A 256,708-nucleotide genomic window follows, 5' to 3' on the forward strand; every position below is an offset into this window, starting at 1 on the left:
TTGAACATCAAAAAAACTAAGGAGCTGATCGTGGACTTTAGGAGGGCACATCATCCGAGGACGTACACTCCATTGAGGATAAATGGGGATACTGTGGATAGGGTGAGCTGTTTTAAATATCTGGGAGTCCACATCTCTGAGGATATGACATGGACATCACACGCTGCAGCACTCGTGAGTAAGGCAAGGCAGCGCCTTTACCACCCCAGGCAAATGAGGAAATTCAGAGTGTCTCCGAGGATCCTCGAGTGCTTCTACTCAGCGGCTGTGGAAAGCATCTTGTCCGGAAATATTACCATCTGGTTTGGGAATTGCTCTGCCCAGGACAAGAAGGCTCTGCAGAGAGTAGTGCGTTCGGCCGAACGCACTATGGGAACTTCACTCGCCCCCCTGCAGGAACTATACAACAGGAGGTGCAACTCCAGAGCAAATAAAATCATGGGAGACCCCTTCCACCCCTGCAACGGACTGTTCCAGCTGCTACGGTCAGGCAAACGCCTCCGTTGCCATGCAGTGAGAACGGAGAGGTTGAGAAGGAGTTGCTTCCCAGAGGCCATTCGGTCTGTAAACTCCCATCTCACCAGGGACTAACTTTACTACGTTTTTCCTTCCAATATTTAATATGTAAAAGAATATGTGTGTGTTTATGATTGTGTTTATAGTTTGTTTGGTTGTTTGTTTGTTTGTCTTTTTGCACAAAGTCCGCGAGCATTGCCACTTTCATTTCACTGCACATCTCGTATGTGTATGTGACGAATAAACTTGACTTGACTTGAACTGTCAAAGGTTCTACCTTTACTAAAACTAAAGGAAGATCAGGACCTAAGGGAGGCAGTTTTGCTACCGCTATAATACCTGTGGAAACGACAGGTGGAATGAAAGGAGATGTATCTACTATCAAGAAAAAAGGATTTTGTTTGTTATGTGATGAAGTTGGTCACACAATAAGGTGGTGTCGAAGATTCAAAAAGAAGGAATATAAAGAAAAGATGGATTTTTTAAAGGAGAAGGGAATCTGTTTTGGATGTTTGAAAAAAGGACACATGGTAAAGACTGTGAGAGTCCTATAACTTGTGACTATTTTTGCGCAGACTCGCTAGTAGTTTTTAGTTTAGTTAGAGGAAGCATGTGGGAGAAGGCACAGCTTTCCACCATGCACGAGTTTGGCTACGAGTAAAGGGCCTGTCCCACCAGCATGCGATTGCATGCGTCTAGTGCGACCAAACGTGGTCGCTTGAGGCGTACGGCCTCGCGGGGCCAGTCTCACTTCGATCGGCGGAGGCGTATGCAGTTTTGCGGGGCTGGTCCCGACATCGCGCGGGGCTCCAAAAATCTAGCACTGTCCGAAAATCCCGCGCATCAACGGCCTGTCGGCCCGCAGACGCATTGAGGGCGTACGAAGCGTCTCGATGGGCGTATGCAGCGTCTTGACGGCGTACGCCTAGCGCGTGGCGTTGCGCAATGGCGTCACCGCCCGGCATGCCGTTGCATGATGACATCACCGCCCGACGCCGCGCGACGTCCAAATTCAGTCGGCCCGCATCCTGCCCAGCTGATTGGTGAGTATGATGTCGGGACCAGCCCCACACTACAGGCCCTTAAGATCAAAATTTACTTAAACAAGAAGAAATTTGGATGAATATCTTTCTGCTTTTACGATGACAATAAAGAAACGAATTAAGAGTGTTTTTTGAAGATTTATCTTTGGACGGCTTTGAATGTCTCGTGGAGAGCTCGTATATATATCACAATTATCTCCTTACCCCGTCTTCAATCATAGTGGCTAGATACCTTGAACAGTATAATAATCTGCCATTATAATAGGGACAGGTTGCATCTTCTGCGGTTGCAGGGAAAGGTACCAGAGGAGGGTGAAGTTTGGGTGGGAAAGGATGCACCCGTCCACTCTCTGCACCCGACGGACTCTGCAACCAGCCACCTCTGCACCTGATCAACTTCAGCACCTGTCCACTCTCCGCACCTGTCCACGCTCAGCGCCCAATCAAACTCCATACTTGCCCACACTCGGAATCTGATCACCCTCTACACCTGTCCACACTCTGCACCTGTCCTCACACCTCACCTGTCCTCCATACTGCACACCTGATCACTCTTTGCACCAGTACACACTCAGCACCTGATCCCACTCCGCACCTGATCATACTCTGCACCAGTACACACTCGGCACCCGTCCACACCTATCTACACTTGGTGCCGCACCTGATCAAATTCCACACCTGATCCTACTCTGGACGCGTTTTCACTCTGCACCTGTCCACACTCCAAATCAGTTCACACTCTGTACCTGATCACACCTGGCACCTGTTCACACCTTGCACCTGCCCACACTCCACACCTGTCCACACGTCCACACTCCACAGCTGATCCCCACTCTATACCTGTCCACACTCCACCCCTGTGTGCTATCCACACCTGATCCCAATCTGTACCTGCCCATACTCCACAACAGCTGCACCTGTCCATACATCCTACCTGTTCACACTCCGCACCTGCCCACATATTTCAAACTTGTACACACTCTGCACTAGTCCACACCGCCCTTGCCACACATCTCGTACCAATACATTCCTGTCACCTGACCATTCTCCGCACCTGTTCACACCTTACACCTGTCCACATTCCGACCGTATCCATTCTCTGCACCTCACCACTCTCTTCACATGTTCACTCTGTGCACCTCTCCATTTTCCACAACCATCCACCCTCTACCCCTGAACAAACAGGCACCTGTCCATCCCCGGCACCTGTCCCCTCCGCATTTGCCCACACTCCGCACTTGTCCACATTCCACATCTGTCCATGCTCTGCCCCCGTCCACACTCTTCTCCCACTGGTCCCTCACACATCATACCTTCTACCCTCCGCACCTTCACCACCCATCCCTGTTCTCCTCACCACACCACTCCTCCTGACCATCGCTCCACTTGGCTACCCTCATCAACTTTTTCTTATCTATCTTGCCTTATCTTATCTCACCTGTACACACCAACTTCATCACTTCACGCATGTCCATGTTCCTCACTCGCCATGCCGTGTCAGCATCCTAGCCTCATGCCTCACCTAGCAACACTTCCAGTTACCTATCCGCAACATCCCTACTGATCCTATCCACCTTCTCACCCTCCTGCACATAGCAGCTCTGCACACCAAATTAAACTGCAAGAAAACAGTTGAACATTGTGCGCAGTGTGTAATTATGTGCAGTTTTGGTCACCCTTGTACAGAAAGGATGTGGAGCTTTTGGAAAGGTTCAGACAAGATTCACCAGAATGCTGCCTGGAATAGCTAGAATTAGCTAGAAGGAGAGGGTGGAAAATGTAGACCATATTCTCTTGAGCTTCAGAGATTGAGGGGAGACCTGAGTGGAGTATAGAAAATTATGTGCGGCATAGATAGGGAGACAATCAAATCCTTACTACCAGGGTGAAAATATCAAAGACAAGCTGTAACCATTTAAAGATGTGAAGGGAAGTTTTTGCACAGAGAGTGGTGAGTGCCTAGAACACCCTGCCAAGGGGTGGTGGTGATGGAGGAATATATAATGGTGACATTTAAGAGGCTTTTTGATAGGAACATGGATATAAAGGGAATGAGAAGATATAGATCATGTGCAGGTAGAGGTGATGAACTTGGCATCATGTTCAGTACAGACTTTGTGGGCCGAAGGGCCTATTTTTGTACTGTACTGTTCTATGTTATTAACAATTATAGATTCATTATAATATAAATAAAAATGGCAGTATTCAAGCAGGAATTCCCACATCATAACTTGGGGTGGATCCAATGAAAGCGGATGGCCCAATCATGGTCACTATCTTCACTCCCCTCTCTCATGTCTCACCACTTCTTCCATACGCAATGCAACTCCTGCTATGGAAACATTTGAGAAACTTACTATATATTGTAAAGAATAACACATGTCTGTCAACTCTTTTTAAATCTTGATTCATTTTCTCAGGTCTATGGAGACCCATAAACCAATCAAATTTTGCTTGAAAGGTTTACGAAGCCATTAAAAGCTTTTGATTGAATTACCTCGTTGAAATATAATGTCTCTTATCCTCTGATGCAATGATGTAGGGCCAAGCCACATTGCCTTTTCCATGCAGAGCTCCCAGGGGATTTGGTATGGGCTTAAATCACCTGATAAAGACTTTAGGTGTCACACTAGCATGCTGTAAGAATCTCGACCCTGACACAATAACATTTTATTCCTGAAACAGCTACTTGTGGAAGGGATCGGGTTTGTTATACAATTCAGAGCAGCGTGGATCTTTCAAAACAAAAAGGAAAAGGAGATAAACTTGCATTTCTGAAGCACCTCTCCCATCTTTTGAAGTGCAGCCTGTTACAATGCAGGAAGCAGACTGCAGTCACAAACAACAATGAGCTGACATGTGTTGGGGCAGTGTTAGACGTTACTCTTTTGAAGAATGTCCTACATCCAGCCAAAAGAACATTGACTAATGTTGATAATATCAGGCATTTCGGGTGCTTGACAAAGTGGAGGATTTCTGCTTCTGTAAAACCTGCTTGTCATCTTTTGCAAAAAGCTGCAAAGACCATGAGGCTCCAGAGTGTCTGTGGCTTGGGACGAGGTTGAATAGAGGTTGATGTCCAGATGGCCTTTAATTGTTAATATGTATGAGATTTTGCAGAAGGAGCTAGGTCCTGTTGCAAATGCTTGGGATTGGTTGGGAAATGATGGGTTACAATAATGTTGCAGACTATGTTACGCCGTTACTGGTGATTGGTCAAGGAGAGGGGTCTTACCCAAACTGTTTACTTTACCTAGTACAGTATAATGTTTACTTAACAGAATTGTTTCCCACTAAGTGCTTTTTATCGAAACTATGTTATGTGATGTTTTGTGATTGGGTTAGGGAACTGTCATTCAATGTATTTTGTAATCCTTATTGATAATTGGCTTGTAGGGGTCCCCCCCCCCCCCCCCCCCATGTATATTCACGCCAAGGGTATAAAAGAGGGGTGAGCACATTGGGGTGTGCCGATCTTCTGTGATAGCGCATTGGAGTGTGCTGATCTTCTGGAGTTGTTCAATTTGCACGAGGCTGATGGACTTGATTGAGTAGAGACAAGGATCAGACCCGTGGTATTGGACTAGGCATTGTATTGGACTAGGTATTGTATTGGTGTGCTGTATAATAAAAAGAGTTGGATTCTAGTGTTTCGTATTCGGTGTATGACTGAACCAGACTAGGGGGGTAAGATTAGGACGGGAATTACATTGTGGGCTCATCCGGGATCTCAACGGATTGCCAAACATAAATTTGCGATCAGAGAATTGAGTCGTGTCAGATTGCAAGAGGAGAAATCAGCGCCACGGTGCGACTTTCGCATTGGTTTTCCCGCTTCGCTGATCTGAGATAAATCGGTCATTCGCGTGCTTGTGTTTGGATTCCCAACAAGATCGATAAGATTACTAATCAAGAAATCACTGATCCAAGTTTTGATAAGTAAGGAAGTCAAAGGTTACCGGGACAGACGCATAATGCTGGAGTAACTCAGAGGGTCAGGCAGCATCTCTGGAGAAAATAAATAGTTGACGTTTGAGGTCAGAAGCCTTCTTCAGAGGTGGTTGGAGGAGGCGAGAAAAGGTCAGAACAAATCAGGGCTTGGATTTGTTCATTCCCTCCATAGATGCTGCCTGATCCACTGAGTTACTCCAGGATTTTGTCTCTTTCTTCAGTATAAACCAGCATTTGCAGTTACTTCCTACACAAAGATTAACAGGAGTGTGTTAGAATATGGAATTGAGATTACAGTTAGATCTTATTGAATGATTGAACAATATTTTTCAATATTATATACTTTGTTATATATCTTAAATACTAATTTTATATACTATACTTATTGAACAAGTAAGAATGTCATTGTTCCGTTTTTGATGTCCATGACAATAAAACTCTTGACTTGATGGAGCTAGGTGTCCTATTCCAGCTACTCGCTGTAGTGTTGCCAAGTAACATCCAAAAGACAGTACCTCTGAGAGTGCAGTACTCTTACAAGGCCTCTTTGCAGACATGCACTGCAGGGAGATGTTGATGGGTGCTGTGTGATCTTTCAGATACATTGTTAAGCATTGTTTCATCTGCTTTCACAGATGAACATTGCATGCAGCAGTTTTGCAGAGCAGGGGACTCTTGGTATCCTGGAGAAAGTTTACCCCTCGATCGACAATACTGGGCAGATTACCTGGCCACGTTAGCAACTGTCCCTTTCACATAACAACTGAATGCACCTCGTAAAATACTTCATGGACACTTTGGCATGTGCTGAGCATGGCATAGGAATTTACCTCCCTATTCTTTTCCTCGTTCTTCCACATGAACACATTAAAGATTATTCATTAGTTGGCAGAGTAGATTAGCCACAGTGCCCTCTATTAATGTATGCAATTGTAAATAATACCATACTTATTGAGTCCTAGAGAAATACATCAAGGAAATAGGCCCTTCGGCCTGCTGAGTTTGTACCAACCTACAACTGCTTTAATCCTACATTAATCCCTTCATTTATTTACATCATGATGAGAGAATAAAGAATAAAGCTTCCAAATTTCTCTCATGACCTCTCTGTTCATCAGTTGGGTTTCTCTCAGTAAAGTCCTGCCTGCATATCCCTGTTTTTACTCCGTATCCGTTGACACCCTGCCTCAACAAAAATCTAACTAAGTAGCAATGTTACAAAATTTTGAGATTTTAAAAATCAAGTCTGCAATTTATCCCATCAGATAAAGCATAAAAAGAAGTTTAATTTGACACCTAATTCACTTTCATATCTCAAGTATTTAAAAAGTTATGGCCATTTTCATACTCGGAAATTAGCATCTTGTTCCCTATTGATTTTCTATGGACATAACAAAAAAGCTGTGATCGTGGACAGTCAAAAGCCCATAACTTTCTTAAAAATTAAGAGAACTGAATGAAATTCATAGATTGAAGCATTCTGAATCAAATATAAAATAATTTTACTTGGATGACCTGAAATTAAAGCATATAATTAGTTACCCAATTGTAGCTAATTTCAGACTTCAATTACTAGATCTAAACATCTATCCATTTCTTAATAAATGATTAACATTTTTAAATAGCCTAAGTGTCCAAATAATATTCACAAATAATTCACAATAAAACATGATTTTTAAATCTCATTTACATTAATTTATAGGCCAAATGGAAGGAATTTAGTGTTCAATTGCTGTAAATTAAAGTCCATTTAAATCAGCTTTCTAGTGGGATCCTGTGAACGCGCTGGTTTAGAACGTTCACATTGCGGTAGATTTGTGCCCTCAAATGCCCAGAAAAATACTGCAGGGATATAATGGGGCCCAAATTAGCTACTCGCAACATTAAACTTTGTATAAAGGGATCTTAAGAAGCCCTTTTTAACGTAAAAATAAACAGCCTACCTTCCGTTTTCCCCTGTATGAGATCCGGCCCGTTGTCGGCGGTCGGGGGTTTAGAGGTTAATTTTTAACCTACTATAACAAGTAAAGAAAGCCCTTAAAACTAAAAATAGCTCCAGCTACGGAATCTTCCAGCGATTTTTCGTTAATAATTAACTAGGCTGAAAAACCTCGATTTGAACAGCCTAGGGAAAATTGCGTTTTAAACCCGCCCCCCTCTAAACGGCGCCAAAATCGCGCACACGGGCTGGGACAGATTTTCAGCGACGCTTCAGGTAGGCTTTGCAACATACCTAAACTAAGCATGAGACTGTGCCCCTTTAATCTAAGAGGGACGATCGGGACAATAAATAATACTTTTGTAACTTTGTCGGCACCCTATAGGTGATGATTTTTTGCATACTTTGTGTATTTTATGCAAAGCAAAGAATTTCACTGTACCTAGGTATATGTGACAATAATGTATGACACAAAGTGTTGGAGTAACTCAGTGGGACAGACAGCATCTTCAGAGGGAAGGAATGGGTGACGTTTCAAGTTGAGACCCTTCTTCAATAAAGTATCATTGAGACATTCCCGCCAGCTGTGGAGCAGTCACTCACACAAGCATAGCTGTGGAAGAATCAGCCACACAGGCACGACCATGGGAAAATTAACCACTCAGCTAACCACACAGTCACAGCCATGGGACAATCAGAAATGCGGAACAGTTGACTATATTGGTCAGGCCACATCACTCGCATGCCCGACACCAAACTCCTTAAATAGGCATTCTGTTCCAAGATCTTGTGAGAGGCTAATACCAGGCAGAGAGGAACAGAATGAAAGGTGTGCTCAAAGCCTCTTTGAAGAAGTTCAACGTCCCCACCAATTCCTGAGAACCTCGCGCTCACGACTGCGCAAGTAGAAAAGGAGCATAGAAAAGGACGTCGGCCATGCATTCGAAGCTTACAAAGGCCCTACACTAGCAGCAGAAGGATGGCACCACCTTGCAAACTTCCAACCCACCTGTCCCCCTCATGCACCCCCTGCCCATCAGTGGAAGAAACTGTAGATTCCCCATCGGCCTCATTAGCCACCTCCGAACCCACAGAACCTGAGAGGAAGCAATTCACTCTTGATCCTGAAAGCCTGGCTAGGAATAGGAAGAAGACATGGTTTCACTGTTCATAGTCCATTTAATGTTTATTGGTGAACTGGATTTGCAAAGTGGTGAAAGGTTTCTAATTAACGTACTAAGTAATATAGCTTAAACCAAGCTACCTTTGATCTCATTTAAATTGGCTTGTGGAGAGGTTTATACTTAGACATCTGAAAAATGGAGAAAATGTCTAGCAGAGAAGGATCATTACTCCAAAAACCACAGCAAGCCATCTGGAGCTGGGATGTCACTCTTTCATCTGCCCGTTTGAGAGAGCTGGACAACTGTGTCCCTCAGGCCTGGCTGCACTTGGCATTGGAAGATGTGCATCACTCAGGAGGCGGTAAGTCTTTGGAATTTTCATCCCAGAAAGGCTGTGGGGATTCACTGAGTATGCTCAAGGCAGAGATTGATAGATGTTCAGTCATAAGAGAATTGAGGGATAAAGGTGTGTCCGGTGAACAGTTTGGCCGGGTTCATTTGACTTTAGTTCACTTTCGGGATACAGCATGGAAACAGGCCCTTCAGCACCCACCCCCTCACCGCAACCTGACAAATGAGATCAGCATCTTTAGGCAGATCCTCACACGTCAAGCAGTGGAAATCCATGCAAAGGCTGAAGAATACGGAATCAATTAATAGTTTCAAAGCCAAGGTAGCTGAACATTTGTTGTAACTACTTCCTGAGAAGATTACGGAGAGTCGGTATGTCAAGGAGGACTCTCTCAAACTTCTACAGGTGCACAGTAGAGAGCATTCTGACTGGTTGCATCGTGGCTTGGTTCGGCAACTTGAATGTCCATGAGCGGAAAAGAATGCAGAAAGTTGTGACCACTGCCCAGTCTATCATCGCCTCTGACCTCCCCACCATCGAGGGGATCTATCGCAGTCGCTGCCTCAAAAAGGTCACCAGCATCATCAAAGACCCACACCATCCTACCCACACACTCATCTCTCTGTTGCCATGGGGAAGAAGGTACAGGTTCAAGAACAGCTTCTTCCCCACAGCCATCAGGCTACTAAATACGACATCAAACAAGCTCTGAACAATAACAGTCTATTGCACTTTTATCTGTTTATTTATTGTGTACATTTATGGTCTGGTGTATAGACACACTGAACTTTCATCTCCTGTTCTGTATTATGTTTACATATTCTGTTGTGCTGCAGCAAGCAAGAATTTCATTGTCCTATCCGGGACACATGACAATAAAATTCTCTTGACTTGACTCTTGAGTTACCGAATCAGGGCAGGTAAATCATGTTGCAATACAGAACCAGCATGTAGGAACAGTCTTGAAGGGCTGAATGACCTGCTGTTCCTCGCCTACACACACAGCATATGTTGGCTGTATATTTCAGAAAGTGACCTGAACACATTGTCCATTGCTTTCAGTTCCTTGATCTCTCAAAAAATTATCTCCTCTTTAAATACCCCCAATGATCCAACCTGCACACCCCTCAGGGTAGAGAATTCTAGAGAGCTCCATGAAGGATGGTTTTACCTCAACGCTTTGTAGTGCATCATTCCATGACATACAGAAAGAAGTACACAAGACATTCAGCACATGAAAAGGCCATTCGTCCCATTGCTCCACTCAGTCCTCCTGCCTTTCATCTCAATCTATCCGCCATCCTCCTCTCTCCTCTCCTTGTCCTCCCCAACCACCATCTATTTGTCCTGCCGCCCCTTAAATAAATTGGGACAATAGACATGAACTCAGCCCCATAGGAGCCAGTTTAAGATTCTCACCATTCTTCAGAGAAATACATTTCTTTAGAGTTTCCTGCTGGATTTCCATTGGGAAGTATTCCCTCACTTCCTTTGCGATTTTGAATGAATCAACTGTGAGCCTCTTTTTTCAGAGACTACAGTACCAGCCCTACTCAGAGAGCTCCGCAGGATCCAAGGAAATTCACGCCTGAATTAATTCCATCTCGAAAGCTGCCTAGCCCCATGTCTGGTGGATGGTTCAGCAGGCAACTTCTTCTCATGTCCCATTCTCAGCTCTGTCTTTGAAGTATATCTGTTCTATACCTTGGTAAACATGGCCTCTGTAGATGGTCCCACAAACAAATTGTTTGGTAAGCCCTGCCCGTTCTTCCTAAATTCTGGTTAAGGTCTGATACTTGAGCTGTTGTTCTGTGTTTGCCACATCACCTACAAGCCCTCTATTTTATGACTCCACTGAGCTATATTCATGGGTATAAAGCTTTGAGATGAAATCTGAGATTGGCTGTCCAGAGGTATACAGACTGCCTGTCTTTGCGTGTGATGTTAAACCAGCCCCTGTTTGCCATCTGTGTCTTTGTCAATGACAGTAAATAAACACAGTGGTTCTCACTAGTGTCCCAACTATTTACCTCCCAAACAATCATTTTTTTTAAAAGACTCAAAGTGCTGGAGGAACTCAGTAGAACAGGCAGCATCTCTGGACAACATGGATAGCTGACGTTCCAGGTCAGGATCCTTCTTCAGATTCCTCAGTTGAAAAAGGATCCCGACCCAAAACGTCATCAATGCAGGCTTTCCGGAGATGTTGACTGGCCCACTGAGTTACTCCTGCACTGTGTCTTTTTATGTAAACCAGCATCTGCTGTTCCTTGTGTCCTACCTCCCAGTGTCGCCAATTGGATGCTCTTTTCACCAGCATGAGTACAATGGGCCGAATCTGAGCTGCATCATTCTATGGTTTGACTTAAAGTCAGGCAATCTGTGTGACAAAACCTCCAAAATCTGTACTGGAAATGCCACAAGGAAATTATTAGTTGAGTTTAAAAGGTTTCATATAATGAAAAGGTGAATTTCTGCAGCCAGTTTCAATTCCATTCACTCCAATTGCTCCAGATTTAAAATGTATTTCTCACAGAATTGAATAATGAAAGACCACAAACTCTCCCAGAAAGGATCTGAAGAGACACTAGCACACTGCAAACTTTATCTGTGGGGGAAATAACAGGGATTGCTTGTTAAAGTAGAGCAAAGTGACTGCAGAAGGAAAATTTGAGATAAACGGAGAAATCATCAAACCATGGCACTTTTGTGTGCACTTTTATAATGATCTCTGAATCAGCATATAGAGATGCTACCTGTCCCGCTGAGTACTCCAGCATTTTGTGTCTATCTTTGGTTTAAACCAGCATCTGCAGTTCCTTCCTCCACCTATCAATCTCTGCTGTAAAAATACCCAATGACAGCCTCTATCACCCTCTGTGACAATGAATTCTACAGATTTACCACCCTTTGGCTAAAGAAATTCTTCCTTATCTCCATCCTAAAGGTACATCCTTTTATTCTGAGGCTGTGCTCTCCGGTTCTAGACTCACCCAATACTGGAATCATCCTCTCAACATTTCAGTGACACCCTTCTCAGTGAACTACCAACTTCTCTATTAGTGAGCTGGTCCCCCAAGATTCAGATAGAAGGTCTGTCCTCTAAAAAGCTCAGGTGGAGATGGCCTCCTGTTCCTGCTTCTCCCTCTGATAGAGTTTGTCTAGCATAGTTCACTCTCGTTGTCTCCTGAGGGAATTGCCTCAGCATCTACTGAGATCCTTGCGATATGATGCTGAGTGCAATTAGGCCCACAAACAGAAGAATGGGTCCTTTGGCCCATTCCGTTCACAGGGGATACTCCAGATGGCAGAGATCAATGCCAGGAAGTAAATCAATAGCACCCACTTACACTAATCCCACATTATTCCCATTTTATATTCTCCTCACATCCACACAACGGGGTCAAATTAATCTACCAATTTGTATGTCATCGGGACCTGGGAGGAAACTGGAACACCCAAGGGAAACCACACAATCGCAGGGAAAACCTGCAAACTCCACACCGACAGCATCGGAGGTCAGGATTGAACTCAGGTGTTTGGCATTGTGCAGCAACGGCGGCTCCATCCACTGTGCCTCTGTGTTGTCCACACACCATGGACAATGTTTTGAAATGGCAAGGGAACAAGTACTCCCACAGTAGCGTAGTTCAGATCATAATTTCTCACTGCTGAGCAAGATGTGGAGGAGAAATGAGAAGTTGTAGATTGTTGCATGGGGGAAGTGAATGGTCAGATTAATTAGAATCAAGTGACTTTTATGACTCTACACAGAATCAACACGGGCGGCGCGGACCAACATCGCGGAGTCCTGCGACTCCGCCCGGCTCGGCCTGTGGACTTTGGGAGCCGCGGACTCCAGTGGGAGGTGGCTGTTCTGGAGGTCTGGGCCGCTGGGGATGTTCTCCGTCGGGGTTCGGCGTCGGTGTTCCATCATCCCAGCGTGAGGGCGACTGCGGGTGCTCGGGAGGCCCCGACAACGGGTGAACATCTGGGAAGATCGGCGGGGAGGCTGGCTGGACTATGGTACCTTCCTCAACTTTGGTGCCACTGTGGGGTTATGTTGTATCATGGACTTCTGTGTTTGTGCTTTTTTTAAATATGTTTTATTTATTATTTATTTTTATGTTACTTGACCGTAAGGAAAATCCATTTTGTTGTCTCTTATGAGATAATGACAATAAATTGAATCCAATCCAATCCAATTTGCAGGCCCAGAGGAAATGCTTGCATTTCTAAAAATAACAAAAATAGTAAAGTTAGAACGTATTTTTCAGGAATAATACAGAAATTTTGCATTTGTCATCGGTCTCACACCAGTGGGGATTGGCTTGAGTTATAAAAAGCCAATTGTCCTTACTCCCTCTTGGGTAAACAACCAGTTTATAGATTTCCATCAGCAGTTGCAAAAATATTCAGCAAATTACCCCTGTTGTTACCTCAGAAAGTGACTATTCAAAGTACTTTCAGTTGGTTTGTGTTCTTCTTCCTTACATTACTTTCCCAGCTCTTCCCCCACACCTGTGAATTCATTGTAATCTCTATATTCAAGGATTTATCAGAGAGCTGGGGCTTCCGTCCGTTGTGAAGGAATGGCCAGGGAAAGAAAGTGAGCTCTTCAAATTTGAAATATTTCCAACTGAGTGAAAATCGGGGGTAAATATCAGTTCATTAGGAATAAATCCAAACAGGAATTCAGGGAAAAGCTTCAACTAAGCATCAAGTCTTGTGGAAGATCTGCAACTTGGTGAAAGATGCATTCTGGCCCGCGTGAAATATTTGGGTCTTCCATTACAAGATGATCGGAATGGCACATTCCAGGGAGCAGGGGGATGTTTTAGTTTAGGTATACAGCATGGAAACAGACCCTTCGGCCCATCGAGTCAATGCCGACAATTTCATCAGCTCACACAAGTTCCATGTAAACCAACTTTCTCATTCACACCCCACACACTGGGGGCAATTTATAGAGGTCAATTAACTTACAAAGACACATGGAATATTTGAGGAAACTGGAGCAGCCAGAGGAAACCCGCATTGTTGCAGGGAGAATATGCAAACTCCACACAAACGGCGCCCGAGTTCAGGATCAAATCCAGGTCTCTGGCGCGGTGAGATAGCAGCTCTACCTGTGCGCCACCATGCCGTCCAAAGTTCTGAGAAATACACCAAAGCTCGGTGCAGCCAATGCAAAGGCTTTTGGGGGAAGGATCCAGTCTAGGGAAGGACCACTGCGGGGCTGGGCCCTGTGTTACATCCTCTCAAATACGTTTTGGGTGTATTGGTGCAATAGTCTTTGAGTACGGGAGACATTGATGTTTTGTAAATGGAACATATATATGGCATATATATCTGAGATTCAAGCATTTATTCCTGCATTTCCCCCTTAGTAACTGCCTCACACCCTGGGAAAAACCTATAATAAAAGCAGAAACTGCTGAAAAATTCATTGGGTCATTGACATAAAACATGAACTCTATTTCTCTCTGAATTGATGCTGCCAGACTGGCTCAGTGTTTCCAGTAATGTTATTTCCATTTCCAGTATATATAGCTTTGAATTTGAAGTAAAGGCCTTTTATTCCTTCTGTCCTGTCTATCAACGAATGTTCACTTCAAACTGATACATTGCTTCTAGCACTCTATACTTTATTGTACACACTAACCTTTAAAACAATATTTTATCAAAGTCATTCTGAAAATCCAAGTACACCATATTCATAAGTTCTCTCACTTATATTTGACTTTTTACATCCACAAAAAACTAGCGTGTTTAAATATGACTTCCCTTCCAGGGTCTATGTTCACTTGGTTTAATCCGATTGGTATTTTCCCGGTCTAGCGCTTCCTAATCGCGGTAATAACTGATCTGTATTTCTGTTTTTCCTCTCTCCCTCCTGTTTTTAAACTGTGGGGTTGCTACCTTCTAATCTGTAGGAACCATTCTAGAACCTACAGAAATCTGGAAAATGACAATCAATGCATCCACTATTTCCAAAGTATTATCCTTTCATAGAAACATAGAAACATAGAAAATAGGTGCAGAAGTAGGCCATTCGGCCCTTCGAGCCTCCACAGCCAATCAATATGATCATGGCTAATCATCCAACTCAGTATCCTGTACCTGCCTTCTCTCCATACCCCCTGATCCCTTTAGCCACAAGGGCCACATCTAACTCCCTCTTAAATATAGCCAATGAACTGGCCTCAACTACCTTCTGTGGCAGAGAATTCCAGAGATTCACCACTCTCTGTGTGAAAAATGTTTTTCTCATCTCGGTCCTAAAAGATTTCCCCCTTATCCTTAAACTGTGACCCCTTGTTCTGGACTTCCCCAACATCGGGAACAATCTTCCTGCATCTAGCCTGTCCAACCCTTTAAGAATTTTGTAAGTTTCTATAAGATCCCCCCTCAATCTTCTAAATTCTAGCGAGTACAAGCCGAGTCTATCCAGTCTTTCTTCATATGAAAGTCCTGACATCCCAGGAATCAGTCTGGTGAACCTTCTCTGTACGGCAAGAATGTCTTTCCTCAGATTAGGAGGCGAAAACTGTATGCAATACTCCAGGTGTGGTCTCACCAAGACCCTGTACAACTGCAGTAGAACCTCTCTGCTCCTATACTCAAATCCTTTGCTATGATCCATTATGCAAATTATCCATCCCCGAGGACTTAACAGCTTTCAGTGTACTCTTTTCTTAACTTCCTTTAATCGCTCACCTTCAGTAGGTTATTGGTAAGTTCGATGCCTTCCTGGAGAAATCACCAGTAGTGTTTACAGACCTGTGGTGCTGCTGCTGCTTGTAAGAACGTCATTGTTCCGTTGCGGGACAAATGACAATAGGGTGATTTCACGAAAGGTCACTGGATCATAGATCCTCACCCACGTGGACGCAAAATTTAACTGGGGTACAAATGGGATAATTGTCAGCTGTTAATTGGATAATAATAATAAAATGTCCTGATTTTGTCCAATTAACAGCTGACAATTATCCCATTCCTTAGCTTGCATCTGAGTAAAATTCATTTCAAAACGCATTTATGGTTTACGATTATTTAAATGGTAAATGTAGTAATTTTCTTTTAGCATGTTAAAACCCACCCGAGAACCATGGAAGATTTTGCAATTTTAATGATGGATTTTTCACTTTTAAAACTTTTTATATAACAAATTAATAAAGATAAAACATAATGCAGTGAGCAAACGCGATAATTCCCGATATTTTCTATCTTTATATTTCCGCGGCCAATGTTTGCTAACCACTTCCGCTGTTGTTGCCCCTTCAGCTCCCTCTTGTCTTTACCTTTGTTTTTCTTTATCTTCTGGACTCTAAAGTAAGATAACTGTGCCTCGCGGTCACCCCGACTGGCACAGTTATTTACAGCTCAAAAACGGGCCGTTTTCGCGGTTTTTAACGGGTGTGAAAGTACGCATTTCCAGCATCAATAACATGTACCGGAAGTGACGTTTGTACCCCAGTTAAATTTTGCGTCCACGTGCGTGAGGATCTATGATCCAGTGACCTTTCGTGAAATCACCCTATAAAACACTCTTGACTCTTGGTAGATTGCAAACAACTCCAACTGCTCCTCCACCTCCTGCTATAAGAATACTTCTACTTTACTGAACAGGTGTTCAAAAAAACCCAAAACAAATTAAACTCCCTGTTTAGCCTGATTGCACTGCCCCCTCGTGTTCTTCCTCGATTCCTGGTCACAATAGGAGGATGTCAACTTTGGGTTGAATTACAAACGACTCATCATCCTTATAATTTTCAGAATCTCCTACATCATCCGGCTACAGATAATGTTTAATAAATGTATGATGTTCTCGCTGTATCCTTGTGTATTCATAGTGCAACCCTGTTGGACAGGAACGTCATGTGGCTTGCAGCAAGGTTGTGCTCTCGCAGACTTCACCAAGCTTCATGTACCAACATGCAAATGGTGCATCATTCCAAACTAAACCATTCTTTTTTATGTTTAAGAAGGAACTGCAGATTCTGGAAAATCGTAGGTAGAAAAAAGTGCTGGAGAAACTCAGCGGGTGGGCAGCATCTATGGAGTCTCCTTTCTCCTCCCCTTCTCAGCTCTCCCTCAGCCCACTGGCTTCTCCTCTTCCTTTCTTCTTCCCGCCCCCCACCTCCACCCCCCACCCACCCTCACATCAGTCTGAAGAAGGGTTTCGACCCGAAACGCCTATTCATTCGCTCCATAGATGCTGCCTCACCCATCGAGATTCTCCAGCATTTTTGTCCACCTAAACCATTATTTTGATTAAATAGGTATACACCTATCATAATGCTTTTATGAAAATCCTTTAAAATGTTCATGAAAATATTTTCTCTTCACAGTTACCGAAAAATACTGACAATTTTCGTTTAGCAAGTGTTAGCAGAGTTTGGGTAGTACAACTATTTAAAAACCATTAAATGGAACCTTTGCAAATGAGGTGTATTGCGAAGCAAATGAGAAGTGAAATAGGGTTGAGTCACAAGTTCTCCAAAGATGCTGTGCAAACAAGCAAATGTTGCTCTCATCCAAATCCAATGGAAATGGCTGAAAACTGTAGAAATAAGGAACTGCAGAAGGTACACAAAAATGGTGGAGAAACTCAGCGGGTGCAGCAGCATCTATGGAGCGAAGGAAATAGGCGACGTTTCGGGCCGAAACCCTTCTTCAGACTGGAACTGCAGATGCTGGTTTGCAAAAAGGACACAAAGTGCTGGAGTAACTCAGTGGATCAGGCAGCATCTCTGGAGAACATGGTGAGGAGAGATTTCCTGTCCATGTTCTCCAGATATTTTGCCTAACTCCAATACTCTATGCCTTTTTTAGCTGTAAACTGGATGTTTGGGTCCTGAAGCCAGATTGAAACAGTTTTGGTAAAGGACCCATCTTTGCTTTGCAACCTTAGTGCCTTCAGAGATTGTGCCTAATGCATTGGGTGTACAGTATGTGTGGAAGATGGACAAATGCAGCCAAGTGATGGACTGTGCATAATGTGACAATCAAATCTGCACTTAAAATTGTTCTGTCAATGGAAATGGCATCCAAAACCACAAGCAGTTGCACTAAACGCCATTCAATTTATCCTTTAACTATACACGATGGACGGTTTGATTGTAATCATGTATAATCTTTTCTCTGACTGGATATCACACAACAAAAAGCTTTTCACTGTACCTGGGGTATGGGGTACAATTTTGGTCGCCTAATTATAGGAAGGATGTCAACAAAATAGAGAGAGTACAGAGGAGATTTACTAGAATGTTACCTGGGTTTCAGCAACTAAGTTACAGAGAGAGGTTGAACAAGTTAGGGCTTTATTCTTTGGAGCGCAGAAGGTTAAGGGGGGACTTGATAGAGGTCTTTAAAATGATGAGAGGGATAGACAGAGTTGACGTGGATAAGCTTTTCCCACTGAGAGTAGGGAAGATTCAAACAAGGGGACATGACTTGAGAATTAAGGGACAGAAGTTTAGGGGTAACATGAGGGGGAACTTCTTTACTCAGAGAGTGGTGGCTGTGTGGAATGAGCTTCCAGTGAAGGTGGTGGAGGCAGGTTCGTTTTTATCATTTAAAAATAAATTGGATAGTTATATGGACGGGAAAGGAATGGAGGGTTATGGTCTGAGCGCAGGTATATGGGACTAGGGGAGAATACGTGTTCGGCACGGACTAGAAGGGTCGAGATGGCCTGTTTCCGTGCTGTAATTGTTATATGGTTATATGGTTAATGCACGTGGCATTAATAGCTAAACTAAACGAGCTGCAGCATACAGTTGGACAGCCTTGGCAAAGACCAAGGAAAGGAAACCTAGTTTAAATATTACTGGAGAGATCAGCTCAGTTGGTCGCTGTTGTTGCAATTATCATCACTCACCAGTTCTGTCAGTTTACAGCTGCCAAGTTGCCGAACGAAAGGCTGCATTTTGACAGTTTGGAGATCCAAACTGTCAAGCAGTGCTTCAAAACAACAGAAACAAATATTGTTTTACAGCTCATTCTGTCACCAGTGGACAGGGGCTGAACTGTACCACTAGAAATAGGGACAGACTTCTGAATTACTAGTGCATTGCTGAGGTAGACTGGCAGACTGGCCAGCAATAAGTCAAGCCATGTATGCCAGCGGGTTCAGCCCCAATGAAATCCACGGTCACATTGACATTTGTCCTGGTGAAATATCATCACATGTGGCATTTAAGAGACATTTGGAAAGGCACTTGCATATGCAGGGAATGGATTCTGTTGAGGCCGATAAGAGTTGATTTTGGTATCATGATCGGCACAGACATTGTGGGCTGAAGGGCCTGTTCCTGTGCTGTACTGTTCTATGTTCTATTTGTGCAAATGTGCACAGTGCTACACAACGGACAACCAGTACAACTGCACAGCAGTGTCTGGGGCCTAGTCGTCACTCACAGCTTGTGGAAGAGCTCAGGAATGTCAGGAACGGCAAAGGGTAAGTCAAGGTGGGCAAACATGAAGCATACTGCCCTGCAAGATTTAGATGATAAATCTTTTGGTTTATGTATGCTTCATTTTAATGTCTTCAGAAGAGAACATTGCACCTGTTACATATATACCTCACCGTGTGTGCGTATGGACATGCTCATGTGTGTATGTGTGTATGCGTCTGTCTCCATATTTGTGTAATGGGTGTTAGTGTATGTATGTGTATTTGGGGAGATTGAGAGACAGGGATTTAGTGACTGCAAGAAACAAAGATAAGAGATAGAAATAATGAATTGTCCAGGATAAAGGGATAGAAGGAGAGGGAAGACAGACGACGATGACGAGAGACAAAGCGACGTATAGATGATGAGAGACAAAGTGAGGAAGATGTGAGAGAATTGTAGATTGGATCTGGGCATTGTTGTTAAGGCCAGCATTTATTTTTACAGTTAGAGCTGCGGCATGGTAACAGGTCCTTTGGCCCACCGAGTCCACGCTGACCATTGATCACCTGTCTATACCAGTTATTCCACTTTGTCTTCCACTCCTCACACACCAGGAGCAATTTGCAGAAGCCAATTAACCTATAAACCCATCCGTCTTTGTGATGTGGAAGGAAATCAAAGTCCCCAGAGGAAATCCACATAGTCACAGGGAGAATGTGCAAACTCTACACAGATAGCACCCGAGGTCAGGATCGAACCCGGGTCTCTGAAGCTGTGAGACAGCAGCTCTACCAGCTATGCCACTGTACTGCCTTGAAAGAGATAACTAACTATGTATGTGGTCCTCCTGGTGAGGATGCTCCCAAAGTGCTATTGGGTAGAGAGTCGCAGGAATTTAGACCCAGTGATGAAGGACTGGCAATACATTTCCAAGTCAGGATGGAGTGATTTGGAGGGCAACCAGTCGGTGGTTCTGTATCCGTGTGCCTGATGCTCTTGTCGCTTTTAGTGGTTGAGGTCATGGGGTTTGGGTGGTGCTGTCGGAGTAGTCTGGGTTAGCAGTGTGTGCTGTGGAACAACCGTGTGTCAGTGGTGGAAGGAGTGAGTGTTTATGGAGATGGATGGGGTGCTGACTGAGTCAGCTGCTTTATCTGCAATGGTGTTGAGGTTTGTTATGCTTTGGTGAGAGGAATTAATGCTCTAGCGAATGCAACAGTGAGAACAAATCGTCGGTACAAGAGGGGTCTTGATTTTCCTTCAGCTCAAACTGACAAACGTGCATTGTATACCCGCCATCCCTGTGAGGGCCTCATTGATCTCTTAGCTTTTAATCTTCAAACCTGCAATGTGCCTTCAAGCGAACATGTGGTCAGGCTGGCTCGACATTCCAAATAATAAAGAAACCACATAAAAATAATCAAGGGCTCACTGAGAGTCTCTGCTGCTGGCACCACCAATGGTGAAGATTACTGTGGCGTGCTACACATGAGGCTCAGGACCATTTGACATCAATGCCTCAACTCGGTTCATTGTACGCTTGAGTCTGAAGCCAGACCACAGAAAGAAACTTTGACTGAGAACACTTGCAGGTTATTTGGATTGGAACAAGATGATTGTGGACACGCATGTTAGTCTTATAATCAGGGGTTCTAGTGCTTTAATAAATTAAACAAGTGGAGCTCAAAGCCTCATCTGATGGCTGCTCACTGAATCAGGCCCAGATTTTCACTGTGCTCGAGTACTTTAGCTTAAACAGTCACAAAGTCATCTGTCAATTTCTTCTCACTGGATGAATGTTGATGGAAAGTGTGACAGATTTGGAAACTTTTACTCTGAGGCAATTTTCTGGGAAGTGACGGAGCTGGAGAATCAAATAATTCCCAACTTTTAACCTCCTAAAACCCATCGAGGGAACACGGTCATTACTAGTACAATACAAAGTCAAAGAAAGGTTCACGAAGAAGGAATCAAACATCTGATTACTGGTCTGAAGGAGGAGCAGAGGAGACAGTGGCAATTGGAGAAGAGAGCTTTGGAGAGAGTAGCTGAAGACTTGGATGTCAGTGGTAGGAAGAATAGATGGAGATGTACAAGACATGAGAGGCAGTGAGACTAATGAAAAAGATTACTGAGAGAAGGAGAGCAAGATAATGGAGAGATTTAACAAGAAGGGTGAAGGTTTCACAATAAGGCCTTATTGGAATGAAAGCCAGCTTGGCTCAATGAGTATAGATGCACTTGGTTTGTGTGAGGGAACAGGCTGCGCTGTTTGGCTGAGCTTGACTTGACTGAGAATACTCGATGTAAAACAGGGGACCAGCTGAATAATAAAGGAAGGGGCAGGGGTCTGTAAATTAGATGAGGGAGGTCAGAATGGTCTTTCAATATGAAGACAATTTTGGTCAGAATGGGTCAGAGGACAGTAAAGCACCTAGTTCAGCTGAGAGACTGAATAGGGGTAGAATGGGTATTAAAATATCTGTTTGGGCTCAGTCATATGTGTGCTGAAGAACCAGGTTTCTCCTGGGGTAGGTTGGGAAGATCAATGGAAGGGCATTCTTGTGTGAATTACCACCAAAGCTCAAGGCAGCATCTGTGAAGAAACACAGTTCAGGGAGATGACTCCAGTTCTGATGAAACCTCATCAACCTGAAATGTTGACTCGTTCTCTCTCCACAGACACCACGACCTGCTGTACATTTCCAACTGTCCTTTTTATTGCAGATTTATAGCCTTCTATATTTTATTTTCGGATATTGGGCATGATATTGCAAAGCACATCTCAGTTATAGCATTACTGGTTCATCACTGATGAATTATCTAAAATAATCTAAAATAATTGTTTATAGATCCCTCCGTTATCTTGCTCCTCCTTTCCTTTGTCCCCTCCTTCAGCCCTCAACCATCACTGCATTCCTCCAACTCTAAGCTCCTGATCATTCTCAATTCTCATTGTTCCACCACTGTCAGCAGTCCCTTCAGCTGCCTGGACCTTGAGCTCTGGAACTTTCGCTACACCTCTCCTGACTAGGTTTTAGGTTTAGACTGTTGTTGTGCTATCTCCGGGAGTAACTCAATGTGAAGCTTTTGCTGGACATTGCTCCTGTGATGTGCCTCGAACTTTTGCTCCATTTAAGATGATAAATTAAACTTCCCATTGTCCTAGCAAAACAAATAAGCAGGGCAATGTGACATTCGTTATGATTCTTCACTTTTTGAAATTAGGATTTTCCCGTAATTTGGTTAATTTTGCTGTGAGGAAATGAAAGGGGAGTTCATTCCCAGATTTGTTTTCTCCCCTTGAGGATGTACGTGACTTAGTGAGCTCACCAGGAATGTTTGTTACAAGGATGAGTAACCGTTTGGCACCACACGCCCAGATCAATACGATATTGAACTGTTTGCAACATGTTGAATTCTGCGGCGTTGGTAATCAGCGAGGAGGCTGTAATTCAATCAGAGCTCCAATGATGTCATGTCTTTTAGAGAGAGGAGCAAAAACCTGGGGTGATGCTGCTGCACCCAGCCAACCCGTTCAACATGTGATCTCTGCTTTTAACCAGACTCAACACGTGATCAACAGGCTTCACTGCAGAGTGCACATGCGATTGTGGGCCACCTATAGAATCCACATGTGATCTGTGTGCTTCACCACAGACTCCACATGTGGGTTTTACTGCTGAGTCACATGCGATCTGTGGACTTCACCATAGACTACACAAGTATTGCATCAGGTTCACCTGCAGAGTACACACACATGCGATCTATTTGCTTCACTACATCATCCACATGTAAGCCTAGGATTCGCTGCAGAGTTCACGTGACCTGTGGGCCGCACCAGGGGAATGCAACATGGTCCCAGGGTTCCAACCCTCACTCGTCAGGCTCCTGCTTGACTCTTGCAACTCTGACTCCAACTCTCAGTGTCAGTGCCCTGAGCCAACATGGCACTGGAGTGGGCACATTGGTGTGTTCAGAGAGGTTGGGCTGGTCCTTAGTCAGGAAACGTTGAGAGCAGTCGGGGCAGGTTTCTAGGCTGGGGCTGCAGCTTTATAGGAATCTGGATTAATCTCCCCGGAGCATTAGAAGGCTACGCAGATCATGAAAGGAGAGGTAGATTAAAACTGGACTACCAGTGGTTGGAGTGTCAGTAACCATGGACATGAAGAATATTGGGTGAAATGGCTAAGGCTGGAAGGGAAGTTGGGGGAAGACTATCTTCATGTGTGAGTCACTGCATTCTCAGATGTGCTGCCCGAAAGGGCGGAGCAAGATAGTTCAACTGGAACTTTCAAGAAAGGAGTGGATAACTCCTTGTGGTGCTGACATATGCAGGGTTGTGGACAAAGAGCAATGTAAGGGAGTGATTGAAAAGGGTAGCGCATTTATGATGGGCCAAACATCCTCTTCCAACAATATGACAGCGGCAGGCATTGTCCAAAATGCATTAAGTGGACATGAAAATACTGCTAGGTATATGAATCCCATCAGCATTGGTCAATCACAGCAGCAGATCGGAGGTAACAGGGGGATCGATCTGGTCAAGTTTAAGCAGAAAGTTTCATGCACATAATCCCAGCCACCCTCTGCCATCAATTACCCAACAAATACTTTCCACCTATCAGTGATGGGAAGGAGCAAAACCATTGCAGTGATAAAAAATAAAACATTCCTACAGTCTGTCTTTCATCTCTAAAGAATGGTCCCGACCAGAACAGTTACCCAATGATCTCTTTCAGAGATGCTGCCTGGCTCAGTTACTCCAGCACTTTGTGGGGTTTTTTGTTGTAAAACTGCATCAGCAGTTCCTTGCATCTTGACAGGTTCAGCAGGATTGTAGAAAAAGGTGAGAGTTCACACCGCAGGTGGATGGGAATCCAGGCATCCCTGGCAGCCAGCTATGTCAGAAGCAAGGCCCTTTGTATAGGTTGTCAAGCGATGGAATGCAGGGGCTTGACAACCCTCAGGGCCTATGATCTTTGCTCAGGGCTGAGGGGGATTACCTTCGACTTTGAAAAGGTTCCCTCCACAGATGCTGCCTGACCTAAGGGGTTCCTTCTGTGTTTTGCGCAAGATTCCAGCATCTACAGTCTCCTGTATATACAATGTTGCCTTCTGCACTGTTAATCTTATCCTGCTTGACAAACTTGTGGGATCTCACCTGGCTTTCACTTCGAGACTGATCTCCAACCCACCAGCAGTGGCCAGCTCTCCCGCTGATGGAAACCCCTCTCCCATCTCCTCTCTCCTGTATCCCATCTCTTTGAGACTCCCTATGGTGCTGGGTGTAATGGGCCAAGCAATGCTCGAGCCAAAGGCTGTGCTTGTTAAAGGTGCCACATAGATGGAAGACTTTGCGGAGCGATAAATAATGATAAATCAGTTTAATAGCTGGAAACTAACCACTGAGCCTTTGCCAAGAATTCCTGAAAGTGGTTAGGAAAAATAGCCCGGAATGGGGAGCAGGTCATGATGACATTGTCGATGAATGTTGAGTTCTATCAAGGTGCCTTTCTCCAGATCGCTTGAGACTGAATGTGGGTGACGGCTGTCAGTCACCTCAGTGTGCTTGGCCTCATCCCGATGAACGCTGCGAGAAGTGTTTGTCAGTAACTGAGCGTCACTGATATTACTCCTGACAACGATAATGTTTCAATGTCACAAGGTGTAATATGAGTTGCTCCTGGAGTGAAACGATAGCTAATACGGTCTTTACAAGTGCACAGGAGGTGTTGTTACTGCAGTGAATATCTTCAAAAGACAATCTACCATGCTGTAAAGCTGTTCGGTGTAGTTCAATACATCAGCTACATCTGGCTATTTGACATCCAGATGTAGCTAATTACACGTCTGATTAGTAAATAAACAATGAATAAAACTCTTCAGTTGGTCCTATGGTCACAGGACCTGGAGACTTTCAGAGTGTGGCTGAGCTTTAACTGAGGATGCTGCACTATGATGGAAGTGTGAGGGTTTTTTTTAATCACAGTCATAGCTTAACCTGCCTGTTACTGATGGTGGAAGAAGACAAGAATATGAAGAAAGAAAAGCCACCCTCAGCAACAGTGGGCTCTCTTGGAGCCCTGTCAGTCGATCAGACACTTTCAAAGTGTGCTTCATGTTTGAGGGGAAAGTGCAGCATTTCAGTCAGCAAGTTCCCACCATGTCACTCTGGCCACGAGCAGATCTGGTCATGTTGATCCTAGAACACAGAGGCATGCCTGGTGCTGTTTAACTTTCACACATCGAGACCTTCAAACCAGCAGCTGGGCGGTGCCAATGACTTGATTTAATACAAGCCAAAGAACAGTAGATAAAAGCATGCAGTCCATTCATGAGATACACTTTGAATGTAGTACTACCTCAGTAATACCCCTCCTACGGTGCAGTGGTCGCTCAGTACTGCCTCTCACACAATGTCGCTTCCTCAGTATTGCCTCTCCCAGAATGTGGCTCCCCTTAGTACCACTCCTCCAACAGTGCGGTGATCCTTCAGTACTGCCTCTCCCACAGTGTGGCACTCCCTCATTATTACCCCTCCTCTGTATTGACTCTCCCACAGTGTGGCACTCCCTCAGTACTGCCTGTGACAGTGTGTCATGCCCTCAGTACTGCCCCTCCCACTAGGTGGCATCCCCTCAGTACTGCCCCTCCCACAGGGTGGCACTCACTCAGTATTGTCCCTCTCACTGTACGGTGCGCCCTTAGCACCAAAGATCCTATAGGATCTTTGCTTAGCACCGTTCTTCCCACCGCTTAGTGATCCTGTCCCTCTCATAGCACTTGCCCCAGACCATCAGCCTTGACTTTGAGCTGTGGTCACTAGAATTGAAAATGGTAGCAGCTATCTTCTTGCAGAGAATGAGAGTCTCCTGCTGACTCGTGTTTGACGTGCTACAGGTGTAGGTTGAAGCTGCACAACAGGGGGTTGGCCTGTGACAGCCAATGGATGAGGTTGGATCACTGTGATCACCTTGGTATATTGACTCCTTATCAAAGAATAGGGCAAGAAAATGGTGGTTTATCTGAATGGCTAGCTATATCCAAATGTTGTTGTACTTTCACTTAATATTAAATGGTTGTAGGAACAGTGATAATGGAAGTGAAGATGACCTGACGAGTGGTGGTGGGGGATTTATAAAATCCAGTAGAGCTCCTGAATCCTGGCCAACACCAATCATTGTACTTTAGGAAGGATAGGGTGGTCACATTCTATGCCAAGGACAAGGGGCTTCACATCTGATCAGTGAATGAGGAAGCTAGGACTGCTCCCCTTACAGTAGGAATGGTGAAGAGGAGATTGAACAGAGAGGTTTTGATCTAGTAAATATGGAGAAACCTTCCCAGGGTAGAATGGCAGGTGATCAGTGGACATAGTGATTGGATAAGAGGCCAGGGGAGTGAGGGGGTGCATGGTTTTAGTCGGCCAGTTGCTGTGATCTGGGACACATTGCTGCCAGGGCAGAGCAAACAGATTTAACAGGAACTTTCAAATTGGTGACGTTCAATGGGGATGTTTTGCTGGGCTACCTGGAGTGGGCAGGAGGTGTGGGAGCATTTGGAGAGCTGTTCTGAGAGCCCTTGTGTGAGGTTCTAAGGATTTAGAAACAATATGGGCTAGAGTTCTATCATTCCCATTATACCTTCAGTTCAGTAGAAGGGCATTTGAAATTAGAACGATATTATTCATGCAGTGGGCTGTAAGTCTACACGACAGGGCCACACACCATAGGCCCCGAGTGCAGGGTCTTGCTCGGCCCTCTATTAGCGCCAGTGTTAATGACATTAATAGCAGTAATGAAAGTGTGGCTTTTATCTTGTATTTTCATCAGCCGAACTAGACACAGGAATCCACAAGAGAACACAGTGTTAAAGGTAGAATGGCAAAAGTTCAGTTAACGTGCTGACCTCATCCAGATTCAATAGCTGTGTAATATATATATCACCTTTTGACATGTTAGCTTTAATTTCACTCAGCCCTTGGTCAGATGCTTGATCACATGCAGACAAGGGAAGCACTGTTTTCCTTGACACTGGTTCATTCTGCAGCGACCGAACGCTGTGCATGATGCCATGAGGTTGTCAAGACAACAAGGTCAGTGAAACCTATTAGAAATGGCCAAGTGAGCAGCTGGTTTTGGTTGGGTAGGATCGGCACAGAGGCACCTGCTCACAGACGTATAAACCCACCGCAAAGATCTGCAACTCATTTATTCCAGGTCAGACCCATCTGGCATTGGAATATTCCCTGCACCTTCAGCCACAAAGTGTCCCAACGTGATCACTCACCTCAATGCCCAGTGTACAGAAAGGACGGGGAATCACCACTAATTCTTGAAAAGGATACAAAAGGTGATATATAAATGCAAGTCTTTCTTTTTTTCACTCATCAAAGCTTTAAACAATAGACAATAGGTGCAGGAGTAGGCCATTCAGCCCTACGAGCCAGCACCGCCATTCAATGTAATCATGGCTGATCATCCCCAATCAGTACCCCATTCCATCCCCATATCCCTTGACTCCACTATCTTTAAGAGCCCTATCTAGCTCTATCTTGAAAGTATTCAGAGAACTTTCTTCAGTTGTGAGATTTATATTCTGAAATTTAACAACAATTTAAACAAATACTTTGTTTTTAAACACAGAAAGAGCATCCTGCTAGTGCAGTAGATAGTGCTGCTGTCTCACAACTCCAGAAATGCAGGTTCTACCTTGACCACCAATGTTGTACGAGTAGTTTTTGCATATTCTCCCTGTGACCATGTGGGTTTCCTCCAGGCCTTCCGGTTTCTTCCCAGATCCCAAAGATGTGCGAGTGGGCTAATTGTCCACTGTACGTTGCCCACTTATGTGGGTGGCAAAATAATCAAAGGAGGGATCATGGGCAGGTGTAGGAGAGAATAAGTTGCAAGGATACAGGGAAATAAAGAGAATGGGATTGGAGCTGGGAATGCTCTGCTGGGATCCAGCATAAATCTGATGGGCTGAATAGCCTCCTTGTGTTCTAGTAGGTATATAAAGTATAACATCCCCTGAATTCTACAGGAGTATCCTCAATCTGGATTTTAAACCTTCAAGTTAAATTTGACGATTCTACTCATGTAGGAGGGAGGTTGTGGGGTTGGTGGAGGCAACATGGGTGGGATTATCACTGCATCTGGAGCATTGTGTTGACCTTTTCCATGGCAAGCTGAGCCAGTTGTCGTGCAGTGTGAGTGCTACACACAGACTCCACCAGAGCATGCGCAAGTGGGGAAAGCCAGCCCTCCACTTCCACCTCACTCACACAAGTTCCAGGCTTTGCAGTGAACCAGGACCGCCAGCACACAACAAGCTTACCCTAATGCATGCAAGTTAGCAACCATCTGTCTTCTGGTAGAGTTGAAAACTATTGGCACCCCAGTTTTGTGTTGTTATCACTTGCACATCTGTCACTGGGGCCAAATATCTATTCTGGGGGATCAAATCGCATTATCATCGAAAGACATTAACTACAGATGCTGGAATTCTGGAAAAAAAACCTGAGAATGTTGGAAATGACTAGTAGATCAGGCAACATCTGTGGAGTGAGAAAGTTTTTATTTCATGTCAATGGCTATTCATCAAAAAGTGAAATGTTGCCTCTTGTTTCTCACTACCTACAAATTCCTCTCTTTTTCTCACGGTTTATTCACAGTATAAGCAACACATCTGCACACCCAGAACCGTTCCTATTCCTTCTCTCCAGAGATGCTGTCTGATCCACTGAGTTACTCCAACTTTTTGTGTCTATCTTCAGTTTAAACCAGCATCTGCAGTTCCTTCTTACACACCCAGAAGCATTCATTTTTATCCATAGATGGGAAGTTAGTCTGGTAAGCTTGAGTGTATATTCATATCATCAGGTGAGTCTTGGTTTAGTAACTCAATCAAAAGGTAGCACCTCCAGCGACATGGCACTCTCAGTAATGCACTCGAGTGGCAGGCTCAGGATTATGCTGTGCTTTCTGAAGGTTGGGCAGTCTCTTACAGGGAAAGCATTGTCTACAGAAACCCCCACAACAGTTACGTTAGAAATAGTCAAAACCATAAAATGTTGAACCAGCTGGAGAAAAGGCTAAGCATTGTTAGCCTGATTTACACTATAAAAAGCCCGCTGTCAGGAAAATGGTGCTTAACATATCTGCAAGGGAGCAGTCTGCATGGTGTGTGCACTGCACATATTTAGCTGCAGAAAGTTCACTAGATTGATTTCGGACATCTTTATTAGAAAGCTTTGTTCAGCTCAAATTCTTCTTCAAAACCACTGTCAATCTTTTTGGACCATGTGACTCCCACAGAGACTGAGTAGGGAGAAGCTGGATAGGTTTCCAGGTCTTGGCGCTTCCCTTGTTCCATACTCGTCATCTGCCATGCTGTTTTCAGTGCCAGGGTTAACACGTCACCCTCCAATAATAAATAAACAGGTTAGGAATTGCTTCAAAGCTGTCACAGGGGGAACGTTAATCATACTGAACCAGTTGAATAACAGCAGCTGTAGTAGATCGAGGTTTCCATGAAGCCCATGAAAAGACGTCACGTTATGGGTAGAAGGTAAAGATCGCAATGCATGCTGTCGGGGGGGACCAGTTGTGGAACAGAGATGACGCTTAGTTGAAGAGGAGCATAGGGCAGCCGGTCAGTGTTCCAGGAATTAGGATGTGGTGTCCCACAAAGATCACCATGGGACCGCAGTTCACAATTTATATTAATGATTCAGACTTTGGAATCAAAAACTACAATTTCTGAAGCTGAAATTGAGAGGGATAGTGAACACCAAGGAGGATTGCACAAGTTCTAAACCTGCAGACCAGGTGAACGACATCCTGGATTTTCGAGTTATTTTTCTTCCTGAACCATGGCTTCTCCTCTATCATTGTCGGATGACCCCTTGGTCATTTATTTCATGCACATTTGCTCCCAACCCCACTCTTCCTGGACAGAGCAGGATAGAGTTCCCAGGTCCTCACTTTCCATATAACCATATAACAATTACAGCACGGAAACAGGCCATCTCGGCCCTACAAGTCCGTGCCGGACAAGTCCGTGCCCTACAATTTCCACCCTACCAACCCCTACATTCAATGGCTCATCCTTCACCATTCCATCAGATCCAACAATATTCCACCACCATCTTCTCCTCTTTCTGAATCTCCTCTTCTTCGCATCACAAGTTCGTGCAAAAGCACCTTAACTGGACTCAATATTAGAATTTGCACATTTAGGTAACATACTTTCTTCATCCGTATCAGAATCCGCCAGATTCTGTTGGTCCCTAATACTGGCTCAGTTTTCCTCCCTCCATTAACACACCCTGACCTACGGGGCACTTCCCACAGCCCTGCTTCTTTGTTAGTGTTCTCTCTCTGTCTGGCTGACTATCCTTATTAACTTCGCAATCAGATAATTTCAGTTCCATCTTATTCCCAAGGCAGCCCTGGCCTTACTTGTTCACATTCCCTCTGATCTATCCCCACATTTTCTGCAATTTAAAACTAACTTGATTTCACTTTTCCCACTCCGAGCTGAAATGTTAAATGTTTATTTTTCCACCAACGCTGCTTGACCAGCTGAGTGTCTTATGGTCTTGACATCTAGATTTCAGGCACCACAGCTTCTAACTGAGGAACTAGGCACAGTGCTCCTGTGCTCTACACTTCTATGAGCAGCCAAGTGACTCCCAACATTGAAGACTCACAGTACATTACTCATAATGGAAGCATCCTTCAATTTGGAGTCATCCAGACTGTATCCAATCGCCAAATTCACATCACACTGCTAAGTTTTGACTAAACAGTGATTAAATAGTGTCTCAATTTTTTAATTCAAATTATAATCATGACTTCTTCCCTCCATGCCTCTGTGAGATTTCCAGCCTCTGACTCACTGAGATCTCACCTCCTCTTTTGGCTTCTTGATCATTGCCATCATTATCACTTCACCATTTAAATCTTCAACCACCTTTTCATCTGTTTGGACCACAAACTTTTAAATTCCTTCCTCAAACCTCTGCGCCTCTCACTTTCCTATGGTTGCATGCTTTTCACAATCTACCATCGATCAATCTTTTGATTGCTTACTCCAATATCTCCTCATGAAGGGCATTCTATAGCTGGAAGTTTTTATTAATGATAATTGGCAGAAGCCCAACCTGTAGCTTGGCGAAATGTTATTTATATTATCAAGCAATAGGGAGGCTATTCAATACTTTGCAAAATTACTCTAATGTAATTAATTATCTGTGTCTGATTTTTCTCAGTAATTACATAAAACATTCTAAAGAAAAATATTCTTTCAATTCTCAGTCACTTGATTTTTGTTATGAATATCTCCAGATAAAACATCCTGCAATTTATTAGCATTAGATACCAATTATGAATTTACTTCTAAAATCACATCAACAATGCTATAGATAATAGGATTTATCTAATTAGAACCACATGAACCATGTTGTTGGAAATTGTCTAGTAAAGGATTGAAACGTACTGCTCTTCACACTGTCCTGCTTCTTGTCAATAGTGAACTCTCTCTTAGGAGATGCATGGATACGAGTACACTCCAAACACTGTCTTCTGCCAATTGCCCAAGCACATAATTATAAAGATAAAAAATCAAGAATTTTCCCTTGTGAGTTATCCCACAGTTATTGCTGGCAATAATTCAATATTTAGAATGATTATTTCTGACCTAGGCCCCATGACTATTAAACCTAGCTTTACCATCGTCACCTTGTTTGACCAAAATGCAAATGAAGGCAATTATTGAACAATGGTTCTTTCTCAATATTTGCAGAGATTTGACATCTGTTTTTTTGTATTAAAGATTGAGAACTGATGGGGAGAGAAAGTTTCCAAGGGAAGTGTAGCTTTCCTATGGTTTTATTAGTGGTTCTTAGTTGGCATGATGCTTGAAAATTGCTGGAAATCTAAAATAAAAATAATAATTGAAGGACTCAGCAGGTCAGACAGCTTTTGTGGAAAGAGCAACACGATGATTGTTTCAAGTTTATGATCTTTCACGATACCCTTTATAGAACATTTCCTCTCAAGTGTCACGTCAAGTGTGTTTTATTGTCATATGTCCCAGATAGAACAATGAAATTCTTAGTTAATGCAGCACAACAGAATATGTAAACATAGTACACTGTAAACAATATGATAAACCTCATTGCCAGAGTTAAGAATATTATTGACTAGTTGCAGAAAATTCTGGAGGAATTGGCTAAAAAGCTAGAGTCAGGATCCATGACACGGAGAAAAGGCATTGGGATTCTGAAGACAGATTTCCCCTGAAGGTTCCATGAAGGTGGCTATCTCAAGATTACACCATTTCCAACCTGCCAGTGAGGTGAGTGCTATACCATGAGGAGAGTGCAGATGACTGGTTGGCTGGATAGGTGGTTTAGTTCAGTTTACAGATATGGCATGGAAATAGGCCCTTCAGCCCACCGAGTCCAGGACTACCATTGATCACCCATTCACACTAATTCCATGTTATCCCACTTTCTCATCCACTCCCTACGCACTAGGGGCAATTGACACAGGCCAATTAACCAACAAATCCACAGGTCTTTGGGATGCAAGAGGAAACCGGGTTATCCACAGGAAACCCACACAGTCCCAGGGAGTACATGCAAACTCCACACAGGCAGCACCCGAGGACAGGATCGAACCTTGGTCTCTGGTGTTGTGAGGCAGCAGCTCTACCAGCTGTGCCACTCCTAGTGGTGGTGGAGGGGTGCTTTAGATTCCTGGGAACTGGGTCTCAGTGAGGTGGGACCCTGCACAGGCCGGATGGATTGAAGTCCAACAGAACTGGGACCAATGTACTCACAGGAAGGTTTGCAAGAATTGTGAAGAGATTTATTTTTAGTGTGTGTGTAAGAGTGTGTGTCAGTGAGGCGGCGACAACAACTGGAGTGAGCGGAGACTTGGTGATGCCCTCTCTCCCCCCCCCCCCCCCCGGAGGTCTAATGAGGTGATGTGTTGCATTTTGGGACGTCTAACAAGAGCAGGACCTACACAGTGAATGGTTGGCCTCTGGGGAGTGTTGTAGAGCAGAGGGATCTAGGAGTGCAGGTGCATGGTTCCATGAAGGTCGAGTCGCAGGTAGATAAGGTGGTCAAAAGGCTTTTGGCACATTGGCCTTCATCAGTCAGAGTATTGAGTATAGAAGTTGTAAGGTCATGTTGCAGTTGTGTAAGACATTGGTGAGACCGCATTTAGAATATTGTGTTCAGTTCTGGGCACCATGTTATAGGAAAGATATTGTCAAACTTGAAAGGGTTCTGAGAAGATTTACGTGGATGTTGCCAGGACTAGAGGGTCTGAGCTATAGGGAGAGGTTGAGAAGGCTGTGTTGCAGCCTTCTCAACCTCTCCCTATAGCTCAGACCCTGTGTTCTCATTCCTTGGAGCGCAGGAGGATGAGGGGTGATCTGATAGAGGTGTATAAAATCATGAGAGGAATAAATCGCGTAGATTTAATAGGAATCTAAGGGGTAACTATTTCACACAAAGGATGGTGGGTGTATGGAACAAGCTGCCTGAGGAGGTAGTTGAGGCTGGGACTATCCCGATATTTAAGAAACAGCTAGACAGGTACATGGTTTGGAGGGATATGGACCAAACACAGGAAGTTGGGGCTAGTGTAGTTGGGACATGTTGGCCGATGTGGGCAAATTGGGCTGAGGGGTCTGTTTCCACACTATCACTCTATGACTATAATGGCATTGAAATTGGCCGTTCGCCTATTTAAGATCTGGTTCACCCTTGTCCATACTGACCTTAAAACTTACAGGATTAAGATTCTGCAGGCCACAGGCCACTTGGCCGGAAGGCAGGAGGCAGTGTGGTGACCTCTAGAGAGAAACTGCCGAGTCAGGCCCCTGCTCGTCCCCTAAGGAACAACGAACCAGAGTGGAGGATGTACGGAGCTGGCAGACATAAGAGGAAGGACCAGAAAGAGAGTGAACCAAGTTCCATCAACGTCTGCTGCGGGTGGCGCCCCCGTGACACAAAAGTTGAAGGTGGCCGGGCGACGAGAGGGACGTCAGTCACTGGACGATTCGGACAGAAGTAACGGGTGGAGGCCTTGCAGCGGCCTGGGGCTCTCCTGGATTGGCCACTGCTCCAGAGGATGCAGTGCGCAGTCTGGACTGGACTTTGGAAATGGTGCCAAAGTCTGGCGACTTTTGCATGAGGTCCTAGTGGACCATTTCTATGATTGTCGTACTATTGGAGATTGTGCTTAGGTATGGCAGCACTTGATGAGTCAGAGTATAGAAGTGAGATCGACCGACTGACCAAATGGTGCCAGCACAACAACCTGGCTCTCAATATCAGTAAAACCAAATAACTGATTGTGTACTTTGGAAGAGGAAGGCTGGGGACCCACAATCCTGTTTATATGAATGGGATGTTGGTGGAGTCAAGAACTTTAAATTCCTGGACATGCATATTTCCGACGATCTTTCCTGGACCCAGCACACTGTTGCAATGATATAAAAAGCACATAAGCTCTTCTACTTCCTGAGAAGACTACGGTGACTCGGTATGTCAAAGAGGATAGTCTTGAACTTTTATAAGTGCACAGTAGAGAGCATATTGACTGGTTGCATCATGGCCTGGTTCGGCAACTTGAACGTCCATGACTGGAAAAGACTGCCAAAAAATATGAACACTGCCCAGTCCATCACTGGCTCTGACCTCCCCACCATCGAATGGATTTATCGGAGTCCCTGCCTCATAAAGGCAGCCAACATCATCAGAGACCCACACCATCCTGGCCACACACTCATCTCACCACTGCCATTGGGAAGAAGGTACAGGAGCCTGAGAACTGTAACGTCCAGGTTCAGGAACAGCTTCTTCCCTACAGCCATCAGGCTATTAAACATTACAACCTCATAAGCTCTGAGGTGCAATAGACTATTATTATTATGATTATTATTGTACTGTTATTGTTTGTTTTTTGAGTATGTGTGTGTATATATATATATATATATATATATATAAAAACATGTGAGTATGTGTATATATACACACTGAACATTTTTTTCTCTCGTTTATATTATTTACAGTGTCCTATGTTTACATATTATGTTGTGCTGCAGCAAGCAAGAATTTCATTGTTCTATCTGCAACATATGACAATAAAACACTCTTGACTTTACTGAACTGTATGCAAAAAAAGAATTTCACTGTACATCTGTCCACGTGATAATAAACAGGGCTGTCAACTCTCACACTTTGAGTGTGAGAGTCACGCATTTCATCCAATTCTCACGCTGATGACAGAATTCTCACGCTGTGTTCAGTCCCTGCACAGTTTGTCTCTGCACCACTTTACAGCGATCTGTGCGGTTTGGGGAAGCGCGCTGGTTGACGGCTGTGAGTGACATTGCGTCTCTTCTCTTCTCTTCCCTTCTCTCTTGGTCCGATGTGCAGCCGCCGACGACATGAAGCAGCCAGAGATGGAACTAACCAGGTGAATCAGTTGTAAAACATGGGGGGAGGGGGGGGGAACCACAATGAGGCCAAACATCTAGGACATCGTAACCCGAAAAAACGTGTTTTTTTTTCAATTCGTTTTCGCAGGGCCGGGGCAGGCGAGCCGACCTGGGAATTACAGCCAGTCCCTGGGACACGAGCTGATCTGGGAACTGCAGCCAGTCCCGGGGCACGCAGAATGCCAACTTGATCAGTACGGACAAATTGGGCCAGCCATGTACATGTTGACTCTATGAAGATCTGAATGGGCTTAGAATGACCAATTAAGCAAAATTGCCTCCACTTTCCCCATTTTGATTCTTGAGATTAATATCCCTTTGCTCTGTTTACAGCGTTAAAAGTACTTATGAGGTAGAGTCAGGAAAGGGAACATGGTATTTTTTTTTAGTTTGCTCTAATTTGTTAGTTGATTGTTAGTTGACTGCCATAATTTCTGAAATGGTCTTAAAGTAACTTAATTGTTATAAAGCATTAATAAGTGATTTTTGTCCAAACAATTGGAACTTGCATAAAATGTTTGCATTATTAGCAGGGCTGCCAACTCTCACACATTGAGCATGAGAGTCACGCATTTCACAAAATTCTCACGTTCTCATGCTGATCACAAATTTCTCATGCTCAAAAATCTGCAGGTGCTGGAAGTTCAAAATAAAGCAAAAATGTTTTAGATGTGAGTAAAAGCCATGAGGGGAACATAAGGTGAATGCATAGTCTTTTTCCCGGGATATGTGACTCAAGAACTAGAGGGCATTGGTTTAAAGCAGGGCTGTCAAACTACCGGCCTGTGGGATGATTTGGGGGAAAAAAGTACTTTCGTTTCTCCCGAGCAGATGGTGTGATAGGTGAGACACGGCGGTGTTCCCAGCACCAAACCCCCTCCCCCCCCCCCCCCCCCCCCCAGGCACCGCTCTCACCTCCCACTCTGACCTCCTGCGGCTGTGTCCGTTGGCCGCTCTGTCCACATCCCATGGAGTTTTAACCCCGGCCTGGAGCCAGTAGCGGACCGGGTGAGTGGAGGCGTCGGAGCCGCCTCCGGAGCCGCGGGCATGAATGTCAGGCTAAGGCTCCGCTTCGATGCCCAACCACCGGGTCACTGACCCTCACCTCCCCTGGACCCCAGCTGGACACAGAGCACCTGGGCTGGCCCGCATTCCCAGGAGGGGGGGAGACGAGACGGGGGGGGGGGGGGGGGGGGGGGGGGGGGGGGGAGAGAGGGCATCGCCAAGTCTCCGCTCACTCCGGATGTTGTCGCCGCCTCACTGACACACACTCTTACACACTCACTGGCCACACAAAGTTTGAAGGGATATGGGCCAAATGCAGATAAATGGGACTAGTTTAGATGGGGCATCTTGATCTGCATGAACAAGTTGGAATGAAGGGCCTGTTTCCCTGCTGTAAGACCATGACACACTGTAGAAAGGGTGCAATTGCTGTGGAGAGGATCCAGGGGCGATTTATGAAGATATTGGCAGGGCTGGAATTTTTTTGTCACTTTGAAGAAGATTTGATAACTGGGATTGTATTCTCTGCAGCAACGGAGGTGAAGAAAAGACTTAGTTGAGGTGAATAATATTATGAGAATAGGACCCGTTTCGCTTAACAAAGAGTGTACGAAGGAACTGCAGATGCTGGTTTAAACTGAAGATAGACACTAAAAACTAGAAAAACTCAGCAGGACAGGCAGCATCTCTGGAGAGAAAGAATGGGTGATGGTTCGGGTGGAGACCTTCAGACAGAAGAGGTTGAAAACCAGCCATAAAACACAATGAATGGAGATGTGTGTTATCCAACTAAGGGCAGAAATCAGAATCATGTGTTCGTCTTTATTGACGTGACACCATAATAAATATTTTACAGAAAAAATAATTCAATGCGGTGGCACGGTGGAGCAGCGGTAGAGTTGCTGCCTTACCACCACATGGGTTTTCTCCGGATATTCCGGTTTCTCCAACGTCCGAAAGAAGTGCAGGTTTGTAGGTTTCTGCAAATTGTCCCTGGCGTGTAAGATGGGACTGGTGTATGGTAGATTGCTGGTCGGTGTGGACTTGGTGGGCTGAAGGGCCTGTTTCCATATATATTTTTTACATATATATCTTAATTTCATTGAACCATATACGATTAAATACGTGGCATTTTTTTCATCTTGTTTCTATAGTCAAAGGGTAAGGTTGATTGATTTATTTGTGTGGAACAGTGATGGAAGTCCGACTCTTGCCTTGTTTCTGTTTTTTTCTCTATATATATGCATAACAGCATTAATTATAATCTGATTTCCATACATGAATATAGTCATTCATGTGCTGCACCTGTTGATCAGAGCCTGGCTCTACTGTGGAATCTAATTAGGAATGTAATTTAGCCTAACCTTATTCATACCTAATCCAATTTAAAGCATAAATATTGCATTCAAGTGTAAGTTAAAAGACTCGCTACAGTATGCACCAGATTTCACAATTCCAAGCTGAAAAATGTGAAAGCTCCCTACCACCCCCTCCCCCCCCCCCCCCCCCCCCCGCCCCCCTCGGTTGCTACGCTCACTCGAAATTTCTCACTCTCAACTCTCACCAAAGCTCTGTAATAAAGAACCATTGAACCATATGATCACTATCTCCAACTAATTGTCCAGCTACATGAGGTCGAGCACTGCTTCTCCAAAGTAACCCTCATTTGGACTTGGAAATCCCAGCCCATTAAGGCCTTTCACACTGTGACGATACCAGTTAATTTTGGGGAAGTTGAAATACTCCACTGTATCTCTGTTATTCTTACATCTCGCTTTCTTTATATCTCCATTTCTGCATACCTGGTCCTCCATCTCTGCTGAGTGTTACGAGGCTAGTAGCAATAGGCCGAGCAAATGAATTGCTTTTTTATTGCCTCCTCAGATATTGATTACTCCTTGATCATTAGTGCAATGTCACCTCCTGGTTTACATGCCCCGCTTCCTGCTCGTGGGTTTGCAGATTTTACACCCTAGTTGGCTGTAGATGGGCTGAACGGCCCTCGGCCCGGGTTTGATTGACAGGCAGGAGTTACCGGCTGCACCAATGGGCCGCGCCGGGGGGCGGGTTGTGTCCGCGGACAGTGTCTATTGATAAAGTTGCGAAAGTTTGAATCCCTTTCTGGCCAAGATGGCGGACTACGACCTGACGATGCAGATCGGCAATTTCCTGGATCGCCACCTGGTTTTCCCGCTGCTCGAGTTCCTGTCGGTCAAAGAGGTAAAGGTGAAGGCCGCTGACCCGCGCTGTCAGGACCCGTGTTGCGGCTCCGGGAATCTGCAGCGCACCCACGTGAGGCGGCCTTGAGTCAGGGCCGGGAGCGGCCGCCGTCGCCGCCGCCGCCACACGTCCCGTCTGGGGCCCGCAAACTAGTGGTGGTTCAGTCCTTCCCGATCCCACTGCTCTCTCCCAACATCACGACCCCACCCCCACGATCCTCCCCCCATCATCCCCTATCCCGCTTCCTCCCCTCCCCCCCATGTCTCTTCCCCTCCCCAACTCCCTTCCCCTCCCCCATCCCTCCTCCTCTCCCCCCCATCCCTCTCCTCCTCCCATCCCTCTTCTCCTCCCCCATCCCTCCTCTATCCCTCCTTTCTCCCCCTCCCCCTCCATCCCTCCTCTCCCCCTCATCCCTCCTCTCCATCCCTCCTCTCCCCCTCCATCCCTCCTCTCCCCCTCATCCCTCCTCTCCCCCTCATCCCTCCTCTCCACCTCATCCTGCCTTCTCCCCATCCCTCCTTCCCAACCCCCCAATCGCTCCTTCCCCCCCCATCCCTCCTCTCCTCCCCCCATCCCTCCTCTCCTCCCCCCATCCCTCCTCTCCTCCCCCCATCCCTCCTCTCCTCCCCCCATCCCTCCTCTCCTCCCCCCATCCTCGGTGACTCCCACGGTTATCTGGACAACACTTCCTCCCACCCTGCCTTTTGGAAAGACGCTATCGCTTACGCTTAATTTCTCGAGATGTCCTCGATCTTTAGTAAACATGCTCAGTCTGTCAGGGCCTACTGCTATCTCCTGGTTTCTAAGCAGGATCTTCCCCCTGCCCTCTTCCCCCAAAATAAGCCCTCGCCCGTATCAATCTATCACCTGCCAGGCTTTGCCCTGCCCCTTTTCTCTACCAATTTTATCTCATCCCCTACAATCAGTCTGAAAAAGGGATCCTGAATCTGAAATGTCACCCATCCATGTGCTCCAGAAATGCTGCCTGACCACTCTGAGCTACTCCAGGATTTTGTTTTTTTGTAAACCAGCCTCTGCATTTCTTTGTTTCTACTGTTAAAGTAGGTTGCCTTCCTAACTATTCTACCCCTCACAAAGCAACAAATCAACACATCTTTGTACATAAATATTCCAGAATTTCTACAAATAAATTGTGATATGTTTTAAAATCTCAAATAAAAAAAATACTGGAACAGTCCTGAAATAAAACAAAAAACATTGCAAAACACTCAGTAAGTCAGGCAGCATCTGTTGAAAAAGGAATGTGATTAACAGTTCTAATGTTCAGATCTATTTCTCATTCAGTAGATGTTGTCTGACTAGCTACATGTCTTCAACACTGTGTTTATTAAAGATTTTTCTGATAAGCAGTTTCATTAAAAAAAAAAAAATCCATTAGCTGAAAATGCTTAGGGTGCATCTCTGAAGGAAGAAATAGTACAAACCTTTCAACCCAATGGCCTTTCCTTTCATGCTATCTAACCGAAGGAGCAAAAAACAAGTTGTTGAGTTATGAGGGGAGGGTAGATCTATGATGAGATATAATAGATGAGAGCGTTTGCCACAAATGGTGATAGTCCTAGCTGAATGGGAATGGTAGAGGCAAGTAAATAACAAAGGGAAGACTGCAGGTGATGAAATCTGGAGCAACAAACAATCTGCTAGTGAAGCCCAGCAAGTTGAGCACATCTATTGGCACAAAAGGAATTGTCGAAGTTTCATGTTGAAGTTTTCCATCAAGAATAATAAAAGGACCTGACTGGACAGATAAAATATAATATGAGGATTCACCAGAAGGACTGGTGGGGATGGGGCACCGAAACATTGTTTAGTTTTAAGATATAGCACGGAAACAGGCCCTTCGGCCCGCCACGTCCATGCTGACCAGTGACCGCCATACACTAGCACTATCCTACACACTACAGATAATTTGCAATTTTACTGGTCAATTAACCTACAAACTTGTACGTATTTGAAATGTGGGAGGAAACCGGAGCTCCCAGAGAAAATCCACGCGGTCACGGGGAGAACATGCAAACTGTATAGTCAGCACCCATAGTCAGGATCGAACCTGGGACTCTGATGTTGTACGGCAGCAACTCTACCACTGTCCACCAAGTGTGAGGTGCTACATCTTGACAGGACAAATCAAAATAGGACGTACATGGTAAATGGTAGCGAATTGAGCAATGCAGTTGAACAGAGGGATCTAGGAATGACTGTGCATAGTTCCCTGAAGGTGGAATCTCATTTAGATAGGGTGGTAAAGAAAGCTTTTGGTGCGCTGGCCTATATAAATCAGAGCATTGAGTATATAAGTTGGGATGTAATGTTAAAATTGTACAAGGCATTGGTGAGGCCAATTCTGGTCGCCAAATTATAGGAAAGATGTCAACAAAATAGAGAGAGTACAGAGGAGATTTACTAGACTGTTGCCTGTGTTTCAACACCTAAGTTACAGAGAAAGGTTGAACAAGATAGGTCTTTATTCTTTGGAGCGCAGACGGTTAAGGGGGGGACTTGATAGAGGTCTTTAAAATTATGGGAGGGATTGGCAGAGTTGACGTGGATAAGCTTTTTCCATTGAGAGTAGGGAAGGTTCAAACAAGAGGACATGATTTGAGAATTAAAGGACAAAAGATTAGGGGCAACATGAGGGGGAACTTCTTTACTCAGAGTGGTAGCTGTGTGGAATGAACTTCCAGTGGAAGTGGTGGAGGCAGGTTCGTTTTTATCATTTAAAAATAGATTGGATAGGTATATGGACGGGAAAGGAATGGAGGGTTATGGTCTGAATGCAGGTAGATGGGACTAGGTGAGAGTAAGTGTCCGGCACGGACTAGAAGGGCCGAGATGGCCTGTTTCCGTGCTGTAATTGTTATGTGGTTACCCTGAAATGAGATTAGAAAATGCTGATAATAGTCAGGTTAGGCAGCGTCTGCAGAGAGAAACAATGTTTCATGTCGATCACCTTCCCTCAGAATCAGGCAAACTTCGAAATCAAACGTTTTCAATTGCCGCGGTAGAGATGGCATAGAGAAAAATCTGCGATTGGATGGGGGCAAAAATAGACTGAGTGAGGTATGTGTTGGTGCCAGCTGATGAGTGGTGAGTAATTGAAGATGGATAGTGTGCTTAGGAAATTACTGAAAACATAGAGAATAAATAGGAGTTTTATCAAAAAATGTGGAGAAGCAAAGCACACCAGAGAAACAAAACACGATGGATGCTGAATTTGCAGAAAATTTGGAAAGATTTGGGGCAGTTAGCAACTGTAGAGAGAAATCTGATCTATGACCTTTCATTGGATTGGTCTGTTTTTGACACACACTGGAAAGGAAGGTTATCTGAAATTCTGAAGTCCCGAGGGCTGTAACATACCCCATTCGAGGATGAAATTATGTTCTTTTTGGGATATGCTTTATTTGAGCAGTGCAAGAGAATTTGAACTGTGGTGGAGAATTAAAGAGAGAGGCAAGTCCTCATTACCCTCATCATTGAATGTAAAGGTTCTGTTCACAAAGTCAAATATATTCTGTTCCATCTATTAGAGTCATAATTAGTGAAATGTTCATCCATGCCCACCAAATTGTCCAACTCATCCATGCCCACCAAATTGTTTACTTGAGCTAGATCCATTTGCCTGTGTATGGCCAGTATCCCGCTGAAAGTTTCCTATGGACCTCCTGCCAAAATGGATAATTTCACATATTTCAGATCATACTCCATATGCCACCATCTTGCCTATTTATTACCTCTTCTTTCTCATTCCTACCTCAAGCATTTTAGAGACACTTTACACCTTCCTCACATACGTTTGAACATATTGACTGAAAGGAACAACAAAATCAGTTTCCACTAGTCTCGAATACTAATTGAATAAGTACATCAAGATATTTTGCAGTACAATGGTTCAGGTGCCTCACAGCTCTTGCAAAATTAGTTTAATCCCATTTTTCTGTGGAGTTTGCATGCTCTCCCTGTTCTGGCTGGCTGCTTTGGTTTTGTCCTCCCTACCAAAGGTAAGCAATTTGGGAGGTTAAGTGGCTGGTGTAAGTTAAGCCTACCTTAGGGCAGGTGTTAGAAAATCGGAATGGTACAGATTTGCTTTTGAAAGAGAATGGAGAAAGAAGAGTGGGAGTGACGAATGGGGTTGCTTTGAGTGCAGGAAAGAACTGCAGATGCTGGTTTAAATCGAAGGTAGACAAAATGCTGGAGTAATTCAGCGGGATAGGCAGCATCTCAAGAGGGAAGGGATGGGTTGCTTTGAGAGTTGGTATAGACTTGATGGGTTGATAAAATAAATGTTTTAATCAAAAGAAAAATTGAGATGGAAATATGAACAAGCTGGGCTTTTCGATTGCATTGAGCAACTCTTCAAAGAGTTGTCTCAGGCATAATGGGCCGAATGAAACCTCGGCTGCAACATTCTTTACTGCGAAGTGTTCATTCAAAGCTGTACATTTTTCACTGAAGGAATAATGTAAACATTCTTATTACTTTGCCTTCTGCTGAAGTTACTGCAGCAATTATAACTTCATCAGGTTTTCAGCAAGTGTCTCACGCAATTGTCTTATTTGGAAATTTCAGCATCCACATGTAATTCTAGGCATTGAAAATGGGAAAAATCTCTTTCAATATTGTTGTGTAGGATTGGATATTATTCTCTTATCAATGTTGACGGTTTTGCTCACTGACTCGCACCAGAATGGGTTGTATTGGTTGTTTAGCACTGGCACAAAGAATGACTTGTGGTCTGTATTTATCTAGATGTAATGTTCAAAGTTCATCTGTCTTGAATACCTTGTGATGTTGTGATTTAAAATGAATAAATAAAAACAGAATTCTCCGCTTGCATTTGATTTTAGATTTACAATGAAAAGGAGCTTCTCCAGGGGAAACTGGACCTTCTCAGTGCCACAAACATGGTTGACTTTGCTATGGATGTGTACAAGAACTTGTATCTTGATAAAGAGATTCCTCAAGGTGAGTTGTATGCATGATAAATATTTTTCAGGATGTACAATGTTACACTTGTCACAATACATAAGCAACATTCACAACACCCCGAAGGAATACACTGGTATGGTTCTACAACTCATTATAATTTTGCATTTGGGTTAGATGTGTATTTCCTATTTAATTGCAAGTCCACTGCTCTGCTGTGCTATGATTTAAAAAATCTTGGTGCAATCACTTCTGTACCTTTTAATAAGGGAGGGAATAACGGCAATAGAGAGGAAGGATATTGCGTTGAAGGATCAGGATAGTGAAACAGCTTGGGTACAGATAGAGAATAACAAGGGGAAAAAAACACTAGTGGGTGTAATTTATTGACCTCCAAATAGCTGTGACGCTGTTAGTCAGAACATAAATCTGCAAATAGTTGACGCATGTAAAAAGGGAACTGCTGTAATCATGGGGGACTTCAATTTTCATATTAATTGGGCAAACCAAACTGGGCAGGGTAGACTAGAGGAAGAGTTTATAGAATGTATTAGAGACGGGTTCCTAGAACAGTATGTCACAGAACCGACAAGGGGGGAGGCAATCTTGGATCTGGTCCTGTGTAATGAAGCAGGATTAATTAAAAATGTCATAGTTAGGGACTCGTTGGGAATAAGTGACCACAATATGGTCGAATTCCATATTCAAATAGAAGGGGAGCAGGTTGAAACTCAGGCTAGGGTGCTTAGTCTAAATAAGGGGGATTATGAAGGTATGAGGACTGAGCTGATCAAAGTTGACTGGGATAGCAGACTCAAGAATAAGACGGTACATGAGCAGTGGTGTACGTTTAAGGATCTACTGTATAACCTTCAAGAAAAATTTATTCCTATGAAGAAAAAAAGGGGTAAGGGTAAGAACAGTCAGCCATGGCTCAGTAAAACTATAAAGGATAGTATTCGGCTGAAGGCAAGGGCATATAAGGTAGCCAGAGATAGTGGGAGGGTAGAGGATTGGGAAGCATTTAAAGGTCAGCAAATAATAACTAAGAGATTAATTAAGACGGGGAAAATAGACTATGAAAGGAATTTAGCGAACAACATAAAAACTAATAGTAAGAGTTTTTATAGCTATATAAAAAGAAAAAGGGTGGCTAAGGTGAACGTTGGTCCATTGGAGGGTGAGACTGGAGAGTTGTTGGTGGGGAACATGGAAATGGCAAAGGCATTAAACGAGTATTTTGTATCAGTCTTCACCATAGAAGACACAAAAAATATTCCAACGCTGGATAAACAGGGGGCGGTAGGAATGGAGGAGCTAAATACTATTAAGATCACCAAGGAGGTGGTATTAGGGAAATTAATGAGACTGAAGGAGGATAAATCCCCTGGGCCTGATGGATTACATCCAAGGGTCTTGAGGGAGATAGCGGTGGGGATTGTGGATGCATTGGTGATAATTTTCCAAAACTCCCTGGAGGCAGGAACGGTCCCAGTGGATTGGAAAATGGCCAATGTAACACCTATATTTAAAAAAGGAAGTAAACAGAAGGCGGGTAACTATAGACCGGTTAGTCTAACATCGGTGGTGGGTAAAATGTTAGAGACAATTATTAAAGAAACACTAACGGGGCACTTGGATAAACATGACTTCATCGGACAGAACCAGCATGGTTTTGTGAAGGGGAAATCCTGTTTAACGAATCTGCTCGAATTCTTTGAGGAAGTAACAACCCGGGTGGATAAAGGGGAACCGGTGGATGTGGTATACTTGGACTTCCAAAAGGCTTTTGACAAGGTGCCACATAAGAGACTATTGCTAAAAATAAAAAATTATGGGATTGGGGGTAATATATTAGCATGGGTAGAGGATTGGCTAACAAATAGGAAGCAGAGAGTGGGGATAAATGGTTCATACTCGGGATGGCAACCGGTAACTAGCGGGGTTCCGCAAGGGTCGGTGCTGGGACCCCAGTTGTTCACAATTTATATAAATGATTTGGAGGAGGGAACCAAGTGTAATATATCAAAATTTGCGGACGATACAAAAATGGGAGGAAAAGTAGGGGATGAGGAGGATAGGAAGAGTCTGCAAAAGGATATAGATAAGCTAGGTGAGTGGGCAACAACTTGGCAGATGAAATTTAATACTAATAAATGTGAAGTCATTCACTTTGGGAAAAAAAATGATAGGGCAAGTTATTTTCTAAATGAGGAGGAGCTGCGTTGTAATGCAACGCAAAGGGATCTAGGGGTATTAGTACATGAATCACTAAAAGTCAGTATGCAGGTGCAGCAAGCAATCAGGAAGGCCAATGGAGTTTTGGCCTTTATTGCTAGGGGGATTGAGTATAAAAACACGGAGGTCTTGCTGCAGCTGTACACAGTATTAGTGAGACCACATTTGGAATACTGTGTACAGTTCTGGGGTCCATACTTAAGAAAGGATGTAGTAGCCCTGGAGGCAGTGCAGCGAAGGTTTACAAGATTAATTCCTGCGATGAGGGGATTGACATATGAGGAAAGGTTAAGTAAGCTGGAACTCTACTCTTTGGAGTTTAGAAGAATGAGAGGCGATCTCATTGAAACATATAAGATCGTGAGAGGCCTCGATCGGGTGGATGCACCGAGGATGTTCCCAATGATCGGGGAAACTAGAACTAGGGGACATAGTTGCAGAATAAGGGGGGGCTCTTTTAAAACTGAGATGAGGAAGAACTTCTTCACCCAGAGGGTGGTTAATTTATGGAATTCACTGCCCCAGGGAGCAGTGGAAGCAGAAACGTTAAATATATTTAAGTCTAAAATAGATGGTTTTTTAGCTGCCAAGGGGATAAGGGGCTACGGGGAGAGGGCAGGGATATGGACCTAGGTATGGTTAGTATAGTAAGACCTGAGTGATCTCCTGGACAAGTGTCGATCGCCTGGATTGGGGTCGGAGAGGAATTTCCCGGATTTTTTTCCCGAATTGGACCTGGGTTTTTATCCGGTTTTTTGCCTCCCCCAGGAGATCACTCTTAGGAGAGCGGTTCTTGGGGTGGAGAGGGGTGATAGCGGTATAAAGGGGAGGGTAGTGTCTTGTGTTCTGTGTCTTGTGTCTACTGTTTGTGGGTAAGTGTGTCTGTTTAGTGTTCAGCCATGAGCGAATGGCGGTGCGGGCTCGACGGACCTGGTGGTCTACTCTCGCACCTACTTTCTATGTTTCTATGTTTCTATGTTTACAATGGTTGACATGATCTTTCATGCATTTTTTGCCAACTGCTGCAATGACTCTTGCATTAGATGCAGCAACCAACCTTCAGTCATCAGAAAAAAACAGGAAGAATGAGATATATAATAAGATGGGTTTAACAATCTGAACATAACTGAACAAAATTCAAAATGCTGGGGGAACTCAGTGTGTTCAATCTGAAGAAGATTCCCACCCCGAAACTTCGTCTGTCCATTTCCGTCTACCAATGCTGCCAGATCCATTGAGTTTCACTCAACACTTTGTTTTCTGCTCAAGATTCCAGCAGTGTCTTGTCCCCAAAACTGAACAATTGTTCCAAGGTACTGTTATGAATGTGTTTACGCTTTCAGCCACTTTAAATGGGTTGTGTGCATTCCCAGTTGCTTTTGAGAGTGATGGGAAGCTGTTGCTTTGAACTACTGAAATTCTCAAGTTACTTACTTACTTTTTATTACAGACTCAAGGTCCAGATAAAAGACAAGACATTCCATAGAATAAATTACATACAAAAACACAGTAAATTACTTACAAAACCACAATAAATTACATACAAAAGCAAATAGTTGGGAATTCCAGGATGACCTCACGATGATTACAATATGGTGATAAGTTTTCAAGTTAGAATTATGTCGGACATGGAGGGTAACCTTTTGGTGGAGATTGTGCCTTGTGTGTCTGTCCTCTTTAAAGGTGGTTTAGGTTGAAGAAGCCTTGGTAAGTTCTAGCATATTTATTATTAATTATAGTGCAGAGGTGTTTCATGTTTGGTGAAGAGCCATTGAGCATTGCTTTGTCTTGGATGATAATCATTTTGAATGCTATAAGAGTGCTGCTGGAAAAGCTGCTACCTCACAATGCCAAATATTCGGAAACCTGACTTAGGGTGCTGTGTGTGTGTGTGTGTGGGGAGTTTGCACATTCTCCCTGTGACTGGATTTATTTGGGGTGTTCTGGTTCCCTCCCTCATCCCAAAGTTGTGTGGGTTTGTCGTTTAATTGGCATATATAAATTGTCACCAGGGCTCTCGCTTAACTTTTTTCCCCTTTTGCCAGCTGGGCAACCTGGGCAGCTTTTTAGGTTGCCAAATGACAGTTTAGGTGGTCATTTAAGATGGCTTGCATGACACGTGCAATAATGTGCTCGGACGAAGTGCGTCGTTACCAGTCAGAATTATGGTCAATGAAGCATTCACATAATATTTATGCTTCAAATAAAATCACAAACTAAACATATTCACCAATCAAGACGTGATATATACTACAATGACATGCAGCAAAATTACAATACAGTATCTCAACTCCTTTTGCACGTTGCAAAGAATGCAATTTCTATTATTTCTTTCCACTTCCAAACAAAATTCTGGTTGGATTATTCAGCGTATGATCAACCTCAGTGAGACCAAGTGTAGGCTTGGCGATCGCTTCGCACCACACCTACACTCAGTTTGTAATAACCAACCTGATCTCCCAGTGGCTCAGCACTTCAACTCCTCCTCCCACTCCGAATCCGAACTTTCTGTCCTGGGCCTCCTCCATGGCCACAATTTGAGATTTGTAATAGAAAAAAATCACATGTGGTTAAAGTGCACATTGTCAGATTTTAATAAAGGCCATTTTTATACATTTTGCTTTCACCATGCATAAATTACAGCAGTGTTTATACATTGTTCCCCCATTTCAGGGCACCATAATGTTAGGGACACAGCAATGTCGTGTAAATGAAAGCAGTCATGTTTAGTATTTTGTTGCATATCCTTTGCGTGCAATGACTGCTTGAAGTCTGCGATTCATGGACATTTTTCCTGCATATCAGTTGCTGGGTGTCTTTGGTGATGCTCTGCCAGGCCTGTATTGCAGCTCGTCCCCTTCAGTTTTCTCAGCATATAAAAAGCATGCTCAATTGGGTTGAGATTGGGTCATGGACTTGGCCACTCAAGAACTGATCATTTTATAGCTTTGAAAAACTCCTTTGTGTGCTTTAGTAGTGTGTCTTGCTGTAGAATGAACCGCCGGCCAATAAGCTTTGAGGCATTTGTTTCAACTTGAGCAGATAAGATGTGTGTATACACTTCAGAATTAATTATGCTACTACCATCAGCAGTTGTATCATTAATGAAGATCAGTGAACCAATACCTTCAGCAGCCATACATGCCCAGGCCATAACACACCATCCACCGTGTTTCACAGATGAGGTGGTATGCTTTGGATCTTGGGCAGTTCCTTCTCCCCTCCATACTTTGCTCTTGCCATCACTCTGATATAAGTTAATCTTCACCTCATCTGTCCATAAGACTTTTTTTTCCAGAACTGTGGTTGCTCTTTTAAGTACTTCTTGACAAACTGTAACCTGGCCATCCTATTTTTGTGGCTAACCAGTGGTTTGCATCTTGCAGTGTAGCCTCTGTATTTCTGTTCATGAAGTCTTCTGCGGACAGTGGTCATTAACAAATCCACACCAGACTCCTGAAGTGCGTTTCTGATCTGTCGGACAGATGTGCTTTGTGCTTTTTTTTAAATTATTGAGAAAATTGTTCTGTCATCAGCTGTGGAGGTACCCCTTGGCCTGCCAGTTCCTTTGCGATTAGTAAGCTCACCAGTGCTCTCTTTCTTCTTAATGATGTTCCAAACAGTTGATTTTGGTAAGCCTAAAGTTTGGCTGATGTCTCCTAACAGTTTTATTCTCGTTTCTCAGTCTCATAATAGCTTCTTTGACTTTAGCACAACTTTGGTGCTCATGTTGATAAACAGCAATAAAAGTTTCCAAAGGCGATGGAAAGACTTGAGGAAAGACTAGGTGCTGAGAGCTCTCTTATACCTGCATTTAGGAGGCAATTAAACACACCTGAGCAATTACAAACACCTGTGAAGCCATGTGTCCCAAACAATATGGTGCCCTGAAATGGGGGCACTATGTATAAACACAGCTGTAATTTCTACATGGTGAAATCAAAATGTATAAAAATACCCTTTAATGAAATCTGACAATGTGTGCTTTAACCACATGTGATCGGGAACATTTTTCCTGCATCTCGCCTGTCCAATTCCTTAAGAGTTTTATATGTTTCTATAAGATCCCATCTCATCCTTCTAAATTCCAGTGAATACAAGCCCAGTCGCCCCATCATAGGTCAGTCCCCCCATCCCAGGAACTAATCTTAATCTTCTGGTTCATCCTCGAACACGCTGCACTCCCTCAATAGCAAGAATGTCCTTCCTCAAATTAGGAGACCAAAACTGCACACTCCAGGTGCGGTCCCACCAGGGCCCTGTACTACTGCAGTAGGACCTACACTCGCTATGAAGGCCAACATGCCATTTGCTTTCTTCACTGCCTGCTGTACCCGCATGCTTACTTTCAGTGACTGATGTACAAGGACACTCAGGTCTCGTTGCCTGTCCCTTTTTCCTAATCTGACACCATTCAGATAATAATCTGCCTTCTTGTTCTTGCCACCAAAGTGGATAATCACATTTATCCACATTATACTGCATCTGCCCACTCACCCAACCTATCCAAGTCACCCTACAGCCTCATAGCATCCTCCTCGCAGCTCACACTGCCACCCATCCGCAAACTTGGAGATCTTACATTTAATCCCCTCGTCTAAATCGTTAATATATATCATAAATAGTCGGGGTCCTAACACTGTGGTCACAGCACTGAGCCTTGCGGCACGCCACTAGTCACTACCTGCCATTCTGAAAAGAACACATTAATTCCGACTCTTTGCTTCCTGTCTGCCAACCAGTTCTCTATCCATGTCAACACCTTACCCCCAATACCTTGTGCTCTAATTTTGCGCACTAATGTCCTGTGTGGGACCTTGTCAAAGGCTTTTTGAAAGTCCAGATGCACCACATCCACTGGTTCTCACTTGTTACATCCTCAAAAAATTTCAGAAGATTAGTCAAGCATGATTTCCCCTTCATAAATCCAGGCTGACTTTGACCGATTCTGTCACTGCTTTCCAAATACACTGCCATTACATCCTTAATAATTGACTCAAGCATTTTCCCCACTAACGATGTAAGGCAAACTGGTCTATAAGTCCCCGCTTTCTCTCTCCCTCCTTTCTTAAAAAGTGGAGTTACATTAGCTTTATCTCGCAGTATACTTTTACATCCTCTCAGTCTGCATCACCCGCAATCTTGGTATCATCTGCAAACTTACTAACCAACGTCTAAATTTACATCCTCTTCATTTATGTATATCGCAAACAGCAGAGGTCTCAGCACAAATCCCTGTAGATGTCCACTGGTCACAGAACTCCAAATTGAGTATTGTCCTTCCACCAGAACCTTGGGTCTTCTCTCAGTTAGCCAGCTTTGATCCATACGACCAAGTCACTGTTAATTCCATGCATCGCAATCTTCTGGTTCATCCTCGAACATCTTCACAATTGGTGCAGAGGCACATGTCCTCTGGAGTGAGAAATGAAGCTAACATTCCTGGTCAAAGATACTTAAGTATTTGTTAATGTGAAAGTTTTGCTTGAAGACCCAATTTGAAAAAGGTCACCTTGAAAAGTTACTCTTTCTCTCTATACAGATGCAGCCCCACTTGGTGAGTGTTTCTGGCTTTGGTTGTTTTGACACTTTGATGATTACTTTTGTTATGGTTTAATTTTTGTTATACTATTCTTTGGATTTGACCTATTCTTTACTGTTGTTTAAGAAAGAACTGTAGATGCTGGAAAAATCGAAGGTAGACCAAAATGCTGGTGAAACTCAGCGGGTGACGGAATAGGTGACGTTTCGGGTCGAGACGCTTCTTCAGTCTGAAGAAGGGTCTCAACCCGAAATGTCACTGATTCCTTTGCTCCATAGATGATGCCTCACCCGCTGTCTACCTATTCTTTATTGATCAGCTGCTAATTCTCACATCAGATTCAATTTTGCTTTGGCCCTAAATCTCACAACCTGGAGAGATGTGGCTCTAATAACGTGGTGATACCTCAGTGCTTGCTCGCTGCTCTTTTCTCCATTTCACAGAGGCGGTGGGTAGATTTCATCTTTTTAAATTCACAGCCTTCATTGAAAGTCAAACAACAGGTTTGCCTTCCAGTATGTGGGTTGTTTAGATGCACCACTGTTCATCTGCTTCAAATTTCCATATTGACCTTTTTATATTCACCTTGTTTTTTTTGCCATCAGGTCTGCTGAGCAAAGACTTAAGATTTGAGGTCCTGATTCACAACATGTTTTAGTGTTTAATTCTCGTCATTACTGTTACTTCAGGATTATAAGGCTTAAAGGTTTTAAACATCAAGTATTTGATGGTAAATGCAGTGAAATCAGTGCCAGACACCTTAGCAAAGTCCATCATCTAAATGCTCTAAGTGTTCTTTCACATTGCAGAACCAAGTAGAAAAAAACAATTCTGTACACTTAGAGGCTGCAAGCAATTTAAGCATGATTGATCTCACACTTAGCAGCACTTGATTAAGCAATCATGGTAGCCCAGCAGTGAAATATTTCTGTACTGCAAGCAGCAGTGAAAAGAAGCAGGATCTGTAATAGTTATCCACATTGGGATATGTCAACTTCTGAAGTATTGGCTTGATGTTGCCACACAGAGAATGGGGATTTGTGTATATTGTCAACATAAAGTAAGCTTTATTTTTGAAATGACCACTTTCTGAAAATTTCTTAAACAAGAAATACTCTTTTTATCGGGATCGTAATAATTTGCTTCTTTGAGTCCTAGAATTGCCATTATGTACTAATACGTACATGTGAAAAGCACACTTATTCACATTCACCAATGCCAACTTCACAATGTCCAAAGTGTTTTACAGCGACTGAAAGAGCTTTGGAAACATACATTTTTATTTGGTGTGTTCTGTGATCCTTATCAGTGACTGAGTAAACTTTAGGCTATCTATATCAAGACATAAGTAGAAGTTCTGCTGTGCTAACTTTGAGACAGAAAGGACGAATCTGTAATTAGAAGACCATTGGGGAACATTTCAGTTTTACTTTGACTTATTTGAAATGTTAACGGTATTGTTTTTTCTAAAGTTGAAAAACTGCAGATCATACAGAACCGAAAGTACTAAAACACTCGGCAGGTCTCGCAGCATCTGTGAAATTTGAAACAGAGTTAATATTTCATGGTCTTCATCAGGGTCTTATGAAAGGTCTTTGACCTGAAACATTAATTGGTTCTCTTTTTGCAGATGTTTCCAGCTGAAAGGTTTTGGCATTTTCACAGGCCTGCTTTTCTTGGCGATGGGGCTGGGGAACACAGAGGAAGTTTGGTTGTTGGAAGAAGAGCACTGGAAAGTTACTGTTTTCCATAGCCCAATTAGCAATTGATTGACTGCGGCACGGTGGCCCAGCGGTAGAGTCGTTGACTTTCAGCGCCAGAGTTCTGGATTTCATCCTGATTACGGATCCTGTTGTAATGTCTCCCCGTCACCGCGTGGGTTTTCTCCGGTGTTCCAGTTTCTTCCCACACTTTAAAGATGTACAGGTTTGCAGGTTAATTGGCTTGAGTAAATGATAGTAGATTGTCCCTAATGTGTTGGATAATGTCAGTGTACTGGGGTTGCTGGTCAGCGTGGACTCGGTGGGCCGAGGACCTGTTTTCACGCATTATCTCTAAACTAGACTAATATTTGAATTCAATTCACGCATTATCTCTAAACTAGACTAATATTTGAAAGTCCATGAAAAGATGGCCAGCATAAATTAGAGGCTTTTGCTGTTATTAAAGTTCATCACTGTTATAAAAGCTCATCTATGACCATTTGGGTAAAAGAGGACATGTTTGCATTTTTAGCTTTGAGGGAAAAGCGTACAACTGTGGTTGCACAACTGAAACAGCTTCAATCAGAAACTGAACCAATTGTGAAGATGTTCGAGGATCCAGAAACTACAAGGCAAATGCAATCAACCAGGTAGGAAATACAAAACTCTAATACATATTGTTTTATATTTACCTTGCAGTCATTTATGGAAATGCCTTTTGTGTCAAATGTCTGACCTGGTCCTTAACCATTGAAGGATGAATTTGATGATAAGCTATCTCGCACGATTTGTCCTGAAAACCCAGAATGGTAGGAAGGAACTGCAGATGCTGGTTTAAACCGAAGATGGACACAAAAGACTAGAGTAATTCAGCGCTTCAGGCAGCATCTCTGGAGAAAAGGAATACGTGGTATTTCTGGTCAAGACACTTTTTCCCTTGACCTGAAACGTCACGTATTACTTTTCTCTGGAGATGGGTAACTCATTTGAACATATTTAATTTTATTGCAAAAGTAGAATAAGGAACGATAATACAGAGTTTATTGCAGGTGCACTGTAGATTTTCATGATTGGAAGATTGTGTTCTATATTAAACAATGTATTAAACCTACATATTATGCTGTGATCTAAAATATGGTGAAATTATGACTCATACATTCAATCCTGCTAGTGACATGCCAATAGTGCCATGAACAGTTTTATTCATCCAGCATGATTAGAAATCATGAGCCTCTAATGGGTGTACTCTTGTTTGGTAGCCACCCTTTGTATGACTTTGTATGGTTTGACTGTATGCTGATGCTAATGCCACCCATTTAGTTTGACTGAGTTTGTAATGTAAAGGAGCTTTATAGTTGCAATTTCCCCACGTATAATTTGCTGTCAGTTCAGTAATCAATGTCTTGCAGTTTACAATTTATTTAAATAATATTTTTGACAGTGCTGAGTGTAGCGGCAGATTTTTCAAATCTTTCAGGAAATTAACTCCCTGACCACTAATTGGGTGAGACGGGATAAGGGGAATATCTTCGGTACGCATGCAAGCTGCCTCAGAGACCTTCAGAGCTTCTCCTTTCATAAAGCTTCAGCACACAGTCTTTTAATGAATATTTTCTTTATTGTAGATATAAAACAGTAAGATACATCCAAGGTTTTTCCGACTTGTTCCGGCAATCTTCTTCGAACTCCAGCTCATTACTTCAGATACTAGAAAACTCCTCGTGTCTCCATGCTTCACATGATCTTGACATGTGGCTTGACATGCTCGACATGTGGCTTGACATGCTCGACATGTGGCTTGACATGCTCGAAGGATTAACCTTCTCCCTCTTCACTCCAAAACGAATCTAACCAACTAAACTACCACGCAAGCAGTTAAGCTGCATAAACACGCCCAAAGACACGTCATAAATCCCACCCACATTATAACCGGCACTCTAAAATTTAAAGGAACATGCCATCCACAATGACATGCAAAACAGGCCAAATGGCCACTTCATACCGGCCCCTAATTGTTCCGAATACATAATGAGGCAATTACCAATAAACATCAAAAAAGTGGTCATAAAGGCTTAACATACATCAAAATCAAAATCAAAAGATCAGGGAATAGAACCCTGTAGCTCCTTGTCGGGAAATCAAACCCCGATCTCCCGCGTGTTAGGCGTGGATACTAACCACTATACTAACGAGGAAAAAATAGCATGCACTATATATCTGCAATCACAATTCTTTATCGACTCTTCCATCTTCGCTTTCGCCTTCTAGAAGCAAGCACAACTTAGTTATTGGTCTTATTAAAACATTGTTTTTTGTTTTCAGTCGCACCATACGCACCAAACCCTGAACATCAGGCATGATTTCTAGTATTCTTCCCATTAACCAAGAACCTCGAGATGCTGTAGAGTCAGCCACCAACACAATGTCGCCTGGAACAAAGTTCCTTTTAATCCTTAGCCATCGTTGTCTTTCTTGGATTAAAGGCAAATACTCTTGTATCCATCTCCTCCAAAAAAGATTTGTCATATATTGTACTTGCTTCCATCTACGTTTCATATACAAATCCTCTTTTACAAAAAGCCCAGGTGGAAGTGTTGGATTGGTTTTCAGCAGAAGAATATGATTTGGTGTGAGTACTTCCAGGTCATTAGGATCATCAGAACTTTTCGTAATAGGTCGATCGTTTAAAATCGCCTCAATTTCACAAAACAGAGTTTGTAACCCTTCATCATCCAAAATTTGTTGTCTAAGAACGGAGCGCAGCACATTTCGTACTATACGAATTAATCGTTCCCAAATACCGCCATGATGGGAACCCATTGGAGGATTAAAGTTCCATTTTATGCCTTGTTGAAGCATAGTATATTGGATTTTATCCTGATTTAAGTCTTTGAGTGCCTTTTTTAGTTCCCTATCCGCTCCAACGAAATTTGAACCATTATCCGATCTTAACGAAGTAACTTGACCCCGTCGACAAATAAATCTCCTTAATGCTTGAATACATGAGTCCGTGTCGAGTGTAGATGCAACTTCAAGATGTACCGCTCTACTTGCCATACAAGTGAAGATCACACCATATCTTTTCACAAGGCTACGTCCTCTCTTAACCTCCATAGGACCAAAATAATCCACCCCTACATCCGTGAATGGAGGTTTGTCTGGAGTGATCCTCTCCACAGGCAAGTCTGCCATCTTCTGTATACCATGTTTCCCACGCTCTCGCGTGCATATGATGCAATTTTTAATTATCTTTCTTGCTGCTGAATTAGCCTTGGTAACCCAATATTTTTTACGAAGTTGGGATAGCATGTAATTTCTTCCTCCATGCCCAATTTGTTCATGAATATGCCGTAATAATAATGTCGTTATGTAAAAGTCCTTAGCGAGAATGATAGGACGTTTCATTTCTTCAGGCATTGCCAATCTGTTTAGGCGCCCACCCATCCGCAGAAGATCTCCTTCCCAGATTGGGTCGAGCTTATACAATTGACTACTTCTTTTTACCCCCTCTCCTCCAGCTTGCAATGTTAATATCTCTTCTTTGTATTTCTGTCTTTGACAGAAAGAAATGATTGCATTTTCTGCTTTGAGGAGATCATCAAGACATAGCTATGTGAAGCTTCAAAAACTTGCATCTGGACTTTGATCTCCTTTTCCCTTTCCTTAGGATTCTCCTCCAAGATACTTTCTGTTATTTGTTTCTTTTCCCGAATCTTCATCAACAATCTTGTTTTTATTTTAAGAAACCAGGCTACCGATGTTATCAATTTATTCCATGATGAAAAGTGGGTAATTAAATTATTCATGGTGTCATATGAGTTTTTTTCAATCACATTCACCGAAATGTTTTGTTTAATTTCCGGATTCATTTGTAGAGATTTCAAATCCGAGTTCAAGCTTTGGCCATTCTCTACTTGGCTTACTAAGAAACTTTGGCCCATTGATCCATCTCTTGTTATTAAGAAAGCAATTTGCTGTTTGTCCCCTAGAGGCTTCATCCGCAGGATTTTCCTTTGTATTAACATATCTCCATTGAGAGACATTAGTAGCTCCTAGTACAAAGTAAACTCTATTTGCAACAAATGTCATAAAACGTTTGTTTTCATTGTTAATGTATTTCAAAACCGTAATGCTATCGGTCCAGAAGGTAGATTCTTCCAGTTGAAATTGCAGTTCCTTTCTCAGCATTATGTCAATTTTAACAGCTAAGACTGCTGCTGTAAGTTCCATTCTGGGAATCGTCATTTGCTTCAATGGTGCTACTCTGGCTTTTCCCATTAAGAATGCAACATGCACTCTTTTGTTTACATTTTGTAGTCTTAAGTATGAAACAGTCCCATAACCACTTTCGCTGGCATCCGAAAAGTGATGCAGTTGTGCATTTCCGATTTTACCAAAGGTTTTAGGCTTTATACACCGATCTACCTTAAACTTTGAAATTTTGTGGAGGTCTTTTAACCATTCTGTCCAACTGTGCGAGGATGTTTGAGTTATACTCTCATCCCAACCAAGTTTTTCTCTACACAGATTCTGTAAAATTAACTTGGCTAGCAGTGTAAATGGTGCAAGAAATCCCAAAGGATCGTATACTGAACCAATCACAGATAAGATACTCCTTCTTGTGCATGGTCGTTCCTGAATCGACAATTTAAACTTAAACACATCCGTTTCCACGCACCAGTGCAGTCCCAGTGCCCTTTCCATTGGCAAGTTGACTTTGTCTAAATCCAACTCCTTGGTTTCTTCCGCTCTGTCATCTGGTGGAATGCTTTCCAAAACAGCACGACGGTTGCTGACCCACTTGGTAAGTACAAATCCTCCCTTATTGCAGAGAGAGGTTAGGTGTTTCACCATTTGAATTGCCTCTAACTCAGTAGAAATGGATTTTAGGCAATCGTCCACGTAAAAATTATTTATCAAAGTGGAAATTACCTCCTCTGGGAAATAATCTTTATTATCCTCTGCGGTTTTCCTCAAAGCGAAATTCGCACAACTTGGAGATGACACTGCTCCGAAAAGATGTACTTTCATTCGGTAATCAACAAGGTCTTGTTGCACATCCCCTTCAGGCCACCATAAGAATCGCAGATAATCAATATGTTTACCAGTTACTTTCACTTGATGAAACATTGATCTGATATCAGCCATCAAAGCTATCGGTTCTTGCCTAAATTTGATGAGAACTCCAATGAGCGAGTTAGTAAGGTCTGGACCTTGCAGTAGTTCACTGTTAAGCGATGTCCCTTTAAAGACTGCCGCGCAGTCAAAGACCACCCTCAATGTCCCTTTCTTCGAGTGGTACACCCCATGGTGCGGAATATACCAGATCTCTCCATCATCTCGATATAGTTGATTCGTTGGTATCCTTTCGGCATAATCATTATTAATCATATTCTGTAAGAAGGATGTATATTCCTCTTGAAATTTCGTGTTCTTAACAAACTTACGTTTCAAACCTTGAATACGCTGTTCAGCCATATAACGATTATTCGGTAAATTAACACTTTCTTGCTTGAAAGGTAAATCCAAACAATAATGTCCATTTTTCATCTTAACTGAATGGTTCATAATATCTAAGAATTTTAATTCTTCTCTAGACATTTCTTCATATTCCTGGCTGGTACTTTCATTGAAGTCATGGTTATATTGCTTCATTAACAGCTTTTCCAATTTACCTGTAGATATTTGGTTAACAACAACAGCACGGCAATTCATTTTGCTGGTGCTTTCCTTATTCTTACACAAGGAGCCATAGATAACCCATCCTAGTAGGGTCTTCATAGCATACGGTCCATCCCCTTGGCTCCTAATTATCTGTACAGGTTCTAATGTTCTCAGAGCATTCGTTCCAATAAGTAAGTCAATATCAGAATTTATCTTTGATATTTTGACATCTTTCAGGTAAGGCCATTGCTGTAAGTCTTCACATCTGGGTACATTTTGACGACCAACAGGCATTGTTTCATGTGTGAAAACCTCTGAAATTGGAATAAAATTATCTTCATCCAAACTGGATATCTCCATATTTGTTATATAATAACTATGGTAATCCTTTTCTTTATTCATGTTACGCATTTGAAGTTTAACTTTCTCTCCAGTAATGTCCAACCTTCTCATCAAATTCTCTGTGCAAAAAGTAGCTGAACTTCCATGATCCAGAAATGCATATGTTTGCAACACTACATTAGTTTCCCTATTTCTCACTTGTACTGGTAAAATAGAGAAAATGCATGCTTTCTCTCCAGCCCCAATATGTGCAGTTACTTGAGGCGAGGTGATAGCATTAACATCCGCTGACTCCTTTTTCTGCTCAGTAAGGTCTGGCTCTTTCTTTACAGTATGAAGCACATCAGGGTGATTCTGCTTACATTTGTCACAAATTATTGGGCACTTACAGTCTTTTACCATGTGCCCCTTCTTTAAACATCCATAGCAGATTCCATTCCTTTTTAAAAAGTCCATCTTTTTTTCATATTTCTTGTCTTTAAATTTACGACACCATCTTATGGTGTGACCTACTTCATCACAAAATGGACAAAATTCGTTCTTTCTGGTCGGTGCATCCTCTTTGGCACCACCCAACACCTTCTCAGGTATTATATTGGTAGCAAAATTGCTTTTCTTAAGCCCTGTCTTTTGTTTAGTTTTGACATAGGTAGAACCCTTATAAATTGCAAGTGGCTTGGCTTCTTCAATAATCCCGTTGCATGAATCTGACATGTACCGTACTTCTCTTTCTAAACATTCCACCAGATCTGGTAGTCTGGCTACTTGTTTGCTCTTATCTCGTAATTTACCAGCCCTATCTCTCCACTTTTCTCTCATTCTTCTGGGCAACTTGTTAATGATGATTCTCATATTACTTGAAAGATTAATTTCCTCCATGTAGCCAAGATTTTTCATCGAGCTGCAACATCTCAGAAATATTGCATATTCACTCAATTTATCCACATCTTCTGGCTTGATTTCTTTCCAAGCATGGGCCTTTTCAATGTATGCATTCGTAATCCTCTGTTCATCACCAAAACGTTCCTTTAGTAATCTTCTCGCCTTATTATAGCCCTGGTTGCCTGGCTCCATCTGACATCTTTCCACAAGCACCTTCACACTTCCTTTTGTGTACTTCACCAGAAATCGTAAGCGCTCCTTTTCATCCTTAACTTTCGTCTCTAATACCTCTTCTATGGCTCTTACGAAAGTTTCATACCCCAAAGGATCTCCACCATACGTAGGAATTTCAACTAGTGGCAGAATGAGAGAGGTATTTTGTCGAGCTATAATCTCGTTGAATTCAGATTGCTTATTCAACAGTGCCAATAGACCATTCAGACCCCGTCTGAAGAAGGGTTTCGGCCCGAAACGTCGCCTATTTCCTTCGCTCCATAGATGCTGCTGCACCCGCTGAGTTTCCCCAGCAATTTTGTGTGCCAATAGACCAACCTGATTCCCTTCTCCTTGGTCCACTGGTCCATCTCGAGTTTGTACGGATGTTCCCATAGTAGCTAGTTTCGGTCTAGCACCCATTTGCTGAGCTGAAGGTTCACTCAACCTATTTAGGTTTTCCAATCCAAGGTATCCTGTGGACTTTGACCGTGGAATCGATCCAACTGCCAATTCACTCTGAGCAGTTTTGGCTCTCTGTCTAGAGCTCATCGTCTTTGACGATCTAGAGCTGCATCTAGACCCTTCACTTTCCAGTATGTCCTTTCTGGCTTTAGCCACCTTCAACTTTGTATCTAATTCCAGTTGTTCCTGACATCGCGCCATCTCTTCTTGCTGTCGGGCCATCTGTTGCATCATCTCTTCTTGCCGTCGGGCCATCTCATGTTTTTTCTTCATAGCATCCGCTTCTATTGAGAGCGCTGCTAACAGCCTTGGCTCCCAAACGAGCAGAAGCCCTCGAAACCGAACTGGCTGAGCTACCAGATTTACGGCCTGATCTTCGTGAAGATACATTTGAGATACTATCTCCCGGTTTTATTTCATCACCTTCTTCTTCATGCTTAGTATCTTCAGCTATTAAGCTCGTCACTTGTGACATAATTTCAGATAACCACTTCTCTGCATTTTTCTTGAACCCATTGAATATCTTCTTCGTGTATTCACCCCACTGGGTATGACGTCTGCGTTCTTCCCAAGACAGCACTGAACACAGCAGTACATTCTATTTCTTGCCAACCTCCTGGTAGAGGTTCCATAGTTGGCTCATATACGATTTCACCTTGATCACGTTCTGTTCTGATTCCATTAGTTTTTTCTGTGTATCAATTACTCTGGTAACCTGCAACCATAATTCATTTCTCTCTTTCTCGGTTTCCCTCAGACAGGCAGCAAGTGAAATATCTGTTTCTTCAAGTTGTATGGGTCTTTCTTCACCACCACGTGGCTCTTCTGGCATAGCTCTGCCCTCATCTTCATCTTCAGTCATGATTTAAAGGAGGTCTTGGCAGATTGCCAAGTCTTTAAATTAGTCGAAAAAGTCTCTGCTTCTAAGTGACTTTGTTATTATCAACAATTTCTTCCAAAACTAAAACATACCGATAATGTAGAGAACCTCTCTCTAATTCCAGGTGCAAAATAAAGATGCTAATTCAAATGGAATGCGCTTTATCACCAGAGATTCAAAACAATCCAAGGTCGGTCTGCCTTTCCCAGACACGCTGGAGAAAACAGCTTCTTGAGCTCTGTAACAGAATTCTTTTAATTAAAACCGTGATTTTAATTCAAAAGGTAATAATCGATTCGTACTCACAAATCCAGTGATACGTCTTCAGATACGTTCCGATGCTGTTGATAGACCTCAAGGCTCTTCCTGGCCGAGATCTTCTTCAGTTCCACGATTGGAACCAATCTTCTTTCTTTGGCTATGCCTCTCCGAGGTCTTAGCCCTGCCGTCTTCAATTAAATCTTCTGTCCCACTCTCTGGGACTGGTATTTCTTCTTCAGTTCCACGATTGGAACCAATCTTTCTTTGGTTATGCCTCTCTGAGGTCTTAGCCTGGTCGTCCTGCTCTGGCTGCGCCTCTCCGAGGTCTTAGCCTTCGCACTTCGATCTTCTGTCCCTATCTCAGGGACTGGTATTTACCCCCGCCGGAGGTTCGCTTCTACTTATCTTCTTCTGTCCCACTCTCTGGGACTGGCAATTACCCCCCTGCCGGAGGTATCCTTCGACTTAATGTAGCGGCAGATTTTTCAAATCTTTCAGGAAATTAACTCCCTAGCCACTAATTGGGTGAGACGGGATAAGGGGAATATCTTCGGTACGCATGCAAGCTGCCTCAGAGATCTTCAGAGCTTCTCCTTTCATAAAGCTTCAGCACACAGTCTTTTAATGAATATTTTCTTTATTGTAGATATAAAACAGTAAGATACATCCAAGGTTTTTCCGACTTGTTCCGGCAATCTTCTTCGAACTCCAGCTCATTACTTCAGATACTAGAAAACTCCTCGTGTCTCCATGCTTCACATGATCTTGACATGTGGCTTGACATGCTCGACATGTGGCTTGACATGCTCGACATGTGGCTTGACATGCTCGAAGGGTTAACCTTCTCCCTCTTCACTCCAAAACGAATCTAACCAACTAAACTACCACGCAAGCAGTTAAGCTGCATAAACACGCCCAAAGACACGTCATAGATCCCACCCACATTATAACGGGCAGTCTAAAATTTAAAGGAACATGCCATCCACAATGACATGCAAAACAGGCCAAATGGCCACTACACTGAGAGCCTTTCCTATCCAGTCAAATCATTTTGTAAATGAGTACAATGAAATCATACATGCATACAACGGGCAGTGCAAAGAGGAAATTGCAGAATGTCGAGTCACAGCGCTATTGGGTTCTAGCTGCAGAGAATCTGCAGATTAACAAAAAATCCAAGGGCTGTGGTAAGGGAGTTTGGGAATTAATCCTTAGTTTATGGGATGCCTGTTCAGCATTTAATAATAGTGGGGCAGAACCTGTTTCTGTGTCAGGTTGTACATGCTTTGAAGCTTTTAGCATCTTCTGCCTGGTTGAAGAGGGGAGAAGGGGTGTCGAGTTCTGGGGAGAAGGCAGGAGAATGGGGTTGAGGGAAATGTAGGTCAGCCATGATTGAATGGCGGAGTAGACTTGATGGGCCGGATGGCCTAATTCTGCCCCTATGATCTATGAACTTGCAAAGACGGAATGATCAGGGTGCAAATGGGTGATGATGCTTTCCGGAGGCAATGTGAAGCGTACATGGAGTTAATGGGGGGGGGCGTAGATGCTGATTTGTGTATTAGCATATCATTTATATGCTAGCTGTCTGTATTTCACATACGAGTCTCAAAATCCTTTTGTGTTGTGGCTTTTAGGAGTTTTTCTCCATTTATGTAATACTCTGTTCTTCGGTTCTCCTTCCAAAATGGACCTCATTTTACCACATAATATTCCATTTGCTAACTTTTTTTCCAATTACTTAATCAGTATCTGTCTATATAAGCAGATTGAATGCTCCATGCAGCTTGCACCAATTGTAGTGCCCCCCACAAATGTATTTATTCAAATTACATTTATTTTTTTCCATCAGATCATTAATATATTGTTCATAGTTGCAATCCCAGCATTTGGTGTCATCACTAAATTCCCATTGGTATAGGTTTCAGCTACACAGACAGTGTCCCGTTCTAATGTGCTTAGGAAGTTGCATGAACATTTTTTTTCTCGGTTGACTGTCTCTGGGGTTATAGATTATGAGCAGATTGATTTGCAGTTTGTGATGATCATTCCTCTGGCTATTAAGAAAGGAAAATAAATCAAAGAACTTTGAAAGGATTTACTGTATTTGGGCATCCTAATAGGAGTTCAGTAGTTTGTCCTGTAATAGTAAGTAATGGCAGTATAAAACGATCATTGATTAGCAATGTTACAACATTTTGAGATTTTAAAATTTTATCCCATCAGATAAAGCATAAAAAGAAGTTTAATTTGACACATAATTCATTTTCATATCTTCAGTATTAAAAAAGTTAGGGCTATTTTGATATTCGGAAATTAGCATCTTGTTCCCTATTGCCTTTCCATTGACTGAACTCAAAAGCTGTGATCGAGGACAGTCAAAAGCCCATAACTTTCTTAAAAATTAAGAGAACTGAAATAAATTTTCAGTTATTATAGATTGAAGCATTCTGAAACAAATATGAAACAATCTTACTTGGATGACCTGAAATTAAAGCATATAATTAGTTAACCTAATTGCAGCTAATTACAAAATTCAACTAGATCTAAACATCTATGCATTTCTTAAGAAAAGATTAACATTTTTAAATAGCCTGTGTCCAAATAACATTCACACAAGAATTCACAATATAACATGATTTTTAAATCTCATTATCATGAATTTATAGGCCAAATGGAAGGAATTTAGTGTTTAATTCCCGTAAATTAATGGCCATTTTAATCATCTTGCGAGTGGAATTTTGTGGAACGTGATCGATTGGAACGTTGCGGTTGCAGTGAATTTAAACTCCATATCGGCAGGAAAAACACTGCCGGTTCGTATGGGGTCTAAATCACCTTTTCGCAACGTAAATTTGGATTAAGGTAATCCTAAGAAGCACGTTTATATGTAAAATAAACGGCTTGCCTTTAGTTGTCCCGTACGGGAAATCCGTCCCGTTGTCGGCGTTGACGGCATTAGAAGCGGATTTTTATATTACTCCAGCGCTGAAATTGTACCACGATTTAAAAAAAAAAAAATTTGCAGAACGGCAGTCAGAACAATTCTTCCACATTAGTTGCAGCCCGAGAAAATATATCTCGGACAGGCAGGAGAAAAAACGCATTTTAACCCCGCCCCCCCCCCCGCCCCTCAAAGGCGCCAAAGTCGCGCACACGGCCAGTGGCAGAACTGCAGCGCCGCTGAAGGTAAGTTTTGTAACATACCTACATTGATTAATATGTTTTCTTCAGCATTTGTTTGATGGCGTTGAGGAGATTGGTATTGAGGATGCAATTATTGAGTGAAGTTGGGTGAAATCTGCTTGACATAAAGGACACCAGCATGCAGTTGGATATTTGCTATCTTACCATATAGCGCATGGTTTATTATAGGGACATGATATTCTGCAACCAAATAAAATGGTGAGAGGGAACCAGTCAAGTGGTTTATTTGCTGCTTGGACTTTTGATGTAAGCTTTCAGCAGTTGTAATTTTTTAATTATCTGAGATAACATAGGGAATTTTGGATTTGACTGGTTTACTATTTAACTTGTTAACTATTATTACTAGCATTATGCAAATAGAAAGCACTTGAGGCACTCTTGACTATAAAATGTCAAAATGTTTCTCCCAGTTCCTTGAAGTGACAACCACAGATCTACAGATGCAGTACTGTATTACCAACAATTGAAATCCAATCCCTTGAGCTGCTTGATATCTGAGGACAAGCTGTGGTAATAGTTCTCCTTTTCTTCATTTTGCTGTGTAAAGATTTGTAGTGGTAAAAATTTCAATGTAACGGACAGAATAGCGATGAGGTTTTTCATTTGTTCTGCTCTTATCTCATGTTCCTGCGTGGAAATAGAAGATATTTAAATAACTTTAAGAGGTTGAAACTGTAAACTTCAGAAAGAAAGATTTGAAGGGCATTCAGGAAAGAATTGAGAGAGTGAGACATATTGGATACCACTGTAAAAAGAAGGAACAGCCATACCAGGCTGAATGGCCATTTTCTGTTCAGTTTTGTTAGATTCCACGACGACCATAAATAAATAACTGGCAATCTGTGACTATTTCAGGTGAGGTCTGTTGCTTTTTTTATTCTGTTCATCGGGGTCAGAATTTTTAAACACATATGTTAGAATCTGGGAATGTGTAGTACGCATTGTTTAGTTTAGAGAAACAGCATGAAAACAGGCCCTTTGGCCCACCGAGTCCGCGTTGACCAACAATCACCCATGTACAGTGTCCTCCATAATGTTTGGATAACCATTTATTTATTTGCCTCTGTACTCCACCATTTGCAATTTGTAATAGAAAAAAATCACATGTGGTTAAAGTGCACATTGTCAGATTTTAATAAAGGCCATTTTTATACATTTTGGTTTCACCATGTAGAAATTACAGCAGTGTTTATACATAGTCCCCCCCATTTCAGGGCAGCATAATGTTTGGGACACAGCAATGTCATGTAAATGAAAGTAGTCATGTTTAGTATTTTGTTGCATATCCTGGACTGCTTGAAGTCTGCGATTCATGGACATCACCAGTTGCTGGGTGTCTTCTCTGGTGATGCTCTGCCAGGCCTGTATTGCAGCCATCTTTAGCTTATGCTTGTTTTGGGGGCTAGTCCCCTTCAGTTTTCCCCTCAGCATATAAAAGGCATGCTCAATTGGGTTCAGATCGGGTGATTGACTTGACCATTCAAGAGTTGATCATTTTTTAGTTTTGAAAAACTCCTTTGTTGCTTTAGCAACATTGATAATAGGTGCAGGAGTAGGCCATGCGAGCCAGCACTGCCATTCACTGTGATCATGGCTGATCATCAACAATCAGTACCCCGTTCTGGCCTTCTCCCCATATCCCCTGACTATTGTCTATTTTGTCTATTGTCATCCTAAATTCCAGAGTATACAAGCCCAGCTGCTCCATTCTATCAACATATGACAGTCCCGCCATCCTGGGAATTAACCTCGTACACCTACGCTGCACTCCCTCAATAGCAAGCGTGTCCTTCCTCAAATCTGGAGACCAAAACTGCACACAACACTCCAGGTGTGTTCTCACTAGGGCCCTGTACAACTACCGAAGGACTGCTTTGTCCAATACTCCACTCCTCTTGTTATGAAGGCCAACATGCCATTTGCTCTCCTTCACTGCCTGCTGTACCTGCATGCTTACTTTCAGTGACTGATGAACAACTGACTCCCAGATCTCGTACTTCCCCTCTTCCCAACTTGACACCATTCAGATAATAATCTGCCTTCCTGTTTTTGCTACCAAAGTGGATAACCTCACATTTATCCCCATTAAACTGCATCTGCCATGCATCTGCCCAATCACCCAATCTGTCCAAGTCACCCTGCATCCTCATAGCATCCTCCTCACAGTTCACACTGCCAGCCAGTTTAGTGTCATCTGCAAATTTGCTAACGTTACTTTTAATCCCGTCATCTAAATCATTAATGTATATTGTAAATAGCTGCGTTCCCAGCACCGAGCTTTGCGGTACCCCACTAGTCACTGACTGCCATTCTGAAAGGGACCTGTTAATCCCTCCTCTTTGTTTCCTGTCTACCAACCAATTTTGGGATCATTGTCTTGCTGTAGAATTAACCGCCAGCAAATGAGTTTTGAGGCATTCGTTTGAACTTGAGCAGATAGGATGTGTATGTACCCTTCAGAATTCATTATACTACTACCATTAGCAGTTGTATCATCAATGATGATAAGTGAGCCAGTTCCTTCAGCAGCCATACATGCCCAGGCCATAACATCCCCACCACTGTTTCACAGGTGAGGTGGTATGCTTTGGATCTTGGGCAGTTCCTTCTCTCCTCCATACTTTGCTCTTGCCATCACTCTGATACGTTAATCTTCATCTCATCTGTCCACAAGACCGTTTTCCAGAACTGTGGTTGCTCTTTTAAGTATTTCTTGGCAAACTGTAACTTGGCCATCCTAACCAGTGATTTGCATCTTGCAGTGCAGTCTCTGTATTTCTGTTCATGAAGTCTTCTGCAGACAGTGGTCATTGACAAATCCACATACGATTCCTGAAGAGCGTTTCTGATCTGTCGGACAGTTGTTGGGGATTTCTCCTTATTTTAGAAAGAATTCCTCTGTGATCAGCTGTGGAGGTCTTCCTTGGCCTGCCAGTCCCTTTGCTATTAGTAATCTCACCAGTGCTCTCTTTCTTCTTAGGTAGGCAAAAAGCTGGAGAAACTCAGTGGGTAAGGCAGCATCTATGGAGCGAAGGAATGGGTGACGTTTCGGGTCGAGACCTTTCTTCAGACTGATGTGGTGGGGGTCCCGGGAAGTAGAAAGGAAGAGGTGGAGACAGTAGGCTGTGGGAGAGCTGGGCAGGGGAGGGGAAGGAGAGAGAAAGCAAGGACTACCTGAAATTGGAGGTCAATGTTCATACCGCTGGGGTGTAAACTACCCAAGCGAAATATGAGGTGCAGCTCCTCCAATTGGCGGTGGGACTCACTCTGGCCATGGAGGAGGATCAGGACAGAAAAGTCTGATTCGGAATGGGAGGTGGAGTTGGTGCTGAGCCACCGGGAGATCAGGTTGGTTAATGCGAACTGAGCAGAGGTGTTGGGTGAAGCGATCGCCAAGCCTGCGCTTGGTGTCACCGATGAAGAGCAGTTAACACCTAGAACAGCGGATGCAATAGATGAGGTTGGAGGAGGTGCAGGTGAATCTCTGCCTCACTGGGAAAGATTGTTTGGGTCCTTGGATGGAGTCAAGGGGGGAGGTAGACAAGTGTAGCATTTGCTGCAGTTGCAAGGGAAAGTACCAGGGAAGGGGGTGGATTGGGTGGGAAGTGACGAATTGACCAAGGAGTTACGGAGGGAGTGGTCTCTGCGGAAAGCCGAAAGGGGAGGAGATGGGAAGATGTGGCCAGTGGTGGGATCCCGTTGGAGGTGACGAAAATGTTGGAAGATTATCTGGTGTATGTGACGGCTGGTAGGGTGGAAGGTGAGGACAAGGGGGACTCTGTCCTTGTTACGAGTGGGGGTGATGGGGAGTGAGAGTGGAGCTACGGGATATAGAGGAGACCCTCGTGAGAGCCTCATTTATAGTCGAAGAGGAGAACCCCTGTTCCCTAAAGAATGAGGACATCTCCGATGCCCTGGTTTGGAACACCTCACCCTGGGTGCAGATGCAGCGTAGATGGAGGAATTAAGAGTACGGGATAGACGGCTTACAGGAAGCAGGGTGGGAAGAAGTGTAGTCCAGATAGCCATGGGAGTCAGTGGGTTTGTAGCAGATGTCGGTCAGTAGTCTGTTACCTACAATGGAGATAGTGAGGTCTAGAAACGGTAGGGAGATGTCGGAAATGGTCCAGGTGTAATTGAGTCCCGGATGGAAGTTAGTGGTGAAATGGATGAAGTGAGTAAGTTCTGCATGGGTGCAGGAGGTAGCACCAATGCAGTCGTCGATATAGCGAAGGTACAGTTTGGTGATAGCGCCACGGTACGCCTTGAACAAGGATTGTTTGACGTACCTTACAAAGAGGCAGGCATAGCTGGGGCCCATACGCGTGCCCATAGCTACGCCTTGGATTTGGAGGAAATGGGAGGAGTCAAAAGAAAAGTTGTTGAGGGTAGGGACCAGCTCTGCTCGGCGGAGGAGAGTATCAGTAGACGGGTTTGGTTGGTTCTGCAGTCGAGGAAGAAACAGCGGGCTTTAAGACCCTCCTGGTGGGGGATAGAGGTGTAGAGTGACGACATCCATGGTGAAGATGAGGGAATGGGGGCCTGGAAAACGGAAGTCATGGAGGAGACGAAGAGTGTGTGAGGTGTCTTGGACACAGGTAGGGAGGGATTTAACCGGGGGGGGGGGGGGGAGGAATAGGATGGAGTCTAGGTACGTGGAAATATGTTCGGTGGGACACGAATAGGCGGAAACAATGGGTCTGCCAGGAGAGTCAGGTTTGTGTATTTTGGGGAGAAGGTAAAATCGGGCCGTGCGGGGCTGGGGAACGATGAGGTTGGAGGCTTGAGAGGGCAGGGAGCCGGAAACGATGAAGCCAGTGATGGTGTTTGAAATAACGGCCTGGTGCTCGTCTGTGGGGTCATGGTCCTAGGATAATTAGGAGGAGGTGTCTGAGAGTTGGCGCCTGGCCTCAGACCGGTAGAGGTCAGTGCACCAGACTACCACGGCACCTCCCTTGTCGGCAGGTTTGATCACCCAGTCGGGGTTGTTGCCGAGTGAGTGGAGGGCTGTACGTTCAGGGGGGGAGAGGTTAGAGTGAGAAAGGTGAGTGGAGAAGTTGAGGCGGTTGATGTCCTGCCGGCAGTTTAAAATAAAAAGGTGTAAAGCAGGTAGGAGGGGGAGTCCAAGAGGAGGGGGTCCGTTGGAGACGGGAGAAGGGGTCATCACTGGGGGGCGATGACTCCTTCCCATGGAAGAACACTTGGATGCGGAGGCGATGGAAGAAGAAATCCACATCGTAGTGGACGCGGAACTCATTAAGGTAGGGAACATGTGAAGTCTCTGCTGAGGACAGACCATTTTGTATCAGAGGGAGGGGGAGGTCAGGGGGGATGGTGAACACACGGCAAGGATGGGGGTTGGGGCTGGAGGAAGGCAGGTGTGTGGACGGAGGCTGAGGCGATGTCTGGTGGAGGGGGGGGGTGGTCAGGAAGGTGGGGGGTATGAGGACTATATTGTGGGTGGGGAGGAGCTGGGGTTGTACAGTACAAGGGGGAAGGGGAAGACCCAGTGGAACACCCACTGAGGTTCCCTGTGTGTGGGGGGTGGAGCACTGGGACCTAGTGCAGTCAGACCCCATGGTGTGAGAGTCTGCAGCGTGGAGACTTCAGTCCCGGTGCTGAGCCTGGGACCAGGGAAAGGCGACGGCTGTGGCCTGCTGGTGGGCGGTTGAGTGGCGCAGGTCGGTAGAGTCATTGGTGGAGGCCCGCGGGTAGTGGAGTCCAGGTCAGCAGGCGAAGTGTTGGAAGTCCCGGTCAGTGGATTGGTGGTGAGGGTCGGCGGTTCCAGTGAGGTGGTGAGGGTCGGCGGTTCCAGTGAGGTGGCGAGGGTCGGCGGGCACAGTGAAGCTCGACGTCATCTGTGGGGTAGGTGAAGGTCGGCGGCAGCGGCCAGGAGGAGGTTGGCGACGGGGGTGTCTCGGCGGCCTGGGCCTGAGGTCGGTCAGAGAGGCGGTGAGTGTTGGTGCTGCTCCTCGTGGCAAAGATGGCATCGCGGGACTGGGCCTGGTCGTGTTCGGGCAGGTGGCCCGGGCCAGCGTTGGGCTTTCTTCTCAATTATGTTTCAAACAGTTGATTTTGGTGAGCATAAGGTTTGGCTGATGTCTCTAACAGTTTTATTCTTGTTTCAATCTCACAATGGCTTCTTTGACTTTCATTGGTGCAACTTTGGTCCTCACGTTGATAAACAGCAATAAAAGTTTCCAAAGGTGATGGAAAGACTGGAGGGAAGATTAGGTGCTGGGAGCTCTCTTATACCTGCCTTACAGAGGAATTTAAAAACACCTGAGCAATTACAAACCTGTGACAATGTGTCCTAAACATTATGATACCTTGAAATGGGGGGGACTATGTAATTTCTACATGGTGAAACCAAAATGTATAAAAATGGCCTTTAATTAAATCTGACTGTGCACTTTAACCACATGTAATTTTTTTCTATTACAAATCTCAAATTGTGGAGTACAGTGGCAAATAAATAAATGATGTGTCTTGTTCCAAACATTATGGTGTTATCCCATTTTTGCATTCCTACACGTTAAGGGTGATTTACAGAAATCCATTAACCTGCAAGCTGTACGTCTTTGGGATGTGTGAGGAAACTGAAGCACTTGAAGGAAACCCACACGCTTAGGGAGAATATACAAAGTCCGTTCAGACAGCATCCATACTCGGGATCAAACCTGGGCCTTTGGTGCTGTCAAGCAATAACTCTGCCACTGTGCTGCCCAAATTTTTTACTCATGTCACCTTTTTCCCCTTTGGCAGTCAGATTCCTTGATTGGTGTTTTGGGCGCTCGATTACGATCTATTTTAATTCTAATTTATTTTAAAATAATTTTTATAATTATATCTGGTTTACTTGATTGCTGTGGTTCAATGTAGAAGATAGCCTATCTGACTCAGAAGCCTGTAGGTTCAACATCGAACACAGATGTCTTCTAGGTCAACCTACAAGAGCAGTACAGTGTGTTGCAATGACATAATTGCCATGTTTTGGATGAAACAATAAATTGAGGCCCCATTTGCTCTCATGATGATGTATCACTATTTTGAATAAGATCGAGGAAGTTCTCAGCAGGTCCCCTGGCCAACATATATGCTTCAGTAAACATATTAAACAGATTATTTGGTCGTTCGCATCTCATTGTTTGTTGGAGCTTGATTAATTTAAGAGATCAACATTTTCAAGACCTTCAATGAAGGCTTTGAAAAGTACTTACCGTATTTCCCAGCGAAGAAGACGCTATTTTTTACCCTAAAATAAGGCCCGAAAATTTACCTGCTTCTTGGAGGCCAAAGGTTAGGTTGTTAGCCAAGAAAGCTAGACATCAAGAACAATTTTTCTGTACTGAGGAATAGTCAAGTCTATCTGCCATTACTGGCAGCTGATTTACATTCTCTGGCTATGTCCAGTTTGCTGATGGCGACATTTTACCATGACTCAGGTCCTGTCCCCAGGGCGGGAAGACGGAGCAGCTTTCCGCCGGGGCAGCAGGGACAGTGGGCGTCCGCTGGAGAGGAGTTTGGCCGAGCAATGCCACTCTCGTCGCGACTACTCCGCAGAACCTGCCACGCCTTCGACCCTGGAACTGTGAAGTGGGAAGCGGCTGTAAAAGGACATCGCCGCTGGGGGGGGGGGGTCCCTTTCCACAGAGTGTGGGGAGTCTGGCTCGTGTCAGCACGGCCTGGTATGCACAAAGTAGCAAACTTGGCTGGGCTGGCAGGGGTAAAGTTGCGGGGAGGGCAGGAGCACTGGGAAGGAGTGGGGATCATGCCAGCAACTCACTCACTCACTCACTCACTCACTCACTCAGTAGCTCGGGTGGCTGCGAGCCACCTCAGCACCTTCTGCCGGTCACCTCAACGCCGTCTCCAGCCACAGGCGCAACCGGTGGTGGTGGCGGTTGGCGGGTAGCTACTGGGCAGAAGGCTGGCCTCTCTCTTTTTTCAAATATAGCGATTCAAAATGGAGGTGCGTCTTCTTCGCCGCAAAATACGGTAATTAGCAGAGATATCAATTAGCACAGGAGTCAAAGATGTTACAGAAGTGTAAATTGTTATGTCTGTTTAAAAGTGTTGCTTTATAATAAAAACATTTGATTCATTTTTATTTGTAGCCTCGCACTGTTCAGTGAGAATCCTGTGGTAATTGATGTTTCCGTTTTGAATATTGCTGTTTAATAATTGCATGTGGATGAATGGTAAAACAAAATACATCAATAATATTTATAATTATATTCAAAGTACATATACCAACGTATATTTTTTGTTGAAATCCTGGCTCCTTGAAGTATGAACAGATTGCAGTTTTATGGGATCAAAGGATTGGTTGTGGTAGTATTTACGCAGATCAAAGTTTGAGATCAGGGCATATAACTTGACATTTGCTCCATTTGTCAAGCCACATCAGACACAGTTGCAGAGAGGCCCATAATGTTTGCTGTTTGAGTGACCACAATTGAGATGCCAGCTCGACTGGAATGACAGGCTAGCGATCCACGAGTGAGGGGATCAGAGATCCGTGCATCATGTTCAGAAGTAACTGAAGATAGCCATATGCCTGGGTCGTGTTCTGTGACCATTCCTGGTATCCCAGCTTACCTGTTGGAGTCTGCTGGTAGAATCTGTTATGGTGCATTCCCTAAAGAAGGAACATTGGATGAATTAAAGGGATCATTGTAGCATTCTATATAGAGATGTGTTACGGACAGCATTACCCTGCGGGGAATCTGACATGCCCTCCTGCCCCTGCTGCTGAGGGCTATTGATTTTGGCACCTTGTTAAGAGCTCAGCCCTCCACTGGCAGTCCTGCAGCAGTTCAGCGTTCACATCACCTCATGGATTGGTGTGGATTGAACCATTGTGGTGGTCTGTGAGGACTTGTGTTGAATGGGCTGGACGATAATGTGGCAGCTCATGGTTCAGACGTGAAGCTTGGGGCAGCACCCGAGCCAGTGCACTTTAAATGGGCCCTGGGAGGTGGGAGTGTAAAGCAATCTGTTATCTTCTTGTCTCTTGGTTTGGTGGCACAGCACCCCCCAACCCTAAGAACTTGTCTTTGGATAATAGGCTCAATGTCTAACCATAATTGAGCTTGTTATCATGCAGAAATCTTCAGGCTGGGAGAGCTGTGTAGCTATAGAGTGGGGCAGCCATCAGCTTCCATTAAATCTTAACAGGAGCTGCTCAGAGCGATTACAGGATCCAGTTGATTTGTCAACATGTGGAGTGGGTGATGTCAGCCCATAGCAATTGCCATACTTGCTCTGCTGCACAGCCCCCCCCATCTTGACTCTGCTCAACCCAGCCCTCCTCACGTTGGGCCGCACCGACAGCCACTGTGCAGTCTCAGTTGTTCGGTCTGTGCTGAATGATGTGCTAATTAAATCTACATTTTATTGGTCTGAGTACAGGTTAATGCCTATATTTTTGGCAATTCAATGCATAGTCTGAGCAATCATCTCTTTCAAAGTACAAAGGGGTTTGGACTCCTAGACTGAATGAACAAACGGGCGTTTAGACTCCTGACTGAGTGCTAAACAGGTATCAGTCTACAGAACGATAGGTCATGGAAAGTAATTGGTGAAATGAAATGAATGGAACTAACTCATCAAGCCAGGGCTCTCGCTTAACTTTTTTTCCCTGTTGCCAGCCGGACAACCTTGGCAGCTTTTTAGGTTGCCAAATGACAGTTTAGGTGGTCATTTAAGATGGCTTGCATGACGCGTGCTCGAAGTGTGTAGTTACCAGTCAGAATTATGATCAATGAAGCATTCACATATTATTTCTGCTTCAAATAAAATCAGAAACTAACATATTCACCAATCAAGACATGATATATACCACAATGACATGCAGCAAAATTATAATACAGTATCTCAACTCTTTTTACACGTTGCAATTAATGCAATTTTTATTATTTCTTTCCACTTCCAAACAAAAATGTGTTTGGATTATTCAGTGTATGATCAACCTGTGTCAATAAATCCTGGACCTTGATAACATATATGTTTAACCATGAACACTACAGATTGATGCAAGCGTGTTTTCTGTGAAGGACCGAAAATTATCATGACATGGCCATAGCATGGGTCGTTATTGCTATTGGTACAGAAACACTCTCACTTCCCACATAATTTATCCACAACAAAATATACAGGTTGCAAAGAATTTTCTAAAGGCATTTTATGATAATAGCTGTTAAAACTGACTATACCCATCTGACAGGTTAAACATTACACTAACGTTCAAGAGATGGCCAAAGGACATAAATGCAGCAAATGTTCTTTTGGTAATATATTTAAAGGTGTCAAGACGCCACATTAACGGACATTCAGATTAGATGTATGTGTTGTGAACAGCAATGAAGATACCCAGTTTGTAAGCAACAATTTAAAAAAAAATTGTTGATAAACGCTGTTTCCATCATTCCCACTTCGGAATTAACGTTAAAATTTCAACTGAAATATATCCTGACCAAATCTGTGATGTATATGACTGACTGTAGAAGTAAAACCTGGATAAATCCAACATATAGTTGCGAATGTTGCCATTAAAATGAATTCTGTAATAACGTGTCAACGGTAGCAGTGACAATGGAACACTGCGGTTTTAATGTTTCACGTGTTCACAATTTAATTAATCCAGCTTTATGGATTAAAACAAATAATAACTTTGGGAATTTTATTGCATTCCATTATCAAACATAGTCAATGTTAACTCTGAAGACATTTCCAGCACAATAGGGTCGGGAGAGTGTGTGAATCAGTGCAGGATGGATAGGTGGTGGGGGGGGGGGGGGGGGGGAGCGGCTTGAGAAGGCAATCGGTGCGGATTGGATGGATTGAGGCAGGGGAATTAGTGCGTGTTGGTTGGAGTAGGTAAAATTGTGAAGGGAGAGCGCGGGGGATGACAGTGGGTTGAATGGGAGGGATCTGTGCAGGATGGATGGGGGGAGCAGTGCTGGATGAAGGGGAGGAGCAGTGCTGGATGAAGGGGAGGAGCAGTGCAGGATGAATTGGGGGAGTAGGGTTAATGGGGAGTGGCAGGAGAATAAATGTGACGTGGATAGGGAGATCAGTGCAGGATGAATAGATGGGGGGGGGGAGTAGATGAGGGGAGCACAGGGGATGTCAGTGAGGACTGAATAGAGACAGGAATGGGGATCAGTGCAGGATGGAGAGGAGGGGTCTCAGGATAAGGGGAGTGGAGGGGGCCATACAAGAGAGAGACAGAGAGAGGAAGGGGCAGAGGAGGTGGGAAGGAAGGTCAGTGCTCCTCGGATAACACCGGCATCATCGCTGCCTTGGGCGTCCCTGTCAGGCACGGAAATCGCTATCAAAATATGGAGGGGACCGGGGGACAGGATACCATGGCGGCCGCGCGCGCATGCGCACACTCACACGCACATGCGAGGATTCAGAGGTCCTGTGAATGGTAATTTCAGCTCAATCCAGCGCTAAATGCAGCTCAACTCTGCCTGTCTCGCCTACAGCCCTGTCTCAATCCAGACAGGGACAGACAGAGTTGAGCTGGGTTTAGCGCTGCTTCTCTGCTGGGCACCACACCCGTCTGACTCCCGACGCCTCTGGCCACCCTTGGGCGTGGGGAGGCTCTCGGGTGGGTAGGGGGATGGTCCAATGGCGGTTCGGCAGCAATTGCAACGCCGGAGACCGGGATCAATCCTGGCTGCGGTGCAGGGCTGCCGAGAGTGTTTTGGCACGTCTCCCTCCTCCAATCACCGCGCTGTATCCTCAGTCCCCCCCCCCCCCCCCTACTTCCGCCTCTGACCGACACCTCCCTCCTCCAAGGGTTTGTTTTGAAAGCGCCGTTGGCGGAGTGGCAGCAGCGGCCGTTATCTGGGCGAGCGGGGTGCGGGAGGAGGAGGAGATGGAGCCGTCGCTGCTGCTGTGTGGGGCCCGTCATTCGCTCCGACCCTCCGTCACGCCACACTTAGCATCTTTCCCGCAGCCGTCGCTGACACAAAACGTCACGTTCCTTTTCTCCAGAGATTCTGCTGGACCCGCAGAGTTACTCCAGTTTTTTGTGTCTATCTTCGGTATAAACCAAGTTGCCAAGCCGGGCAAAATGACTCGCCGTTTAGGTTGCCCGGCGGCACTTTGAGTGGTCAGTGGCACCTGGGCAACCGCTAATTTCGAGCCCTATGAGCATTGTTCAAACAGAAGTTGAAAATGTACTGGGTTGCACAGTGCACAGCTGGTAGAGCTGCTGCCTCGTGCCACCAGAGACCTGGGCTCAGTCCTCAGGTGCTGTCTGTGTGAAATGTGCACGTTTCCAGCTGTTTGGGTTTCCTCTGGGTGCTCCAGTTTCCTCCCACATCTCAAAGCTTGTAGGTTGATTAAAAAATCACATGTTGTAAAGTGCACATTGTCAGATTTTATTAAAGGCCATTTTTACACATTTTGGTTTCAACATGTAGAAATTACAGCTGTGTTTATACATAGCCTCCCACTCCCCCTTTCAGGGCACCATAATGTTTGCGACACATGGCTTCACAGGTGTTTGTCATTCCTCATGTGTGTTTAAATGCCTTCTTAGTACAGGTATAAAGAGCCTGTCCCACTTAGGCTATTGTCGACTAGGCCACCTTTTTTTCGGCCACCTGTTATGACTATGACAGTCGCCTAAAATTTTCCTAAATGGACAGGCCCTTAAGAGAGCTTTCAGCATCTAGTCTTTCCTCCAGTCTTTCCATCACCTTTGGAAACTGCCCAAGACCCAAAGCATACTACCTCATCTGTGAAACACAGTGGTGGGGGTGTTACGGCCTGGGCATGTATGGCTGCTGAAGGTGCCGGCTCACTTATTTTCATAGATGATAAAACTGCTGATGGAAGTAGCTAAATGAATTCTGAAGTGCATAGACACATCCTATCTGCTCAAATTTAAACAAATGCCTCAACTCATTGGCCGGCGGTTCATTCTACAGCAAGACAATAATCCCAAACATACTGTTAAAGCAACAAAGGAGTTTTTCAAAGCCAAAAATGGGTCAATTCTTGAGTGACCAATCACTCGATCTGAACCCAATTGAGCAGTCCTTTTATATGCTGAAGAGAAAACTGAAGGGGACTAGCCCCCAAAACGAGCATAAGCTGAAGATGGCTGTAATATAGACCTGGCAGAGCATCACCAGAGAAGACACCCAGCAACTGGTGATGTCCATGAATGGCAGATTTCAAGCAGTCATTGCATGCAAAGGATATGCAACAAATTACTAAACATGACTACTTTCATGTACATGACTGTGCTGTGTCCCAAACATTGTGGTCCCCTGAAATGAGGGGGACAATGTATAAACACTGCTGTAATTTCTACATGGTGAAACCAAAATGTATAAAAATGGCCTTTATTAAAATCTGACAATGTGCACTTTAAACACATGTGATTTTTTATGGGAAAGGCACTTTTCTTTCATTTCAAGAGTTACAACAGAATCATAGACTGCACTCAAATAATTTCTTCAGATATCTACAAATTAGAGATTATGTTAAATCTAATACACAAGTCTACAGGACTAGGGAACCAGAAATCCTTGATGAATGTTTGAACAAGCATCCTAACACTGAAAAATTAATAGCTTATATTTATAACACCCTCCTAAACAACGAGGTACCACCGATGGAACCATATAGACACACATGGGAAAATGAATTAGGTCATCCTATAACGAAAGATATTTGGGACGAATGTTTACAACATATACATCAATGTTCGTTAAATGCCAGACATGCTTTAATACAATTTAAAGTCTTACATAGATTACACTACTCTAAAATAAAACTAAATAGAATCTTCCCACAAATCTCTCCTATTTGTGATAAATGTCTACATCTCGAGGCTAATTTAACACATACGTTTGCAAATTGTATAAAAATTAAACATTTCTGGACTGATATTTTTGAAATAATTTCAGAAGTTATTAATACAAAACTGGATCCAAACTCAAAATTAATAATACTTGGAATATCAGAACAAAGTTTAACACTCACAACAAGCCAAAGACATTTCCTCGACTACAGTATAATAACCGGGAAAAAATTAATATTAAAATTTTGGAAAGGCCCTACAACCCCCACAATTAAAATGTGGATTGTGGAAATGTCGGAGACCCTATACCTAGAAAGAATTGGACTTGTCTTAATGGACAAACAAGAACTTTTTGATAAAATATGGGCTCCATTCATTAATTATCTGACGGGATAGATTGGCCCAGCACGAAAACCCAACTGAAACTTGAACTCAGGATTAGATGAAAAGTCATACTTTATAATCTACGAACTTATCTCCAATGACGTATTATAAGTAATCCATTCCACCTTTTCTGTTTTTTTATATTTGTAACTCTTTATTCTCTCTTTCTCTCTTTCTATATAAAAAAAACCCACTAGAAGCAGAAGTAATCGACAAATGAAAATTTTAATAATGTATGACTGATGTATATGAAAAGTTTTTTTACTATAATATGTAACTATACTTTATAATATGTCTACTAATAAAAATATTATTAAAAAAAAAAAAAAAGATTTTTTCAATTCAATTCAATTACCCTTTACTGTCATTCAAACAAGCAAGGTTTGAACGAAATTTAATTCCTGCAGTCATAACAGCAAAAAAAGACCAAAACATACAATTAAAACAATTCCACATAAACATCCATCACAGGGAATCTCCAAACACCTACTCATCGTGATGGAAGGCAAAAGTCTTATCTCTTCCCTGTCATTTGTTCTTCTCCCGCGGTCAAGCAGCCAAGCTGTAACGTCGAGGTGGCCGATGATAAAGCCCCCAGCGGGCAATGGTAAGTCCCGCGACCGTGAAGCCGTGACGGGCGATGTAGGTCCCTGCTCCGGGCCGATTCAAACCCTCGATTCAGGCAGGAGAAGTTGCCATTGCGGGAGCTCCGAAAATCGGTCTCCCACCAGGGACCTGCGATCTCCCAACTCCATCGTCCACAGTTCCCGCGGCCGAAGCTCCTAAGCTCCGAAGTCGGGTCGCAGCGGCAGCCGCAACTGTAGCACTGCCACAGCTCCGGAGGGGGGGGGGGGGGGGGGGGGGGGGGTGATAGGTGTGATTGCAGATCTCCAGGGTTCAAAGGCTGGCCAGGTTGAAAGAGAAAGTTCACCTCCTGGACTTTAGGGCAACATGAATCCATTCCAAAGACAAAGTGTAGGAAGCTGTGAATACATGTGGGAAGCACCCATTATGTATCCCTTTGGGATTATTTAATCTCAAAATGAATTGGCTGTTCTGTCTGCTTGTATCATGATGTGTGCTGCCCATTTTCCCTAACAACCAACAACACTCAACGCCCCTCCCCCGCAACACTGAGAAACCAGTAGAAGAGTGAGAACACACTGCATGTTGTGCTTTATACCACTGGCTAATGGCCAGCTCTGATATTAGAATGACAAAAGTCAGAGGAGTGCGCTGTCCATTAGTGGTCAGCTGCAGTCAGGCAAGAGGCTATTATACCAATTAGCCAGAGGAAATACGCACACAACTACTGCCCCAGAGGATCCTTGAGGACTGCCAGAGGGAAGCATTTATGATATGATTGATATGTTTATCCCGAATGCCTGACAGAAAGCAAGGAACCTTGAGGAAACCATTTCCAGCCTCTTGTTCGAGAGCAATCATCTCCACTCTGGAGATGCCATTCACTATTGCGTCAGTGTCCACAGACAGTTGCTTTTGCCAATGGGGCCATATTTCAGCTGCCAGTGAGACAATTTAAAGCCTTCTCAAGGTGACCTTGTTAGTCTTTTGGCAACTTAACGAAGTTGGTGACCTGCGAGTTGCTATGAGTGTGTCTGGCATTTGAGGCCCTCCTTCCGAACCTGGTACCCAGTGGACCAAAGAGCCCTTTTCATTGCTTCTATATTTCTGACTCTAATCAGTGTGATCATCATTGTGAAGCACCTATTGTATTTAGTTTTCAAATATTGATGAGACAACATGCATATCCCATGGCTATCTGGCTATCTGGACTACACTTCTTCCCACCCAGCTTCCTGTAAGGACTCCATCCCCAACTCCCAATTCCTACGTCTACGCTGCATCTGCTCCCAGGATGAGGCGTTCCACACCAGGGCATCTGAAATGTCCTCATTCTTCAGGGAACAGGGGTTCCCCACCTCCACCATAGATGAGGCTCGCACCAGGGTCTCTTCCATACCCCGCAACACTGCTCTCTTTCCCCATCCCCCCCACTCGCAACAAGGGCAGAGTCCCCCTAGTCCTCACCTTTCACCCCACCAGCCGTCACATACAACAAGTAATCCTTCGTCAGTTTCGCCACCTCCAACATGACCCCACCACTCGCCACATCTTCCCATCTCCCCCCATGTCTGCCTTCCGCAAAGACCGCTCCCTCCGTAACTCCCTTGTCAATTCTTCCCTTCCCTCCCGTACCACCTACTCCCCGGGCACTTTCCGTTGCAACCGCAAGAGATGCAACACCTGTCCCTTTACCTCGCCCCTCGACTCCATTCAAGGACCCAAGCAGTCGTTCCAGGTGCGACAGAGGTTCACCTGTATCTCCTCCAACCTCATCTATTGCATCCGCTGCTCTAGATGTCAGCTGATCTACATCGGTGATTCTTGCGGACCGAGCGGAGGCTGGGCGATCGTTTCGCCGAACACCTCCGCTCGGTCAGCAAGAATCTACCTGACCTCCTGGTGGCTCAGCACTTCAACTCCCCCTCCCATTCCCAATCCGACCTCTCTGTCCTGGGTCTCCTCCATGGCCAGAGTGAGCAACACCGGAAATTGGAGGAACCTCATATTCCGCTTGGGGAGTCTGCATCCTGCGGGCATGAACATTGAATTCTCCCAATTTTGTTAGCCCTTGCTGTCTCCTCCCATCTCTCAGCCCTTGGGCTCCTCCTCCTCCTTTTTCCTTTCTTCTCCCCGCCACCCCCCATCAGTCTGAAGAAGGGTTTCGGCCCGAAACGTTGCCTATTTCCTTCGCTCCATAGATGCTGCTGCACCCGCTGAGTTTCTCCAGCATTGTTTTGTGTACCATGCATATTTGTGATCTCGGAGAAGTCTTCAGATTGAGCATTCAGCCTCAGATGTTCTGCAGGGACTAGAGATTTCATTATGCAAGGCTCTATAAATCTTGCAGCTGCAGAGCAAGCAATAATGTGACAACCTGATTAGATTGTGACTGTCTGCAAATGTTTGCCAGTGCTAAAATGGCTCCAGATTAGGATTGGCATTAGGAGGTGCATGGCTGATTTTCCAGGATGGCGTCATTTGATCTAGAAATAATATCCACCATTCCCACGAGCCACTCCCGGAATGGTTGACTTTCATCTGCACAGCAAATGAAAAAATGCTAAACATTTAGATTCGTAGGCAATTAGAGATGTCCATCCAAGGAACAGGTAAATATGGCGTAAAGCCAAGATAGGAGAACCCTGGAGAATGTCACTTGTCACATCTGCTAATCAGAGTTCCTTGCCTTCATCCAAACTCTGACAATTCTCTTCAATGCATTGAGAGGCTTTCCTCCAGCTCAAGGAGCTGATGAATAAATTGTCAGTTCTGATATCCAGGCAGATTGATCTGCCGGTTTTCAATATAGTCACATCAAAGCTTAGTTACTCTTTTTTTATTTAGTTGTAACTACTTTCAAAAGTAATTAAAATCATTATGTTTCAAAAAAGTTTCTCCCATTCCCAAAGACAGTGAGCTTGTAAAGAGTTTTAACCCCTGAATGTTTTAGTTGGGGCATAACAATGCTCATAAAAGCAAGAACTCTGGTTAAAAGGTACACAAAATTGCTGGGGAAACTCAGCGGGTGCAGCAGCATCTATGGAGCGAAGGAAATAGGCGACGTTTCGGGCCGAAACACTTGATAGCTTCATCAGTGACCAACAGTTGAGTCTCAATACTGAAGAGAGATATTGATTCAACAAAAATGCTCACATTAAAGACAATTAATTCCTTTGCCAGACCTCCAGTCTTTCCATTTTCCACCATGCATGTTTTAACTATAATGTTTACTTCAACAAATGTTTTTAATCTCAAACATTTTAAATCAAGCCAGTATGGTCTTTCAAAAGACACAAAAGACTGATGAGAATGATTTAAAGAAAGTGAGAGGAATCTAAAGAAAAGTTGTTATCTATGAGAGCAAGTTTTGCCAAGCAGAGGAGAATTAGTTAAGGGAAACTGGTTGATGTGGCTGTTCAAAGAAGAACCGAGGCCCCCGAGGCATTCCTGATGGGGAATGGCTGTGTAAAGTGACTGGAAATCCACAGTAAAGATGAGACGATGGGGCCTACCACCACCAAGAAGATAGATTCTTGATTGGTTCGGGTGTCAGGGGTTATGGGGAGAAGGCAGGGAATGGGGTAAGGAGGGAGCGATAGATCAGCCATGATTAAATGGCGGAGGAGACTTGATGGGCCGAATGGCCTAATTCTGTTCCTCTCAAATGACCTTATGATTAAGTAATTGGTAGTTCTTGGAGAACGTGTGAGCTGTCTGAGAAGTAGACGGAAAGAGACTGGGCAAGCCGGGGAACAAGACAGATTCAAGGTATTTGGAAATTAGTTTGGTGGGGCAATAACAGGCAGAAATGGTAGGTCTGTCAGTGCAGTCATGTTTGTGGATTTTGCGTTGGAGATAGAACTGGACAGTACCACCAGGGTAAACCATACTACTTCTCCTACCCCTCACCTTCGAACCCCCACCATTTCCCCACAACACTTACTTTGAGCCACCCTCCAGTCCTCTGCCCCCCCACCCCAGTCCATATCCCTGTTGGATTTTCTCCATCCCTCTGCAACCTCTTTCTTATGTAGTGTACAATCAGTCCTCAGCAGAGGCTTTACCTTTGTACCACTACGCCTGCATCCCAACGAGTGTTATGCTCTTCTGGATTTCCCCCCCCCCCCCACTGTTAAGGGGTCCTTTCTGCCCTTTTCCACATCTCCAACATTCCTCCTCCTCATGGACTTACGCTGCTGGCCTTCTACCCTCTCTGGACTGTTTTATTTCCAACTGCTGGTGCAACATCAGCCATCTTGTTTTCTCCACTCCTCTTTCCCTCTCCAATCTCGCCCCCTCTGAATGTACAGCTCACACGACAGCAATCCCGGCACTTTATAACCAACCTAAACCGGCACAATTGTGCAGAGTTGCTGCCTCAGCGCCAGAGACTTGGGTTCAATCTGTCTATGGGTGCTGTCTGTACGGCGTTTGTACTTTTTCCCTGTGACCGTGTTGGGTTTCCTTGGGTGCCCCGATTTCCTCCCACAATCCAAGGAAGGGCAGGTTTGTAAGTTAATTGGCATCTGTGAAATTTCCCGAGTGTGTAGGATAGAGATAATGTTATGGGCAATCGTTGGTCGGTGCTGCGTTTGTGGACTGAAGGTCCTGTTTCCACACTATCTCCAAACTAAACTAAACCCTTTCTCTAACTAATAAACCTTTATTCACATTATCCAATAATCAGCATTTTAAGAGCCATACTGCACAACCAATGCTGCATTTTTTCTGGCTTATTTCATGTTATCTTTATTATTTTCCAATAAGTGGAGCCTCAATCTTTAATGGAAGCACACTGTGCCCCAGTGGGGTTGGAGAGATTTATCTGTTGGGCTGGATGTGCACATGGATTATGTGTTATACATCTTTCCAGGAATATTTGTCAGTGGTGGTTCAGTCTTCTGAAGCATGTTAGTGAGCCATGCGGTCTTTAGGACACTCTGAGAGTTTAATGTTTTTATTTAACCGTTATAATTAGAGATCATGTAATCAAGTAAATATTTATATTTATATCTGGCTTGGTGGGGTTGGAGCCCTTGTCTCTGGATTATTAGTCCAAGATTTTTGATTACTAGTTCTCCAGTTAAAAGCACATCTGATCCCAAATTGATTTGTAGCCTGCTGTGCTTAAGATCAGGTCTCTGAAGAGTTTAGCTGCTGTGGCATGCATGCACTTGCACAGTAAACGGACTCACAGATATTTATTTAAACATTTACTCGACTAGGGAATGGAATGCAAATTTGAACCTTTGCATTGCCCACAAGTTATAAAATATGGCTGATAATTGGGCTGATGTTAAGGCATGCTGTTCTCGGGCATTGTCTATCAGTGCAATTGGTTTTGAACAGTTAATGAGTTTGACATTGAGTAATTGGAGTTTAACATACCCTGTTGGAACAGCATGATTTATGCCTGCAGCAACAGTTTGTGACTCCACCTTGACTGATAGTAAGCTCCCTCGCGTGGCCTGATTTGGCAGCTCCTCCAGGCTGCTCCCCTGCTGATGCGCTGAGCGCTCACTTCAGCCTTTAAAGAATGGTGTGCTGGAGCATGCAACTCTTTGTAACTGCTTTTAAGGAAGACTTAATAGTAAGGCTCTTTGTTGGTTTGGTTTCAAATTGGACATGTAAAATTCCAGATGTACTATGAAACCTCCTGCAGGTCAGTTCATTAGATATTACTTTCAAAAGACAGTATAATTGCATTACAAGCTGTTCACCAACATTTTCCAGTTCTACATTAGAAGTATCTTACATGAGAACTATACCATTTCTTTCAAAATCTGAATTTAGTGCTTCCTGCAAGACCATATAGGACACAAAATTGAACGCTTGAAAGAGTTAGTTCAAAGGTATCAAAGGTATTTTATTGGTCACATTCACATACACCTAGGTGTAGTGAAGAGAAATGCTTCTTGCCATTTTGCAGCACATAAAGAAGGAATACAGACATAACATTAATAAGAGTTTTAAACATAAAGAACATCCCCCCACAATGGTTCCCATTATGAGGGAAGGCACAAAGTCCAGTCCCCAACCTCAGTTCACCCATAGTCGGGCCTATTGAGGCCTCCACAGTTGCCTCTACGGAGGCCCGATGTTCCAGGCCGTTCTCGCCGGGTGATGTTGCTCCGGCGTCGGGAGAGTCCTCTCAGCGGCTTGGGAACCCTGGAACGGCCGCTTCCGTACTGGAGGCCGCGGCTTCCAAAGCCAACAAGGCCGCGCCGGTTGGAGCTCCACAACTGGCGATCTCATCTAGAGATCCCAGGCTCCCGATGTTAAGTTCAGCGCCGCCGCCCGCAGCTGGCCGCTCCACAGTCCCGCAGCTCCGCGATGTTTTCCTCAGCGAACTTCAGCTCACCGGAGCTCCAGCGCGGCATTCCAGGCAAGGCATCGCCCGCTCCGTGATATCGCTCCAGCGCTGTGCCGCTGCCGAAGCCGATGTTCTGGGCGGTCCCCGACAGGAAACGCCGCTCCAGGCCCGCTGGTAGGCCGCGAGGACGGGTCGAAGCTGCAGCCTGGAGAAAAGCTGCCTCTCCGACCAGGTAGGGACCCTGAAAGATAGTTTCCCCCTTCCCCCCCCACATAAAAAAGTCTAGACCTCCAAACAAAACACTTTAACTAACTTAAAATAAAAATAAGATGAAAAGACAGACAGCTGCTGGCTGGGCAGCCGTGCACAGGACAGCGCCCCCCTTGCAATAGTTATAGATTCCTTTACAGTCTCTGCTGAAAGTTCTGGATATACTTAGTCAAGTCTTTGAAGAGTAAAATGTTCCTGACAGTGACACTTTTGTGACTTGATCAAGGAACTCCGGTTCCATGGAGTAGATTAGATGGCTGCAACTTAATTTGTGAGAATATTATATCTTGCTTTGCAGTTCCACTAATCATATCTATCTACATATTAAAACTCTGTGTGTGTGTGTGTGGGTGTACAGCATTTTGCATTTGAAATGTATCTCCTCGAAAACCAGACTCAAAAACGTTGAGATTTTTACAATTTCGGTAGGGATTTAACTTACGATTGCATAAATGCACTCCTCTCTAAATTCGGCCAATTATTTCCCCAGATATTGAATACAAATTTTCACAAAACTCACTTTAAAAAATATAATCGGCGCTTGCTAGCTGCTACGTCACCCCCCCCCCCCCCCCCCGCCGCTGTGGATTAAAGGCGCAGAAAGATCGAGAAAGTTCTGCAGAACAAATATTCTACAGCTCCGTTCCGCTATAGGATCTTTCTTCTGCAGATCTCGGATCAGCGGCGCCTCTCGCGCTGAACCTTTTCCTCACTGCCGGCACAGCTTGTGAAGCACCGCCACTCCCAGCTGTGGGTTTCCAGAAAGTCAGAAGCCGGTGCTTCTTTGCTGTGAACGCTCGCTCCGGGCGAACGCATCTTGCCTTAGCGGCTTTAAACGGCTGTTGTCAGCTGGCAGTTATCAACGGCTGTTGATACCGCTATAGGATCTTTGCTCCCTACCTGTCACAGGGGACGATCGTCTGTCCCCACCCGGCCCGGCCCGGCTCTGTCAGACTGGCGGAAGCCACGATCGGCTGGTACCCCCGCTGTGTTTCACCGTCCTCAGATCGCTACATGCCTCGCTCGGGCTGTCGACCCGCCACTCTCCTCTCTCTCTCTCTCTCTCTCTCTCTCTCTCTCTCCCCCCCCCCCCTCTCTCCCCCCTCTCCTCTCTCTTCTTACCCCCTCTCTCTCCCTCCCCCCCTCTCTCTCACTCTCTCCCTGCTCTTTCTCCCCCCTCTCTCTCTCTCCCCCTCTCTCTTTCTCCTCTCTTCCTCCCCTCACTCTCTCTCTCCCCCCTCCCTCTCTCACTCCCCCCTTCCTCTCCCCTAACCCCCTGCCCTCCCCCACCCTCCCTCACCCTAAACCCCCTTCCCCCCTCCTCCCCTCCCCTACCCCCTTCCCTCCACCCGCTTCCCTACCCCCTTCCCTCCACCTCCCCCCTCCCTTCCCCCCACCTCTCCCCCTCCCTTCCCATCCCCTCTCCCCCTTCCCTTCCCCCCTCTCAATCCCCCTTTGCCCCCTCTCCTCCCATCCTTGCTCCATCCTCCCCTCCCCCCCACCTCTCCTCCTCCCTTCCACCCCCCCTCTCCCTCTGTCTCTTGCCCTTCTGTCTCTGTCTCTCCCCATTCTCGCTCTGCCCTCACTCTCTAACCCCCCCCCCCCCCCTCCCCTCCCTCTCTAGACACGCATGCGAGTTGGGGGTTTTGCGTCAGTGGATAGGGCGGTTATGGGGTAAAAGGAGCAAAGTAATAATATTAATATAATATCAAGGGGGGTAGTTAGCGTTTGTGCGAGGGGGTAGTTAGTGTGTGTGACGCCGCATGCTGCCCCCCCCCCCCCCCCAGCCCACTCCCCCTCCCCCGCAACCACACGTTGGGGGAACAGACCCAACGGGTCTGCACTTGGTCTAGTATCTTATTAAGAAAGATTGCAGGTATGGCAAAGTGCTTGAAATTAAAGGAGCAAGATTCATTGAAATGAAAAATGGGTCTGTTTCATATGGTTGCCGTAGCATTTAACCTGAAGTTTTGCTTCTTGCGGCCTGAAGATACTTTTGTGATTCAGAATACAGTGATTTTCCTTAAACTAAGCCTATGCAGAATGACACAGAGGTTAGAGTCTTAGAGCCTACAAATGGCCGCTTCTCATGAGGAAACAAAAATGCTTGCTTTGCCCTTTATCTTTTGTCAGTTTAAATCTGTGAAGGAAGAAAATTGTCCTTATTCTGTGTCCTCTCTGGAGCTTTCACCTATTCTATGAGGGGGACTAGAATTTTATATACTATTCAAAATGATAGTGCCCGAATTTTTAGGTGCTGAGCTGCGATATTTCTTTGAACTGTCTTCTGGCACTTCCTAGATTGGTAATAATAACCTCGCTGTCACTGTTGTCACTATGTCTGTTTTAAACCTTCCATCATCATCATCATTTCAACTTTTTGACGAATGCGTGTTAGTTTGCATTTACTAAAATGAATTGCCTCTTCAATTACAACACGTTAAAATCCACATACCGTGTTTATTCAATTTCTACTGTCACTCTTAGTGATCTTATTTGGGTAGTCAGTAAATTTGTCAGACTTAACACATGCTTTAAATATTTAGGTCCTTTACATGGGTGAAAAAGAAATGTTGGTGACTGGTTTGTGAGCTGGAATCCTCTGCACACCATAATTCTAATTTTGAAGTTTTGGCAAGTGTTTTCCTTCATTCCTGGGATATCAGGACTTTCATATGAAGAAAGACTGGATAGACTCGGCTTGTACTCGCTAGAATTTAGAAGATTGAGGGGGGATCTTATAGAAACTTACAAAATTCTTAAGGGGTTGGACAGGCTAGATGCAGGAAGATTGTTCCCGATGTTGGGGAAGTCCAGGAAGGACAAGGGGTCACAGTTTAAGGATAAAGGTGAAATCTTTTAGGACCGAGATGAGAAAAACATTTTTCACACAGAGAGTGGTGAATCTGTGGAATTCTCTGCCACAGAAGGTAGTTGAGGCCAGTTCATTGGCTATATTTAAGAGGGAGTTAGATGTGGCCCTTGTGGCTAAAGGGATCAGGGGGTATGGAGAGAAGGCAGGTACAGGATACTGAGTTGGATGATCAGCCATGATCATATTGAATGGCGGTGCAGGCTCGAAGGGCCGAATGGCCTACTCCAGCACCTATTTTCTATGTTTTTCCCATTTTTAATCACAGTGTGCCAAGCACCCTATTTTCGTCCCATGTTTTGGTTTCAGTTCAAGGTTATCCTGTGGGGAATTACTGGAAATCTGAGTAAATGATACCTTCGTAAAATGTGTCACTGTATTGGAATGGATGTACACCAGCATTGGTTCCATATGTTGACCTGATGATGCTCTTGCTTATTCGAAGTCGACAGAAACCAAGATTTGTGCCCAACAGTGTGCTTTTGTGACAACTGTCCCTCCTTTATTGTTTGATTGTTTCAATATGTTAACTGAATTTTTGCAATATGTTAATGTTCTGTTATATGGCTTCTTTGAGACAAACCCCGTCTTGCCGATTCACATGGACATCATTGAGACTTAGAACAGTTTTACATTTGAGGAAATTGGTGTCCATAAAGGGAATGAAATGTTGACCCAGCCCTTGGATTGTTTTCCTTATAGGCACTGGTCACAACAAAATAATAGTGTTTCTTTAATACGATCTATACACAAGAATATGAATAACAGACAGCAGTGAGACATTCTTCATTTTCTCAGTGACCATCATATCAAACAGTTCATTCTGGCTACGTGTTCTAGGCAGAAATGGTGGTTCTAGGCAAAAATGGTGGTCTAACCAATAAAATATTGGTTGACAAGTTACAAATGACAAAAAATGTAAGCTGAGCAATATGGTGCAAAATTCTTTGAATTATTTAAAAGCCAGTGATCGATTGAATTGTTTGAAGTTGACCCGTTGTGTCATTTACAGTAATAGCAGGGTTGGAACCTTGTAAAAATCCCAATAACTGTCAGATTTTGCACAGTTTCTACAGGGATTTAGATCCATTAGCTGTCTGCGACAAATCTAAAGGATCGTTGGAAAGTAGCCAAATCTAATACTGCAGTGGATGAATCTGTTTTGTCTGTTTTTATCCTCCCTACTATTTCATTGCAAAGAAGCACATTTGTAAGAAATATAAGATAACTAGGGATTGAGCTGAAATATATTCATCAAGTTCAGCTTGTGGGATGATAGTCACGTGCTGAACAGGTGGTCTTCATTTCCCTTTTCATGTTTGGAAGATATTTATAAATTACATACTGCGATGCGCATGGACCAAACTCTTTAGTGTGGAAAGGTCCTTGAAGAAAGAATAGAATGGTGACTGCTATTTTATGTATGATAACCAGTTGTGCTCATCCGGTTGTTCTTGCTGTCATCTAAGTGTAATTTAGGTGCCCCATGCTGCTTGAATGTTTGAAGTTAAGTCCTTGTATAATTGTGCTTCAGGACAAGGGCAGTGCCATAAGGCTGAGGCAAGTTGGCTTTGAACTTTAATGGTGTTCCAGGGTTATTGTGCTGACAATGTCTGCCTATAATTATCATAATTTCTTACCCATGCTGGTTGCTGGTGGATTAACACAAACTAAGGGAAATATAACTTCCTGCAACATTACTCATAGAAACAATGATTTGTTTGCAACAAGTAGGATTGATGAAACATTTGAAGTTTGATCTTAATTGAGTCAATCGTTCAAGAATACTAGAAGCTTGAATGAATAATTCAGGCTTTGAGTAAATGTTGAGAATGACAGATAAAGAGCTGCTGCAGTGCATTGCACTGTTAAATTTTATCGTCTCTCCTGTTGACGCTTGCTAATACAGCTTAATGATTTCTGCTACGTATTTAATGTTTAAAAATCTGGCTCTTTATGCATCAGCACTGTTAATTGTTTCCCCACCCGTGGCTGTGCCTTCAACTCCTGAGGATCTAATACCTGAACTATTTTCTGTCACTTTCTGCCTGTTTAAGGTGCGACCGAACACAGTCCCGTGGCTATGTTTTTGATTATATAGTTTTAAGATTTCTTTTGTGATTGATGTCAGTTTTCTGGCTAACGGGCTGAAGGAGGAGGAGCTTTGAAAAAGCTAAATTTATTATGCATTCATAGGCCGTTGTCTACAATCTCTAGGGCCTGTCCCACGAGCATGCGACTCCATGCGGCAAGCGCGACCTAAAGGCCGGTCCCACCAGCATGCGCCTGCATGCGGCAAGCGCGACCAAACCAGAAGCGGGGGCCGCGCGGAGGTCGAGTGAGTGACATGAAGTTCGAGCGAAGTCTGTGGGAAGTTCGCGCGCGACGTATGGCGTCGAGGCAGATGCGGGCCGGCAGGCCGTTGCCGCGCAGAATTTTTGAACGGTCAGTTTTTCAGAGCCCCGCGCGATGTCGGGACCAGCTCCGCACAACTCCATACAGCTCCGGCGATCGAAGTGGGACCGGCTCCGCGATGCCGTACGGCTCAAGCTACCACGTTAGGTCGCGCTTGCCGCATGCAGGCGCATGCTGTTGGGACCGGCCCTTTAGGTCGCGCTTGCCGCATGGAGTCGCATGCTCGTGGGACAGGCCCTTCTCACACCAAACTGTGAAGACATGGCGCCTTGGCTATGGCCATTTCTGTGATCCATGTCAACAGAGAAATCTAGTAGTGAACTCAATCAGCAGTTTACAGAAACTATGTAGTGCAAGCTCTTGATTTTTATTGAAAGGAAAATGACAACCTAGGCCTAATGCTGTTCTCCTTAGTGTAAGTAGAAATATTCAGCAACCTGTGTGGTAAGAGCCACTTTACCCACATTAGTTTTGAAGGATCCCTAGCATCCTGCAGCTGTGACGTCGTAAAGGATCCTTGAACAATAAACCACGTAGAAGATAAATTACAGTTTACTAATTGATTTTTTAATTTCAAACATTTTGGTGTTAAAGATTTGAACAATTACAGTAAAAATTAAAATATAAAACTTTGTTAAAATGTAATTTTAATAGTTATTGCAGATTAAAATATTTGAAGCATTTCGATATAGGAGAGCATAAGGAAGTAAAAATCATTTGGCCTCTTGCATCTATACTGTATGAATTGAATATTCAATGGTTCAATTATCCTTTTTTTCCACGTGCCCAGGTACAGTGAAATTCTTATTTTTGCATGCAGTTCAGTAAAAATCTTACTATACATAAGCATCATCATACACAAGTATAAGAATAGTAAATTACACTGAGGCAATATACATGATCGTCATGTTTCCAGCACTATCTTGTACCATTTCTTCAAAGTTGAGAGATCAAAGTTCATCATGGGAGTCGATGGAGGCTATGGTATGGTACAGATGATTGTAGGAACAAGTGGTTTATAGGGGATGTCAGTTGATAGTCTGACCCCTGTGATGGAGATAAGTCCCAACTTATCTTCCACTATATCAATTATCAATGACTGCATTGGTGCTGCTTCCTGCACTTGTGCAAAACTTGTTGATTTTGTTAACTTTACCACCAACTTTAACCCTGCCCTCGACTCACTATTTGTGACCTCCCCTTTCTTGATCTCTTCACCCTCTATCTTTAGTAAACGTGGTTCCCCCCCCCCCCCCCCCCCCCCCACTATCATGGATGGATCCCTCATCAGTGTCTCCTCTGTGTTCCATAGTTCTGTTCTCGCACCCTCTTTTCCGCCCCCTACCCCAGATGGAACAGGATAAAGTTCCCCTGGTCCTTTCCTTTCACCCCGTCAGCCGCCGCATCCAACACATGACATTGCCACCACCTTTGTCATGAATTCACCGCCACTCACATCTCCCCTTCCCCTCCAGTTTCCACTTGCCACAGTTGCTTGCTCCTCATTGGTTTACTTATTCGTTCCTACCAAAACCACCCCTTCGGCTGGTACTTTCCCCCACAACTGCAGGATATGTAACTCCTGTCCCTATCGTTTCTCCCTTGTATCCATCCAGGGACGTTAACACTGTTCCAGGTGGGACAGGGCTCACATGAACCTCCTCTAATCTCATCTACTGCATTCGGTGGTCCTAATGTAGCATCCTTAGAACGACCGTTTCATAACGTTGAGGCCAGTTCATTGGCTATATTTAAGAGGGAGATAGATGTGGCCCTTGTGGCTAAAGGGATCAGGGGGTATGTAGAGAAAGCAGGTACAGGATGCTGAGTTGGATGATTAGCCATGATCATATTGAATGGCCAACTCCTGCACCTATTTTCTATGTTTCTATAAGGTCATAAAGAATAGGAGTAGAATTAGGCCATTTGGCCCATCATTTACTCAGCCATTCAATCATGGCTGATCTATCCCTCCCTCTTAACCACATTCTCCTGTCTTCTCCCCATAACTTCTGACACCTATACTAATCAAGAATCTATCTCTGCCTTAAAAATATCCACTGACTTGGCCACAGATGCTGCTTGACCCACTGAGTTACTCCAGCATTTCCTTTTTTGTAAACCAGTGTTTGCAGTCCCTCGTGTCTATATAATATTCCAGGTGTGGTGTCAACAGCGATTCGGATAGCTGCACTGATTTGCCTAGTCTGAAGAAGGGTCTCGACCAAAAAACCTCACCCATTCCTTCTCTCCAGAGATGCTGCCTGTCCCGCTGGGATACTCCAGCATTTTGTGTCTATCTTCGGTTTAAACCAGCATCTGCAGTTCCTTCCTGTACTGATTTAATGTTTTTCTGAAATAATCTTGTAGTTAAGGTCAATATACTGCCTGTTTTCCAAATTTCTTGATATATCTTCATGGTAACTTTGAGTTATTCGCACATGAGAACACACAAAGTTGTCTCAGCACGATACTCAAAACTCGTTAAAACTCAACGTTTTAAAAACACACTTTTTTCATCAAATTGTCCAACTTGATGTCCTTCCCCATTATTTCATCTGACATGTCCCCATCTATTCACTTAGCCCATTTGTATCTCCAGAAGAGTCTCTGTACTCTCCTTGCATCTTGTATGTCCATGTATGAATCTTGAGCAAACTTAAATATATTGAACTTGAAGCTCCCGTTCAGGTTATTGATGCAGATTATGAACAGCTGGGGCCTAGTACTGATCCCTGTGGCACCTCACTCGTTATAGCTCTTTTAAAGCTAGAATATGTTAAACTATGGCTTGTTGCCACATTAAAATGCATAGTCGCTGATAGCTTAGCTCACATTATGATTTCAAATTGTTGACATGATGCATTCATGAAAAAGGCTGGGTGGCAACATTGGACAGTTATGCTATGATACCTATATAGATCTGCCTCTCTGGCTGGAACTTGGGAGTTTGATGATGCTGTGAATTATAAACTCGTTGAATTTTAACATTCTACGGATTAATTTTGTGTAGGAGAACACATTATGGGTGTTGATGTAGCTGATTCATGAATTGCTCAGAGTGTACCAAGTGAATCAAGCCAGATTCTTTAAATTAACTGTAGCATCTGAAGAACATTCTATTCAATATCTATAATTACAAGCATCTGTGATGCATATGTACTGCAAGTATTTTTTTGCATTAGTAATTTATATTTTAGCAGCATTGAGTTAATTGCATTTAGGATGCAAGTAAAAACAAAGAGAAATGGGACCTCCCTTACAGTTGTAGGTGGTTGGATATTACCTTCATATATAAATGTAGAGTAGGCATAGTTACATGATGTGACTCATAATTGTCCCATAACCAGCAATGGGATCACTGGTTTGCAGTGAAATTCTCTGGCTGAGAAGGGGAAAGATGTAATTGGCTCTTCCTACTCTTTAATGTCTGTCTACCACTCTTCCACCTACTTCAATGGTTAAAGATTCCTAGGGTCAGCAGAAGTGAACCATTTATTATGTTATTCACAGTGTACTATGTTTACATATTCTGTTGTGCTGCAGCGCAAGAATTTCATATGACAATAAGACACTCTTGACTCTTGACAAATGAAAACCAGGCTATTGTGTTTTGAATTGTAAGAACCTAGTGAGGATTTAGTATGATTTGAAATAACTTTTAGCCCTATTTAGGAATCTATCTTGACCTATTGTGATTATATGTATGAACATGTATGCAACGAGTTGGTTTAACTTCCATCAACATGTATCCACCAAAAGATGATGATGATGGAGACTTCCAAAAGTTGATATTGTTCTTCATTTCAAATAGATGGGGGGTTTTTTCAAGAAATGTAGCATTCATAAAATGGTATAAGGTATGATTTCTCCTTTGTCTTTCAGTCTTAAATTAATGCAAATGGAATGTGTTTCCAATAAAACTATTCTTTCTCCCAATAGGGATGGACGAATGCTGTTTGATTATTTAGCTGAAAAGCATGGGGTAAGTGACGGACACGTGTTTATTATCATGAATATTTATAGCCAGCAATAGCATAATATTATAGCTCAGCTGCTGAGAAGTGAATGACAGCGATCATGAGTAATAGATGAAGCAGTGCATTAGGACCAATATTACACTTGCCCTGAGATGCAATTGATTCTGCAAATGTTTGGATAGGAAAAGAATGACGTTGCATTGAATAGTGCCAGTCAATGATTATTTAACTGATGACATCATTAGTTGTTAAAATAAATCAATAATTTGGATATACTCTGACATCAGGTTAATGATGTAATGGCATCACTTCATCATAAGAAAAGTTAATTGGAAAATTTGTTTTTAAATACTGCAAACTTAATTTATATTGTGCAGGATTTTGTTTGTTTCCCAATGAAGAAGGTAGTGTCTTAATTTAAAAAAAGGTCTTACTTTCCTTCAGCTCATCTTTTGTGCATTGTATATTTTGATTTTGTAGTTTCGTCAGGAATATTTAGACACCTTGTACCGATACGCTAAATTCCAGTACGAGTGCGGTAATTATTCCGGTGCAGCAGAATACCTCTACTTTTTTCGAGTTCTGGTGAGTACCATTTCCTGGAGGTGAGTGAAGTTTGTTGCTATACTGTCCCAAGATTTTGTAGATCTGTGGCAGAAGCATTTTATATATTCCTCATGCTCGAAGCTAACCACAAAGTTGAGCAAGGAATTTTAGCTCAGCATCAACAACTCCTTGAGAGAGATTTGGCACCCTTGTGTAAGCTGATATCCCACATGTTGTCTTTTGTCCTAGAGCCAGATTTAAAAAAATTGCATATCGATTGAGACCATGACACCTTGTTACTTGATAACATCATTATAGATTGGGGATGGTTTGCAAACCAGTCTGAAAGCATTGGCGTTGGCCAGTTACAACAGGTATAGAAGGGAGCTTGGAAATGGCATGCGAGAAATATGAATAGAATAATCCGTGAAAAATGTTTTCAAACCTGCCCATCTGCTATTTAAAACTAATATAAGCCAGGCTTATATTATTGTTCATTTCCAAGCTCATGAGCATAGTAATAGCTTCTTTTTTTTTGCACCAGTTATTGTAGCTTGTGTGCAGTTTTAATCAGTCGTGTGCCTGTGGTATTGGCTGGAAATACAGCATTTATCACTCTGAATTGCACTTGGGAAGTTGGTGGCAAGCTGTTGACCTGGTGCCCTGAATCTGTGTGACGAAGTGACTCTCAGGATTGAGAGCAGTCGCAATAAATTGACTGTAGAGAAAGCAGGGACTCTGCAGAAGGGTTTGGACAGGTTGAGAGAGTGGGCAGAGAAGTGACAGATGGAATATAGAGTAGCAAAGTGTGGAGTCATGCATTTTGATAGTAGGAATAAAGGCATAGACTGTTTTCTAAATGGGGAGAGAATCCAGAAATAGGAGGTACAATGGGACTTGGATGTGCTGGTGCAGGATTCTCAAAAAGTTAATTTGCAAGTCGAATCAGTATTAAGGAAGGCAAACGCAATGCTAGCCTTTATTTCAAGAGGGCTGGAATACAAAAACACGGATGTAATGCTGAGGCTCTATAAGGTGCTGGTCAGACCGCATTTGGAATATTGTGAGCTATTTTGGGCAACATATCTGAGAAAGGATGTACTGGCTCTGGAGAGATGTCCAGAGGAGGTTTACAAGAATGATCCCAGGAATGAGTGGGTGTTTGACGGTACTGGGCCTATGCTTGCTGGAGTTTAGGTGGATGAGGGGGGGAGGCCTCATTGAAAATTATCGAATATGAAAGGCTTGGATAGAGTGGATGTGGAGAGGATGTTTCGACTAGTGGGAGAGTATAGGACTAGAGGTCATAGCCTCAGAATTAAAGGATGTTCCATTAGGAAGGAGATGAGGAGAAATTGATTTAGTCAGAGGGTGGCGAATCTGTGGAATTCTTTGCCACAGAAGGCTGTGGAGGTCGTTAATTGATATTTTTAAGGCAGAGATAAATAGATTCTTGATTAGTATGGGTGTCAGGGGTTATGGGGAGGAGGCAGGAGAATGGGGTTAGGAAGGAGAGATAATTCAGCCATGATTGAATGCAGAGTAGAGATGATGGGCCGAATGGCCCAATTCTGCTCCTATCACTTCCAGCCTTATGACTTTGATATTTTACAAGTTAACAGAATATGTGACTTGGAGAGGAAACTTGCAGGTGGTGGTAGTGTTGTTCCTATGTTCCTTATCTTTCTTGAGAATGCTGGTGAGTTTGTGTGGTACTGTGAAGAAAGTTGTAAGTTTCTACAGTGGTAAATATTAGACCGTGCAGTCATGGTGCATCTGATAGTTTCAGGGACACTATTTCATTAGCTGAATTTAACTTCCCCAGCTTCTGTGGAGAACTTATGTCTCCAGATCACTCGTCTGATTCAATGGGTCTCTGGATCAGTTGCATACCCACTCTGGTATCTATTGCATTCTTTATGGTTGCACAATGGTTACAATTGACAGTGTGCGTGGAAGGACGGAGACGCTAGAATGATTTATACGCTGGAAGTGGTCCACAGGTGTCAAAACGATGCTACTGTTACCACCAGTAATAGCTTTCACTATCAAACAATAAGTCACCCCAAGCGATTCACAGTCATAAGTGTTGATACATGATAGGATATTTGAGATGTTACAGTGCTTCTCTAAGGTTGAAGTTAATGCCACGTTATGTAATGTAATCCTGGAAATGAATCAGGATTCCTTAATATATAAAGTTGAAATGAAAGCTTTTATTTTATTTCTAAGGAGGTGAAGAGTTATTTCCAGTGTAGGTTTGTGGATCAACTCATGAACAGCCAGCTGCCTTTTCTAGGCAGAGAAATCTAAGAATACTAACAACCTTTTGTGTCCAATATTAAGAACTCTTTGCTGAGACCACATAGGTTTAAGTTGAAAATCAATTTGTTTTCCCCCTAGGAGTGAAATTAAGGATGCCGGCCAGCTAGTCATTTACTTTCTATTGCTTCAAATAAATACTAGAAGCCAAGAACCGCTGAAACATTCCTCCAAACAACTATCGGTCCATCAGTTATTGCAAGAGTTCAGCTGTAAATAACTAGTTGGATTTGCATCAATTTTATATGAGTGCTGTGAGTTAGGAAGTCCAATGGGGAAAAATAATATGTTCTACAAAAAGCTCCCATTGTTCATTGTGTTTGTCTTGCATTTTAACAACTCTTGAGATACAACACAGTTTGCCAATCTCCAGCTTTATGATGGCCCGTTTATACACTGCTAACTTTAACCTCTTCCTCGAGATCCAGGTGCAGGACTGAACTGGTAGACTCATCATTTCATCCTTATGTTGTACTGAATGTATTTCTTCCTACCTTGATTCCATCCTTTCTTTTTGGAGATGGTGCCTTATCATTTAGATCCACGCCAACCGTCCACCACTTTCCATTTTCTTAGTTTCATCTTGCTCATTATTCACCATGGACATTCAATCCCTCTAGACTTTTAACGGCCCAGTACGGGGACTCTTTCTACATGCGTCTAAGCTAAGTTTGTCTCAGGACTGTCTTTGTAGTCTGTATCCAAACTGGTTCATTCACATGGTCATCAATCTGTAATATCACTATTAATTTTCTCTCTTCAGGGATATTCCTGACCAATTGGATGTTTCCAGCATATTCTTTTATATCACATTTTGTGTGTCCGCAGTTTGCTGTATCTTGGTTGCACCATATTTTTCTTCCTCTACTGCTCCGGGCAGATCATCTGTAATTAACATCAGTTTCTCCAAGATTGCACGTTCATCACATACACACATGAATCACAGTCTCGCTTTCTCTCCAACCTGTCACCGATATAGAACGTAGAACAATACAGCACAGGAACAGCCCTTACCACGCACAATGTCTGTGCCAAACACAATGCCAAGTTAAACTAATCTCTTCTGCCTGCATGTGATCCATATTCTTCCATTCCTTACATATCCATATGCTTATCCAAAAGCCTCTTAAATACTACAATCGTATCTGCCTCCACTACCACCCTGGCAGCGCATTCTAGGCGCACACACACACTTGTGTAGTTAAAAACCCCCAACATACTTGCCTCACACATCTCCTGTAAACTCTGCTCCTCTCAATTTAAAGCTTTATCCTATCGTCTTTGGTATTTCCACTGAAATAAAGGTTTAAACTACTTATTCTAAGCCCCTCATAATATTCTTCCATCAGGTCTCCCTTCAGCTTCCAGATAAATTCCTCCAGAGAAAACCAATCTAACCTCTGCTCATAGCCAATGCCCTCTAATCCTTGCATCATTCTGGTAAGCCTCTTCTGCACCTTCTCCAAAGTTTGCACATTCTCCCTGCAATGGTCAACCAGAATTGCACATAATATTCCAAATATGGCCTAATCAAAGCCCTATAGAGTCGCAATATGACTTCCTAACTCTTTTACTCAATTCCCCGACGGATGAAAGCAAGCAGACCATAGGGCTTCTTGCCACTCTATCTGCTTGTGTTGCCGCCTTCAGGGAATTATCAACCTGGACCCCAAGATCTCTCTGTACATCAATGGTGTTTGGGGTCTTGCCATTAACTGTATACTTTCCCCTTACATTCGATCTTCCAAAGTCCAACACCTCACATTTGCTCAAATTAAACTCAATCCGCCACTTTGCATCAGTGTTCATAGAAGCCGACACCAGCAACGTGCTGGAAATTCAAGAGAATCGGGGGCAGAAGCTGGTGGAGTTGTTATAACAAAGGAGAAGGTGCATGGGAGGCTGAAGGTAGATAAGTCACCCGGTCCAGATGGACTATATCCCAGGGGTCTAAAAGAGGTGGCTTTAGAGAATGTGGAAGCATGAGTCGCAAGAATCGCAGGAGTGCTTTATTTGTCATATGTAACTGCACAGTAAAATTATTTTTGCATATATTATTCAAAGTCCGGTCGGTCGCGTACCCGTATTGGAGCAGTTTCCGCGAACCAACGTCCCTCTCTTCTTTGTGTTCCGGGGGCACTTCCTGCAGCTTACCTGAAGGAGCTGGAGGCATTACCCTGCTTCACCGTCCTGCCGGTCCTTGCTCTTTGCATCGGACTTCCCCAGCTCCCTCCCAGTCACGCCGTCCGTCGTGCTTTCGGGCAGGTTCCCGATCCACAGAAGTCTGTGGAGACTAAGTCAATGGATATTTTTAAGGCAGAGATAGACAGATTCTTGATTAGTATAGGTGTCAGGGGTTATGGGGAGAAGGCAAGAGAATGGGGTTTGCAGGGAAAGATCGATCAGCCATGATTGAATGGTGTAGTAGACTTGTTGGGCCAAATGGCCTAATTTTGCTCCTATCACTTATGAACTTATCCCGCCGAGCCTTCGGGCGAGGTCCTCGGTCCTGCTGGAGACTGCAGCAGGCGAGTCGGGCCTGCTTGCTGGAAAGGTCCCGGCCCGCTGCTTGCCAGGAGCGTCCCAGAGGACTGGAAAATTCCAAGTGTTACTCCACTGCTCAAGAAGGGAGCAATGCAAAAGAAGAAACTATAGGCCAGTTAGCCTGACTTAAGTGATTGGTAAGATTTTGCAGTCCATTAGTAAGGATGAGATTTCCGAGTACTCAGAAGGACATGATAAAATATCTGTGATTCTGTGCTTGATGGCGCAAAGTTCCTCCAGTATTTAGTGCTTTGCTCCAGAAACCAGCATATTCAGTTTCTTGTGTCTCCATGTCACCGCATTTCCTTTGAACCCTCTAACATTCCAGGTTCTGTGCAAATTAAAGCTTTGTTATGCTTTTACCTATCGGGTCAAATGACTTTTTATCAGAACCGGAAAATAAATAGTTATTTCTCTCTTCACCGATACTAACCGACCTTTTCTGTATTATTTAATTTCCAGTTCTTAGCTTTTTGATGTGAGCCGCGCATTTTGGCACCTGAATTTAGAAACAAAACAGATGAATGGTTGCCTTTTTCTCTCTCTCTAAACGTGGTTCTACATATGAAATAATTGTGAAATGATTGTCCGTTGTCTCCTTTGTTGTGTTTTCTGGGCTTCTTATTTAATCATAAAGCCACACAGAATGTAATCCCGTTCCTTCCAACTCTAGTCTGGATATTTTTAAGGCAGAGATGGACAAATTCTTGATTAGAACGGGTGTCAAGGGTTATGGGGAGAAGGCAGGAAAATGGGATTAGGATGCAGAGATCAGCCATGATTGAATGGCGGAGTAGACTCGTGGACCGAATGGCCTAATTCTACTCCTATAACTTGTGAAGTCCACACTATACATCAACCACGCCTTGACATTAATCCTATTTCAAAACTCTTTAGATTCTGGAGTAGTTCCTGAGGATTGGAGGGTAGCTAATGTAACACCACTTTTTAAAAAGGGAGGGAGAGAGAAAACGGGGAATTACAGACCAGTTAGTCTAACGTCGGTAGTGGGGAAACTGCTAGAATCAGTTATTAAAGATGGGGTAGCAGCACATTTGGAAAGTGGTGAAATCATTGGACAAAGTCAGCATGGATTTATGAAGGGTAAATCATGTCTGACGAATCTTATAGAATTTTTCGAGGATGTAACTAGTAGAGTGGATAAGGGAGAACCAGTGGATGTGTTATATCTGGACTTTCAGAAGGCTTTCGACAAGGTCCCACATAAGAGATTAGTATACAAACTTAAAGCACACGGTATTGGGGGTTCAGTATTGATGTGGATAGAGAACTGGCTGGCAGACAGGAAGCAAAGAGTAGGAGTAAACGGGTCCTTTTCACAATGGCAGGCAGTGACTAGTGGGGTACCACAAGGCTCAATGCTGGGACCCCAGCTATTTACGATATTTATTAATGATTTGGACGAGGGAATTGAATGCAACATCTCCAAGTTTGCGGATGACACGAAGCTGGGGGGCAGTGTTAGCTGTGAGGAGGATGCTAGGAGGCTGCAAGGTGACTTGGATAGGCTGGGTGAGTGGGCAAATGCATGGCAGATGCAGCATAATGTGGATAAATGTGAGGTTATCCACTTTGGTGGCAAAAACAGGAAAGTAGATTATTATCTGAATGGTGGCCGATTAGGAAAGGGGGAGATGCAACGAGACCTGGGTGTCATGGTACACCAGTCATTAAAAGTAGGCATGCAGGTGCAGCAGGCAGTGAAGAAGGCGAATGGTATGTTAGCATTCATAGCAAAAGGATTTGAGTATAGGAGCAGGGAGGTTCTACTGCAGTTGTACAGGGTCTTGGTGAGACCACACCTGGAGTATTGCGTACAGTTTTGGTCTCCTAATCTGAGGAAAGACATTCTTGCCATAGAGGGAGTACAGAGAAGGTTCACCAGACTGATTCCTGGGATGTCAGGACTTTCATATGAAGAAAGACTGGATAGACTCGGTTTGTACTCGCTAGAATTTAGAAGATTGAGGGGGATCTTATAGAAACGTACAAAATTCTTAAGGGGTTGGACAGGCTAGATGCAGGAAGATTGTTCCCGATGTTGGGGAAGTCCAGAACAAGGGGTCACAGTTTAAGGATAAAGGGGAAATCTTTTAGGACCGAGATGAGGAAAACTTTTTTTACACCGAGAGTGGTGAATCTGTGGAATTCTCTCCCGCAGAAGGTAGTTGAGGCCAGTTCATTGGCTATATTTATGAGGGAGTTAGATGTGGCCTTTGTGGCTAAAGGGATCAGGGGGTATGGAGAGAAAGCAGGTACAGGATACTGAGTTGGATGATCAGCCATGATCATATTGAATGGCGGTGCAGGCTCGAAGGGCCGAATGGCCTACTCCTGCACCTATTTTCTATGTTTCTATATAATTTTCTATTCTCCCCACAATATCATCAATTCTTCATGGTTTCTACCATTCAGCGACACACTAGGGGCAATTCACCTACCAACTTGCATGTTTTTGGGATGTGGGAGGAAACCATAGGGCAAACGTGCAAACTCCATAAAGACAGCGTCTGAGATCAGGATTGAACCCAAGTCTCCAGCAGTTTGTTGCACCACTCTGCTGTTTTAAAGGTGTTTGATCTAATCAACTGCTAAATAATTGTTGGCCAGGCATTATCAGTTGTAATAGAAAATGCAGAACAAATACTGGATACCAATCAAGGAATCCATTTGTTAATATAACTCGTTTTTGAAGCTGCCAGATTGCTGTCATATTGAAGTTTGTGGTAGCAAACCAATTCTGGCAAAGCTGTTTAACTATTCATCACCTTCTGATGTATTAACAAGTACTATTGTGCAAGGGCTAAGTTGTACGCTTCATTTGTACATAATTGTACACTGTAAAAGAGAGATTATTGGGATGTCCATAATGCCAGCTTTAAGCAACCTCTACATATGTTTATGATTGGTTTGCCTCACCTGCGACATGCGAAGGAAAAAATTCATTAGGTTGAAATAGCCCGACATAATAATATGTTTTCTTCATGTTTTTTCAGGTTCCTTCAACTGATCGGAATGCCCTGAGTTCACTCTGGGGGAAACTAGCTTCAGAGATACTAATGCAGAATTGGGAAGCTGCAATGGAAGACTTAACGCGACTTAAAGAAACCATTGATAATAATGTGAGCATTTTTAATGTATTCATTCCCTGACAAAAGATTTAATTTAGTTCACTTTCAGGTAGATTAGGTTCTTACCAGGTTCAACCTGCAGACTAAAAATGTCTCTTTTCTTTTTCCTTCTCACAGTCGGTCAGTTCTCCTCTTCAATCTCTCCAACAGAGGACATGGCTAATCCACTGGTCGCTGTTCGTATTCTTTAACCACCCCAAAGGCAGAGACAATATCATTGACCTTTTCCTCTATCAACCGCAGTGAGTAGTGTGCATGCAGAGCACTTTCACTTCTTCCACGTAGGATACAGTAGCTTAGACGAATGGGAAAATGGCAATCACCTGGTTTTAATTAGGTTCTAGATATGATATTAAGCAATTTCCATTTGTGTATTATCAAAATACTCTTTGTTTTCAATGCAACCTGATGATTTTTCCATATTATATGACTTCAGAGATAAAACTAAGTGTATACACTGATATATTAGAAGATTATTAAACCATGACCACAAACATGTAGACTATTCAGCAAAACCAGCTGTACTGATGCGTTTTATGGAACCTTTCCTGCAAGCAGATGCAATAGATAAATTTCACGATACGGGAGGGGTTGTAAAATATTGTACAACTTTGAACATAAACCAGCTTCCTATTTGAAAGATTAGACAAGTTCATTTTTAACCACGAGAAAATGAACAAATTGAGCAGTCTGCAAGCTGTCTGCTAATTTCTAGACAGGCAGGAATCTAAATCATGAAATCGTTGGGGTTTAGAACTTGTGCAGTTCTAAATTAATTGTCCATTTACAAGCAATGCGAATGTATGTGCACAGCTAATGAACTTGCTCAAAGAACTCTTGTGAGTCTTTGGTCTGCATTCTATCACGGACATATGGGAAGCTTCTAATACAGAACACGTGAGAGCCACACATCTATTGCCGTATATGGCGTGTATGAATTCTGTTTAAAATTACAAGATGTTTTGACTATTGTATGCTTTTCTAATTTGTCCTTGAGTATGTGTCACTGATTCTTAATTGCTTCCGGTTCCATTAGTGTTGATCCTGGTGTAGAGAATTTTGCTTGCGTATTTTATCTCTGCTTTTTGTTCAGAGGAGTTCTGTTTCATCTTCTATATCTGTTGCCCATTATAGCTTGTGGCATTCAAAATGTTACCGTACAGTTGTATTGAAAGTAGGATTAATTGAAATCAAAATGATTTTGCTCCTGATTGAGGAAATTAGTATTGTTGTGTTAATTGAGTAGTAGTGTCCAAGCTTACCACTGTTAAATTGCCAATGTAACATTTGTAGGAAGGCAGCAAGCTCATTTTCCAAGATATCCTAGACTATTCTTTCAAAGGAACATATTGAGTAAAGCAAAGCCGTATGTGTGTGTGTGTGTGTGTGTGTGGGGGGGGGGGGGGGGGGGGGGGCGGCGTGATGGCTGGATCAAGAAAAGCAGAAGCAGTTTAGTGACAATATTTTTGGAGCAAAATGATTTAAAAGGAGAATTGATCAAGAAGCCATTTTGGGAGAGGGATGGGGAAGATTTAACAGAAACCTGAGGGGTAATTTTTTTTTCACTCAAAGGGTGGTGAGCTGCCGGAGGAGGTAATTCAGGCAGGTACCATCACGATGTTTAAGACATGGATAGGACAGGTTTAGAAGGATGTGTGCCACTGGGACTAGTGTAAATGGGACATGTTGGACGGTGTGGGCAAGTTGGGCCGAAGTGCCTGTTTCCAGGCTATAAGACTCTGACTCACAATTGTCAGTGTTAAATTCAGTGTTATCATTCCTCAGCCCCCCTTTCCTACTAATTTTAATCTTGTTGTAAACTTAAATAATTTTTCTCACTGTCCACAATGCCATCAATTTTGGTATCATCTGCAAATTTACAAACAATGTTAACTGCACTGTCAACCAAATGGTTCATGTATATAACAAACAGTAATGGACTCAGCACTGGCTGCTGCAGTGCTCCACTAGTCACAGGCCCTCAATCGGAAAAACAACCCTCCACAACTACTCTTTGACTCCTTCCTCAGCCAATTTTGAATCCAGTTGGCTATCTCACCTTGGATTACATGTGATATAACCTTACAGACTGGCCTTCCATGAGGGACCTTGTCAAAGGCTTTGCTAAAATCCATACAGATTATCCTCTGTCCTGCTCTCATCAATCCTCTTGGTGATCTCTTCAAAAAGCTGTCAGATTTGTACAGCAATATTTCCCATGCACAATACTGATTATTCCTAACGAGTCCATGCCTATCCAAACGCTGGTAGATTCTGTCTTTCAGAAACCCCTGCACCAACTTTCCCACCACTGACTTAAGGTTCACCGTCCTGTCATTCCCAGGCTAGTTCTTGCTGCCCATCTTAAATAATGATACAACATTAGCCACCCTCCAGTCTTCTAGAATTTCATCTGTGGCTGAAGATGATACAAATATCTCTGCATGGATCTCTGAACTTTCATCCGTAGCTTTCCACCATGATCTGAGGATCCAATGCTGCCTCTTGGGTAATTTAGATATGATCCAAGACATTGTAATACCTATGCCTCAATTTCTCAGCTTCCTTGATCTTTGCATCGGTAAAAATGAATGAGAGGTTTAAAAATTAATATCTCTCCCCATCTCTTTTGACTTTACCCAAATATGTCATGCCAATCTTTAAGGGTCCTATTCTGTCCTCTGCCATTCTTTTACACAATATACCTGTAGAATCTCTTGAACTTTTCCTTAACCTTGCTTGCCAGCTCCATTTCAGATCCTTTTGGCCATCCTGATTGCTGCCTTGTGTCCTGCTCCACATATGTGGTAATTTGCAGTATCCTGATTAAATATGACATATGCCTCCTCCTTTTACCTGACCAGAGTGTCAACATCTCAACTCAAGTAGGGTTCCATAAATTGGTGGGCTTTTCCCTTTATAATAGGGTTCCAAATAGCAACCTGCTGCCCCTGTATTGTTGCTCTTTTATTTTTTTAAAGCTTCCCACTTGCCTGTTGTCCCCTTATCTACAAGAAGACTTTCCCAATTGATCTCTGCAAGCTCCTTGCTAATGCCCTCAAAAACAGACTTGTCTCAGTTAAACCTTACCTTGTGGGCCAATCCTATCCTCCATAACTACTTTAAAATTAATGGAATTATGGAGACTGGTCACAAATTGCCACACCCCGTCCTCTGATGAGTGCTGATTCTATTATGGCTCTCATTCCTGACAATGCATCCTGTGTGCTAAGCCAGTGTATTTAAAAAGTGGAGCGAGGCTTACGTACCTGGTTATTAACCATTTGCCATACAATTTGAAATATGCCTGATCCATCTGACCTCTATCTTGGTGTTGGCCCTCTTCCCTGATTGCCAAAGTGGGCTTCTACACAGTGTATTGCACAGTGTTTAGGACCATACCCCCTTCTTTTATGAAGTAGAATAGAGCATTTAGAAACAGTTTTAATTGTGCAAACCTCAAGTAAATCCTCAGTCCCAGTTGAACCTTCTTCCAGTAAATAATAACACTCATCCAATCCAGCTTTTAAGTCGTGGCATATGTCTAAGAATAAAACTCTAGCGTGCCAGGAATGTGCTGCCAGGGGTGGTGGTAGAAGCCAATACAATAATGCAATTTAAGAGGCTATAAGATGGGCATGTGCATGGAATGGAGGGATATGGAGAGCATGAATGCAGAACGGATTAGTTTAAGCAGGCATCATGTTCGGCACAGACATTATGGGGTGAAGGGCCTTGTCTTGTGCTGTACTGTTTTATGTTACCTCATTTCTGAAGCCTGCAGAAAGATCTGGTCTTAAGTATGTTCTCAGTATTTAGTTTAGTTTAACCGTAAATCAAATTTATGGTTTAAGAAATCGTGTAATTGTAAAATCTCCATTATTTCAGTTTTATCATAGACTTTGGTAGATATTTTAAGTCAAAATAAAATGAGATAAATGATAAAGGAGAATTTTTGGAAAAAAAACTTTGAACTAATTAGTTTCAAGAGTGCTGGAGTTGTGCCAGGATTTATGGAAGGTCATGTTTGACAAAGTGGGCAGGTAGTGTATGCAACTGTGCTGTGCATTTATTCAACTGTGTTCACATGTTTGGAACTATTGAGATGTAACCACTCAGAAAATATACTTAATTACAAGTTAATTGCACATTTTGGGAGACAATTTAATTTATTTTGTGTATGTTGGATAACATGGTACAAATGATTGCTCCATTTTGGCCTCAGAGAGAGCAGTGGAAAAGTCAGCTGTCATTTACCTAATGCATCTTTATTAAATTACAACTGTCTGCATTTCTGGTTGTCATCAGGGTGGTCAAAAAGGCTTTTTGGCACATTGGCCTTAATCAGTCAGAGAATTAATTAGTGATGTTGGGAGATCATGTTGCAGTTATGTAAGACGTTGGTGAGGCGACATTTAGAGTATTGTGTTTGGTTTTGGACACCATGTTGTCAAGTTGGAAATGGTGCAGAGAAGATTTATGAAGATGTTGCCAGGATACGAGGGCCTGAGCTACAGGGAGAAGTTGAGCAGGCTAGACTCTATTCCTTGGAGCGCAGGAGCATGTGGGGTGATATTATACGGGTGTACAAAATCATGAGAGGAATAGCTTGGGTAAATGCACACAGTCTCTTGCCCAGAGTAGGGGGCTAGAGAGCCAGAGGACATAGGTTTATGGCGACTGGGGAAATATTTAATAGGAATCTGAGGGGTAACCTTTTTACACAAAGGGTGGTGGGTGTGATGAACAAGCTGCCTAAGGAAAGTTTCAATAGTTGAGGCAGGTACTATTGCAACATTTAAGAAACATTTTGATGGGTACATGGATAGGACAGGTTTAGAGGGCCAAATGCAGGCTGGTGGACCTAGTGTAGATGGGACGTTGGTCGGTTTGAGGACGGGTTGGGGCGAAGAGCCTGTTTTCCATGCTGTATGACTATCTATTTCCACTTTCTGGTGTTACATGTTATTGCACCAAATGAGAAAATGTTGTCAACTTGTGTGTTTTGAGAGTGCATTTCAATTGTACACTTTGTGAAACCTTTTCAATGGGTTGCTGCACAAGCTATCACCATTTGTGTCTTCTGATAATTGATCATACAAAGGCTGTCTCCACTGCATTTTGTTATGCTTTCCTCTTTTAAGATTGTACCTTTTTTTTTGGTGCCTTTACGAATATGGAAGGTGACAGGGTTGGTTGAGATAGAAGGGATGAAGTTTAAGATGAAGGATTAATCTGCTTTGGATTTTGGTCTAGAGTGAATTGTTTGAGAGCCAGATATTTGCATCTTGGGATGTTCTGGTGTTAACGGCATTTATTTACATGGAAGTTAGTGCTGTAGTACTTCTGGAGCTCTGTTGGTATTGCTTGTTTATATATTGTCAATGTAAGGTCATACCTGTGACCAAATGTATTAACTTTCCGTTCAGTGAAAAACAAATGGACTTTTGCTGCTTAATTATAAAGCTCTTGATTGTCCATTGTTTAGAAATTAATGTTATGTGGAAGTCTGAAGAAGAGTCCTGACCCAAAACGTCACCGTTCCATGTTCTCCAGGATGCTGCCTGACCCGCAGAGTTACGCCAGCAATTTGTGGCCTGTGTGAAAATGTATTTTTGATACAGCCTGTGAAATGTTCATACTTTACTGGATGTTATTAATTTTGACATCTAATGATGGAATACCTCAGTATTCTTAGTTTCCTATTACAAAAATGATGTAGATGCACTGGAGCCCAATGGAAAGGGCATTGCTTTCAGCAAAGAATGATCTTGCAAAGAGGAGGTTGAGTGGTAAACTAATAAAGATCTTCAAAATGATCAAATATTTGATAAATTGATATTGCATCAAGGAGTATCAATGTACTACCGATTGTAGTAAAAGGACTTTATCAAAGTTGCTACTTCAATGAAACACAAAGTTCTGCAGCAACTCAGCAGGTCAGGCAGCATCTGTGGAGGGAATGGGTAGGTGACATTTTGGGTCGGGACCTTCCTCAGATTAATTACAAGATACATCTATTTGTCACATGTACCAATTGGTACAGTGAAATGTGTGGTCACCATACAGCCATACGAATAATAAAGAGCACAGAACACGATAGTCTTCAACACAGACATCCACACAGCTGGATCAAAGTTTCCCACTGTGAAGGAAAGCTCCAAAATTCAGTCATCCTCCTCTGTTGTCCTCCCATGGTCGGGGGGGGGGCTCCCGAATGCCCCGCTGTCGCCGCTAGGGGGGCCCAATGTTTAGGCCCGCTCGCCGGGGTGAAGGTACTCCGACGTCGGGACTGGAGGACATCCTCAGCGGCTTGGACATCCGAATCGGCCACCTCCTACCGGAGTCCGCGGCTCCCGAAGTCCACAAGCCGCGCTGGGCGGGGATTCAACTCTGGCGGCCCTCTGCAAAGGGATCCCAGGGCTCCGCGATGTTGGTCAGCGCCATCCGCGCTGGAAGCTCGACGAACCACAGCTCCGATGTTGAAGCAGCAGGCCAAACACTCCGGAGCCTCAAATGGTGAACCAGGAACGCAATCGCCCGCTCTGCAATGTCTCCAGCGCTGCGTCGACGCTGCTGAAACTCTGATCCGGGTCCCCGACAGGAAAGGCCGCGAGGAGGGGGGGCGAGGACGCGACTCGGAGAATAGTCGCGTCCTCGCCAGGAAGTGACTGGGAAACGGTTTCCTCCTTACCATACCCCCCTCCCCCGCTTTTAAGACTGACTACAAATTTAAAAAAAGACAGAAAAACAGAGAAACTGTAACAAAGGCTACCATCAATGCAGTGCCCCTAGTGCAGAGCTGCCAACATTGGGTGAGAGTTGGGAGTGAGAAATATGCGAGAGACCAAGCCCGAGGGAACATCGCGACCAGGGGGGTTGGATTGGGAGGAGGGTGCCCCGTCTCATTGGTACGGAACATTTGCATTTTTCAGCTTGAAATTGTGCAATATGGTGCATACTGTAGCGAGTCTTATAACTTACACTTGAATGCAATATATATGCTTTAAATTGGATTGGCGCGTTTTTGAAAGGGGGGAGGCTGTGCGATCACTGATCACTGGCCTTGGGGGGTACCGGGTGAGGGAGTGGAGCAACCGAGTGGGGAGAGGGTGTGGAAGAAGGGTAGGAACTTTTTGAAATTTGATGTATTAAAATCATGTTTTAGTGCACTGTAGAAGTATGATTTCAATGTTTTTTGTATGAAGTATTTTTAAGAGGTAACTTTTTAAGGGGTAACTTTATCCACACAAAGGGAGATGGGTGTATGGAACAAGCTGCCAGAGGAGATAGTTGAGGCAGGGACCATCCCAACATTTAAGAAAAAGTTAGACTGATACATGGATAGGACAGGTTTGGAGGTATGGACCAAAAGCAGGTAGCGTAGCTGGGACATGTTGACGGGTGTGGGCAAGTTGCGCCGAAGGGCCTGTTTTCACACTGTATCACTCTATGACTACATTATACCTCCACCATGCATGAATGCTTCAAAATCAAGTGATTGAGTTTTATTGCCATATACTCAAGCATAGAAACATAATAAATAGGTGCAAGAATAGGCCATCGGCCCTTCGAGCCAGCACTGCCATTCAATATGATCATGGCTATTCATCTAAAATCAGTCCCTCTTTCCTGTTTTCTCCCCTTATCCCTTGATGTCGTTAGCTAAATGTAACTCTCTCTTGAAAACATCCAGTGAACTGGCCTGCACTGCCTTCTGTGGCAGAGAATTCCACAGATTCACAACTCTCTACGTGAAGAAAGTTTGTCCTCATCTCAGTCCTAACTGCCCCCCCTTTATTCTTAAACTGTGACCCATGGTTCTGAACGCCCCCCAACATCGGGAACATTTTTCCTGCACAGTAAGTGAAAATCTAGCAGGCAAGCAGGATGCTTTCTCCAACCACCCCCATTTGAAGTCCACTACCTTCCACCGTTTCTACCCAGTGCTTGGTACTTACTTCCAGCAGCCACTGGTTGTCCTCCAGGATGCACCGAGCCGCAGCCTGATCCATGCCGGTCACCTGGGCGAATTCGACACAGAGACTCTCTCTCTCTCCCCCCTCTCTTCCGCTCTCTCTCCTCTCAACCCCCCTCTCTCTCTCTCCCCCTCTATCTCTCCCCTCCCCCTCTTTCCCCTCTCTCTCTCCCCCTCTCTCTCTCCTCCCTCTCCCTCTCTCTCTCCCCTCTTTCCCCTAACTCTCTCTCCCCTCTTTCCCCTAACTCTCTCTCTCTCCTCTCTCTCCCCCTTGCTTCCCCCCAACCTCTTTCTCCCTCCCTCTCTATCTCCCCCTCTCTCTCCCTCTCCACACACTCTCCCCTCTCACGTTCCCCTCTCTCTCTCTCTCTCTCTCCTCTCACCTCTCTCTCGTCCCCCCTCTCTCCTCCTCTCTTCCCCATTTCTCCCTCCTACCTCACTCTTCCCCTTGCCCTCTCTCCCCTCTCTTTCTCATCTGTCTCTATCTCTTTTTCGTTGCCCCCCTATCTCTCTCTTTCCCCCGTTTCTCTTTCCCCCTCTTCCCCCTCTCTCTTTTACCACCCCTCTCTCCCATTCTCTCCTACCCTCTCCTCACTCTCCACCCCGTCTCTCTTCCCTCTTTCTTCCCTCTCACCCCCTTTCACTTCCCCCCCCCTCTCCCACCTCTCTCTCCCCTCTCTCCCCCCCCCTCTTCTCTCTCTCCATTCACTCCCCCTCTGTCTCCCCTCTCTCTCCCCCCACTGTCTCCCTGTCTCCTTCCCCTCTCTCTCTCTCCACCTCCCTTTGAGAGTCTGTCCCTTCGGCACAGAGACTCTTGCGGCAGCGGCAGCGGTAGCGGCGCAACGCTTCCGACGCCTCCGACGCCTCCGACGCCCGGGACATGCACTGTCCGGTGTGCTCCATGGCCAGAGCTGCAGCGAGCGACACGCCGGCCCCGGCAAACACTCGCAAGTCCTGGCTCCCCGCATCTGTTCCGGCCGCTGGTTCTGCTCCCATCTCTCCCGCAGCCCCGGCTCTCCAACACCCGCGGACCAGGCAGTTTATCCGAGTTTTGAAATTTTCGTTGATCACAAAATTTCTCACCACTGAGTGTGAGAAATTTCTGATGAGCGTGAGGGCGTGAGAGTTTGCTTGAGGGCGTGAGTCTCACGCTCAAAGCATGAGAGTTGGCAGCCCTGCCCTAGTGGCAATTATAGTTGGGGGAGGGGAGAATGATAAACCTCAAAGCAATGCAGGCGAAACAAATACTGGCAGGTGATAGGTGGATATAGGCATTCCAATCCTTCTGCAGCTGCCTGGCCTGCTGAGTTCCTCCTGCACTGAGTTTTGATCAAGATTCCAGCATCTGCAGTTCCTGTGTCTCTAATTTGCTACTTCAGTGAGTCCTTGAGACAAGTCGTATTTATAAATTAAGGGAAGGCTGTGCAGCATTGGGAGATGTACAGAGAGGGTTATCAGATAGTTGAGGAAGGATAGGAGTCAAGGTCACCAATCATCTGAACTGGGTGATGATAAATTTAAAACCCACGGCTGGGAAAGAACCATTATCAGTCACCATGGATGAGTGAAAAGGATGATATGAGTTGGCTTACAAACAGCAGAGTTTGTGGTCTGGAGAATGAGAGCAGCCAGAAAGTAGTCAAATAATCAGATCAAGGGATAATGCAGACAGGGACATTTTCTTCACAGATAAGCAGGCAGAGCCAGTTTCAGGCCAATAATGTGCTGGCTGTTAATCTACATGCATGCCTATAACAGGGGTTTTACTGATCAGGAGGCAAACGTTAACTTTATTGCTGTTCATGCAGTCAGTCTTGTTTATGATGCTGACAACCCCTCTCGCCAAACAACCAATTCCAATAAACTATTTTTCCAATAACCCTCCAAATTACTTTTTCTAACAACCCTTGGGGTAGTGGCAGGTATTTTTTTTTTAGGATTTTTAAGTGACTTTGGCACTGTTTGATGAGTTGTTAAATTGGATAGTAGATGAATGCAAATGGGGTAATTGCCAAGCTTGAGGTAAGTACAACTGACTCTAGAATGTTCAACAGTTCAACCATAACCATAGGCAGCACATAGATCAGTACAAGAGTTGCCACTGGACTTTGCTCCAGTTCTGACGTTGCATTAAGTGTCTTCATGCCAGGCTAATGGAGGAATTACATAGTTTTATTTTTTTGAAAAGGGAATTAAATCCGAATGTGACTTGTGTTTAGACATTGAATGTACAAGGGTGATGACACATCTGTATATTTGTGATTATGATGTTTTACTTGAGGTAACTTGCTTTTTTAACATTTAGTAGTTTATAGGTCAGGAAAATATCAGAGAACTACTGAAGGTTTGTAGTTGCTGGCAGCTTGGATGAATATGACCTATTAAGTAAAATTTATGGTCTCTATTTGAATTTTAAAATAAAATTAGTGAGGTAATACATTTTGGTAATAGGAATGAGGGCCAAAATAAGTCATAAAATATGGAACAGAGAAATAGTGTTTGCTCAAGTAGCATCTAAGAAATAGTTGTAAATTATAAATTGAAAGGAGGGAAGAACTCTAGGGAAAATTGTGATTGGAAGGAAGTGGCACTGAGTAAATTGTTGGAGCTGTGAGCTGATGAGTCTCCATGTCATGGTGGACTTCATCCTAGGGTCCAAAGCAACTGGGAAGGCTCAATTGGATTGGAAAATAGCATTGTAATTATTTCATTTGAGGAGCAAAGTTGGAACCTACAGTTCAACGAGCCTAACATCTGACATAAAGAAAATGTTGGAAGCTATTATTAAAGATATTATAATTGGGTCAACAGGCAAAATCAACATGGATTTGTAAAAGGAAAATCATGGTTCACCAATTTATTGGAACTCTTTGGACAAGTTACAGTGCCAGTAGACAATAGGTGCAGGAGTAGGTCATTCGGCCCTTTGAGCCACCACCGCCATTCAATGTGATCATGGCTGATCATCCCCAATCAGTACCCCGTTCCTGCCTTCCCCATACTCCGCTATCTTTAAGTGCCCTATCTAGCTCTGTCTTGAAAGTATTCAGAGAACTGGCCTCCACCGCCCTCTGAGGCAGAGAATTCCACAGACTCACAACTCTCTGTGAGGAAAATGTGTTTCCACGTCTCCGTTCTAAATGGTTTACCGCTTATTCCTAAACTGTGGTCCCTGGTTCTGGACTCCCCCAACATCGGGAACAACCTCCTATTGTTTGTCATATATATTAAGCAATTGCATGTCAGTGGCAAGATTAGTAGATTTCCATATGAATATAAAGCAGGATAGTAAAAAGAATATAAAGCACGATAGTAAAAGCTTCTTTAGATATGTGAAGAGGAAAAGTTGGACCCTTGAAGACCGAAAAAGGTGAATTTATTATGGGGAATAAGGAAATGGCAGATGAGTTGAACAGGTACTTTGGATCTGTCTTCACTAAGGAGGACACAAACAATTTTCCTGATATAGTAGTGGCCAGAGGATTTGGGGAGACAGAGGAACTGAAGGAAATCCACATTAGGCAGGAAATGGTGTTGGATAGACTGATGGGACTGAAGGCTGATAAATCCCCAGGGCCTGATGGTCTGCATCCCAGGGTACATAAGGAAGTGGCTCTGGGAATCGTGGATGCATTGGTGATAATTTTCCAATGTTCTATAGACTCAGGATCAGTTCTTGTGGATTGGAGGGTAGCTAATGTTATCCCACTTTTTAAGAAAGGCGGGAGAGAGAAAACAGGAAATTATAGACCAGTTAGCCTGACATCGGTGGTGGGGAAGATGCTGGAGTCAATTATAAAAGATGAGATAGCTGAACATTTGGATAGCAGTAACAGGATCGGTCCGAGTTAGCATGGATTTACGAAGGGGAAACCATGCTTGACTAATCTTCTGGAATTTTTTGAAGATGTAACTAGGAAAATGGACAAGGGAGAGCCAGTGGATGTAGTGTACCTGGACTTTCAGAAAGCATTTGATAAGGTCCCTCATAGGAGATTAGTGGGCAAAATTAGGGCACGTGGTATTGGGGGTAAAACGCTGACATGGATAGAAAATTGGTTGGCAGACAGGAAACAAAGAGTAGGGATTAACGGGCCCCTTTCAGAATGGCAGGCAGTGACTAGTGGGGTACCGCAAGGCTCGGTGCTGGGACTGCAGCTATTTACAATATATGTCAATGATTTGGATGAAGGGATTCAAAGTAACATTAGCAAATTTGCAGATGACACAAAGCTGGGTGGCAGTGTGAACTGTGAGGAGGATGCTATGAGAATGCAGGGTGACTTGGACAGGTTGGGGGAGTGGGCAGATGCATGGCAGATGAAGTTTAATGCAGATAAATGTGAGGTTATCCACTTTGGTAGCACAACAGGAAGGCAGATTACTATCTAAATGGCGTCAAGTTGGGAAACGGGGAAGTACAACGGGATCTGGGGGTCCTTGTACATCAGTCTACTCCTGCACCTATTGTCTTTTGTCTATTGTCTATTGACACCAAAATTGGTGGTATAGTGAGCATTGGTCTCGTGTTACAATAGGATGTAGATAAAATGAGAAAGTGGACAGCGGAATGGCAGAGGCAATTTAACTTCAACTAATGAGAAATGGTGCACTTTAGGAAGTCAAACCAGCCAAGGACATGCACAGTGAATGGAAGGACTCTGGGGAGTGTTGTTGAACATGTCTTTGCTGTAGCTTGGCGACCAGAACTCTAGTTTTATTTTGATTTCATATATTGCTGGGAACATTGGGAAGATTGGAGGGAATTTCTTCCAGTTTCGAACATGTATCATATCTACTTAGTCTTGCCAATGGGGGAAAAAACAATCCCACTTTCTCCTGTCCACCAATGTACTGAGATTTGTCATCCCTGGAATTGTTCATACAAATAGCATCTTCATGTAGTTTGGGATTAAACATAGGATTATGATGACATTGGGGGAAATACAAGGATTTACAAACCGGTTGCGATAAGGTAGAATTATGTAATATGATTAGGGCCTGAAATTGCATCTCTATGAAAAAGCCTCTGCTATGATTTTATCATCATTTAATGTGCCTTCTGCCTCTCATTGCAGTTGTGTTTTTAAGGCTGGATATTGGGAGCCAGGATAATTATTTAAAGTGAGATAATATCCAAAATCAGTAATTGAAAACACTGAAACTAGCTGCTTAGGTAATTTGTGGCAATGAATTGCTGATGATTGTCAGTTCATGAATTTATGATAAATCACTGCATTACTTGCACAATACTGTAACATACATTTGGCTAAAGACCTTGGTCAAACACAAGCAAATGCTTCTTATGAATGCATTGACATTTTATAAACTTGCTCACTGCAAAATGACATTAGAAATAGATGCAACAGCTGCGTCATTTTGATTACACTATTGATGTTTTGATGCGGTAAAAAATGAGTGCAGATTTGGTGTGATAACTAATGGATATCAAGATAAACTTATCTTGATCGCCCTTATCTTGATCGCCTTATGGCTGGTTTTCAACCTGTTCAGTCTGAAGGTCTCGACGCGAAACATCACCTATTCTTTCTCTCCAGAGATGCTGCCTGTCCTGCTGAGTTATTCCAGCTTTTGGTGTCTATCTTCAGTTTAAACCACCATCTGTAGTTCCTTCCTACACTCTTTGTTATGCGAAACAGGTCCTATTCTCATAATATTATTCACCTTCGTTGCTGCAGAGAATACAATCCCAGTTATCAAATCTTTCTTCAAAGCGAGAAAAAAAATCCAGCTTTGCCAATATATTTATAAATCGCCCCTGGATCCTCTCCAGAGCAATTGTACCCTTTCTACGGTGTGTCATAGTCTTACAGCATGGAAACGGGCCCTTCATCCCAACTTGTCCATGCAGATCAAGATGCCCCATCTAAACTATTCCCATTTATCCACATTTGGCCCATATCCCTTTAAACCTTGTGTGTGCCAGGGTGTGTTTTAGGTTGTGTGAGTCAGTGAAGCGGCGACAACACCCGGAGTGAGCGGAGACTTGGCGATGTCCGGCGAGCGTTTCCCTCTCCCCTCCCCCCCCCCCCTCCCCGGGAATGCGGGCCGGCCCAGGTGCTCTGTGTCCAACTTGGGTCTGGGGGAGATGAGGGACAGTGCTCGGGGGTCCGGGGGATGTGAGGGACAGTGACCTGGGGGTCAGGGAGCTGAGCCATAGCCCGAAATTCATCCCCACGGCTCTGGAGGCTGCACCGATGCCCCCACTCACCTGGTTCACTCCTGGCTCCGGGCCGAGATTAAAGCCAAAGATCCTATAGCCACCGGAGGTGAGAGTGGGAGGTGTGAGCGGTGCCCCCCATTGGGAAAAACGCTATCAGCCGCAGACTGGCGCGTAAAGCAATACACAGCGCTACACGTTTGCTGCACAAATCAATACACAGTACTTCAGACTTGACATGTAAAGGTAATACACACAGCGCTGTCGGTTTGGCGCGCAAAGGTTTAAACAGCTCTGTCGGCTTAACGCGTGCGGATTTAAACAAAGAGCTGTCGGCCGTAGCGCTATGCGTGCTAAATATACTGCTACCGGCTGCAGCTCTATGGGGTTTAAATATAGCGCTATGGCCTTTAAACATAGTGTCATGGGTTACAGGCTGGGAAATTTTTGATTTTGCCTTTGAGGAATAAATGTCCAGGCATCTTTAAGAAATGTTCACAATTGCCCTCAGAGTCTTTGTTTGCCTTCAAAGATAAACTGAACCTTATTGCAATTCATCCAAAGGGCAGTATATCTCCAATAAACATTGTGACCGTACATTGGGACATCACTCTAGATGAGATCACTCTTGAGTTTGGCTTGAGCGGACGAAAACTGATATGGGGAAGAATATAACCACTGAGCTAAACTGACTCAGATAGAGATAGAGATAGAGCTAAACTGACTATCTTTTTAAAGAAAATGAAAGGAAATCGTTGAACTTTTCAGATATGTTGGTAGACAAAAGTGCTGGAGAAACTCAGCAGGTGCAGCAGAGTCTATGGAGCAAAGGAAATAGGCAACGTTTCGGGCCGAAACCCTTCTTCAGACAGATATGTTTTCTGTTACTTTTGAACAAAATGGTTTTGGAGAATTAAGGTAGAGTATTTAAATGTGACTCCCAGCATCCCATCAGGGCTGTGTGTTCAAAAGGGAACTGCAGATGCTGGAATATCGAAGGTACACAAAATTGCTGGGGAAACTCAGCGGGTGCAGCAGCATCTATGGAGCGAAGGAAATAGGCGACGTTTCGGGCCGAAACCCTTCTTCAGACTGATAGGGGGTGGGGAAAGCTGTTGAGTTGTAAAAATTGTCCTAATTCAATTCAGAAGGTGTCAGCCAACAAATAAGATTTTTCCCTGGTTTTATATTCTTAGATGAAGTAGTGGAATTTGCAGAATTCACCCTGTGTGGTGATGGAGTTAAAGAGTCATAGGGTGATACAGCGTGGAAACATGCCCCTTGGTCCAATGTACCCACACCGGCCAACATGTCCCAGTTACACCAGTCCCACCTGCCTGCGTTTTGTCCACATCTCTCCAAACCTGTCCTATACATGTACTAACTGTTTATTCAATGTTGGGATAGTCCCTGCCTCAACTACCTCCTCTGGCAGCTTGTTCCAGACACAGCTATCAGCCTTGGAGGGCATCTACAATACACGGTGCCTCAGGAAGGCCATCAGCATTCATAAAGACTCCTCGCACCCTTGCAATAGTCTGTTCGAACTTCTACCATCCGGCAGACGTTACAAGGCCTTCTACACCTGCATCTCCAGACTTAGGACAGCTTCATCCCCAGAGCTATAGCTGCTCTGAACCGGTCCTACTCAATCAATTCCTCTCATGATTTTATACACCTCTATAAGATCACCCCTCATCCTCCTGCGCGCCAAGGAATAGAGTCCCTGCTTGCATAACCTCTCACTATAGCTCTAGTCCTGGCATTATCCTCGTAAATCTTCTCGGTACTCTTTCCAGTTTGGCAGCATCTTCCCTATAACATGGCACCAGAACTGGGTACTGATTTTGGACGAACAGCCATGATCATGTTGAATGGCGATGCTGGCTCGAAGGGCCAAATGGCCTACTCCTGCACCTATTTTCTAAGGTGTTTTTCTGTCTTGAGTTTGAGACAAGAATTTTGCTAAACTTACAATGGATATTTTTATTTAATTAATATTGTATGTGGTTGATTGATATAGTGAAAACCAAAGATCATAGAGCGGAGCAAGATGGTCCACTCCTGCAAAATCCAATGGACTGACATGTAGTACGGAACGGAGCGGGGCTCTATGATCTTTGGTAATTAACGTTGCGGGGGAATAATAGCAATATGAAGATTCCAGTTCCTCTACTTTTGGAGTGTTCCTTATTGTTTTTTTGTGTCTATGGAATTGTTTTGAAACAATAAAATGGGGTTGGTCTTCCCAATAGCCAGAGAGTGAAATGAGATCTGTCTGTAATAGTGAGGGTTATCTAAATGAAGTATTTAACAAACTAAAATTTGTTTTGAGCAAGATTAACAATGGATGTATAACTTGTTCAGCGATCATACAACTTATTTTATTCAATACACAATAGACAATAGGTGCAGGAGTGGGCCATTCGGCCTTTCGAGCCAGCACTGCCATTCAATGTGATCATGGCTGATCATCCACAATCAGTCCCCCATTCCTGCCTTCTCCCCATATCCCCTGACTCCACTATCTTTAAGAGCCCTATCTAGCTCTCTCTTGAAAGTATCCAGAGAACCGGCCTCCACCGCCCTCTGAGGCAGAGAATTCCACAGACTCACAACTCTCTGTGAGAAAAAGTGTTTCCTCGTCTCCGTTCTAAATGGCTTACCCCTTATTCTTAAACTGCGACCCCCGATTCTGGACTCCCCCAACATCAGGAACATTTCCTGCCTCTAGCGTGTCCAAACCCTTAATAATCTTATATGTTTCAATAAGATACCCTCTCATCCTTCTAAACTCCAGAGTGTACAAGCCCAGCTGCTGCATTCTCTTCGCGACCATACAACGTATTAGATTGTGTAGGAAAGAACTATAGATGCTGGTTTAAATCAAAGGTAGACACAAAATAGGACTGAAGAAGGATCTCGATCCGAAACGTAACCCTTTCCTACTCTCCAGTGATGCTGCCTGTCCAGTTGAGTTACTCCTAACTTATTGGATTGATCAATTCTAAATTGCAACCATATACAAGTGTTGAATGAGAATTTTGTATAGTTAAATTTAACCATCTTTACAGCTCCAATTTCCGAACATTGCCATTTGGTATGTTCTTTTGCTTTTCGTCAAGGTGCCATAAATTTGACAAGTGATGTGAAAGGGTGAGGGATTAGCTGTTTTAGCCATTGCATTTCTCCCCCTTTCAATGAATTCAGATGGTTGTGTTTATGTTTCTCTGGCAAAATGGGGACTTGGATGAAATATCCTGGCAGTTTCATCAAAGAATATGTTTGTTTAAAACAAAAAAAAACTGTACTGGGGAATTTTGCAGACCATTCTTGTTCTCTTTATCTTATTTCTATGATGTACATGTCATAAAGGCAATTTTATATAAATTATATTTATATATATAAACACATATATTCATTATATATCTTATATCATATCTATCTATCTATCTATCTATCTATATATTAAAACTCTGTGTGTGTGTGTGTGTGTGTTTGTGGGTGTATATCAGATTCGATTTTCAGATATTTTTTCAGATTAGATTTTTGACCTTTGATTCCTTGGTCCGCCAAAACCACACGCAGAAACTCCGAGATTTTTTTCCATTTCGCTAACCATTTCTGTTTTACATTCGCTAATCCACTCCTCATTACATTTAGACATTTTTATGTACACATTTTTAAATAAAATTCTTCTCCCCCCTCACTCACTCATTTTAAAATCTAAACGGGACTCACGAGCTGCTGACGTCACAATCCCACATGCCGACCAATCCAGGCCCACCTGCCTCCAGTATGCCTCCAAGTACGCTCGCACCACGCCTTCTGCTGCTGGACTCCAGCCCGCCCGCCTGCGAGGATGCGAGCCCATGGAGCTGAGGCTCACTCTGAGGCCAACTGCTGCTGGGCGGCCGTACCCCTTCTCCTCCCTGCCTTCTCCCTCCCCCCATCATTCTCTCGATCGGCCGGCCCTCTGCTGCTTTTGACCGTCCGCCCGCTCGCAACAGCAGGCGGGCACTGTTCTCTCCCTCCCTTTTTGTCTCTCCCCGGCACAGTGAGTAAATTCTTCCCGTCGCGAGAGGTTGGTTAGTGTGTGTCTGCAGCCTGCGGCTGGGAGCCGCCTACGGGAGCGTTTGGACGACCCCTTCCCCCCACCCCCGGAGTCTCGATTGAGGCCGCTGATGTCGTTTGGTTGACGCGTGCTCCGCTGCCCGCTCGCTTTCTCCTCTCCCCCCTCCTACTACTCTACACCCCCCTTCTCCTCTCCCCCCTCCCCCTTCTCCTCTCCCCGCTCCTTTCCTCCTCTCCCCCCTGCTCCTCCTCTTCCCCCCACCTCCTGACCACTCTCCCCCCCACCCACTCGCAGCCTGAATCCTGCAGCCTGCAAGTGGGGGCCTCCCCCACCCCCTCCCCCTCCCCCACCCCCTCCCCCACCCCCTCCCTCCTGCTGCCAGTCGCGTCGCTCGCACGACCTTTGAAAAAAACACGCCGTCTTCTTGCAGCGAGAGAGCGAGTGATTATTGCGTTCAAGAACCAGCCCTCACCTCTGACGACGCGCACCCCTACCCCTCAAATTCTCCCCACTCCCTCTTCCCCCATCCGCTCCCTCTCTGCCCCCTCACCCTCCCTCTCCCCCTTCCTCTCCCCCTCACCCCCTCCTCTCCCATCCCTTCCCCCCTCTGCACCTCTCTCCCCCCTAACCCTCTCCCCTTCCCTCCCCTTTCTCCCCTCTCTCCCCCCTCCCCCCCTCTCTCAATCACAGACGATCTTTGGCTTGAGCCAGCATGACAGAGCCGGCGCGTCAACGGGCCTACGCAGCGTCTCGACGGCGTACGCCTGGCCCGCAGGCTCACTTGGCATCACGTCCGCGCGCCCACTACATCCTCCCCGCCCTCCCCTTCGAATCCAGCAGCAGAGTGGCTCCGTTAATGGATTCATTCCACAGTGAGTTCAGTTCGGTAACAACCCCCCCCCCCCCAATCCCCCCTCCCATCCCCCCCCTTCTCCCCCCATCCATACCCCCCTCTCATCCCTCCCCTCCTCCCCCCTCCCTTTCCCCCAACTCTCACCCTCCCTTCCCCCCGCCTCTCACCCTCCCTCTCCCCCTCTGTCCCCCTCATCAAAGGAGGCTACACAGAATGTATCCTCTGTCATTCCTGCTACCGTCCTTCAAAAGGTCAAAGATATTAGGGGGAAACCCAGGCCTCACTTCGACATTACTCAACCATCTACACAGGGATGAAATTGATGGAAGCGTGAAAATGCACTGGCAGAACTGATATGCTCGGGACTCTGGTGGTAGAGGGACAAAGCAATTACCTTGTCTGACTAACTCCATCGTCTTCCTCTTGCTCTTCTACGTCCTGTCGCAACCGCAATTGTGACGCAAAGAAAGACAGTGCAGTTCTTGTAAAAATTCACCAGCTCCTCTGATCAAGTCACTAATTGCATGGGGCGCTGCGCTCACTGCGGCTGTTCGTTGCTCTGGTTCCAGTCATGGTTCCTCTTTGTTTAAGAAGGAACTGCAGATGCTGGAAAGTCGAAGGTAGACAAAAGTGCTGGAGAAACTCAGCGGGTGCAGCAGCATCTATGGAGCGAAGGAAATAGGCAATGTTTCGGGCCTAAACTCTTCTTCAGACTGATGTAGGGTTGGGGGGGTTGGGGGGGGGGGGGGGTGGGGAGAAGAAAGGAAAAAGGAAGAGGAGGAGCCCGATGGCTGAGGGAGAGCTGAGAAGGGGAGGAGACGGCAAGGGCTACCGGAAATTGGTGAATTCAATGTTTATGCCACTAGGGTGCAGACTGCCCAAGCGGAATATGAGGGGCTGTTCCTCCAATTTGCGGTGGTGCTCACTCTGGCCATGGAGGAGGCCCAGGACAGAGAGGTTGGATTCGGAATGGGAGGGGGAGTTGAAGTGCTGAGCCACCGGGAGATCAGGTTGGTTAATGCGCACCGAGCGGAGGTGTTCGGCGAAACGATCGCCAAGCCTACGCTTAGTCTCACCGATGTAGATCGGCTGAAGGTGGCTGCACGTCGCCGAGACACGAGGTTGGCAAACAGCGAGCCGCCGTTTGGTTTGCTCTGGAATGTTCTGGAACATTTCACAAATGAAATTAGAAGTGCGATACATGGTATTACAGATTGTGCCACTACACACACGCACATGCACACACCCACACACACACACACTGAATTTTATGTTTTGTTAATTCACTCTCCAGCTATCAGGGGGGCGCACTATCCCAGCTATTAACCTTCCTAATGCTTGAGAATTTGACTGCATGTATGAACTATATGTTGGGATGATTTGGAAGATTGATGTAAAATATCCTTGCATAATTCTGTCCAGTCAAATCCTGGACCTCCCATATAGTACGAATAAAGAACAAATTAATTTGAGCAATAAAGGGCACACAAATCGATAAATGTAATTTACCCAGGAAAATGGACAGCTTCTTCCTTGGATTCTTTTTAATTGACTGTGAGCTATGGTCCACAAAATGATCTGGAAATATCATTGACCAAAGTCTAAGTCTTCTGAATGGAATTTTAAATTTAATCTAAGGTAATTTTTGATAGAAAAGAAAATGATAAAACTCAGGGACAAACTTACTTGGATAAACGTGAGGCAGAAGCAAACTGACGGCAGTTTGAGAGCATTGGTTAAACATGACGCAAGATCTTGTAAGTTATGCCAGAGCTATGCAAATTCTGCCATGGAATGCATTATGAATCGGTTATTACATTACCAATTGTACTTCATTCCTGGAACTTCGGAAAGAAATGTTCACAAAGAAAAATCTTACAGATTCTGAGAAATCTGAATCATGAACAAGTACTGGAAATACTGAAGTTAAGAAGAAATGGTTTAGGCAGGAGAAGGGATGGCAACCACATTGAAAATAATTCTCAAAAGATCCAGAAATGAGGTGAGAATTTCTGACCGACGATCTTAAAAGTTGCGCTTGTAAAGATAATTGAAGCAGTTACAGTGCTTGCAGAGGAGAGTTTGTATAATAATTGAAAATAAAACATTAGCAAGGTGCTAAGAAAGTGTAAGATAAACAGGGGTAACAGGAAAGCTCTAACAACGTATTGGGATAGTAATGTTGAGTGAAATGAGCTCCTTTTATGTACTATCATTTCAAAGTTCACCTCTTAGTGGGCAGAGCTGTTCAGTAAGAAGTTCATGCAGCTCATATCGATCAAAGATTGCTTTGGATTGAGGATATTTCGGGTTTTTTCCGGTTGTATTCATTTAAAGGACAATGCGCTATGAGCATTGTGTAGTCATTATAGAAGCATGGATTGGTGTAAAGCCCATAGTAATTAAATGTCATGGCTATAAGGTCTCCTTTGTCCTGGATTTCTGGTGCATCAATGAGAAGACATTTTCTCACTTTCTGACTGTTGTACCATAACATAATTACTTTATACTTGAGTTTGGAAAGGCTGCAGTAACTAATAAGGGTAATTTGTGAGGTTTATGATTGTTGAGAGATGGTGAAAAGATTGACGTAAATTTTCAGATTTGGTCGAGGTAAAATGTAATAATACCAGTTGTCATGAAATTCTGCAATTAAAAAAAGAAAGAAAAGAAGCGGTTTTGGTATCCTTGTGGTCAGCAGAACATTATGGGCATTATCTAAAATCGGATGTTGTGTTTATAAGTATTTTCCGCCAAGACACCGTAACATTGACTACATGACACTGTAACTCACAGCTCTAGGCTAAATTTTAAAAGCCGAAAATTGGACTTTAAAATTACTTGGGGCCAGATGCAGATTGTAGAAGGTATTACGCTGCTAGTTCCAAACATGCTATTATTTGTACAGTTATGAATATCACAGAACATGGTTGTCACAAATCTCTAAAATTTGCACATTACTTCAGCTTCTTCCCAAGCTGCTGATTTTAAAATACACATAGTCAGAGAAAGAGAGGCTAATAGCTAAAGCATTATTTTTGGATTAAGGACAGAAGTTTGAAAAAATTCAGGAACAAATTGGACCCATTTCATGCAACTGCGTTATCGAAATTAGCATGCCATTTGTAGCAAATTTTTGTGGTCTAGCTCAACACTGATTTTGCCATGATGTGTATTTTAGTTCCTCGGAGCATTTTATTTTGGGTTTTATTCTTATTGAGACGGCTGCTGCTCTCGTTCACTATATCCTCCGTCGCTCAAAAGAACAGAGGAGATTGAAGCAACCACTCAATATAGCCGTGTGGTATGAAGCTTTACCAAATCTTGAGTTTCATGAATAACATTTTTACTTTACATGACAAGCAAGTACGAATATCATAAGGAATGGAACATGCGTTAAGGGTGCTTTGAACTATAGTGTTTGGCATATCACCATATCTGTTTCTTGCCATGTTTATGTACTTACAGGTCCCTGTCTTTTATGCTGACCTATCTTTTGTCTCTTTATTATTTAGATATCTAAATGCCATTCAAACTATGTGTCCACACATTCTTCGTTACCTGACCACCGCAGTGATCACCAACAAGGATGTCCGAAAACGTAGACAGGTCTTGAAAGATTTAGTGAAGGTCATTCAACAAGTGAGTACTCATTTATTCATTTGCGTATTCCTCGAAAGGATTTCCTTTTTTTTCCACACCCTATATCGGGAAGCATCTTACTTTATCCTCAAGTTAGACACAAAATGCTGCGGGACAGGCAGCATCTCTGAAGTGAAGGAATGGGTGGCGTTTAGGATCAAGACCCTTCTTCAGACTGAGAGTCAGGGGAGATGGAAATTCAAGAAATGGAAGGAAAAGGTGTGAAATGACTGATGAAAGCAGATGATATCAAGGAAATGTAGAATGGTTCATTGTTGGCTGAGGGGAAGGTGACAATGAGGCATAGAAATAGTAAAATTATTCTGGAGGACAGTGAAACCAGTCAAAGAACTAGGGTGGGGGGGACAGAACGGAGAGAGAGGGAAAGCAAGTTAAAGAAGTTAGACAAATCAATATTCATACCACTGGGTTGTAAGTTGCCAAAACAAGATATGAGGTACTGTTCCTCCAATTTGTGTTTGGCCTCACTCTAACAGTTGAGGAGGCCCAGGAAAGAAAGGTCAGTATGAGAATGGGAGGGGTTTTTAAAGTGTTTGGCAACCGAGATATGGCGTAGGCCGAGGCAGACTGACCTGATCTGTCGGACAGATGTTTGGGGATTTTTTTTTTTATAGAAAGATTTCTTCTGTCATCAGCTGTGGAGATCTTCCTTGGCCTGCCAGTCCCTTTGAGATTAGTAAACTCATCAGTGCCCTCTTTCTTCTCAATGTTGTTCCAAACAATTGATTTTGGTAAGCCTAAGGTTTGGCTGATGTCTCTAACAGTTTAATTCTAACAGTACAACAAGTAGCCTGTATTTATTTTGGTCTTCCTCCACTTATCCACTTGCTTCCATCTCCCAACTCCAACATTTTCCCATCCCCTATCTGGCTCCAACTACCTGTCATCCTTCACCTACTGTCAGTCAAATAATTATCTACTAGCTTAATCGTTTTACTCTTTTTTTGATACTGACTCTTTTCAAGCACAGACCTGATGCAGAACTTTAACTCAAAATGTAAGCAATTCCTTTCCCACTGAATTTCTCCAGCATATTGTTGCTCTTGAATGTAGTAATTACTAGACTAAGTGAGACCTGTTGGGTCCCAGCATCACAGGGGAGGGCTGGTCACCAACGCAATATTCCACCTCTCCACCAATTCCAATGTTGCTCGCCAGTGGGGGAGGGGCTGTCTGTTGCGCTAATATGGGTGTTGCGGGCCGAAGTTACTGGTCTCCAGAGGACTAGTATAGACATTGTGGGCCGAACGGATTCTTGGGCGAGCATCCAAGTGTTGCAACGATTTTAAAAGCCAAGCCAAGGCAAACAATTGTGATGCAGCCACCTGACAACCAAAATTCATTTTGTGAACACAAACATTTTAAAAGGCGTGGCAAACAATTGGGCTGCAGCCACCTGACAACCAAAATTCATTTTGTGAACACAAACTTGTTAAAAAGGCGAGGCAAACAATTGGGCTGCAGCCACCCGACAACCAAAATTCATTTTGTGGACACAAATTTAAAAAAAAGGCGAGGCAAACAATTGGGCTGCAGCCACCCGACAACCAAAATTCATTTTGTGAACACAAATTATTTAAAAAGGCGAGGCAAACAATTGGGCTGCAGCCACCTGACAACCAAAATTCATTTTGTGAACACAAACTTTAAAAAAAGGCAAGGCAAACAATTGGGCTGCAGCCACTTTACAGCCGCAGCTCAGAGAGCCGTGACCCTCTCGCTTCCTGAGTCTGGAAGAGACTGAGTGAGGCACTACACTTCCGGGTTTTATATTCCCTCCCCCTGCCACCAGCGGGGGCAGCAGAGAGAATGGGGATTTAAAAAAAACATTAATATCTCTGATTTTTCATCGATGGGAAAAATCCTCTGGTCCAGGAAGGTGGAGGGGGTCTCTGAGTGAGGTGGCCCAAAATGACGGCCGTAGGTAGCGGCGTTCTCTCGGATATCGCACCAAAGTGGGCTAAAAGCGGTCAAGATCAGACTTTTAGTAATATAGAAGATATCCGATCGCTTCTTCTGATACCATTCTGGATATCATTCACTCACTATATATTAAAAAAGCCCCCCAAATGTGCTTTAAAACTTCTTTCTCTCACCTCTGGTTTTTGATAACCCCACTACAGGAAAAAGCTTCTGAATATATTTCATATCTTTGAAATTATCAATATCATAATCTTTGAAATTAATATTTCATAATAATGATATTTCTAAGCATGAATAAAAAAAGCTGGAGGTATATTGCCTTGGTGTTCTTCCTATGGCTCTGAAGCCATTAGGCCGTTATTTCATATTTATATATGAAATAGCTGTAGTCCCAACACCGAGCCTTGTGTTACCCCATTAGTCACTGCCTGCCAATCTGAAAGGGACCCGTTAAGCCCCTGTCCCACTTAGGAAACATGAACAGAAACCTCTGGTGATCTTGCGCCCCACCCAAGGTTTCTGTGAGGTTCCCGGAGGTTTTGGTCACTCTCCCTAATGGTCGAAAGTGGTTTCCGCGTAATCGAGGCTTCTACTATGTTCCTGAGATTATTTCAACAAATTCAAAACCAGCCTCGACTAAAAATAGGTTGCCGTTTGGTCGAAGCTAGGTAGAGTGGGGTTGCTATTTACTTACAGGCAGTCAAAGGCCATCTCCTTCGCTGACCGGCCATTTTGATTGGCTCATTGGAGTTTTCAGCAAAGATCCTGTAGGATCTTTGGTTTTCAGGACCTAGAAGATCCGCCGGAAGGTAAAACGCCCGCTAACTTTATTAAACTTCATAAAACTGTCTCCCCCCCCCTTCTCCCCCTTTCTCTCCCCCTTCTCTCCCCTTCTCTCTCCCCTTCCCCTTCTCTCTCCCCTTCTCTCTCCCCTTCTCTCTCCCCTTCTCTCCCTCCCTCCCACGCTCTCTAAAGGACTTACCATGCTCTGTGGCAGCCGTTTACCTTCCTCTTCATCACGCAGCCAGCTCTCCTCCGCTGTCCCTGGCCCCCACCTTCGCGATGTGTTTGTGTGTGTGTGTGTGTGTGTGTGTGTGTGTGCGTGGTCGGCAGCAAAGATTTTGTAGGATCTGTGGTCAGTTGATGCAGCTCACACTTCGGTGGAGGCTTTCCAGGCGAGTGACCAAAACCTCTGGCGACTCATGGAAACTTTGGGTGGGGCGCAAGGACACTAAAGGTTTCCGTTCAGGTTTCCTAAGTGGAACAGGGGCATTAATCCCTACTCTTTGCTTCCTGTCTGACAACCAGTTTTCTATCCATGTCAGTACCCTACCCCCAATACCATGTGCTCTAATTTTGCCCACTAATCTCCTATGTTGGACCTTATCAAATGTTTTCTGAAAGACCAGGTACACTACATCCACTGGCTCTCCCTTGTCCATTTTCCTAGTTACATCCTCAAAAAATTCCAGAAAATTAGTCAAGCATGATTTCCCCTTCGTAAATCCATGCTGACTCGGACTGATCCTGTTACTGCTATCCAAATGTGCCGCTATTTCATCTTTTATAATTGACTCCAGCATCTTCCCCACAGTAAGTGTCAGGCTAACTGGTCTATAATTCCCTGTTTTCTCTCTCCCGCCTTTCTTAAAAAGCGGGACAACATTAGCTACCCTCCAATCCACAGGAACTGTTCCTGAATTTATAGAACATTGGAAAATGATCACCAATGCATCCACGAATTCTAGAGTGACTTCCTTAAGTACCCAGGGATACAGACCATCAGGCCCTGGGGATTTATCAGTCTTCAGTACCATCAGTCTACCCAACACCATTTCCTGCCTAATGTGGATTTCCTTCAGTTCCTCTATGTCACCCTAGTTCCTCTGGCCACTAGTACATCAGGGAAATTGTTTGTGTCTTCCTTAGGGAAGACGGATCCAAAGTTTCTGTTCAACCCGTCTGCCATTTACTTGTTCCCCATAATAAATTCACTTGTTTCAGTCTTCAAGGGTCCAACTTTGGTCTTAACTAAATTTTTCCTCTTCACAGACATAACGAAGCTTTTACTATCCTCCTTTATATTCTTCGTAGTTTACCTTTGTGCTTTATCTTTTCTCCCCGTATTACCTTTTTGGTTATCTTCTGTTGCTTTTCAAAAGTTTCCCAATCCTCTGACTTCCCGCTCATCTTTGCTATGTTATACTTCTTTTTTTTTTTTATACTGTCCTTGACTTACCTTGTCAGCCACGGTCGCCCCTTACTCCCCTTGGAATCTTTCTTCCTCTTTGGAATGAACTGATCCTGCACCTTCTGTATTATTCCGAGGAATACCTACCATTGTTGTTCCACTGTCATCCCTGCAAGGGTATTTTTTCCGGTCAACTTGGGCCAGCTCCTCCCTCATGGCTCCATAGTCCCCTTTGTTCAACTGTAATACTGACACTTCCGATTTTCCCTTCTCCCTCTCAAATTGTAGATTAAAACATATCATATTATGGTCACTACCTCCTAAAGGCTCCTTTACCTCGAGTTCCCTTATCAAATCCAGAATTGCCTTCTCCCTGGTAGGCTCCATTACAAGCTGCTCTAAGAATCCATCACGGAAGCACTCCACAAACTCCCTTTCTTGGGGTCCAGCACCAACCTGATTTTCCCAGTCTACCTGCATGTTGAAATCTCCCATAACAACCGTACCATTTCCTTTGCGACGTGCCAATTTTAACTCTTGATTCAACTTGCACCCTATATCCAGGCTAATGTTTGGGGTCCTGTAGATAACTCCCATTGGGGTCTTTTTACCCATACAATTCCTCATTTCTATCTGTACTGACTCTGCATCTCCTGATTCTGTCACCCCTCCCAAGGGACTGAATTTAATTCCTCACCAACAGAGCTACCCTACCCCCTCTGCCCACCTGCCTGTCTTTTCGATAGGACTTGAATATTCAGTTCCCAGCCCTGGTCCTCTTGCAGCCATGTCTCTGTAATTCCCACAACATCATACTTGCCAATTTCCAATTGAGCCTCAAGCTCATCCACTTTATTTCTCATACTTTGTGCATTTATATATAATACTTTTAATCCATTATTCCCTTCACCTTTCACATCGATTCCTATTTCACTTGCCCATACTCTCCTATCCCTTCCTGAGCTTTCTGCCCCGTTAAAGATCATAAATCTTTGGTTTAAACCCACCCGTTTGGTTTAAAGTCCCCCTCCTGTTAAGGTGCAACCCGTCCTTTTTGTACCATTCAACCTTCCCACAAAACAGATCCCAGCGGTCTAAGATTCTAAATCCCTGCTTCCCGCACCAGCTCCTCAGCCACACGTTCAGATCCCCTATCTCCCTGTTTTTGCCCTCACCAGCACGAGGAACTGGAAGCAAACCGGAGATAACATCTCTCGAGGTCCTGCTTTTCAGACCTTCCGAGTTCTCTGAAGTCACGCTGCAGAATGTCTTTCCTCTTGTTCCTGACATCATTTGTGGCGACATGCACTACTACTTCCGGCTGCTCACCTTCACCTTTGAAGATGCCCTGCAATCGGTCCGTGACGTCCTGGATCCTGGCACCAGGGAGTCACCAGGCTACAAGCACCTGACTCGTGCAAAAATTTGTGGCGAATTCATGCCCACATGGTTTTTAGGTACAGCTTGTTCCGGTTGCCTAGCAACGAGCAGCTTCACATGAGGGTCGAGAGCTGAGATTCAAGCTCTGAGGTCAGAGGGCATAACGGGCTTATCTGTACAAGGGGAGGTTGAGGAGATTTTTATTAAACGAGGCACAAGCTTGGTGTCGCTTGTCCTTTACTTTCGGTCGTGAGATTTAGTGGATTCTACATATTCTTTCCTAACCAATCCTCTAGATCTTCTTTTAGTGATCCTTTGTATTCAGTCTTAAATGCTTTTAATGCTGTTCATTGCAATACCGTAGGGTTATGCTTACCATATTGAGTGATTTTGTTTATTTCCTCATTGACAAACTTAAATTATAAAGGGCAGTAAAAAGACCCTTTTTGTTAAGGGGCTGTCCCACTTTACCCTCGACTCATACTCGCAGCATGGGCGACACGAGGTCGTGGGAGGTCTTTGTAACTCTCCTTCATGCTCGAGAATAGTCCCCGCGTACTCGAGGCCTCAGCTAGGTCGCGGCATATTTTTCAACATGATGAAAAATGCCCACGAGTAAAAAAAGGTTGCCATGGAAAAAAATCGATACTTTTTTTACTCGTAGGTTTAATCGTAGTAGGCCGTAGTAGGTCGGTATGTTAGTCGTAGGCAATCGAGGGTAGTCAAAGGTAGTCGTAGATAGTCTTCATTATGGTCAAAGGGAGGTCGAAGGAGATTGAAGGAGGTCGTCTTCACTCTCCACTATTCGGTGTCCAATTTTCCCAAAGTTAGTTGTAGCTAGTCGAAGTTAGTCTTCAACATAATCGAAGGAGGTCTTCAACATGACATTTTTTCAAACTCTTCTAAACTCGCCAATTAGGTCGCCCAAGTGGGACAGCCCCTTTACTTGGGTGCAGCCTAGTATTGTCTCTGCTCCCATGACCCCCCACAGGCAGCTCATTTCAGATATGCACCGCCATCTGTATGTAAAAACCTGCCCCTCAGACCTTCTTTAAATTGCTCATTTTAATCTTGTACCCCCTACTGCCTTGCAAAAACAATTGACCATCTATTCTATATATGCCTCTCTTAATTTTATAAACCTCTGTTACATTATCCGTCGGCCTCCTAGGTTCCAATGAGGATAAACCCAGCATATCTAATCTGTCCCTGTATAAACAGCCCTCTGTGTCAGACAACATCCTCCTGAATCCCTTCAGCGCTCTCTCTTTTGCTAGCATATCCTTCCTAGAGTATGGCAACCAGAACTGTAGATGATAATCCATTGCCACCTGATGAATCATTTGGGTTACATGGCATCCCAACATATGTACTTTGCTTATAAAGGCAAGAATGCCCAATACCTTTTTCGCTATTCTATCCATCTACGTTGCTTCTTTCAGGGAGTAATGGACTTGCGCCACAAGATCTCTCAGTACATGAAGCTGTATATGAGATGAATTTTAAAGAAAGGTTTTGAGCAACATAAAGAGCTGAGCTTGTCTGAATGTGTTATCTTTAACAGTGAGAAAGGAAGGGAAAGAGAGAAAATCAGATGCCAAACTAACTGGAACTGCAGAAAGTCCATTGCCACTACAAACACATACTGATATGTAAAGCTAAATATAGGGCAAGAGTGGAAGGATTAAAAATCTTAGGGCTATTTTAAGTCTTGTATAAAACAGCACAATCCTGAAAATCCACAAATATACAGATTTGAATGGTTTGCATTGGCCAGTGAGAAAATAAATGCCTGTTTTGTTTTCTGCAACATGCTGTAATAAGGAAATAATGCACATATATAATAAGATTAAAATACAGTAGATGTAACTTGAAGACTTGATGAAACATTTATAGTTGCATTCCTCTTTATGTATGTCTGCCTGAAATATTTGGAACAGAGCAAAGTGCAGATTTTTGAATTCAAGAACATTTTGTTCTCATCAAGATGTCCTGCTGAGAAATAAATGTTAAGCCTCTTTGGAATTTCAAAATAGGTAGTAGGTGCTTTAAGAATATTAAAGAATATCCGTAAAAATGCTGAAAGATTTTGATTTATTCTGTAAAGACAGATGGTCCAAATTGAATTTGTTATGAAAAGGAATACGCCGTTGTGAAATAGATGTAAAACATGATAAAACTTTTTCCGAATGTACAATATGGAGATTTATGACTTTGTATTTTGACATTCCAGTCATTTGCAGAGCTTCGTGCAGCTCCTGTAAGTATGGAATAAGAGCAGTTATTGCAAATGTAGAACGCTTGTACCCAATATGCCAATCCATTAGGACGCCCTATTTTCAGCATTTGATGTTGAAATGCTTTTTTTAAATTTGTATAGTTTTGTTATTTCTAAGATTGATGGAATTTCTCCAAAGTCATCTCGACCTATCCACCTGATTCACCTTCTGTTGCGTATCTGTTACATAACTGCTTTAGTAATCTTTGTTTTGTCGCCAAAGTCAGCTTTTGATCTGTGGTAAAAGAGGCTCTAGAAGGTATTCCATGCAATAGCATATCTTTTTTTTGACACGCCGTGGTCAACAATATAGCATATCAAACAATGTCCACGTTTCTCATTCCTATTAATGTTGTGATTATGCATCAAGGAGAACATCTTGTATAAAATTATCACTCTGCCTCCTTTTCCAGAGATCATGGCCTCACTGAATCTATTTTAAAATTACCAGAGGAAATGCTTTTAATTCCAGCTGTTTCACACCTGCATGAAGTAATATAAAGCATCTTTGTTTTCTTTTGCATTTTTACAATCAGACAACTCGTTGAGTATTACTGTAGGGAATAGACTGGCTTTATACAGCAATGTAGACCAAGCATATAAAACAAAGAACTGCAGTTGCTGGTTAATATACAAAAGGACACAAAGTGAAGTAGTAATTCAGCAGGTTAGGCAGCATCTCTGTACTCTGATGAAGGATCTCGACCCAAAACGTTACCTATCCATGTTCTCCAGAGATGCTGCCTGTCCTGCTGAGTTACTCCAGCACTTTGTGTCCTTTAAGGTAGACCAATCATCCCTCTAACTAGTATTGGAGACACAACAGAATACAGGTGTTGGAATCTGGAGAAACAAACAATCTGCTGGAGGAACTCAGCAAGTTACGTTGCATGTGAGGGAGAGAGGAAATGTTGACATTTCGGGCCTGAAACCGACTATTCCTTCCCTGCGCAGATGCTGCTCGATCCGCTGAGTTCCTCCAGCAGTTTGTTTATTGCTTGTAGTGTTATCCCTGAGTTTCTGTAAATATAGAATATTAACTCATTCTTTTGACAACAGTCAGCGGATAGAACAACTGTAAGAGACCCAACTGTTGGCGGACAACCATGACATCAGTTTTACACCTCCGTCTCATGATTAAGGTCCTATCCAGCTGAGAGGCAAGAATACAGGAAAGCTTCTCAAGAATTATGATGAGCTCAGTGCATGCTCGATGGAGCACTTCTTAACCAAGACTCCTCAATGCATGTATCCTTGATTTCATCTCTTTCCGCCTTAACCTTGTTACAACAACAGCTTAGCAATTGATTAGAAAGGCCATCCATATGTTGTAACATGGACTAGAACCGGCAAAATCGCTGCTGAAGTAATAAAGTATGGCAGAGAACAGCTTCTGGCAGAAATGCATGACCGTATCTCCCACATCTGGGAATAGAGAACATGCCAGAGAACTTCAAAGACACAGTAATCAACAAAGGAGGCAAGTCCAGTTGAAATAATGATGGAGTCTGCCTGCTGTCTGCCATGGCGAAATTATTAAACGGATTCTTAACTGCTTCTTCTCAGCAGCTAAAGTTTCAGGGTCAAGGGGAGGATTTTGCCTGTGAAGAAGCGACAAGGGCATAATGTTCACTACTCAGTATGTGCAAAGAGCAACATCAATCACCAAACTTACCTTTCCTTGTCCTCACACAAGTCTCTATTGACCAGGAGCAATTATGAAGGATCCTTCTCCAGTTGAGGTGCCCACAAACATTTGTCACCATTTTTATTTGGATATTTGGTCAGCTATGTGAATAGGAAAGGTTTGGAAAGATATGGACCTGATGCCAGCAGGAACCTTTGTAGATGGGGCATTCTGGTTAGCGTGGGCGTTGGGCTGAAGGGCCTGTTTCCATGCTGTATGACTATCTTGCACTATTCAAGTTAGTCACATTCAAAGCACTCTAACCTTCTGCAGCTCTGCAAATTTCAGCGTGTTGTAATATAACACTCCATGTTATGCATCACACACAATATGACTGGATGGGAGATATGAACAAAGCTTGGTCGCAGAAGTAGGAATTAAAGATTGTTTTAAAGGAAGATGAGGAGGTTTGGAAGGTTAATCCAGAGGAAAGTGTCTCAGCTGTCAATGGAAATAAATAAGGGACATGCAAGGAGTCAAAATTAAAATTACCTGAGGTTTCCAAGAGATTGATAATGGTAGGAAATTAGGTATTTAATCTCAAGAATGTGATTTAAAAACTAGAGATATGGCTTGTGGAAGAGCCAGTGTAGGTCAGTGAACATTGTGTGATGGACAATTGAAATATAAGCAGCGATGTTTTTGGGCAAGTGAAGTTTGAGGAGATTAGAAAATTAATCAATTGGATTGATGTGATACGGAATAGCAAGAGTCCATTATACCAGTGTAAATATGTGTAGAGAACTTTCTGGAATGAAACCACAGAAAACTAAGTCCAAGGCTGCTCAACACTGACCTGTTGATTTGTACCTCTTTGTTATTGAGTTGTGATGAGAAAATTGTGGAAATATTTTATTTTTATTGAAAGACGTCAGAGGTTTGATTATCAGTCAACAATTATAAAAATGAAAGAAGTTGAAGGGCCAGTTTGTAAACTGCATTAATAATTGCACACCCAGAACTCAGACTTTCAATTAATTTTAAAATCTGCTTTGAATCCTGGTGACATTGCTTCATTACGTGCCGATCAAGCTTTATTTTATGTGTAGATTGTGTATCAGATATGGTGAAAGGGTTAGAAAACAATCCTGTCTGTGTTAGTCAATCTGTTCTGCAGCAACTGAAGTATTAAATTATTTGGGTAATATTACAAGAAATAATGTGTCCTCATTACATCACTCGTGTTATAGTGCTGATCTCCTGTAACATTACACTTCTGTCCTTCAACTTCATCTGATGCAATGTTTCTCAGCTGTTTATTAGACTAACCTCCCATTGTTTGACCAACTTAATACTTGGCTTAAATCCTTAGTGTTTAAAATATTAGACCAGGATAATTTGGCATTGGCAGACGGCATGTTGATGCAAGGACCCAAGCTCTTTGTGTTGACAGTGTCTGCAACATTTGTTGCCCTTTCATTCCGATTGTTGTTTATCTATTTGTGCAAATTTCATCAAGGACTGGTATTTAACCAGACAGATTTCATTAAAAGGCGTTAATATTTTAAGGAAAACGTTTGCATTGTCCATTTTGAGAGATTGGAAAACAGACCAAGGAATAAATCTCAACCATTGTGTTTTGTATTGCCATCTGCAGCTGGGTCAGAGTTCATAATCAATACTGTTCTCTAGTATTGCCTCTCTCGTTGGGCCTAGCAACAATGACTGAAACTATCAAATCTGTTAGAATTTTTTCTTCTGTTTTTAACCATACAAAACGGGAGGGCTAGTTACCATGTTGTCACTGGGCAAATGTTGTGGTACCAAATTCAACTGGTGGAGTGGCTGAATGGATGGGTTTGGGTGCCCTATGCACAGTCAGCTTTTACCTTCCATTATCCCCCCTCCAGAAGCCTGACGACTGGGTTCTGATAGTCAACATGCATCCAAGCTTCTAAATGTTCTAATTTATTTCTGAATGGACATAGCTGTCAAGGCTTTTTTTAATTGCTTTCAAGGAGGTAGTGAACTGTCGTCTTAATCACTGCAGTCCTTTCCGCGTTGTGCTGTTAGGAAGGGGCTTCAGGATTTAGAATCAGCAGCAATGAAAGAACAACAGGTTATTTCTAGGTCAGGATGATGTGCATGATGATGGGGAATGTGCAAGTAGTGGTGTTTTTTTACATACCTCAAACTTTTGCCTCCTTGGTAGAAGTTCTGGGTTTGGGAGGTGCCTTCAGAATATTCATGTTTTTAATTGCATGTTATAAAACCTGCACTCTGCAATGGTGGTGTTGGGGGAAATTCGTTTAGTTTATTGTCGAATGGTGTATGTGGTACCAATCAGGTGGCCTGCTTTGTGCTGGATGGTGTCAAGCTTCTTGAGTATACATGTCCCCGCATACTAGACAGAAACTGTGTTGTACTTTTTTTTGAAAGTTTAACTTTCCTTTGTCACATTATGATTTATTTTTGCCCTATAGGAAAGTAAAAAGACATTGTACTCTACAGCAAGCTACATCTTCAATTCTGTAGAACTTGAAGTTTAATTAAATTGGTGTTGGGGGTTTGGCTGGTTTCCTTTGACGATTATATATTCATGCTTGTGTACACTTGTATACTCAGTTTTCTAATCTTTAAAGTGCACTTAGAAGAAAGTACAGTGCTCAACAATCATCTGACTTATTGTATTGTAAAATGTGAACCATGATCTCATTCTCTGCAGTAAGTATTGATGGAAATCTAATCCTTTGGGGCCTGTTAAACATCGAAGAGTGTTACTTGGTCCATCTGACTCTGCTGCCAGTTATGATTTGGCACGTAAATCGTTGTTCAGATTTGTTTGTATTTCCAGCCTCTTTTCAGCTAACTGTTGCCCGTCCTGCTACATGAAGGACGAGTGTGCCCTTACTTTTGGACCTGCAATTGTTGTGGGCTGTAGCCTTTGGTGGCAGAAGTAGATATGGTTCGGGCTTTAAAAGGAACATGATAGATACTCAAAGGGCAATCATTTGCAAGTATATAGAAACATAGAAAATAAGTGCAGGAGTAGGCCCTTCGAGCCCGCATCGACATTCAATATGATCATGGCTGATCATCCAAAATCAGTACCCCGTTCGGCTTTTTCCCACAATCCCCTCGGATATATCTGATCAGACCCTGGGGATTTGTCTATCTTCATACACAATAGTACCTCTAGCACCTCTTCGACCGTAACACTGACCGCATTCAAGACACTTCCATTGACTGCCCCAAGTTCCTCTGTCTTCCTGTCTTTCTCCTCGGTAAATACAGAGGAGAAATACTCATTGAGGACCTTGCCCATCTCCTGCGGCTCCACACAGAGTTAACTACTTTGATTCCCGAGTTATAAATAAAAAAAGGTAGAAATACTCATTGTTGGGAGGAAACAAAATAGAATTAAAGGTTAATGAGCAGGTGGAGGTACAAAAGACTGCTTTGCAGGACATCTTCGTTCAGTCCGCAAGGATGACCATGGGCTTCCAGTTGAATGTCGTTTAAATTCTCTATTCACTCCCTCTCTGAATTTGAGCTCCGACACTGTTCTCACACAAGTCGGGGAATTGCTTGTCATCTCATTTCCAGGCACATTACAACGCATAGAACGGCAAGCCTTTAACCAGACATTCCAGTTTGTATCTATCATAAAAGATCACCAATCTGAAAGGTTAACTGAATTTCTTTTCTCTCCTGAGATATTAGTTGGCCTACAAATAATCGGTGTATCAGAATTTACCAGTTTTCTTTTTCCCTCTCCTCTATTCTCAATCATCTACTATTTACATTGCATCAGACAGATCAACTGTGATTAATAAGCTTTCACTGCAGCGTCTCAGGCATATTCACCACCACGTGTCATTTTTGTCTTCCTCGGACTAATCCCTACTGAACATGCTCCCTTTGTTCTTTCCATCCCTCCATTTTTCCTGCAATTTAAAACACAAACCATCAAATTGGCCAAATACGAATATTTATTTTCACATGAGTTTTTACAGCCGGCTACTAGTGAGTGTTATCAACTTTCACTCAGAGGGTGGTGGGGCTATGGAATGTTATTATTGTACCTGATTCAACTACTTTCTCTGGCAATTCATTCCAGATCCCCACCACCCTCTGAGTGAAATTTGATAACTCTCACTAGTAGGAGGCTGTAAAAACTCATATGTGAATATAAATATTTGTGTTTGGCCAATTTAATGGACTGTGTTTTCGTTTTCTGCAATACCTGGGAAGCTCCTTTATAAAATCTGTTTATCAGAATACTTCCTTTCAAACATGGTCAGTGTAAGACTGCTCCTTGACTGCCTGTATGGAGCACATGGCAGTGATTCCTGGGTGTGGCTGGCAAACACCTTTCATAGAGGAGGATAAATAATTTGCTGTTGCAAACTCTTAACTGTCTTAAGTACACCGAGGATGTGAGCCATCTGAAACCCATATGAGCCTGTACTAATGAATATTGATAGTTTAGGAGGATATTTTTAAACAGTTAGCACAGTCCGCACTATTCTGAAACTTCAGCGATAGCACTGCAAGTAATCATTGCCTTTAAACCATAACTTACGAAGATTTTTGTATTGTTTAAAAAAATAAACTACATGTAACAAACAAAATAATGCAATATTTCAATTTATAACTGCCACAACATTTCTCAATAAATGAAGAAGAGTTTCGGCCCGAAACGTTGCCTATTTCCTTTGCTCCATAGATGCTGCTGCACCCGCTGAGTTTCTCCAGCATTTTTGTGTACTTACAACATTTCTCAATATTGTACATTAATTTTGTACATTTGTAATATATACTTTTGAATCTTTGTTACACTTCAATAAAGTCTTGCTTCTGCCAGGTGATGTATTAAATATCTAGAATATTGAGTACATGACAGCATTTTAATCTCCAACAAAATAATGTCATTTTTAACAGTTGGTGATCAGCAAAGATCCCAGAGGCACCCACTGAAAAGTAATCACTTGATATACTGTATTTTAAATAATTTATATTATTGAATTTAGTTAGCATCAACAACCTTTAGGCTTGTCCAGCATTCTGACATTCTAATGGTAAAAGTGAACAGTACTTTTCTCCAAGATACTGATTTAATTTGATTTTGAGGGGATCCAAGTTGTATACTGATCTTATAACGTCCCTCAGGGAAACTATTTCACAGGTGGAACACCCTCCATAAAGCGGTGCTTTCTTTCATCTTGTTTGAATCTTCCCACTCTCAGCCAATTCCAGTATCACCTTGTTCTGCCTCCCTGTACCATGGCTAATGTCACTGTTCTTTCCGTACTCAAAACACATTTCTGCCTTGGCACATTTTCAACACCTGAAGCAACCTCATTCTGAAGCATTCTTCCTATTGAATAAATATAGATCCAATCTACTTGGTCACACCCATGTGTTTTTCAAATGACCAGTTTTAAAATGGGCTTTAAAGTGGTGGAGAAACAAAGAAGTGCAGACGCTCGAAATTTGAAAAAAAAAAAAAAGATTCAACAACTTCAACATGTCATCTATGAAAATAAAAACAAAGTTAATCTTCAGGTTGATTTTTAATCAGGCTAGGAAATGTTGGAAAACAGGCATGTTTTAAATTGCAGGGAAAATGGAGGGGTGGAAAGAACAAAGTGAGCATGTTTAATAGGGAATGAGTCCAAGGAAGGCAAAAATGATACGCGGTGGTGAATATGCCTGAGACGCTGCAGTGAAAGCTTATTAATCACAGCTGATCTGTCTGATGCAATGTAAATAGTAGATGATTGAGAATAGAGGCAAGGGAAAAAGAAACCTGGTAAATTCTGATACACCGATTATTACAGTTGCCTGACAAGTGAAAAAAAAAGATAATTCTAGAACTATTTGTAGGTCAACTAACAGCTCAGGAGAGAAAATAAATCCAGTTAACCTTTCAGATTGATGATCTTTTATGATATATACAAACTGGAGTGTCTGGTTGAAGGCTTGCTGATCTATGCATTGTAATGTGCCTGGAAATGAGGTGAGAATCTGTTCCCCGACTTGTGTGAGAACAGTGTAGGAGCTCAAATTCAGAGAGTGAGTGAATGGAGAATTTAAGCGACATTCAACTGGAAGCCCATGGTCATCCTTGCGGACTGAACGAAGGTGTCCTGCAAAGCAGTCTTTTGTACCTCCACATGCTCATTAACCTGTTAATTTAATTAATTTTTTCTCTCCACAATGAGTATTTCTAGCTTTTGCTAGTCTTGTTGGCCATAGTGCTTTGCATTGGTATAAGAATAGTATAACAAACATAGATTAAATACAAACATTACTACATACATATAGTCCTCGCTCAGAGGACGTCAAGAAAGGCTTGGGAGTAGAGATGAGTTTTAAGTCTCGACTTAAAGAAGTCGATGGAGGGGGCCGTTCTGATGGGAAGAGGGATGCTGTTCCACAGTTTAGGAGCTGCAACCGCAAAGGCGTGGTCGCCCCTGAACTTATGCCTAGACCCCGGGATGTTCAGCAACCCCAAGTCGGCTGATCTGAGGGACCTGGAGGTGGTGTGGTGGGTAAGCAGACTTTTGATGTAGGTGGGGGCAAGCCCATTGAAAGCTGTGTAGACATAAAGGAGGATCTTTTTATTTGGAACTGCACAGGGAGCAAGTGGAGAGAGGCCAGCATCGGGGTGATGTGGTCCCTTTTTCGGGTGCCCGTCAGGAGTCTCGCTGCGGCGTTTTGGAGGCGGGACAGGGAAGATTGGCTGATGCCAGTGTAGAGAGAGTTGCAGTAATCTAGGCGGGAGGAGATAAATGTGTGGATGATCTTTTCGAGGTCATCAAACTGGAGGAATTGGTTTATTTTAGCTATCGTCCGAAGCTGAAAGAAGCTAGCTTTTACCACGGCATTGACTTGTTTGTCAAATTTCAGTGCTGAGTCAAATATCACGCCAAGGTTTCTGACGTGAGGTTTGAGTAGTGTGGTAAGGCTTCCAAGGCTGCCTGCTATCATTTTGATTGAGTCCGAGAGGCCGAGAAGGATGACCTCAGACTTACTCTCGTTTAGTTGGAGTAAGTTCTGGGCCATCCAACACTTTATATCCTCGAGGCAGCGGATAAGGTTAAGCAGATTTGATTGGTTTTTGGGCTTCAGGGGAGATAGAGTGTCCTCAATGAGTATTTCTCCTCTGTATTTACCAAGGAGATAGACAGGAGGACGGAGGAACTTGGGGCAGTCAATGGAAGTGTCTTTAGAGCGGTCAGTGTTACGGTCGAAGAGATGCTAGAGGTACTATTGTGTATGAACGTAGATAAATATCCAGGAACTGATCAGATATATCCGAGGACATTGTGGGGAAACTAGAGAGGAAATTGCAAGAGCCCGAGTTGAAATTTACGAGTCGTCTTTAAATACAGGAGACCTGTCGGAAGACTGGAGGGTGGCAAATGTTGTGCCTCTATTCAAGAAGGGCTGCAGGAAAAATGCTGGGAATTATAGGCCAGTGAGCCTAACATCTGTAGTTGGAAAGTTACTCAGGAGCTACTTTTTTTCAAGAGAGAATTAGAATTGGCTCTTAGGGCTAAGGGAATCATGGGATATGAGGAAAAAGCCGCAACGGGTTACTGATTTTGGATGATCAGCCATGTTCATGTTGAATGGCGGTGCTGGCTTGAAGGGCCGAATGACCTACTCCTGCACCTATTTTCTATGAAAGCATGCTGAGGGTTAAGACAAACAGGCATTTAGACGGACAAGGGCTGATTGGGGATAGTCAGCATGGTTTTGTACGTGGGTGGTTGTGTCCCCTTTTAAGACGTGACCAAAATGGTCGATGAGGGCGGTGCTGTAGATGTTGTATATTTGGACTTCAACAAAGCATTCAACAATGTTTCACATCGTAGGCTGTTCTGCAAGGTTAGATTGCATGGGATCCAAGGGGATGTAGCTGAATGGATAAAAAATTGGTTTCGTGGAAGGAATCAGAGCGTGATGGTGAAAGGTTGCTTCTTGGACTGGAGGCCTGTAACTAGTTGTGTGCCTCAGGATTCAGAGCTGGGCCTGTTACTGTTTGTCATCTATATCAATGATTTGGATGAAAACAAACATGGCAAGATAAGCAAGTTTGCAGATGATACCAAATTGCATGGTTTTGCTGATAGTGAAGATGGTTGTGGAAAATTGCAACAGGATCTTGATCGTTTGGCCAAGTGGGCTGAGTATTGTTTGATGGAATTTAATAGAGAAATGTGAGGTATTGTCTTTTGATAAGTCTAACATGGGCAGGACCTACAAAGTGAATGGTAGGGCGCTGGGGAGTGTTGTGGAGCAAAAGGATCTAGGAGTACAGGTGCATGGTTCCTTGAAGGTGGGGTAACTAGTAATATACAGTGGTCAAAAGGCATTTCGCATATTGACCTTCATCAGTCAGAGTTTTGAGTATAGAAGTTGGGAGGTCATGTTGCAATTGTATAAGGCATTGGTGAGGTCGCATTTAGGGTATTGTTTTCAGTTTTGGAAAGATGTCAAACTGGAAAAGGTACAGAGAAGATTTACCATGATGTTGCCAGGACTAGAGGGATTGGGCTATGGGCAGAGGTTGGGTCGGCTGGGACTCTATTCCTTGGAGTGCAGCAGGATGAGGGGTGATCTTAAATAGGTGTATAAAAGAATAATAGATCAGTCAGAGTCTCCTGTCCAGAGTAGGTGAATTGAGGACATAGGTTTAAACCTAAGGGGAAAAGATTTAATACGAATCTGAGGGTAACTTTATCACACAGGGTGGTGGGGGTATGGAACAAGCTGCCAGGTGTTAGTTGAGACAGGGACAATCCTAACATTTAAGAAACTGTTAGACAGGTACATGGATTGGACAGGTTTGGAGTGTTACAGGCCAAACGCGGGCAGGTGGGATTAGTGTAATTGGGACATGTTGGCCGTTGTGGGCAAGTTGGGCCGAAGAGCCTGATTCCACGCTGTATCACTCTATGACTCTGTAACATGTGAAATCTTCCTTAAACCGCTACCAGCCCCAAACTGAACCTACTTTCATGTTTTGCATCAGAATTTGGTTGAGTATTGAAATGTTCCTCTCTTTTATTTGTTGGGTCTTTCTTTGTTTGATTAAACCCCTGTGTAGTGCCGTGGGCTTTTTCTGTGCACTGAAGGATTCAATATAGAAGCCAGGTGTTGAAGATTAAAATAAAATTGAACAACTTTACTAACTTTGTGCCTTTTGGGCAATGAAGGAAATGACAGATTTATGGATAGGTTAGTAGAAAGTGGAAAAGAACATTTTGAATGCCAATGGTGGGCTGCAACAAGAAATGTAAGGTTGCAGCCAAGTTTGACAAATATTTCCATTAAATTTGAGCTCATCTGTAACTGCTTTGAATTCTTCTGCTGGTTATACTGTGGATATTGTGAGTGGGGGTTAGGGATTCTGCAAAGGCTGGAAATCTAAAATAAATAAAATACTGAAGATTTTCAATAATTGACGAGCCACCATGGACTAGTGAAAGATAAATCATGTTTGACAAATCACTTTGAAGCTGTAACTAACTGAATAGATAAAGGGGTACCAATGGAAGTGGTATATTTGGGCTTTCAGAAGGTCTTGTGTATGATGCCATTCAAGGGCATATTAAAAGTACAAAGGATTGAAGATATTAAACCTTGGACTGAGGACAGGTCAATTGGCAAAAACAGAGCAGGAAAGATCAGGTTATTTTTTAGTTGTGGGACTATGTCTGGTCAGGTGCCTTCAAAATTGGTAGTAGATCCCTGATTGATCACAGTCTATATCAATTATATTTATGAGTATTATGAATATATTTATATTTATGACCATGATGAATAATATATCTGTTTGCCGATGATAGAAAAGCTGGGTGGGAGTGTGGGTGGTTCAAAAGACCTGAAGCCTTTTTGAAAAGGTGACCAAGAAAATTGATGAACACAATGTGGTGGACAGTATAAACGTGAACTTTAGCAAGGTCTTGCATGGTAGTCTGGTTTGTAAAGTTAGATCACATGGGGTATAGGGTGAGCTAGCAAATTGGGTATAAAATAGTAGCAATAAAAGTAGCTTGAGGTCAGGCAGCATTTGTGGAGGGAAATGGACAATCAACTTATCAGGTCAAGACTGAAAGTATAGCAGGGAAGTCACCAGTAAAAGAGATGAGGGGAGGGATGGGGCGAGAGGTAGCAAGCAATAAATAGGTAGATACAGACAAGGAGGGGAATTGATAAATAACAGTCAGGTGAGGAATGGAAGGGTGGGATGGAGAGAACATGATGCTGGGAGGCAATAAATGGAGAATAGAAGCCTGCTGATTCTTGAATCTGGTGAGCAAGGAAATTGTATGGGAAGGGGAATTAAAATGGCATATGTAGATAAAACAGTATTGCTGATTTGATCTGTGTTTGGTTTTGCTGCTGATGACCTGATCCATAATCCATGTCAGGTTTCCACACCACCACCACCTCGTGCCATGCGGGCAGCCATGTTAGTTTTAACTTACAATTCGGAGCCTACAGTACTCATCTCGATGGTCTCTGTATATATACAAATTAAAGTACTTGTTATGATATATAATGACTGTATCATAAGTACTTTGCTTAAGAAGTGGGATTTTGGTTTGACTTTGGCTGTTATTTACAAGGCTTTTCATACTCAGACATGGCGGAAAACCAGACACTGATCAAATCAGCAATACTGTTTGAGCTACATCCCCCTTCTTTAGTTACCATTTTAAACAAGCCTATACATGCTGCTCTGGCACAGCTTCAAAGAATGATGCTGCAGCTACAGAAGTATGATATCTCTCTCACTTGCAAGCAGGGTAAGCACATGTATCTGGCTGACACATTATCTTGTGCTCCCAGGAGGTCGAGCGCCCAGCACACATCAGAAGTAGACACGTTTGACGTCATGGCAATTGATATCACTCATCTTTCACATCTGGATACCTTGGTGGTTCATACGGCAGATGATGCCACCCTACAGATGCTCGCATTGGTCATCAATCACGGATGGCCTGGCAATCAGCATTCGTTTCCGCTTGCTGTTCCGCCTTAATATTCTGTCCAAGACGAACTGGCCATTGAAGGCGGGGTTATGAAAAAGGGCCATAAGGCAGTGATCCCGCCTTCACTACAACAGAAGTACTTTGACGCTGTACACGGAGGTCATCCTGATTCTGAAGCTACAGTGCAACGAGCAAAGAGCATGTTTTTCTGGCCTGCCATGTCAGATTATATTAGCCAGAGGGTGCAGTCCTGCGCTGTGTGCAACAGCATGGCTCCACATCAACAGAAAGAGCCCCTTTTGTAGCACCCAGTTCCTGACTTGCCATGGTCTACCGTGGCTACTGACATTTTCGACTGGCGTGGCAAGCAATACTTGGTCCTGGTTGAGTCTTACTCCGGGTGGTTTGAGACCGATCTACTCCCCACAGCTTCCACTGCGGCAGTCGTCAAGAAACTTGCAAGGCATTTTTTGGTCCATGGGGTACCTCAAACCCTCATGTCCGACAATGGTGGCCAATTCACAAGTCAGCGTTTCAAGGACTTTGCAAAGGAATGGGATTTTAGGCACATCACCAGCATTCCGGAGTACCACCAGTCGAACGGGATGGCTGAGCGAGCTGTCCGCAGTGCAAAGCAGCTCATGGAGTAGTCCAGTAGGGCCGGGTCTGACGTGTTTTTGGATCTTCTCAATCTCCGCAACATTCCACGTGATCCCACACTCAGTTCGCCGGCTCAGCGACTCATGTCCAGACAGACCAGGGCTACTCTTCCAGTCTCAAAGCAGCTGCTCCAGCCACAAGTCTGCTGAGCCTGAGGTGGTTCGGGCTCGTCTGCAGCGTATAAAACTGCCGCAGAAGGCATACTACGACCAGTTCTAGTTGTCCTCTCCAACCATTGTCGTGAGAGCCAGATGGTCCATCTCCAAACCCAGAATGGATATGACCGTATGGGCACGGTCAAGGAGGTGTGTCCGCAACCAAGGTCTTATTTGATTACAATCTGATGGAGGTCTATACAGACGAAACCAACGACATATTCTGCCAGTAAATGAGCCTGGTGCAATTGAGGCAGGTTCAGTATGATGATGCAGATGACGCCAATGATGTGTTATGGACAGAGGATGGAAAGACTATCTGAATAGGGGACATGTGACAGCAGACAGTGAGCAGTTCTAGTGATCAGAACTTTGATTCTATACCTGCAAAAGGACTGCGTGCCAATGACGAAGACCCCTGTAAAGCCTGTCGACAAATCCCCTGAGAAACCTGTGCTGGTTGCGTCGTCGCCTGCTAAGAAACTCCCGATGGAGGCCGTGCCTGTGGCGACATCTCCTGTGAGGGGCACGGATGAAGGCCTGTACCGTACGCGTGCAGGACGGGTCAGCAAGCCTGTGGCTAAATATGGGGATTATGTCTAGATGTAGATCTTGGATTCTAATTAACTATAACCGACGATACTTACATTACTTGCAGTATATCCTCCATTGTTTTAATGTAGATGATAGTTACTTTTTATAGCTTTTTATACATATTACTTCTGCATGCTTTATGTTTGCCCTTTGGGCAAATGCCCAAGAAGGGGGATGCAGATCAAACAGTATTGCTGATTTGATCCGTGTCTGGTTTTGCTGATGACAAACTTATGATTGGAAGCTTACAGTACTCATCTCGATGATCTCTGTATGTATACAAATCAAAGTACTTGTTATGATATATAATGAGACTGTATCATAAGTACTTTGCACAACATATTTTTCCTGTTGATGGGTTTTATGCTTATTTTGGGTTTCACTACCTGGAAAGTATCAAGCATGTTCTGTTCCCTATCTATAAACTGATGGAGGTGACCCAGAGAGTGATAATTTGCACCCAGAGTTAGTTTAGGTACTGATATCCACACTCTTACACTTCCATAAAGAATGTGAGTAACTGCAGTTTCTCCTTCCTGCCCGGACAACAGGCAATTTCTGAAATTGCTGGCATGGCGCATAAGGATCATTGAGTGTATGTCATGTAAATGTGTGCGCTACCCATGAGCCCATAAAAGGTTGGATTCACGAACCAGACGTCCAGTTCATTTTTAATTTGCAAGATTTGAATTCTTCATAACAAATGTAATCTGAAACGATGATAACCCCAAAACTATGCTTCATTAAATATTTAATGTTGTGGGCTGATTATTTGGAAAATAAAAACTATTGACAGTTTTAATACTTAAAATAGCTGGACTGAACTGTACACTGTTTTGTATTGGCAGTCTGGGTTATTAATATTTAGTCAAGAATTAACTTAATTCAGGCAGCTAAATAATCGTGGAATAAATTTCATGTGAACTAGAACAATTGATTTTTCTTGTCCTTAATGGCTCTGGAAAGGAATTGATCGTACTTGAACCTTTTATCACGTAAAGCCTTGATCAAAATGAATGGCGGTGCAGGCTCGAAGGACCAAATGGCCTCCTCCTGCACCTCGTTTCAATGTTTCTACGTAAAGGTGTATCATGCCATCCCGTTTCAATGTCTTTTAATTTGAAATTAGTTCACAGTCTGTTTAGAAACGTACCTGGTAATGATGAGTAAATCTCCAGGATTTCATGATTAATTACTGTTACTTAAGTATTACTTAAATGATTTTATTTCTTGATGATTGTTGCAGGAATCCTACACATACAAAGACCCGATTACTGAATTTGTGGAATGCCTGTATGTGAATTTTGATTTTGACGGTGCTCAGAAGAAGCTCAGAGAGTGCGAATCGGTGAGTTTTGTTTCAAAGCTTGTTGCATTATTAATAACAGATGGGTCATCCTTTGCCACAAGCACTGCTATGAGTGGTTTGCAATCTTTTAAATAAAAACTGTGTTTTAATTCCTCTATGAAGAATGTGTCAAGTAAATGAGTGTGCTCACTGGTTTGCAAGAGTGCTTTTGGGATTGTTAACATTTAGGAAATGCATTAACACACCTCCAACATTCCTTTACTTCATTCTTCTGAAATTTTGGTTGTGGTAGCATGGAATCGAATTGAGTGGCAGAACATGCATTTAAAACCAGGCCTTTGTTCAGAATGTGTTCCCAACAGCTTCACTGCACCATCCAAATGTTGCCAGTATGCGTGGTACTCAGCAGGACACTATGGCGAGTGAGCTATTTGGGCTCATTGTGTATAATGAAGTTCCTTCTGTTCTTTTATAAATTGTATTGAACGGTAAGGTTATCATGGTTTCTCATAAAGCACCATAGGAAAAAAATGCTGCTATATTTAATGTGTGAATATTATATTACAAAGCTATGCTAGGAGCACATAGCCATTGCACCATACCCCAATGCAAGATCCTAACATTCTCCCTGCTATTAATAATAAGGTAATTGTCCTAGAATTCTGATTTCTCCCGGGGGAGGGGGGACTTTCTGGAGCACTAGTATGGGTGTTGTGGGCCGCAGGGACTGGTTTCCAGAGGACTAGAATGGACATTGTGGGCCGAATGGATTCTTGGGCTGGCAGCTCAGTCACTCAGGCCTGGTGGGCTGGCAGCTCAGTTACTCAGGTCTGGTAGGCTGACAGCTCAGTCACTCAGGGCTGGTGGGCTGGCAGATCAGTCACTCATGGCTGGTGGACTGGCAGTTCTCACTCATGGCTATTCCTTGAAATTCCATTTCAAGCAGAGTGCAGGCCACCAAATTCAATTTCATAGCATTTCAGGCAGAGTGCAGGCCACCAAATTCAGTTTCATAGCATTTCAAGCATTGTGCAGGCCACCAAATTCAATTTCATAGCATTTCAGGCAGAGAACAGGCCACCAAATTCAATTTCATAGCATTTCAGGCAGAGAACAGGCCACCAATTCAATTTCATAGCATTTCAAGCAGAGTGCAGGCCACCAAATTCAATTTCATAGCATTTCAAGCAGAGTGCAGGCCACCAAATTTGATTTCATAGCATTTCATGCAGTGTGAAGGCCACCAAATTCAATTTCATAGCAATTCAAGCAGAGTGCAGGCCACCAAATCCAATTTCATAGCATCTCAAGCAGAGTGCAGGCCACCAATTCAATTTCATAGCATTTCAAGCAGTGTGTAGGCCACCAAATTGCCAAACAACTCATTGCATTGTCATTAAGGGCTAACAAATCATTTATTGCAAGTACATTGCAGACTCACAGTTTAGTTGATTCACAGCTTAGAATCACAGTTGTGGACTCTCCCTCACGTTCTTCCAGAGTGACTGACTCACGTCCAGGCATCTGGGGTTTTATAGTCCTGCCCCTCCTCCGGAAGGTGCGTGGTGATTGACAGGCGAGAGGACCAATCAGCTGATCTCAAGATTTTTTAAACACATAACTTTTTTATTTTCCATCGACCAGGGCTGCCTCAGTGGAGGAGCACTGTGAGTAAGACGGCCAAAAGTCATAGCGATATATGGTAGCGTTTTTTCTAAAATCAATATATAGTGCAGACAGGAAGTGGTCAAGATGAGACTTTTAATTATATAGATGGCAGGAAAATCCGAGAACCAGTGAAAAATATCTATGGTGGGTAAGATCCTGGAAGGCGCTCTGATGGGTAAGATATACACGCATTTAGAAAGATAATGTCGATTAGGGATAGTTTGCAAATGTGAAAAATCATGTCTCACAAATTTGATTTTTTTGAAGAAAAGACCAAGATGGTTTCAGGGCAGTAGATTTAATCGATATAAACTACAGCAAGGTTTCCTAGTTTGTATTTTTCTCCAGAGGAGACATTGGGCTCTAATGCATCTTTACCTTTGGATCCTCTGCCTCTTGCTGCACTCAGCCTTGAAAGTTCATTTCATTAGCAGACTTTGGACAATCATTCAAGCATTCTCTTATTTCATCATAGTTCCTTGACTTTATTTTTTTCTACTTTCATACTAACCCTAACCCAAGCCCAACTTAATATTTTTGTCTTGTTTACTGCCCTAGTTATATGATATGTCAGGATACTGATCCAAACCCAGTTTAAGTTGAGCCGTTCCTCGCAGTATAGCATTTTCTCTCCAGATTTAGTGTCACTGTTCCATGAAGCTAACCGAATGTTTCACACACAATCCTTTCAGCCACATATTTAACATTGTGTGTTTAACAATATGGCAGTCAATCCAAAGATTAATTCTCAGAAGATTCTGAGTTTTAGCTTGGACCCTGGTTCCCTGAACTCTCTTGGCAGAATCTCATTCCTGGCTATATTGCTGGTTCCCATACATATCACAGCATCTGGATTCACACCCACTTCATTTTCACAGCCAGCTGCAACAAGATGCTCATTGCTCCTCCCACTTCCATTCTGTTTCACTGTCAATTTGTATGTGCAGTGCTCCCCACCCCAATGTGCTATCTCTTCCTTTACTATCATTTTACTCCCAACATTCCACTGTGCTATTGATCCACCTTCAGCTTCATTAAAGGCTACTAAACCTGCCTTGGAATTGCTACTTTTAAAAATATTGTTAATGCTGACAAATTACATTTAAGTTGGGCTGCATATATACAATGGAACAAACATTATTGATATAACTGCATATGATTATGTGCCTTAATATTGTGGTATTAGTGGTGGACCTCCATCAGCTACCCCAGGTTCAGGTGCTATTATGACATATAATTTGCTTGGGCTCAATGCTTAATGCTAATCAGCTTGGCAAACAGCAGGCCAGTTCGTATTTCGCTAAGTACTACAACCATATGTTGCGAGCATGACTTGCTGCTGACCGAATGCTGACACCACAAAACTTCCTCAGTCTGAAGAAGGGTTTCGGCCCGAAACGTCGCCTATTTCCTTCGCTCCATAGATGCTGCTGCACCCGCTGAGTTCCTCCAGCAATTTTGTGTACCTACCACAAAACTATTATATTGCCAGTAATTTTGAATTTGAGCTTTATTACTTTTATTTGTTCCGAGTGCTCAATTGCACATTGTTGAGAGCATTTTGTTTTCCAAAAAGAGCTTAAAGTAAGTGAAACAGAAGTGACCAAGCCTGCTTCATTCATCGGCACTTCAAATATTTTAAAGGCATTCAAACAATCAAAGTTCGGTCTGTAATTCCAGCCATATAAACTGTGAACAACGTAACTCCTAACCAATGAAAGTGACAATGTTCCATACGTTGCGTGTTACCAAATTTCTGTAACATAAATGGCTTTCACAATATTACATTGTAGCACAGGAAACGGAGACACACTGCCAGGCGAAGATGGTGGTGCGGGCGCTTGGGGCAAGGGCCGGAACGGAGGGTGACCCCGAGGGCGAGGCCGCGCAAGTAGCACCGGCTGGCTGATGTCTATGTGTTCCGACTTCAGCCGCGCAACGGAGACCGTCTCACGACGACCCCCCATGTCCAAAACGAAAGTGAAGGGGCCATACTCGAGGACCTTGAATGGTCTTTCGTATGGCCGCTGAAGGGGCGTCCGGTGTGTGTCCCGACGCTGGAAAACAAACGGGCAGTCCTGGAGAGCGGAACGAACCTTGGCGAGATGTCGGCACTGGTGCCAGCTTGCCCACCGTTTGCCGAAGCCGTTGCAGGGCGGCTGATGGCTGCTCCGCCTGGCCCTGTGCTGATGGGATAAACTCACCGGGCACTGTCAGCGTGCCCCCATACACCAACTCAGCTGAGGAGGTGGCCAAGTCTTCTTTGGCGTGGTGCGGACACCCAGCAAAACCCACGGCAATGCGTCGACCCAGTCCCGGTCCATGAGCCGAGCCTTCAGGGCAGCCTTGAGCTGGCGGTGGAAACGCTCATCCAGGCCGCTCGCCTGTGGATGATACGCCGTAGTGCGGTGCAGGTTAACCCCAAGAAGGCGAGCCATGGCCGACCACAGTTCAGATGTGAACTGGGCAATGTCGGACGTAATTTCCAGCGGCACTCCAAATCGGCCAATCCAGTGGGCCGCCAAAGCACGGGCACAGGTGGCCGCAGAGGTGTCTGCCAATGGAACCGCTTCCGGCCACCGCGTGAAATGGTCAACCATGGTCAGGAGGTGGGTGAAGCCCCGAGAAGGTGGCAGCGGCCCCACGATGTCCACGTGGATATGGTCAAACCGCTAGCGAGGGACTCGGCCCGCACATGCCGCTGTACCTTGGCAGTTTAGCACGGGATGCAGGTGCACGCACAATAACCAATCTTTGCGCAACCAATGCCACATGAAATGGGAAGTCACGAGGGCCGTCGTCACCCGAACGGAAGGGTGGGCCAGCCTGTGGAGCACCTCGAACACTCTGTGCCGCCAGACGACGGGGACGATGGGCCGCGGCTGACCAGTCGAAATGTCGCACAGCAGCCTTGCACCCCCGGGGCCACATGGAACATCCTCCAACCGCAGGCCCGAAACTGCTGTACGATAGGCAGACATCCCATCATCCGTCAGCTGGGCAGCAGCCAGGGCTGAGTAGTCAATGCCATCGGACACCTGCAAAACGGCGTTGACCGCGGGACGAGACAAGGCGTCGGCTACTCTGTTCTCTTTGCCCTCGATGAAACGAATGGAGGTAGGTATTGAGAGACGAATGCCAACTGCCGCTGCTGGCGAGCGGACCACGGGTCGGAAACCTTGGTGAACACAAAGGTGAGGGGCTTGTGGTCCGTGTAAGCGGTAAATGTCCAAAAAGTAACGGAAGTGGCACTCGCTGAGGTAAAGGGCGAGGAGCTCGCGGTCAAAGGCACTGTAGTGCCGCTGTGCACCGATGCGGTGCCTGCTGAAGAAGGCCAGAGGCTGCCAACGCCCGTCGATCAGCTACTCTAGCCGCTCCAACAGCTACATCGGAAGCGTCGACCGTCAGCCCGATTGGTGCATCCGCCCTTGGGTGCCCGGGTGGACGGGAATTTGATTGTAGCCACGCACCAGGTCGACCTCGGAGAACACCGCAGCCCCGGCCAGGTGCGCATTGAAATCCTGAATGTGGGGTCCGGGTACCTGTCAGCGATGGTAGCATCATTAAGATGACGATAGTCTCCGCAAGGGCGCCAGCCACCGTCCGCCTTGGGGGCCTTATGGAGCGAGGACGCCCACGGGCTGTTTGAGTGGCGCACGATACCCAGCGACTCCATAAGGCGGAACTCCTCCCGAGCTAAACGGAGTTTGTCCGGTGGAAGACGCCGTGCAGGGGTGGGCCAGTAGTCAGAATGCGATGCTCCACCTCGTGTTTTCGGGCGAAGGAGCGGAACTGCTGGTCGAGGATTTCAGGGAAGTCGGCCAGTAGACGCGAGAATGTAGCATCCACGGACGACAGGGGCCCATCAGGCAGCAGGACCGGGTCGCCCACGCAGAGGGAAACAGGCTCCAATGTTACAGAGTGCACCAGACGCTGCCACTTAACATTTGCTGGGTGCAGGGAATCCGCGCCCAGCAAAGGCTGGGAAATGTCAGCAATGAAAAGAGGCCCTCCCCGAAGTTGAGGGAGAGCGTGCGCACCCCATATGAGCGGATTGGGCTCCCATTTGCCGCGGTGAGGAGGAGGCCGCGTTTATCGGCGCAGACATCGCCATTAGAAGGGGGAAGCACACTTATCTCTGCGGTGTCGACGAGGAAACGAGCCCCAGTGCGGCGATCCCACGCAAACACACGATGAATCTGGCCGGCCGCCGAAGCAATCACTGACGGCCGTCCCATGCATTTCCCGGGAACGTATAGGTCTGCCGACACTGACGAGCTGCAGCCCTCCAGCAGCGGTGATAGTAGCACCAGCTCCCCCTGCTGGCATATGAAGAAACAGGTGGAGGTGCAGGCTGATCCGACCACCAGAGACCTCTGGTAGCGTCCAAAGGAATTGACGGCAGGCCACGCTGGGCGCGCAATGGCGGCCGGATCCCGCCACGTAGTGCGTTTAGGCGCGGCGGAGCACCGACCTGCTGTGAGCTGCCTGGCGCAGTCGGGAGGATCTCCGGCACATCCAGGGCCTGCTGACAGGCCATCCAAAGTTGATCAGCGCGCTCGCCCACCGACTGCATGTCGGTGAAAGGGTCGCTGGTAAGCTGCAGACGGATGTCCAACGGGGACTGCTGCAGGTAGGCATGATTAAAAAGAAAACCGGGCTCCTGGCTGCCCATAAGAGCCAGCATATCGCCCAGCAGGGCTGACGGCCAGTGGTCACCCAGGTCAGTCATCCGCAAGATTTGGGTCGCCCGCTCGGCCTCGCTGAGGTCAAATTTATGTAAGAGTAGGGCCTTAAGGGCCTCATACTTATTAGCCACTGGGCCCAAGGACGGTTGACTGGCAGGGTCCAAGGGCGGTTGACCGGATTGTGCGTCCTGCAGAACATTCTGGTCCATCGCGACTTGCGACGAAATGTCGAGGGTCACCAATATAGCGGGTACGTGAGAGAATGACGGCGAGAAGCCAGGCAAATTCTGTTGAGGCTTTAATGAGCACAGCACACTACTCTCCGCTTCAGTGAGAGACTGAAGATTGGTCTCGCGGCAAAAATCCCTGCTCATATCTTCGTAACTGGAAGCTGCCCCCGGTCCTGTCCATCTAGTGCCGAGGGGGATGAACCAGGGAATGGCCTACTCCCCAGGAACCGCCACAATATGTAATTAGCAATACTAATTCATTGCAAACTGCTGTGTTTTCTGTTTATGCTGGTGTCACAGCATTAAGCTCAAAAGAGGTGGTTTAGTTCAGAGGTACTGCATGGAACCAGGCCTTCAGCCCACTGAGTCCGTACCAATCAGCAATCACCCATATACTATTTCTATCCCACACACAAGGGACTATTTACAGAAGCAAATTAACCTACAAATCTGCATGTCTTTGGAATTTGGGAGGAAAATGGAGCCACTAGGAGAAAACCCAGACAGCAACCTTAGTCAGAATCAAATCCAGGTCACCTGTGCTGTAAGGCAGCAGCTCTACCACTGCGCCATTGTGCCGACAACAATTGACAGAATCAAGAAATCTGACATTTTCTAGATTTAATCATGATATTCTATTTTGATTTTCAGACTGATTCTTACTCTGTTGATAAAATTAGGTCAAGAGGGGGAACAGTGCTCAAATGTAGTGAATTTTGACCCTGGATATGAATGTTTTCTGAAACAATTTCGTCCCGACTCATTCACGCTGACCAAAATATCTGTCTCGTGAGGCTAATCCCTTTTGCCCACATTTGACCCATATCCCTCTAAGAACAGACGGGATCAGTGAGGGTTATGTTTTAATGCTAACGATGTATATTGATGATAGTTTTATGCATCTTGTAAATTTAGCCTGAGGCTTTTTCAGATGTGGACTTCCAAAAACTTGTCTATCCCTGACTGATCTAGATGGGATCATTTTCGATATAATCAATTTGAGATCATTCAGCACTTTTTTTTACTGTTTGTATGAGAACATTGCCATTATGAGCCAGCATATGTTGTGATGAACTTCCCGATCCAAGTCAAAATCTTCCAGAGCATTCCATGTTAGCGTTGTTTGCAAACCAGAGGCATAGTTGAATTTTGACAAGAAGGAAAAACATTTTACAAAGGTCTTCATTTCAGATGTCAGAATTTTGATACAGAATTTTCATACCTACATTATGTGAAGATAATGTAGATAACTCTGATCGTAAGCATGGGTGCAAGAAGCACAAAAATGATTAACACTGATTTCTCGATGGAGCGGAATAGTTTGAGTAGACACTTAGTTTATCGTGGGCTTCAAGAAAAGGAAACTGTGACCTGAGAATACTTCCTGGCAGAATTTTATCGAAATGGAAAGTGTATTTTGCTTCCAATGCTGACAGCCTTCCTTTGACCCAGTATAAGATTCAGCAAAATAGTTTTTATATCTTTCCAATAAATCTGAAGCTGGATGAACAGATTAGTGGAAATATCGCATACAGTACTGTTGTATTAAGAAGCCTTCATTTATAAATTCATCAGGAGGAGGACTAGCTGGATTTGTGGTGAGCTGGAGACTCTATTCAGAGCCAAGAATTGCCCTCCTAGCAGAAATCTGTCAGGGCCTTGGCAAACCCACGGCACATATGGGACGCAGACCAAGATATTTCACTTAATCAGGATTGTTATCCACAGTACGTGCAGAGGGATTTTGTTGCGTGATTCCTTGTTCATGGTATTTCAACTAATATTCTTGAATAAGGGTGTAGAAGATAACACTGCCCAAACAATTAAACTGAGGAGTAAATTGGATTAAATCCATTAGGATTCATTTGGTATGAAAACTTTTAATGTTCTTGTTACCTAATGTAACAATATTTTTTAAGGGTGATATTTCGGTGCATTTATAAACCACTGCTTTATACTCATCAAACCTGTGTGCGATTAAATAGACAGTGGGTTTGCACTCCTAATGAATAGTGCAGACTGCAGACCTAAGACTTTTGCCTCCATCACAGTGAGGAGATGTGGGGTGGACTCACTGTGGTGGATGTTAATATGTGTTTATTGTTGTTTTTATTGCATTATGTATGACTGCTGAAATTTCGTTCAGACTTCGGTCTGAATGACAATAAAGGCTATATCTATCTAGTTAAAGGAATATCACAATGATCGTGAAACTGCCTTGATTACTAGGAGAAAATAATTGGGTGCGGTTCGAGCATTTTGAACTAATAGTCCGAACTAAATACTGAAGGCTTGCACCTGAATCTTGAAACGTTGGAATTCTCTTTAAAGAAGAGAGTCTTTCTACCGTTGGGGAGTGAGGGCCACTTCCAATGCTACGTTATGTAACCCACCCTAAATTGCCACTGAGCACACGATAAGGGTAAGTTTTGTGTATACTATAGGTTACGTGAATATATTCCTATTAGGCTGTCAGGTTCACAGATTTCAGGATTCATAGTCACGTGGGCATTGCAGTGAAGTTGGTTTTAAATCTATTATAAGCAATGATGATTCTGATCAATGTTTCACAATAGTTCTATTTCAGAAACAAATAGGAATTCAGTGGGAGGAGCCATGTATGTGGAAAGAAATAGACAGTTGATGTTTCTGTTCAGAACTCTATGCCTGGCCTGAAAGAGTAGAGAAAAGATCACCAGTATAAAGGGGTGAGGGTGAGGGCTGAGGCTAGGACTGGCGAGCAATAGGTGGATCCAGCTGAAGAGTGGCTGATTGGCAGACGGAGTCAAGTGGGGAAGTAAATGGTGGATATAGGGACATTTAGCAAGGAGATGATAAGTGGAGGCAACAAAGTAAAGTAAAGTAAATTTATTTATATAGCACGTTTAAATCAACTCGTGTTGAGGCCAAAGTGCTTAACATAGAAAAAAAAATAATTAAGCTTCCGTACATCCATAGAAAAATTAAAATTAAGAAAAATGACACAACATATTGTATAATTCAACACAAACGTCCCCCCACAACAGAATAAAAAATTTCCACTGTGGGGAAAGGCATCAGAAAGTTCAGTCCTCTCCCTCTGTGATCACCCGAGGTCGGGGCCTATTTGTGGCCTCCGCAGCCAGTCCGATGTTTTCAGGCCCTCTTGCCAGAAAGCTGGAATGCCGGCATCGGGTGAACACTCCTCGGCGGCTTGGAAATGTCTGGAGCGGCCGCTTCCTCCCCGGAGACCGCGGCACCCGAAGTCTTCAGACCGCGCTGGTTGGAGCTCCGACTCTGGTGATCTCGAATCCCAGGCTCCGCGGTGTTTAAATCCAGCTCCGCCTGCGACTGAACGCTCCGCAGCCACAGCCACAAAGAGCAGCATACAGCAAAAAAAATTCTGTGGGTAAATGGGAACAGTGGGAGAGGGGGACCATTGAGAGGAATAGATGGGTGAGGGACAGGTGGAGTGGGTGAGGAAGGAGAAAGGGAAAAAAAACAGGTGATCAGCAGCTGGGAAGTGGGATGGCTAGGGAGGGATTAGTGAACCAGGAAATTGTAGTGAGAGTTGCTTAATGGAAAACTGAAAAAGATGTGGACGGAAGATATGATTGGCGGCAAGTTATTGTTGAAGCTGGTGGAAATATCAAATAATTATGTGTTGGGTGCAGAGGCTGGTGAAGTAATTATTTAGGATTCAATGATATGAAAATTTAAGCTGCTTAGAAATCCAAGTAGACTTGGAATAGATGTGTCTTCAGGGTCCTGGAGTCATACAGCACAGAAACTGGCCCTGTGGCCCAATTTGCCCATGCCAACCAAGAAGTCCCATCTACACTAGTTCCTCTTGGCATGTACCTGTCCAAATGTCTTTTCAATTATGTTATAGTACCTGCCTCAACTACCTCCTTTGGCAGCTCGTTCCATATACCCACCACCCTCTGTATGAAAAAGTTGCAACTCGGGTTCCTATTAAATCTTTCTCCTCTCAACTTTAACCTATATCCTCTCATTCGTGATTCCCTGATTCTAGGTAAAAGATTCTGAGCATTCACTTTGTTTGTTCCCCTCATTACCTTAAACACCTCTGTAAGATCACCCCACATCCTCCTGCACGCCAAGGAATAAAGTCCTAGCCTGCCAAGCCCCTCCATATAACGCAGGCCCTCGATGTCCTGGCAACATCTTCGCAAACCTTCACTGCACGCTTTTCAGCTTAACACCATCCTTCCTGTGGCAGAGTGAAAAAAACTGAACACAATACTCCAAATGCAGTCCCAACATTTTGTAAAATAACATCCCAACTGCTATACCCAATACCATAACTGATGATGGCCAATGTATAGAAAGCCTTCTTGACCACCCAAGTGATGCCAATTTCAAGGAACTACAGTGCCCTCTATAATGTTTGGGACAAAGACCCATCATTTATTTATTTGCCTTTGTACTCCACAGTTTGAGATTTGTAATAGAAAAAAATCACATATGGTTAAAGTACACATTGTCAGATTTTATTAAAGGATATTTTTATACATTTTGGTTTCACCATGTAGAAATCACAGCTGTATTTATACATAGTCCCCCCATTTCAGGGCACTATAATGTTTGGGACACATGGCTTCACAGGTGTTTGTAATTGCTCAGGTGTGTTTAATCACCTCCTTAATACAGGTATAAGAGAGCTCTCAGCACCTAGTCTTTCCTCCAGTCTTTCCTTCACCTTTGGAAACTTTTATTGTTGTTTATCAACATGAGGACCAAAGTTATGCCAGTGAAAGCCATTATGAGACTGAGAAACGACCAAAACTGTTAGAGATAGTGGCCAAACCTTAGGCTTACCAAGATCAACTGTTTGGAACATCATTAAGAAGAAAGAGAGCATTGGTGAGCTTACTAATTGCAAATGGGCTGACAGGCTAAAGAAGACCTCCACAGCTGATGACAGAAGAATTCTCTCTATAATGAAGAACATTCCCCAAACACCTGTCCGACAGATCAGAAACACGCTTCAGGAGTCAGGTGTGGATTTGTCAATGACCACTGTCCCCAGAAGAATTCATGAACAGAAATACAGAGGCACTGTTTTTGATGCAAACCACTGGTTAGCTGTAAAAATAGGATGGCCAGGTTACAGTTTGCCAAGAAGTACTTAAAAGAGCAACTACAGTTCTGGAAAAAAGGTCTTGTGGACAGATGAGATGGAGATTAACATATCAGAATGATGTCAAGAGCAAAGTATGGAGGAGAGAAGTAACTGTCCAAGATCCAAAGCATACCACCTCATCTGTGAAACACATTGGTGAGGGTGTTATGGCCTGGGCATGTATGGCTGCTGATGGTACTGGCTCACTTATCTTCATTGATGATACAACTGCTGATTGTAATAGCATAATGAATTCTGAAGTGTATAGGCACATCCTATCTGCTCAAGTTCAAACAAATGCCTCAAAACTCATTGGCCAGCGGTTCATTCTACAGAAAAATAATGATCCCAAACATAGTGCTAAAGGAACAAAGGTGTTTTTCAAAGCTAAAAAATGGTCAATTCTTGAGTGGCCAAGTCAATCACCCGATCTTAACCCAATTGAGTATTCCCTTTATATGCTGAAGAGAAAACTGAAGGGGACTAGCCCCAAAATAAGCATAAGCTAAAGATGGCTGTAATACAGGTCTGGCAGAGCATCTCCAGAGAAGACACCCAGCAACTAGTGATGTCCATGAATTGTAGACTTAAAGCAGTCATTGCATGCAAAGGATATGCTGTAGCGGCACCTACTGGTGCCCGCAAGTAATCAAACCCTGCGGTCAGGTGCTTCGGTCGCGTGACTATGGGGAGGGGTTTGTGTTTGCCGGCTTTCTGGGCGATACCCCTTCAGTCGTTCTCGACCACCGTTGTGGTTTGACCTTTGTACTGGCTGTGTTGTGTTACTCCGTTGATTTCGTCATTTTGTTAATATAACTGATTTTGGAAATCTACTCTCGTCTCAACCCGTCATATTGGTGACCCCGACGCACCCAATTGATAATTGGACGACAGAATGCAAGATAATTACGTTCCTGCCGCCGCTGCCAACGCCCATCAGAACGGCGTCAGCCTCAAACTGCCTGTGTTTTGGCCCGATCAGCCGCAAGTGTGGTTCGCACTCGTTGAGGCACAGTTTCATCAGCGCCGCATCGTCGCGGACAAAAGAAAATATTTCCATGTGGTGGGAGCCCTGCCGCAAGAGTCCGCCTCCCGTCTGCTGCCATATCTGAGGAATCCGCCCGCGATCACCAAATACGACGGCATCAAGGCCCTTCTGTTACACACCTTAGGGCTCACCGCCGGGACTGTGCTGCCCGCATCCTGCACATGGACGGTTTGGGGGATCGCAGGCCGTCCGTCCTCATGGCCAAGATGCTCACACTCATGGACGACCATAGCCCATGCCTGTTGTTCGATGTCCGCCTAATGCTCGCCGGCGCAGATTTCTCCGATCCTCAGCAGCTCGCGGAACGGACTGACAAGCTCTGGATGACCAAGCACCAAGATATCTGCGCCATTAACCGCATGCTCTCACAAACGCTTCTTTCGCCTCGGCGGCTCCGCGAGGAGGGCCCGCCCACGTCTTCCAGCGAAGAACCACAGCAGCAACCCAGGACTCGCGGTAGGCACCGTTGATGTTACTATCACCTCTGCTACGGCGCGGAGGCTCGACGCTGCCGCCCACCCTGCATGTTTCAGGGAAATGCCTCGGCCGATCGTCTGTATAGGCGATTGCGTTCCAGCGGCTCATGGACCAGGTCGGACGGGGCCTGCCTTTCATTTTCATTTATTTGGATGACATTCTCGTTGCCACGTCACGCCACACGGAGCACGTCACCCACCTCCGTCTTTTGTTTCAGCACCTCCGTGAACACGGCCTGGTCATTAACCCCGCGAAGTGCCAGTTTGGCCTTTGTTCCATCTCCTTCTTGGGGCACCGGGTAACCCCACATGGCGCTGCCCCGCTCCCTGCGAAGGTCGAGGCCATCCGCCAGTTTCCCTGGCTGCTCACCGTGAAGGGGCTGCAGGAGTTCGTCGGCATGGTGAATTTTTATCACCGTTTTGTGCCGGCGGCCACAGCGACGGACGCGGCATTCGAGGGTGCTAAGGCGGCTTTGGCTGACGCCACCATGCTGTTGCACCCGCGTGCGTCCGCCCCCACCGCGCTCACCGTCAACACCTCGGATGCCGCTGTTGGTGCGGTTCTGGAGCAGCTCGTTGACGGCCGCTGGCAGCCGTGGCGTTCTTTAGCCGACAGCTGCGGGCCCCTGAATGCAACTACAGCGCTTTCGACCACGAGCTTCCGGTGCTCTACCTGGCCATCAGGCATTTCAGGTATTTCCTCGAGGGCCGCACGTTCACCGCGTTCAAGGACCACAAGCTCCTTACTTTCGCTCTAGCTAAGATCGCTGACCCGTGGTCCGCCCGGCAGCAGCAACACCTTCCCTACGTCTCAGAATTAACAACTGATGTCCGACACGTCGCCGGGAAACTTAATGTCGTTGCCGACGCCTTCCGCCCCGCCATTCCATCCGTTTTGGCCCTCGACCACGGCGCTGACTACTGCGAGCTAGCAGCAGCGCAACGGGTGTATACCAGTATGTCAACCCACCGCACCACCAGTACTGGCCTTCGGCTCGCCGAAGTGCCTTGCGGTGCGGCCAGTACTGTGGTCCTGTGCGACGTCTCCACGGGGCACGCCCGCCCTCACATCCCCGTTAGTTTGAGATGACGGGTTTTCGACGCTATTCATGGCCTGGCCCACCCGTCCATACGTGCGACACTTGCCGTCTTGGCAGCTAAGTTCGTCTGCCACGGGCTCCGCAAGCAAGAAGCTGCCTGGGCCCGCGCCTGTATCCCGTGTCAGACCTCCAAGATCCAGCGGCACGTATGGCCACCAGTGCAGGAGTTCGCGGTTCCCGAGGGAAGGTTCCTGCACGTCCATGTGGACCTGGTGGGTCCCTTGCCACAGTCCCGTGGCGCCACGCACCTGCTCACCATCGTGGACCGATTTACGCAGTGGCCGGAGGCAATCCCACTTTCGGATACCTCCGCCGTGGCCTGCGCCTGGGCTATGGCAGCCCACTGGATCGCCAGGTTCGTAGTGCCCTCCGACATCTCCACGGACCGAGGTGCCCAGTTCTCCTCTTCCTTGTGGTCGGCCCTGGCACAGCTCTACGGCGCCCGGTTGCACCACACGACCGCCTACCATCCGCAAGCTAATGGGCTGGTCAAAAGGTTTCATCGACACCTCAAGTCAGCACTGAATGCTCAACATACGGGTTGGGACTGGGTGGACCAACTTACCTGGGTCTTCCTTGGCATCCGCACTAAGCCTAAAGGAGATTTGGCTGCTTCCTCAGCCGAGCGCATGTATGGCGGATTTCTTGCCCGCCGCCCGCGGGCAAGTCGCATCAGCCCTGGCATTGCTGGCCGGCTTGTGTGAACGAGCGCGCACGTTGGCCGCTGTCCCCACTTCCAGGCATGGTTCATCCGCGGTGCTTGTGCCCGCGGTGTCACAACAGTGTGCCTATATTTGCAGCCGCAGGGACGCTCATCGCTCGCCGTTGCAGCGGGTCTATGAAGGGCCTTTCCGGGTGCTGCGAGCCGGAGTCGCCACGTTCACGTAAGACGTGGGTGGCCGGGAGAAGTTCGTCTCCATCAGCCGTCTTAAGCCCGCCCACGTGGATGTGGACAGCCCGGTGGTCGTTTTTACACCGCAACGTAGAGGTCATCCTCCGGCCGTTTCGCCCGTACTGAGCGCACGTTTTCCCCCGTTCCCGGTTTTGTTTCACCGCCCCCCCCCCCCCCGTGTTACGCCCATTCCACTTTCGCGGTCCTCGCGTCCTCCCGGGCTTCTTTTGCCAGCCCTTCGTGTTATGCCTGCCCCGCTTTCGTGAATCCCGCGTTCCGGTTGTCTCATTTGGGTCCCTGCTTGGTTTCGTGCCTCGGGTTCTGGGGGGGGGGGGGAAGTCCGCAAGTAATTGAACCCTGCGGTCAGGTACTTCGGTCGAGTGACTATGGGGAGGGGTTTGTGTTTGCGCGCTTTCTAGGCGATGCCCCTTCAGTCGCTCTCGACCACAGTTGTGGTTTGACATTTGTATTGGCTGTGTTGTGTTACTCCTTTGATTTAGTCATTTTGTTAATAAAACTGATTTTGGAAATTGACTCTCGTCTCAACCCGCCAAAATGCAATAAAATACTAAACATGACTACTTTCATTTGCATTACATTGCTGTGTGACAAACATTATGGTGCCCTGAAATGGGGGGGACTATGTATAAACACTGCTGTAATTTCTACATGGTGAAACCAAAATGTTTAAAAATGGCCTTCACAAAAATCTGACAATGTACACTTTAACCGCATGTGATTTTTTTCTATTACAAATCTCAAATTGTGAAGTGCAGAGGCAAATAAATAAATGATGGGTCTTTGCCCAAACATTAAGGAGGGCACTGTATGCTTGCTTTTAGATACTTTACCAAAGTGTTTATTTCATGCATGTGGAATGTGAAAAAGGTATATAGAAACATAGGTGCAGGAGTAGGCCATTTGGTCCTTCGATTCAGCACCGCCATTCAAATGATCATGGCTGATCATCTAAAATTAGTACCCCGTTCTTGCTTTTCCCCCTATATCCCTTGATTCCTTTAGCCCTAAGAGCTAAATCTAACTCTCTTGAAAACATGCAATAGTTTGAGTTATATCTTTCAATTGCAATAGGATTAACCAAAGTGGTGGAGAACTGGGAAGGGCTGCAGTTCTTGTTACTGAAACATTTTGTTTTCGCTCATTGGTATTGAAGGTGAGGTTAATTTGTAGCGATCTCACCACCAGCCTGCTTTATTTTAAATATATTCAAAAAGCTGTGAAACTCTTCTCCCCCAAAATAACACTGTCTTCGAATTTCATCAGTAAATTCAAAGAACTATCAGTTTATAGAAGCTGCAAGTTGAATTATTTAAAAAAAATAGTAATTGTAGCTTAAATTGGTTCTGGGGCATTTGTGCATAGCAGTTTAGTATTCAATAGCAGTGGAATAGTTCTAATAAATGTCAAGATGGTGCATTTTATGCCATAATTTAATGAAGCTACATTTTGTTACTTTATTATTGCCTTGCAAAATATGCCCAGCTAAATATGTTTCTCCATTTAATACACATAGGCTGCCCTTTTGGCTTGCAGCAGTATCATGTGATGAAAATGTGAATGTTATGGTTCACTTATTTTACTCTGAATAATATGCAGGGATCTTGGATACAGGGATGGGGAAGGTTGGCACTGAGAAGAGTAATGATTTGATCAGGTGATATTTTCAACTTAATGTGCCTTGAAACGAGCAAACTGAATTTCAGTCTTAAAATTAACACTGATTAAAATTAACATTGATTTTAAAGCTTCATTTTTATTTGAGAACAACATTGGGTTTTCAATTAAATTACTATTATCCTACTACAGTGGTCTGGAATGTCATCCAGGAGATATGTATGCCCTTTAGTTTGGGAATTAGCCTACTACAATCTGCTGAGAGCTTTTACGGTGTGCCTGATGCCTTCACTGGATATCACAATGTGGTCTTTTATATCATGCAATTAGCAGCCAGTTTTCTATATTCCCAAAATTATTTAAATGCTTATTGTAATTTTGTGAGACAATATGACGGAACTTCTCAAATTATTGCCATTTCTGCTGCTGTTCTGAGAGAATTTGGTTTGATTGTTTGTTGTATTATAGGTAACTTCAATAACTACAGATGCTCAAGTGACTCAATAGTTCATGAGTGATGTCTCACAGTTTAGATGCACATTCAGTGACCTGAAATATTAGCACCTCCACCTTTCCTTTGACGCAGACTGACCTGAGTGCTTCTAAAATTTAGTGATTTTATATTTTCCAGGACGTGCAGTACTTCCCTATTATTTTGAGTTTCAAATGCCCTCCCGCTCAATCCACATGATCACCGTTCATGAGTTAGAAGGATTGGTGCCCCATTTAAAAAAAAATTGAAATACTGCACCATTCAAGATGCACCCTTGATGGGACATTAAACCAAGACTATACTGACCATTTAGATGAATGTTCAAAGATCCCATGGCACCATTTCAAAGAACAGTGAAGTTATTCCTAATGATGTTGAATATTAATTATTAAATATGATAAATTCTTATAATTGCATTAGTTTTTGTGGAAGCTTACTCTACAGAATGGGCTAGCAGAGTTTCAAGCATTACTGTACAAACTGTTTGATAAGAACTTCAAAGGGACCTTACATACCTTTAAGTGCATGATACATTGGTTCCTATTGGATAACAGTCAGTTATCTGTAATGAGTTATGAAGTGCAGGGTGATGTTTGGCATCCCTCTAATAAAACTTTAAAGGTCAAAGTTAATAGGATTTAAACATATCAAACAAATATTTTTTTATTCTAATTACTTGAATGCATGTGGTATTTTGGCATCAGCAAGCATTAGCCTGCCTATATTAAAATTGCCAGTTTCCTTGTACCATTTTCTTATCAATAAACATTGTATTTTTATTATTGTTTTAGAATGTCCCAAGGAGCCATCTTAAATAAAAGTTAACACTGGCACATGGAGATATTATGATAAATACCAACAGCTTAGTGAATTTTAAGAAAGGTTAAGATGAGCGTAAGAGACGGATTGAGGTTTAGGGAGGGAATTTCAGAGAGCCAATGATGAAGCACTGAAAATCAGAAGAGTACACTGTTCATCATTCTTAACTGCAGGTAGTGAGTTTTCCAGAATGAATCAAATGTTTCGTATGCAAAGCAGTAATTTAAAATCGAGCTTCAAATGCCTGTATTTAACCAGCAAGAGATGTGACCCCATTTTCCTTGCATGTTTTAGAACTTGCTATATTCCTCTTCAATGTCTTTTCATGTAGAATAATAAATCTGCATAGTTATAGGATTGATAATTGTGCTCCTTGCAATATCTTGTTCATTGTCTATCTAAACGATGTTCAGGAGTAAATTTTGAAAGCGTATTTGACTTTTAATTATGTTTAAATAACGTGGCTAATGCACAAAGTGAACCCTTGCAAAATGCTATTTTCAGCTGATCTAATCTTTCTGGACAGGGGCAAAAACACCACAAGATTGGACCCTATTCTCAGAATTTTACGTTGGATCGTGATTTTTAGATTTCATTTATAAATTATGGTGTCCTTATTAGTTATGAATCTCCTAATTGCTATTTTCTAAAGTTTTAGAACTGAAGTTATAGCCAAGGTCCATCTCTGAAAAACAAGTCTCCGTGAGAAGAAAGTGCAGGCCAGTTCACTTTAAAAGAAAGCATGGCACTTTGTTGTTTTAAATTAACTTGGTCAATTAGTTTTTTAAAAGTTCGTAGTTTGAAAAAGGTTTTGTGGATCTTACCCCGTGACAGATATTGAGATGCTTGAAAGGGTCTTCATGATCTATTCTCAGTTTAAAGCCTCTTTGAAGAAAAGTTCAAGAAGCTCTTTGGGAAGAGTAGACTGGATAATTTGAGGATTTTTAAATAATGTCTGGTGAATGAACAGCGCGCCACATTCATCACAGGTGATAAATTAATCTGATGGAAGGCACCTGTGTGGGTGGTTGGAATTGAAATTGTGGCACTTGAGTAGAGGAGTGTAGATCTTCAGAAATGGAGCACAAATTTAAATAACCTGCTGAACATTGTAAGCTAGTTACACTTTCTGGGCATATGCAAGTGCATCCAGGATCATGATCAATCACTCATGATTTTGACCCTTGAGTGTTAGATGGTCAGACAATAATATATTAATTTTATCAGTTATCGTGCTGTTCTATTATTTAATTGACAATCAGCTGATAATTTATTAGGTCATTCCCTAATATGACTCTGTTAGTTTCAGTGCGTTACTCTGCCTGCGCAAACATACTTCAGCCAGGAAATAATATGAGGAAATGTATGAGGATTCACTGCTGCCACATAAGATGAAGTATACTTCTGTTCTTCCTTTATCATTCCATATTCTTTCAATGGTGATGCCCAAATTACACATACTAAGGAGAAAGAAACCAATATAAATGATTATGCAATCAGTAATATACTACTATTTGCATGCTAAGTATAGTTGCCACGATTGTGGATAATCTGGTTTCTTTGTGCCCAGAAACCAAGCCTCAATAATCAATGTACAGTTGTTATGAAATAAAAATGGAGTGTAAGCAAAATAAAGTAGGCAATTCTTTTCCACTAATGCAGTGTAGAATTCAGCTGATTTTAATTATGATAGTAACAAATTATTACACTGGCAAAAGATGAAAGCAAGAAATAAGTATGTTTTCATGATTCTAAAAATGAGTGAGAGCTGTGAATCAGGTATGTTCATGGTTTTCCTCATATTCCTTGTGGTGGTTGCAAGCAGATTTCTAAAGTTCAATACTGCAAATGGCCACTAATTGGGAGCTTGATTCACGAGTGTGTCTTTATGTGGGGTCAGTGGTATCCTGTGGAATTTGGTTGATTAATATCAGAGCCTCTCGTCATTTAGTGTGGATAATATTTCTGTGAAGTTACTTTTAGGTAGATGCCAAAAAATAAATGGTTGTGATGACCAATATCTATCTTCAGTTATTAAAATATGTTGGAGCCTTTGAATCTTTGGTCATTTTAGTGATTCATCTCTTTCCGATTGTTGTATAAAACAGCATAATGTATCCTTTGCACACAATATTAAATGTTGGCAGCTATTCACTCACATTCTCGTTGATCAACCAGTGGATTATGAGCATGCTTAAATCAATTTATGGATAGTTTGGAGATTACTTATGAAAAATTAGACACAACAAATGTGAAATAACATGTTTAATTATGTCAAGACCAGAAAGGCCCATTCAACTACTGCATACCTTTTTCCCTTATCAGCTGTGGAAGATCTATCCCTTTTTCACTATATTTTTAGTATTGTTAGAATATAGAATAGAATAGAATAGAAAGCCTTTTATTGTCATTCAAACAACTTGGTTTGAACAAAATTGCATTTTCTACAATTTTTACATTACAAAAAAACCCAAAACCCACACTTAACACAGTTTACATAGACATCCATCAGTGTGAGTCTCCAACACTTCCTCACTGTGATGGAAGGCAAAGTCTTATCTCTTCCCTTTGTTCTTCACCCGCGGTTCAGCAGTCCAACTGCAGTGTCGAGGCGAACTGGGGCTCCGATGTTAAAGCCCCCGGCGGGCGATGGTAAGTCCTGTGGCCATTAAGCCACGCCGGGCGATGTTAGGCCCCGGCTCCATGTCATTTAAACCCCGCGATTCCAGCGGGAGAAGTTGCCGTTGCGGGAGCTTCGAAAGTGGCTCCCACCAGGGACCTGGAGCTCCCGATGTTACAGTCCACCGGGTCTGCAACCGGAGCCTCCGAAGCTCTGAAGTCGGGTTGCAGCCGTGCACCACCACAGCTCTTCCCGCTCCGAAGATGTCAGGTCCGCAGGCTCCGCGACTGAATCCCTTAGGTTGGTCCCGGCCAGAGGCCGCCGCCGGCTCCACGATGTTAGGCCCAATGACACCGGAGACCCGACAGGGAAAAAGTCGGGTCCCCGTACAGGAAAGAGATTAACGGTTTCCCCCACATCCCCCTCTCCCCCCCCCCCCCCCCCCCCCCACATATACACAGCAAAAAAATAAATAAAAACTAGGCTCAAGACATACAAGACAAAAATAAAAAAAAGAGACAGACGACTGTAGTCGAGCCGCTGCAGTTAGGTGCCGCCACACCCACATAATGTTATTAGTCAAATAAATCTCTAAAGGTAAAATCCTGAAGATGCTGGAAATTTGTAATAAAAAGGGAAAATGCTTGAATATTCGACAGATTAGGTAGGCAGCATCTGGAGAGGGAAATACAAATTGTATTTGGGCGATCATCTTTTGAAAAACTGACAAAAAGTTAAAAATTGGACAAAATTAACCAGCAGAAAAGGCGAAGAAGTGGCAAAGAGAACAAACGACAAGGTCTGGAATGGGATAGTGAGGAGCAAAGAGTGACTGACAATGTTTATGATGCTGCCCGACAGAGATTGGTAAAGGTTCAGAGTAAAAGAAGGTATGTCTGGGTGATTGTAAATAGCACACAACAAATTAAATCTGAAATATCACTAGAGGAGAGGAAATAACAATCAAATGTCTAATGTACATGAATCCTGAGGCTTTAAAGCGCTGTTGGGAGATGAAGGACTGATCCTCAGCTTATGATGAGATTCATTGGAACAGTGTAAGAGGCAAAGGTTGAGGTCAAAGTCGGAGAGGCATTAAAGTGGCTAGAAGGTCAGGGTCAGCACCACCTACTGATGTGGGGATGCATATGGTGCATTGGTATACTGGGGAATATATTATAAAGCAGCTGGATCCTACTGAAGTAAGCTAAGGATAAGGCATCTCTCTGCCCTTGCATTTGTTTACTGATCAATGTGGCAATACCTTTCAGAGATATCAAATATTTGTGTTCCTCGCCTTTAGCAGATTGTTTGTTTTTCCAGATTCCAACATCTACAATATTTTGTTCCTTACTCATGGCTGGAGAGAGGCAGAGCACCAATACTTAAACAAACACATAGCTAATTAAAATGCCATTGTCAAATGTCTAGGACTGATTTGCTTTTCCAAGGAAATCTGTTGTGCAGCAACCCACGACTTTTGGCAAATCATAACCCACCATATCACCTACCAAAGAGTGAATTGGTTCAGCAAATATGTAACATGCATTTTGTACCTATGCATGTGTGGTGACTGCTGATATTTTGATGCAATATTTTAATTGGAATACCATAAAAATAAATACTAGTTTTATTCTTTATAGAATTATTAAAGTCTACATTAGCCCATTTTATGGTATCATCTAGTGCTATAATGATATTATGCTATAATCAATAGGCAGTTATTTATTTCCTACATATTGCATTGTATTTTGGCCTCCCTCCATTAAGCCACTTATTCTGCACACTGTAACTAATGTGATCATTTATTTCTAATCAGATGAAATGTTTTTCTTGTCTAAGTTCTTCTACGATCTTTTTATTGACTAATTTATGATGAACTTTAACCCTGATTAATTGAAAATGTAACTCGGTATCTTTTTTTGTATTCTAGCTTAGTTAAATAGGTGATTCCCTATGGACAAGGGAGAGCCAGTGGATGTAGTGTACCTGGACTTTCAGAAAGCATTTGATAAGGTCCCACATAGGAGATTAGTGGGCAAAATTAGGGCACATGGTATTGGGTGTAGAGTGCTGACATGGATAGAGAAGTGGTTGGCAGACAGGAAACAAAGAGTAGGGATTAACGGGTCCCTTTCAGAATGGCAGGCATTGACTAGTGGGGTACCGCAAGGCTCGGTGCTGGGACCGCAGCTATTTACAATATACATCAATGATTTGGATGAATTAGCAAATAACATTAGCAAATTTGCAGATGACACAAAGCTGGGTGGCAGTGTGAACTGTGAGGAGGATGCTATGAGAATGCAGGGTGACTTGGACAGGTTGGGGGAGTGGGCAGATGCATGGCAGATGAAGTTTAATGCGGATAAATGTGAGGTTATCCACTTTGGTCGCAAAAACAGGAAGGCAGATTACTATCTAACTGGCGTCAAGTTGGGAAAAGGGGAAGTACAACGGGATCTGGGGGTCCTTGTACATCAGTCTATGAAAGTAAGCATGCAGGCACAGCAGGCAGTGGCATGTTAGCGAATGGCATGTTGGCCTTCATAACAAGAGGAATCGAATATAGGAGCAAAGAGGTCCTTCTGCAGTTGTACAGAGCCCTAGTGAGACCACACCTGGAGTATTGTGTGCAGTTTTGGTCCCCTAATTTGAGGAAGGACATTCTTGCTATTGAGGGAGTGCAACGTAGGTTTACAAGGTTAATTCCCGGGATGGCGGGACTGTCATATGCTGAGAGAATGGAGCAGCTGGGCTTGTACACTCTGGAGTTTAGAAGGATGAGAGGGTATCTCATTGAAACATGAGATTGTTAAGGGCTTGGACACACTAGAGGCAGGAAACATGTTCCCGATGTTGGGGGAGTCCAGGGGCTACAGTTTAAGAATAAGGAGTAAGCCATTTAGAACGGAGACGAGGAAACACTTTTTCTCACAGAGAGTGGTGAGTGTGGAATTCTCTGCCTCAGGAGGCAGTGGAGGCAGGTTCTCTGGATGCTTTCAAGAGAGAGCTAGATAGGGCTCTTAAAAATAGCGGAGTGAGGGGATATGGGGAGAAGACAGGAACGGGGATGATCAGCCATGATCACATTGAATGGCGGTGCTGGCTAGAAGGGCCCAATGGCTTACTCCTGCACCTATTGTCTATTGTCTATTGATTCACTAAATCAGGAGTACAGTTGGGTAGCCACTATACTGGGACTGTGAGCACCTATAAATTTACAACAGATGTTGGTATTGGTATTACATTCCTTACTGAGTCGTCAATACTACCAATTTCCTGCATTCAATGATTGTACCCTTTAACAGAGGCAAGGGTATTCTGCTGACTTAACTTTGTGTGTTGTGTTCTTTATTTTATTGTATGGCTGTATGGTGATCACATTTCACTGTGCCAACTGGCACATGTGACAAATAAATGTATCTTGATTCATGAGATCAAGAGCCCTTTAACTACCCAGAACATAATGACCACCATCCTAGACTTTTAAGGAGGCAGCTGTGGAGATCGTGAATGCCAACTTCCAACATTCCACAGCCTCGAGTGCAATTCTTAGATTGAAAGATGGCAAAGATAACCCCATATTTAGGAAAAGAAGGCGAGGAAAAATAAGGTACAATAAATCTAGTAGACGGGCATTTTAGGGAAATGCTGGAATATCTTGTTAAGGGAATGATAAGAGGGCACTTGAAAAAATAAAGTTTGGCAAAGTCAGCATGAACTTATGGAAAGAAAATTTGATAAATCCTGAGCAGCAGCTAGCAGGCAAAATAAAAGGTAATCAATGTACATTGTCACTTTGGAATTTCAAAAGACCTGCAGTAAAACATCTTTTTTTTTTTTAAATCATCACATGACAATGTGGGAATATATTGACCCAGATTGATAATCGATAAGCAGTCAGAAAACAGGTTAGGAATAAACAGATGGTTTTTCATTTGAGAGGCTGAGAGACTCTCCCTAAAGATTGGGACTGAAACTCTGCTGTTCACTATTTGCGTCAATGATTTGAATGATGGGATTCAAATTTAATGCTGGTACAAAACGAGATAGCTGTGAAATCTGTGAGGAGAATGATGAGATGCCCTGTGGAGATATAGAAGGATAATTGTGAAGGGCATGGCAGATGAAAACATGTGGAAAATGTGAAGTCCTCCACATGGGTGGAGAAAAGAGAATAGTGGAATTCAGAATTCATAAGTCCATATCTGAGGAAAGACATTCTTGCCATAGAGGGAGTACAGAGAAGGTTCACCATACTGATTCCTGGGGTGTCAGGACTTTCATATGAAGAAAGACTGGATAGACTCGGCTTGTACTCGCTAGAATTTAGAAGATTGAGGGGGGATCTTATAGAAACTTACAAAATTCTTAAGGGGTTGGACAGGCTAGATGCAGGAAGATTGTTCCCAATGTTGGGGAAGTCCAGGACAAGGGGTCACAGTTTAAGGATAAAGGGGAAATCCTTTAGGACCGAGGTGAGAAAAACATTTTTCACACAGAGAATGGTGAATCTCTGGAACTCTCTGCCACAGAAGGTAGTTGAGGCCAGTTCATTGGCTATATTTAAGAGGGAGTTAGATGTGGCCCTTGTGGCTAAAGGGATCAGGGGGTATGGAGAGAAGGCAGGTACCGGATACTGAGTTAGATGATCAGCCATGATCATATTGAATGGCTGTGCAGGCTCGAAGGGCCGAATGGCCTACTGCACCTATTTTCTATGTTTCTATGTTTTGATTTTGTTTAACATTCCAGACATGTGCTGATTGGTTGATTAATTGACCAGTGTATATTGCCCCGAGTGTAGAGGTGAAGTGATAGAATAATGTAAGGAAAATAAAATGGGGTTAGAGTAGGATTAGTGCAAATTAATGTTTGACGGTTGATTTGTTTTTGTGTTGTGACTCAATTTTTCTATCATTGTAAAGTGGGGCCTACACTTCATCTTCTCCAGTGCTTCCACCATTCTTTCATGAAGTACATTCCAGGTACTCGCCACTCTCTGGGTGAAAAAGGGTCCCATCAGATTTTCTTGGAGGCTGAATCAATGTAAAAATCAGAACAAGTGCAGAACAATATTATTCCAATTTACTATTTAGGTTTATTATTGTCACATACACTGAGGTACAGTGAAAAGATTTGTTTTGCATGCTTTCCAAACAGTCGGATATACCAAACATAAATACAATCAAGTCGAACTCAGGATACGTAGAGTATGGGGAAGACACAGAATGCAGAATATCATTCTCAACATTGTAGCATATCAGTACCATAAACAACGTAAAATGTCCACCTCCAGGGAAGATTGCTTGCCTTGGATTAATTATGGGCAGTTCCCAGCCCAAAGGGCAACTTGAAGCTGTTGGAAATTTGTTGCTCACCAAATCATCACCTGGGGAGATGGTGAAATTACAGATTGTAGTCTTTTTGTGAGTTAATAGTTTACTTAAACATTCATATAATATTCTGAGCATATTTAGATATTATGAAAGTCTATGTAGGGAATATGGTCAGAATTATTTATTGACAAATTGTTGGCTCATTTCCTGCTTTGCCAGTAATATTCAAGTATGAATATTAGATCAAATTGCCTGTAATGGCTGACGCTGTTTTTCCCCACAATATTTTGGATATCAAAGGCAGCTAAGAAAACTCCATGTGAGCTAAATCACAGACATAATAGAAACTCAAGTTTGTTGGGAAACAGATGAGATACAATATAAGGTAATTGGGCAGTTAATAGGAACTGCAATACGGATGGAAGAATTATATATGTGCTGTGAAATAAAGAATTAATAAAGTGAAGTATCCGTTAGACATCACACCCCACAAATCCATTTGGCTCTTGCCTTGTAGGGCAAACCTTACCTTTCTCTGACCATTACCAGGTTGGAAGATACTGTAACCTAGGTTTTTTTTAAACAGCTAAATTCTTTTTTTTAAACAGCAAGATTTTTTTTACAACGCTTATAGCTACTCTTTCAGTATTTTTCAATAAAAAGCTATTGCATATGTTGGCATTTGCCCAATCCTGGCACTTAGCATGTGGGCCCCAGCTCCTGCTTCGATGTTTGGAAATCTGTTTAGGTGACAATTCAGAGTGGATATTGGGAACTGTTTAGTTTCCATCTGTATCAGAACTGGAGAATAAAGGAATGATTAAAATATCCTGCTTTTATAACTGCTAGCTCTACTAAGAGCAGAACTCTTACAGTGTTTCCAAATGTAATAGATCTGTCACCAGATGTGTTTTTGCTGACTAACCTCTTGCAGTTTTCCATTTGTATCTCAAGCACCTGCAGTTTCTCTAACCCTTTCAGTGTAATGCTGCTATGTTGAAAGTCAAATTTTTTTCTGCTTATTTTCCCAAGGAGGATGATTTCATGTTAGGATGTTTTGCAGCTTGCGACAAATGTAGTAAGAGCTGGCTGTGTAGAGCACATGACATTATATGCTATTTTAATGGTTTATTTTGGGATTAACTATTTTCATATATATTCTCATTCCAGGTGCTTGTGAATGACTTCTTCTTGGTGGCCTGCCTCGAGGACTTCATAGAGAATGCTCGCCTTTTTATCTTTGAAACATTTTGTCGCATTCATCAGTGTATTAGCATCAGGTAAAGACATCTCTTAATCACATCATCGTACAATAGAAGCTGCTTCTTAAAGTGTCATCTTGCAGGTTGACGTTTCGGGTCCAAGACTTTTCATCAGAACTGGAAAGGAATTGGGAACTGTTCTTTCCCAGATCTGACAAAGGGTTTTGGACCTGAAACGTGCATCTGTTTATTGCTCCATAAATTTTGCCTGCTCAGGTGTGCGTTCCATTGTTTTCCATTTTCAATTTTCCACCACAATTTTTCCTGGAAATATGTCTCAAGTCGTCACTCTTATTTATATAGCACATTTAAAAAAATAACTCTTGTTGGCCAAAGTGCTTTACATTGGTATAAGAATAGTATAACAAACAACAGTGGTTCATAGATTAAATACAAACATCACTACATACATATAGCCCTCGCTCAGAGGATGTCAAGAAAGGCTTGGGAGTAGAGATGAGTTTTAAGTCTCGAGTTAAAGGAGTCAATGGAGGGGGCAGTTCTGATGGGAAGGGGGATGCTGTTCCACAGTCTAGGAGCTGCAACCGCAAAGGCGCGGTCGCCCCTGAACTTATGCCTAGACCGCGGGATGTTCAGCAACCTCAAGTCGGCTGATCTGAGGGACCTGGAGGTGGTGTGGTGGGTAAGCAGACTTTTGATGTAGGTGGGGGCAAGCCCATTGAGGGCTTTGTAGACATAAAGGAGGATCTTGAAATTTATTCGAAACCGCACAGGGAGCCAGTGGAGAGAGGCCAGGATCGGGGTGATGTGGTCACAGGACCCAGGGAGTGGCAATCTTTTGAATATTGCTTAATAGTACTCTCTTGTTAATGGAAGAATCCCACTGATGGTGATCCAAAGTAACTAACAGTGCTCATGGAACCCAATGTGTACATTTTGTGGGGATAATTGCGAGTTTTCTGTTGATTCAAGGCTTTTCTGATCAAATAATTTCTGAACCATTGGCATTTGACAGAATTCAAATTCATGTGCTATATTTGAATTTAAATTTATTGGCGATCCCCGGTTACTTAATGCACCAATCTCATACTTGTTGAGGTGTATTATTTAATACAAATATAAATTTGGGTCAAGCTTGTGATTTTCCAGTTTCCTCTGGAACTGATTTGGGACCTGACACTTCAACAAATGTCTAATTTAGCAGTTATATGACTTTAATATTGGTTGAAATTAGTTTGATAGAAACACTTAAATATTGCTGCTCGTTGCTTTTCTAACACAGGAGGTTATATAAATGGAATCTAAGCAGCATGTATAGTGTTTCCATTACAGCTACTGTATACAACCTAGTTATTGATGACCAGATTTGTCAGGTGTGAGCCAATGAGGGTGCATTTACATGATGGCTGTGATTGATATATTTAAATGTATCACTATGTAATAGTTAAAATTTAAATCTAAGTGTGAAATCTGTTGTACGATGGTGATAGTTTAAAAATGCACCATGGCAGAAGGTGCCTTAGGACTGCTGGAGTGTAGGCTTATTAACACAGGCATATTTCCCCCCACCACCACTTGTGGGCGAGATGGCAATAAATCATTCATTTTTGATCACAGACTGAAATCCCCAAAAGAACAGTGAATGCCATTCTGTCATTTTTATAGAATAGATAGTGGGATGGTTTAAATCAAAATGTGAAGTACTTTTACCTTTTTATTGGTAACATTTTTAGATGTTTTCTAGATGTTTTACAGAAGTGGCCTTAAGAACGTGTGCGTGCGTGTGTACGTGTTGCTTCGTGTTTGTGTGTGTATATTTGCATTGGATTATTTTGACACCTACATACTCTGGCCACTTCCAGCAGACCTCTGACTCGTGACGTACTTGATTCACCAAATTCTCGTGTCTGACACTGTATTAATAAGAGATTTCTGGGGCTCTGCAGGAGCTATCTATGTTTGATACTCCAGAAATTACATACTGTTTGAATTTGTTGGAAGCATTTGCTAAACTAACAATTAGTATACACATGCTATTACAACTATAACAGAGTTGGCCTCCTTTGTTAACTACTGTTCTGGGAGATGCAGTGGAAGTTGAATAGTTCTACATACCAGAAAATTCATAAAGTAAAAAGAGAAAGTCTCATGCATCTTAACAACAATATGTTTGAAAGTTTGGATCTTAGCATTGGGCAGTGACAATTATCTGCATCATACAGTTTATGATGATGGGAATAGTGCAGGGAGGAAAAGGTTCCCTAAGATAATATACCTTTGTAAAATCTCTTTGTGTTGTACCTTTTAAAAGGTTCATAAAATGCTTTGCAGGCCAGGTTGTGTATTTCAACTTCCCTGCGGAGAGTAGGGCCCCGCAGTGTCAGTGCCCATGTGTTTAGATTCTATTGCCTATTAGTGATGGTCATTGACACCTGTATGGTGATATAAATTACGAGACATTAGTGAGAACAATTTCCACAAGTGATGACTCTTTAGTCAGTTATGCTTGGAGTTTCTAGACCAGTGGTTCCCAACCTTTTTTTGGCCATGCCCCACCTAATCATCTCTAAAATAATGGAAAATTTTAATAATGTATGACTGATGTATATGAAAAGTGTTTTTACTATAATATGTAACTACATTTTATAATATGTCTACTTCTAATAAATAAATTAAAAAAAAAAAAAAAAATCCTGATGCCCCCCCCCCCCCCCCATATTTTAGCACGAGCAGACAAAGAAATAATTCTCAGAAAATGGAATTTACTCAAAATAACATCTGAAACATAAATTACATATGTTTACCTGATGCCCCCCTTAAAAATCAAATTGCCCCCCTGTGGGGCGTATGCCCCACGTTGGGAACCACTGTTCTAGACCAAGGGAGCAGTAAGATATTTTTTAAATGTTGGATTAAAATTCCTCAAGAAAATGTTATGGTTCCAAATCGATTGAGCTGAGTGTCAGTCTGTTACCTCAGTTAATGGATTAGGTGAGAAATTCCCCCAAATAGATGAATTGGGCAATCTTGGCATATATAGAATAGATATTTCTTTTGAAAAATAATTTTGAAAAAAAAGAAAAATAGTTTTTTGCCGAATATTTTGCAACTAAAGCCATCCAGAACTTTTCCTTTCCAAAAAACGTGGAATACCGTGATACTTTGTTCATGGCTGAATCCAGGGCTGCCAACATTGAGTGAGAGTTGGGAGTGAGAAATTATGAGAGACAAAGCCCGAGGGAGCGTAGCAATCGAGGGGGGATGTCCCCCCCTCCCATTTGTATGAAGCTTTTGCATTTTTCAGCTTGAAACTGTGCAATATGGTGCATACTGTAGCGACTTTTAACTGACACTTGAATGCAATATTTATGCTTTAAATTGGATTAGCTATGAATAAGGTTAGGCTAAACTGCATTCCTAATTACATACCACAGTAGAGCAAGGCTCTGATCAACAGGTGCAGCACATGAATGATCTTAGCACATGAATGATCTTAGTATATTAATGTATGGAAATCAGATTATAATACACTATAGATACACTTGGTCCATGTTGACCAACCTGAGTCTCACTGCACATCTGGTACTACTCCTGACCCTGACTCCAGTTGCATACCCTCTCTCATTCCTGACCCTGAGTCCAGCCTTACACCTGGCCCCCTATTCTACCCTGATCATAGCTGCTTACCTGCTTAGGTTCCCAGTGCTGAACACTCCCATTGTCCCAGCTTTGACTGCACACCTAGTACTTCAGACCTTGACTGTGGATGCACACATGGCCTTGTTCCTAGCCCCTCTGCACTGACAATATATTTGACCTCTGGACTTAACCTATTGCGTACAAGGCCACAGGTGCTTATCTAATGCGGTAATATTTTATGGGGCACTTCACAGATCAAATTTTGTATAACAACATTTGCTCCATCCATTGGCTTCTTTGTTATCTAACATGCTAGTTACTTTGTCAAAGAAGTAATCAATTGGTTGAACACAATTTCTCATCCATAAAATTATACTCACTCAGCTGTATAAGTATTCTGTTACCATTTCCTTAATTTTCCTCACAAACTGTCCTGAAGTCATTTTCACTCCCAATATTTTCAGTATTTTGCTGTCTTCCTCTCAGCTGGGACTTTTCCGAAATGCAAAGTCCAATAACTATATATTTAAGCAATATTATTCTATTAAACGTGATCTGGAGAGTACATAATATTTTCTGTGGTATTCATAACACAACAATGATTTAAAAAAAATCTTTTTGATTGCACCTAACCGACATGCATACATTATTATATTACAGTTAATATGTACCGAGGGCAAATTTTTGTTCCAATGCTCCCCATTCCCAATTACTTTTACATTGAAGTGATTGAAATCCACTTGAAGTTTAAATGGCAGCAGTAAAATAAAACCTCCGGAATGGATGATATTCATTACGTGGTTGGTTGGAGTCAGTATCAGCACAATTACTATATTAAACTTGGAATCTTCAGATGTCCTGGTTCAAGCTAAAACTAAAGACAAATAATAACCCCCTCACACAATCCCCTGCAAGTATCTCTGTCGCTCCTTTAAAATATGCCTCTTCTTTGAACAAGCTCTTAAACATCTGAATCCGTTTCCATCTGGTTACACCTCCTTGAGGATGTTCATCAACGTGTTCAATTAATAAAACAATGAGATTGGAGATATTTCTATTCAAAGGAATTTGGGGGGGGGAGAGGGCTAAAAATAGTCAGTGAGGTAAACAAACATAATAGTTGTGTGGCAAATGACAATAGTGCTACCTTCCCAATATTTAACTGAAAGAAATAATGGGTTATCGGGACTGTATGTTGTGACAGCCAGACACCTTGCATATTACACTTATCCCATCCCCCTGGATATTCTAGATTAATAAATTAAGGTTTTGTCAACTAATTACAAATCAGGCTAATTACAAATTAATAACATTAGACAACTCCGAAACACGAAGCGCTGAGCATTGGGATCCAGACATCACGGACAACTGGCCTCAGTTTCCCGCTCACATCTGGCCGTGCTCTCTGTCTGAACCAGGGGCCACGCAGTGTTTTTGAAAGTGGGGACAATAGACAATATACAATAGGTGCAGGAGTAGGCCATTTGGCCCTTCGAGCCAGCACCGCCATTCAATGTGATCATGGCTGATCATCCCCAATCAGTACCCCGTTCCTGCCTTCTCCCCATATCCCCTGACTCCGCTATTTTTAAGAGCCCTATCTAGCTCTTTCTTGAAAGCATCCAGAGAACCTGCCTCCACCACCCTCTGAGGCAGAGAATTCCACAGACTCACCACTCTCTGTGAGAAAAAGTGTTTCCTCGTCTCCGTTCTAAATGGCTTACTCCTTATTCATAAACTATGGCCCCTGGTTCTGGACTCCCCCAACATCGGGAACATGTTTCCTGTCTCTAACGTGTCCAAGCCCTTAACAATCTTATATGTTTCAATGAGATACCCTCTCATCCTTCTAAACTCCAGAGTGTACAAGCCCAGCTGCTCCATTCTCTCAGCATATAACAGTCCCGCCATCCTGGGAATTAACCTTGTTAACCTACGCTGTACTCCCTCAATAGCAAGAATGTCCTTCCTCAAATTAGGGGACCAAAACTGCACACAATACTCCAGGTGTGGTCCCACTAGGGCTCTGTACAACTGCAGAAGGACCTCTTTGCTCCTATATTCCATTCCTCTTGTTATAAAGGCCAACATGTAATTCGCTTTCTTCACTGCCTGCTGTACCTGCATGCTTACTTTCATAGACTGATGTACAAGGACCCCCAGATCCCGTTGTACTTCCCCTTTTCCCAACTTGACGCCATTTAGATAGTAAGCTGCCTACCTGTTTTTGCTACCAATGTGGATAACCTCACATTTATCCACATTAAACCTCATCTGCCATGCATCTGCCCACTCCCCCAACCTGTCCAAGTCACCCTGCATTCTCATAGCATCCTCCTCACAGTTCACACTGCCACCCAGCTTTGTGTCATCTGCAAATTTGCTAATGTTACTTTGAATCCCTTCATCCAAATCATTGATGTATATTGTAAATATCTGCGGTCCCAGCACCGAGCCTTGCAGTACCCCACTAGTCATTGCCTGTCATTCTCAAAAGGACCCGTTAATCCCTACTCTTTGTTTCCTGTCTGCCAACCACTTCTCTATCCATGTCAGCACTCTACCCCCAATACCATGTGCCCTAATTTTGCCCACTAATCTTCTATGTGGGACCTTATCAAATGCTTTCTGAAAGTCCAGGTACACTACATCCACTGGCTCTCCCTTGTCCATTTTCCTAGTTACATCTTCAAAAAATTCCAGAAGATTAGTCAAGCATAATTTCGTAAATCCATGCTGTCTCGGACCTATCCAGTTACTGCTATCCAAATGTTCGCCTATCTCATCTTTTATAATTGACTACGGCATCTTCCACCCCACCGATGTCAGGCTAACTGGTCTATAATTCCCTGTTTTCTCTCTGCTGTCTTTCTTAAAAAGTGGGATAACATTAGCTACCCTCCAATCCACAGGAACTGATCCTGAGTCTATAGAACATTGGAAAATTATCACCAATGCATCCACGATTTCTAGAGCCACTTCCTTAAGTACCCTGGGATGCAGACCATCAGGCCCTGGGGATTTATCAGCCTTCAGTCCCATCAGTCTATCCCACACCATTACCTGCCTAATGTGGATTTCCTTCAGTTCCTCTGTCACCCCAGATCCTCTGGCCACTACTATATCAGGAAGATTGTTTGTGTCCTCCTTAGTGAAGACGGATCCAAAGTACCTGTTCAACTCATCTGCCATTTCCTTGTTCCCCATGATAAATTCACCTTTTTCGGTCTTCAAGGGTCCAACTTTGGTCTTAACTAATTGTTTCCTCTTCACATACCTAAAGAAGCTTTTACTATCCTGCTTTATATTCTTGGCTAGTTTACCTTCGTACCTCATCTTTTCTCCCCGTATTGTCTTTTTGGTTATCTTCTGTTGTTCTTTAAACATTACCCAATCCTCTTGCTTCCTGCTCATCTTTGCTGCGTTGTACTTCTTCGCCTTAATTTTTATACTGTCCCTGACGCCCCTTGTCAGCCATGGTCGTCCCTTTCTCCCCTCGAAATCTTTCTTCCTCCAAGGAATGAACTGATCCTGCAACTTCTGTATTATTCCTAGAAACTGGGTTGCTCCACTCCCTCGCTCAGTGATCGCTCAGCCTCCCTGGCGTACCTGGTGAGGGAGTGGAGCAACCCAGTGGGAGGGGGGTGTCCCCCCCTCCCACGGTGGGGACTTTTTGAAATTTGATGTATTAAAATCATGTTTTAGTGCATTGTAAAAGTATGATTTCAATGTTTTTTGTTTGAAGTATTTTTAAGAGGTAACTTTTTAAGGGTTAATGTTTTCCACACAAAGGGTGGTGGGTGTATGGAACAAGCTGCCAGAGGAGGTAGTTGAGGCAGTGACTATCCCAACATTTAAGAAACAGATAGACTGATACATGGATAGGACAGGTTTGGAGGGATATGGATCAAAAGCAGGTAGTGGAGCTGGGACATGTTGGCGGGTATGGGCAAGTTGCGCCGAAGGGTCTGTTTTCACACTGTATCACTCTATGAGTTTTATTGCCTTATACTCAAGCATAGAAACATAGAAAATAGGTGCAGGAATAGGCCATTCGGCCCTTCGAGCCAGCCATTCAATATGAAGAGGGCTGTTCATCTAAAATCAGTACCTCTTTCCTGTTTTTTCCCCATATCCCTTGATTTCACTAGCCCCAAGAGCTAAATGTAACTCTCTCTTGAAAACATCGTGAATTGGCCTCCACTGCCTTCTGTGGCAAAGAATTCCACAGATTCACAACTCTCTGCGTGAAGAAAGTTTGCCCTCATCTCAGTCCTAACTGGCCGACCCATTATTCTTAAACTGTGACCCCTGGTTCTGAAATCCCCCAACATCGGTAACATTTTTCCTGCAGTTACAGTAAGTGAAAATCTAGCAGGCAAGCAGGATACTTTCTCCAACCACCCCCATTTGAAGGCCACTATCTTCCACCGTTTCTACCCAGTGCTTGATACTTACTTCCAGCAGCCACTGGTTGTCCTCCAGGATGCACCAAGCCGCAGCCTGATCCATGCCGGTCACCTGGGCTAATTTGGCACAGAGACTCTCACGGCAGCGGCGCAACGCTTCCGACGGCCCGGGACTCTTGCACTGAGACTGCTCCATGGCCGGAGCTGCAGCGAGCGACTCGCCAGCACGGCAAACACTCGCCAGCCCCGGCTCCCCGTCCGCATCTGTTTCCGCCGCTGCTTCTGCTTCCATCCCTCCCTCAGCCCAGGCTCTCCAACAACTGTGGCCTATGCAGTTGATATGAGTTTTGAAATTTTCGTTGATCACAGAATTTCTCACGACAGAGCGTGAGAAATTTGTGATCAGCGTGAGAGCGTGAGAATTTGGCGAAATGCGTGAGAGTTGGCAGCCCTGCCGAATCCCATCACTTTGCTTGTTTGTCTGAAAGATGGAGCTGTGACATAGAATTTCATGTGATGTACAACAGAAGAAGTAAGCCTAAGCCACTCCCTTTTTCAGGTCAGAAAGGTGAATTATAACCATCTGGTGTGTTGTTTGCCGTCTCGTGAGCATACACTGAGCCTGGCTATTGAAGGCTGTGTGTATTGAAAGTAGTTCCTCCTTACACTTCCCATCTCTCTGTTAACCCATCTCACTTCAACGCGCCTCTGTTCTCACCAGCCACATTAAGTTAAAATGATTGTGAAAGTTGCAGGTTGGAAAGTAAACAACAACTTCATGGTACATCAAAAATACTTTTGATTTGAGATTCCCTTAAAACTGCATCCCATTTGTTTGATACTGTGCATTATGCATGCTCATTAGCTGTAATATGGTATTGTTAACCCTAGCCTGAAGCTAAGCAATGATGCTTCAGCTGCTGCTCTCCTCGCCAATCTAAGGCCCTGTTCAAGTTCTCCCAATGGGAATCCAAGTTGTTAATAACTGCTTGTAAATTGCTGAAAGCAATTAAAGGTTAGTAAATTACTTGTAAATTGTAGGTTGCTGGTCTGAATCTTTACTTAGTGATTATGCACCTGTGTATATGTGTAGTGCAAATTGTGCAGATTAAGACTAAAAAAAACCTTGAATATTAACGTCATCTTCGGTGCACTATACAGTGAATCTTGTGATAATGCCCACTCACATAAGGTTTATGGAGGGGAGTCCTCATTTATTTTATTTGGCTCACGAGACATGAAATAATCGTGTTTTCCTGTCCAGTGCAAAAAGATAACTATCTGTTCCAGAAACGTTCCTGAAAATGTTTAGATTAAGCTATTTTAGGTGCTTCTCGGGATATGAAACTGCACTGTATCTTTTCGTAGTTAACTATCAGCAATAGGACCATGTTGCCAATTGGTGCAATAAGTTTTTTTTCTCTCAAGCAGTCAAATGGAGGTGAATGACCTTTATTTGAACTAGAAGAAATGGCATTTTCCACCACCTGCTTTGAGGTATTCTACAAAGACCAAAGGATACTATTAGTCACTTTTCCCTCAAGAGTTTAGCAAAGGAATGCTTAACATCAAGTTTCAGTGTCACGGAATTGCATGTGTCTAATATTAATGCATGCTTGTGTATCTGTGCATCAGCTATTGACTAGGTGAGATAAGCTTAATGTTGACAGAATCTAAAGCAACAGTATTTTGGATGGTGTACATCATGCAGCACCGTGGCAATTTTGACAGCTGGGACTTTGGTAATCCTACTATAATGGTAGATACCAGTGTTGAACTGTAAACGGAAAGTCACAATTTACATTAAGAGTTAAAAATTATAAATGACCAATGTAAAGGCAAAGGTTGAACAGAATGGTCACACGCAGCAGAGCTTTGGAAACTTATCTGGATGAAATATGAGAAGTTGCCAGGTAGGGTTCTGTACCAGCAAATACCAATATAGTTTGTGTAGTCGTTGCTGCTGATTATAAAGTCTTGAGGATGTTAACTTCAGGGCTGCCAACTTTTACGCATTAAGTGTGAGACTCACGCATTTCATGAAATTCTCACGCTCTCACGCTGATCACAGAATGTCTCACGCTCAAAAAAATAAATGTTTTTAAAAAATGAATAAAGAAAGAAAGTCACAAACAATTCAATTCCATATAACCATATAACAATTACAGCACGGAAACAGGCCATCTCAACCCTTCTAGTCCGTGCCGAACACGTATTCTCCCCATGTCCCATATACCTGCGTTCAGACCATAACCCTCCATTCCTTTCCCGTCCATATAACTATCTAATTTATTTTTAAATGATAAAAACGAACCTGCCTCCACCACCTTCACTGGAAGCTCATTCCACACAGCCACCACTCTCTGAGTAAAGAAGTTCCCCCTCATGTTACCCCTAAACTTCTGTCCCTTAATTCTCAAGTCATGTCCCCTTGTTTGAATCTTCCCTACTCTCAGTGGGAAAAGCTTATCCACGTCAACTCTGTCTCTCTCTCTCATCATTTTAAAGACCTCTATCAAGTCCCCCCTTAACCTTCTGTGCTCCAAATAATAAAGCCCTAACTTGTTCAACCTTTCTCTGTAACTTAGTTGCTGAAACCCAGGCAACATTCTAGTAAATCTCCTCTGTACTCTCTCTATTTTGTTGACATCCTTCCTATAATTAGGCGACCAAAATTGTACACCATACATCAAAATTGGACTCACCAATGCCTTGTACAATTTTAACATTACATCCCAACTTCTATACTCAATGCTCTGATTTATAAAGGCCAGCACACCAAAAGCTTTCTTTACCACCCTATCTACATGAGATTCCACTTTCAGGGAACTATGCAGTTATTCCCAGATCCCTCTGTTCACCTGCATTCTTCAATTCCCTACCATTTACCATGTACGTCCTATTTTGATTTGTCCTGCCAAGATGTAGCACCTCACACTTATCAGCATTAAACTCCATCTGCCATCTTTCATCCCACTCTTCCAACTGGCATAAATCTCTCTGTAGACTTTGAAAATCTACTTCATTATCCACAACCCCACCTATCTTAGTATCATCTGCATACTTACTAATCCAATTTACCACACCATCATCCAGATCATTGATGTACATGACAAACAACAGTGGACCCAACACAGATCCCTGTGGCACCCCACTAGTCACTGGCCTACAACCTGACAAACAACCATCCACCATTACTCTCTGGCATCTCCCATTCAGCCACTGTTGAATCCATCTTGCTACTCCACCATTAATACCCAACCATTGAACCTTCTTAACCAACCTTCCGTGAGGAACCTTGTCAAAGGCCTTACTGAAGTCCATATATACAACATCCACTGCTTTACCCTCATCAATTTCCCGAGTAACCTCTTCAAAAAATTCAAGAAGATTAGTCAAACATGACCTTCCAGGCACATATCCATGTTGACTGTTCCTAATCAGACCCTGTTTATCCAGATGCTTATATATATTATCTCTAAGTATCCTTTCCATTAATTTGCCCACCACTGACGTCAAACTAACAGGTCTATAATTGCTAGGTTTACTCTTGGACCCCTTTTTAAACAATGGAACAACATGCGCAGTACGCCAATCCTCCGGCACTATTCCCGTTTCTAATGACATTTGAAATATTTCTGTCATAGCCCCTGCTATTTCTACACTAACTTCCCTCAATGTCCTAGGGAATATCCTGTCCGGACCTGGAGACTTATCCACTTTTATATTTCTCAAAAGTGTCAGTACTTCCTCTTCTTTGATCCTCATAGTTTCCATAGCTACACTACTTGTTTCCCTTACCTCACATAATTCAATATCCTTCTCCTTGGTGAATACCGAAGAAAAGAAATTGTTCAATATCTCCCCCATCTCTTTTGGCTCTGCAGATAGCTGTCCACTCTGACTCTCTGGACCAACTTTATCCCTCGTCATCCTTTTGCTATTAATATAGCTGTAGAAACCCTTTGGATTTACTTTCACCTTACAAAGCAACCTCATATCTTCTTTTAGCTTTTCTAATTTATTTCTTAAGATTCTTTTTACATTCTTTATACTCCTCAAGCACCTCATTTACTCCATGCTGCCTATAATTATTGTAGATCTCTCTCTTTTTCCGAACCAAGTGTCCAATTTCCCTTGAAAACCATGGCTCTTTCCAATTTTTACTATTTCCTTTCAACCGAACAGGGACATAAAGATTCTGTACTCTTAAAATTTCACCTTTAAATGTCCTCCATTTCTCTTCCACATCTTTCCCGTAAAACAAACTGTCCCAATTTACTCCTTTTAAATTATTTCGCATCTCCTCAAAGTTAGCCTTTCTCCAATCAAAAATCTCAACCCTAGGTCCAGTTCTGACCCTCTCCATAATTATATTGAAACTAATGGTATTGTGATCACTGGTCCCGAACTGTTCCCCAACGCATACCTCTGCCACCAGACCCGTCTCATTTCCTAACTGGAGGTCCAGCACCGCCCCTTCTCTAGTAGGTACTTCTATGTATTGCTGCAAAAAACTATCCTGCACACATTTTACAAACTCCAACCCATCCAGCCCATTTACAGAATGTGTTTCCCAGTCTATGTGTGGAAAATTGAAATCTCCCACAATCACTATCTTGTGCTTACTACTAATATCTGCAATCTCCTTACATATTTGCTCTTCCAATTCTCGCTCCCCATTTGGCGGTCTATAATACACCCCTATAAGTGTTGCTACCCCTTTCCCATTTCTCAGTTCCACCCAAATAGCCTCCCTAGATGAGCCCTCTAATCTATCCTGCCAAAGCACTGCTGTAATATCTTCCCTGATAAGCAATGCAACACCTCCACCTCTTGCCCCTCCAATTCTATCACACCTAAAGCAACGAAATCCTGGAATATTTAGTTTCCAATCACAGCCCTCCTGCAACCATGTTTCACTGATCGCCACAACATCATACTTCCAGGTGTCAATCCAGGCTCTAAATTCATCCACCTTTCTTACAATGCTCCTAGCATTAAAATATACACATTTAAGAAACCCACCATCTCTTATTCTCTGTTTATTTTATTTTTCTTCTCTCTCCCCTACATTTTGGGTCAGAGTGCTACCATTCTCTGCCTCCTGCCTTACACACTGACTGCTAGCTTTCCCAATTCGAGTCCCTCCCCCCAACCATACTAGTTTAAAGTCTCCCCAGTAGCCTTTGCAAATCTCCCCGCGAGGATATTGGTCCCCCTCGAGTTCAAGTGCAACCCGTCCTTTCTGTACAGGTCGCACCTTCCCCAAAAGAGGTCCCAATGATCCAGAAACTTGAATCCATACCCACTGCACCAGTCCCTCATCCACGCATTTATTCTCCACCTCGCTCCATTCCTACTCTCACTGTCGCGTGGCACAGGCAGTAATCCTGAGATTGTTACCTTTGCAGTCCTTCTCCTTAACACTCTACCTAACTCCCTAAATTCTTCTTTCAGGACCTCTTCTCTTTTTTTACCTATGTCATTGGTACCTATATGTACCACAACCTCAGGCTCCTCCCCCTCCCATTTCAGGATTTCTTGGACACGTTCAGACACATCCTTGACCTTGGCACCAGGGAGGCAAACTACCATCCGGGTCTCCTGTCTACGTCCACAGAATCGCCTATCCGACCCCCTGACTATAGAGTCCCCTATTACAATTGCCCTCCTCTTCTTTTCCTTACCCTTCTGAGCAACAGGACCGGTCTTTGTGCCAGAGGCCCGGCCGCTGTCGCTGCCCCCAGGTAGGTTGTCTCCCCCACCCTTACTCAAACATGAGTACTTATTTTCAAGGTGTACAGCCACCGGGGTACTCACCAGTCCCTGCCTCTGCCCATTGCCCTTCCTAACTGTGACCCAGTTTTCTGTCTCCCGTGGTCTTGGAGTGACCACCTCCCTGTAACTCCTTTCTATGACCTCCTCGCTCTCCCTGAGCAGACAGAGGTCATCGAGTTGCTGCTCCAGGTTCCTAACACGGTCCCTTAGGAGCCCCATCTCGACGCACCTGGCGCAGATGTGGACGTCTGGAGAGCACTCAGACTCCATGACCTCCCACATCTGACATCCAGAACAGTAAACTGCCCTGGCCCTCATTCTCCCCCTTATTCGAATACAATAAAGCCTTACCCGGGATACAAGCCAATCAGCTGCTTCCTCTGGTCCTCTTCCACCAATCAGAGGCTTCCACCAGAATCCTTCTCTGGAAGTGAGATGGAACATTGCAGATTTGGGTAACTTACAGCTCCAGGTAACTCCTCCTCGCACCAACGGCTCCCCGGGCCTCTGTAGAAGCAAGCCCCGCGCTGTTTTTATACTCACAGCTCCAGGTAACTACTCCTCGCACCAACGGCTCCCCGGGCCTCTGTAGAAGCAACCCCCGGCGCTGTTTTATGCCCAAGGCTTCCAGATCTCCTCCACACTCAATGAGAATAGTTTTCTGTCAGCTGGTTTCCCGTAAAGAATGAGCAATTTGATTGTCTTAAGCCCATCGCGAATTATTTAAAATGGTAATGTACCTGCAGTACTAATGATTCCATTTGACATTCATGGAACCAAAATCTGCAGGTACTGGAAACTCAAAATAACGCAAAAAATGTTTTAGAGGTGAGTAAAAACCATGAGGCAAATATATAAGGTGAATGCATAGTCTTTTTCCCGGGATATGTTATTCAAGAACTAGAGGGTATTGGTTTAAAGCAGGGGTGTCAAACTACCGGCTCACGAAGGGGTCCAATCCGGCCCGAGGGATGATTTGGGGGAAAAATAGTCGCTTAGTTTAGAGTCTAAACTACACATTCCCGTGCAGATGGTGTGATAGGTGAGACACAGCGGTGGTCCCAGCTGAGGCACCGCTCACACCTTCCACTCTCACCTCCGGCGGCTTTGTATCCGGCGGCCGCTATGTCCACACCCCATGGTTTTAACCCCGGCCCGGAGCCAGGAGCAGACCGGGTGAGTGTGGGCGTCGGAGCCGCGGGGATGAATCTCGGGCTAAGGCTCCGCTCCGATGCCTGACCCCCGGAACCCAGCTGGACACAGAGCACCTGGGTCGGCCTACATTCCCGGGGGTGGGGGGAGGAACGCTCCCCGGACATCACCAAGTCTCCGGATTTCCGCTCACTCTGGGTGTTATCGCCACTTCACTGACACACACTCTCACAACCTAACACCCTTACGCACACACTGGCACACACACTCACACACTTTCTCACACGCCCTCACACATACATCCTCACACACAATCTCACACTCTCACACACACCCTTGCACACACTCTCACAAACACACACTGACACATACACTTTCACACACCCTCCCACATACACTTTCACACACCCTCACACATGCACTCTCATACACCTCCACACACACTGACACACCCTCACACATACCCTCACACATACCCTCACACATACCCTCACACATACCCTCACTCATACCCTCACTCATACCCTCACACACACTCTCACACCTTCTCACACACTCTCACTTCAACCACTTCAATAAAAATTAGAGGCTAACTGTTTATCATTGTCTGAGTTTGATTGCTGGAAGCAGGCTAATAAAACTAGGTGCAGTTGCGTGGCCTACATTTACAATTGGTTTAGTTAGGTCTACATTTGTGTCTGCTAATGTTCGATTTCAAATGGTTTATTAATGGAAAGGGTGCGTTCGCGCGTGCACAACTGATCCGGCCCGCATAAAGTCGCATATTTCCCATTCCGGCCCGTGACCTAAAATGAGTTTGACACCCCTGGTTTATAGTGAGAGATTAACGATTTAATAGGAACCTGAGGGACAATATTTTCACGCAGAGGGTGATGGGTTTGTGGAACGGGCTGCCAGGTGAAGTAGGCAGGTAAAATGACAGCATTTAAAAGACATTTGGACAGGTCCGTGAACAGGAAAGGTTTAAAGGGATATGGGCCAAATGCGGATAAATGGGACTAGTTTAGATGGGACATCTTGATCTGCATGAACAAGCTGGGATGGAGGGTCTGTTTCCATGCTGTAAGACTATGACACATTGTAGAAAGGGTACAATTGCTCTGGAGAGGATCCAGGGTTAATTTATGAAGATGTTGGCAGGGCTGGAATTTTTTTTTCACTTTGAAGAAAGATTTGATAACTGGGATTGTATTTGCAGCAATGGAGGTGAAGAAAATACTTAGTTGAGGTGAATAATATTAAAAACATAGAAAATAGGTGCAGGAGGAGGCCATTCGGCCCTGCGAGCCAGCACCGCCATTCATTGTGATCATGGCTGATCGTCCCCGTGCCTGCCTTCTCCCCATATCCCTTGATTCCACTAACCCCTAGAGCTCTATCTAACTCTCTCTTAAATCCATCCAGTGACCTGGCCTCTACTGCCTTCTCTGGCAGGGAATTCCACAAATATTATGAGAATAGGACCTGTTTCGCTTAACAGAATATAGGAAGGAACTGCAGATGCTGGTTAAAACTGAAGATAGACACAAAAAGCTGGAATAACTCAGCGGGACAGGCAGCATCTCTGGAGAGAAAGAATGGGTGATGTTTCGGGTCGAGACCTTCAGACTGAAGAGGTTAAAAACCAGCCATATAGATGTAAAACACAATGACTGGAGATGTGTGGTATCTAAATAAGGGCAGAAATCAGAATCATGTGTTCATCTTTATTGACGTGACACCATAATAAATATGTTACAGAAAAATTAATTTAATGGAGTGGCACGGTGGCGCAGCGGTAGAGTTGCTGGATTACAGCACCGCAGACCCAGATTTGATCCTGACTATGGGTGCTGTCTGTACAGAATTTGTACATTCTCCCTATGACCACATGAGTTTTCTCCGGATATTCCATATCTGCCAACATTTGAAAATGAAAAATCTTACTCTGAGTGCACGGGTTGAAGGAGTGCGAGCGTCGAAAGCATTACGGGTCGGGTCATACCCATGTATGAGTACAAGTCGAGTAAAGAGAGTTTATTGTCATATATCCCAGATAGAACAATGAAATTCGTGCTTTGCATCAGCACAACAGAATATAGTTGGCGCGAATACAGAACATATCATATCAGTGTGTCCATACACCATTATATAAATATATACACACATCAATAAATATGCAGATAAAGTGCAAATAAACAGATAATGGTCTATTAATGTTCAGAGATTTGTTTCAGTTGAGTTTAATAGCCTGATGGCTGTGGGGAAGTAGCTATTTCTGAACCTGGACGTTGCAGTCTTCAGGCTCCTGTACCTTCTACCTGAAGGTAGCGGGGAGATGAGTGTGTGGCCAGGATGGTGTGGGTCCTTGATGATCCTGTTAGCCTTTTTGAGGCAGCGACTGCGATAGATCCCCTCGATGGTAGGGAGGTCAGAGCCGATGATGGACTGGGCAGTGTTTACTACTTTTTGTAGTCTTTTCCGCTCCTGGGCGCTCAAGTTGCCCAACCAAGCCACGATGCAACTGGTCAGCATGCTCTCTACTGTGCACCTGGAGAAGTTAGAGAAAGTCTTCCTTGACATACCGACTCTCCGTAATCTTCTCAGGAAGTAGAGTCGCTGATGTGCTTTCTTCATAATTGCATCAGTGTTCACAGACCAGGAGAGATCTGCAGAAATATGCACCCCCAGGAATTTGAAGCTCTTGACCCTCTCCACCATCGACCCTCTGATATAAACGTGACTGTGGGTCCCCATCCTACACGTTTCAAAGTCCACAATCAGTTCCTTAATTTTGCTGGTGTTGATGACCAGGTTATTGTGCTGGCACCATTTGGTCAGTCAGTCGATCTCCCTTCTATACTCTGACTCGTCCCCATCAGTGATACGTCCCACAACAGTGGTGTCGTCAGCGAACTTGATGATGGAGTTTGCACTAGGACCAGCTACGCAGTCATGAGTATAGAGTGAGTACAGCAGGGGGCTGAGCATGCAGCCTTGAGGTGCTCCCGTGCTGATTGTTATCGATGCTGACACATTTCCACCAATGCGAACAGTCTGTGGTCTTTGAATGAGGATCACACTTTTTTTACATTTTTGAAATCACACTTTTTTAACTTAAAAATCAGAACAAATACGATAAAATCGGATTAGTTGGCAGGTACGATATTCCGGTTTCTCCCACATCCGAAAGATGTGCAGGTTTGTAAGTTAATTGGCTTCTGTAAATTGTCCCTGGTGTGTAGGATAGAACAGGTGTATGGTAGATTACTGATCAATGTGGACTTGGTGGGCCGAAGGGCCTGTTTCCATATATATGTTTTACATACATATATTAATTTAATTGAACCATATACTTGGTTGAATATGTGGCATTATTTTCGTCTTGTTTATATAGTCAAAGGGTAAGGTTGATTAATTTATTTGTACAGAACAGTGATGGAAGTCCGACTCCTCTTCCCTTGTTTCTATGTTTCGTTTTCTTGCTATCTTTGCATTACAGCATGAATTCCATACATGAATATACCAAAGTTATTCATGTGCTGCACCTGTTGATCAGAGCCTGGTTCTGCTGTGGAATGTAATTAGGGATGTTATTTAGCCTAAACTTATTCATACCTATTCCAATTTAAAGCATAAATGTTGCATTCAAGTGTAAATTAAAAGACTCGCTACAGTATGCACCAGATTGCATAATTTCAAGCTGAAAAATGCAAAAGCTCCCTACCCCGTAGGAGGGGGGACACACCCTACACTATGCTCCCTCGCGCTTGGTCGTTGCGCTCCCTCGCAATTTCTCACTCTCAACTCTCAGCCAATGTTGGCAGCCCTGTAACTGCCAGCTATTTTAGGCAGTGATCAGTGGATTATACCTCATTTCATGATTTCTTTCAGTCTTATCTTATGTGCAGCAGACAAACGTATAAAACAAGCAAGACTGTTCAAAACCACAATTAGAAAACATGTTCAAGGTAGTGCAAAATGTGGTCTGTATTGTATCGCAGAGGTAGGGTTTGGCAAGAAGGCGATGGCATTGGAATGTAGCTGTTTCTGAATCTGCTGGTATGGAAACTCTTGCCTGATGCTAGCAGCAAGAAGCAGGCATGACTTGAATTGTGAGTATCCTTGATGCTGCCTTCGTGAGGCAGCACCTCGTAAATGCTTTCAATAGTAGGGAAGTCTGTGTGTGTGTGTGATGGATTGTGCTGAGTCCACTTGTTTTTCTGTACATTGGAATTGCTATATCAGACCATGATGTAACTAATCAGGATACATCCTTTGGTTCATCTGTATAAATTTGTTAGTATTTGGTTACATACCAAATCGCTTTAAATTTCTAATAAACTAGAGGTGCTGGATTCCCTTCTTTATATGATATGTTGGGCCTTGGACAGGTCATCCAAGACGTAAAAAGGCAGAAATTTGAAGCTCAAATCTCCCCACGGCTGACCCACTAATGGAAGCTAGTAAGTGGTCTCCCGACTTTCCATTTCTGGTGTCAACATTTAGTCCCTAGGACTTGTTGACATTGAGCTGTGGCACTATTCAATCAACCATTCTGTCTCTGAATGTTGATATTCTTTGAGCTGATTGTTTATAGTAGATCATAAATATTCTGAGTTATATTTACAGCACTTAATGGAGCCCGAGTTAGAGAAACTTGCTATTACGTGTATGTATAGAATAACTGAAGTGCTTTTAATTTATCTTAAAATTCAAGTTACTACAGAGGTTAAAAATAGAGAGAATGAATCTAGGCACGCCAAAGTACATCTTAAGAGAATCAAGAAAGATTTACCTTATGCTGTATGTCCCACTCTTAAAGATGGAATTTTGTAATACCTAGAGGTATGATTTAAAAAAAATATTGATAAGATCATAAGTGATAGGAGTAGAATTAGGCCATTCCGCTCATCAAGTCTACTCCGCCATTCAATCATGGCTGATCTATCTCTCCCTCCTAACCCCATTCACCTGCCTTCACCCCATGACCTCTTTCACCTGTACTAATCAATGAGAGAAAAGGCCAATTGAAGCAGCAGCATCCTGAGACTGTTGGGGAGGGAGATTATTATCGACAACTTTATAGAGAGGTTGCACGGCAGTCGAGGTCACGACCCATGACCCGTACTGTTGCTACGCAATGCCTTCTGGAGTACACGTGGTGAACTGCAGGTAACACTTACCATGGCTTCCAGTGCAGCGGGGCCCACTTTTGTCCCCGTATCCGTTCAGTTGTCGCAGTGTGCCTCAAATCTAGCAACTGAAATTATGAAACACCAAAAAAAATGGTTTTGCCCGGATTGTAGGCTTCTCCCAAAATCAAAAAGAAAAGCTCCCAAAAAAGAAATGAACTGTAAGTGTTGTGATGAACATGTTTCTCATAAATACGAAGTCTAGCATTTGTATACCACCTTTGCCTTGCACTGCATAAAACCACATAATAGGACATTTTACTTAAGAAGGAACTGCAGATGTTGGAATTCGAAGGTAGACAAAAATGCTGGAGAAACTCAGCGGGTGAGGCAGCATCCATGGAACGAAGGAAATAGGCAACGTTTCGGGTCGAGACTGAAGAAGGGTTTCGACCCGAAACGTTGCCTATTTCCTTCGCTTTTTTGCCAGCATTTTTGTCTACCATAAGACATCTTGTGTTCATTTTAACACACCAGCCTCTTTTTGAAACTCTTTTATTTAAGTTTAATGTTAAAGATTTTAACATCTGTGTTTGTTATTCAATGGTTTGGCAATTACTTGTAATTTCATCCATAATTAATACTGATGAGCCAAGTAACTTTTTTGAAAGTTTTTATTGTTCGTATATGCCCCATACGAAAGCAGAACTATCTGCACCTACTGTGGGACTATGGATTCATACAAGTTGAAAAGTGCACAACAGATCCTTGAAATGTTATCAATTGTGGGTACTTGACTTTCAGAGTTGGTCATCATGTACTCCAGTGGTACAGTATGACTTAGAAATAGGTATTGTTGCCTGGCACCACCAATCACACGTTGTCTATCCTGCTCATTGTCATCACCGCGTCCCATATTCGCAGGTGGTGTCCAGATTAGTAACATTGTTCCATGCTGCAGGCTCTTCTGTGATGAAATAATAAATAAATACAAAAATAAATGTGGATAATTGTATGGGCATTAAATTAAAAAAATTGAGATGTATATTTTGGCAAATAATAAAATGTCCTGACAGCTTAAACTTATTGTCAATTTGCTGAGCTGGATTATGTCCAATTAACTGCTAACAATTATGCCATTTCTTTGCTGGCGTCTGAGTAAAATGTAATTCAAAACCCACGTATGGTTTGCGATTTTTTTTTTTTTAACTTCTGAAGATAAATCTTGCCGCAGCATCACAAGCACGTACTCAGTCAACACACAAAAACATAAATTACACATAAGTTACATAAATTCTACAAGGCAGGAAATAAAACAACTCTAGTCCAAAGACACAAGACACTAGTACAAAAATACACATGTTCACGGTAGTGCAAAGACTGGTCCATAGTGTTCTGTTGCTGAGGTGAGATTAGGGTTGTGCGAATTCAAGAACCTGACAGTTATAGGAAAGTATTTACTCCTTAACCTGGTGGTGTGGGACTTCAGACCAGGGTTCCTCTAACCTATGGTAGTTGAGAGAAGAGGACATGGGTCAAACAGTGAGGATCCTTGTTGATAGATTATGCCTTCATGAGGCAGCGCCTCATATAAATGCTTTCAGGGGAAGGATCTGCCAGGGCCGGCCTTAAGCCGATTGGACCGATTGCGCCCAATTGGGCCCCAGCCTAAGGGGCCCTGTGCTAATTTTCCGTATTTCGTATGGAAATACGAATTTGCGTTGTTAAATACAGATTTTTAAAAAAAACATTTGCCTTGTTAAATACGGATTTTGTTTTTTTTAAACGAACATGGATAAAAACCGCTGCAACGGCCATCAGACAAAAACTATTTGTTAACTACTACTATTGCTAGCACTTGTTAACAGCCAGTAGTGAACACGTAGTTATACAATGTGTGTCATCAATGCATCGATCCACATTCCTCAGTAAATGTAATTGTGTTTTGACCAAGTATTAATGACGCCACGTTCCTTTGAATAAAATTCACGGGACTCCCGTGAGATCCCGAGAGATCGATGTATTGATGACACATTGAGAATTTCTTAAAACTCACTGTCATGATTGAGAGCCCCGGACTGCGAGCACGGGCTTCCTCTTGGTGTGCAGGTAAAGTCATTCACCTACCGACCCACGTTGTGTCTCTCTGTCTTTCGCTCTCTCCCTCCCTCCCTCTCTCTCTCTCCCGCTCCCTCTCTCTCACCATGTCGCCTCGGCATTCCCGGAATCATTTGCGGTTCCTTTCTGTTGTGGGGGGGGAGTCCTGGCCCGTGGCGGCTCCTGGTCCGTTTGCTCCGCAGGTGCCGCCTTGCCCGCTGAGTTTCTCCAGCACTCTGTATTTTTTGATGGGCTCTGGAGTTGAAGGTAGACACAGGGGGCTGTGGTGGCTCAGCGGGACGGGCAGCAGCTCTGGGGAGAGGGTTGCGTTTGTGGTCGGGACCCTTCTTCAGACAATCACAAGTACTCTCACCGACGAGAGTTCAGGGTCTTCTCTCCAGAGTCGCTGCGCTGCCTGTTCTGCTGAGTTACTCCAGCTGTCTATCTTCAATTTCAGAGTTAAATAAAATTTCTCATGGGGGGCTCAAGGTTTGGTTGTTAGCCAAGACAGATAGATCAAGAACGATGTTGCTGTACTAAGGGATAGCCAAGTCTATCCCTCATTGCTAGCAGCTGATGGGAAGCGGCTGTAAAGTGGGAAGCGGCTGTAAAAGGACAGCGCCGCTGGGGGGGGGTGGGGGAAGAGTTTCTTTCACAGGCTGTGGGGAGTCTGGCCAGGGGTCAAGTTGCGGGGAGGGCTGGAGTGTCGAGAAGGAGAAGGGTCGGGGATCATGCCAGCATCCAGCTCAAGAGCGGGTCAGCGGGCAATAGAGCTTACTCCATATGTCAGTGCGAGTAACCTCAATTGGTCCCTTGTTCATTCTGACACAGGAGTAAGCTCCACTGCCCACTGTCCTGTTATCCATCATCCGCTGACCAACTCCGCTCAATGACCTTTCCTCTTGAGCTGGTCCCCTCACTGTTCAGATGGAGAGCACTCAGACGGGCCGGCAGAAGGCGTTGAGGTCCTGGCGGCTGCTCATAGCCACGCGAGCTGCTTCCCTCCCCGGCCACAATGCGGTGGCTCCGCGCCCGGAGCGCCGCGGCTGCTGGCATGATCCCCGACCCCCTCCTTCTCAACGCTGCTGCCCTCCCCACAACTTTACTCCTGACCAGACTCCCCACACACTGCGAAAATAACTCTCCCTCCAATTGGTCCTTTGAACTAGTAATGTCATTCAATAAGATCACAACTGATTCAACTTGTCCCGGTGTGCTCCCGTTTTTCCCACCATCTCTCCAGCTGCCGTCACCCCCCACCTATTCAGTAATTCAGAAAGAAGGAGATGTGGAAGCCTTGGGCAAATTGAATTGTTACTTTCTTTATTTTTATTTTACGGAGAGGAGAACAATCTGCGCATGCGCGGTTTAAGATTTTTTAGAAGCCGACTGACGGCCTACCCTAAGTAATTACTCACGGCACGTGCCTGAATATGACTCATTTATAATTATATATTTATATTTCTATGAAAATTGTTCCCAATTGTGCCCCGCACCTCCTAAGGCCGGCCCTGGGTTCTGCCCATCATGGAAGCAGCCTGGATTAACCATTCTGCAGCCTCTTACATTCTTAGTTTAGTATAGAGATACAATGGGCGCCTTTCAAGAGTCTCAAGGACACCTTACAAAAATTGAGCATGTAGAGGAAAAACATGTAAGGGGAATGAAATAAATAGTAGAGACATGACTAGTACACAAAGTAAAGCCAGAATTCAATACAAAACACAGTATGAGGCAATTAATGCACAGATGAAAAGGGACGGGGACGTGGGGCTAAGGATAGGCAGAGGTGAAGAGATGGACAATGTACAGTTTGACCAAGCAGATTAATGTGGCAGGCTCACTAATCATTGAGAAATCGGTGTAGAATATAGAATCAAGGTCCTGCTTTGTTTCCAGTTCAGAACATGAACTCATGCTTCCCACACTTCAATTTAGACACACACTGAAGAATCTACAATGAATTTCAGCAGATTAGTGTACTTTTGATTGACTATAGTTGTTCATTATAGTTCTACTTTACGTAATAATCTCTGGATTACTACCAGTACCACGGGCCAGTAAGAGTAGAAATAGGAGGATATTGCAGATGAATACGTGGCTTGAAAAATGGTGTAAGGGGGAGGGATTCAAATTTTTAGGGCATTGGAACCAGTTCTGGGGGAGGTGGGACCAGTACAAACAGGACGTCTGCACCTGGGCTGGAATGGAACCAATGTCCTTGGGGGAGTGTTTGCTAGTGCTGTCGGGGAGGATTTAAACTAATGTGGCAGGGGGATGGGTACAAGAGCAGAGAGGCAGGGGGGTGTAAAATGAGGGTAGAAGCAATAGGTAGCAAGGTGAAAAGTAAAAGTGGCAGGCAGACAAAACCAGGGCAAAAATCAAAAACGACCACTTTTCAACATAATTGTATAAGGGGTAATGCAAGGAGTATTCGTAATAAGGTGGATGATTTGAACGTGCAGATAGCCATTAATGATTATGATATAGTTGGGATCACGGAGACATGGCTCCAGGGTGACCAAGGCTGGGAGCTGAACATCCAGGGATATTCAATAATCAGGAGGGATAGCGAGAAAGGAAAAGGAGGTGGGGTAGCGTTGCTGGTTAGAGAGGAGATTAACGCAATGGAAAGGAAGGACATTAGTTTGGAGGATGTGGAATCGGTATGGGTAGAGCTGCGAAACACTAAGGGGCAGAAAACGCTGGTGGGTGTTGTGTACAGGTCACCTAACAGTAGTAGTGAAGTTGGAGATGGTATCAAACAGGAAATTAGAAATGCGTGCGACAAAGGCAAAACTGTTATAATGGGTGACTTCAATCTACATATAGATTGGGTGAATCAAATTGGCAGGGGTGCTGAGGAAGAGGATTTCTTGGAATGTATGCGGGATAGTTATCTAAATCAACATGTAGAGGAACCAACGAGAGAGCAGGCTATTTTAGACTGGGTATTGAGTAATGAGGAAGGGTTAGTTAGCAGTCTTGTTGTACGTGCCCCCTTGGGCAAGAGTGACCATAATATGGTTGAGTTCTTCATTAGGATGGAGAGTGACATTGTTAATTCAGAAACAATGGTTCTGAACTTAAAGAAAGGTAACTTTGAGGGTATGAGACATGAATTGGCCAAGATTGACTGGCAATTAATTCTAAAAGGGTTGACGGTGGATATGCAATGGAAGACATTTAAAGACTGCATGGATGAACTACAAAAATTGTTCATCCCAGTTTGGCAAAAGAATAAATCAGGGAAGGTAGTGCATCCGTGAATAACAAGGGAAATCAGGGATAGTATCAAAGCGAAGGATGATGCGTACAAATTAGCCAGAAAAAGCAGCATACCAGAGGACTGGGAGAAATTCAGACCAGCAGAGGAGGACAAAGGGCTTAATTAGGAAAGGAAAAATAGATTATGAAAGAAAACTGGCAGGGAACATAATAACTGACTGCAAAAGTTTTTATAGATATGTGAAAAGAAAGAGATTAGTTAAACCAAATGTAGGTCCCTTGCAGTCAGAAACAGGTGAGTTGATCATGGGGAACAAGGATATGGCGGACCAATTGAATAACTACTATGGTTCCGTCTTCACTAAGGAAGACATAAATAATCTGCCGGAAATAGCAGGGGACCGCGGGTCAAAGGAGTTGGAGGAATTGAGTGAAATCCAGGTTAGTCGGGAAGTGGTGTTGGGTAAATTGAATGGATTAAAGGCCGATAAATCCCCAGGGCCAGATAGGCTGCATCCCAGAGTACTTAAGGAAGTAGCTCCAGAAATAGTGGATGCATTAGTAATAATCTTTCAAAACTCTTTAGATTCTGGAGTAGTTCCTGAGGATTGGCGGGTAGCAAACGTAACCCCACTCTTTAAGAAGGGAGGGAGAGAGAAAACGGGGAATTACAGACCAGTTAGTCTAACATCGGTAGTGGGGAAACTGCTAGAGTCAGTTATTAAAGATAGGATAGCAGCACATTTGGAAAGTGGTGAAATCATTGGACAAAGTCAGCATGGATTTATGAAAGGTAAATCATCTAACGAATCTTATAGAATTTTTCGAGGATGTAACTAGTAGAGTGGATAAGGGAGAACCAGTGGATGTGTTATATCTGGACTTTCAGAAGGCTTTCGACAAGGGTCCACATAAGAGATTAGTATACAAACTTAAAGCACACGGTATTGGGGGTTCAGTATTGATGTGGATAGAGAACTGGCTAGCAAACAGGAAGCAAAGAGTAGGAGTAAACGGGTCCTTTTCACAATGGCAGGCAGTGACTAGTGGGGTACCGCAAGGCTCAGTGCTGGGACCCCAGCTATTTACAATATATATTAATGATCTGGATGAGGGAATTGAAGGCAATATCTCCAAGTTTGCGGATGACACTAAGCTGGGGGGCAGTGTTAGCTGTGAGGAGGATGCTAGGAGACTGCAAGGTGACTTGGATAGGCTGGGTGAGTGGGCAAATGTTTGGCAGATGCAATGTAATGTGGATAAATGTGAGGTTATCCATTTTGGTGGCAAAAACAGGAAAGCAGACTATTATCTAAATGGTGGCCGATTAGGAAAAGGGGAGATGCAGCGAGACCTGGGTGTCATGGTACACCAGTCATTGAAAGTAGGCATGCAGGCGCAGCAGGCAGTGAAGAAAGCGAATGGTATGTTAGCTTTCATAGCAAAAGGATTTGAGTATAGGAGCAGGGAGGTTCTACTGCAGTTGTACAGGGTCTTGGTGAGACCACACCTGGAGTATTGCGTACAGTTTTGGTCTCCAAATCTGAGGAAGGACATTATTGCCATAGAGGGAGTGCAGAGAAGGTTCACCAGACTGATTCCTGGGATGTCAGGACTGTCTTATGAAGAAAGGCTGGATAGACTTGGTTTATACTCTCTATAATTTAGGAGATTGAGAGGGGATCTTATAGAAACTTACAAAATTCTTAAGGGGTTGGACAGGCTAGATGCAGGAAGATTGTTCCCGATGTTGGGAAAGTCCAGGACAAGGGGTCACAGCTTAAGGATAAGGGGGAAATCCTTTAAAACCGAGATGAGAAAAACCTTTTTCACACAGAGAGTGGTGAATCTCTGGAACTCTCTGCCACAGAGGGTAGTTGAGGCCAGTTCATTGGCTATATTTAAGAGGGAGTTAGATGTGGCCCTTGTGGCTAAGGGGATCAGAGGGTATGGAGAGAAGGCAGGTACGGGATACTGAGTTGGATGATAAGTCATGATCATATTGAATGGCGGTGCATGCTCGAAGGGCCGAATGGCCTACTCCTGCACCTAATTTCTATGTTTTTATGTTTCTACTTTGGAAAAAAGAAAATAAATACATTCCCTAGATATATCTCCTGAAACTTAACACAATTCTCCAAATGTGGCCCAACTTATAAAACTGCATCATGACTTCCGGACATTTATACTCAATACCCTGACCCATGAAAGCAAGCATCCCACATGTCACTTTGTCACTCTAAAATGTGTTGTGATCATTTTATTCATTTTTTTTAAACCTTTTTCTATGGTTTGTAATGGAACTTATTATTTAATTTATGTAAAGCACTTTGGTGTCAATGCGAATTGACTTAAAACGTGCTATATAAATAAACTTACTTTACTTTACTTTACTTTGTATTGCCACTTTTAGGGAAAATCCTCTCAAATCATGCATGTGCTTCCTTTTTCATTTTGACTAAATTTACAACCTCTCTTTTCATCCAAGGTTCCCTTACTTTGTCATCCTTATCCCCCTTCCTTACTGGATTACACGGATTCTGAACTTTGATCAATTGGCATTTAACAACGACCACATGTTGGATGTGGACTTGCCTATTAACAACTGCTCCCAGTGTATCCTTCCGAACCCCTGCCTAATAACACTGTAGTTTGCCTTATTCCAACTTAATACTTCCCCACATGGCCTAGCCTTCTCCCTATTTAAAGCGATCTTAAAACCTATGCAGTTCTGATCACTATCCCCAAAATGCACTTTTGCTGTAACACCAATCACCTGGCCTGGCTCATTTCCCAACACAAGGTGCAATATGTTCTCTTCTTGGGTTGGACTATTCACATACTGTTTTAAGAAACCCTCTCAAGTCAAGTCAAGTGAAGTTTATTCGTCACATACACAAACGAGATGTGCAGTGAAATGAAAAGTGGCAATGCTCGCGGACTTTGTGCAAAAAGACAAACGAACAAACAACCAAACAAACTACAAACAGAATGTAACAGAATCACACATTCTTTTCCATATTAAATATTGTGGGCAGAAGGAAAAAGGGAAACAAACAGCAATTAAAAAAAAAAAGCTGTCGAATGGTACAGTAAAGTTAGTCCCTGGTGAGATAGGAGTTTACAGTCCTAATGGCCTCTGGGAAGAAGCTTCTTCTCAACCTCTCCGTAGGGGGCTGATGACGCAACCCTGGGGCGATCCTGTGCTCAGGGTGAGGGACTTCGATGTATTCCCTCCCATCTTGACTACCTGGGGCCTGGCGGTGAGAAAGTCCAGGGCCCAGGCACACAGGGGGGTGTTGAGCCCTAATTCCAGTAGCTTCTCGGCCAGTCTGGTGGGGACTATCGTGTTGAAGGCTTGGATACATCTCACAAATTTTGCCCCGTCTTAACATTTGGCACAGAGCAAGTCCCAGTCAATATTGGAGTTGTCAATGCCACCCATAAAAACAACCCTGTTGTTCTGGCATCTCTCTGTAATATGTCCATATATCTGTTCTTCTATCTCCCATTTGCTATTGGGGGGCCTGTAATACAATCCTATTAGAGTGCTTGCACCTTACTTATTTCTAACCGTATCATCTCAGCAGACAAACCCTCCTGTGTGTCCTATGAGTTCTTCCCTGACAGCCTCCCTAATTCGTAGCCCAACTCCTCCACCTCTTTTACCTCCCTCTTGATCAAGTCTGAAACATTGATTTACCAGTCCTGTCCTCGCAACAGTGGCCAAAATATCAAAGTTCCCGGTACTGATCCAGGCTCTGAGGTGTTGAATAAAATAGTGAAAGGCCCAATGTAGTTCCCTGGGGGGGTGGGGGAACCACTTTCCGCATCCTGTCACATGCTCTCCATGCATGCGCAGGTTCGAAGGGGAGCTGACAGTACATTGCTGAACGATTCTTGCATATATTTCCTCAGATCTGAAATAAATGCTTGGATTAAGAATATGAGTTGCTTTCAAAGATTATAAACCAAAGATTTTTAAACTAAAATTTACATTTCAATTTGAGTCAAAAGGACGAGTAGAATTGCCAAGCTGTTGAGTGCTTGCCAGTACCAACAGACTTGAGCACTGCTATGTGATCGCACTAATATGCTCAATTACAAACAAAGTCTTTGCTGGCAAGCATTATAATCAGATTAATTTCCTTTTAAATCGTAGAGCTCACTGGTTGAAATGAACATATTTCTTCAGTTTGCTAACACCGCACATCACAGCAGATTGTGTGACGAGGAGTTCAGCACCCTGGAGGAAATAAAAATGCAATCCAACAAATATGTTTATTGTGAAATGGAAAATAAGTGCGCTACCAGGCTATGAACCCAAGCTATGGATCATGTAACATCATTATTCTCAGAAGCAGATTTTATTCCATGTTGTCAAAAGCCTCAAGCCCAGCAATAATATTTGGGAAGCAAAGAAATATGTTAGCCAAGAAATTCAGCTGAACCTGTTGGTCATTTGCATCTGTCTCTCCACTGCTCGCCTTCTGCAGGCAGCATGTTTTCTTAATGGCCAAAAGGGTATTTTAGGGAGGTGGGAAAGGGTGGGTATGAAACGCCAAGTAAGTGTTCAAAACCTTTGACCAGTGGAAGGCCATGGTCAGTCGCCAAGGCATGGTTCTACTTTCAAAAGCCATTTCAAGAGGTCCTCAGTTGAGACCATCTTTATTAAAGAAAGAATCATCCCTGAATGAATTCTACCTCCCATTAGCTGATGGTTCAGTGGCATTGGTAGTTATGGATTTCAACAGTTTTATGGCTGAAGAACCTGCAGTAAGCTTCATTAACCAAAACCCAGTGATATTTATATCTGAAGCAGATGGTGTACCTAGGGATGGTGAACATTTTAGTTGACCCTGATTGGTCTTGATCAATGAGAATACAATTCAACACGATGTACAGATTATTGGGAGTTAGTTAAAATTGTTCACGGTAGTAGAAAATAACACTGTCTATTACGTAAAGTAGCTAAATGTGCCATGATAGGAATGGCACATGATGAACCATTGCCAAAATATTAAACCTAATTGCAAGTCTTCTAACACCCGCCTTGAGCCTGTAGTCTATGCAGATACTGCATCCTGGTGCTGAAACTGTTGCACTATAGATGAGAGACCGGGTTGAGATCCTATCTTATATCCAAATGACCCTATTAAATTATTTGAACACAACTTGGGAACACCTTTGCTTTTTGTTATAGTTTTTCAGCAAAAGAGCAAAGAATTTCAATGTCACAATTTTCCACATGTCTGTCGCCGCTTGTCGGTACACTTTGCGTATTCAATACTGGCTGCAGAGTGCTAAGGAACTGGAATGCGCACCATAAGTGAAGTAGTTAAAGTTTGATGCTGTATGCATAGGTTGTCTAGTAATCATCAGTGCAGGTTAATTAGCTATAAGTGAGTTCGGTATTCCGAAAAACCAAAGGAATGGGATTTGTCAAAGGTCATTCACCATAAAGAAAAAATGAACGAAGCGCTGGCTGAAGAACTGTGTATAAATTCTTATCGTTATTCATAATTTATGTGTAAAAATATATTTAATCTGAGGAACGGGGATGCCGTGTGGTTACATTATAGGAAAATTGACGTATTCCAGACTGAAACGATGATCGTTTCTGAGTCGCGTTTCACTATTCTGCTAAGTTCAAGGCAATGGAATTCTTCAGCCTCATCTATGAATATGAATGAGCAATGAAATTCTCGATTCCAGAGAGACTCTCATGAATAGTCAACTCCTCATTCCCCCCCTCCCCCCTCCCCAAAGGAACAGGTAGCGGGAGAGCATGGTGTAACAGCGAGAGAAAGGGGGGCAGATGCGAGCGGGAGGCAAGGGAGAGCGGGCGCACAGACCCGCGCCTCATCCGCTGCCAGGATCAAACCAGGGCCCCCGGCGCCACAAGCGCTGCCGAACCGCCACTGGACCCCCCCCCTCCGAGTGTCCCATCCCCACCCAGGTGGCAACCGGAGATGTCCGGAGCGACCACGGACCGACGACACCATCGGCCCTAGATCCACAGCCAGTGCGGAGAAGAAGCTCGAACCCCAGCTCAACTCCGCCTATCCCGCCGAGCCACCGCAGCACCCCGTGTGCATCCCCGCCGAAGACCGGCGCTCGGTCCCCAACGGCACCAAGGGGGCCAACCGACAGCCACTGGACAAGGAGAGAGGTGCAGCCAACGGTCCCCGGCCCGCCAAGGATGGCCCCCTGGGAGACGGAGCCAGCACCTTCTCCCCACGCCGGCTGCAAGCCCTGCCCGACATCTCCGGCCGCCCCCCGAACAGGGACGGGACACCCGGGAGGGGACAGTGATATCCCAGTAGCAACTCAAAGCGCCTGCAGTGCTGGAGACCCGGGCCTGACTCCCACCACGGAGGAGCACAATCTCACTCACTCACCAAAGCATAAAACAATAAAAACGACAAAAATAACCTTAGCTTTTAACAAAGGAACAATAAATACAACTAATTCATCGTTTGAAAGTGGTATTTTCTTACCTAGAAGAAACAAAGCTGGAAAAGACGGAAGAAATGAAGGTTTCTTTGTACACAGCTCCACTGCTTACCAGCAATGTTTATGCATAGTGGCCTTTGACATGGGCATGCGCAGTCGGAACTCGCTTATTGTCCAAATTATAGATAGAAGCCAGTCAAATCTTACCTCGTAAAAGTGCGTTGAAGGCAGTTTCAGTTAATGTGTACATTGACTAATGCTAGTTGCAACCTCCTGGTTTGGTTGATGATTACTCATGTACAGCATCACGTACAGATGTCTTCAGATTTGTGTTATGTTTTTTTTTCATTTTTACAATGGTGGCATTTTTTTAATTTGGAAAATCAATCTTCCTTTTGTAAAAATAATGAACCTTTCTACAGACTGATTGGGTGGGTGAGAGGAAAAGCTGGAAGAGGGGATGGGCAGGACAATGCTGGACAGGTAATAGGTAGATGCAGGTGAAGGTAGACAGATAGTTGGACAAAGACCTGAGATGAAAAGGCAAAAGGTGTGAGACCAAACTCTCCTTCCACCTACTTTCCTTCCTCTAGCTTCACAATTCACAACTCTTCAATCCTTGTATCTCACGCCATGTGTTTTCATCTCTGGCCTTTATCCAACCATCTATGTGCCTTTGAAGGAACTGTCCTCACTTGTATTAACCTATTACATGCCAGACTTTTCCCTGCCCCATCTCTCTTCCAGTTCTCTTCCCTCTTCTCCCCACCCCCACCCACCTGAATCGTTCTGTAGAAGGATCCCGACCCGAAACGTCACCTATTCATATTCACCAAAGATGCTGCCTGATCCGCTGAGTTACTGCAGCACTTTGTGTAATCTTCTTTCTTTGTTGCACTCTTTTTCAGGATCTTTGGGTATCACACTAGTGAGTTGCATAAAGCAAGCTCCAGGTCTTCATGCCCGTTATGCATACGTGTCTTTTTACAATACTGCACACAAAAATGCGACAAAGGGGGTCAAATTTCAGATTCCTTCAATAAAGTTGACAAGCACTTTATCGTGTTCATGACTAACATAGTTTCAATAAAAAATTTAGAAAAGATAGCATATTGATGGCAAGTTTCCGAAAATGGCATCAGAAAACACAAATACATTTTGTGTAATGGTTGTTGCGTGGTGTCAACCAGTGACCTGGTTGGCACAGTAAGTGCACGTATTTCTTATTATTTTCTATGTTTATGAATGCCACATGGAACAATAAAATTGCAAATACCGTTTCCACTTCATTCACCTGATCATGTAGTAGAATACTGCATCCATGTGAGTGGACACCGCAACGCATGTTACACATCATACACACAAACGTACGTTGCGGTGGACACTTAAAGGTTTGGTGTACCAGAAAATAAATGTTACATTATTAGCGAAAACCAAACATTTTCACCAATGTGATCCAAATGATACATTACCTTATGGATTTGAGCTATATCGATGGCCGATGATGCGTCAGAACGTTTGATTTGGGCTGATTTTTTAGCAAGTGAAATGTTTCCATAACAGTCATTGCGGAGCTTCCCGAAGTTATCACGAAGGAATGTAATTAGCGACCTGGTCCGTACGAAAGGTAAACAAGAAACAGTGTGTTGCCAAATTGAAGATTGGCTCAGTTTCTTAGTTTTGATGACCAATTTATGTCCAAAATTTTTTTTTAATTGATTTTAAAAAGTAGGATGATATATCGTAAACGGTTGTTGCGTTTTTGACACCACAATGTTTTTGATATATTAAATTGGAAAATAAGAAAAAATAATTAACTTGCCCAAAAATCGTTACTACCATAGGATACCTCGTTGGGTTTTTGAAAAGCATTAGAGGTTTGGAGCCTCCGTGATTTAACTTATGCTACCGACCCCGATTGCGGTCGTTGTGACAATGGACACCAAGCACAACGACTGTTATGGGATCTTTACTGTACTGAATTATCTTTGTTACTGTATTTTTCTCCTGGTATGGATGAAGATATTTCCCTAGATCATTATCAAAACGTATATGTATGAGGGGCCACATGAAGTTTACTTATGTATTAAATATTCATGACTAAATGTGGCAGCATTTTTAATGTCCAAATTGTTGTTAAAACGATGAATATTTGTCTCATGAAAAAAGTTTTTGACTTTCGGTCTTGAAATTATCTAATTTATATCTGTTATTTATAAGGTTTCACATGGGTAGATTTTTGTTAAGAACAGTGTATTAGTGTAAAAAACTGAATAATAATGTTGTCCCTCAAAATCGCTCCAGTATTATAAAAAGACACAAATTGTTTTTAACCAAGAGGCTTGGGGTTATTGGGGGATGAGGAGAAGGTCTCTTCTGCCTCATTGGCTGCTTTGCTTCCTGTTCTGCTTCAATTTTCTTCTCCACAATAAGTGTAACAATGCTCTTTAAATCAAATCGTGCAGTTTTGTGGATAAAACCCTATGTTTTCATGATTAAAATATGCCCAAAAAAAGTTTAACAATGCATTATAAAGTTATTACACATCCCAAGAGGCTTACACATTTCACCACCTATGCTGGAAAACAATGGCTTTTAGTTGAGAGCTCTGCTATGTTGTGCAGATGTCTCTTTTTATATCAAAAAGATTCTGTCACTGCTTTTGATTTGTGCAGTGCTTGTGTGAATATAATTCGCTAGCATGCTCTTGCCAGTTATGTTTTGTAACATTCCTCAAAAATGTGGATAAATCTAGCGCATTCTTTTAAATTGAAACAGCAATTTTGAAACTATTAAAAGATTATTAACGAGAAAAACAAGTCTAAAATATTTCAATCTGTTAAGTATCAATCTTGTATGTTAATTCTCGAAGCTTTGCATTGGAGGCAGACGCCTTGCCTTTCATATCCACGGGTTGTCCCAAGTTCTGACAGCCAAAATGGTGAAGCATCATCACTGTTATAACCAAGTTGCTGAGATAATGACTAAGGAAGAGGTTAACAGGGAAAAGACTTGGTTATTTAGGTTTGAAAAGTTGGGCCTATTTTATTCAGCATGGACTGACCAAGGTGTCTAGAGCGAAAAGGCATGGTTATTGACCTTAAGATAATGGGGAAACTATGGGAATGCACTTCACTATTGCAAAGTACAAATAGATTTTAAGGGATTCCTCTACTCAAGAAGTGTAAATCTCTGGAATTGTTTGGTGTAGATACTCCACTTTCCGGAGGGAGTTGCTCTTGATCCTGGCAAAGGCAGATTATGCACCACGAAGAAGGAAGGTGAATTAAAAGCCCCTTTTTGCATGGTCATTGTGGGTCCTTTGTCCTTTGCATGGTCATTGTGAGTTTTCCATTTGCTTTATTTCCCTCCCTCATAGTACCTGAGATTTGTTTTTTTGCAGGGGTTTACACAGTTGCATTGGATAGCTCTTGCCTTCCAGATGTAGATGTATTAGATGGTTGATACACCAGCTGGTGCTTCCTTGTCAATTGTTATTGTGGGTTTGTATTTCAACTAAGAAACATAATGAGCTTATAATTATTCAATGGCGTTGGGTGAGGGATGAATGTTGATCTGAACATGGGGTGTACTCCAAGCTAGCAATTATTGTCTAAAGTGGAACCTGACTTAAAGGGGTTTGTTTGCATATAATGACTCCCCTAAAAGGTAGGCTGAAGAATTTGAATGTCTGTTTTTAAAGTACAAAGACCATCTATGATTGCCTTTACTGGTTTCAGTCAGTGTGTGCAGAAGCACAGTTAATTGTAGTAAGTGAGTTAGCTTTTGAAGAAATTTAATTGCAGGAAGTGGTGGGAAGCTGCAAGGTTTTTGGCCTGAGGGTTTACTGCGTACTATTTACTGCCAGGTAGGCCCAGACTGCTGAGGGAAAATGCCAGCAGTTGCTTGAGACCTGCAGTTGTTGATAGATGAGGATTTATGGGGCTCTGGAACCAGCCACACAGCAGCAGGATATGTAGCAGGTTTATTGAAAAGGCACAAGAAACAACATCAATGCTGGTGTTACTTTGTCAGAAGCAGGGCATCTTGAACATTATTAGGCAAAGTTTTCAATCTGGGCTTTACTGGGCCTAGTCTGGACATTGACATACCATTTTTGTAAACCCACAGAATGATCCATTTTAGCATTTATTCATTCAGAATCAACAAAAAGTAGTATTCCGAGTTGTTTCTATAAGTTATGAAGGAATTACATATTTTTGTTGTGGTTTATTGGTATGCCACTAACATACAACAGAAATGCATAAGTTGGATAGTTGTGGGCGGATAGCAAACTCTACATCAAACGTCAGATGTCATGCTGCATAAAAGCTGGGCTGGTTGGTTTTATTGTAACATCCCTAGTACCCTGCTGCATCAGATAAAACATGCAGTTGGTCGCAATAATTATTATATCCTCAAGGCTACAACTAAAGGATAAAAAGCCACGAGTACATTTTTATCTCCATTTTCTTCCACTTTCACAGTGCTATTTGAAATAATTTGCTAACACCTGATTTATGGTAAAATCCAACAGCTGTTGTATATTCAGCCTTCTCCGCGTACCATCATCCCGGTCATACAGTATCACATCAACTGACCAGTATCCACATTTTCTTGGTTCCTGTACTGTTGCTGATTTTAAAACATTTGTTAATGTGGCTTTTAGACATAGACATAGAAAATAGGTGCAGTAGGAGGCCATTCGGCCCTTCGAGTCAGCACCACCATTCATTGTGATCATGGCTGATCGTCCCCAATCAATAACCCCTGCCTGCCTTCTCCTCATATCCCTTGATTCCACTAGCCCCATATGTTCTATCTAACTCTCTCTTAAATCCATCCAGTGATTTGGCCTCCACTGACCTCTGTGGCAGGGAATTCCACAAATTCACAACTCTCTGGGTGAAAAGGTTGCTCGCCACTGCCTGCCATTCTGAAAAGGACCCTTCACTCCTACTCTTTGCTTCCTGTCTGCCAACCAATTTTCTATCCATGTCAACACCCTACCCCCAATACCATGTGCTCTAATATTAGTCACCCGTCTCCCATGCAGGACCTTATCAAAGGTTTTCTGAAAGTCTAGATACACTACATCCACTGGCTCCCCTTCATCCATTTTACTTGTCACATCCTCAAAAAAATTCAGAAGATTAGTCAAGCATGATTTCCGCTTCATAAATCCACGTTGACTTGGATTAATCCTTTTACTGCTATTCAATTGCCCCATTATTACCTCTTTAATAATTGACTCCAGCATCTTTCCCAGGCTAACTAGTCTGTAATTCCTTGTTTTCTTTCTCACTCCTTTTTTGAAAAGTGGGAAAACATTAGCTATCCTCCAATCCACAGGAACTGATCCTGAATCTATTGAACAATGGAAAATGATCAGCAATGCGTCCACTATTTCTAGAGCCACCTCCCTGAGGACTCTGGGATGCAGACTATCCGGCCCAGGGGATTTATCATTCTTCAGTCCCATTAGCCTACCCAATACTATTTCTTGCCTAATGAAAATTTATTTCAGTTCCTCCTCCCCCTTAGATCCCCTGTCCTCCAGTACATATGGGAGATTGTGTCTTCCTTAGTGAAGACAGATCCGAAGTACTTGTTCAACTCTTCTGCCATTTCTTTGTTACCCATAATAATTTCACCCGTGTCTGCCTTCAAGGGACCCTCATTTGACTTTGCTACTCTTTTTCCCTTAACATATCTAAAGAAGCTTTTACTGTCCTTCTTTATATTCCTGGCCAGCTTCCCTTCGTACTTCATCTTTTCAGCCCGTATTGCCCGTTTTGTTTCCTTCTGTTGTCCTATGAAAGTTTCCCAATCCTCTGGCTTCCGGCTATTCTTTGCTGTGTTATCTTTTAGTTTTATTCTATCCCTAACTTCTCTTGACAGCCATATTTGCCTCCTACTCCCCTTAGAATCTTCCTTCCTTTTTGGCATTCATTGATTTTTGATTTATAAATGGCATGTAGTTCAGCAGTAGCAAAGTAACAGGACATTTCTGATGCAATATTAGTTCTCCAGAAAGTTCAATGGGGAGTTTTGGGCAGTGCAGATAAGGTTATACCGTTGTACATGATGTGAGGAATTTGTTCACCTGCACCGGAACCTAGTTATGAAGATTTGCTGGGACTATTTTTAAAGAAGACTAGACCAACTGGGACCTGTTGGGTCCCTGTCACATTGGAAGCTTGGTCCCCCAACGCAACCCATTCCCCAACGCAATATTGCACCACTAACCCGTAGCCCCCGTGGGAGGCGTTGTTCTCCAACTCAAGCCATTCCTGAACCTAGGATTCCAACACTCCCCTGCCTCCCTCAGCAGTCGACTTTAAAAAAAAATCCAATTGCGCCTCCCCTGCTTGCAGCAGCAGTTCCAATTGCAATACCAATTGGCGATCCCCCTCCCGTTGAATTTATCCTCCCCCTCCTGTTGAAGGACTAAGTTCAGAGTCTTCCTGTCTTGCAACCTTGTATCAAAGTGTGTTGGAAGCTGTGAGGAATGATTTTAACAGTAAAAATCTTGTGAAAGTTGCCATTTTAAAATCTTTAATCGCGAATAATGTGTGAAATATAGGATCAAATCTTGTGAACCTGATCACTGCCTGAATCAGAATATATAAAAATCTTATCGTTACCGTGTAGTGTTTTTGCGAAAATATAAAGACACACGCATATACACACATACAACATGAGAGTTTTAGAGTTATACTAGACCAAGTGCAGATCCGTTGGGTCTGCTCCCCCAACATATCCGTTCCCTACCCGTAGCCCCTACGGGATGCATGGTCCGCTAACTCAAGCAGTTCCCGAATATAAGATTCCAGCATTCCTTGCTTCCCTCAGCAGTGGGCTTAAAATTTTTTTTCCAATTGCACTTCCCCTGCATGTTGCAATAGCAATTCGCCTTCCCCCTCCTGTGAGATGAAAAGTTCAGAGGGTTCCTCTGTTGCAACATTGTATCGAAATGTGTTGGTAGCTGGCAGGAATGATTTTATTGAAGAATGTGATTCAGAATATGTCTGCTCCCCCAACGGTGTGGTCTTCCAACGCAATATTCCATCACTCAGCCGTTTCCCCAACGCAACTGAACCCGTTCCCAAGCATAAGATTCCAGCACTACCCAGCCTCCCTAAGCTTTGGACTTAAAAAAAAATTCCAATTGCACTTCCCCTGATCTCTGCCCAAATGTGGAATCAGAATATGTAAAAATCTTGTGGAAACTTGGCATTTTTAATGCTTTAATCATGAATAACTTGTGAAAAATAGGATGAAATCCTCAGTGAAGCTGATCTCTGCTAGCCAGCCATCGTGCTATCATCAGTTGAAGCTGGTCGTTTTAAATTCTAAGTCTTTTGTCTTTTTTTAAGTTTAATCAGTAATAAGTAGAAAAATAAAGCATGAAATAAAGCATAAAATGTTCAGTGAAGGTGATCTCTGCCTCGAGGGGAAAAATGTGAATCAGAATATGTAAACATGCAATCGTTACCGCATAATGTTTTTGCGAAGATGTAAAGACAACCACATATACACACACATGTATGGTTGATTCTTCAGTAAGTGTCTACTTTTGTGTCCCGCTACTTCAATGCTGTATATACAATTACAAATTAGATGGGTGGTGGGTGTATGAAACAAGCTGTCAGAGGAGGTAGTTGAGGCTGGGATTATACCAACATTTAAGAAACAGTTAGACAGGTACATGGATAGGACAAGTCTTGAGTGATGTGGGCCCAACGCAGGCAGGTGGGACTAGTGTAGCTGGGACATGTTGGCCCGTGTGGGCAAGTTGGGCAAAGGGGCCTGTTTCCACACTGTATCACTCCGACTATGGCAAATCACAAGTTTGATTTTTGTTTCTGTGACAGTTTGCGGTTATAGCAGCCAGCTTAAAGCCCCATTAATTGCTTTGTTCTAAATGTTATCCTTTCTATTGATTGTGCAATTATGGCAGGTTATTTTACCCCAGCTGAAGATAATTTAAAGATTCTTGCAGTTAGTGTGGAGATGCAAATCATAGAACTGCCTTGTTCTAAAGACTCTTTTATCTCCAGTATGCTTGCAGAGAAACTGAATATGACTCCTGAAGAGGCAGAGCGATGGATTGTCAACTTGATTCGAAATGCCAGGCTGGATGCCAAAATCGATTCCAAACTGGTAAGACTGTTTCTGAAAATGTTGTTTGGCTTTACGCGAATCCAATGTGTTGTAGCAGAAATACATGCCAGTATCATGAAGACCATAAGCTGATGGCTTGAAATAACTGTTTCTGTTTGTTAGTGTCCATCTCAACAATGATCCTTTAGCTGCTCGACCTCATCATACAGTTGAGGCACAGGCCAGGCTGTAAAACAGGAAATTGGGGAGGCAGTCAGTGGTTGAGGGATGTCTGCTATCCAAAATATATAAGAGTATTGCAACTATTAGGTAAATTTATTGTTTCACTAAAAGGATATGATATCTGTATTGTCATTTGTATTCATCATTGGTGAAACATGTTTTTTTTTACAACAAAATGGTGGCAAACTATTTATGGCATTACCAGCTTCTAATTTCCCAAAGAACAACGTGCCAAGTAACCCTGTACTTTCCAACTACCACAACCATCCAGCAAACCAACTACATTTACCTTTCATCTTACTTGTGGCCTCGTGAGCAACTCTAAGAAAGCATGCCATTTTTTTTCACATTTGTATTTAAGGCAGTCATGGTCAACTATGCATTTTCATTCTACTTAATCCCTCTGTTGCTGACACTGATGTGTGTGCAGTATCCCTTCCATTTCAGACAGATATTATGAATTCATCTCTGCACACCATAGTACAGTACATCTTTTATTGATCTCTGAATGCTCCATTTTTGCAAACTCACCAATTCAATGTTTTTGATTTGTTGTCAATATCATCTCTGGTTCAGCTGCCCCTTCAGGCCTTATTGAGAGTTTAATACATGCAACAAATATAAATGAGGTAAATAAGGATATGTTTTGGTGCTGTCAATGACAAGAGCACTAAGTTAAATTGGTGAAAAATAAATTTATACGAAACACTAAAAGAAATGTCAGGCCTTGCTCAAAATTTAGAATTCATTAATTAATGTAATAGTCAGACATCTATCTCTGTGTCAAATGTCCATGTGTTCACATATTCTGAGCACATAATCTGGGCCAATACTTCAGTGCAGGACTGAAAGATTGCTGTATTACCTTAAGCACAATTTCTTTAAATCTGAACCCTTAAACTTAATCCTTAAAGTTAAGACATTTGTTCGTGCATTCAGGTGAATTTAAAAGATTTGTTGGGAATATGTGACAAGCAGGAAGAACTGTGGACTATCATCTATGGAAGGAAATGGACAGAAGACATTTTGGGTTGAGACCATCTTCAAGTCTCAAGAAGGGTCCAGACGTTAAATGTCTTCTATCTGTTTATCTCTACAGATGTTGCCTGACCTACTGAGTTCCTCCAGCAGTTTGTTTTTTCAAGATTCCAGCATCTTTAGCTTCTCTAATTCCATATATGTCATTGTTGCCTGCAGAAACTTGCAATGCATCATCTAGCTGCTACATTTGTATATATTGCAGGAGTGACAACACTTAAAACTGTAAAATGTTTTGGAATCCTGAGTCATAATGGTAATTGCACAAATACAGAATAATTTTTTTTGTTCGGAGAATAAGCTTTGAGTACGGCCTTTTGTCATTTATGTATAGAGCAGAATGAAATTGTTGTCTGTGTGTATTCAGTCAGCCTCTCAGCTGTTGTTTCAGGCCAGTGTAGGACCTTGCTTTTGTTAACTGTACCATAAATCTAAATGTTGAGAGGCCATGTCATTTAATGGGAATGCTGAATGTTAATAAGGATTATTTTTTTTTTAAATCTAGCATTAATCGATGCAAAACCTCTTGATGTGACACTCTCTGCTAAACCAAGTAGACCATTGATTTCTTCATTGTCTCCAGACACTGGAAATCAATCAGAACATTACAGCTGAGCTGTAGTGGGTCAAACAGAAAGATGATCTGGAGTTAGAATATACAGACATGCCCTCCCTCCTCGAGCCTGATGGTGCACTCTTCTATATTTCAGCCAAGTACTATTAACGGCTCATTCCAACCAATTGGACAATTGACTTGCTCATTACTCATGTGTTTTGTGGAACATTGGATGATCATGAACATTAAAGGGGATAAAAGAATAGATTCCAACCAAATATTCACGACTCCTTTCAAAATGAATATGCAAAAAATAACTAATAAATGGATTCAAATGAGACCTAATACTGGAGAATGAAAGCAAATAAAAAAATAACCCGGGACATCAGGTGACCATAATGTGATGTTGAGAAAAATGTCAATATGTACACTGGGTTAAAGGAAGGCATTAGTAAACTTGCGCAAAGAACAAGTAATTGACAGATTAAGTTAAATAAACAATTAAGAAAATGAAGGGGAAATACAAAGTTAAACTATTGAAGATCATAAAGCAGAATAGATTTATTTACAGACATATAAATAAAGTTTGAGATAGTGATCCACCCATTAAGAATGGACAGGACAGTACCACAAGTAATGATAGGGAAATGGCAGCGATACTTCATCTTTATGTTCTCTTGATTATTACCAGGGAGAGAAAGCTGTGGACATGACTATAATTAATTAAATAAAGACATTTAAAATAAACGTTTAAAATACCTTGGTGCAGTTGATTTATCTCAGTGCATTTTAAAATAGGGGCATGAGAGAAGATGAAGAAGAATTTATTAGAAAAAGATGCTGTGCCAGAGGAATGTAATACCTATATTTAAGAGTGGGGATGAAACAAGTCCAGAGAATAATACTCCAGTCAGATTAATATTGATGATGGAAAAAGTAATGGAATCCTCGCTGAAGGAGAGAATAACAGACATGAAAAGTAAATTAATGAATAGTCAGCACAGATGTCAAAAGCAAAATCTTGCTTGACATTAATTTTTGAAGAGGTAACAGAAAATGTGGATTTTGGTAATGCGGTAGATATAATTTATCTAGATTTTCAATAAGATACTTTATACGAGGAAGATGACTACTGTCAGAGAATATTAATTTGGGGGACCAGCAGTATAATGTTGGCTAGCTTCAGTACGGAAAGCAGAGAGTGGGATTAAAGGATAGAAGCTTGTGGTGAAATCATCACCAAGAAATCCAGCAGGGAATTTGAATGACATTTTTTTATCCAAAGAGTGGGGAAAATGTGGGACTTGCTCCTGCATGGAGTTGGCAAGGAAGATGTGTACATACACTTAAGAGGAAGCTGTACAAATAAATGAGGTCGGAGGAAACACAGGGCTGTGCTGATATGTTTTGTTGCGATTTTCTGGGCTTGAATGGAGTAACTAACACATAGTCTGGCTGGATTGAAAGGCGTCATTTAGTGCTGTATATATTGTATAAACCATTTCTTATGTTGGTGGCTGGTGTTGAGATGATCGGATTAACTTTTCTACAAGCCCTGATAGAGCTGGAACAGGTTAACATTTTTTAGCTCAATAGGTCTTACACCAGCAAGTGCAAATCCTTTTGTTTTGCAAATTGAAATATTCGAAGGTTGATCTGATGACAGCTTTTTTGTAATGAGAGACTTTACAATGCTTTCGCTAAAACTCTCAACGGGGAAAATTTAACTAGCTGGAAAATTCCAGATGGACCAAATCTCAACAAATGCCTTCCTTCCTTGACATTGAACGGATTTCTAGTGAACTAATAAATAGGAAATGTGCGGCAGCTAGTTTTGCCCTATTGGGTTGCGGTGAAGTAGTTGTCTTTTGTTAACACCAGTGATGTGATTTCTTAGAGATGCCGTCCAGCTGAGGTTACTCCGATTGTAATGTATAGTAACCGCTTTGCCAGAACAAGATACAATATTTCAACCCTGCAAAGATTTTAGTTAGAACAGCAAACGCTCTGAAACTTAGTCTATTAGAGTGAAGCTTGAGGACCTTCCTGCATTTTACCTCTGACTTGAATGTTTGTGACATAATATGGCTCATTGCTACATATTAGGTGTTACCTTGAAATGATACAGCTCTCCTCTGTGATATTGTATTGAATGCCACAATCTATGCTGTTGAACATCACCAACTTCAACAACTCTGTTTTAAATGGATAAAATGTCAGTGTTAGCAACCAGAGATTATTTCAAATGTAAGTTTTCACGTTCTTCATTAGAACAATTTAATTCCAAAATATTTAACCTCGCTTGTCACACTTTAGTCTATTTTAGTACGCTGACTCAAATTTATACAATCCGATGAAATTTTCCAATGGTCAAGGTAATAACCATTTCTTTGTATGTAGGGACATGTCGTCATGGGAAACAACGCTGTGTCGCCATACCAACAGGTCATCGAGAAAACAAAGAGTCTCTCTTTTCGGAGTCAGATGCTGGCTATGAACATTGAGAAGAAGATGAATCAAAACAACAGGACAGAGGTGAGCACTATGATCAGTGTACAGGGTCCCTTTAGGAGGCAGATGTCGTGTTAGTCTACGTTTGATTAGTTACTCATTATTTAACCTCACCTTTATTTAACCCAGTTCTTTAATCTTAATTTTCCATTTAAAATTGATATGTATGTATATTATTTGCACAATACAAAACATATGCTGGAATGTTTTAAATAGCAATTACTTTGTGATTAAGTGACATTCTAAACTTGTGACCTGTAATCCAGAACTTCAGATTAAATTGAATCTGTTCAAAAATCGGAGCAAAGGTAATGTACAAATGGGAATTGAAACAAAATGGTCTTTGCATTTACAAATAATACTGAATGAATATTTTATATTATTTTGTCAAAGATGCATGCAGCTCGCAAGCAAGCTAATCACTCTATCGAGTTCACACTGAACATCAAGCACCTATTTAATCCTATTTTATTCTCTTCATATTCACTTCAACTTCCCCTACCTACTTCCATGATAGGGGCAATTTACAGTGGCCAGTGAACCTTCTAACCTGCACGTTCTATGGATGTGCGAGGAAACTGGCGCACTTGGAGGAAACCAACATGGGGTGAATGTGAAAATTCCACACAGTCAGCCACAGAGCTCAAGATTGAACCTGGGTCACAGAAGCTGTGAGGCAGCAACTCTACTAGTTGCTCCACTGTACCGCCCTTGTAATTGCTTATTAAAAGCAGACATGTAATTGAATAACTGCTAATATAGCTGGAGGATAGTACTGAGTTGAGTCCATCTGAAAAATCCCTAGATAAATCAACACAAGATTTGCACAGCTTTATCACCAGATCCATTATCACAGCCAAATAAATTTGAAATAAAGGTGCATTTTTCCAGTTAGCACGTGAAAGCAATGATCTAATGTTCCCTCATTTCCCACAAGAATTGGATAAAATCTTCAAGGCATTTCCAGCCTTTCGTGTGTAGTCCCCATGCTGCCGGTTCACTTTTCACATTCTTGTTCTTTTATGTGCAGCTTCTACATGTATTTTGTTCAGACAATAATATAAATGGGGAAAATATAATGTAACATATTCAACCTTAAACTGGATCTTACGCTGTCATTATAAATGTTCACCTCCGATTCAGTTTGGCAAAAGTGCAGATCTTTTAGAGTCTGTATAAGCAACAAATTTGAATACATTTTGTCGGTGTTTCTTTCTCCTACTCACATGAGACATATAACTGGGACCGGGACACTTTTCCTTTACTGCCAGTTAGAAAAAATACCTTTCTTCCCATTTTATTTGGCTCTGATAATGGATCCTGTGATGAAGTTGTGTAAATCTCTTGCACTGATTTATGTGGGGATTTTTTACATGGCTGAAGTCAGTACAATTATTCAACCATGTTAACAGTTATTTAATGACATGTCTGTTTTTAATAAGATATAATAAGCAGTAACAAACTGAGCTTCATGGTTATAAATGGTTACATTTGCTGTGATTGATTATAAAATACAAAATTATATAAGTGACTATAGAAAAAACATCTGTAGGCTGCTTTGGGGAATTGGAGAGAACTGTTTGTGTTATTTGAATGGCACATGTTAAAAGGGAACTTTAGAGACAAGTGCAGTGATGTGTACATCAGTTCTACACATTTCTTATTAAAATATTAATATCCCAGATCTCTCCACCACCAGAGCTCTACACGTTATATAGTTTAGCCGTTCTGATGGCTGGTGGCAAGATTACATGCCAGGAAGATAAGGGATTGGTTGTGATTGATTAAATACTGGTGTCAGACTGCTGTTTTCTTTCTCATTGTTCTCAATCCTGACTGAAATATGGTGTTGGGGCGGGGAAGGGGTGGGGGGGGGGGGGGGTTGGGTAGGGGAGAAAGCATGTGAACAAGCTGTGCAGTCAACAAAACAACCTACAGCTGTGCTGAGGATTATTTTTTGCCACGTATTTTCACAGTACAGCCAAAGTGGGCATGCTCAACTTGTACTGCAGCCATCCTCATTTATTCATTCACCACGAGCCAATGACAGGCTCTGATCTGGGAAGAAGGAAATATTTCTGGGACACTCTTATCTGTTATGAAAGCATAGGACTTCCGCCAGTTCCCGTCAAATTTTTCCTTGGTCAGTTCATCATTCTTTCAGTTTATTGTTTTAAATGTGACAAAGTTTGTATTATGTTTGTTGACATGTCCACGATCATCTATGTCAACACCATTTAGATGATAATTTGTGCCCTGCTTATTGACAGAGCATGAGATTAGTTGACATTTTTGGTGCTTCTTTGCTATTTTAATCTCTAGGTTTTTTTTTTTTAATTACCATCTTTTAATTTAACTACCAACTCATCTCCAGAATCTTGCAAAAGCATTATTCCATCTTCAACATGTGGCCAAATAAAGAACATTTAATTTCCATAGTATAATGAAGCGATCTTGTGATCTGCTCCTCTGGAAGGTAGCTGAGTAGATACTTTGGTAAATACCTCTAAATTCTATAAGGGCAACCAGTTCCATTTGTTACAATCTTTCAGATTAGTTTTATATATGACTGCTGGATAATAATATTTTGCTATTACTCTGCTACACTTTGAAATCAAATTATTTTTTCTCCCTGTCATTTGTGGTAAATAACTGGCCTAATTTATTTCTGTGTTGAACAAAAGTTTTTTAGTAACAGACGTGACTTGGATCATCAAATTTAAGCAACTTTTGAATTTAATTAGAGAATTAAAGAAGAAAGAACAAATCCTAGACTTCCTTATATTGTGCCTCCTTCAGATATCAAGCACAAAGGCAGTGCCAGACCTGTGTAGCTGCCAGGCCATGCAGTGTGTCTCTTTTTAAAAATGTTTAACTTGTTCCATGCTCAGTAACAAATCCTGGCTCTTGTATACCAAATGTCATCTATTCCAGGCTTGGAAAAGGCCTTTGGGCCCTTATTTGCTAACCCTCTCTCTGACTTGAATTGGGTTCATTTTTCCCTTTCCTTCCATCCCTCTCCACCTCATCTGACTCCATCCTGATCCCGTCCTACGTGTTTCTGCTTTCTATGGAGACCATTCCCTCTGCAAATCCTTGGTTCACTCCTCACCCCCTTTCCAGGTACTCTCCTGGCAACCATGTAACACCTGTGGCATACCTCCTCTCTCACTTCCACCCAGGAACCCAGCAATTCTTCCAGGTGAGACAGAGGTTCATGCTTCAAACTTCGCCTACTGCATGTATTTGGTGCTCCTTTAGATAGCCGAGACCACGCATAGAGTAGGCAACCATTTAGCCAAACATTTGCGATCTGACCACTCAGGTCTACTGGATCTCCTGGTTGCTAACCATTTTAGCTGGCCTTCCTATTCCTGTCTTTGGCCTTCTCCATCGCCAGAGTGAGGCCTTGCAACCTGGAGGAACAGCATCTCATGTTCCGCTTGGGCAGCTTACAATCTAACGGTATGAATATTGAATTCTCAGCGTTCAACCCCCACCCCACCCTCTTCACCAGTCACACTGCTCTTTCCCTCTTCTTCGTGCAACCATCTCCCATTCCCGAGTTCCCATTTCTCTTTTATCCTCTCCCTCCTATTCCCCCCCACCTATATTCTCTGGTTTTACATTTCACTCCTCCTTCCCTTATCTGACATCCTTTTTTCTCCTTTTGACCTCTTGCCTTTGTCACCTACTCTGCCCATCTGCCAATCAGTGCCCCCACCCTCACCTGCAAAAACGTATGTGTATATCACTTGCCAGGCTTTGTCCTGATCCCATCTCTCTTTTACAGCTTTCTCTCCCCTCAGTCGGAAGAAGGGTGCCAGCCCGAAACGTTTGCAGATATTCCCAAACCCACTGAATTCCTCGAGTACTTTGTTTTCTCCATCCTAAGTAAATGGGAGATGCATAATAATTTAAAATCCAAGGACCTCTTTATTTGGTTATTACAGGGCATTATTTCTTTTTCTGCCATAATTTCAGACTGTTCCATACATGACTGTACCATTGAACATTTTGTTTAAATAGTACCCTTGATGCTATTGAATTTGTATTTTCACTTTATGGTTCCAGGCCTTGCATGTAAGTGATGTCATTTTATTACCTGTGGCCTCTCTATCTGTTCTTGACTCATTGCAAGAACTGCTTCCAGTTCTCTCATTGTCCTCAATTAGCAAGTTATTTGTTATTCCTTCATCATCCTAGTGGGAGCACACACACCATTCGTTTAGTTTAGAGCAGTGCCTCGTTATTGTGGATGGCCATTGAATGCTGCCTTGGCCAGCAGTGACCACATACAAGAAGGAATAGCATTGTAATAAAAACGTAACATTTGCCATTTAGAGTTGAAAATTACTTTTCCAGATCAGGCAGCTGAAGCACTGCCACATCTATTGCGTTTATTTCATCTTCTAAGAGCACAAGCAACAGAAGCAGGAATCATCTAATCAGCCCCTTGAGCCTACTCCACATTAAGACCGTGGCCTCCGCTCCACCTTCCTGCTGGTTTCCCATAACCAGTGACTCTGTCCAAGTCAAATCTATCATGGCCTTGAGAATGTTGATGCTTGTTCGTGTAATCCTTAAAGCCATAATGCATTAATCTGTAATTCTGGTTTGAAGAGATCAGGACCTGTATTGCAGCTTCATCAGCTGATTCACAGCACTAATTAGGTTGTAATACTTACTATCCAGCTCTCTGCCTATTGAATTATCCAGTCCTGGCTTTGAGCAGTCTGTTTTCTAACTTGCCTTATGCTTTGTCCAACAGTCCCAGATGTGCTCGCTTGTAAAAAAAAAGTTCATAACATAGTCACCTTGCTCTTAAATTGTTACAATAATAGCGCCATGGGAGGTTTTAATTCCACCCTTTTAAAAAATAGAGTTCATGCTTCATTTCATGCTTCCTTTTAATGTGGATCCTGTCAGGTTTTCGAGTGTTAGCAAAAGTAAGAACATCTTAGAAACATAGAAAATAGGTGCAGGAGTAGGCCATTCGGCCCTTCGAGCCTGCACCGCCATTCAATATGATCATGGCTGATCATCCAACTCAGTATCCCGTACCTGCCTTCTCTCCATACTCCCTGATCCCTTTAGCCACAAGGGCCACATCTAACTCCCTCTTAAATATAGCCAATGAACTGGCCTCAACTACCTTCTGTGGCAGAGAGTTCCAGAGATTCACCATTCTCTGTGTGAAAAAGGTTTTTCTCATCTTGGTCCTAAAGGATTTCCCCTCTATCCTTAAGCTGTGACCCCTTGTCCTGGACTTCCCCAACATCGGGAACAATCTTCCTGCATCTAGCCTGTCCAACCCCTTAAGAATTTTGTAAGTTTCTATAAGATCCCTCCTCAATCTCCTAAATTCTAGCGTGTACAAGCCGAGTCTATCCAGTCTTTCTTCATATGAAAGTCCTGACATCCCAGGAATTAGTCTGGTGAACCTTCTCTGCACTCCCTCTATGGCAATAATGTCCTTCCTCAGATTTGGAGACCAAAACTGTACGTCTTGCTTAGCAATTGCCCTTTCATCCATTCTCTTCCATCTCAGGGCAATTCTAATATTAACTCTGCTTCCAGAGAGGTAAATACTAATAGAGTCACTAGCAGTTTGATTCTGGCCATATTTTTTGTCCATCCTTTGGCCTCTGATAGGTTGGGCGGCTAACTTAAATCCATGAATTGTAATAACCTGGCCCTCCTGAGAAGATCACGGTCACATTCTCCTTGGCAATCGTGGGTTATTCCATATTTATGTATCTGCCAGGTACCCACACATACTTTACTTTAGGGCTTACTTTATACTTTAGAGATACAGCACGGAAACAGGCCTCTCGGCCCACCAAGTCTGTGCCAACCTGTACAACAACACTATTCTTCACACTAGGGACATTTTTATACAACTTAAGGAAGCAAATTAACCTACAAACCTGTACTTCTTTGGAGTGTGGGTGAAGGGGGGGGGGCTACCGGAACACCTGGAGAAAGCACCCGGTCACGGGGAGTACGTACAAACTCCATATAGAAAGCCAGGTTCAACCCCGCATATCTGGCGCTGTAAGGCCACAACTCTATCGCTGCGCCACTATGCCGCAGAGTAACAAAAAATAATGGCATAAGTATTGATCCGGGATTTGCAATATCAGAAGAAACGCAGAGAGGGAGAAAAATGTTGAGATGGAAAGAAATGGTAATGCTATATAAACAATAACACCATGTGCAAGTTGACATGGCAATAAAAGATAACATTAAATGGGTTTTGAAAGAAAATTTATGGTAAGTCTAGTCCTGGAAATAAAGAGAGGATAGTTTTGTAAGCCACGGTAAATACTGGCAATTTTGGTCCATCTAGATGCAGTGCTCAATATTGTTACGTGTATGTACTATGATTTAGATTCATTTATTGTCATACACACCAGAGTGTAATGAAATACCTTGTTCGCGTGAAGCAAGAGTACACATGCATTAAAGATAAATACTGGTGCAAAACAGCGGAATATTAAACCTGAATATTTTTTCAAATTAAAGGACAATAACAGAATAACCAAATGAGGTGGAGTTAAAAGTAAGAATATGTGGCAGCATACTCCAGGAATGGAATGGTACAGATGTGGCATGACCCATACCACCCCTCTATGGGTATAGATTCGGCACGACCCCAACTACCCCTCTGGGTACAGATGTGGCACGGCCCCAGCCTTCTGTCTGTGCAGGACTTTAGTTTTCTTTGGAAACTGTCAAAAGTTGCCATTCTAGACATGGAGCAAATTCAAATGTTGGGGGGAGACCATGTGAAGGAATGGATCCAATTGGCATTGAAGAGATGGTGTTTCACACTCAAGGCGCTTGGTTGTTTATGGGAGTCTGGTGTTTGGATTGTGAACGGTATTCTAAACAGACAGTGTAATGAGTGTTCAGCCTAAATCGTTGCAGATTTCCTTTTTCAGTAAACGAGAGCTGGTAATGTTACATTGTGGTCTCATTAACTAAATGCATTCAAAGTTTAAAATGGCATGGTTTAACATGTACTGAATAAAGCTCCCTGCGTTGTTCCTAATGAATTTGGTCTTGTTCTTGTTTTGCAGGCTCCCAACTGGACCACCTCAGACTCTGGCTTTTACTGAAAATAATTGCAGAATAACATACAAATTGAAGATCAGACTCTTCCTGGTTTACCAGACCAAATGAAGTTCAGTTTAAACATTTTTTGTCACATTTTGAAGTCCGTGTCAATGGATCAAATAAAAGCCAAGTTTAAAATATTGTGATCATTTGTTTTTATGTAAGGTTTATATTAGTTTATTTCACTCCATTTTTGCTATATTAAGATTTTGAGGATATGGATTTATGTTATTCTGAGCAATCTGACTGAGGAACCTGATTGTAAGTCACGTTACATTGTGCCCTGTCATCACTGAAAGTTTGTAAACTCTGGATGCAAAATCTGTGATTCACCTAAAATGTGCAGAGGCCAAAATTGGAGGGCAAAGCAACGCAGGAATTCACATAGTCTCAGAAGTGCATAGTTCAAGCAGGCAATGTAAACTCATCACATGGTATAATGACACACAATTCGCTATTCAGCAGTCAGGAATTCACATCAGTGCTGGTGGCACAGTGGGAGGCTTTCTTATGGCTATCTTTCTAAAATAAAATTTCTTACATTTCTACAAGCCAAATATTGCAGATGCTGGAACTCTGAAACAAAACAATTAAATGCTGAAACAAGAAACAAATACTGGAGGAACCTAGTGGGTCAGGCAGCATCAGTGGAGGGAAATGGACAGCCATTTCTTGAAGAAGGGTCTCAATCTGAAACGTCACCCATTCCTTCTCTCCAGAGATGCTGCTTGCCCGCTAAGTTACTTTAGCATTTTTACAATCGCAATCACAGTAATACTATATTAGCCAAGTATGTTTTGTAACATGCGAGGATTTTCATTTACCATGTCAGCCACACAAATATAAAGCAACGAAACACACAAAACGCATTTTAACATAAACATCCACCACAGTGATTCCTCCACATTCCTCACTGTAATGGAAGGCGACAAAATGTTCAAATCCCTTCATTGTTCTCCCGCGGTCGGGGGCCTCGAGCCCTCTGTTGACGGGACAACCTTGACTCCGGTAGCCGGCGGTCGGGCCCCCCGCATTGGGGTGATCAGCTCCTGCATCAGGGGGATGTCAGCTCCCCCCCGTCAGCGATCGGACCCCGGAACGGTGCTCGTTGAACCTCTGTGTCGTTGGAGCTCCCGACATCCATGGTCTCTCCCGAGACTGCGAGCTCATGATGGTAAAGTCCGCAGACCGCGGTCGGAGCAATCCCAGGCAAGGGATCGGCTCCGATGTTAAGTCCACGCCCCGCGGTGGTGCTCAAGTCAGTCCGAGGAGGCCTTCAGCTCCATCGATGGTAGGCTGCAGAGCAACCGGAGATGTGACCCGAAAAAAAATCCCATCTCCGGCAAGGTAAGAAATGGAAAAAATGTACCCCCCCCCCACATAAAACAATCCGGAAAACATTTACACAAACTTTTAACACACGCTAAAAAAATGTTTTAAAAGACGAAAAAACAGACTGTTGGCGGGGCTGCCAATCGTGCGGCGCCCCTGGTGGTAGATGTGTCTATCTTCGGTTTAAACCAGCATCTACAGTTCTTTCCTAGCTTTTTTTGGGGACAGGTCGGGATTCTTCTTTAGAGTGATGAGTAAAATGCTGGAAATATTCAGTGGCTCATGCAGCACCCATGCAAAAATGTTGTTGATGGCCTTTCAGGTAAAACGTATTTTTCTCCATAGATACTTCCTGACCCAGTGAGTACTTCCAGCATTTAATTTTTTTATTTCACTGCGTTGTTTTAAAGTGGTTCACCCATTGGATTCTCATTTCCGTCAGAATGTTCTGAGATACAAGTGCTTCTGAGGTGGAGGACTGATGAAGTACTTTGTCAATGGAACTCCTCATTAAACTGTCATCCCTTTCAGGTCGACATGAATAGTTTGGATTTTTTCTCTGATGTTTTATTTCCAGTGTTTAAGAAATCTTATGTGTAATGTATCTACTAATTTTTATGTATTTGAGACTATATACCTGTGATGTTGCTGCAAGCAAGATTTTCATTGTATGCACACCTCATCATACTTGTGCAGAAGGCAATACAGTGCCCTCCATAATGTTTGGGACAAAGACCCATCATTTATTTATTTGCCTCTGTATTGCCAGACGCTAAACTGCATTTCGTTGTACCTGTACTCGTATTTGTGTAATGACAATAAAGTTGAATTGAATTGAATATTCCACAATTTAAGATTTGTAAAAAAAAAAATCACATGTAGTTAAAGTGCACATTGTCAGATTTTAATAAAGGCCATTTTTATACATTTTGGTTTCACCATGTAGAAATTACAGCAGTGGTTATCCATAGTTCCCCCCATTTCAGGGCACCATAATGTTTGGGACACAGCAGTGTCATGTACATGAAAGTAGTCATGTTTAGTATTTTGTTGCATAACCTTTGCATGCAATGACTGCTTGAAGTCTGCGATTCATGGACATCACCAGTTGCTGGGTGTCTTCTCTGGTGATGCTCTGCCAGGCCTGTATTGCAGCCATCTTTAGCTTCTGCTTGTTTTGGGGGCTAGTCCCTTTCAGTTTTCTCTTCAGCATATAAAAGGCATGCACAATTGGGCTCAGATCGGGTGATTGAATTGGCCACTCAAGAATTGACAAATATTTAGCTTTGAAAAACTCCTTTGTTGCTTTAGCAGTATGTTTGGGATCATTGTCTTGCTACAGAATGAACCGCCGGCCAATGATTTATGAGGTATTTGTTTGAACTTGAGCAGATAGGATGTGTCTATACACTTCAGAATTCATTAGATTAGATTAAACTTTATTAATCCCCTTATTCAGGGGAAATTCTGTTGTCCTTGCAGCACACTAATAAAAAATACAACATAGCATTCAAAAAGAAGTTCAACACAAAAACATCTCCCCACAGTGATTCCCACTGTGGGGGAAGGCACAAAGTCCAGTCCCCATCCTCTTGTCCACCCAAAGTCGGGCCTATTGAGGCCTCCACAGTCGCCACCACGGCGCCCGATGTTCTCGCCGGGTGATGGTAGTTATGCTACTACCATCAGCAGTTGTATCATCAATGAAGATAAGTGAGCCAGTACCTTCAGGCCAGGCCATAACACCCCCACCACCGTGTTTCAGATGAGATGAGGCGGTATGCTTTGGATCTTGGGCAGTTCCTTCTCTCCTCCATACTTTGCTCTTGCCATCACTGATATGTTAATCTTCGTCTCATCTGTCCACAAGACCTTTTTCCAGAACTGTGGTTGCTCTTTTAAGTACTTCTTGCCCAACAGTAACCTGGCCATCCTATTTTTGTGGCTAACCAGTGGTTTGCATCTTGCAGTGTAGCCTCTGTATTTCTGTTCATGACGTTTTTTGCGGACAGTGGTCATTGACAAATCCACACCAGACTCCTGAAGAATGTTTCTCATCTGTTAAACAGACGTTTGGGGATTTTTCTTTATTATGGAGAGAATTCTTCTGTCATCAGCTGTGGAGGTCTTCCTTGGCCTGCCAGTCCCTTTGCGATTAGTAAGCTCACCAGTGCTCTCTTTTTAATGATGTTTCAAACAGTTGATGTTGGTAAGCCTAAGGTTTGGCTGATGTCTCTAATTATTCTTGTTTCTCAGTCTCATAATGGCTTCTTTGACTTTCATTGGCACAAGTTTGGTCCCCATGTTGATAAACAGCAATAAAAGTTTCCAAATGTGATGGAAAGACTGGAGGAAAGACTAGGTGCTGAGAGCTCTCTGAGACCTGCATTAAGGAGGCAATTAAACACACCTGAGCAATTACAAACACCTGTGAAGCCATGTGTCCCAAACATTATGGTGCCCTGAAATGGGGGCACTATGTAATAACACAGCTGTAATTTCTACATGGTGAAACCAAAATGTATAAAAATACCCTTTAATAAAATCTGACAATGTGTGCTTTACATAGAAACATAGAAAATAGGTGCAGGAGTAGGCCATTCGGCCCTTCGAGCCTGCACCGCCATTCAATACGATCATGGCTGATCATCCAACTCAGTATCCTGTACCTGCCTTCTCTCCATAACCCCTGATCCATTTAGCCACAAGGGAACACATCTAACTCCCTCTTAAATATAGCCAATGAACTGGCCTCAACTACCTTCTGTGGCAGAGAATTCTACAGATTCACCACTCTGTGTGAAAAATGGTTTTCTCATCTCGGTACGAAAAGACTTCCCCCCTTATCCTTAAACTGTGACCCCTTGTTCTGGACTTCCCCAACATCGGGAACAATCTTCCTGCATCTAGCCTGTCCAACCCCTTAAGAATTTTGTATGTTTCTATAAGATCCCCCCTCAATCTTCTAAACCACATTGGTTTTTTTCTATTATAAATCTCAAATTGTGGAGTACAGAGGCAAATAAATAAATGATGAGTCTTTGTCCCAAACATTATGTGGGCACTGTATATTTGACTTAACTTGAGGCAATGCACAGTCAAACCTCTGAGCAGCCAGAAGCATGGATTTGGAAGTTACTACCGGAGAAGACTTGATGCATGACATTATATGTTATCAATTGCTGCCACGGTGGTGTGACAGTGTATGTTCACAGTGGTGGCTGTATCAATCACACAGGCCGCCGCTGTGCTCTGGATGCTATTGACCATGTGTTGGCTTTGCATGCTTCAAAGTAAGTGGAGGGAATTCATTGACTTGTGCCGTGGAATGGTGCAGGTACCTACTGCAGGATGCATAGCTCTTGGAGTCTGTGTTTGTGGCTAATCCAATTATGTATCTGAACAATGATAGCTTGCAGCATGATGAGTTCATGGGGGCAGATGCTGAATGTCAGACGGAAATAACTGGACAAGTGTTGGAAACCATCATGTATGCCTGGCACGTAAATTAGAGATGCACCATGTGACATGAGAGCAGAATCGGCCCATTCAGCCCGTCGAGTCTGCTATGCGATTTGATCATTGTCTCCTTTCAATCCCATTCTCTTGCCTTCGCCCTGTAACCTTTGATACCCTTGCTAATCAAGGATGAATCATGTAATTCACCAGCTCGGTTAATGAGCTGGAGTTGGCAATCAATCCAACCAGATTGACAAGAATTAATTGATTCATTCATCATCATTAAAAACAATGACGCAGTGGTTGGTGCTGGTTTCCGATGGAAAAGGTGATGGACGCACCACACATCTCTGCCCTCCAATTTCTGCGGGCTTCCGCCGCTGGAAGTATAGGACTTTCCTTACAATGTAATGTACGACCGTGATCGCAACTTCTACCAAAGTGTGGATGGCCGTTGGCTCATCCACCCTTTGACAGGTCTTGTTTTTGGTCTTGCTGGGGGGTCCACAGCCCCCTCCTCACCTGGCAAACCTGGTTTAGTCGCCGACTATCCGACCATGGAGCAGGTAGCACAGAATTACATGGCACCCCCGACCTGACCTGAATAAGATAAGGTTTAGAAATAAAGAAAACATGGTGGTTCCTCATTAAAGAGATAACTTTATTGAAGCATTTTTAAACTGCCTGGACCTGGAATGTTCTGCTCAACAACTCAAGAGTCAAAGTCCTTGGGCTGAGGTAAATTACTAGCATTTTGTTGTGTGCAGTGTGAGACCAGCTGTGGCTTTTGCCCTGCCCTTGCTGGTTTCAGTTTCAGTGGAGCTCCCTGGTGGCCCAGGCACTGCCTCTGGGGCAAGTTTCCAATTTATGGTCCAGCCTTCTGTATCAGTCGCCCGTCAACATGACTATTAAGCCATAATACCTCGGTTCATTATTGCTTCTGTGGGGCCTTGCAGTGTGAAAGATGGCTGCTGATTCCTTCTTCACCAAACTCCAAATGGAATTCACTGCCTGACATGTTTAGAAGTTCAAGTCCTCCCACACCTAATGGCGCTTTTGAAATTACATCTAATCCAGCAAGCACGGTTTTGTCCACATTCAATACCAACGATTCTAAGACATCATACTCGTAATTTTTGATGTGAATTAGTACAGCACCGGAAGCCATTCAGCTGATCATGAGAATTTTCAAATTTTGTCCCACTCACCTTTTCCCCATGAACCAGTTTCCCTTTTAGGCGTTTCTAAAATTCACTTCTGAGAGTAGTAGGTTCTTCCTTGGGCATTTTGTTTTTTGCTCAAGGTTCCAGTATATGCAGTGTCTTGTCTCCCTGCTGAAAGTTCCTGGTGCATCTGTTTCCTCTACCCCTCAAGCAGTGCATTCCACATCAAGACTGCTTGCTGTGTAAAAACATTCTCCAAACCTCTAAGATCCATTTCATTTATCTGAAGTAATTGCCTCTGGTTATTTCAATCTCCCTGAGCTCTCATAGTCCCTGCTAAGTGGCATCAAAACTCTCCTGAATCTGAAATTATAAATTTATGTGTTGTGCCTGAAGGGCTTTGTATGTGCAAAGTGGAAAATGAAATGATGCTCCTCTAATTTATTTAGGATGATTAAATCTATTTTTTTTCAATAAAGCACCATCAAGCCACCAGAGGAACACGGTGAAATGTGGACCTGTGGCAGGAGGAAGTCGAGATGAATGTTTGACATTGGTACCTTCTCATTGGATTCTCATGATACAATACAATACAATACAATACAATACCTTTTATTTGTCATTTGAACCTCACATGAGGTTCAAACGAAATTTGGTTTCTGCAGCCATACAAAAAAAGAACCAAGACACGCACCAACACAATTCAATTCACATAAACATCCATCACAGTGAGTCCTCCTCACTGTGATGGAAGGCAAAGACTTGTCTCTCCCCTGCTCTCCATTCCTCTCCCGAAGTCGAGGTCAAAGCTTGTTGATCAATGATCAGCTTGTGAACAGGGAAGAGCTGCAGTAAGGATGTTGAAGACTAGTCAGATACTTGGAAATTATTATTTTTGTATCATTGGGTCTATTCTGGGCCACTGAACCTTTGGAAGAAAATTGCTCATGGAACCAGATGGAAAATGGGGAGAGTGTAGTGCGATCTGTTCTGTGACCCCTAAGGAAACTCCATCAACAGGAGCTTTCAACAAGGAAGATGTACTGTAAGATTAAATGAACTGTTACTTAGCAATAGTGAATGCAAAACCTCGATGCTGTGGTGAGGAGATCAGAGGTCTCATCATTGGAAGCATTTAAGTCAAATCTGTCGTGTTTTATTTTAGTGATAATTCACCCACTGGGAAGGGTAGGTCTATCGCCATGAATGATGATTCTATGTGTCACAGATATAACGTGGGGAAATCAAAGCTCTTGATGTGAGTATTCCTCACTCCTAGCCAAAAGCCATTGCATAAATTGAACAGATTGGGAGGCTTATAAATACATATGTACAGCACCACCTCACAATTTGACAGTAAGCATCATAATAAGAATTGCTTGACCACGTTCATAGACCCGATCTGATTCAGTCACCAGGGGCACCCCAATGCAATATGATGCTCAGAGAATTACAGGTACAATGACGGCATTCTCTGCCAATCAGAATGTACAAGAACATTATCATGCATGAGCAAGTACCTAATGTGTGATGGGTAGTCTCAGATTTGCCCTGATGGTTTCGCCTGGTCTTTTGGAGATGAGGCAAGTGATAGCTGTCATTGCACTGTTTTCGTGACTACCCTGGTAGTCATGACGATGGACTCGACGGAAGAAAGTGGAGAGCATGAGGTAGACTGGGCTAAGTTCACCACTCTGTAGACTCAGACAGTCAAGAGCAGAGCAGGTGTCATACCTGGCTGAGATGCATCCCATCAGAATAATTGCCATGGCCATCTGTCGAAGTTTGAGAATCCTTATGGACATGCTGAATCTTCTCAGACGCCAATAAAAGTAAATGTACTGATGCACTTTCTTGATCATTACATCAGTGTGAAGAGACCAGTTTAGGTTGCTGGTGATGTGGATGCCCAGCAACCTGAAGGTGTCAACCATCTCTATAGCATCTCATGATGCAGACAAAATTGTGTTCACCGTTCACTTCCTCAGGTCATGAACCAACTCTTTCATCTTGTTGATGCTAATGGCCAAGTTCTTGTCCTAAGATCGTGAAGCAAAGTTCCCAATCTTTTTTCCTGTATCATCATTGATACAATGATACAATTTATGGATGTGACCAAATTTGAAGATTCCAAATTGTCTGGATTGGAGGAGAAATTATTTATTTCAAAGCAAATTTATTTCAACATCTGAAGTATTGTGTACAGTTTTGGTCTCCTAATTTGAGGAAGGACATCCTTGTGATTGAGGCGGGACTGTCATATGAGGAAAAATTGAAAAGACTAGGCTTGTATTCACTGGAGTTTAGAAGGATGTGGGAGGATCTTATAGAAACATATAAAATTATAAAAGGACTGGACAAGCTAGATGCAGGAAAAATATACCCAATGTGGGGCGAGTCCAGAACCAGAGGCCACAGTCTTAGAATAAAGGGGAGGTCATTTAAGACTGAGGTGAGAAAAAACGTTTTCACCCAGAGAGTTGTGAATTTATGAAATTCCCTGCCACAGAGGGCAGTGGAGGCCAAGTCACTGGATGGATTTAAGAGAGAGTTAGATAGAGCTCTAGGGGCTAGTGGAATCAAGGGATATGTGGAGAACGCAGCACGGGTTATTGATAGGGGACGATCAGCCATGATCACAATGAATGGCGGTGCTGGCTCGAAGGGCCGAATGGCCTCCTCCTGCACCTATTTTCTATGTTTCTATACCTTCATTCTATTCTATAATGGAGTAAGGCCAACACTGGTGCACTAATTGGGTGATTGAGCTTGGATTTATATTACTTGTGCTGCACTTACTCAAGAGGGATTGTCCACAGGAAAAGAGTTAGTCATTCAACCCTATCCCCTGCCAAAATGCAACATTCCCCTGGCCCCGGTGGTGTCTGTGTAGAGTTTGCATGTAGTGAAGTTTGCATGGGGCTACTCCCACATTCCAAAGACGTGCAGGTTTGTGAGTTAATTGGCCTCTGTAAATTGCCCCCAATATGGAGGGAGTGAACACCAAAGTGGGATGAAATAGCACAAGCGTGGATGATCGATGGATGGTCAGTATGGACCTGGTGGGCCGAAGGGTACATGCTGAATCTTTCAATCAATCAATCACTCAAAAAAAACCAGGCTGGTCTGTTCCACACTTGCTTGCTCAAAATGTCAACTCATCCGCAGCCCTTTTTGCAAAAGATTCCATTACACTTATATTTCTCTGCTCTGCCCCATTTCCAATGTTATCCTTCTCTGAGCTTTCCATCCAACAAAATGTGATTTTTTTTTCCCTTTTGAACTCTGCAGAATCTTTCCATAAATTTGATTACATTGCACAGAAATACCAAATCTTGTGTGGATATTAACCCTTCAGAACATCTTGCGATCCTTGCCTTTGTTCCTTTCCACACCAAAGCAGTGTAATCCCATATGGAGTGAGGCATCTTTGCGTTATTTTAATGAACCGATGTAATGGAGAGAACGCTGAACTGCTGTGCCCCTCCACAGAGGCTGAAAATACAAGTTCTAGGCTGAGAAAGAAAATATTTAAATCTTACAGTACTTAACAAGGTCAGTAGTAATCCAGTTCTCTTGCCAATTCCCAGCTTCGGTTTTATTAGAACAAGCATGATTATTTGTATTATGCACTCCAGCAAAGTTGTTCTGGGAAATACCCAAGTCACCCACTGTTTAATGAAGAAATAGAAATAATATTTATACCAGTGACTGGAGTCTCACTATTTGATGAATCCTTTCTCTCCATTATTCAGAACTGATGCATGACTTTCACCCGACTGTTGATAGATAGTTAATCCACGTGGGAGGCCAGTTGAAACAGTGTACTCTGGAAATGGTGTAATAAGCACCACATCTACCAAGTGGTACAGAATCGGATTAACTGACCTCCCTGTTCAGCTTTGGATCAAACCACTTAATAAAACATAGCCGCTGAATTATGGCTCTCCAAATCATAGGCAGTGTCCTGCGCCTGTGACTGATGATGTACTCCAAGCATAAAAAGTTGGCTGTTTTTAATCAGAATAACTCTTGAAAGTATGCATATTATCTCACAGACGTACATCAAGGACGAGCATTGTGATTCTTCTCAAATGCTTTTCATATTTTGGGATCGGCTATTAATAATGTGAATCCATAATTTTTGAGCTCCGAGGTATGTCTTGACAGCTATCGTATATAATCCTTATTGAAATGATGCTAACCACATTCTGTGCACCATTTCTCCTTCACTATGCTGCACTGCCACAGTTATGATTTCAATCCAGTGCATGCTGAGAAATGTCACAGTGAAATTGCAAAACAAAGCTTAGAAAAGTGCTCTTGTAATTTTGAAAAATCTGGTTACATTCAACTGCAAATAACAAATGAAAGAGAATTTATTGGACAGGAGTTTGAATATGACTAAAGGCCTTCCCAAAAATGTCATGCTGTACTGTAATGACTTCAGAAGAAGGTAACATGATCACTGCTACAGCACAGAGTGATAATGAATAATTTATTTCGCTATCATAAAATGTTTACATCAACCTGATATTCAGAATCCACTAAAACATATTTACTTTTCAACGCACCCTGCTCTAAGGAGCAATGAATTCGAGAAATTTGTAGCTGCTCATAATCCCAGCACCTCAACCAGATTCAAGATAGTTCAGCCCATCAGATACGTACTGGTCCTTTGAAAGAGCAATCCATTCAGTTCCATTCCCCTGTTCTCTTCTTGTCAGTTGCAACTTCTCTGAGGAGAGGTTATTCCGTGAAGGCTCCTGTTGAATCACAAACCATCCTGTCAATTAGTGCATAATAATGCCCCTGTCCCACTTAGGAAACCTGAACGGAAACCTCTGGAGACTTTGCGCCCCACCCAAGGTTTCTGTGCAGTTCCCGGAGGTTGCAGGTGGTTGCCGGAGGTTGCAGGTAGTGGAAGCAGGTAGGGAGACTGACAAAAACCTCCGGGAACCGCACGGAAACCTTGGGTGGGGCGCAAAGTCTCCAGAGGTTTCCGTTCAGGTTTCCTAAGTGGGACAGGGGCATAACTCTTAACCGGTTTCTGTGTGGAAGTATCTCTCTCATTTGCCCGGGTTCTTTTTCCAGTCACCTTTATTCTGTGTCCTCAACCCTCTGCTGTGAGGAACCAAGGTCAAGACTCCTCCACCCTGTTCGACCATTGAAGCGGTCCCGTGACCAAACTTCAAATACCAACCTCACCCCATCCTCTCAATACTTCCAAACTCAATAACTGATGCTCTTTGCAAAAGGGAGTAACGGAGTTTTTTGTGTAGAAGCAGATTTTTAACAATTCTGAAGAACAATTCTTTACTTTTCAGGCAATAACTTCTCTCCTCTTTGGGAAGAGTCATCTCCCTCAACCAAATCAGCCCTGCTTCATACCTTCAATCAAATCCATATTAGCCTTTTAAATTCCAGGAAATACAACTCCAAATTTGTGCATTCTGCCAACGTTCTTCATTATTGATCCATTGTTCAGGTATTATTCTGGTAAACATGATCCTAACCTCCCGCAAAGGTCACCCTCTCCTCCCCAATTGCTGGGGCCCAATGGTGCTCCCTATACTTTTGTTGGTATTGTTTTATTACTGGAACATTACTGAAATACAATGAAAAACTTGGTATGCATGCGATCCAGTCAAATTATACTATACATGAGCATAATCAAGCCTTTACACCAGGTAGTGCAAAGAGAAAAGTGCCAGAGTGTAGAATTACAGCGTTACAGTTGCAAAGAAAATTCAGATTAAAAGAAAGCGTAAAGGCTGCAATAAAATCGGGTGGTTGGATGGCAGAACCACACCCTTAGCTTATGATAAAACCATTCAGTAGGCTGATAACAGTTGGGAAGAAGTTACTCCTGAATTTATTGGCACAGTATGTACTTTCAAACTTGTGTATATTCTGTCTGACTTAAGAGGGGAAGAGAGGGAATGACCAGATTGTAAACAATTCCTGATTATGTTGTCTGCTTTCCTGAAGCAGTGTGAAATGTAGATGGAGTCGATGGGGAAGTTAGATTCCCTATACATTTGTGCTACATACACAACTCTGCAATTTCTTGTGATCTTGCCAAAAGAAGCTGTGTGCATCCTGATAGATGCTTTCTACAATGCATCCTTAGAAGTTGGTAAGAGTTGTTGGAGATATATCAAAGGTGTACAGTTGAGGCATGATGGCTTGGTTCAATCACACCAATGCCCAGGAATGGAGGAGACTGCAGAGAATGATTGATATTGCCTGGTCCATTGCGGTTACTGGCTTCCCTAGCTTCCTCAAAAAGGCAGCTCATGGCCATGCTCTCATCTCTACTACTATCAGGAAGAAGGTGTAGCTGCCAGAAAACTGTGAATGGCTCTTGCCACCAACTATCAGACTCTTAAACACTGCACAATACTAACCGCTACCCTATCTCAGCATCTGTGGACATTATTTCAGTTGTATTGCTTACTTTGGATTTGCACTATGATGGTATGGTTACCGGAGATTATACAATAATCAATAATACAATAAATTAATAATTATTAGTGTTGTTGCATCAGTGGGCCTGTAAAGCGACAGCAAGTCAGAATTTAATTGCGTAGATTTCATTGTTCTGTTATACTCGTTTCACTGATCTGTAAAACATTCTTCACTCTTCAAATTCCTTGTTCTCATGAAGCTCACAGTTTATTATTGTCACGTGTTGCAGTGAAAAGCTTTTTTGTTGTGTGCCACCCAGTTAGGGAAAAGACTATACATGATCGCAATCTAGTCGTCCATAGTGTAAAGATGCAGGATAAACGGTGTAACATTTAGTGCAAAATAAAGTCCGATTGAAGATCGTTCAAAGGTCTCCAATGAAATAGATGGACGGTCAGGCCCACTTTCTAGATGGTGAGTAGATGGTTCAGTTGCCTGATAATACAGTAATAAATAGAACAATAAATACAAGAACAAGTGCAAAACAACAGAATGTTGCAAGATCATAGTGCCATTTGAAACAGTGCAAAAAATAATTAATATGCAATAAATAAATAACTAAATGAGGAAGAGTTAAAAGTAAGAGTACATGGCAGCACCTCCGGGAAGTGAATGTACAAAGGATGATTACTTCAGGAACCCGATAGCAGTGGGGACTGTCTGAAGAAGGATCTCGACCCGAAACATCACCCATTCCTTCTCTCCAGAGATGCTGCCTGTCCCGCTGAGCTACTCCAGCTATTTGTGCCTATCAGCAGTGGGGATTAAGCTGTCTTTAGTCTGAGCTTTCAAGCTCGTTACTTCTCCCAGAAAGTAGAATAGAGAAAAGTGAATGTCCAGGCATTCTTAACGATACTTCCATCCTTCCTGATGCAATGCACTCTGAAGATGGACAGAATGGAAGAAAATGACAAGCCTGTGATTGTCCAGATGTGTTTCTGGTCAATATGACAGCTCACAATATTGTGATGGGGCACCGAGTGATGGTAATGAAGGGTCAGTATTTCAAATCTCTAATTTGTGCCATGTAATCAGCCTATTTCTGAACCTTGTCGATTTTCATCAGTTAAGGGAGGACAGAACGTGGGTATCAGGAAGAGGTTTCGTTACCCATGTTTGACCTGATATCCTGAGGCTTCATGAGACCTGGTCGAGGGCTCCTGGATCTGCTCGCTCCCTCTGCAGATACATTCAGTGCAGAACAGCCCAAGGTGAGGCATTCGGGCCATCCGTGAGTCAAGGCGCCAGACAGTGGAGGGCTCTACCCGAGCTGGCTGCCTGCCCCTTTTCCGGGGTTACGTCCGTGCCCGGGTGCGGATGGAAAGGGAATACGCCCTGTCTACGGGCACCCTGAGGGAGTTCCGCGACCGCTGGGCACCGAGGGGGGTTGAATGTATCCTTGACAAGGATTGTAATATAGTTGTTTAGCAGTTGCTTACATATTTGTTCATCTTGTATTATGGTGGTGTTTTGTTTTATTGTATTGTAAATACAATTTTAATATTTGAATAAATATTTTTGATTTAAAAAAAAAAAAAAAAAAAAAAAAAAAAAAAAAGGTGAGGCATTCGGAAAGAAAGGATGGGGAGTCATTCATTATAAGCTCAACTGTACACTGTTCAAAGGAGTGAGGGGCAGACAAGCCAAGATCAAGCAAGTTTAGTTCTATTTGACCAAGAGAAGGTGAATGAGAACAAAGTGCAGGTTGATCTACGAGTTTCACATCAACTAACCGCTGTAGTTGCTGGAATCCCACTGGGACAGAGGGGAAGGCTCTGGGGAGAGTTCAAGGTGATATATTGATTGTCCTGGTATTGAGGGGTTAGTTGTTGGAGACACTGAAATCGGGCTCATGAGAGCAGCCTACGTTAAGAGAGGAAGTGATAGAAGTACTTAAAGCCAGCAAGCATTCTGACAAAATTAAACAAGGAACTGTTTTCAATTTCACCTCAGAGACTGTTTGCTGGTTCACCCCTGTGGAGCTGCAGGCAAATTATAGAAAGAGCAGAGCAGCTGGAGAGAGCATGGAATGGAGAGCGAGCACTCCTCATACATATCTGAGCACTGCTATCTAATTGGGGACAGCTGGCCACAAGCACTTAAGCAACAGTGCGACATAATCAGACTTGCAGAATCAGACCGTACAGGTGCCAGCCTCTTGCATCATAAACACCAGGTACAGCCTGTATACCACAGCGCCTCTCCTGGGAAGACCGACATGAAGCAACCTCCAAACCAGGGGGTGGGAGGAGGGGGTCCAGGCTGCTGGGTGAACTCCTGGTAGCTGGTGAAGGAAGAAGCAGGTTTCACATTGTACTGTAACAAGTGTCGCAAAGTAAACCATCGGCTGATTCAATGAGGGACGCAGAGCGTGCGATGATCCCAGGAGCGTGAACAGGGCGAACAATTCATCAGCCGCTAGCTGGTCTCAGTGTCAGTCAATGGCCAGTTGCCCTTTTCCATGCCATTTCATGGACTTGATGAATGGCTATACTGCCATCGTAGAGTCTGTCCTCACCTTCTCCATCATGGTCTGGTTTGGCTCAGCCACCAAGCACGACATCCGGAGGCTGCAGCGAATCGTCCGGTCAGCTGAGAAGGTTATTGGCTGCAACCTTCCCTCGATTGACGAACTGTACACTGCAAGGGCCAGGAAGCAAGCGGGTAAGATCATCTCTGACCCCTCTCACCCTGGTCACAAACACTTTGAAGCACTTCCCTATGGAAGACGACTCCGGACTGTCAAAGCTGCCACAGCCAGACAAAAAACAGCTTTTTACCACGAGTAGTAGCTCTACTCAATAGCTAAAAGTCTGTAGCCTCGTTTTTCCCTGGTATCTTATTTCAATTACATATTTAAACTAATGTTTTATTATTAATGTTTTATGTGTCATTCTTAATTGTTACTGTATGCCGTGTTGTTACTTGCAAGCGGAGCACCAAGGCAAATTCCTTGTATGTGTACATACTTGGCCAATAAACTTATTAATTCATTCATTCATGAGAGTAGACTTGATAGAAGTACATAAAATCATGAGAGACATCGATGGGGTAGACACTCAGAGCTTTTTGCCAAAGTGTATACATCAAGCACTAGAGAGCACAGAGAGGGGCAAAGTTGAAAGGAGATGTGTGGGGCAGGCTTTGTACAGAGAGTGCCTGGGTGCTTTGCAGGAAGGTGGTGGTGAAGGCAGATACGATAATGACATTTAGTAGGCTTTTGGATCGGCACGTGGATTACAGGGAATGGAGAGTTATGGATCACATGCGGGGAGAGGAGATTAGCTTAACTTGGTATCATTTTCAGCACTGACATTGTGAGTCGATGGGCCTTTCCTATAGTGCACTGTTCAATGTTCTATGTTGATGTGTGACTGGTTCCATTTCCATTTCAGCTGTTCTGCCCATTGTGATCCAGGATATATTTCACCCTCTGCTTGAAATCTGAAAAGCAGCAGGAGTTATAGGAGTTTATAGTGTGCAGCCACTAGGTCCAAGTGCTCAGACTGGAGACTGCCTGCTACTTTGTTCTCCCATGAGAGCTGAACCATTCTCCCGCTAATCACATCAATGCAACCATTCCCAGTAGGCTGACTGTGGGATTCCCTGAACAGGACAGGGAAGAGAGTGGAGAATCGGATAGGGGGACTGAAAGTGCAGAATTGGGGTTGGAAACTTGGGAGATAGTGTTTGGAGTGGGGGAATTAGCAAGGACAAGGTTGGGACAGTTGGGGGAGCAGCAGTGGCAGGATACATGTGTGTGCAGCAAGATCCAGGCATCAACACTATAGCTACTCCGCGGGGCAGTTAAATCCAGTCAAGCAGCTACCTTGCACCAGAGGTCTGTGACTGGTGGTGAGCCTCAGGGCTAGGTGCTGAGCCCATTGCTCTTTGTGGCTTATATCAATGATTTGGTAGAGAACATGGAAGTCATGGTTGGTATGTTTGCAGATGACACTAAAGTGGATGATTTTCTGGATAAAACTAAAGTTGTTATTTAAAATTACAGCAGGATCTTTATCGATTGGGCAAGTGGGATGAGGAATGGTTGATGAAGTTTAATGCAGATGGGTGCAAGGTGTTGCATTTTGTGAAGGAAAACCAGGGCAGGCCCTACACAGTGAATCGCAGAGCCCTGGGGAGTGTTGTAGAGCAGGTACATGGACAGGAAAGGTCTAGAGCGTTATGGGCCAAATGTGGGCAGGTGGGACCAGTGTATATGGGCCATCTCGGTTGGCATGAGCAAGTTGACTCGGACCTCTCTTTCTCTCCTCTCATTAATTCTCCATTTTCTCCTTCATCTTTTGTGTTTTCTGTCTGTCTATCTGCCTGTCCCAGTCTCTGCCCCTACCTCATCGACCCACAACAGCACCGATCAGGAACTGGCACAGTTGAGCCAGTGCTATCATGCCAACACAACCCACTGGTACTGAAGCGGCAAAACGCCCAGTTCTGTAACGGTACAGTGGGTCTGAGGCTGTTGCTAATGCAGCAGCCCTGCAGGGCATCACATTACGGTAATATCCATTGGCTGTAATGGGCTTTGGGAAATCTCCAAGCCAAGGATGTCTTGGCTTGGAGATTTCCCAAAGCCCATTACAGCCAATGGGAAACTTTCCCAGTGTAATTACTAGTTGTGGGGGTGAAACTAAACTCAGCCCATCTCTCAGCCACAACGTTGGTCAAATCTATAATCCCTGATTGGGCCTGGGAATGTACCTTGGTCCATTAGTTATTGTCAACGTCTTCTATTTCACACAGCCATTTCCGTTACGTCATCAAGGAGGGCCAGGCTTGTGGGATCCTACTCTGCAGCCCAGCATCTGCAGCGATGTTGTTGCATGGTATACTGGGAAGTTCCAACGCATGCATCACCCAACACAAATGAGCAAGAACAGGGTTGGGACAGTTGGGGGAGCAGCAGTGGCAGGATACATGTGTGTGCAGCAAGATCCCGGCATCAACACTATAGCTACTTCACGGGGCAGTTAAATCCAGTGAAGCAGCTACCTTGGACCAGAGGTCTGTGACTGGTGGTGAGCCTCAGGGCTAGGTGCTGAGCCCATTGCTCTTTGAGGCTTATATCAATGATTTGGTAGAGAACATGGAAGGCATGGTTGGTATGTTTGCAGATGACACTAAAGTGGATGATTTTCTGGATAAAACAAAAATGGTTATTTAAAATTACAGCAGGATCTTTATCAATTGGGCAAGTGTGATGAGGAATGGTTAATGAAGTTTAATGGGTGCAAGGTGATGCATTTTGAGAAGACAAACCAGGGCAGGCCCTTCACAGTGAATCGCAGAGCCCTGGGGAGTGTTGTAGAGCAGAGGGATCTATTAGTGCAGGTACATAGTTTCTTGCAAGTGGTGTTACAGGTAGATAGAGTAGTCAAGAAGGGTTTTGATACAATGGCCTTTGTCAGTCAGGGCATTGAATATAAAAGTTGGGATGTTACAGTTGTACAAGATGTTGGTGAGGCTGCATTTGGAGTATTATGTTCAGTTTGGTCACCTTGCTATAGGAAGGACGTTGTTAAGTTGGAAAGTTATGCAGTAAAGATTTACGAGTATGTTGCCTGGACATAAGAGCCTGAGGTACAGGGAGAGGTTGAGCAGGCTAAGCCTTTATTCCTTGGAGCACAGGAGGCTGATGCACAAACTTATAGATGTGTATAAAATCATGAGGGGAATTGATAGGGTGAATTCATAGAGTGTTTTACCCGGAGTAGGATATCAAGAACCAGAGGTCATAGGCTTAAAGTGAGAGGGACAAAATTATATTGAACCCTGTGGGGCAACCTTCTCATACAATGGGTGGTTGGTATATGGAACGAGCTGCCAGAGGAGGTTGTTGAAGCAGGTTCTATAACAGCATTTAAAAGACATTTGGACAGGTACATGGACAGGAAAGGTTTAGAGGGTTATGGGCCAAATGTGGGCAGGTGGGACCAGTGTATATGGGCCATCTCGGTTGGCATGAGCAAGTTGGCTCAGAGCTCTCTTTCTCTCCTCTCATTAACTCTCCATTTTCTCCTTTATCTTTTGTGTTTTCTGTCTGTCTATCTGCCTGTCTCAGTCTCTGCCCCTACCTCAACGACCCACAACAGCACCGATCTGGAACTGGCACTGTTGAGCCAGTGCTATCATGCCAACACAACCCACTGAAGCGGCAAAACGCCCAGTTCTGTAACGGTACAGTGGGTCTGAGGCTGTTGCTAATGCAGCAGCCCTGCAGGGCATCACATTACGGTAATATCCATTTTTGTATTTAGAATATTAACGCTTCCATTACATGTGTTCATATACTTCTGTTACATCATTGCTTTCATTGATCTGGAAATGAAAATAAACCATTTTTAAGTTGTTTTTCCACAGAGTTTTAACAGTAATGCAAGGGGTAATGCAAGGCAAATTAAGGGGTTGGACAGGCTAGATGCAGGAAGATTGTTCCCGATGTTGGGGAAGTCCAGAACAAGGGGTCACAGTTTAAGGATAAGGGGGAAATCTTTTAGGACCGAGATGAGGAAAACATTTTTCACACAGAGAGTGGTGAATCTCTGGAATTCTCTGCCACAGAAGGTAGTTGAGGCCAGTTCACTGGCTATATTTAAGAGGGAGTTAGATGTGGCCCTTGTGGCTAAAGGGATCTGGGGGTATGGAGAGAAGGCAGGTACGGGATACTGAGTTGGATGATCAGCCATGATCATATTGAATGGCGGTGCAGGCTCGAAGGGCCGAATGGCCTACTCCTGCATCTATGTTTCTATGTTTCTATGTAATTTTGTTTCCTCACTGCACAGAAGTGAGAGATGATGAGAACAGCAAACCTGCATTGTACAACCTTTCCACAAACATGCCAAGGTGGTTCACAAACATTGACTGAGCTATGGTAAGTGAAGACCCTGCAGTAGTAAGGATGTCTTGGCTTGGAGATTTCCCAAAGCCCTTTACAGCCAATGGGAAACTTTCCCAGTGTAATTACTAGTTGTGGGGGTGAAACTAAACTCAGCCCATCTCTCAGCCACAACGTTGGTCAAATCTGTAGTCCCTGATTGGGCCTGGGAATGTACCTTGGTCCATTAGTTATTGTCAACGTCTTCTATTTCACACAGCCATTTCCGTTACGTCATCAAGGAGGGCCAGGCTTGTGGGATCCTACTCTGCAGCCCAGCATCTGCAGCGATGTTGTTGCATGGTATACTGGGAGGTTCCAACGCATGCATCACCCAACACAAATTAGCAAGAACAGGGTTGGGACAGTTGGGGGAGCAGCAGTGGCAGGATACATGTGTGTGCAGCAAGTTCCCGGCATCAACACTATAGCTACTTCACGGGGCAGTTAAATCCAGTGAAGCAGCTACCTTGGACCAGAGGTCTGTGACTGGTGGTGAGCCTCAGGGCTAGGCGCTGAGCCCATTGCTCTTTGAGGCTTATATCAATGATTTGGTAGAGAACATGGAAGGCATGGTTGGTATGTTTGCAGATGACACTAAAGTGGATGATTTTCTGGATAAAACAAAAATGGTTATTTAAAATTACAGCAGGATCTTTATCAATTGGGCAAGTGTGATGAGGAATGGTTAATGAAGTTTAATGGGTGCAAGGTGATGCATTTTGAGAAGGCAAACCAGGGCAGGTCCTTCACAGTGAATCGCAGAGCCCTGGGGAATGTTGTAGAGCAGAGGGATCTATTAGTGCAGGTACATAGTTTCTTGCAAGTGGTGTTGCAGGTAGATAGAGTAGTCAAGAAGGGTTTTGATACAATGGCCTTTGTCAGTCAGGGCACGGAATATAGAAGTTGGGATGTTACAGTTGTACAAGATGTTGGTGAGGCTGCATTTGGAGTATTATGTTCAGTTTGGTCACCTTGCTGTAGGAAGGACGTTGTTAAGTTGGAAAGTTATGCAGTAAAGATTTACGAGTATGTTGCCTGGACTTAAGAGCCTGAGCTACAGGGAGAGGTTGAGCAGGCTAAGCCTTTATTCCTTGGAGCACAGGAGGCTGATGCGCGAACTTATGGATGTGTATAAAATCATGAGGGGAATTGATAGGGTGAATTCATAGAGTGTTTTACCCGGAGTAGGGTATCAAGAACCAGAGGTCATAGGCTTAAAGTGAGAGGGACAAAATTATATTGAACCCTGTGGGGCAACCTTCTCATACAATGGGTGGTTGGTATATGGAACGAGCTGCCAGAGGAGGTTGTTGAAGCAGGTTCTATAACAGCATTTAAAAGACATATGGACAGGTACATGGACAGGAAAGGTTTAGAGGGTTATGGGCCAAATGTGCGCAGGTGGGACCAGTATATATGGGCCATCTCGGTTGGCATGAGCAAGTTGGCTCAGAGCTCTCTTTCTCTCCTCTCATTAACTCTCCATTTTCTCCTTTATCTTTTGTGTTTTCTGTCTGTCTATCTGCCTGTCTCAGTCTCTGCCCCTACCTCATCGACCCACAACAGCACCAATCTGGAACTGGCACTGTTGAGCCAGTGCTATCATGCCAACACAACCCACTGAAGCGGCAAAACGCCCAGTTCTGTAACGGTACAGTGGGTCTGAGGCTGTTGCTAATGCAGCAGCCCTGCAGGGCATCACTTTACGGTAATATCCATTTTTGTATTTAGAATATTAACGCTTCCATCACATGTGTTCATATACTTCTGTTACATCATTGCTTTCATTGATCTGGAAATGTAAATAAACCATTTTTAAGTTGTTTTTCCACAGAGTTTTAACAGTAATGCAAGGGGTAATGCAAGGCAAATTAAGGGGTTGGACAGGCTAGATGCAGGAAGATTGTTCCCGATGTTGGGGAAGTCCAGAACAAGGGGTCACAGTTTAAGGATAAGGGGGAAATCTTTTAGGACCGAGATGAGGAAAACATTTTTCACACAGAGAGTGGTGAATCTCTGGAATTCTCTGCCACAGAAGGTAGTTGAGGCCAGTTCATTGGCTATATTTAAGAGGGAGTTAGATGTGGCCCTTGTGGCTAAAGGGATCAGGGGGTATGGAGAGAAGGCAGGTACAGGATACTGAGTTGGATGATCAGCCATGATCATATTGAATGGCGGTGCAGGATCGAAGGGCCGAATGGCCTACTCCTGCACCTATTTTCTATGTTTCTATGTTACAGGATACTGAGTTGGATGATCAGCCATGATCATATTGAATGGCGGTGCAGGCTCGAAGGGCCGAATGGCCTACTCCTGCACCTATTTTCTATGTTTCTATGTAATTTTGTTTCCTCACTGCATGGAAGTGAGAGATGATGAGAACAGCAAACCTGCATTGTACAACCTTTCCACAAACATGCCAAGGTGGTTCACAAACATTGACTGAGCTATAGTAAGTGAAGACCCTGCAGTAGTAAGGATGTTTTGGCTTGGAGATTTCCCAAAGCCCTTTACAGCCAATGGGAAACTTTCCCAGTGTAATTACTAGTGTGGGGGTGAAACTAAACTCAGCCCATCTCTCAGCCACAACGTTGGTCAAATCTATAATCCCTGATTGGGTCTGGGAATGTACCTTGGTCCATTAGTGATTGTCAACGTCTTCTATTTCACACAGCCATTTCCGTTACGTCATCAAGGAGGGCCAGGCTTGTGGGATCCTACCCTGTAGCCCAGCATCTGCAGCGATGTTGTTGCATGGTATACTGGGAGGTTCCAACGCATGCATCACCCAACACAAATTAGCAAGAACAGGGTTGGGACAGTTGGGGGAGCAGCAGTGGCAGGATACATGTGTGTGCAGCAAGTTCCCGGCATCAACACTATAGCTACTTCACGGGGCAGTTAAATCCAGTGAAGCAGCTACCTTGGACCAGAGGTCTGTGACTGGTGGTGAGCCTCAGGGCTAGGTGCTGAGCCCATTGCTCTTTGAGGCTTATATCAATGATTTGGTAGAGAACATGGAAGGCATGGTTGGTATGTCTTCCATGTTTTCCTAACCCAATAACCCCATGTTTCCATAACCTCACTCTCACCATCGACGGCACCACTGTCTCCCCATCTCCCCAGGCCCGCAACCTTGGCATGATCTTTGATTCCACCCACTCCCTTGAGCCTCACATCCGCCATGTCATTAAAACCCCCTTCTTTCATCTCCACAACATCGCCAAACTCAGACCCTCTCTCACACCTCCCGCTGCTGAAAGACTCATCCATGCCTTCATCTCCTCCCGACTGGACTATTGCAACTCACTTCTCCTTGGCATCAGCTCCACCTACATCAACCGACTCCAACTGGTCCAGAACGCAGCCGCCCGACTCATCACCCACACCAAATCCTGGCATCACATCTCTCCAGTCCTCAAACAACTTCACTAGCTTCCCATCTCCCACCGGATCACCTACAAAATCCTGATCCTCACCTACAAAGCCCTCCACCATCTGTCCCCCCCATATCTCACTGACCTCCTCTCCCCCTACCAACCCTCACGGTCCCTCAGATCCACATCAGCCGGTCTCCTATCCATCCACGTCCAACCTCCGCAGTTTTGGGGACAGAGCCTTCTCCAGGGCAGCTCCCAGGCTCTGGAACTCCCTCCCCCAACTGATCCGCAATTCCGTGTCCCTCACCATCTTCCAGTCCCGCATCAAGACCCATCTCTTCACCTCTGCCTATCCTTAGCCCCACGTCCCCCTCCCTTTTCATCTGTGCATTAATTGCCTCATATTGTGTTTTGAATTGAATTCTGTCTTTACTTTGTGTACTAGTCATGTCTCTACTATTTATTTCATTCCCCTTACATGTTTTTCCTCTACCTGCTAAATTTTTGTAAGGTGTCCTTGAGACTCTTGAAAGGCGCCCATTAATAAAATGTATTATTATTATTATTATTATTATTATGTTTGCAGATGACACTAAAGTGGATGATTTTCTGGATAAAACAAAAATGGTTATTTAAAATTACAGCAGGATCTTTATCAATTGGGCAAGTGGGATGAGGAATGGTTAATGAAGTTTAATGGGTGCAAGGTGATGCATTTTGAGAAGACAAACCAGGGCAGGCCCTTCACAGTGAATCGCAGAGCCCTGGGGAGTGTTGTAGAGCAGAGGGATCTATTAGTGCAGGTACATAGTTTCTTGCAAGTGGTGTTACAGGTAGATAGAGTAGTCAAGAAGGGTTTTGATACAATGGCCTTTGTCAGTCAGGGCATTGAATATAGAAGTTGGGATGTTACAGTTGTACAAGATGTTGGTGAGGCTGCATTTGGAGTATTATGTTCAGTTTGGTCACCTTGCTATAGGAAGGACGTTGTTAAGTTGGAAAGTTATGCAGTAAAGATTCACGAGTATGTTGCCTGGACTTAAGAGCCTGAGCTACAGGGAGAGGTTGAGCAGGCTAAGCCTTTATTCCTTGGAGCACAGGAGGCTGATGCACGAACTTATAGATGTGTATAAAATCATGAGGGGAATTGATAGGGTGAATTCATAGAGTGTTTTACCCGGAGTAGGGTATCAAGAACCAGAGGTCATAGGCTTAAAGTGAGAGGGACAAAATTATATTGAACCCTGTGGGGCAACCTTCTCATACAATGGGTGGTTGGTATATGGAACGAGCTGCCAGAGGAGGTTGTTGAAGCAGGTTCTATAACAGCATTTAAAAGACATTTGGACAGGTACATGGACAGGAAAGGTTTAGAGGGTTATGGGCCAAATGTGGGCAGGTGGGACCAGTGTATATGGGCCATCTCGGTTGGCATGAGCAAGTTGGCACAGAGCTCTTTCTCTCCTCTCATTAACTCTCTATTTTCTCCTTCGTCTTTTGTGTTTTCTGTCTGTCTATCTGCCTGTCTCAGTCTCTGCCCCTACCTCATCGACCCACAACAGCACCGATCTGGAACTGGCACAGTTGAGCCAGTGCTATCATGCCAACACAACCCACTGAAGCGGCAAAACGCCCAGTTCTGTAACGGTACAGTGGGTCTGAGGCTGTTGCTAATGCAGCAGCCCTGCAGGGCATCATATTACGGTAATATCCATTTTTGTATTTAGAATATTAACGCTTCAATCACATATGTTCATATACTTCTGTTACATCATTGCTTTCATTGATCTGGAAATGAAAATAAGACATTTTTAAGTTGTTTTTCCACAGAGTTTTAACAGTAATGCAAGGGGTAATGCAAGGCAAATTAAGGGGTTGGACAGGCTAGATGCAGGAAGATCGTTCCCGATGTTTGGGAAGTCCAGAACAAGGGGTCACAGTTTAAGGATAAGGGGGAAATCTTTTAGAACCGAGACGAGGAAAACATTTTTCACACAGAGAGTGGTGAATCTCTGGAATTCTCAGCCACAGAAGGTAGTTGAGGCCTGTTCATTGGCTATATTTAAGAGGGAGTTAGATGTGGCCCTTGTGGCTAAAGGGATCTGGGGGTATGGAGAGAAGGCAGGTACAGGATACTGAGTTGGATGATCAGCCATGATCATATTGAATGGTGGTGCAGGCTCGAAGGGCCGAATGGCCCACTCCTGCACCTATTTTCTATGTTTCTATGTTACAAGATACTGAGTTGGATGATCAGCCATGGTCATATTTAATGGCGGTGCAGGCTCGAAGGGCCGAATGGCCTACTCCTGCATCTATGTTTCTATGTTTCTATGTAATTTTGTTTCCTCACTGCACAGAAGTGAGAGATGATGAGAACAGCAAACCTGCATTGTACAACCTTTCCACAAACATGCCAAGGTGGTTCACAAACATTGACTGAGCTATAGTAAGTGAAGACCCTGCAGTAGTAAGGATGTCTTGGCTTGGAGATTTCCCAAAGCCCTTTACAGCCAATGGGAAACTTTCCCAGTGTAATTACTAGTTGTGGGGGTGAAACTAAACTCAGCCCATCTCTCACCCACAACGTTGGTCAAATCTATAATCCCTGATTGGGCCTGGGAATGTACCTTAGTCCATTAGTTATTGTCAACGTCTTCTATTTCACACAGCCATTTCCGTTACGTCATCAAGGAGGGCCAGGCTTGTGGGATCCTACTCTGCAGCCCAGCATCTGCAGCGATGTTGTTGCATGGTATACTGGGAGGTTCCAACGCATGCATCACCCAACACAAATTAGCAAGAACAGGGTTGGGACAGTTGGGGGAGCAGCAGTGGCAGGATACATGTGTGTGCAGCAAGATCCAGGCATCAACACTATAGCTACTTCACGGGGCAGTTAAATCCAGTGAAGCAGCTACCTTGGACCGGAGGTCTGTGACTGGTGGTGAGCCTCAGGGCTAGGCGCTGAGCCCATTGCTCTTTGAGGCTTATATCAATGATTTGGTAGAGAACATGGAAGGCATGGTTGGTATGTTTGCAGATGACACTAAAGTGGATGATTTTCTGGATAAAACAAAAATGGTTATTTAAAATTACAGCAGGATCTTTATCAATTGGGAAGTGTGATGAGGAATGGTTAATGAAGTTTAATGGGTGCAAGGTGATGCATTTTGAGAAGGCAAACCAGGGCAGGTCCTTCACAGTGAATCGCAGAGCCCTGGGGAGTGTTGTAGAGCAGAGGGATCTATTAGTGCAGGTACATAGTTTCTTGCAAGTGGTGTTGCAGGTAGATAGAGTAGTCAAGAAGGGTTTTGATACAATGGCCTTTGTCAGTCAGGGCACTGAATATAGAAGTTGGGATGTTACAGTTGTACAAGATGTTGGTGAGGCTGCATTTGGAGTATTATGTTCAGTTTGGTCACCTTGCTATAGGAAGGACGTTGTTAAGTTGGAAAGTTATGCAGTAAAGATTTACTAGTATGTTGCCTGGACGTAAGAGCCTGAGCTACAGGGAGAGGTTGAGCAGGCTAAGCCTTTATTCCTTGGAGCACAGGAGGCTGATGCGCGTACTTATAGATGTGTATAAAATCATGAGGGGAATTGATAGGGTGAATTCATAGAGTGTTTTACCCGGAGTAGGGTATCAAGAACCAGAGGTCATAGGCTTAAAGTGAGAGGGACAAAATTATATTGAACCCTGTGGGGCAACCTTCTCATACAATGGGTGGTTGGTATATGGAACGAGCTGCCAGAGGAGGTTGTTGAAGCAGGTTCTATAACAGCATTTAAAAGACATTTCGACAGGTACATGGACAGGAAAGGTTTAGAGGGTTATGGGCCAAATGTGGGCAGGTGGGACCAGTGTATATGGGCCATCTCGGTTGGCATGAGCAAGTTGGCTCAGAGCTCTCTTTCTCTCCTCTCATTAACTCTCCATTTTATCCTTTATCTTTTGTGTTTTCTGTCTGTCTATCTGCCTGTCTCAGTCTCTGCCCCTACCTCATCGACCCACAACAGCACCGATCTGGAACTGTTGAGCCAGTGCTATCATGCCAACACAACCCACTGAAGCGGCAAAACGCCCAGTTCTGTAACGGTACAGTGGGTCTGAGGCTGTTGCTAATTCAGCAGCCCTGCAGGGCATCACATTACGGTAATATCCATTTTTGTATTTAGAATATTAACGCTTCCATCACATGTGTTCATATACTTCTGTTACATCATTGCTTTCATTGATCTGGAAATGAAAATAAACCATTTTTAAGTTGTTTTTTTCCACAGATTTTTAACAGTAATTTTGTTTCCTCACTGCACGGAAGTGAGAGATGATGAGAACAGCAAACCTGCATTGTACAACCTTTCCACAAACATGCCAAGGTGGTTCACAAACATTGACTGAGCTATAGTAAGTGAAGACCCTGCAGTAGTAAGGATGTGTGCTATTTCTTGGCTTGGAGATTTCCCAAAGCCCTTTACAGCCAAAGGGAAACTTTTACCAGTGTAATTACTTGTGGGGGTGAAACTAAACTCAGCCCATCTCTCAGCCACAACGTTGGTCAAATCTATAGTCCCTGATTGGGCCTGGGAATGTACCTTGGTCCATTAGTGATTGTCAATGTCTTCTATTTCACACAGCCATTTCCGTTACGT

At 43.4% G+C, this 256,708-nt stretch overlaps 1 protein-coding gene across 1 annotated transcript; it reads left to right on the forward strand.

Moving 5' to 3' along the window:
* The first annotated feature begins 38,924 nt into the window (after positions 1-38,924).
* On the forward strand, positions 38,925-229,495 carry eif3e (eukaryotic translation initiation factor 3 subunit E). The gene is made up of 13 exons (XM_033019129.1): positions 38,925-39,080; positions 43,949-44,066; positions 54,043-54,160; positions 96,040-96,082; positions 96,558-96,662; positions 104,507-104,632; positions 104,759-104,883; positions 127,244-127,370; positions 150,458-150,559; positions 177,827-177,936; positions 217,840-217,942; positions 222,120-222,254; positions 229,316-229,495. Exons 1-13 carry the CDS (start codon positions 38,991-38,993, stop codon positions 229,352-229,354), a joined length of 1,341 nt encoding a protein of 446 aa, XP_032875020.1. The 5' UTR covers positions 38,925-38,990; the 3' UTR covers positions 229,355-229,495.
* The last annotated feature ends 27,213 nt before the right edge of the window (positions 229,496-256,708 follow it).

Source organism: Amblyraja radiata, chromosome 4 (assembly GCF_010909765.2).
Source record: "Amblyraja radiata isolate CabotCenter1 chromosome 4, sAmbRad1.1.pri, whole genome shotgun sequence".
NCBI classification, from domain to species: Eukaryota; Metazoa; Chordata; class Chondrichthyes; order Rajiformes; family Rajidae; genus Amblyraja; species Amblyraja radiata.

What these genes read in the sequence shown, in the direction of transcription:
- eif3e (XM_033019129.1), top strand. Translation starts at nt 38,991, where the DNA reads ATGGCGGACTACGACCTGACGATGCAGATCGGCAATTTCCTGGATCGC. An exon ending in AGCTCAGAGAGTGCGAATCG is followed by an intron (nt 150,560 to 177,826) that starts GTGAGTTTTGTT and finishes TTCTCATTCCAG; the next exon opens with GTGCTTGTGAATGACTTCTT. An exon ending in ATCAAAACAACAGGACAGAG is followed by an intron (nt 222,255 to 229,315) that starts GTGAGCACTATG and finishes CTTGTTTTGCAG; the next exon opens with GCTCCCAACTGGACCACCTC.